Source organism: Mytilus trossulus, chromosome 8 (assembly GCF_036588685.1).
Source record: "Mytilus trossulus isolate FHL-02 chromosome 8, PNRI_Mtr1.1.1.hap1, whole genome shotgun sequence".
Taxonomy (NCBI): Eukaryota; Metazoa; Mollusca; class Bivalvia; order Mytilida; family Mytilidae; genus Mytilus; species Mytilus trossulus.
Genome location: NC_086380.1, coordinates 66,678,885 through 66,967,242, shown reverse-complemented (window position 1 = coordinate 66,967,242; position 288,358 = coordinate 66,678,885). Strand labels below are relative to the sequence as shown.

The 288,358-nt window shown below is 31.6% G+C and overlaps 12 protein-coding genes and 1 long non-coding RNA gene across 16 annotated transcripts; 10 read left to right on the top strand and 3 right to left on the bottom strand.

Annotated features, from left to right (window-relative positions):
• The first annotated feature begins 25,316 nt into the window (after positions 1-25,316).
• LOC134681298 (T-box-containing protein TBX6L-like) lies at positions 25,317-40,472 on the top strand. 2 transcript variants are annotated; one of them, XM_063540867.1, is made up of 7 exons: positions 25,317-25,713; positions 27,542-27,725; positions 35,237-35,504; positions 37,185-37,331; positions 37,580-37,647; positions 37,970-38,022; positions 39,277-40,472. In XM_063540867.1, the coding sequence occupies exons 1-7, from the start codon at positions 25,524-25,526 to the stop codon at positions 39,930-39,932; spliced, it is 1,566 nt and encodes a 521-aa protein (XP_063396937.1). In that variant the 5' UTR covers positions 25,317-25,523; the 3' UTR covers positions 39,933-40,472. The 2 variants fall into 2 exon arrangements, with proteins under 2 accessions (XP_063396937.1, XP_063396936.1); XM_063540866.1 differs by having other exon boundaries at positions 25,318-25,713; positions 37,958-38,022.
• A 7,139-nt stretch (positions 40,473-47,611) lies between these two features.
• Positions 47,612-50,188, bottom strand: LOC134727888 (toll-like receptor 4). Its single transcript, XM_063592284.1, has one exon. It carries the CDS (start codon positions 50,186-50,188, stop codon positions 47,618-47,620), a length of 2,571 nt encoding a protein of 856 aa, XP_063448354.1. The 3' UTR covers positions 47,612-47,617.
• A 10,889-nt stretch (positions 50,189-61,077) lies between these two features.
• On the top strand, positions 61,078-67,246 carry LOC134681297 (ubiquitin-conjugating enzyme E2-17 kDa-like). The gene is made up of 6 exons (XM_063540865.1): positions 61,078-61,267; positions 63,070-63,133; positions 64,289-64,320; positions 64,951-65,028; positions 65,985-66,093; positions 66,968-67,246. Exons 1-6 carry the CDS (start codon positions 61,244-61,246, stop codon positions 67,105-67,107), a joined length of 447 nt encoding a protein of 148 aa, XP_063396935.1. The 5' UTR covers positions 61,078-61,243; the 3' UTR covers positions 67,108-67,246.
• A 1,714-nt stretch (positions 67,247-68,960) lies between these two features.
• Positions 68,961-73,737, top strand: LOC134681295 (ubiquitin-conjugating enzyme E2-17 kDa-like). Its single transcript, XM_063540864.1, has 6 exons — positions 68,961-69,002; positions 70,048-70,111; positions 71,026-71,057; positions 71,503-71,580; positions 71,838-71,946; positions 73,521-73,737. Exons 1-6 carry the CDS (start codon positions 68,979-68,981, stop codon positions 73,658-73,660), a joined length of 447 nt encoding a protein of 148 aa, XP_063396934.1. The 5' UTR covers positions 68,961-68,978; the 3' UTR covers positions 73,661-73,737.
• A 16,133-nt stretch (positions 73,738-89,870) lies between these two features.
• On the top strand, positions 89,871-92,881 carry LOC134681296 (uncharacterized). Its single transcript, XR_010100601.1, has 4 exons — positions 89,871-89,907; positions 91,086-91,149; positions 91,846-91,877; positions 92,804-92,881. It is a non-coding gene; the product is annotated as an uncharacterized LOC134681296 (long non-coding RNA).
• An 8,437-nt stretch (positions 92,882-101,318) lies between these two features.
• Positions 101,319-112,375, top strand: LOC134681294 (uncharacterized). Its single transcript, XM_063540862.1, has 6 exons — positions 101,319-101,417; positions 102,859-102,922; positions 108,272-108,303; positions 108,951-109,028; positions 109,690-109,798; positions 111,946-112,375. The coding sequence occupies exons 1-6, from the start codon at positions 101,388-101,390 to the stop codon at positions 112,092-112,094; spliced, it is 462 nt and encodes a 153-aa protein (XP_063396932.1). The 5' UTR covers positions 101,319-101,387; the 3' UTR covers positions 112,095-112,375.
• Positions 112,376-118,626: 6,251 nt separating this feature from the next.
• LOC134727887 (ubiquitin-conjugating enzyme E2-17 kDa-like) lies at positions 118,627-151,256 on the top strand. The gene is made up of 10 exons (XM_063592283.1): positions 118,627-118,650; positions 120,477-120,543; positions 125,490-125,521; positions 126,208-126,285; positions 129,352-129,460; positions 130,655-130,795; positions 145,691-145,722; positions 146,638-146,715; positions 150,014-150,137; positions 151,117-151,256. Exons 1-10 carry the CDS (start codon positions 118,627-118,629, stop codon positions 151,254-151,256), a joined length of 825 nt encoding a protein of 274 aa, XP_063448353.1.
• A 4,522-nt stretch (positions 151,257-155,778) lies between these two features.
• LOC134681293 (ubiquitin-conjugating enzyme E2 D3-like) lies at positions 155,779-162,097 on the top strand. Its single transcript, XM_063540861.1, has 6 exons — positions 155,779-155,888; positions 157,364-157,427; positions 158,930-158,961; positions 160,250-160,327; positions 160,864-160,972; positions 161,699-162,097. Exons 1-6 carry the CDS (start codon positions 155,865-155,867, stop codon positions 161,836-161,838), a joined length of 447 nt encoding a protein of 148 aa, XP_063396931.1. The 5' UTR covers positions 155,779-155,864; the 3' UTR covers positions 161,839-162,097.
• A 4,798-nt stretch (positions 162,098-166,895) lies between these two features.
• LOC134681291 (ATPase MORC2-like) lies at positions 166,896-225,267 on the bottom strand. 2 transcript variants are annotated; one of them, XM_063540859.1, is made up of 30 exons: positions 224,826-225,267; positions 220,438-220,491; positions 216,171-216,205; positions 215,375-215,443; positions 214,494-214,584; positions 213,996-214,104; positions 213,228-213,290; positions 212,329-212,546; positions 211,058-211,084; positions 204,063-204,308; positions 201,891-201,933; positions 199,909-199,994; positions 199,387-199,527; positions 195,799-195,953; positions 194,344-194,368; positions 193,969-194,072; positions 192,784-192,889; positions 191,768-191,861; positions 191,343-191,381; positions 190,787-191,145; positions 190,187-190,283; positions 189,545-189,739; positions 188,344-188,434; positions 187,633-187,675; positions 186,847-186,936; positions 178,852-178,885; positions 178,395-178,537; positions 177,493-177,625; positions 177,066-177,182; positions 166,896-170,778 (listed from the first exon to the last, which is right to left on the bottom strand). In XM_063540859.1, the coding sequence occupies exons 1-30, from the start codon at positions 224,891-224,893 to the stop codon at positions 170,689-170,691; spliced, it is 3,165 nt and encodes a 1,054-aa protein (XP_063396929.1). In that variant the 5' UTR covers positions 224,894-225,267; the 3' UTR covers positions 166,896-170,688. The 2 variants fall into 2 exon arrangements, with proteins under 2 accessions (XP_063396929.1, XP_063396930.1); XM_063540860.1 differs by lacking the exon at positions 211,058-211,084 and having other exon boundaries at positions 224,826-225,265.
• A 254-nt stretch (positions 225,268-225,521) lies between these two features.
• LOC134727886 (uncharacterized) lies at positions 225,522-233,045 on the top strand. Its single transcript, XM_063592281.1, has 6 exons — positions 225,522-225,694; positions 227,864-227,927; positions 229,496-229,588; positions 229,945-230,003; positions 230,662-230,767; positions 232,814-233,045. The coding sequence occupies exons 1-6, from the start codon at positions 225,553-225,555 to the stop codon at positions 233,043-233,045; spliced, it is 696 nt and encodes a 231-aa protein (XP_063448351.1). The 5' UTR covers positions 225,522-225,552.
• A 9,067-nt stretch (positions 233,046-242,112) lies between these two features.
• LOC134727885 (chymotrypsinogen A-like) lies at positions 242,113-249,036 on the bottom strand. Its single transcript, XM_063592280.1, has 6 exons — positions 248,959-249,036; positions 247,798-247,982; positions 247,226-247,307; positions 246,004-246,184; positions 245,023-245,165; positions 242,113-242,453 (listed from the first exon to the last, which is right to left on the bottom strand). The coding sequence occupies exons 1-6, from the start codon at positions 249,034-249,036 to the stop codon at positions 242,133-242,135; spliced, it is 990 nt and encodes a 329-aa protein (XP_063448350.1). The 3' UTR covers positions 242,113-242,132.
• A 12,090-nt stretch (positions 249,037-261,126) lies between these two features.
• Positions 261,127-261,447, top strand: LOC134727884 (uncharacterized). Its single transcript, XM_063592279.1, has one exon. It carries the CDS (start codon positions 261,127-261,129, stop codon positions 261,445-261,447), a length of 321 nt encoding a protein of 106 aa, XP_063448349.1.
• Positions 261,448-267,752: 6,305 nt separating this feature from the next.
• Positions 267,753-275,628, top strand: LOC134682065 (uncharacterized). Of its 2 annotated transcripts, none has more exons than XM_063541666.1 (5): positions 267,753-267,787; positions 268,312-268,422; positions 270,554-270,642; positions 270,906-271,009; positions 273,840-275,628. In XM_063541666.1, exons 2-5 carry the CDS (start codon positions 268,336-268,338, stop codon positions 275,393-275,395), a joined length of 1,836 nt encoding a protein of 611 aa, XP_063397736.1. In that variant the 5' UTR covers positions 267,753-267,787; positions 268,312-268,335; the 3' UTR covers positions 275,396-275,628. The 2 variants fall into 2 exon arrangements, with proteins under 2 accessions (XP_063397736.1, XP_063397738.1); XM_063541668.1 differs by having other exon boundaries at positions 267,776-267,795.
• The last annotated feature ends 12,730 nt before the right edge of the window (positions 275,629-288,358 follow it).

The window sequence follows — 288,358 nt, the reverse complement described above, 5'->3', positions numbered from 1 at the left end:
TAATAAAAGGCAATTGTATGATGGCCGGATGCGGCAATTTCCCATTTCCGCGTTTTCTCCTCTCACATTCCCAACGCGAAATCGGGAAAACGAGAAATCGAGAAATTGAGAAATCGTGAAATCGGGAAATCGAGAAATTGGGAAATCTGGAATTCGAGAAAGCGAAAACGCGAAATCGAAAAACACATTTCGCGTTTTCGCGTCTTCACTTTCGTGTTTTCTCGTTTAAGCTTTCTCGATTTCTCGATTTCTCGATTTCCCTATTTCCCTATTTCTCGATTTCCCGATTTCCCGATTTCTCAATTTCTCGATTTCTCTTTCTCGATTTCTGGATTTCCCGATTTCGCGTTGGAAAAGTAAGAGGAGAACACGTGAAAACACGAAAAGGCGAAATGGCCGCATCCGGCTACCATACAATTGCATCCAAAAAGGACTACACATACGATTTTGACAATTATATATAACTTCTTTGTAAATTTCATCAAACTGTCCATCATTTTTTTCTTAAAGTTACTATCAATTTATTGTAGTGGGTTTTTTTTATATAAAATACAAAACGCAAACATTTGGTAAACGTTGTCATTGTATGGCAATAAATCACAGAAGTGAACGACTCTCCATTTTGGCGTCTACTTTGTAGATCAAATGTCTTGCTGATCATATTTGCTATATTATGTACCTCTTCACTGACTATAATGTTCAAGATATTAAGCAAAAATGATAAAATGAACAAAATATCATCATCGACTGGCATTTTAACTGATATAAGAAGTCGCCAGACAGTTTTGAAATAAGTAGACAGTATGTAGATTACAACATTCTGAACATGTCTGTCCTGGACAGGTTTCTCTGTCTTTTGCAGTTTTCGTGAAGAAATATTTTCTTTTATTTCTATCACTTTGTTCCGTTTTACGACATGACAGCAATGATGGTTGACACGCAGAGCAATCATAGATACCCAATAATGATTCTAGCTTAGTTTTGTTCAACTAAATCTAGCAGTTTCAGATAAGAAGATTTCTGTAAAAGTTAACGAACGACGACGGACGCTTAGTGATGAGAAAAGCTCACTTGACACTGTCTGCCATGTAACATGGCTACTAAATAATATATGAGATAAACGTTAAAATGACAGCTACCCAAATGTTTAAGGGTATTAGTTGTGTGACTATGTGTCTAATAAATGAAAAAAAATGTCCAATCGGAAGGATAAGTATGACCGGTTTTATTATAGAAAAAGTTTTAATACCGAAGCGTATAAGGGCCATCCTTTTTTTTTTTTTTTTTTTTTCCATATTGTCGACTTTTAAACGATCTTTTTCTAGACTGAAAATATAAAAGACAATAACTCGGAATTAAAAACTAGGCAGTGTTAAATTTTATTATCATTGGTAAAGTATATCAAAGTCACAACAAAACAGGAGAAGTTCCTTGAATGTAGTAAAAACAATGCTTACACTAGACACTTAAACATATCGTCATATTTTTTGTTTGATTACGTATAAAAATAATATTTTCAAATACTTGTTAGATTGCAAAAAGGAAATGTGAGCTTTTGTCATCACTTGACGTCCGTCGTTTTTAGTGTCTAGTGAGAGCATTTTTTTCCCACTTAATTCAAGTAGCAATCGTAAACAAGCTGTATTATGTGACTGGTAAAGATCGATTGATATGAACTGAAATACTGTAACAGGTCACAGATTTTAAGAAGTTTTTATAGAAAGTGGCGTCACATATTTTCTTGTGAATCCTGATTTTGTTTGTCATAAAATGTGTGTGTTGGTGTGTGTGTGTGTGTGTTATATTTGTAGAGCTATAGTTTGTACACGATATAATGTGTACACAAGAACAATGTGTACATAACAATCTCTAAAAACAAAAATTAGAAAATAAAAAAAGAAAAATTTCAGAGCTTATTTCAGATTTTGTCATAATGTATAAACCCTCTATTGTTGAATATTGTTTGTAACCCTGTACATGCCTGGGTTTTTTTATCTAACATTGAGTGGCTGATCATCATTGTATAACGCGTATTTCGTTTTGAAACTTAATCTTCCTGATACAACTTTGAAAAAAACTGAATATATAGTAAACTTCAAACAGCATTTAAAAATGTCATGTCAGTGTAATGACTTATGGTTCATTATATCTGTATTCAAATTACCGTTTCTTAAATCGTTTAAACAAAGTTTGACACATTTTCTCAAGTTACACAATCGTCAATACAGCTTTTGTATGGTATATTGATAAGAGGTTTTTTAAAGGAACATTTAACTCATGGCTAAAAATAAAACTGAACCTAGTATATTATATATATCTGTATAAGCCAAGTAGAGTTTTCTCCCCTCTCTTCGTTCATTATGGGCTAATTTTACTCATGTTAAATATGGTTATGATTAATAATAATGAAAAATGATTGGTTGTGTAGTTTTATTTTTTTTTATATGGTTTCATAAACTTTTCTGGCTCTTTTAGGCTTTTTGATACTCTACTTTCAATACTTTCATATCGTAGCTTGAGTGTTCGCGAGAGTAACAAGATCAAATGTATGTCTTTGGCAATTCTATTACAACAAATATATCAAAATAATAGTTACCAAGAGAACAATCAATATTGTTAGAAATCGAAGAGTAACTGAAAACGCCAGGGCAAAAAAAAATAATTAACAAGTAAGTCAACAATTCTCTACGTATTGATCTATTAATCAAAATCAAAAAATCAAAAAAAAAACCACTGAAAAATCTGGAAAACTGTAAAAATGAATACGATTGCAATATCAATAGATAATAAACTGTACACTTTAAAAGTTTGATTGCAATGCACTTACTACTAAGTGTTTAAATATTTATAATACAATAAATATCATTATATTTTTTATTTGAATTACTTATCTATAGCAGTCGAACAATTCACTCACTTGTGAACCACTTGACAATTGAAAGTGAACCACTAGACATTTAAAACACACTTAATAATCACTTTACATATTAAAAAACACACTTGAAACGCATATTACACATAACAACCAAACGTTAAATTGGTCAATATAACTTTAAATGGTAATAAGCCAATTTTTGATATGAACATTTAGGTTATTTCTAAAAATAAAACGATATCAAATTAAGTAGGTTATATATATTTTATTATATACCTGAATAGGCCGTGTAGAGTTATCTGCCCTTCATTCAATACCTTCTTTTCATTCAGCAGATACGCTTCTTAGCTTTGTATGCTAACCAGATTTTGTGACAGATTGAAACTTCCTAGGTCGTACCTATATCAGAATTTGCTCTTTGATTTATTGTTATTTGTTTTTTCATTCTGAATATGTAGACCGTTTATCAATGAAGTATAAACCAACAAAATCCTTCGTCTAATATTTTTTTTTCAAAAGGATGAACGTTCCTGGATTACTATATAACACGAAGATCGAGCGTAGACAAGGGCTTCATTCAACAGGAACCATATTTTTAATTTCTAAATGGTAACTGGAATAGATAAGATAAGATAAGATTTATTTTATTAAAGTGTCACCATCCATTACAATATCAATATATATAAAAAAAAAAATTGCGAAAGCAAATTTACAGATCTAACATTGTTGGGTTGATGTTTAGACGAGTTGAATATATATATATATATACACATAAAGTCATAAGAACCTAACATTTAAGTAAAAGGATGCCAGCCGAAAACGACTTATGAGACACTATCATTAAAACAAACAGACAATATTACATGAACATTCTCTGTCTGTTTACTTGTTTACTATAAAAAATTGTATTTACACCGATGAACTGTAAAGTTCAAGGTAATAAAGAATTTGAATTTGAATCTAATACATACATAAAAGGACAGCTTTGATACGTTGAAAATGTATTTCGTAAATTAAAAAAAAAAAATATTAAAAAAATAACAAAACATATATAATTTCTAGATTACATGTTTTCGTCGATAAAACATATGATAAAGGGAACTAACTAAAAGAGGAACCATATTCTCATTACACATAAGATAACGAAGTTTTTCAATATCACATAAATTCTCAAAATCAACATTTAAAATAGATACACAGTTCAATGTCAAGCTTTTACATAACGCTGATGTCCTAAATAAAGATTTCAAAAAATTCATAAATGTTCCTTGTCCTACCGATGGGAACAAAAACTACAATAACACAACATTTTACAGAAAACTAAGGATTCAACAAAATCCAAAAAAAAAAACCCTGCAATCGAACTTTGCTGTTCTGGAAGGGTCATCAGTTCCTTTATTAACACCCCTTTCTGTTACTCATTTCACTCACTATAACTGAACACGTAAAGGTGTATGTTATATATCAGTGTGTATAATCAGAGTATGGTTCTGTCTGTAAGAGAGGGGTATTCCCCTCTTACCAGTTTTTTTGTATTCTTGTTTGTAACGTCATCTTTGTCTGATTAAAATGTAGAAATGGTTTTATCTGTATGCTTATAATCGCCTTCTTACTACCAGAGAAGTTCCCCAAGTCTGTTACATATACTCTAAAAATATCCGAACATAAAAACTGATTAAGAATGCGTTCCTATACTGATATGATTCGTTTTTTGTTTTTTGATTATTTTTTTTTTTGGGGGGGGGGGGGGGGGGGAGTTTTATTTGTCTTGGAGTGCTGCAGAATAACCGATACATGGTCAGAGTCAGTTTAACTGTAGTGGTATATAAATACCCATTAATGCTGTGGATCAATTGTTATCTGCTATTTCAAAATCCAAGATACCCTTGACGTTACTGCGTGTTCATTTATAATACTGCTCTTAAGTATGTAAGAAAACTGCAACAGTGTTACCCAATTAGTATGGAATTAACGGAGATGTGAAATTTTTGTACACGTGACAATTAAAGTGCACATAGCGTCTCCCATTTAACAGGCAAATTTCGAACGGACGTTCTCGCTTATTCAAATCTGACCCCCCTGTACAGTTAAACCGACGCCTCTTTTAGCCATGGGTTTTACTGTAGGATGGTTAGGTAGTCAAATGTAAACGCATTCGGAAAGAAGTTTCAAGAATAAGTGTTGCCAAATTGAATTTTGAATGAGAATCGTTTAAATCCCATCAGAATAAATCTAGAATTTAATTTCATATGCCAGGTTAAGTGTCCAAGAAAAACAATTACGCTTAACTGGTTCTGCTTTTAGAATCATATTTGAATTTGTTTGCAGTGTTTTTTTATCACTGCTCGAACCAAGTATACATGGTATAACAAGACAATTTGACTTCCATAACATGATTCTGCTTATTATGGGCCTTAAAGATCAGTTTACCGTTAAACACTATCTACAATGAGAAACATAATTTACTTTGAAATTGTTAAAAGTACTATTGTTTTACCAGTGTTAACGTCAAAAAACAAAAGGTTTTCCCAATAGAATCTAATGGTGAATTTGTATATAAACCGCTTAATGCATTTTTGTAATGTTTGAACTAATAAAATCACAGATTTCTGTCCAATTACATTTTTAACTTATATGTAATTGCTTCATTATCCAAATTACTTTCATGTCGAATTTTATACATTTCTATTCAGAAGTGAGTGCCTCCATACTTGTATTACACATAATCACATGCTTATTCTTATAACCATGATAACAGCACAAAACCTAGGCGTCGATATATAATTTCAGTGGAGTGACAACTATATTTAACAAGAGTTAACCCTCTTTCCATACTACGAAGCCTAGTACTAAAAAAGGTTTAATTTGTTTTTAACGAAGAATAACGAATAATATTTATGTGCTGTCGTCTACAGATACTATATTCAGACTACTTTTTAAAGTAATTTTTAATGAAATGTTAAAACTATTTTTTGGAAAGTCTCGGATATAAACTTTTTTCCTTTGAGACAGTTTGAATCTGTTACAAATTCGGAGGTGTGTAGGCATTACTGAAAAGTATCCTATATAAGATATACAGATATATTAGGATTAAAGATTAATTTGCTTTAATGATACACCATATAAGCCCAGCAATATTCTTTACGTGCCTGCCTCCAAAACAGGAACCTGTAATTTAGAGGCTGTCTATCATTGGTGTGGGTGGGTTTTTTTAAGCATAAATCAGACAGGTGATATTCTTTATTTAAAATAGTTCTATATTCTTTCCTGTCGTGACATTTCATAGTTTATAATACTATATGTGTTTTGCTCGTTGTTGAAGAACTTATGGTAAGAGAAAATTACTAGTACTTTCATTCTTTGGTCTCTAGTGGTTATTTGTCTCATTGCCAATCATACAAAATCATCTGTTTCGGGATGTTCATGTGATTTCGACTGGACGTCACAATGGCTAAAGGTAATATTAACTTTAAAAGTATTTTATGGTACTTTAGGACATTAAATTTTTTTTTCTCAAAGTAGGTTCTACGGGTGCGGGAATTTCTCGCTGCATTGAAGACTTGTTGTTGACCTTCTGTTGTTGTCTGTTCTGTGGTCGGGTTGTTGCTCCTTTGATATATTCCCCATTTCCATTCTCAATTTTATCTTATACGTTGGTGTTAAAACTCAATGTAAAGGGAGTTTGTTGGTTTTGCGAGGTGTTGTTAAATACGTAGCCACGTCCGGTTGGAATCATTGCTATTTACCATTTGTTAATTAAAACTTAAATCTTAAAGGAGATGTATATATGTTCATTTGGTTCACTACACTCAAATGACCGTACAAAAACCTCATGGGAAGTCGGGGTCTTTAATATCCCCTTTTCAACTGCGTGTTTCCCTGCTGCAGTTTCAACTCTATGATGTTCTCTGCGTTACTTTGTACAATTATCAAATTATATTGGACGATATTACAGTGGGACAATGCTTAATTTCATTTTCAAAGTAGTTCTTCGGAGCTTTAATTCGGTAACTGCAAAGCTGTTACCATTCTGTATCACTTCATTGTATACATGTATTAGGGGTACGATACTCTGAAACGCTTATAAAAGTCCTAAGCTCGTTTCTTAGGTTAAAACCATTTAACTTCAAAAAGGGGGGGGGGGGGGGGTTCCTAAAAAAATATTTATGCTGATCCTCGATTTGAATATTTATGCTGATCCATTGTTTGTTCCAGCAGAGGTAAACAAATCTGAATCCAAACTTTCCCCATACATTTAAGTGTTTAGTTTTTAATCGAATATTTGGATTGGTAGCGTTTAAAAATTAGTTAAAATTGTTTACGCGTAGCACGAAAACACTGAAAATTCTGACTCAGACAAAAATCGAGTTAAAAAGGGTGAAAGGGAGCATATGAGTGCAGGTTTGAGATATTTGGTCATTTCTGAATTTCTGAGGCGATTAAGAAGTTTGTCTGTGTCGTCTTCCATCGAACAATGTGTTTTTTATACCTACGTGTATATTTTGTTAATTTTGTCTTTTTTGCGTAGGCAATGCAAATTCCGAAAACGGGCAGTCCTTATATAGATAATCTGGCGTAGCTGTAGTATATATATATATACCTTTACTTCCTTTGAGACCATATAATTATCATTTCTGTTTATATATCAAACTAACATTACTTTTACTAGTTGCCTCGTGGGAGAATTACCATTGGTTAAATTCATGTAATTTCTTTAAAAACTAAGTGCTTTAAATGATGGCAAAAAGTAAATAAACCCCTTGTTTGCGATTATTTTTCTCAATGACAATCGAAATGGAAAATTAAAAGCAATGGTCGCTCTTCTGTTACCGAGCAGACGGTCCGATATGATTTAGCAGACGACAGTGGTCTCGTGAGAGGTGGCGCTAATAGTTTTACATGAAATGGAACAATAGCGAAACATTAGATACAATTGACCAAAGTTTTAGCATCAATTTCAAATAGGCCGTCCGTCTATTGGGATTTAGAGTGTTGATATTTCAAAATGGCTACATAAAATTGTAATTGAATTTATGTCTACGATAATGGGTAATTGATTAAAATACAATACATTTGGATCTTCAGATGACACAAAAATAATGTTCTTTGGACATACAATCACGGTCTTTGAGGAATTGGAGTTAAAAGCACAATTCTATTCATGGATCAGAAATGAACAGCAGCCACTTGATGCATCATTTTGGGTTGGTTTTTTTTCATATTAAAAGATCATAATTTCATATGTATATTATTGGGGGAAAATAACTTGTTTATATACACTGATCTTATATTTTTGTAGTGCAGTCATGTTTTTGTTTTTTAATAAAAAAATATTTAAAGGCCAAAAAAAAAAGTATGTGTGTTTACTGTCAGATGGTGAAAAAAAACAGTGTAAGGATTATTTTAAAAAAAATCTGTTTTTACATTGAGTCTATGGGAGCAACATTGTGAAATCTTCATCAAAAATAGCACACACAAATAATAAAAATAGGGGATAAAAAAAAATAGGTAAGGTATTGGTACATGGCCTAAGACGGATTAAATAAAGATGTGATATGTGTTGATATTTTAGTATTGTTCCATTCGTTATCATACTTTGAATGAAAATTGCCGTCAGTGTCCCTGATTGAAAGTTTAAAGAAAAAAATTACATCACGTATAACAGTCAGTTGTTAATATCCAAAATGAAAAATGTATAGTCATCTTAATATTTTCTATCGTCATGGCTATTGTGGTTTCGTTGTAACATTTGAAAGTGTTCGATTTTATTGAAATTTTAGCAACCACAAAATGACCTTCAGGGTACTTTTTTATTTGTCCAAAGCAGACTACAATCTGTGAAATTAACACGTGATTAACACGTACCAATATCAACACGTCTTTTAAAATAAATGGCGCTAAATTTTGTCTACGGGAGCACCCCATTCGGAAAGTTGTCTCATTGTGGTTTCTGTCAGATATTTGTGAAAATCTTGTTAATTCAATATCAAAGTCAATTTCACATAACAACTATCTTCGACTGGACATTATAAATGAGATAGACCATATCAATTGTAAATAATCCTATACCGCGCCTACCGAATTTAGACAATTTTTCAAAGTGTTGATGATCTGAAAAAAAAATATTTAAGGGTAGTATGGGTTTTTTTTTTCTTCAAAACTATAGTATTTGCATTTGATATGTTTCTTTGTATTGAACTCGAATGTAGAATGATATCAAATTATTTAACAACATAATTAAAATTCAAAATAGCTTTCAAAGCGATGTTCATGGAATGAGAAAAGCTCTGTTAAAATTATCAACAGCAATTATCGGTGAAATTTCAATTAAAATCTTTGAATTATTATTACGCAACAGATTATTCTAAAACGCTTTAAAAATATTAGCTTCTTTTTAAGCAGTTTTACTTTTAATCCTCCTTTCTGTCGCTATCTATAATTGAATTTGCCGCTTTGAGAAAATACAGTGTTCGGTTACATTGAATCCTTTAGAGTACCAATAATATACTTAGTGTTTATTGTTCCAATCTCCTCTTCTGATTAATATAAGTTATAAAAAAAAAAGATGCGGTATGATTGCCAATGAGACCACTCTCCACAAGAGACTAAAATGACACAGAAATTAACATCTTGGTCACCGTACACCTTTAAACAATGAGCAAAACCCATACCGCATAGTCAGCTATAAAAGGTCTTGAGATCGAGATGACAATGTAAAACAATTTAAACGAGAAATTAACGGTCTTATTCGTGTAGTTTCTTTTATGTGGTTATCTTGTCCAAGGACATAATATATCCGACTGCATTTACACAAAATGGGTTAAAAAAATAAATGCAAACATATATTTTGTTATTTAATTCGTTGTAAGAAAAAAATCTCCTTTTTTTCATTTTTTTTTTTACATAAAATTATATAACAATATGGACTATCTATACTTTCTTAAGATTCTTTAAACAATGAGATCGTTTCTTTCTGATTTCAGGGATATAGAATAACAACCAATTCAAAACAGTCACCGTTTTCTTTATCTACAACCAAAACAAGCCTTGATTTATATATGGAAGAATATGTAGGTGCTCAGCACTTATGATTCAAACACCTCGTTATCGATGGTTGCTGTCAATTTTGTCCCGTTTACTCGGTAAAATCACGTCCACGTGGTCAAATCGCGTGAACATCTCAAAACGCTGCGGAAGTGTGAAAAATATTGGTTTAAACAGTTCTGCTAACGGCAATAAGAATACCAAATGGTTCAAGAAAATCTTATCTGTATCAGTTTTCACTCATTTTTATAATACCCATAGACATGTTGCATAACACTTCAAATTTAATCAGCGAGGATATCATGAGGAGGCAAAACATGGGATTCCTCTCCCAAAACACAACACAATTATGAAAATTAAAGAGAAATCTAGTAAAAATTATATTTTTAATAAAATGAAAAAGTAGTTTAGAAAAAGGTAGGTGGATGTTCCAACTAAAGCCTATTCAATTTTAAAAGGTTTCCAAATTTTAGTAAATATATACAGTTTTACAACTTTCACGACATTTTGGGCTCTGGTAACATCACATCATCTGAAAATGTAACTAACCGTTTTATCCAAAATGAAAAGATAAAAAAGCGCACTTCAATTGCTTTGGTAGATACGCCGAATAACATTGTTTTTAGTTGTATCTCACCCCCCCCCCCCCCCCCCCCCAAAAAAAGACAAGAATTCAGATAGGACATTGAAATGAAATTGAGAACAGAAACTGGGAATGTGTCGAACAGCCAAAAACCCGACCAAAGACCAGAAAACAAACGGAGAAAAAAATCACGTTGTAAACGAAAGATTTTAAGTTACTATGTTATCATATCAGTTTATACTCGTATCCCTGCAAATACGTGTTTCGTGATTTTGTTATCTACTAGTACGTAGATGCTTGCTTTCAATACAAGAAATCTATTGAACTATGAGTTCCTATTTGGTATCTTCGAGAGTTTTTAACGGATTGGGTTGGTATTGATTATCTGTGCCACACACCCGGGACACCGATACGTTCCAATGTCGTCGTCCCCACAATCTAGTCCTTTTTTTCAATTATAGGATCACACTATGCAATTTATCCTCGAATGTTCTCACCGGGAGCATCATAACGGATGCCACTAGAAGAACAGGGTCTGCCTATCCTTCCATAGTGCATGATATGGGGTTTGTGTTCTCACTCTTGTTTTTCTATTTAGTAGTATGTGGACTGTTTGATGTCTGCTTTTCTTAGACCATGTTAAAAATAAAACACACACACACAGGTACACAAACAGACATACAAACACACATAGTATATGCTAAAATAATGTACATTGATTAATCGTGTATATCGCGTGTGTGTGCTTGATGAAAATGCTGAGCATAACATGATCACAGTTCTCTCTCAGGTTCAGTTAGGAACGTAGAGGGTTAGAAAAAATGGTTTAGCATAAAATAATTAAAAATATATATATCATTGGGGACGATGCCCCGACTTTTATTGAACCCTGGCTCTAACATGAATATAACTGCTATCTTTATAAAATTTTCATAGTACGAAGATGTGGTATATCCATGACACAACAAAGGTACATGCTAGGCAAAATAAAAACTAAACAAAAAAAATACTATTATTGCTATTCTTCATATCAAAGTCACAGTGAGGCCTTCAATGTAGTTTACATTAAAAAAAACATTTTTACGGCATTGTGTAAAAAGATAATATTACCGTGCAAAATAAAATTTGTAGATGAACTTTAAACCAAAACGAATGCCATTATTTAGAACGGCTCAATTATTATACCGAATACGGAAGTAGACTCCTAGATAGGAGTTTAAAACATTTCCAGTATTTCATCTTTGATATACAAATATGTCTGTATCTTTTTTTCTCTGTACTTTAATTAATGGATGATTATCCTGTCAGTAGCTTTAGTTGTCATCGTCAAAAACCTTTTGAAATTCATTTAAATATATAGACAAATTGAACTTGGCACCACTCTGAGTGACAATATTATTTCAACATATGAACTCAGGGGCGGATCCAGCCATTTGAAAAAGGGGGAATCCTGACCCAGGACAAAAGGAAGGGGGTTCCAATTACATGTCCTAATTCAAATGCATTGATCGTCCAAAAAAGGGGGGTTCCAACCCCCGGAACCCTCCCTCTGGATCCGCGCCTGGAACTAGTAATGGGAAGTTTTGAAAATTACTATACTTAAATCATTTTAATGCTAAAAGTATAGTCTTATCATAGAAGAACGTGGTTCAACATTGATAGTAAAACAAATATCCGATAAAACAACAAAACTTTGAATGCAAACAATTATTTATATATGATCCTATGAAATGGTTCAGCATTGACAGTAAAAAAATTATATCCGATAGAAAGTGTTGAATGCAAACGATATATGTACCTACGAAGTCTTATGTTTTGGCACTAGCTTTATTACAGCAGTAGAAGTATACAAGGCCTATAAGACGGTTGCAACAAAGCAATCGACACTCAAGAAGTATGTAAGATTAACAAAAGCAAAGAGCATGCCTTACAAGTCATTTATAAAAATTAACAAGAATACCAGCAAAAAAATCTCGTAAAGAATGCATTTCTATAACTACTTCCCTAAATGATCCCCTATTTAACACCCCGGATAAAAGAAAAACGGCAAGTGTGAAAATTAGAAAGCAGTTCCCTGCGGCAGAACGTTTAACTTTTGATTAAACATATCATATCTGAAATCTATAAAAGAAAATAATTAAATTTCAGTTGAAATTAGCACCTTCCGTTATAATTAACATCCAAATATGAATGATATGAACACGCCTTAATGTACATTTCTTAATGTAGAAATGGATATTTTGTTTTGGAATTAAGTTTCAATGATTTCTTAAGCATTTTATGTCATTGTAAATAGAATCCTATACGATATTATCGATGAGAACAATTTTTCAAGACGTTATAATTGACAAAACACTTTTTGAATTAATTTTTGTAATATTAATCTTCTTTTATGAATGTTGTGCTATTGTTTTCATGATTTTGGGTAAAAAAAAGTTTGAAAAAGAGTAATTTTTGCGAAGAGAAAAGTATTTCCACTGTTGATTTTATCGTTTTTTATTTTTCATGGGAGGGGGCACCGATTTTTTTTTTAAATTCAACAGGACAATAGTAAGATTATTTTTTTTAAAGAAAATTGAGAATTGAAATGGGGAATGGAAATGGGAATGTGTCAAAGAGACAACAACCCGACCATAGAAAAAACAACAGCAGAAGGTCACGAACAGGTCTTCAAATAGTATACATGTGCTTTCCGTACTCCAAGGTTCGAAATAAAATATAAAAAAATTAACAGAAAATAAGCATGCTTCTCAAAATTAAAATGATTATAAATATTTAACCATTTTACTGTTCTGCTTCATGAAATTGAAATAGTATAGATATTTGTTAATATCAAAATAGACTTAAAACAATATTTGTTACGTGTTTGATCTGATTCTACATTCAAGACACATGTTCCTAAACTAAATCTATTGCCATTATTATTATGTTTTATACCACATTTTAACGTTCTCCAAGTTGCAGGTCTAATTTTTGAAAGTTTCAATATTTAATTATAAGCTACACCCCATCTGACGTTAACAAATTGTGCAAATGTATACAAATAATTATTAAACGCTCAGACTCTTCTCGAGTTTCTGCTTTGGTTTTTTCATAAATTTTTATACGTCTCTATACCATTGTACTTTGGTTTACGGGAATAAAGAATTATATACTAGTATACTATTCAAACACGTATGTCAACATGAGCATGTCAGAGCTGGTACAGTATAATAACAAATACAAAATTGTCTTTTATCAGCACCTTCCTTTCTCCTATAGTCTGTGGCATATGTCCGACCCGCATGCTTTCAGGAAATACTCTAAATGAAATTTACTATCTTTGTTCGAACATCTAATAGTTTCAAATTTCAGCTTCATCTGTATTTTAGAAATTGGAATGTATGAGAGAGTCAATATTTATGTTTCCCGTGGTACTACTTTGCAGATTTTTATTTTAAACTACCCACGATTTAACAGATGGATATAAATTGTTCTTTACTAAGTCTTGATATCATTGCTTTAGTGCTGGTTGAACCGCATTGGACGAGATGAGACAAATACTTTTTATACATTTGTCTCGTTACCTAAATGTGCATAAAGTTAAAAATACGCCAGTAAGTTAGACAAAAAAAATTGTCATTAAGAAAGTAGTGGTATTTAAGCATTGATGATAATAATTATTTCTGGAGTGGGTACACTTTTTCCAAATAAGTGTTATAAACACTAAAATTGCTATCCCATGGTTTGCTTTAAATAAATAATTATACACATAGAGTAAAAGTTCTGAAAACAAATAATGATCAGAAATAGAACCAAGACTGTTGGTTGTTATTCTAAAGAATCCAAACTAACATACTTTATTTGGTCCTACAAAACAATTTCAAAAGATACCACTTCTAAATTTGTGTAATTATGCTCCTCTTCAGTCTCGGAGTTCACTTTCGGTATTCAATGAAATGCATTTGTAAATTAAATGAACCAATCTAAATGAAAGTTAATTTCCAGTGTGGTCTATCCGCAAAATACTATTCAAAACATAAAAAGCCGACATGCCGAAATGTCATCAATTGTCATGATTAGTTTTTTTTTTATTCTGATAAGTAAAATCTGCAATTATATTATGTTTTTATCTTAAATTTTTCTGATTTAAAGTTTCCGATTTTTTATCAACATTTTTGTTATCATTACACGTTTAATCGTTTGGAACTTCCGTTCAGCACGCGACATGGTGACATTTGGCACGCGCTGTTGAAACTGATATAGCTACTCCGCCTCCCGTTTGAAGAGTGAATAAAAGAAGGATAATTATTTGAGACTAAATAATCCCAGAACAGTTATTTATTATTTAAGAATGATAAGATGACTATATAATTGTAGTTTAATGAATAATTTTACTGTTAGAAGTCAATTTAAAATTGACATGGACATGAAAAATTATTAATGAAAGTGAGTCAGTTAAAATGTATCTGTAACAGTCCGTCCGTTATCACAATATGTCAAGAAATTTATAATTTTTATATTAATAATTATATTTAAAAATATTCTGCGTCGATTGTGTGTTTATTAATAAAATTGAGAATTTATACTGGATATAAGTATACATCAATAGAAAATTATGTTATATTTAACTCGTTCAAACTCAAGTAAAAAGCTCAAATTGTTTATCGTTTGAATATTCATCTTACGTTAATATTGCCATTAGTTGATCTTGAAATATATACTAGTAGTGTGTTTAATGAGAGATTATAGGATGCCTTACAATGCCAAAATATAGACGAATACCATTTCTTATTCAATTGTATGAAACAACTTCTGCATCCTAAAGAAATCATATCAATAACGTGATTTCATAAAAATCAAGTTACCAATATCACAGCCGTGTCCAGAGCTATTATAGGTTATAGCTTTTAATGGTACTTGAATTGGCAAGAACACAGATAACAATCTGAATGTGATTGTTATAAACATAAAAATAAAGTATAAAATATACATAATATACAATTCAGAATATGTAGTAGGATTGCAAATGAGACAACAACTTTTCATCCTAGACCAAATGAGGTAGAAGAATACAAATATATAGGTCAACGTATGCCTTTAACAATGAGCAACATTAATACAACATTTGGGATGGTTTTATACTACAGAAGCTGCAGATATGACATATTTTTAGTGATTATTTACGCAAGTTTTAGGGGTGTAATAACGCAGGACGATGCATCCTCAGCCTCTAAAAATTTCTTTAAACAAGTTGTCTCAAGATACGGCATTTGACTTTTACCTAAGATTTATAATGAACAGGGCTGCGAAATGATTATCTAAATGTCCTGCACGTGCGCTTTTGATATACTAGTCGAAACGAGTCTTAGAAAGGAATACTGTCTGTAAAACCCAGAAATTATAGGCCATGCGTGTGTTCGCGGGCTTTTATTTATCAGCAGATCTTTCTCAATAACTCTAAAGATACATTCTGGGGAGAAAAAAAAAACCAAGATCTAAATATGATTGCCAACGAGATAACAATCTACCAAAGACCAAAGGACCAGAAGAGGTTAACAACTAAAAGACACTATATACGTTCAAAAATCAATACCCATATGATACGCTATAGAGGGCCTCTTAGTTTGATTAAAAATAGCATTACTATATATAAAGCATGGGTTTTGCTGACTGTTGATTGTTGTACGGTGACCTATATATTTGTTTCTTCTTTGTCATTTGGTCTCCGTTGGAGAGTTGTCTCACGTGCAATCGAACCATATCTTTTTATTTTTATATTAACATATATGTAAAGATAAGGAGATGTGATATGATTGCCAATGAGACAACTATATCCACTGAAGATCAATTGAAGTGGATTGTAAGCTTCTAGGCAACCGTACGGCTTTTAACTTAAGATATGCTGGAACATTATTTAACCCATTACAGAATTACAGCATCATAAAAAATACTGTATGAATATTTTTGATATGAATATAATGAACTGTCAAATGTTTTATTGCAAATATGTAAATTTTGTGATAAACCAATTAGTTTCTTGCATGTAAGATCAAAATATATCAAGTACTTTCGTGCCTTTCTTAATCAAATCTTTCAATAATCCGTTATTTTCCAGTTCCAATAAAATTTCTGTCCGATCATATACGTTTATATATCTGTATATTTTACAAAATCTGTCAAATTTGGTTAAATCTATATTAACGCGTTCCCATCACGCCAGAACGTGTCCCTTAACACTACCGTTCGTGTCGACGTCTATACGTCGTGTTCAGTATTTCAATCGAAGGCGCGAAGCCGTTCCCACCTATCTTTATATTAAAACGGCAAAAGTAATAAAGAAATATTACTTCTGGTGAAGAAAGATGAAAAGGCTTGTCAATTTTTCACGTTAGCTGAAAACGACGAGAGTTGTAGCGAACAAAATGTAAATGTTCTCGCGAGAAATTAAATTTACTTTGCCAAGTTTGGTGTAACTTCAAATCTATTTCTCTCGATGTCGAGGTCAAATGATGACATTTTTACACGTCCATTTCAGTGTCTATATATCTATAATCATTACCTAGACTATTTTATGGTGATTGTTTTATTGATATTTTTGGTATCTTTACTTACGGAAGATATACAAATAAGTTGCATTAAACTAATATATACGAATGTGAGGAGATTTGGTATGATTGCGAATGTGACAACAACCCATCAGACTACAAATGAGGTGGATGTTAGTAATTGTAGGCCCTCGTACGGCCTTCAATAATGAAAAAAACATAAGAATGGCTTTTAATAAATTTATACAGCTTTTGCTTTCAAACTTTCAGGATTTAAGGTGGTACCCAACACCTTGACTAAAATTAGTTTGGCTCGTTTAATATTCATAAAATTTTGAATAAATATTTACTTTGACCATCTGACAAAAATATAAAAATTTCAAAAAATTTGAACCAAGCATTTTATCAGAAAAATTACACTGGTTATATAGCAGTTTGGGAAACACTAATTTTGATCATTGAAAAGCTTTTTATTCCCTTACAACACAACCTCATTGAAACGTTTAGCTGATATTACAGAGTTATCTCCCTGTAGTGTTAGGTACCACCTTAAGTGTTCCTGATGAAAGACCACTCGGCCCAGAATAGCACACAGGATGCTTTAAAGTAATATGAAGTTGTATTTGCATATACTTGCCACTGGATGTTAAGCAATCAACAATCCATCTATCATTTACAGTGTACTATAGGTTATGGGGTACTGGAAATATATTTAACATAAGGAAGATGCTGATGGTATTTACAGAATTCCTATAGGTTTGATAAGTATACCAAGCCGCGAAACAAATGGATTTTTTGCCAAATAGCAGGAAAATCAAAACATGAAGATCTTGTGGTTACTACAGTGAATTCAACAGTACGAATGTTTTATAAGAATCAAGATTTGGCACACATCTAATATGATAAAAAGACAATATGAGATTAAATAAGTGAATGTATACAAGTTTATGACATTTAAAGTGACTTTGTGTCTGCATTAAATTCTGCCATTAGGTAATCATATTTATTCATCAATAAAATTAGCATAAATAAATTTATTTATTAATTTTCAATCTGTTTAGTACAATGCACGTTTTAGTTTAAAGGTTTCCGCTTGCTTAGTACGAAACTACAAAGTAGAGTTTTCTAACTTTCAAATTTTAAATCATTTATGTATAACCTTTTGTCATATTTAACATTGTTTTCATGTTTTTTAAAACTCTTTCGTAACTTCTGTGAATATCGTTTCACTCTTACAGGTTCTAAACTTCGAACATTGAAAAAAAGTTGAAGGCAATTTTTTTTTATTCATTTTTTTAATTTCTTCAATTTAAAAAAAAGCAAATTTCCTCTCGACTGATTTTTATAGTTATGATCCGAGCTTTAAATACCCCTTCTCCTCAGAATGGGATCACTTGTGCATGCTCTAAAGCCATCAGTTGCTACATCTAAATAAAAGCCTTCTTCATCAATAAAGCAAACATTTTACCAATTATGGTATCATTTTTCTCTGCATGTGGTAGTTAATATGATGATAACGGTATATTACTCGCTTAATAGAACACTACATTGATGCTGCGGTCGGGATAGGTATTCAATAATTCAGCTCGACCATATGCTCACAACAGCACGCGGTGGCTTGTATGTCCAGATGAGTTGGGCTGATACGGCTTCTTGTCATGAAGTATATGTTTCAGTGTTTGATATGCTGATATGTTTGAGTCTACGAGAATCAAAAAGATTTTTTTCTGATATATGCATCCTCCTACAAAACAAGATTTAACAGTATTTTTGCAACAATTTTTCTCGTTTATTGTTATTGTAGATGATTTCTTTATTTATATTCGAGTATTTCTTGTGTTTATGTTTAAAAGTCGACAATTTTCAGGGTTCATATTTTAATGAGCCTTATTATATCTTTATTATTTTAATTTATATGTATATATTTATTATTAAAATTAGAAACGTTTACGGTCCACGTTAACATTTACAAGTTCTGTAGTCTATAAGTTCTCTTCGTCATGGACTGTTCATTCAATATATCTAGTGGAACCACTTCCAACGATCATGTATAAATAACAGTATTCAGAATTCTGTTCTAAAATTGATTTATTATAGAGTCTTTGACACTTTGTAATTGACTCCGCTACAAAGATCCCTAAACATTCCCGTTAGGCTTTAATTACAAGAAATTAATTTCTAATTGATATGGGATGAAACCGCCATATTTTCAAAGAGTTTATAGGACTCGGAAACAAGGTCATGGTAGGAAACGATCTTGAAAGTCAGTGCCATCTGTTTGAAGAAGATGGAATAGTACTGAATATGAATGAAATATTTGTCACTGGACGTTAAAGCAAACGGCAGTCGATTATAGCGTTTAAATGAATAAAAGTAAAATTCGGCAAAATTATATGAGAGAAATGCGCCAATAATTCGTCATTTTGCGCCACAACTTTTTCTCTTACTCTGCGTTTGCGTCACTTGTTTTTAATTTACATAGTTTCATTTGCGCCAAAAATAAAATATACGATTACGCCAATTAATCGGGAAATGACTTCCTTCTTCCTTCATTTTAATTCATTTAATAAAATACTTTAGAAAAAATATATTTATCTACAGTCGAATTTAAAGGCTGGAATTTGTAACTCGTTGCACACAGAATGTCTCTGCGGCTGAGTTCTCCTACATATTTTGACAATTTCGAGCGAGAAATATTCCCTTAACTGAAACGTCCTCTTTCAACTGCTGAATCAAGGGTACTTGACTTACTAGTGTTATTACATTTTATTTGACAGAAATTATAATAAAGAACTACAAAAAAAGTATTATTAACTGCAAACTCGTTTTCTGTCAAATTCAAACAAGTAGTATTCTATTTTTCTTCTTAAATATTACAACCCGTAATCTTTTTATCGAACGATGAACGTGTACATTTAGTTTTCGTTGTTTCAATCGCTTGTAACAAGTTATATTTTTTTTTGTCAATCTTTACATATTAATTTTGTTTATTTGTTTTTGTTGATATTAATTTTTATTTATCTTATCTTTTATCTTTTCTATTTTTTTATTTTTATTTTTTCACATCATAGTTTTGTCTTAGTGTTTTACAAAAGGGAAATTAATTGATGAGATGTTTTTACAGCACTTTAAGTTCCTCTTTACTAAAATGGTAAGACAAACTCTGGCAGACAGATGTGTGCACGTGGCTTCTTTACTGTATTAAAATTTTATAACAAAAAAAACAATCTACTCAAATTTAAAAAATAAAAGCGAGCAATTTTACACATATGATAATTGTTTTAAGTACTATTTCCTCAGACTTTAATTTTGTTGTTTTAATCCAATTAATAATGTATAAGAATATAATAAGCAAGACTGGCCATGTTTTTACAAAAATCATAATTAAGGTCAAATACAACGAGACGATCGAGAACGAGACTAACGAGTATTAGTCCGTCTACCTCGGACTCGTGTCCGCTATCTCGGATTAACGTAAGGTCGTTAACGAGTTGTACTTTCTATAATTAAAACATTAAAGGTAACCGCGGTTGAATTTGTGAAATTTTACTAAATGGGATATAAAAGAGTAAATTGATGATATTATATTTTGGAGAATTACTAAATAAATTAAAAAGTATAATTCTCAACCCAGACGTCTGAGGATCATTCCTCTAGACATTCATATTAGCATCAGAAATCAGTTAATAATCTTAATGCAAATGATATAGAAATACACTTTATTTATATACATTTTTTAATTTTAAAACTAATAAAAAAAAAATTGAGCATACACCAAGTTATTTGTGTAGACACTTCTCCTTGAGGTTATAATTCATTTTGTTGAACATATTCTCGCTTTATCTCTTTGTTTTCAAGTAATGAATCTGATTCTGCCTCTTTTTCAAATAATGAATATGTTTCTGTTTCTCTCTCTCCGTCTCTCTGTTTTCAAATAATGAATCTGATTCTGTATCTCTCTTTCCGTCTCTCTGTTTCTCAATAATGAATATTTTTTTCTCTCTGTCTCTCTCTCTCCGTCTCTCTGTTTCCAGATAATGAATCTGATTCTGTTTCTCTCTTTCCGTCTCTCTGATTCAAAATAATGAAAAAAAATTTTCTCTCTCTCTCTGTCTCTCTCTCTCCGTCTCTTTGTTTTCAAATAATGAATACAATTCTCTCTCTCTCTCTCTCTGTTTTCTGTTTCCAAATAATGATTTTTCTCTCTGTTTTAAAATAATGAATACAATTCTCTCTCCAAAGATAAAAAGCAGCAAAATGCAACAACTTTTGTGAGTCTAATCATACCGAATCATTACGTATGCACGTACTACAGAACATCTTATTATCTTGATACAGATCATCACTGATTTCTTAACAAATTAACAACGAACTATTGATATAATCATCTCCCTTTTTCATTAATTTTCGATTTTTAGATATCAAAGTGTTGACAGATCTGTATGATAATTAATTAGTAAAAGGCAAACTTGTTAAATCTGGGGTTCTATCAATGATAAAACTGGTACCCGAGGTGGTGATGACGACAGAACATGTTTTGCCATCAGGCTAGGAATTATGTGTATTGGATGAAAAACAAATAGAAAACCTAGGGAGGGAATATTTAGGGGAGGGAGATTAACGCCCTTGTAAGAGATCAGCCTCCAAAAACTGAAGAGCAGCTTTTGCATATATTTTTTTGCAGCTTGGTATAAATATTGGTTATTTTTAAAAGACATCTGATTTATTATGAAACAAATGTTCTCCACAGTTTATACGTCTAGTTTATTTATTTCAATTTAATTTTGTTTTCGTAACTGTATCCATGTAGCCGTGTATCGATTTGAAGCAGAGGTTTGGACTGGGTCCCTGGCTATCATTCCAGAAGCAGCTTAGCATGTTTACTACATGTCTCCAAATAAAATAAAGTTGTCGCTTAATTTGCTCATATATATATAAGGAAAATTGTCATTTCTGGCCTGTTTATGTTATTGGGTTCGTGTCTCTTTGTTATATACCCAAACCTTTTTGTACGTATTCTATTAAATGGTACAACTTGAACAAATAATTCGAATGTTTTGCCTGGTAAGTCTAAAATAGTGTTTTGAGGCTGCCATTTTTTAGTCCTTATGTCTAAAACAGGTCAGACATCAAGCGAGGAGATGCAGAGTCCACATTTCTTTCTTCTTTTTTTATCAAAGCTTAGACAAATAAATTAAATGTAGTTTAGTCCCTAAATAGTGTCATATATACAGGTGTTTGCAGTCTTAAAACAAAAGTCACTGTCTCCTTCGTCCAAAGAGAAATGATATTTTCACATGACGGCCAGAACACTCCTGTATACCCTAAACGGCATTTAAATCACGGACAATTGACCACCCTTGTTATTTCCGGGTCGTAATGAAATTATCCTTAAACGGACTTAGTTCAGTTTTCAACCTCCTTTCTAAGTGATCAAAGCTTAAATTTGACTAAAGATTTACTCGTAAAATTAACGTTAAAATTGACATTTAAAGCCATAGTGGTCGGATTTTAAAGCAGGTATCCAGATGTAATAAGCATTAAGACAACTTGACTCCATTGAAATAAAGTTCCCATCTTTAAAGGGAAATAAAAAGACTGATGGGTTTTTAATTGCTCATTTTTGGTCAAGAAATTGCTTTAAATTTTATGGTAAGTAATCTGTTAAGGTTTGTTTATTTGTATAAGTAAGCTTTTAAACAAGAAAAGTCATCAGACTAGTATCAGCATTTGTATATATGCAGTCAGTGGATGCATAGATACGTAATCTATATATTTAGCAACAAAATAAATGAAACAAAAGATTGCCCAAAGAATTGTTAAATGGATAAGTTGGTAGAATAAATCAATTGAAAAAATAGCCTAAAAGTAAAGAATGAAAAAATGAAGGTCCCCTTTTCACCAATACTCTCAGCATATTTTGAAAGACGCAAAAGCTATGCATAAAAGTCCTTCTCCTTTTTTGGCAGACTCCAATATAACACAGCAATCTAAAAAATAGAGAATCATGCATTCCATGATATTCTTTAGTTTCCGCATATTTGGTATTTATATTCCTCGATTATATCTCATTCGGTATAAGTAAGTAAGTAAGTATTTTTTATTGGTTTAAAATCCAAAATTACAGGATTGATACCAAGACAATACAAATTTGTTATACACAAACATACAAACATATATATATATATCATACCAAATTTATAAACATTATATGAGGAGGTGGTACCACAAAGTTATTTAGTGCTTAATAAAGCATTTCTAGAAATGTACATGTCGCTTATAAATTTAACAATAATTCTAATTATATCAGTCTCGGTATAAGCAATCTTACAACGCACCAATTCTAGAAATTTATCCGGAAATATTCTGACAATATTCAGAAATGTTGTCCTGAATCTAAAGGCTTGTTTGACATTATAATTTGAATTCTAATAAAGATTGTATATAATGTTTTGCGTCTAAATGTCAATTTATCTCTTTTTAATCTTCAATTATTATTCAAAATTCCTTCACAGAATTCATGCAATGTATATAATATCTTTTACACGAAAACTCTTTTTACAATCAAAATTATTAAAATAATCTAATTGGTTTTTAATTTATTTAACAAAATCTACAAGCAAATCTTTTTATCTTTATTGATAATTTAACCCGTTACCTATCAACAAAAATATAGATAAACATCATCCCCCGCGGAAATTTGACTAAAAAGCGGAAATAAGTCTGTATCAGGTGAGATATCTCACTTGTTCGAGTCTTTGACGATAATTTGTTAACAAGGGGTTGTCCATGATACACATTTAGAAAGGAGACACTTTTCCGAATATCCGTAATAAAATTAGCAAATAAAAATAATAATATTCTATTAAACGAACTGTTACGTATATTATACTTTAGATGTGATTTTTCATAAATTAGATTTTAAACTACCATATTAACGGAATATAAAACAAAACCAAACTCCCATTCTCTACAATTTATTAAGAAAAAAATACAAGATGAAAGAAACAATATATATATTACTGTTTCTAAGAATGCATTTTATAAGCATTGTGTACTGTCGCAGCTTTACTTGTAAAATCAAAGCTTAGCATACTGCTTTTCTATGTTTTCTTCTAATTAATTTTTCTCTTTATTTAGAGTGCCCTTTTTTATTGTATTTTTTTCTTATCTCGAATAGTACAGCCTTTGTGTACAAGGAATATACATAAAAATACATTTGCATAAATATGCACAATGAAGATTGCATATTCTCCATTTAAGAAGAAGGTTTTCGGCAAAACAAAAACAAAAAAAAAAGTTACAAAATAATTAGTTTTTTCATGAAATAAAAAATATATGAAAATAGCACATGCGGTTTTGTTCTTCGCCATTTCAAGTTATATTACCCCAAAAAAAAACACCACACGAACCAATAAATAAACCCAAGAGTAGATCATTGAAAAAGAAAACAAACTTTTTTAAATGTGTATTCCTCATAGAATGACAGTTTTAAAGGATTCTTTCCGTCAGCATCAGGGATGTTCCAAAGTTCGTCATATATTACGGATTCTAGAAAAACGGAGGCGGAGCCAGAAACAATGCGGAACAAAACACCGTGTTTGACTTATCGGAAAGCTTTAGCACCGAGATTGTTAAAATTGATAAGCAATAGTCACTCTGAACAAAAATCTTCTCAGAAAAGTGTATTTAAATTTGTTAAAATTTACTCTTCCATTGTTTGAAGCTTCGCACTTTTCAACTGGAAATTTTTACAAGTTTTGAAGAAAGGAAGAGTTAATTCGTTTTAAAGTGTGAAAGTTGTGTTGGTAGAAATAACAGAAGATTCCTAAGGTAATATCAATATTTGTATGGTAAATAATTTGTATAAAATATTTGGGATATTTTAGTTTGATATAGATATATTTATTTATTTATTTTTATTAATGTTTAAAAATGTCATTTAGAATAATTAAAGAAAATATAAAATGATAACAATTTCACATTTTCTCAAAATGCCATTTTTTACTCAAAATTCAAAATGATTTATTTTGATTAAAATTTTACTTTGACTAATAAGTAAAAAAGTAGTTATGGTTAATTAAAAACTCGTTTTTGTAAGCGTGTATGTTTTCTCCAAGTACTCAAAAACTTGATGGGGTAGCTTGGCCACGCCTACTAATTGTCCAAGCCAACAGGTAAATTCGAAATGGCAATTTTTACCTTTTGCGCAGACGATAATTGCACCTTACTGGGTGATTGACAGCTGATTGACAAAAACATTTCAAAAAGAACAAAGGGACTACTCAAACTATCAAGGAAATAAGTAATTCTGGGATGCTTAGAAAAACATTCAAATCGAATATTAAGGACAGTCCGACATAACTTCAAGTATTCTGTTTTCGACTAAGGTGCAAGCAACTTCACCATACCTGAGAAAACTATTTAGTGTTTAGATACGGATATTTTACCAGACTTGTGATATTTTACTCTTGGACTTTTGTGTTACAACAGTATGCTCCTGTTACAGGGTAACCACTACTCTACACCGACTTCAGCAGCACCCTCCAGTATGTACGAGGATGACTTCATGAGCCAGAGAGCCAGACACTTTCCTCTTGGACACCCTGGACTTATGCCATCGCCACAAGCTTTTTCTTTTGGATTTCCCGTCCATCCAGCACATGACCCAATGGGTCTTTCTAGTAAGTATTCCATTACTATGCAAATTATTAAAATAAAATAGAGAGAGATAACGAAATAATTGGGGAAAAAATAGTTAAATGGTTAAGTAACAATATATGAAGATTTCTAGAATAAGAATCTTAGTGAATTGTTTGAAGTTAAATATGTTTGCTTAAATATTTCCGTATTTCGTTATTGTGTTTGCTAATAATTGCAATTCGAACTGTGATGAACGCTTTCAATCAATGTTAATATGAACACGAAATTTAAGATGAATTAATGATATTTAGGTAAAATTATTGGAAGTTATACATAATAAATAATTGGAAATTTGGGGTTGACAGGTTTTATATTTCACTCTTTGAATTGTCTAACAGTCTTAAATAGATAAATACAAAAGATGTCAGTAGCACATCTATCAGAAATCAATTTCAATCATTTTCGAGCAAATTTGGTAACTTTCCTGTGGTTTTCATCAAATATTAATTATGCTATTTTTTAATTATATATCAAACGAATTCAGAATTTGAGAATCTATATATTTAGAAATATAAATATTTTGTCAATGTCCTTCTATTTCTAATGATAGTTTTTTTTCTTCGACATTTAGATGTTTCTTTATATTTAATTTAAAGATGTATTTATTTCAAATTATTTGCAATACACATTGCAATTTAATAATTTACTTAATTATGAGTTATATTTTACACACAACTAATTATGGGTTGGAGTTGAAGAAAATGAGGTTGTAATTAGTAATTAAAGTAATAATAAGCTCGTATTAAACTACTCGTCGTCTGCTTTGCACGTGGCCAGCAGACGAGAGTAATTGTTATCAAAACCAAAGTCTAAACACTTTCACCACTAGACGAGACATTGTTTTTGTAACAATTTATTAATAAACATCTTCATATTATTTACATGATTAACCGTGTCATGACATGTAAAAAATGAAATTAAAAGAAAAGAGATTCTTTTGATGATCAAAAGAGAAGTTATTTTTAGATTTTCATAATTTACCGCAATTTCCAAGTTATGTTTTTTGAATATTTTGTTGATCCAAATTTCGGACCTTTATATGTATCTATTTGTCATAGTTACTTATATATATAAAACATATGTTTTTCAGTTATTTAAAGCAAACTGAAAAAAGTTTATTGTATAAATTTGGTATTATAAATTACAAACTGAAAGTGAATAAATTCACAGCAAAATAAGCCATCAAATAAATTTTAAGTATTTTATATACTTAAAGGTGACATACAAATTATTGTTTCCATTTCAACTCTTGTGAAAAGTATTAATTTTCTGTTTTATTTAGAAGGAAATTGCGAATATATTGTTCACTTTTATGTTTAATTCTATACGTACGGTTTAAACTCAAGAAGGCTATAATTTGACAATCTTGTATTAAAATACCATAATAACAAGTTTATCTTTCGGAAAGTTACGACGTTGTTAAAGCACCAATACATTGGTTTTATTTAACAAGGTATAAGACAGTTAAAAATCTTTTCGTAAATTAAAATAGTTCAACGTTCGTAAAGGCTGAATACTACAGATTTCAGTAAAAATCTTCAAGTTGTTGCAATAAATGACCAAATATAATATACTTTTATTTACGAAACAGCAATATTTCAGAGTTTATTTGAAATATGAGAAGTTTTCTGACAATTAAATTTCGAAGAGATCTATGTAATTAGTTGCCATCAAATAATTTCAAACACAAATGTTCTTTACTATGGAAAACATGCATATAGTTTTAAGATTATAACCTCTCTCTTTTAGTTGTAAATTATTTCATATTATGTTTGTTTCATATATTTAAACTTGAAATTTATAATTTAGGCCAGAGCCAACAGTTTGGTGGTTATCCCTCACTCGGCTCCCACTCGGACCACAAACGTATGTTGGGCGGACCAGGACAGAACGAGACTTCAGACAAGAACATCAAGATCACATTGGAAAACCGTGACCTCTGGCAAAAGTTCCACAACATTGGTACAGAAATGATCATCACTAAAACTGGAAGGTATGAATTTTTATTTATTTATTTTCTATTCAAAATTTGCTTATTCAAAATCGTATGCAATACATTTTAACGTTTCACACGCCAAGGATTGTTTTAATTTTTATTATTCTAATTTATTAAATATCAAAACTTCAAAGTAATTACAAGATAATTAAAAAAGAAATTACAACTTTTTTGACAATTGTTTTATTTTTCTCTTGTCTAGAAGTATGAATTTTCCCACGGTAGTGAAATTTTGTGTCAATCATTAATTGTAAACAAAAAAGTCGGCGTTAACAATAGAAATATTAACACCAATTGTTTAAGAATATAATCCGACTTTTGAGAATTAATAATCGGCCTGCGTTATTATTTACAAGTTTATTTTCTATTGACCTGTAAATATGTATAATTTCTCACGTTTCGTAGTATAGGGAGAAATTATTGTATATACGGTACTAGCGTAGTAATTTTATAAGTTTTAGTCACTAGGTATAAGACACGTGACTAATTTTATAGCGGGAAATTTTTTCCCCTGATATAATCACTTTCTAGCCCGCTGCAGACAGGGCAACATTCAAGTATGGACACCGGAATATCTAGTTCAATTAAAGACGCCATTTCGCTTGAAGTGAAGAATGCCGTTTCTAACCTTCAACAAGACATATTGAATAGCATTTCTTCTATCATGGATTCCAGATTATCGTCTTTCCAATCCAACATAAGACAATCTCAACAGGACATTTCACAGTCTCAAATGTACAAAATCGAGCAGACCGTTACTGACAATTACTCATTCAAGAGAAAAGGCAATGAGAACCAGTTCAAACATGAATCCAGGGTACTTTCCAAGCTGAAAGAAGCAGACGTTAACTTAGAAGGGCCAGATTTGAGCGTCGATTCCGTACAAACAGCTAAAGCAAAGATAGTAGAAGGTATGGAATTAGTGAAAGAAAGACAAAAACTGATTAAAATGGCAGATTCCTCGGAACTGGGTTGGAAAGTTGTGAGTGAATATGTGACAAATCCTATCGCCGACGATTCGGAAGATGAGAAGAAAATAATCAGGGCACAAAACAGAGCAGAAAGAAAACAGAAAGCAGAGAAATCTAAGAAAATTGTCCCAAGAAAAGCACCATACACAAGAGAGAAGGCAGAGAATACCAACTCTTCTTGGAAACCTGGCAGGTGTTTCAACTGTGGATTGAGAGGCCATTGGACGGACAATTGTCCGGATAAGAAGAAGATAAGTACTTTTAAAACTTTATTTAATTTGCCAATCTTGACTAATAGTATTTGTTCAAATTTAAATGATACTGAACATAGTTCAATAGAAACTGATGGTCACATGACAGTTTATTGCAATAATAAGGTCAGTTTTAAATCGCCGTTAAATGTCACGGTTGATCAGTCTTCAGGTATTTTCTCACCTGTTGGGCAGTTAAAATCCAAATTACCTGAATGGAAATCAATTACAAGCAATACACATATTTTGGATGTTATCGAAAACGGATACAAGATACCTTTCAAGACAGAACCAAAATCAGAATTGTTGAAGAATAACAGATCTTCACTTGATAATCCAAAATTTGTTAAAGATGAAATAAGAAAATTAATCGAGAAAAAATGTATTTCAGAAGTTAAAGAAAGACCTTTTGTTGTAAACCCTCTTACAGTTGCTTACAATAAGAACAAACCTAGGCTGGTTTTAGATTGTCGGCATTTGAACCCACATCTATTTAAATTTAGATTTAAGTACGAAGATACAGAAAACGCACGAGACCTTTTTAAAAAGGGTGATTTTCTATTTAGCTATGATTTGAAATCGGCATATCACCATATTGAGATCACAGATATACACAGGTCTTTTCTTGGTTTTGCATTTGTTTTTGACGGTATTATGCGTTATTTTGTGTTTAATGTATTGCCATTTGGTATTGCAACAGCCGGGTATATATTTACCAAAGTGCTAAGAGAAGTTGTCAAACACATGAGGGCAGAAGGTAAACGTGTCATCATGTTTTTAGATGACGGTCTCGGAGGGGACAATGATTTTGAAAATTGTATGAATAGTAGTTATGAAGTTAAAAATACACTCGAAAGATTAGGATTTTTAATAGCTCATGAAAAATGTCATTGGTTACCTAATCAGAGTATGGATTGGTTAGGTTACACATGGGATACCATAATAGGTAGAGTTTTTATTAAGGAAGAGAGAATTGAGAAAGCCGAAAATAGTATTCGCAAATTATGCAGAGAAGCTACAAACGGTAGATTGTTATTCAGTGCTAGATTTTTAGCCAGTATTTTGGGTCAAATCATTTCCATGATTATTGTTATTGGTGACAAGGTGAGATTGCACACCAGATACTTGTATGATTGTATCATGGGACGAGCAAGTTGGGATGCTCCTGTAAAGATGAACACAGATGCTCTTACAGAAATTTTATTCTGGGAAAGCTCGCTCAGAAAATTAAATGAGCAGGGTGTTGACATTTGCAGAGTTGATCATGATTTTGTGTCAGATTTTGACATTTTTTGTGACGCCTCAGATGTAGGCTTCGGTGGTTATTTATCCACTCAGTTTAGCGTTGTTACTTGTGTTGACAACAGTGAAATGTCAGGTAATTGGACAAGTGATGAAAAGTTGGAGAGTTCAACGTGGCGCGAATTAGAATGCGCAAGACGAGTATTATGTACTTATGAGAGTAAATTTAGCTTAGATAACAAGTCGGTTAGCATTAATTCGGACAATAAAAACGTCCCACATATACTAAAGGTCGGCAGTAAGAAAAGCATATTGCAAAACATAGCAGTAGATATTCACAATATTTGTTCAGAGAAGAACATTACTTTAAATTCTAAATGGCTACCAAGGGCAGACAATCAATATGCAGACAAATTGAGCAGAAACACTGATAACGATGATTGGGGTATCCATGGCGAATTGTTTAATTATTTCAATGGTACATGGGGACCATATAACATTGACAGGTTCGCTACTCATTATAATACACAATGCACACGTTTCAACTCAAAGCATTGGTGTCCAGGTTCAGAAGGCATAGACGCATTCTCTCAAAATTGGGGTAAAGACACAAACTGGTTAGTTCCACCACCATCTCTTGTTCCTATGGTTTTACAAAAAATTCAGCATGACAAGGCTGCATGTACCTTAGTTATTCCTGAATGGAAATCGGCCCCTTTTTGGCCGTTGATTTACACATCAAAAGGTATAGCACATTATATACAAGACATAGAATATTTGTCGGGAAAAAGGGTGATAGTAAAAGGAGCAGGCAAAAACGGAGTTTTCGCAAAGTTGCCAATGAAATTTAGAATGCTAGCTTTGAGAATAGTTTTTTAATAATACAATTGTTACAATGTATTTGCAGGTGTGAACCTTAGACGAAATGTTGAAGCTGCTTTGGTAGAGAGTGGCGTTTCAGAGAACTGTAACATTTACAACTTAGCTGGAAAGATGACTACATTCCTTGTTGATTCGAGAAGTGAGAATACCTGTAAAAAGTACTATTCAAGTTTTAATAGATGGAAGAAATTCGCAATCGAAAACAGTTTAAATGAATTGCCTGCCGAGCCTGTTCATATAGCACTTTACATTACAAAATTGATAGATGAACAATGTTCTCCAAGTGTTGTAAATTCAGCTGTATATTCAATCAAATGGGCACATGATATTAACGGTTTTAATGATCCGACAGAAAATTCATTTGTAAAATATCTTTTAGAATCCGCCAAAAGACGTAATGGAAGGCCTGTAAACAAAAAGGATCCAGTTAACAATGACATGTTGATTGATTTATGCTCTATGTACACCGATAGTTCAGATTTACTTATAGTTAGGGATCTCTCTATGATTTTGTTGTCTTATTCGGGTTTTCTTAGGTTCGATGAGATTAGTAAATTAAGATGCAAAGATGTTAGTATTTTCGAAGATCATTTAAAACTTTTTATTTCTCATAGCAAAACTGATCAATACAGACAAGGGAACGAAATTCTTATTTCTAAAGGTATTTCTATCGCTTGTCCAGTTAACATGTATTTAAGATATTTGTCTTTAGCTGGTTTAGACGAACAATCTGAACAATTCATATTTAAACCTATATTTAGATCCAAAGGCGTAGCCAAACTTATATATAAGAATAAACCTCTTAGCTACACTGCAGCTAAAGAAAACATTGTAAAGAGACTAAAGCTGGTAGCCCCAAGTCTAAATCTTGGTCTTCATTCTTTACGTTCGGGTGGTGCAACTGCAGCTGCTAAGTCCAATGTAAATGAAAGATGCATAAAGCGACATGGGAGGTGGAAGACAGATTTTTCCAAAGATGGTTATATCGAAGATACTTTAGAAAAGAGAATTTCAGTCTCACAAAAATTGGGTCTTTGATATATATATTTATTATTTTTACTACACTCCCGCCCTTTCTTTGGTATTTCTATGCTTGCTGGGCTATCGGCAATACTATATATTGTATTCATTTATGCCTTATAATAGATATGAGCGTATAGGTTATACGTATAATTTCTCACGTTTCGTAGTATAGGGAGAAATTATTGTATATACGGTACTAGCGTAGTAATTTTATAAGTTTTAGTCACTAGGTATAAGACACGTGACTAATTTTATAGCGGGAAATTTTTTCCCTGATATAATCACTTTCTAGCCCGCTGCAGACAGGGCAACATTCAAGTTCCAATAAAATTGTGTATATAATTTGATACATGCATTTATATATATTTTCAAAACAATATATTCGTCTGAGTATGTCTCGTGAGATGGCTTGTCGCATAAGGTCGGACCCAGGTTTCCAGTTTATCCCATTAATGGGTTTTGTTTGGTTGTTCCTGGCTGGCGAGGTCGTTGATGATCGAGTTATTTATGTATGTATTTAGTTACATGTTTACATTCATGTCGGCTATATTTTAGCTCTCGTTGATACAAGGTTTACTTTTTCTAGCTAAGTTGTACCTAACAGGATATTTCAAGGTTTTTTGTTATTAGGAGTCATTGTGGTTATTTGTTGTTTTCAGATGTTTTTATATATATATATATTAAGATACATGTATGTAAATAAATTAATAAATTCCGTTGTCCACTATGCTTGCTGGGCTATCGGCAATACTATATATTGTATTCATTTATGCCTTATAATAGATATGAGCGTATAGGTTATACAAGATTAACAGTTGACATTACATGTCGCTGTGACCTATTTAAATCCATGATTGATGCACAATGCATGCTTATATTCTGTATTTATCGCTTCATGAACTATTTATGACCAGTGTGGGAAAGTTATTTTTTCTACTTATTTTTATTTGTGATCACAGCATATTAATTATTATGTTTTTCATAGGTATTAATTGTTTTGAATAATTTCATCAGTTTAGATAATACATTTTAAATTTATCAGCAGAAGCAAATACCTTTGTTGAAGGTATCAGAAAATTTTAACTTGTTCATGAATAAAAGATAGAAGTTAAATTCACGGGTACCATCATGAATCTAAAATAAATAATCCAATTTCAATATCATTTTACTAATCTAGAAAACAGATTTAATTTAACCAATCAAGTTTCAAAGATTATAACACCTCCTCTGCAACCAAATCTCTGTTTTATTTTCGATCTATAGAAACGAAATCTTATATAAAAATACAACAAATTGCCAACATTCTTCATATTGCGTCAGCATAGATAACACGGTCTTTTTTATGACAATAGGTTAGAATTATATAAATTCTATAAAAGAAAGATTTTTTTCCTTAGGAGACGTAAAGTCTGATACCGCCTACTATTATTCCGTAGAAATTAATTAATCAGAAATATTATCAATAGAGGGTAGTTTACAGACTGGTAATTGAAAATATTCCTGTTTTTCTTGACTTTTCAAAAAAATATTTATTTTGTTCCAATGGCCCTCAATTTACATGACACGCGCCAGACATTGCAAATCTTTTTGCGACTATCGAAATGTAACACCAAAATTTCTAAATAATTTGTTTGAAATCCGCTATAATTTTTGAAAGGTGAATATTTGAAATTGAAAGTGTGAAGACAACACGATTTAGCTTCTAATTAACTATTATAAAAGATGACCGCTTCTTTAAATTGTGGTCAGCTGTTGCCTTATTCGGGGCTTAAATCCAGCAATTTGACTGGAAGTATTAAAGTCCATCTGCCGCACGCGACCTCAGCGGTATTCACGGAATTGCGTCAAGTTACATTTTGGCCACCAATTTGTTTGGATCCCTACAGCGCCAGTTAAAATGGTGTTGATTTTCACCGGAATAAATCCTTTTCTTTTCCTGTCTTTTCAAAGATTATTTAGTTGTCCAATTAGTGGAATTACATTCAAGTGATATTAAATTAGTTAAGTAAAATAGAATAAGTATGTTTAAGTGAGGACATCAAATCATGTATATATTTGTCAAAAAACTAGTTATTTTTTATATGTCGGTTGGTGGAGTTAGCTTTAATGTCATGTTCAGTGCTTTCGTCATTCGTATTATTTGTCTATTATTGGAAATGTCTTTAGATTTATAAAAATAATACTTTTACTTTTGTGAAGAGTTTTTTATCGCTTACATAATTATATTAATGCAATATAATTGTTTTTAATGTGCAATTTTATGTGTAAATTGCCAAAACAGGAGTAATTTTTAAATAAAGCATCCAGCAGGTTAAATAGTGTTAATTTTCACTCAGGGAAGGGGTCAACAACCACTTATGTTCGGATCAAAGACTCATAACTCTTTGCATTTTAATAAATACTATTGAAAGTATGTAAATTGCCAATTGACAAAATCGTCACTTAATTAAGTACTAACTAAGGACAAATGTCTTGTATTGTAATAGAAAAGCATGTCTTTTCATTCGACAAATTTATCACCTTAATTCAATTTGAAAATCTAATTTCTCACCACAAGGGTTCTTGATAATTTGAACAAGTTGTTATAACACCTTTTCCTTTCTGCAGAAGCATACTTGGAGGAATTATCGTTCTTTACCGGGGGCCGCAAGCAACATCAACAAAACACTTCAGTCTTAAAACACAATAGAATTTGTTTTTATAGAAATAATATATTTATGCAAGGTGTTTATTGAATCAGGTTACGTGTAATATTGTTTTGAAGATAAGATCTTTTTAAAAAGTGATGACACTTACAAGCAGTTACATAAAAATCACACTTACAAATAAAAATATTAGTCCAATTTGTTAATCCTATTGACTTCAAACATTCCATATTGTTAAGGTTATTCAGGTCCTCGGAGAGTTGAAAAATTGATACAATGAATTAAATTTTAAAATTTAAGTATAATATTTTTTAATTAAAATAATTAATTAGCAAACGTATTTATTCCACGAATAAATATTGCTACTAAAAAATCCATTGCGGTGTGATAGATTGTGAAAGAAAAGAAAACAGTTTCTGTATCATCATTTATATTTTCAAAATAAATTTTGGAAAAATCTTTCTACATCTGTATAATTGTCAACTTTTTTCCAGGCGTATGTTTCCAACACTTAAGGTTGCCATGGAAGGTTTAGATCCTCACTCAAAGTATATTTTATTGGTCGACATCGTACCCGTAGATGACTGTCGCTACAAGTACCACAACTCAGAATGGGTTGTCACCGGTAAAGCTGAACCCCACATGCCTGGTAGACTGTATATCCACCCAGACTCTCCAGCTTCTGGTTCCCACTGGATGAAACAGCCGCTTACGTTCCACAAACTCAAATTGACCAACAACAACCTTGATCAAAATGGACATGTAAGTTTATTTATTTTATTTATATTAATATCAATTTTCCCTCGAATTAACCCAACATTTATCATGTTTGGAAATTGTCAGCAAATATTTTCTATATTTCTTAGTTTTTTAGTTAGTTTTGTCAATATTGAAACAATATAGCTCAATTCCTTGTTTCTATTGCTAAACTTTTCATGTTCAAATTCATTAACTACAAGCATTTAAGATACGAAATCTATCAATGTCGCATACGTAATTGAAAAAGATGGAAAAATTTATTAGCAAGTCAAAGAACGCGAGGAACTTCTCGTGAATAAGAAACAAATTGCCACGAATTCTTTTATAATTATCATATTTCTATTCAAAGTTTTTCAAATTGGTGAATAACGTTTAAAAGAAATATCTGTTTTTCGCTTCATAATAGGATAGTTGTTGATTTTCTCTGGTCCCTATGGGGTCGCGATTTATGTTAGAAGATCACTTTTTATAATTGCATGTATTAAACGCATGAAAGGAACGCTACTAGCTAATAGATTTTAGTTCCCAAATGAATTAGTTATTGCAGAAAGGGAGTTTCATATAAACAACACACGGATCTTTGTTTTTACTCTGTCGTAAATTATTAAGAAACCACTCAATAATGCCCGAAATGGACATCTATTTTCTATGAAAAATGTTTATTTATTGGAAATTGAAATATCTCAATTTCTGATTATCTCATTTTGTTTCTTTTTTTATCAGGATAGGATCAGAATCGTTTTACACTTTTATCCCACCCCCGGCACTTTCATTCTGAACAACTTAATTGGTTTTAATTGCCTTATCATTTATCAAATCTTTTACGCCATTTAGCGGTCTAAAAAGAGGCTATCGAACAACACAGAAAGCTTCCGATAAACATCTAACAGCTATTGAGAAAATGGCTAATTGTGTCTTAATTAATTTTCTGATCAGATATTTAATTTCAAAAACCATTTTATAATTGAAATGAACATCTTCTGATGTAACATACCAATTTTGTTCGATTCCTCGTGAAACAAAAAGTTCAAAACGATCCGTGCTGAAAACATACTATAAACGAATGTTGTGAACAGATGGGTTATAAAAAAGTACAAAGAACGTGTGTTTTACTAATTACAAATATAACAAAACAACTATTATCATGTGATGAAATCTAATTTTCTTTCGGACAGATTTACATGTTTTTCGTTCTATTTATGACCAATTTTCCTTGAAACGGATATCACCGTACCCGCAAAAAAGAACATAAAATTTCTATAAAAAGTAAATTCATATTTGATTTGGCGAATTTCAGATATATTGCTATGGTAAAATGTTGACAGCTATAGGTACGAAAACAGACAATAAATGAAATAAGATGTATGTTATGTTGTTCCAAAGGGAACTATTTTGTCATTAGTTTCGCGTTATTAGGCGTAACATGTAATATGTACATAAATCATTTACAATCCTAACTTCATAAATATTTAAAAAGAACTTAACAAAAGTCTGGACTCTTGTGGTTATTAGCTATACAATTTATAGTGTCTCTATTCTTATTGGTTTCGCAAAATTCGGAAGAAACGAATTTTCACAGATTTTCAGTTGTTCAATTTATGTTTAGCTTTTTATAGCCTCTTTGATTTAATTAAATTTTACGACATTTGACCATTTTTTCTCAACTGTTCCTTTATATTGCAGATCATCTTAAACTCCATGCACAAGTATCAACCACGTGTTCACATAGTTCAAGCAAACGACATTTTTACCATGAGATGGAACTCGTTCAACACCTATGCCTTTGAAGAGACAACCTTCATTGCAGTGACAGCTTATCAGAACGAACAGGTAATGAGTCTTTTTATTTGTACACCTTAAGAAAAAAATCTTAACCAATTCTGACCAATTTGGTATCGAAAATTTGCGGGAAATATAAATATGCAATGGATAAACGACGTAAAAACTATGAATGGGAGTCTAATGCAATCTTAAATAATTCTGAACAGTTGATTTATTTCATTCAGATTTTAAAATTTATTTGTATAACTACTTAAACGTGCTGGCAAAATATTTTATATCATTTGTTTCTCTTACAGATCACACAGTTGAAAATTGACTACAATCCATTTGCTAAAGGGTTCAGAGACAACGGAATGGGCAGGAGGTGAGTTGCTATTCCATTAAAGCAAAGCTGTTTTATTTTGTTTTTTAATTTTTAAGTTTCAAATTTAAGTTATTATTATTATTACAGATCAATCTTGCGTTGGATCCTTAGATAGTATTATAATATAATTGAGGGGAAAACATTTTCTATTACTGTTCTTCATCTTAAAGTCACAATGGAGACGACACCTAGCTTTGGTAAAGCAATATAATTAAACTTGATTCAAGCATTTTGTTAGTGTTTGGTTTTCAATATATCTTGAAGCCGATTTCAGATTGTTTTGTTTTCGATATGCATTAAATTTTAATAGTTCTTCTTTCAGGGACCATCGACTGAGCGTTAAAAGACCAGCATCTGACGACATCTCAGAAAAAGGTGAGAAACAGATTTGTTTTGATTTCCTTTCCTCGCCATTTTTTACGCTGAATCGTTACATTATTGTTCAATTTTCTGTCTGTTTAAATAATTGTCTGTCGAAATATAACTCACTTTTTCATCTGAAATCTGCTAGCAGGGCAAATCGTAACACTATTCTAGCACCCCATTTAGACAGATTTGGCGCGTTTATTGCTATTCGGAACGCCATTTTTTACCGGAGGTGTATTTAGTTCTGTCACCTTGTCCGATGCGATCAGTAAAGAGACGAGGGAATTCGATCACAAAGTATTCTTGATCAAATTAGCTTCGCTATGCCATATATTGATGACGGTAGCAAATTAGATAAGCAAAGTGTTTGCTGAAATACCATCGAAACTTTTCGCACCTTCCGCTACTGTAATTATATTAACGTTTGACTGCCGTCTTGCAACACCTGCTTTTATCGAAAGCTCTAGAGATGCTTAAGATCACGTGCTTTAGTTCAAACAGCAGCCAATCATTTCAGTTCTTTCTTGTGTAGTAATTAAATAATGGTTAATTGACATAACAGAAGAGTACAAAAACCACAACTTTATTCGATTGATTTCCATTTGTAAAAGTAAAGTAAAGAATTGGAATATGATCGCCATGTTTGTTTGATGAATCGGTTTCTTTAATTAATAACTAAGCGATATCGATCCCCAAAACGCCTCTGAAAATTACTGTTTTGTCTGCATCGGTTGTATGTTTTATAACTACCATACATTTTGCGAAATCTAATGCGATTCGAACTTACGTAGGTGATATCTCTATTCATCGCTGTCAAACTTAACCATACGTTATGTGGTTGTTTTTCTTATGCATCTTGTGACATCAAACACATAATTTGTCAGTTATGTGCGCAATAAATGCGCGTTATGCATTCTTTTACATTCCATGAATATTAAGTGAACAAAATAACTTCTATTTCTGTAAAAACAACTTTTGTGAAATTACAGACTACGGGTAATTAAATAAAGTTATTTGCCATCTTTTTATTCTTGGTGGAGTTAGTTTCACCACTCTGTTTCGCATTAAACCAAATTAATGTCAACACGGTTTAAATGCTATATACTTGGTATATCAATCAAAATGTTAACTATATATACTTAGATATACTTATATAGATATACACTACTAACAAGGTGTCATTTTCTGTTTTTAAAAAATCTCGATGGAAATTAAATTATATACATTATCAATCTTTTTTATAATAATTTTCTTGTTTTATAGATTCTCCAACTTCAAAGAAAGTGAAATCTGAAGATGAAACAACACCGGAAAGGGTTACCATGCCAGCAACTAATGTCTCACGTGCCAAATCAGATGATGACAACGACTCTGTTTCTGAAGCTAGTCACGAGGGTAATCACGACAACGATCTTACAGCATGCCGCATTAAAGACACAAGTATTCCACTCAACAAGACAAGCAGCCCACAACAACAACAAAGTGCTATCAGCCCGAATTCCTGTGACTTTATGAGTTCTGCATTAAAACCTTATTCTAGTCATACATTTTCCAGTGTCGGCGACCAATCATACTACCCTCACCATCCATCAATCAACAGATCTCCGACATCGTTCATGCCAGTCTCATCATCCTCATCAAGTTTGTTACAACCATCATCGTCAGGTTTAGGTCTGCACAATATCAGCCATCAACAGATGCAAGCATGTCGTCTTTCCGGTCAAACTAGCGATTGCGCATTACGTCAACCATCCGGGCACTTGTCATCAATCAACCACAGCTATGGTATCAGGACATCACCGCCTCAGCATCCATCTCTACCATCATGTACTTACATGCAGCCGTCTCAGCCGTACCCAACACACCTTGCACCAAATGTACACATGATGAATATGAACTTTCCAGGGTCAATGTCTTGAACAAGTGTATAAAAAAACGTTACGATAATTCTGCATGAACAGTTAGGGCCTCGACCCAAATCCAGATTGTGCTGACCATGAAGGTCATGTCATTGACCCGTATCAAGATTGTGCTGACCATGAAGGTCAGGTTTTTGTTGTTTGTGACAATCAAAATAATATACGGATATTCAGAGATATTTCTAAAACTTTGTTAGATGTATGAAACATGTGACCTTGTTTTGTTTTGAGTTATTAGTTGTACCTCATGTTTGGTCAGCCATCTTGAATTCCTAATTGTATTTATATATGTCCGGGAAATGGACGGATACTTATCCCTACACATTCTTTGTATAGTATGGGTTGAATATTCATATATGTAAATAGAAAAAAGAGATTTTATTATTATTATGAACTACTGCAAAAAATGTGGTGTATTGATAGAGTGGAGATTAGAACGGTGCTAATAATAATTCACAATTAATTGTTAAAATGTTGTTTTGTATTATAAATGCTTCTTTTTTGGTATCTTGACAGATCCAAATAAAATATTCAAAAGTACTGACGTTTTCTTTTTTATTCTTAAAAGGTGATATATATAGAGGTCAACATATTAGTGTCTAAAAAAGATAGAATACAATATCAACGTAAATAGTAAAGACTACAAGAACATGTAAAGAGAAACAAAATATCAAACAAATAAAAGTAAACAAACTGACAAACGAAATAGACGAACATACAAACAGTCTACAATCACAACCCCGTAAAACTGAAGGCCGAACAACACGAACCACTAAAATCCGGGTTAATCTCAGGTGCTCCGGAAACTTAGGCAGATCCTGCTCCCCTGTGGCACAATAGGTGTCCATACCAAATGTCATATAACTGACTCATAGAAGTATCGACAAAAGGAATAGAAAAAAGATTGCACAAAACAACAATATAAGAAACAAAAACAAACTAGTCAAACATCCAGAGTACATATCATCCAAAATAATAGACATGCGTAGAACAGCCATGAACTTTATCACTGAACTAGTATATATTTGTTTAGGGGACAGCTGAAGGACGCCTCCTGTTGCGGGAATTTCTCGCTACATTGAAGACCTGTTGGTGACCGTCTGCTGTTGTTTTTTCTATGGTCTGGTTGTTGTCTCTTTGACACATTCCCCTTTTCCATTCTCAATTTTATTACTTGCACTGAAAAAAATGTCCTACTTAAATCTATTTAAAAAATACAATCAACTACTTGAATCTATTTAAAAAATACAATCAACTGAGGTCGCTTTTGTCAGTAGTTTAATAAAAATGAGCCTGTAATTCAGTGGTTGTCGTTTGTGTATGTGTTACATATTTGTTTTTCGTTCATTTTTTGTACATAAATAAGGCCGTTAGTTTTTCTCTTTTGAATTGTTTTATATTGTCATTTCGGGATTTTTATAGCTGACTATGTTGTATAGGCTTTGCTCATTGTTGAAGGCTTTCAGTGACATATAGTTGTTTATTTCTCTATCATTTAGGTCTCTTGTTGAGAGTTGTCTCATTGGCAATCATACCACATCTTTTGTATATTATGAAATATATTTTTTAAGCTATTATGAACTGTAGAAGGTCGAAAAAAACCTAAGTAAGGACGAAAAAATGAACTCGAAAAATCTTTTTTTCCACACTTGTCAAAGCTTAAGACTGAAAGGGTCTGGGACAGAAAAAAAACCTAAGTCTGAATAAACTCATCATATATACCAGGATTAATTTTGTAAATACGTCAGACGAGCTTTTCGTCTACAAAAGACTCATCAGTGACGCTCAAATAATTAAAAAAAAAGTTACAGATACAGATTTGATGGAGGGAGTTGATATTGATTAAAGGATATAAAGAACGGAAAAAACGCGAGCACAATTCGTTCGTATATGGGGCAACCGTCCTGCAAGACCAATATGTATATCCAAGTTACGAATATGTAGCAAATATATGTTCACATCTCGACTCTAAATTAGGCAATCTTGCTTCAGACCGAGAGTAAAGATGGCACAAAGGAGTTAAACGTCATTGGTAGCATATTTTTTTTAATGAAATGTCAGTTTAATTAGATATTTCAAAAAAAAGTTTTGTTGGTTAACTGGCTTAGCATAATCAAAGGTTTAAGGACAATATGAAGCATTCAGGTTTTGTGATAGATAACACTAAAACAATCAATTATTCAAAGATACTATTGCATGTCTGTTTAAAAAAAACAAATTTTAGAATGGCGCTAATGATCTTCCAACCCATTCTTAAAAGATGAGACACGGCCTCTTGTATTTGGGATTTGTATGTAATTAAGTCGCTGTCGCACTAATGTATGTATGTTGTAATACATCTGCTAGATTTGTTTTTAAAATACATATGTATGTTAAAAACATTTTCAATAAATTTGTAGACTTAATTGTATTCTATTTGAGGGGAGACTTAATTGTTTTATATTTACGGGGAGACTTAATTGTATTATATTTGCGGGGACTAAATGAAGTTAATAGCACTAGAAACCACAAAATGTTACTATGCATATTTGATATCGCGAAAATAATATTTTCAGGGGGCACTCTTGCTTTTCCGTATTACGTATTACGACATTCGGAACATGATTATATATAAATATACTTGGTAGGCTGGTCCTCTCCCTATTATTAACATTATAAAAGATATCTTATATATTTAATAAGATATCTTATAAATTAATAGAGATATATCTTATATTTAAAAAAAGATATCTTATATATTTAATAAGATATCTTTATAAACATTTTAATATATAAGATATCTCTATTTGTATTTAAGATATCTCTTTTAATATATAAGATATCTCTATTAGTTTATAAGATATCTCTATTAATAATTAAGATATCTTATTTAACTAAATAAGATATCTCGAAATTGAATAAATATAATAACGGCGTGCCATACAGTCTTGCTTTTCCGTATTACGCATTACAACACTCGGAACATGATTATATACTTAGTAGGCTGGGGTGGTGTTCTCGAAAGTATCCTAAGATTCGTCCTAAGTCATAGATAAGACCAATTTTAGGAAGGACTCAAGATCAACTTAGGACACTCTTAAGTTGTGTCTCGAAGCTATCTCAGACGAATCTTATGTTAGGACGTCCTAAACATATCCTAAGTCGAAATTTTAAATCTTTAAAGATATTTGTTGATAAAACATTTATTAATGACGAAAATATTTAATAAAATTATTTACGAATTTTATCATAACATGTACAGAATAAATTGCATAATTACCAATGTAATTATATTAAAAAAGATTGTTATTTAAACTGGAAAACAATTTGTTTTGAAAAGAGAATTAAATTTTTAGTATAATCGTATCGTGAAACACGAAGTTCAAAGTTTGAAATCATGCACCTTTTCTTTATGTACGAGTTAATAACCGATGGTGCGTTTCATTTCACGTTCATTTTCACGTAAAATAATGAGCAAAAAGCTAAATCCAAACTTTATTACACTAGGATGAAGATAGGATGCTCTTAAGACACCTTGTTGGGTGTCCTAAAGTTAGGACGAAAAATGGGATTTATTATAAGTTAAGAGAGCTTCGAGAACACGACTTAGGACAAAGACTTGTCATAAGATAGACTTAGGACACGTCTTAATCCTAAGATAGCTTCGAGAACACCACCCCTGGTCCTCTCCCTTGCAACATATGGGTATATCAGAGCCAAACTGATAAACTGATAAAGGACGAAGAACCAGTCTACTTGTTTGTGTATCTTTATGTGTCGTTGGGTTGCTGTCGCACTGACGTATGTATACCCATATCTCCTTTAATCTTATTCAAGGAAATATACTAGATGCGTTTTTTAAATACTTATGTATACTGCTATATACATTTTTTAATGACGTTATACACTGTTTACTACACGACCACGTGTCTTTTATGTTGTGGATTTGTCAATGAATGAAAAGATTTGAAAGTCACCGACAGTAATAAATTAAAATTAAACAGATAGCAATGAAATATCAGTATTTTGTTAAACATTTAAGACCACACAGGTAATTCTACATTTAAAGCGGTTTCTGAAACTAGAGACGTCAAAATCTTCTTTGATGAACGTTGTTAAGTCAATTATTGGTCTAATAAAGTTTCATTTTAGTGGGGAACCAAAAGGTGGTACAACACCTAACTACATTTGCTGCAATCCATAACAACTAATCTACAGGTGTTATTCTAAGTCCACATCAATACTATTGAAATAATGATGAAGATTTTCTTCTTTTCTTTAATTATCAATAATGATAATAATAATTCATTAAAAAATAGATAATTTCACAAACAAATAAATATATTTGGAAAACGCAATCTTGAGACATATATACAACCAGCAAAAATACTACTTAATAAAAAAAGAGCTGTCCTTAATCATGCAAGTACTATTTGCCACTTGAAATTCAGCAACCAACAACCGACCAATCAATCAAAATAAAATATATAATGATAGAATTGAAAAAGCAACAGTCTATCAGGATTTTTAGTTTAGATCAAAGCCAATGATTATTCTATATGTTAGGTTGGTATCATCTCGAATAAAAGCAAAGTTTAATTTGTTAAGAACTGATAAATGTCTTTACCCGTTCATCTGAACGCATTTATCCGCCGTGTCCACCTAATGACGAGAATCAGGCTTCCCAAGTGATTCTCTTTTATGTGTACCTCAAGTACAGACTTAAAGATTTTTACTGCGAAACAATCTTGTATAGTATCACGGATTATTTGGCTTATATGAAAGCAGTGTTTAACCATTCTTTATAGACCTGTCCCACGCCAGGTGTATGTAATTCAGTTGTTGTCGTTGTTGCAGCCTGTTATATTTCTTTTTCGTGTGTAGTTGGGGGTTTTCAGACATCAGCATGTTTTTTTCCTTTTGCATAGTTTTATATTTTGTCATGTCAGAGTCATTTAAAGCTCACTATGTGGTTTGGGTTTTGCTGATTCTGACAGGCCGCACGACGACATATACTTCTCGCGTCTTTTAACATTTGGGGTGTAAAAGCGTTGATCGTGCGCACATTTTAAGAATGAAGCGCGGAAATGTTCTTCGATCAACGCTTTTACACCTCAATGAAGTTACAAAAAGAAGCATTCAATTCTTGAATAAAAAAATAAAAATTCATCAGTTGAATTAGATAAAAATTGAGAAAACAAACTAAGATATTTGAATGTTGTTCAAATTAACTGTTCGGCACCTCCCTCATAGATCAACATGCTGGCAGACGATAAACACATTTCAGAGCCAAATAAAAAGACGCACGTGACATCCTATACTGAATACTTAAACTAACCATATGTTAGAAGTAAACCAGTCTTTTTATTACAGAGTAATTTGAATGTATAAATTTCAGCAAATTTGAATATCTCTGCAAATAACCATAATTGTAAAGTCATTTTAGCAAGATAAATTGATTAAAAATTGACAACAAGTATTTAGTATCGCTCACTTCGTATCATGTTTTAGTTAATCGCGATTTAGAATTTTAAAATGGATACTTCTGTTGAATTCATTAAAAATATAACTTCTTCCACGTCATTTAGTTGGTTACGATATTAATCCATTCGAGAACAGTGAAATTCGAAAATTGAATTATCATGATAGGATTGATACTGTATTCAATAGAGTAAATTGGTAGAATATTTTCCCGATAATAATGGTTAAAAGGAAGGTACCAAGCGTCATTTTAAAGAAACATACCAAATGTGATGGTCCGAATAGATATGGCTGGAAATTTCGCGCGACTAATTTAACCAACGTGTTGTGCATCAAAATGTATTGAACTTGTTAGAACCTGTTTTAATACAGAAATAATTTTATTGCATCAAAAGAAACCAGTTATTATAGAAATACAAAGCAGAATATCTATACAACATGATATAAACTTATATCTCATCAATTCATTATATGTATACATTTAATTGACAAATGCGGACCGCTTTTTCTCAGTACTACAGCTGGCGTTATATAGTTATAGTTATTTGACTGTCCCTTTGGTATCTTTTGTCCCTCTTTTAATAACAATGGACAGAATAAATCAGCAGGAACTAAATTCAAAATTTGAGCGACTTTTCTTATATTATCAATTAAAAACAATACTTTACAAAATGGATGCACATATCAACAATAAAGTAATATATATATATTTTATTTAGAAAACTACCCCTTTACATCGGGGGCACCAGTCATCAGGGTAGAAGTGATGGTGCGTCTATACTATATTATTTACAATTATATACATTATAGTTAATGGTTTCATTATAAAATGTCTTTGTAACAATAACATACATGGCACATTAATAAGACAAAAATAGAGATTTCTTAAATACATAATCATAATTAAAAAATATTTATAGAATGTTAAAATATACATGTAATTTAAAACACTCATAGACAAATATGACCATGCATAGATATAGGAAGATGTGGTGTGAGTGCCAATGAGACAACTCTCCATCCAAATAACAATTTAAAAAGTAAACCATTATAGGTTAAAGTACGGCCTTCAACACGGAGCCTTGGCTCACACCGAACAACAAGCTATAAAGGGCCCCAAAATTACTAGTGTAAAACCATTCAAAGGGGAAAACCAACGGTCTAATCTATATAAACAAAACTAGAAACGAGAAACACGTATATATTACATAAACAAACGACAACTACTGTACATCAGATTCCTGACTTAGGACAGGTGTAAAATTTGCAGCGGGATTAGTTTTAATGCAGCATGTATAAAGCATAAAAACTAAGATCAATCAATATATAATAGTACATACGAGTAAGTAACTCAAAGTAAAATATAAAAAAATTGGTACACAACAATTAAAAGATAATCATCTATACATGCAATGTGAAAAACATGGTATTTCCATTTATTAGACGAAACAAACAAAACATTTTAATACGCAATAATAACTTTACAATATGAAAATAACCCCAATACTTTAAGCTGAGATGTGTATTTTGGCATACTATAAAGGCACTAGTATACAGGTTTCTCTTATTGGTGCTATGTTTGCTAGCATATACACAAAAACAATGACCCCCGCAACGACTGTGTTCGAATCACACTTCTTGAAAATGTCCGAGACCACGTTAGTCTGTTACACATAGAGATTTAAATGGTTTTGAAGTCAAGCGCTGGTGATATAAAAAAATCAACGCGGAAGACACAAGTCAAGCAAATGAGAATAAACTACAGCGCTAAAGATGTAAAGTTTTAAGCTGAGGATATATTCTCTAGCACTGATGGTTGTATCTGTTGGAACAAAATCAAGCAATTCAGATAAACTACATATCTAGCACTGACTGTGAAATCAACCGCTGAAAATTTAATGCGATGCGCTGAATATTCAAAGTCCTGCGCTCAGAATGTCAACTTTAGCGCTTCAGATCTAAACCAAAGAGCTGAAGTCCAGCACAAGAGATGTAAACCCAATTTCATCAATATAAATTCAAGTGATGCCCATTTAAATCAATCCCTTGGGACATCTACAAATCTAATACTCAAGAACCTGTTAACTTCACGAAAAAAAAAAATATTCATGCACTTAAGATTAAAATACCATCGTAGGAGATGTAAAGTCAAAGGTGGCAAGTGTTCGAGACCACATACAACTAGCAATATATATATACAATATATTCAATTTGATAACGCATCATTAGACTGACAATGTCTCCTTGAGTTTATCCCAGAATACAACATCCCCGTACTCGTCGTTCGGATACTCTATGTACGATTTTGATTGGATAAGTTCCAAAATATTCAATGGTAGATCATTTGGTGACATTTGTTCAAGGAACACGAGTAATATGATGTTTTCTTTACTTCTTGAGTAGATACTCTCCATTTTTGCCATATTAAATTCAAATAGACACCAATCAGATTGTAGAAAATGTTGCGACAATATTACGACCGTTTTACGGCTGTTATGAATGGCGGATGTTATATTAGTTGCGATATCATTTCCGGCCAAGAAGTCTCTTTTGTGAATACAACAACGTATGTTTCGGTCATCCTCTAAATGTTTAATGAATTTTGTATGAACAAATGTGCAATCTTCGTCAGCATAAGAAACGAATGCATCGTACTGAAAATTATCATCTAGTCCAACAGGATTGATTTGTCCATGATGTTTTCCTTTCACCATATAATAAGCATAACGAAGTTTCCATCTATACCGATATACAAAGCCAGCAATTATGACAATAGCAAACATAGCTACCCATGATCCTACAGCGATAATTGTTGTCGTATAAGAGGAACATGTCTTCTTTAAATAGTCATAAATGACCTTTGAACTATTCAGAGGCATTAAGTGAAATCGACAATCTTGGTGCAACACGTTTTGAACATGAACCTTTGTTGTTGACAACCAATGAAAAAAATCAATTGTTTCGCATATACATTTAATGGGATTACCCGATAACTCAACAGTCAAGTCAGGAACAGTTTCTGAAAGGTGATCTAATTGTTTTGTGAAAAATGTATCCAGAACGGAAAGTCTATTATTTGATAAGTCTAAATGTGAAAGTTTTGTCATATGTTTTATCTCGAATGTAGCAGTTTCAAGCATATTCCCGCCCAAATTTAACGTTCGTAATTGTGATTGGGCATTAAAGAAGACTGATGGCAAGCTTGGAATTCTATTGTCAGCCAAATCAAGCACTTGTAGATTAACAAGTGGTGCTAGTATTTCTCCGTTTTTATCGCTCGGTATTACAAATCCTAATAAGTTGCTTTGTACTAAAAGGGTTGTAAGGTTTGGCATACCGGTAAAGAACTCAGGAGAGACTTTGGAACAGAAGTTATTCGATAAGTTAAAGAATTTTAGTTGATATAGATTCCCTAGTGGACCTTGCCAGTCAAAAAAGGTGTTTGAAGAAAAATCAACATAGTCCAGCATGTTATTTGAAAAGATAATCTCAGGCAGATAGTATCGTAACTTGCATTCCCTCAAGTGAATTTTCCTCAGTTCAAATGGAATATACACAATATCATGATCAAACAAGGTAAACAGGGAGTTGTTCGTACCACTGTTTAATTCATGTCGTTCAATCACATCATTTTTGTATGTATCGGGGCAATAATTGCAAGGTGAAGGAGTTATGAGCGTATGATCACATGATTCATCAGGGTTCTTCAAATAATGTGACATCCCAATAAACGATATATTAACTTCATGAAGGGTAGATTTAATTATATCTTTAATGTACTCTCCAGAAAAACTAAATTCGTTATCCGCTACTGATAATATTTTTAAAGTTCTAGGGAAAAATTCAATTGCACCCTTCTCGAATAACTGCAGCCGATTGCTGTTAAGGTATATCTGTGTTATATTAGTACTTTTGAGAGGCCTCAGAACACACTTAGTCATAACAGTATTCAGATCAAAAGTTTGATGGATTTTGTTAATTCGTAAAATGTCTAATGAGGTTGATGGGAGATCATATGTGACATTTGCAAGTCCTCTAAATTTAAGGCATCTGTTGTAAGATAAATCCAGATATTTCAAATGAACTAAACGTTTAAAGGTTCCACTTAAAATTGCATTAATGCCACACTTGCTTAAATCTAGCCGTTCGACATAAGGAATATATTTAAATGTATCTGGTGTAACAACTTTTATTTTACAGTATCCCGTAAATCCAGAGATGTCCACGTCTTGTAGGAAACGTAGATTTTCATATTCAACACCAAATGGATGAGTACTAGGAGGTATAACATCAACTCTTATAGTATGAAGCTTCAACAATGGCGACACATTTAGCGTAAACTGGTCGGGGTACCCCCAATTAAATTTTAGCGATAGGTGTAATAAGGCTTTTAATGGCTTGAAAATATCTGTCGAAAAAACGGTAAAGCTAGCACGGTTATTACTGAAAATCAATGTCTCCAGTTTCGAAAGACCTAGAAAGGATCTTGAATGCAGTCTATGAATGCGATTGTCGGACAAGTCTAAATGAAGAAGACGTACGTTTGCCTCAAATATGCCATTGTCAACCAATTCAATATTGTTTCCTGCAAACGATATGTTTATCACATTTGAAGGAATTTTTGGAATTTTATCGAGAGCCTCTTTAGAACAGTCAGCTTTAATCATATTTTGCTTTGTTAATGAACATACACAATCATCGTCAAACTCGCAAGGAAAAGTTCTGTTTGAAGTCCCAATCGTCTCTTTTTCAACAAAACAAAGAGTGATGCAATAAAATATAACTTTGTTCGTCATTCTTCCACCAGGGCCAATAAAATGATAAAGATACACCTGAAAACAAATAAATTTAAATATCATATTTTAAAATTGCAATTTATTTTTTAATCTGGTCAGATTGAAGGTTTCCTTTCATTACAATAGGCAACAGGACTGTTTCTATTGAAACATTTTTTTGAACGCATGATTTAAGGTTTAAACACTTTGGTTCGTCGTTGTAAATTTGTCGTTGACAATTTGTGATCACCTAATATGATGAAAATCACATCTCTGTTGCTGAAGACAGTATGTTGACCATAAGGTATCTTTTGCTAATTCATTATAAATATCCACACTTACTTTATTCAGCTATCCAGATTATGATACATTGAAATGAACAAAATCATCCTAGTATTTGCTGAAAATGTTTTCATTTTCACAATCAGGTCTCATTTTGTACGCTGAAATTCGTATAAAAAATGACGTATTTCACAAGGAAAATGAAACAGCTTAATTTAAACCTAATAAGATTTATATGTGAAGATAACAATGCATTGTTTCCTGTAATGAGATTAAAGCTTTTACTTTTTTCGATATTTGTTTGCATTCCCATATTAGGCGGAAAAGAAGTTTTAAAGGTTTGTTAATGTGCAAAAGGTTATCCATGTTAATCTAATATCATAAGTTTTTAAAATTCATGTCGTGGTCTTACATGACACTAACATACACATTATTAGTTACATAGTGTGCGAGTGACCTAATACGATATATATGAGGTTAGTAAATTCAATATGGGATGAGAGCGAATTTATCTCACCGACTATCTTAACATATTGTATTTATACTAGTGGTATATCACAGTAATCAAGTCTTTAATGCCGTTACTATTAAGAACCTATTTCCATTGGTCTATACAAAAAACAAAGGCCAATAATAATAGCTTGCTAGCTTAAATGTGTTTTTTAGCATTTATTTCAATCGTTCAGATTTTTGTTCAAAACCGTATTGTTTTAATAAAGGGACGTTACTCCATTACCAACTGTGTATTGAAATACGCCCGCTTATTTAAACAAGATGGAATATACACGTTCTCCACGCGGTTGCTTTTAACCAATCGTGTTCCTAGAAATGTATAGGAGGTAAGATAAATCATTACATACGATAATATACAAATCAAGAAACACTTTTCGTTCATCTTCAATTTAACATTTTATTCTACCAGATCACCAATGCAACACAAGTTAGTTTACCGCCAAGGGGTGTTACTTCCTATATTTTTAGTGGTATGAGTGAGCCGCAAAACAGGATCCCCTTTTCATGCCCTGCTGGTTAGAACAGGGGCCCTTTTTTATGATCTGCTGGTTAGAACAGGATCGCTTTGTCGTGCCCTGCTGGTGAGTACAGTTTTTTTACAAAGTATTTGTCTAGTACAGGATCGCTTATTTAACTAAGATACAGTGTAGAACCCGGGTCTAGAACAGCATCGATTTTATACCGTCTAGAACAGGGTATACATTTTCTGAGCGTGTCTAGAACAGGATGTGTTTTTAATATTTGTTTAGAACAGGGTATGTTTTTTAATGTTTTCTGGTTAGAACAGGTATGATTTGGCAAGTGATGTCGGCACAGTGTCGGTACTTACTTATCCCCGCAGACAAAGCCCCAAATAACATCGTTTTTGTCTGTAAAAGTCATTACATTAATTGCTTGATAAACGAATTAGGTATAGACAATTCACTTGGAATCTCAACATATACCCTCAAGACACTTACCAAAGAGGAAATCCTGGATAATCATAGGTCTGTTCTTTGTTCCTTTTGGTATTTCAAAGTTGAAGAACTGGATCTTCCATCACTGTATTTGATACCTAAACTACATAAGTTTCCTTACAAACAACGGTATATTTCTGGGTCTTCCAAGTGCTCCACGAAACCCATTTCTAAATCTATTTTATCAGCAATCAAAGACGGGCTTCAAAGTTGTTGTGAAACTGCATATTCTAGAGGTGGCGTGAATCAGATGTGGATACTTAAAAATTCCAAAGATCATTTAGAGTACATACAATCTAACTCTCTTTCATCTTGTAACAGTATTAAAACATTTGACTTTTCTACTCTTTACACAAATAGTCCACATTCCAAACTAAAAGACAAATTAAAAGAGTTGGTATTACTTTGCTTCATAAAAAAGAATTGCAAACGTAGATACAAGTATCTTGTCTTAGGGAGGGATAAATCCTACTTTGTAAAGAATCACTTTGATTCAAACAAAAAATTCTCTGAAACCGATATTATCAAGATGCTTGATTTCTTGATTTACAACATATTTGTTACGTTCGGAGGACGTGTTTTTCAACAGACTGTCGGCATCCCAATGGGAAAAAACTGTGCCCCTCTACTTGCCAACTTGTTTCTTTATTACTATGAGGCTGACTTCATGCAGGAACTTCTCAAGAAGAAAGATAAGAAGTTGTCAATTTCCTTTAACTCTACTTTCCGCTATATAGATGACGTTCTTTCACTAAACAATTCAAGATTTGGTGACTGTGGAACGCATCTATCCCATCGAATTGGAAATAAAGGACTCTACGGATACAGTTAAGTCGGCTTCATATCTTGACTTACATCTAGAAATTGACAATGAGGGTCGGTTGAAGACAAAACTTTGCGACAAAAGAGATGATTTCAGCTTTCCATTCTTAGTAGCAACATTCCAGCAGCACCTGCATACGGGGTATATATCTCCCAATTGATACGATATTCCCAAGCTTGCATTTCCTATCATGATTTTCTTGATAGAGAGTTACTGCTCACAAGGAAACTATTAAACCAAGAGTTCCAAATGGTGAAGTTGAAATCATCCCTAAAAAATTTACGGACGCCATCACGAGTTGGTTGACCGTTATGGAATAACCGTTTCACAAATGATATCGGATATGTTCCTTACGTCGTAACTACAATCCTCTTCCCTTTCATGAATTTGACCTATACCGAATTAGACTATTTACCGGATTTGTAAACACATAAGCAACACGATGGGTGCCGCATGTGGAGCAGGATCTGCTTACCCTTCCGGAGCACCTGAGATCACCCCTAGTGTTTGTTGGGGTTCGTGTTGTTTATTCTTTAGTTTTCTATGTTGTGTCATGTGTACTATTGTTTTTCTGTTTGTCTTTTTCATTTTTAGCCATGGCGGTGTCAGTTTGTTTTAGATTTATGAGTTTGACTGTCCCTTTGGTATCTCTCGTCCCTCTTTTATACATCTTCGGATTTCAAATGTTTGGCTTTGAGCGTTCCTGATGAAGGTAAATCCAGACAAGCGCTTCGGACGCAAGAAATCATTAAACGTGTTGTTCCATTTTTTTACATCATGGGGTCGATACCTCTGCTGGTGGACTATCAGTCCCCGAAGGTATCATCAGCTCAGTAGTCAGTACTTCGGTACCGACATAATTTAACAAAATTTACTTAAATTGTCCGTTTATAAATTTTGAAATTATTAAGAAACTAAGGTTTCAACTCCTTCTGGCAAAGTTGGCTTTAGATGAATTTGGCTATCTAGTTTTAGGTATTTTTTTTTACATATAGCTCTTCAACGGTTTCGGTTCTGATACATCTTCGGACTTCACATGTTTGGCTTTGAACGTTTCAGATGAAGGTAAATCCAGAAAAGTGCTTCGGTCACAAGAAATATTTAAACGTGTTGTTCCATTTTTTTTTATACCAAAAAGGATAGTCCGTAACCCCCCGGGTTGACCGATACACTGTGTCAATATCTAAATGCACTAGCGGCAAGGTTTCTCTGACTTAGATCTTCATTTACAAGGAAAGTCGTTTTGTCTGTAATTTTATCGTAAACTTATTTGTCTGCAAAACACTCATCAGTTTCTCTCGAATAAAGAAAGTTAAAAAGCCAAATGAAATACGAAATGGAACAGCTTTAACAACCAAAAGTTTCGAAAGATACTGCTTAATACAGCTACGGTGATCTATTCCTGTAGTAGAAAATACTTTATTTTTTTTAAACTATTATTTTGTTCAATTCTTGGCTTTGACATTTTTAACTAGGTATGAGAACACATGGCCAGTAAAAAGTAGAATCACAAAAAGTACTGAACTCCGAGGAAAATTCAAAACGGAAAGTTCCTAATAAAATGGCAATATCAAAGGCCCAAACACATCAAACGGATGGATAACAACTGTCACATTCCTGACTTGGTACAGACATTTTCTTATGTAGAAAATGGTGTATTGAACCTGGTTTTATACCTAACTAAACCTCTCACTAGTATGACAATCGCATACAATTCCAATGTATTGACAACGATGCGTGAACAAAACAAACATACATAATAGGTAAAACTGTCAATAGTATAGCAGACAGCATAGCGTTATAATCCTAATCATTAAAATCAAATTTTTGTTCACCGATTTGATTCAAATTTTCATATTCTATTTATAACAATGTAATCATTTATCCAAAATACATACATAGCAGGAGAACCTTCCCTGAAGAAACATATAGTCTCAACTCTCTTTAGACGTTACTGTATGCGATTCCTTTGGTTTTAGAGAGCTATCTTTAATTGGATCTTTTTAATCGATTTATGAGATTTGAACATCGTTAACTATTGTTACCTAAATCTAAGTTTTCCGTTCGCAAAACGGATATACACAAATACTCATGTTAATATAATTAAAGATTGCACTTTATACACAATACTGAAACAAAGTACAAGGATTTTTACAAAGGAAGTTTTACAGACAAAACCAGATAACGTAAAATACGAAAGCATAACAGTGATTGATATTTTTTAACAAGTGGCAACACCTTTCTTGTTGTTAGATATTGACAAGTTCGAAAAGGTGTAGAACCAATGGCTCTTTGCGCCAAAAAAAATTACGACTCAAATGTGTTTGTATTGCAACTCTTGACCTATGAGTATTTGTTGCTCGTAAGATTTGTTTTTATGAGTGGTGGTTTACTTAGTATTAAAACAAAATCCATCTGTTTTAACCAAAATGAAAGAATTTGTACATTGAAAGATAAAACATATATCAACTTCCCTATTGGATATTTATGTTAACTAAACATGACCCTCTTATCATTTTTTTATTGAACATTTTGTCAAAATTTATTGACATTGTTTTACTATGACATCTTTCACCATTTATGGTCGCATATTCGTAAATACGCCTTAAAAACTTTCGAACCACATGCATTTGTAGTTTTGTGCATTTAATTATAGAGATTAAAAGACTTAAAAAATGTCCCTCGTGGGAAATGAATGACATTAAAATTGACCTTTCACTAAATGTAAAAAGGAAATAGGAAGATATCTAATGCAAGAACTGAGCTTTCATTTTCATATACAGTCTGTTAATAACATTGCATGTATGTTTTATTATAATACGTTATTATACCCCACGCAACCAAGTTGCGGAGGGTATACACATTTTTGACCCGTCCGTCCATCAGTCCTGTTTCTTGTCATCGCAACTCCTCTCAAACCACACAACAGAATTTCACGAAACCTTTTTAGATGAAAAGGACATATTATGTAGTTGTGCATATCGACAGGAAATTACGATTCATTTTTTTTCTAGGAGTTACGTCCCTTTGAACTTATTTTCTTCAATGTACTGCTGCAACAGTTTGTCATCGCAACTCCTCTGAAACTACACAACAGAATTTTATGAAACCTTTTTAGATAATAAGAACATACTATGTAGATGTGCATATCGAAAGGAAATTACGATTCATTTTTTTCTAGGAGCTACGCCCCTTTGAACTTATTTACTTAAATGTACTGCTGCAATAGTTGTCAACGCAACTCCTCTGAAACCACACAACAGAATTTTATGAAATTTTGTAGATAATAAGGACGTACTATGTAGATGTGCATATTGACAGGAAATTATATGTCATTATTTTTTCTTGTACAGTTTTTTTTTACTTATTTAATTTCTCCAATGACAATGTGGGGACGTGGGGTACGTGAGCTTGCTCACTAAGATTCTTCAATTCTGATTAGCTAACTTCAATATCGCGTTATTCCTTAATCAACTTCATTACTCAAATCCAACCATTCAATATAAGGCATATATTTAAATGTAGCTGGTGATATAACTGTTAGAGTACAGTATCCAGTTAATCCAGAAACATCCAATACTGCAGAAAACGCAGTTTTGCATATCCAACACCAAATGGTTCATTTCCATGAGATACAACATCCATTTTGAAAGTTCGTAGGGTTACCAACGATGACACATGGAGCGAAAACGGATCTTTGACATTCTGTTGAATCGCAAGGTGCATCAGAGATACTAATGGCTTAGTTAATATTAACTGAAATAGCGGTATGATTGATAGAGTTATTACTGATAATTAATGTCTTCAATTTCGAAAGACCCTCAAAAGATCTTTGATACAGTTTACTAATGTTGTTGTTTGACTAATCCAAGCATATGAGGGCATGATTCATTCGAAAGATCCCGTTTTTAATGCTGCGAATATTGTTATGAGCGAACGATATATTTGCCACATTTGTAGGAATTATTGGATTATTAAGAAGACCTTCCCAAGCACAGTCGGCGGTCAACCTTTCGCATGTATATGAACACAAACATCTATAGTCAAACTGACAAGGAAACGTTTCCACCAAAGCATTGATTACTTTTACAGCGATTACTAAGATAGTAATGAAGCACAGCATACATTTTTTTGGCATTCTGTCAATGAAATGTCGGTAAAGCAATATACAATGACCTAAAAATATAATTGTTGAGTACTAGTATTGTTAAATTTGTAAATCTTCAATAAATAAATATTTTGAAAATATAGTGTAGATGTAAGTCATGCATGTTAAGCTTTGACAAACATATTTGGTACTTAGTACTTTCGTGTGGTAAATAGATGATATTTTTTTAATATATGTAATTGGCTGTATGGCATCATTTTTATAGCACTAGGTAGGCTGGTTCTTCCAGATGTTGTCGACAGGTCTGTAGTGGGGGCTTCATCGAGGACATTATTTAAAACAAAACGACTAAAAGTTTCTGTTGATAAAATTAGAATAAAAAAAGAAGCAACAGTTCTTTCTCTTTCAAGCAAAGTCTATCAATCACAATTGCTATTCTCTTACGATTCATACGTTTCCAAAAGTTTTAAAACATAAATTCGGTTTGAAAGCTGGTGCTTATTTTATCATAATGTCCATACGATGTACTTACGTTTATTAATTTTCCAAATTATGATTCACAAAAGTAAACTAACCATATATCTTGCTGAATTGGTTTGAGTTCTATTATATATATCACATGATTGTAATCAAAAAGAAAAATTGATCACGGAAAACGAAAGTAATTGAAATCAAAGCTAAATTGTTTTGATATAATGATGAAAGAGCATTGTATCCGGTAACGACAAATAGTCGTTTGCTTTTTTCTATGTTTGTTTTCAGTTCCTGATTTAGCATTGTCATAACGCAAATTATTATTTGAAGCTTATTTGACCATTTATGATTGATTGAGGCTTATTTTGACCATTTATGGTTTTTAGTATTTTCAAATTAAATATGTATTTGTCAATCAGATAAACCGTGGGAGTCGGGAATAGACCCTCCTTTTACGATCAATGTATTTGAGTGGGGACATATGGTTGGAACCCCCCTTTATCCTAGTTTGGAAACCTTCTCTTACAAACTGCTGGATCTCTCCCTTTAAAACATTTTGTTGCATTGTTTTCTTTAGCTTTTTACTGTAATTATTTAGTTATTCAATTATTCAAATCCTTATTTGTTATTTAGTAACCCGCTTAATTAACAAAGCATTAGCGAATCACATCAAACATTATGCATCCATCAATGTATTGGACAGTTAGAGTTCCATTTTGATATAAAAAGGAAAGTTATTGAATGGGAAATGTCATCAGTCATAAATAACAGCATCAATTAGAGTATATTAAATAATATGAACTATTCATATATAAAGCACATATATAAATTCTAGGAACTTCTTATTTTTTTTTTATTGTTATCCCATTTGCATACTTAATTTCCCATATAGCACGACAGGTACATGCTTCAATCAAATGCATCTGCGGTTCTACATTCAGGCATAGAACGGCAAAGCTGCCTATGATAACAATAAACAAATCACTAAGGGTTGAGATATAACGAGAGGCAAATAATATTACGACATTTGACTCTATCAATTAACCATATCACTAACTTGAAGATAAATTTATATACCATAAAGACGTTTTGATATATTATGGAAGTCCTTTTTATACAATTCTCTTATTTTATTCTGTCAGATATGTTAGTTTATATTATGACAACATCTTAAGATATAACATTGAGCTACCTTTTAAACTGATATGTAATTTGTTATACTATTATGTGATATTGCTATATCATACAGATACATTTATACTATACATCTTTAAATATAACATTGTGCAACTTTTTCACAGAATAGTATAAAAGTTAACTCCATGTATATCAAAACATCTTTATAGTCTATGCATGTATCTTAATGGTATAGTCGATTGACACAGTAGTATACTTTAGTAATCAAATTTTGTAGTAGTATAGAATTGTTATCAAATGTAACAGGATTATAATTTAGTACGCCAGACGCGCGTTTCGTCTACACAAGACTCATAAGTGACGCTCAAATCAAAAAGATTTATAAAGCCAAACAAATACAAAGTTGAAGAGCATTGAGAATCCAAAATTCCAAAAGGTTGTGCCAAATACGGCTAAAGTAATATATGCCTGGGATGAGAAAATCCTTAGTTTTTTCGAAAAATTCAAAGTTTTGTAAACAGGAAATTTATAAAAAAAATAATGACCTCATTATTGATATTCATGTCAACACCGAAGTGTTGACTACTTGGCTGGTTATATAGAAAAGTTGTTATATTTCATCCCTGAATGATATGATTATTGTTATGTTAGGGTAGCTGTAGCGTTCCATAGTCCGATTTTAAACGGATTCCATTACTTGAAAATACTGCAATATATTCATATAAATTGACACACAAACTACAAAAGTTGCAGAAATGAGTAAGTGGAATCGGTAAGCGCCTCCTGTTATGCCTGTTTCTACAGTTATGTAATTTCAGGCAACCAAAATCTCACGATTGACAGTGAGACGAAATCGGTGAATAAATAGATTAGATCAAGACTATTTTGGCAATTTAAGATCTAACATTTTATGGATTGCGACACAGATTTATCGTATCAGGTCGTGATGTGTAGTGTTTTGTACAGGATACCCATTTTTTCTTAAGAAATACCCCTGAATTTATGAAGTCAAGTATGTAAATGAAATTATTTACTATGTATATATATTCCTTCTGACTGGTTGCAATAATTCACCAGGTTTATGCATTCTGATTGGAATACATGAAATATGCAGAAAGAAAAAATGTTCTTCTTGTATATAAGGTCCGTTTACCATGTTGACAAATGGAGTTCGTCTTTTTGCTAAATATACCAGTAGTGTACTGTAAACCCAATTATTTTATATATATATATATATCATACTCAACAATCATGACAATATAGAGTTATATTTAGTAGGTATTTCTCAATGAGGTAATATCTATATTTAAACATTCGATTTCAAACAATATTTTTAATTTTGTAATTCAAATATGATCCTTTGTATTGATTTAGATAACCTGGTTCTTAAAAGTATGAAATTTTAAAGATTGACAAAGGTGTATAGATATTTTTATGAATATTTTGTTTTGTTTTAATATGGTGTATTTTTTTTCCTTCTTCTTTTTTTTTTTTTTAGATTTTTTCAGTCTTAATGTGTTGTACCTTGACCTGGATATTTCGAATACTCACAAAGCCACTAAAGTTCAATATTTCAAACACTGCATATTAGATTTCAGTTTTTCTTTCATGGAATAAATGCAAAAGTTTGTGAAGGTAAAATTGAAAGATGAACCAAACCATAGCAGCTTGAGAAAACTGAATGCAATTTCTAAAAGTTTTGTTAATGCACAAAAATACAAAATGTTTTTATGGCAGAAAAAAACTATGTATCGGAAAGTGTATGTAGCCAAATCAATTATGAAACATTAATGTTTTTCTTGTCTAAGTACGTTTCTTGTAGTCTTTTAATATTGACAATTGACAAACAATCTAGCAATACATGGAAGAAAATATATAGAACCTTAATACTTTGAAACCATTTAATTTGATTACACGCTATGTATTTTGAGATTCTTTTCCAGTATAAAGCAAATTTAACATAATTTTAAAATGAAAACAGGATAGTCAAAATATTGTACCTAGCAAAAATGTTTCAATGTATGCTTCACTAATATTATTAAGATTGTTTTTTTTTGAGTATTTTGTTCATGAAGTATGGTTCATTTTGAATTGTTTATCACTGTTATTTATAAAGGATGATTTATACTGGTAACTTTTCAATTTCAAAATTCTACATTTGTTTTTAAATGACTCATATGTTATATCTTAGTTTATTATGTCATGTATGTATTAATTAAATAGTACATTATGTGATAACTTACTATTGACATACATTATTAGTTTAAAAATATTGTCGTCATACTAGACTGCACCTGTTAAAAGCGTGGTTTATAATTTTATAAATAGATATTGTCTCAAAAGGAAAACATTTCTTCTCACAAGATGTTCTAAATGAAATCAATATGGATCAATTTAATGGTTTAATTGATATCTTCATTACAATACATTTATTTTCCTTTCGTGTTTAACATTGATGACTTATTATTACCTTAATCATTGTAATATGATTAATAAGTTTTTTATGGGTCGTGTTATTTTGTAAAATAGAATATTCTAGTCTAATCTAAAAATACTCATGGTGTTTTTCAATCTATTTTGACATTTAAATGTTACTATTATCTGATTGTGCGTTTACAGAAATTTTCATTTACCTTGAATGACTACCTTGTACTTGAATTAAGATCTGATGTCATACAATTCTGCGTAAGAATAGTTATTACGTTCGAAACGCTTTATACGTATTGTTTAACAAAGACTTGAGCAAGGAAGTTTGTATTATTGTTATAGTATATTTTCACAAAATGGCGACAAAAAGGTTGAACAAGGTAAGTGTTAGAATCAGTGATGTGCAAGTGAACATATCAATAAGACAGCAACCGATCTACATAAATAACCCTAAAGACTATCATGTTTGTACTAAGTCAGGAATATGATAGTTGTTATCCATTTTGTGATGTGTTTGAGCTTTTGATTTTGCCATTTAATTAAGGACTTTCCGTTCAGTTTTTTTGTGATTTTTCTTTTCATATACAGGTCAACATACAATACAGCCTGTAACATTAATTAGTTGTCAATTCAATATGTGATGGTTAAGGACTCAGGTTAAGGAGAATAAACGCTACGAATATTATCATTATTATTAGAAAAAAAAGGGTAACCAAAAAGGAAAAATAAAATCATTTTAATTTAAGATATTTGAAATTAACAATTTGAAACGGTTTCGCTTTAACCAAAGAGTATATCTTAAAAAATATTTTGAAAATCGCAATTTTTATGTAAAATGTGAGTAAGTGACAATTTCTTGAAAATATAGAGGGATAGATGTAAACATGATAACAGATGTAGAAAAAATAAAATATGTAATTATTGTAATTTTAATGAGGTTGTAGATGAAAACCTCATTTTCTTAAGATTAATAAATCTTCACGTGATCATCTTGAAAATGACATAAATAATATTTGACCAGATCGCAAATTCTTTAAATTGTCTGAAATAAATATATTGAAATTACTTCTATCTTTATTTGATATTAAGCAATTTACTGTTCCGTTCATCAAAAAGTCAGCTGCACTGAGGAGAGAGGACACAACACCTGCATACATATTATTATTTTGTCCTACAAATGTTTAATATGTTTTTCTTGCATTGTGTATATTTTTGCATTTATACATATAACATAGAAGATATAGATAAAATATTTGTCTAGTTGGTCTAGTTGAATGTTTTGTCTATCGAGATGTTTTTTTTGTCGAATTCTTTCTAATTGAAATGACATTACGTAAAATTTGATATTGATAAGCGGAAACATATTATTATGCAAAACGATGCATACCGATTTGATACCATTTAGATAAAAAAAAAATGCTCAACCTGTAGTTAAAAGAAATGATCATGATTTACAGGAAAAGTATGCATGACGATTTACCCGAAATTTGATACCTTCTTTTTCATTAAGCTCAAGGTCCTCATAAACCTGCTAACGGAAGTAATTTGTTCAATTAAAACTAACAATTGAGTATATTGCATGTAAATGGCAAACCAAAAACAAAGTACAGTTTTTAAGTCACTGGTTCAATATTGTTGTTTGGTTGACATTCATTCCCAAATATTTCATGCATGATCAAGACTAGAGCAAAATAACAATAGATACAATATGTAGGACCTGTCATAGAGGTCGGGGAAATTCCAACTTCCAATTGAAAATAGTGTATACTGGATAAGGATAGAAATTTTGTCTTGCAACAGGCCACATACGGACCCCTTAGCACGTTGTTACAAGAGTTATTAACCTGCAGACAGCGTGCCGCTCCCTCTTAAAACATTTTTGATATGAGCATCACTGATGAGTCTTCTGTACACGAAACGCGCGTCTGGCGTGCTAAATTGTAATCCTGGTACCTTTGATCAACTATCTTTACACAAGGCATCGGATTTGACGGTATAATCTTGACCGATTTGTGTTCGTACTATATTTGGGTTTTTAAATCTTGTTACCTTTTTTATTCTACCGTAACTAATGAATCTTTTGTAAAACAAACACGAGCGTTTGGGGTAAACATTTTTATCCTAGTTACTAGGATGAATTTTATTTGTGTTACTTAAATTAATGTAAATTTTTACTTTTCAGGAACTTATAGACATTTCTAAATGTCCTCCACCAGGTATTTCTGCAGGTCCAATAAACGATGACAGTAAGTTTTTTTAAACTCATTTTTTTTAGATATCGTGTGTAACACAGGCACTTGTCTCAGAATTAGTTTACCTAAAGACCTTAATATTACGTGTTATATTAACGTATTTAGGGGGAAATTTCTGAGACAAGTGCCTATGGTGTTGAAGTATCACAATGAACTTCAAACTAATGTCATCACGACTAAAAATAAGATAATGACGAAATGTTAAACAAATCAAATTACCAATCTGGTCCAATAACGGAGTTTTTGCAAAATGAAATGACGTTATACTAGAACCCATACCAGACTTTACAAAGTCAAAGCATGACAAACATTTTGTGGAAAAGTGAAATCAAATGTTTGTTAATCTTTGAAGACAATAGATAATAAAAAAAATCCACAACAACATAACATGTATACATATATGTAGAATTGTCTTTAATTTTTAGGTACAAATAGATATAGGAAGATGTGGTGTTAGTGACAATGAGACAACTCTCCATCAAAGTCGCAAGCACCTTTCTGTTTTGTGTATGATTTCTGTAACAAAAGATACATGAATAAATCCACTATTTTTTAAGAGGCTTTGGTAGACATTAGAGTGGGTTAGTGAGGGGTGCAATCTTCTCCAAGTGACAGACAAACAAATACTAGAAAACAAAAAAACAAAAAAACCTAGAGTTAGTAAATGTCCACTTTCATGGAAGGTCGACTAGAAAGACGAGTTGGAAATTTCGACTGTCATTTGAACAAAAATGATTTGTTCAATTGCAGAAGTTGTATATTGTAGAAAACAACCAACAAATATTTCAAAAAAGTGTTTCAATTGTTTTTCAGCTTGCTAAGAGCGTGCCAATTCTGATCGGACGAAGTTATTTACTAGGTATACACCTCGCAGAGTCGGAAAGTGAAACATTGATAAAGCAATGACATTATTATCTCCTAAGTTATAAGAAACAATTAAATACATTTAAAAAAGTATAACTATAAATACACATATTTTTTCCCCTACGTGTTGATGGCATAACTGTAACTTTGAGATGAATCCCTTTGCTAATAGTGTTTTTTACTGTGCATGTACTGATTGTGTGCCATGGATTAATACAGCAAATTTTTTTTGTCAATAAAATTACTTATAAGAAATCATAAACCTGTATGTTTTGTATTTTTCAGTGTTCACTTGGGAGGGCATGATATCAGGACCAGTAAGTATATGTACAATGCAGGAAGAGTCAGAAAAAAGTAAAATTGTCTTAATAACACGATATTCACTGCGTGTACATAAGATAGATCAGAAAATGTGTATGAATAAATGTATTTCATAACGTAATATGAACCGAAATTTTAAAAAGACTTTCTTCATTTCATCATTATTTTTTTGGTTTGATTTGTCTCATTGTAACAATTTACTAGATTTGAATATAGGTAGACTACCTTTGCATTATTGCGTTACTGATACCAAAGGAACAGAACAGAAGTTTCTCGAAACTGTGTGTCTTCTGTCTGATTGTATTAATATAATTCAATGTACTTACGTCTATACGTATCTTTCAGTTGAAGTAAAAATACGGGAGTGTGTGCTTTTTCATCTTTTTATCATTGAAGGCTATCGTCTAATCAAAATATGAAAGTAAGATGAATATTGAATAACCCTATGTATATTATCGACCCAAAGCAGACTGTAGTTGTTTTTCACGTATTTGTGCTGTTAAAATGTTCAATTAAAGATGTTCGTGGAAGCTACGATTGCTTTGTCTCGGCATTGTGACAATCATTTGTTTCAACAAAAATGAGATATGGTTAACAACAATGATAATGATGTTTTTATGTTTCAGGACAAAAGTCCATACGCTGGAGGGGTATTTTTCGTACGAATAATGTTTCCAAGTGATTACCCTTTCAAACCCCCAAAGGTATGTTTTATTTGTAACAATATTATTTTGTAGATTTAACCAAGGGTTTATATTGTCTTACTATACAAAAAATAAAAAGTTTAAGAAAACTAGCATAAAAATGGTGAATAGTCTTACTATACAAATCCTTGATTTAACATATCCGGGTCACTTTTGTAAATATTTAGATTAGTATTATACCAGTTGACTAAATTCAAATAATAAAAATGGTAATGATTTCCAGATATCAGTTATTAGCACGAATTGTGTTTTGTGACTTACAACGTGCTCATTGTTGATATTTAAATACAATTCATATGTTGTTGAGACGTCGTATTTTGTACTTGCTCTTTTTTTATCAAATATTTATCTTGAAAATCAAACTAGAATCGATATTATTCAACATGTAAACACAATACATATATATTTTGGTAATACAATAACAGATTAACAGCCCGCCAGTAGAGAATGTGATCAAGGCTTAGTAAATTCTTGGTGATTTCATTCAATCCGATCGGACATTTTTCAATCCAAAATTAGGCCATTATAAAAATAATCCTTGAATTTCGTCCTTTTTTTTGAAGTTCGAAAGTTGTCTTTTATTATTGACTATGTCCTTCCATGTTTCTATAGATTATAACAAAAATGGTAAAACTATATAATTGACTCCTCTCCAAATCCCCTTCTTCGACCCACCGTTTAAAAAAAAAATATGATAAAGTGGTACTTGTTTTATAATGACTTTTGGAAAACAAGAGGTCAATCAAAAACATAAAGTATTATTAACATTAGAAACAAAAATTAAAGTATAGAACTAGCATAATTATTACTGCCTTCAAAAATAGGGGCAATAATGCAACAGCTGCAGAGTTGCTTCTCATTATATTTTTAGTATTGTAAAACATTTGTTATCTCTGATATGGACTGTTGCATGGCATGTTTATTTACTGTATTTGATGTATTTTTATGACTTTCAGGTAAAATTTACCACAAAAATATACCATCCAAATATTAATGGAAATTCAGGAGAAATCTGTTTAGATTTACTGCGGTCACAGTGGTCGCCAGCTTTAACTATATCAAAATGTAAGATTGTGTTTATTGTTTAACTTATAATATATCTTGTAAAACAATAATATAGTTAAAAGCCAATTAAAAATGTTAAAATAAAGTCGCAAATGTCAAGGGAACCAGCAGGATTTCGAAAACAAAATACATTCATTTTTTGGGGGAATCGATTTCTTTCCCATTACGCGTCGTTTAAAAATACAACTCTACTAGTACTTAATGTCATATCTCTTTGATTGAACCATTTGCCATTGATTCGTGGTGAAAACAAAATAAAGTTGCTTTTGTACGTTAAAGAGGAGAAAGACCTCACCCAAAGGGCTTTTCATATTCATAAATTGAATAAAAATTTAGCATTACCAAAAAAAGATGTAGAATTTAAAAATAACACTATCAGCAGTCGAAAAAACGATACAGAGAAGGACAAACAGTACCTCTTATAATACCGCCATAAATATCAATTTTAAAAAGAAATCATTAGTTCATAGCCGATTGCAATGGAGCGAGAAATCTGGAGTTAATATGTTGCAAAGCTAAGTACCAATACATATTATGTTTGATGGCACCCACACTCCACTAACCTGGGACAGTGAATATATTTTTTTCAAGAACGCTCAACCCTAAACAGTGGAAAGCCAAGGTTGAATAGAAACGTACACATTGAGCACCAATATGAACGACCAAAAAGACATATACTGAATAGCAAAATACATTTAATGTCAACTTTGCCTGGAAAAAGTTAAAAACTTATTTTTTTTAATAATTGCCAAATGTTTACCTGTATATTTTACCAATACACGTATATGTATATCTAAGGCATGCAATATGTATCTGAAATATAGAAATGCAATTTCTATTTTAATATATATATGTAATTGTTTTTTTATTTCAGTATTACTTTGTATAACATCTTTATTAACAAGTCCAAATCCTGACGACCCGCTAGTTCCCGAAGCTGCAAAACTTTATAAATTAGATGTGAAAAAATACAACAAAACTGCAATGGAATGGACACGAAAATATGCCACGTAATGTGGTCAACTGAAATGTTATATATATAAACTTTTCTGTATGACGAAAACTTTATTATTTTGCTGTTGTTTATAAAAGAACGTTTTATATTGTTAAATTACACCGTTTTTAAAGGAATAAATGCTCGTTAACGAAGATATTATAGACTTATTTATTTGTTTTGTGTGTTTGAAATAGAAATTGTGATACAATCAAGCAGACATCCTTAATTTTCACAAAACTCGCCGTCTTCTTTTTCTTCGGTCTTTTGATTGAATTCAATAAGAATATGTATGTATATTTATATTTATTTGATTGTTGATGGTAAATGCCTCTTTTATCCACTATAACGTGGCTGCAAGTTTTTATTAGTGGAATAAAAAAATCTTCAAAGATACCAGGATTAAAATTGTTCATGCCAGACGCGCGTTTCGTTGCAGAAAACTTTCAACGACGCTCGAATCATCTGGTTTATAAAGGTACCAAATAAATAATCAGAACAATTTTGCCAAATGCAGTTAACATAATCTATTTCCGAGGTAGAATAATCCAGATGGCAAAATAAAACATCAATAGTCGGCCGGAAAAAATGGCAATCCTCTTAGATTAAGATCAACGTCAAATGCACCTGAGTGAGGGGTTCTAACCCACAACCTCAGTGCTGACAGGTAGGTGATCGTTGTATATAAAGTTTTCAACCAACTCGGCCACCGAGGCTCCTGTTCTGTTAATTCACATGTTGTTCACTGTAGGCATTTTAAAACTGCAATTATAATTAACATGTCATGGTAAGTAGATGATAATTCTTACAAGGAAAACAATTAAATTACCGTGCATCTTTGATATCAATAAAAAGCAATCTGCGCAAATGCAGATATGAAGGACACCTTCAGGATATCTAAGAAACAACAATTTGATATTCGGCCGTGAAGGGAGGAGTAAAAATATACGTTTGTTTGTGGGGAGAACGGAATATTCACCCACTTTGGTGCTAGCTTTGTTTATTTTTTGCCGGCAAAAATTTATTTAAGCTTTTATGTATATCTGCTCCCTCCTTTATGTGGCCATACTATTCATTACCATCATGTATGAGGTTATCGTTGGGGAGGGGGTCCTCTTTTTTTGTATTCATTTGTTTAATTCCTTTTTTCTCTATGCTTTACATTTTTTGTCCTTTTTATTATTAATATATAAGCAACTCATTAATCTCGATTCTTTCTTTGTTTGGTCCATTTGCTCTATGCTTTATATTTTTGCCAATTACTCTCTGTTCCATAAACCTTTATCCCACGTCCTCCTGTATTTTTTTTCTATCAGGATCTACTATTAAGTTCAAAAATTGTTGAACTTGGTAAATGCAAAAGAAGACACCACCAACACCAATAGCATTACAGCGTATTATTGAAATAAAAAATAAGTTATTTGTGAGTCATTATTGATAGGTTGTAATTATCATACTTAGCACCAGAAAAACACAACTGGAAACGTCCTTAAATCTAAGTACTTAATATGAGTATTTGTGACGTAAAAGACATATCAGAATTTACTATGGTTGTCAATTGTTATTTTCATAATTGCATACAAAATTAATTTGTAAATAAATGCAACATACCCGATTTCGAGAAAATCCTGAAAATTCGTTCCTTTAATATTAAATAGATATATAAGAACAATAACGTACAACGTAAGCAATATTTCATGGTCTATCAAGCAATCTATGCACGGTTCGCTTAACATCCATTTTTTTTCTTCAATATATCAATTTGATTAATTGAAAAAATGTTATATAACATTTATGTATTCTAAATATAATACCGATTCTGATCTTTCAATTATTTTTCTTCATATGTGTTGCGTCATTCTTATGACTTAGTTACCGAAAATATTTACAAATGGCGGAGAGTCGATTGAAAAAGGTAATTGATTAAACATAGTTAACGAAACCTGATGCATATGTATACAATGAAACTTACATAGTGTAACCTACATGTAAAAGACACCAAGCAAACTATATGTCAGTTTCATTAGACACCGTGGATTGCATTGACATACAACAATCACAAGACATTTTATTAATATAGGTCATTTCCTAATATATAATGACAAGGCTAAATAACGTTACGGTAATTTCTTATGTCTAAAAATTGATAATTGATTAAGACAGGAAGTAATTTTGATTTGGACATCAAAATCTACGTTCTACCTCCCATTTCCAACATTTGCATATTATCTCAAAACATTCAATGGAAAGACAAAATCTCTTTTTTTTAAACAGAAAGGGTCGTAAACTTAAGAATTAGAAAAAAATGTGAATATGACCTAAACCTTCGAAGGACTACTTATAGGTGTATTTTTAACTGTTTTTTTTTAGTTTTGTCCATAATATCGAAGCTGTTTCTGTATTGTTTCTTTTATATATGTGAGGTTAGGTGTATTTGACCAGATACTTGATGAGTCGAGTGCCAATACAGCTGATCGAGAATCTTTAACAATATAGAAACAGCCAGTGCATATCACTTGTATCTAATTGTTCTAATTCTAATTCAGAAACTTACCCTGAAAAAAATACAGGAATTCAAATTTAGTCTTTTCTTTCGCAGTCACGCTGCATTTGTTGCCAAAATAGATCAGATTTCTGATTTGTGGTCTCAGGATTTAATCTATGTTAATTTAATTCAGCTAATCAAACAAAGTACGAAGTATATGGGACGAATACATCAGACATTTTAGCCATTCTTACTCAGGCAAAAACTCTTAAACAACAGTAAATATCAACAATACAAATTATTCAGACATGCTTAATGACCTAAACGTTTACTATTAGAAGTTTCCTTGCCATCAAATGACGATTCTTTATATAATGATAACTAGGTTGCTCATTTATTTATACAGTGTTTCTAACTGTTTACATATATTGATATACTTTTTTTGCATTAACAAGATGTGCAAATATTCTTTCAGGAACTTTTCGACATTTCAAGATTTCCTCCTCCAGGTTGCTCGGCAGGAATCGTCGGCGAGGATAGTAAGCTAGATTTCTAATAATTAACTATTATCGCTACTGTGAATTCATTATTATTCGTTGGATATCAACTTCCGTGGGTTTCATTAGAACAGTTGAGCCACGAATTGAAATGTTCAACGAATTACACATTTTCTATAGGCTTTGTATGCAGAGATTTTCGAATCCACGAAATCAATTATCCACAAAAATATAAATTTTCTCAATCCAGGAAAATTTATACCCACGAAAATAGATGAATTGACAGTTTTTACGAAATGTTCCTTTGATCTTACTGACTTTCCTTTCACAGCGCAGAGGAGTGAAATGAAACATTCTCGCTAAAACTAAGGGTGCACATCAATGAAATGAACAATGTTTTCATAGGAGAAAAAGCGATAAACAGATTAAATAAACCTTTTTGAGATGACCAACGACAATCTTATCAATATTATTCAGAGGTTGCATATATAGACAAGGTTGAGCCAATGACTGTTATGAAAGTTTAAAAAAAACGCCATTTACAAACTTTTTTTAAAACTTTGTGTGTGTTCCGATATCAGAACTGTTTCGCCCTAAACGATTAGATTTATTTATCTCATAAATTCCTCAATTATAACGTATAAATTGTCTACCTTCTGGCTTATTTGTATTGAATAAAGATAACATACAGTTTGCATATAACATGTATAAGGGAACTGTGTTTTGATGTGTTTTATCATCTGATTTTGCCATTTGACTAAGAATCCCCTTTTCAAATTTTCCTCGGAGTTCAGTATTTTTGTGATTTAACTTTTTCAATGAAACTTGTACATAAAGGTAAAAATATAGGAGACAGGGTAAAAGTAATTACCATGAATAAAATGATATTTTTGTGTACACGTCAATGAGACATGAACCCAACGACAAAATATAAAACCTGTATTTTGTATTTTCAGTATGCACGTGGCAAGGATCGATAGCGGGACCAGTGAGTAAAGCCATTATCATATATAAGTTTGATCTTAAATGATTTATTGGTAAAGGAAATAAACATGATAAACTCATCAAAGAAACCAGAATTGACATTTGGTATTTGTGGCAGACGCGCATTTCGTCTTCAAAAGACTCATACGTGGCGTTAGAATGGGACAAAATCAAAATAGGAAGTTGAAGAGCATTGAGGACCAGCAATTCTCTTTTCTCTTTTTTAGTTTTGCCAAATTCAGCTACGATAATCTATTCCTGAAGTAAAAAAAGCATTTGTTAAGTATTTCAAAAATTCAAAGTTTTTCTAACATTTAGTTCATATTTTTTACCATATCAGTGATAATTCATGTCAACATAGAAGTGCTGATTACTTGGCTGGTGATACACTAGACGAATAAAAACTCCACCATTAGTGGCATCGACCCAGTTTTAATTTATTGTTACAGGATGAAAGTCCATACTATGGAGGAGTATTCTTCTTACTTATATTGATTCCTCGTGGTTATCCTATGAAACCACCAAATGTAAGATTGCTTATTCTACTCTTATTTATTTAATGAATGTAGATGTCTTTTTAATATGATATTTAACTTGCATTTTCCAATATTAAAGTGGTTTGCTTACATGTATTAGAAAATATCAAAATGACAAATTTTAATAAAAACTGCCTTTTATTATGGTAACAATACACATGTATTGTGAAAATTATAAAAGATATGCTACCTTTAGTTTTTAGTAAAAGTTCTTTAAATTGTCTGGTATCTTCTTTTTCTGATTGTAGGTGAAATTTACCACAAAAATTTATCATCCAAATATTGATCGAAACTCAGGAGAAGTATATTTGGATATACTGCATTCTTATTGGTCACCAGCTATAAGTATATCAGCAAGTAAGATATAAAATTAGAATAATGTAAAATGAATAAATTTGGTGTATTTACTGTCTTCTGATTGGTTAAAATTATTAGTTTTATTTTCAATGTTGTCAATTTTTATGGCGACACGCCCACACTGACGTTATGTATTCATACGCCAACATGTGTGTACGTTGTTATTGTTGACATAAATAATGTGAAAAGTTCTTTGAGCTTTATTTTTGATAGAAATTTTTTATAATGAATGGCAATAAATTTTTTTGATTTTATGGTTCAATAAATTCAAAATAGATAATAGCCATTCATTAAATGATTGCCAATGCAACACTAGCAAACAGGATCCCAATTAAACAAATTTAAACAACTATAATGTTGCCGTACGGCCGTCAGAAACGAGCAAATCCAATATCTTATAGTCAGCTAAAGACACCTACGTAACAGTTATGTTTATGAATTTAAACGAGAAAAACAACAACAACCTAATCTATGAAAAAGTTATAAAAGAAATACAAATATGAAAGGCAGCAACCAACGGCAACCACTAAGAGTACAGGGTATTGACGTTGGAATGTCACATATAGAATATGGTGGGTTTTTACATGTTGATTGAGTTTCAACATAGGAAACACATCTTTTTTAATAAATTTGTATCATTCCATTGCATACTAATATATGATTTCTACTTTACGATGAATACATTTTTTTGAAACAACATATTGGATAAATTTTACGCTTAACATTTTACATGATTACATATCACAACACAGAAATTATTTAACGAAATGTCACATTATACATATGTGTATCCAATAACCAAAGAAAAACGAAATTAAAAGTCGAGTGTTATTTGCGAAACGACATCTAGTGCCGTTAGTGGAACAGGACTCACTGCTTACCCTATCGGATCATTTTTGGTGTGTTTAAATGTGCTTCGTTTTACTCTTGTAATCAGTTCTGTATTTTGTACTCTTATTTGAAAATGCTAATGTTTCTACTGGTATTAGTTCTAACACACATCTTAAACTCCCTATTTGGCCAGGTTTCGGGTTTAAGAAAGTACTTATGTCCATGAGTAAGGGTTAAACGAATTAGACATGACCATTCATAAATAAGGTATTTTTCTTATGATCCTATGGTTTCCTTCGCCTCTCTTCTACTGGTGTGACTCATCAATGTATTGACCAAAAGTTTCACGGCGGGTGTATCTAGTGCAGCAGTCCCTGTTCTGCTGGGCGTCAGGGTGCTCCATGAATTTGTTACTATGTAATGTTTTGTTCTCTCTCTCTCTCTCTCTCTCTCTCTCTCTCTCTCTCTCTCTCTCTCTCTCTCTCTCTCTCTCTCTCTCTCTCTCTCTCTCTCTCTCTCTCTCTCATTTTGTGCTTATTAAAAACACGACTTTGTTAACATAGGGAAATAAGGACGTCATACTTCGAAATTGTATCAATACATTTAATAACTTGTATAAATTATAATATTGAATAGTCCTCTTGATAAATGTTAAACCAAAATGCTAGTAACTTCAACTTGGAATATAACTAAAATACAGTATTTGTTTAACATTTCATTCATGATTTCACTTTTTATTTCAGTATTACTAAGTATAACAGCTTTAATGAGTTCTCCCTTTCCTTATAATTCACATGAATCAGAAGCTGCACGTTTATATATATCAGATAGGAAAACATACGATGAAACAGCAGCGGAATGGACACGAGTATATGCTATGTAATATGATCAACAGTTTTTCTTTTATATACATCGTTTAAGTTTCATTTTGTAAAACGAAACTTAGACAAGTCTTACTTTTTTATAAGTGGTGTAATACGTTAAAAACCTTAGTATTCATTTTTGTTATCTTGTTGATGTTATGATATTGTAATGATTATGTTTATTTATGTTGGCCTAATTTGTGTTGAATGGCCTGATAGTTGTTTACCAAATAATTATATAACTGTGCAGTTTATGAATCACTGGAACAATCACAGAATGATTGGAACTTTCTAGAATGATCCTTATAAAAGATGCGTAATTTAAACTTCTACGTTATTCCAGAAACTTCCGTTATAACTTTCCAGGATTTTCCACAATGTTCCATTATAGAGTGTTCTAGAACTTTCCATGACAACACTATATATACAGACACTAAAGTTAAACTCTCATAATTAAACTTGGACATAGACATTGATAGACATTAGTATTCACAGCATTTGGATTGACACTTTTATTCTACAAACAACTTCATACTAGATTGTCACCTTAGTAGTGAACATAATATTCAGATTGGATTCCGAAAGATTTCCGGATACAGATAAAAGAGTGGACTCATATTTTGACAGTTAAGTTAACATTTATATTTGTAAAATACTTCTTGTAAACTTTTGTATAATAAATATTGTTAAATTTTACTATTGATTTGTGTCTTTTGTTGGCTACAATTTAAAGGCGATTTCTGGCCGTAACAGAAATTGGGGGCTCGTCCGGGATACTGAACATATTTTATTCAAAATTTGTTTAATATTTTTATTATAACTAGCCAACAAAATTCTACAAAATGGCATTTGATGCTGGTAAATTTTTGAAAACGCCAGACCTGGAGAGTTTTGATAATTTAAAGAAAGAGGAACTAGTGTTGCTTGCTAAACAACTGAAATTAGTTTTTAAAGTATCTATGAGAAAACAAATTATAAAAAATTTGGTTATAGACAAATTAGTTGACGAAGAAATTCTAGGTGAAGAGGCTCTTGATCTTAAGGTTGAAAATGTTGACGCCTTTAAGTTAAAACAGCTTGAATTAGAACATGAACTTAAATTAAAAGAAATGGAAATGAAGGAGATGGAGAAAAGAAAAGAAGATGAATTTAAATTAAAACAGGCAGAACTGGAAATGAAGGAAAGGTTAGAAATGGAGAAAAAAGAAAAAGAAGATGAATTTAAATTAAAAGAACTGGAAATGAAAGAGAGGGAGAAATTAAAAGAACTTGAAATGAGGGAAAGGCTAGAGATGGAGAAACTGAAAATTGAAATGGTCAAAGAAGAAAGCAACACTAAAGTTCACTCGAAATCAGATTATTTTGATGCAGCAAAAAACATACGTTTGGTACCAAAATTTTGTGAAAAAACAGTCGACAAATATTTTCCACAGTTTGAGAAAATTGCTAATAATTTGAAATGGCCAATGCCGTATTGGACTACGATGCTGCAAAGTGTTTTTGAGGGTAAGGCAGCTGAAATATACTCCGCACTTCCATCAGAAAAAAGTTCTGATTATGACACTGTGAAACAGGAAGTTTTGAAAGCCTATGAGCTAGTACCAGAAGCATATAGACAGAAATTTAGATCTTATAAAAAGTTTGATTCGCAAACCTATGTGGAATTTGCTCGGGAAAAAGAAGATCTATTTGATAAATGGCTTACTTCAAAGAAAACAAATAACAATTTTGATCACCTAAGACAATTGATGTTATTAGAAGAGTTCAAACAATGTGTTCATTCAGAATTAAAAACACATTTAGACGACAAAACTGTTGAGTCAATACATGATGCAGCTGTTATATCAGATAATTATACTCTTTCACATAAAAGAAGTTTCAAGGGTCAAAATTATAATACTTCCAGTGGAAATTACAAAAATCAAAGCACTGAGCATACTGATAGTAAGCCTGTTCCACAGAATAAGAGTCAGTCCAGTTATAATATGTCTAGTTCAAAATTTGATACTTTTGAGAAGAAGTCACTGACTTGTGCTTATTGTAAGAAGATTGGTCACCTGATGGCTGATTGTTTTAGACTCCAGAAGAAGAATGAACGAGATATTAAGCCAAAGACCAGTGCTTGTACGACACCTTATATTACCAGTACATTGGAATGTCCTGCGCGTCAGGCTTTTAAGTCCAGTTTTTGTGATTACATGGAGGAATATAAACCCTTTATGTCTGATGGGTTTGTTTCTATTGTTGATGATACCACTCTTCAGCCTATTAAGATTTTACGGGACACTGGAGCTTCTCAGTCTTTATTGTTAGAAGGTGTGTTGCCTTTGTCCGAGAAGACTTCTGTTGGTGCCTCCATTTTGTTACAAGGTGTAGAGTTGGGTTGTATAGATGTTCCTCTCCATCGTATTTATCTGAAGTCAGATTTGATAACTGGACCAGTTGTTGTAGGTGTTCGTCCTAATCTCCCTGTTGAGGGTGTTACATTATTGCTAGGAAATGATCTAGCTAGGAACAAAGTGGTTGCTGAACCAATTGTTACCAGTGAACCGGTGGTGGATGTTAAATCACCTGAAGATGATGCTGAATTGTATCCAGCTTGTGTTGTTACTAGGGCGATGGCTAGAAAACAACAAAATGAGAATTTGCAAGAAGACAAATTTGATTACATGGACCTTTCTGACACTTTTATAGCTGACATTGAAGGTCCTGGTAGCTCAGAAAAGGCCATTACAAAACCACCTAGTGTTAACAAGAATGTTATTATGCCATGGCCAGACGTTAACAGCCATTCATTAGACCGAGAAAATTTATCTGAAGAACAACATAAAGACCCTGAGGTTCTTCAGCTCAGCCAGAGAGCTCAACCACAGGAGGAAGCAGACAAAGTAGCCGAATGCTATTACCATCAGGACGGCATTTTAATGAGGAAATGGAGGCCTCCTGATGCTACCCCAGAGGAGGAATGGAGAGTTGTGTACCAAGTGGTGGTGCCTAAAGTTTATAGGCAAGAAATTATTGGTCTTGCCCATGACACCCCCTTGGCTGGACACTTAGGTATAAGGAAGACTTGCCTAAAAATATTGCAACATTTCTACTGGCCCAGACTTAGAAACGATGTTGCAGAATACTGCAAATCATGCCATATATGCCAGGTTGTTGGTAAGCCTAACCAGAAAATACCACCAGCACCTCTTCTGCCTATTCCAGCCTTTGACGAACCTTTCAGCAGAGTTCTAATTGACTGCGTTGGACCTTTACCAAAGACCAAGACTGGAAATGCATATTTATTGACAATCATGTGTACATCTACTCGCTTTCCTGAAGCTATTCCGCTCAGAAATATCAAGACACCGACTATCGTCAAAGCTTTGATCAAATTTTTCACATTAGTAGGACTTCCTAAGTCTATACAGTCCGACCAGGGATCAAATTTCATGTCAGGTTTATTTCAGCAAGTCGTGTACCAGTTAGGGATTGCTCAGTACAGATCAAGTGCTTATCATCCAGAATCTCAAGGTGCCTTAGAACGTTTTCATCAAACATTGAAGAACATGATTAGAACTTTTTGTCTTCAATTTGACAGAGACTGGGATGATGGAGTTCACTTTCTACTTTTTGCGGTCCGAGAGGCTGTTCAAGAATCCCTTGGATTTAGTCCCTTTGAGTTGGTATTTGGTCATACTGTAAGGGGACCGTTAAAATTGATTAAGGAAAAGTGGCTTACTGAACATACTGACTTGAATCTTTTAGACTATGTATCTAGATTTAAAGAAAAATTGTTTACTGCTTGTCAAATTGCTCAGAAAAACTTAAAAAATGTACAGAACAAGATGAAAATATGGTATGATAAAGATGCCAGGGACAGAGTTTTTGAGCCTGGTGATAAGGTACTTGTATTTTTACCAGTCCCTGGACATCCTTTACAGGCTAAATATTGTGGTCCTTATACAATAGAGAGTAAAATTAATGATTTGAATTATATTGTAAAAACTCCAGGTCGGCGCAAACAAACTAGAGTGTGTCATATTAATATGTTAAAACCATATTTTGAGCGTACTAATGTACTATGTGATAGTAAACCAGTTGCCACTTTAGGCATGGTTAAATTTGAGAACAATCATGACAAACCAGATGTAATTGAATCAACTTTTAGTTGTAAAACTATGGAAGAGACCGTTAGATTGAAAAATTCAGAAATTTTGTCAAATTTAGATTCAAAACTTGCACATCTGTCTTTTGATCGTAGAGAAGAAATAAAAACTTTGGTATTTTCTTTCAAAAATCTTTTTCCAGATGTGCCTAACAAAACAACTGCTGTTTGTCATGATGTTGATGTAGGAGATGCTTCTCCAATTAAGCAACATCCTTACCGGCTCAATCCACTCAAACTTGAAGTTATGAGAAAAGAAATTAAATATATGCTTGACAATGATATTATTGAGCCGAGTAACAGTGAATGGAGCTCTCCTTGTCTCCTTGTGCCAAAACCGGATAAAACCTTTCGTTTCGTGACTGATTTCAGAAAAGTAAATTCAGTCTCAAAATCTGATTCCTATCCGATTCCAAGGATAGACGATTGTATTGACAATATTGGTCAAGCAAAATTTGTGAGCAAATTTGATTTATTGAAAGGTTATTGGCAAGTTCCATTGACACAGAGAGCTCGTGAAATATCAGCTTTTGTTACACCAGATGGCTTATTTCAATATACTGTAATGCCGTTTGGCATGAAAAGTGCTCCAGCTACATTTCAAAGAATGATCAATAATGTTATAAAAGATTTAGACTGTTGTTATGCTTATATTGATGATCTAATTGTATGTAGTGATAGCTGGGAACAGCATTTAACACATTTGTATGATACTTTTGATAGATTGTCAAAATCAAATTTGACTGTTAATCTTGGTAAAAGTGAATTTTGTCAGGCCACTGTTGATTATTTAGGGCATACAGTTGGCCAAGGTCAAGTAAAACCTATAATGGCTAAAGTGGAAGCTATTTCCAAATTTCCTCCTCCTACAAATAGAAAACAACTTATGAGATATTTAGGCATGATTGGATTTTACAGGAAATTTTGTTCAAATTTTGCTACTGTTGTTCAACCATTGACTCATCTTTTACGAAAAGACTCTAAATTTATCTGGAGTGAAAATTGTCAAAACGCTTTTGAAAATAGCAAATCACTTTTAATTAATAGTCCAGTTCTGATTACTCCAGACTTTGAAAAACAATTTAAACTTGCCGTTGATGCAAGCGATGTAGGAATAGGAGCTGTTTTATATCAAGAGACAGATGATAATGTTGAAAAACCTATATCATATTTTTCTAAGAAATTAGATAAACATCAGAAAAATTATTCAACTATTGAAAAAGAGTGTTTTGCAATGTTGTCAGCACTTCAACATTTTGATGTATATTTGAATCCCACTGTATATCCTATTCTTGTTTATACTGATCATAATCCTCTCACCTTCATGCATAAAATGAGAAACAAAAATCAGAGGTTGACTAGGTGGAGTTTATTGTTACAGGAATATGATGTAATTGTAAAACATATTAAGGGTAAAGATAATGTAATAGCTGATGCTTTATCTAGAGCTTATTAAATCACTTTGTATATATTATGTATTTTTGTTCATATTATTCATGATAAGTTTTTGTTACACTAAAACTTCTTTTAAGGGGGGAGGTGTTATGATATTGTAATGATTATGTTTATTTATGTTGGCCTAATTTGTGTTGAATGGCCTGATAGTTGTTTACCAAATAATTATATAACTGTGCAGTTTATGAATCACTGGAACAATCACAGAATGATTGGAACTTTCTAGAATGATCCTTATAAAAGATGCGTAATTTAAACTTCTACGTTATTCCAGAAACTTCCGTTATAACTTTCCAGGATTTTCCACAATGTTCCATTATAGAGTGTTCTAGAACTTTCCATGACAACACTATATATACAGACACTAAAGTTAAACTCTCATAATTAAACTTGGACATAGACATTGATAGACATTAGTATTCACAGCATTTGGATTGACACTTTTATTCTACAAACAACTTCATACTAGATTGTCACCTTAGTAGTGAACATAATATTCAGATTGGATTCCGAAAGATTTCCGGATACAGATAAAAGAGTGGACTCATATTTTGACAGTTAAGTTAACATTTATATTTGTAAAATACTTCTTGTAAACTTTTGTATAATAAATATTGTTAAATTTTACTATTGATTTGTGTCTTTTGTTGGCTACAATTTAAAGGCGATTTCTGGCCGTAACATTGATATGAATATTATTGCCGAGTTTATAATAAGGGAAAAAAAACTATCGTATGAATAGAAACCATTTAAACAAAAAACGATAAAATATTGTTGTCTGTGCGTAAATGGGAAAATTGTAGTATTTTTTCTGCAAGAAATAGTAACACAACTGTTTTGAACAGGTTTTAATAATATTGTTTTTGGAAAATGTTAACAATATTATTAAAACCTGTTACAATTTTTTTGTTATTTTTTATATAAATTGAAGCCAAATAGTATCATGACCAACTCCAATCTTATCATGCTTATCAATGCTCAATGTCATATACACCAACGTTTTGAGGTTTTTTTTAAAGTCTTTTCGAATAATTCTCAGGTTTTTCAAAATTTACATTTTGGAATATACCCACTGCAGTTTTTCATAGATAAATAATTCTTTTATTTCATATTGATAAAACTTAAGTAGGATTGTCTATATGAATGGGATTTTAAACTAAAAAGCATATTCACCTTCGGAAAAAGTAAAGTCACCGCGTGAAACGTCGCGTGTTTTACGGGCATAATTTTAATAAAAAAAATTTGATGTACAATTAGTTTTTGTTTCTCACAGAATATGTAATAAAACAATTACTGTCTTTTGTTTCGGTAAATATGAGGTTTATGGACTTTTGAAAAACTGATATTCACTTCAGCCATCCAATCAGTGCGCTTCTAAGTTTTTTTTTTCATCTCCCTTGGGTACACAAAAGGCGAACCTAATGCTGGGGAAATTATTACTACTGTTTTCCCTATAGCGTAGGCATAATTAGTAAGAGAGACAGAAAACAGAATAGGGATATTCAAACTTATGACCCGATGACAAACTAATAACACCATTGGGTGAAACGGAAAAAACGGCCAATTGAAAAGACAAAACACAGTATGCATATGTAGATACCTAACGCGATTGTAATAATGAAATCCCCTTACGGGTGTATTCATTTTTTTTTTAATTTTTAATAAGTTATCTGCGCATGAAGAATACCTTCGTTGAATATGATGAAGAAAGACTTCTTGATATTCGGCCGAGAAGTTGGGGATATAGATTTTTAGGGAAGGAAATATCCATTTATACCTGTTTGTAGTCCGGCTTTGTTTTTTGCCATGCATAAAATAAAGTTATTTTTGTACACAAATATTCCTACATTGTCTAGGGCAGAAAATTCTGTATTATCTTGTCGTTAATTTAATCTTGACAAACACCCTCTTGCCGTTGGAATGCAGATTCCCCTTATACCTTATAGTGTAAATTGGAAAAAAATGTGTTTGCGTGAGAGAGAAAAATTCCCACTGAGAAAAATAACAATCGCGTTTCGGTCTTTTCCCCCTTTGTTTTTAATACTACTGTGAATCTGATTTACTAATGAAATATGTATATACCTATTCTAAAAATAATACCGGGGAATTCCTGATTCTTGATTAAATACAATCTAATTCGATTTAGATCATGATTAATTTTATTTCCAAGAAAATGTAAAGAAATGGCGAAATTTCGATTACAAAGGGTGAGTTAACGTTATCACATAATGATTGTAAACAACATCATTTTTTTTCATTCTACTAAAAAAAACTAAAACACTATACTACCAACTTACAATTTCTTTCATCCTGTAATACCTTTTATATTAATGTGTATGAAAGACGGTCAACATTTTAAAGATATTTAAATATACATTAAAACAGGAGGGAAAAGATAGGCGAAAGAAACAAAATGGATAAAAAAACTGACAATCCACTGATAAAATACAAAAATATACACATTATGTAGGGGTTGTTGCTTTAAAATGAGAATGTGTAATAACTTTTTGTCTGCTTTGCCTTTTTATTTCAAACACCTTTGTTTTTAAAGTGGCAGAAACTTTTTAAAAAAAACCATTGATAAAATGAAAAATCATAATATTTGAAAGATATATGATAACTACTATGTGTAAATAAACTCATTGATTCCAGAACTAAAATTTTATATTTACGTCAGACGCGCATTTCGTCTACAAAAGAATCAGCAGTGACGCTCGAATAATAAAAAAAAAAGCCAAATGAAGTACGAAGTTGAAGAGCATTCAGGACCAAAAATTCCTAAAAGTTGTGCCAAATACAGCTAACTAAAGAAATGTATTCATGAGATAAAAAAAAGCCTTATTTTTTGGAAAAATGAAAAGTTTTGTCAACAGATTATTTATAATTATGAACATAACAATGATAACTTAAGTCAACACAGAAGTGTAGCCTGTACAATTCAAAAGATATTTCTGTGATTAATTTATTTCTGTTTATAAATGTGTGAGTGTTAAAAAAAGACGCAATGAGGAAGTACATAGATTTCAGTCTATCATATTAGTTTAAGTGGGTCGACGAACCAGAACACACCACTTATAAAACCGGATTGTAAAATCCCGAATTTGTTTACTGTTACTATATGTAGTAGTAAGTAGCAATTACACAAGAAACAAAGGATTTAAAATTATGTATTTACTAGACGTAAGAACACTTAAACACAACTGAACTGGACAATGCTTCCATCTAGTATGACTATTTGTAACGTCGAAAATATTCCAGACTTATTTTATATTTTTTTGGAAAGGTTTAAAAAGTTAATATAACAAACACTTGTAATCAAACGCACAATCTTAACAATTTAAATAACAGGTGCTGTATATCTCTTTAAGTAAATGACACGATTTTTTTTTTGAATCATGAAAATCTGTTAGTATAGTAGATAAATAAATAAAGGTAACAGTAGTATACAACTGTTCATATCTACAACTCATAATGTTGTGTATCAATTCTCACAAAAATATCTATGGCTTTCTGACCTTCGAATTCTTAAAAAACAATAAGTGTAATACAAGTAATACAAAAGTATACACAAATTCTTTTATGACTGACATCATTAGAATACGCCTTCGAAGAGGTTATTAAACACTTAAAAACAATATGTTATTTTCGAGTTTTATTCATCCTTTCAAACAAAGGCAACAGTAGTATACCACAGTTTAATAGTCATAAATTGATTAGACGAAAACCAAACCTGATAACAGACCAAAGACCAAGGGAAATATATCAACAAAAATAGGAAACACTGAATTGCAACAAAAACAAACGCTAACAAACATATAAATGGACTATTTGATGACAACCATTTATATATAATTTTTAAAGGTGAGCGATGCAGAATAGTTTTCTTGTCCAAACTTGCATGCTCTTATTGCGGTAACTCTAATTCAACAATTGGCCGTTTCAGAATCTAAAGCATCATTGTTAGTTCATTGACTGATTGTTCATACCCCAAAATGAAAATAACGTGACGTTATTGGTGAAATTTCTATTGTTTATAACATTTTTAACCAATCAGGACGTTTGGTGTACCCTTCTGAAAATATTACCCAGGATGCATAAGATTCTGAAACGGTGAATTGATATTATATAATAATATAATGTGTAATATTTTTTCAAGGAACTTATAGAAATTTCTAAAGATCCTCCTCCAGGTTGTTCAGCCGGTCCGTTAGATGATGACAGTAAGTTTAACACTGTATTTTTATTAATTATAGAAAAAAATGCTTTTGAGAAAAATCGTACACCAAAGCGTCCTCATTGGTTAAATATGTCTTAAACAATGGAAATTTTAACCAATGACGTGACGTTATTTTTATTTTGGGTGAAATTACCCATGATTTTTTTAGATTCTGAAACGGACAATAATAGGGGATACATGATCACCTTTCTTAAAGAATCTGTATTGAATTGAAATTAACCACAGTTTTCAACTTCTTTAATGAAAAGTCATATAAATATTACAAAAAAGAGACACCAACCCAACGATAAAAGTTTTAATTCTGCATTTGTTCTTTTCAGTATTTGAATGGGAAGCCATGATTGCAGGGCCAGTGAGTATAGAATTTGAATAAAATAAGTTTAACATGTTTAAATAAAATAAATTGTTACAGTACTTGTTTATAAATTTCTGTAATATTTTTTCTGTCTATGAAGAAATGTTGAGGATAAATAGAGACAATCACATTACGCGGGATGCATACATGTACCTATACGCGTTACCGCTCTCTATATGTAACGTCATTGTTGCTATGTATTAACGTCATTGTGTTTCCAGCATTATATCATCCATTTGTATAGACGTCTTTTTCTCTATTCAAAACACAACGCAAACTACAACTTATACGATCACGAGGAGAATAACATCACAAATGTGGTGCATTATAAATAACCTGCGTTTTAAAACATTATTTTGAATAGACAGAAAAAATATTTCAGTCATTCCTTATGATTTTTAAATTCTAAATTTCTTTTCAGACTAGAGTAAATCATGAAAAAACGTTGATGACGTCACCCTCACATGACAAAATTTTATCTATGAGCTGATAGACTAAACACTGTCAGCAAATCAGAAGACGTGTTAAAAATTAAATATTTCAAGAATGGAAACCTTTTTAATTAAAGTTTTAAATATCAAAGTTGCAAACTCTTAACTTTGCAATTTATTACTGTGTATAATACAGTTTATGTATCTTATTTGTAGTATGATGATATAAACAGTCCTTACGCGGGAGGGTTGATAATACAGTTAATGTATCTTATTTGTAGTATGATGATATAAACAGTCCTTACGCGGGAGGAGTTTTCTTTTTACAAATGACGTTTTCCTCTGAATACCCTTGGAAACCCCCAACGGTGAGTTTGTTTTATTTAAGAATTAAAGGCTTCTTTTTGTAACTTAATTGAGGTGTAAAAGCGTTGATCGAAGTACATTTTGTAAAAAGCGTCTGCGCTTTTTTTCTTAAAATGTGCATACGATCAACGCTTTTAGAACCCTATGAAGTTAGAAGAAGAAGCATTCAATACTTATAATCACAGGTTTTAGTTAGAATAATGATTTTTATCAAGTTTTTATTTAATTTACCTGTGCACCTTATTGTGGGACCTCATGTCATCATGAATAATAAATTTTATTGTGTAATGCAGTTGATTAAGGAATAACGCTAGATTGCAGTGTAGCCAATTAAAATAACGTTTTATAATGAAATATACAACTGATGCAATTATTCTACCATAATATGTATGAATTCTTATAGACCCACGTTATTCTGTGTCAGAAACTTTAGCTGTGTCAAAAATTTAATAACAATCAAAATTTCGAGCTGTATCAAGCTTACATGGTATGTCCATACTTGCCTTAACTGTTCAGAGTTCAACCTCTGCTGTCGTAATAAGCTGTTTGCTGTAGAGCATTTTATTAATAGAAGGTATGAACAACATTGGTAATTTAGTATTAGATGCTTGTATTGTCTTTTCGTTCAATTCCTTTTAACAGTAATTAGCCCATTAGTTTTCTAGTTGTAATTGATAAAGGTTTTTCTTTTTTGGGCCTTTTGTATATGACAAGTATGTGATACGGGCTTTGCTCATTGTTGAAGGCTGTATGGTGACCTATAATTATTAATTTATGTGTCATTTTGTCTCTTGTGAAGAGTTTTCTCATTGAAAATCATTCTTATCTTTTTTATATATTGTAAACAACACCCGATTGGTGAGACATCATTTCCGTGTTTTGGATATCATTTATATGCAAAAGTTATACCGTCAATGCAAAATGGGAAACATAATTGAATTTGCAAGAGATGAATTATTTCACAAACCGATTAAATAAAGAAGAGAAATGATTTTAAAACAACTGGAGTAACAGTTATTCCAAACGGTAAGATATAATATTTGCATTTTAATGAAGTATACCCCAACTGTACAGTAATAATGATATTCAAAAAGAATCACGAAAGCTTCATGACCGATTCCCTCAGTGTTTTGCTTATATAAATAATTTGTATCTTTTTTTCAAAACAATCAGAAAGGTACCAAGCTGATAACCAGAAAGCTAGACTACGTAATACATGATTTTCAAATGTGATAAGATTATTTCCTGAAATATTTTTCGCAGCGAAAAAAATGATATCTAAATGCCAAAACGTTCTCGATAAAAATACAAGTTCTTTTTTTATTGTAAAGAGTTAAGGTTTGCGTTTTATTTAAGCAAATCAAGTCGAGATATGAATTATTAAACCATTGAATGGTGCATGAAACGGGAATACATTTCTATCCTTGAAAAGGATCTATAATGCCTATCCAAGTTAAAATGAACAGAGAGCATAAATCAAAGCATCATTTTTACCTTTTGTTCTAGAATATTAAGTGTTGATTAATATTTCCTGATATATATTTATGGTTTTAGGTTAAATTCCTCACAGATATTTACCATCCAGTTGTTGAACAGAGCACAGGGAAATTGTGTTTTAATAAACTTAGTTCACCGTGGTCACCTGATTTGACTATATCAAAATGTAAGATGGTAAATTTATTTTAACATGCTAGGTTGAATGCTTAGTCCATCATGTTTAAAATATAACAACAAGTTTTTTTTAAAAGAAGGGAAAATATACTATGTGATCAAAACATTACTATTTTCTGATAGATATATTCGTATATATCTGTGATTTTTGTTTATTATAGACAATCTTCATTGAAACACAATATCACACAATAGTGTAGAATAACATATTACAAAACATACAGTCGAATTGCAGATATGATAGATGAAAATAGTTGGCATGAGTGCCAGGGAGACAACTCTCCATCAAGTCACAATGTGAATATAGGTATATTATAGGTCACATTGAACAGCAAGTTATAAAGGACCCCAAAATTGACAGTATGCGTTTTTCTATTTACATAGTTTGTAATGTTAGAAATCAAAGATCGCTACTACTGCAGCACATTTATGTTATACCGTCACCAATAGGGTTATATAAATATGTTCTCCCTAATAGATTTTGATATTAAATCTAAGCGTTTAGACCACGGGATATAGTAAACATAAAACTCTTTCAAAAGTATTTACAAACACCTCTAATTGTTTTCTTTTATGATTGAATTGATCTTGAGCTCGAGTGATTAAATAATGGTAAATACAAAAGTGCTCGTTTGAGTGTCGATCTAAAAAGACATGGTATGACATAGTGTTATTTCGGGCATTTAAGCCTTTACATGAATTGATGTTATGCTTGAAGCATCACATGGCAGTAGTCTTATTTGGTTTTATTTTTATTATTTTGTTGCTGATATAAAAAAAAAAAGAATGAATGGATAAAAAAATTGTTATATTTGTACATACTACCAAAGTGAGCCTGCTTCTATTGGTCTATACAAAAATATAAGGGACGTTACACAACCACCAACACTGTATCGAAATGCTCTTCAACTTCGTACATTGTTTGGCCTTTTTATCTTTTTTGTATTCGAGCGTCACTGATGAGTCATTTGTAGACGAAACGCGCGTCGGTGTTAATACAAAATTTAATCCTGGTGTCTATGATGAGTTCATGTATATACATTTTGTATGGCGTTGTATAATTTTATTTTATTTTCCAGTATTACTATGTATAAAAACATTATTGGATTCTCCGGATCCTAATGGTGGACAGTTGAGTTTATTAGAAGCATTCATGTACAATAAAACGGCGGCTGAATGGACACGAAAACATGCCGATGCTAAATGAATATTATAATATGTTATATCAATTGTGTTCCTTTAAATTTGTAATGCGCGTCTCAGATTATGTTTGTACATCTATTAAGGTGGTACCCAACACTTTCACTAAAATTAATTTGGCTCGTTTAATTTTCATAAAATTTTGTCAAAGTATTTACTTTGAGACTTTAATAAAAATTTAAAAATTTAATAAGTTTTGAACCAGACGTTTCGACAGAAAAATTACACTGGTTATAAAGCAATTTGACAAACACCAATTTTGATCATTGAGAAGCTTAATATTCCTTTTACAACACCACGTAATTAAAACGTTTAGCTGACTTAACAGAGTTATCTCCCTATAGTGTTAGGTACCACCTTAAGTGTATTTGATATATTTATTGTGCTGAGAAAACTGTTATATAATTATAAATTTTATGTGTTAACAAAAGTTGTTCTTATTCTTATTGTTGTATGTTGATGGGCTTGAATTGTGACTTATACATGTATTTGCTAAGTTTGCCTATTTTGCTCTGTGTTACTCTCATACCCCTATGTTAGAGAATACATTTTAACTTCTAAGTTATTTGGTATCATGTAGTATTTGTCTCATATGAAATCAAACCAAATCTCTTAAATCTAAATCAGGTAAATTAGATTTTTCTCTCGCCTTCTTTTCAAAGTGTAGGTTTTGTTTAAAAATCTAGATGATGTCCTGACGATAAATATTTCAACGTTTGATGACTATGTTGAAAGCATCTATCCCATCAAAATTCAAATACTGTTGATACACTTAACTTTCAACTAACAATGACAGCTACGTGATTGAAGCTTTTTCGTTGATAAATTATTCTTCGACTTCTTAAGGATGGTCTTTCGTTTGTCAATCTTTTGTTCATTAAAGAGAGTATATATAAAAAGCTCCATCTATAATATTATACATATTGTAAATGGTACGTTGTCTTATTTTGTCTATTTCTACTTTATACTTTGATGATATATCACCGGACAATATGAGTAATGCCTTTACCATAGATCAAATACAAAACTTAAAATGAGAAATTAATTTATAATAAATATCAGAAAAAAATATAATATATATGCCAACTTCCTATTGGTTTTTCTTTTCGAACGCAAAATAAATATTTACAAGATTTGCAATTTGATGCATTATCAAAATATGGTTCATGATAAAAATATACATATAAAAAAATCTAACATTTAAAATTTTACTATGGTGTATTCAGTAAGTGGTATAACTGTGCTGTTATACATGTCTATGAAACATTGCCCTTAGTTACTCATCTTCATACTTTTTTTAAATTTTGTGTAAACGATACTAAAACCGAGATTACTAGTCAATGTATGGCATTTCAGTTTCACTAATGTTTCTAGTAGACATATTGCAGTTTTACTTGTTAAACTTCCATTTGTTACGGCCAATTACTGTAAATTCAATGTTCATGAAAATTCAAAATAAATAACAATATTCAATTTTCTTTCTCCATAATTCTTGTTTGTGTGTAGGTATATGAAGATGTGTATGGGTACCAATGAGACAACTCTCAATCCAAATCACAATTTGTAAAAGTGAACCATTAGAAGTCAAAGTACGGTCTTCAACAAGGAGCACAGCTCACACCGAACCGCAAGTTGTAAAGGTCCCCAAAGAATGACTAGTGCAAAATCATTTAAACGTGAAAACCAACGGTCCAATCTATTTAAAAACGAGCAACGAGAAATAATTATCAACCACATCAACAAACGACAACACATACTGAACATCTGATTCATCGTATTCATATTTTCATGCCAGAAACCCTTTGTTAGTTGTCGCTTTTCATATCGTAATGCTTTGTATGGTTTATGGAGAAAAATAATAAAATCACAAAAAGACTGAACTTCGAGGAAAATTCAAAACGGAAAGTCCCTAATCAAGTGGCGAAATCAAATGATAAAACACATCAAACGAATGGACAACAACTGTCATATTTCTGACTTGGTACAGGCATTTTCAAATGTATAAAATGGTGGATTGAACCTGGTTGTATATAGGGCTAAACCTCTCACTTGTATGACAGTCGCATCAAATTCTATTTAATTTACAACGATGCGTGATTATGTCTATCTGTAAAATTAATTCTCAATTTTTAAAGACAAATAAAGAATAAGACCTTATAAAGACATCTATAGTTTGTTGATGTCGTTCTCCAGATGTCTTTTTTTTTTGTCTCCTCGACTTAGAAACCAATAAACTCTTTATGTTTCATTTACTTTAATTTTTGTGGGGGCAACAACCATTCGTTATATATACCTATTTTAAAAATAATTTCGGTGTTTTCCTGGTCTTTAAATACTTCTTTCAATATATTTTTGGACATGATTATAAGCAAATGGCGGCGGCACAACGGTTGAAAAAGGTAAGTAAAAACATAGTAGACGAAAGTACTTCTTTATATCAATTATTGTGAACTCCATATAAGCAGACATTCGCAATAAAAACTACAAAATAGTAACGAAATCACGATTTCTTGTATCACATTACAAGTTTGTTTTTCTTGTAATATCTCAATGTATACTGCAACTGTTCTATTTACATTGAGAGTTTTTATTAACAGGGTATATACAGTCATGGACCGCATATCACATTGTTTTGATGTTATTTTTAATTTCTATGAGAAAAACATGTCCACGAATTTATTTTTGTCGTCCACTTCAAATTAGAAATATTTAAACAACCGAAATAGTCAGATAACTTTTTACAAGGTTTATTTCCCCTTTTAGACAGCGTTTTACGTGTTTGGTTTTTTTTTGTTTGTTTTTTTTAAATATTATCTCAAAATCTTTAATAGAGAGACAAATACTTTAAACAATTAAAATGATCAGATATTTAAGATGCAAAAAAAGTTTCAAGCGACTAAGACCTTTTGACGACTCCGTCTAGAATTCATAATCTTGAAATGACAATTTTGAACTATTATTTTCAGTTCTATTGCATAATACTAGAATATATTGGAAGAACCTCTTAACAGAACAAAAATATCAGTAACATACACTCTTCAAAGATTATGCTTAATAAAAAAATTACACAAATGTTCTGCAACTTCCACATGTTACATGACGAGTTTTACAATTGTTTGTAAGCATATGGCATAAGGGAGAAGAGCAAAGGAAAGTGTCAGAATAAAGAGTCCGGGTAAGGTGACATATCTTCATCGGACTATTAATGGCTTCAGCGGATTTCTTTGCAAATATGGTTTGGATAGACTGTGTAGCATGTACCACCAACTTATCGGCCCTGGTAAAAAAGGAACATATTAAAAATTGAAATATACAAAAAAGAATCATTATTAATACTTTTTGATTACTGGCGCTTCCATTACCATTTTGACGTGAATTTGACTTTTTGATTATCTCGGAATCCCTTAAAGATAGATATTTAACAGAATGAACAGGTGAAAGATTCAGGTGCATATTAGCCTCTTGTACTTTTATATTTTAACCAATTCGCGCGTTGTTCCTTTATTGATTCAGTGCTTCTAGTTGTTTCCTCTTATGGTCGATATTTTGCATAACAAAATTGTGCAATATTTATCAGGAGCTTCAACAGATTTCTAAAGACCCTCCTCCAGGTTGTTCTGCTGGCCTTATAGGCGATGATAGTAAGTTAGAAAATGCATTTATAATATTTATAGATTAAACTAAGATCATTCAGGGGACTAGCATATAGACTAGACATTAGTCAAGTTTTGATCAGACATGTTCCAATATGGGAAATAGTCCATATACTAGTAAAATGAATGAAGATGTCTAGGTAAGATCTATAAAAAGGCAAACAAAGAACAATACAAGATGGCAACCTATTGTCTTTAACAAAGGGCAAGGTGTTATTACAAAAAAAAAGTTAGCTCTAGATTGTCACAAATCTATAAAAGTTGTATCTCAAGCAATTGAGGATATCATGACAATTGTATTAATATATAAGCCAAGTAAGTTTTAAAAAAAATGTAACAGTATTAAAAGATAAATTATATCAAAATATTTAGCCTGTAGAATTAGAAAGAATGTTATTTTTCGATATAATTCTAAGTTTGTAGCGAACATAAATATCTGTCAAAACACTTATCAAAATGGATATATATAAGTTAGAACCATATTTAAGAAACTATTAACTTAATCTGTTTTGAATCAAAATTGCATGAACTTTGTATAAATAGAGTGATATATATAAACTATAACCAGGCTAATAAATCATAGGGACAAGATAAAAAAAAAATAGGTATAAAAAAGTCATTGTATGTAGTCAATGTTACAACCACCAAACGACAAAATAAGAAAACATACATTTTTATTTTCAGTATTCAAATGGCAAGGAATGATAGCGGGGCCAGTGAGTAAAACTTTATCTACATTTAGTTTAGAATATTTGTGATAGTTAAATGAACCGTTAATAAAATGAATAAATTATCTATGTCTACCTAGTGATTTTTTTCTGACGATAAAAGATATTAAAGGAAACAAAATAAAAGAAGCTTCTACCAGTTTTAAACATTTGTAAACAAAATACTAAGGTCGAAATCCAATATTAGTATTGATTAATTGACGTGAGTAAAGATCGGTAAATAGAAGCCGTGGGTTCATTTTTTTCGTGGGTACAAATGATCCTTGGTTGAGGAAAACTCACTCGGATATGTTCCTTATGTCGTAACTTCAATCCTGTTCCCTTTTCATGAATGTGACGCATCAATTTATACTATGTACCGGCTTTGTAATGACATGAGCAACACGAAGGGTGTCACATGTGAAGCAGGATCTGCTAACCCTTCCGGAGAACCTGATATCAACCCAAGTTTTGGTGGGGTTCGTGTTGTTGGTGTACTCCTATTTGTGACACTTTGTTCACACATCTTTCTAAATATAATGGAATTTAGTGCGACTGTCGTACAAGTGAGAGGTTTAGCGCTATAAAATCAGGTTCAATCCACCATTTTCTACATTTGAATATGCCTGTACCAAGTCAGGAATATGACAGTTTATGTCCATTTGTTTGGTGTGTTTTATCATTTGATTTTACCATTTGATCAGCGACTATCCGTTTTGAATTTTCCTCGGGGTTCAATTTATTTGTGATTTTACTTCATTCACACTTTCGTGTATATTTGATTTTATAGTTTTATTTCTCAATCGATTAGTGAATTTCGAACAGCATTTTATTAAAGTTAAAAAATTTAAAACCGGCAACACTTTATAAACTTGCACTTAATAAAAAATACTAATAACATTTTCAATATACATATATATATTGTGTTGTTACAGGATGATAGTCCTTACGCTGGATGAGTATTTTACTTACGAATAACGTATCCCAGTAATTACCCATTTCAGGCTCCAAAGTAAGTCTGTTCATCTAATAATTTTTAACTTGTAGTGCATACTTTTTAGTCATAGTATTTTCTTGTAAATACGTTCATATTGTATTCAAGAATTCGAAACTTTAAATTTTATATAAAAGGCATAGAAAATATAAAGGTAAAATCCAATTAAAGAGAAAACGTTCCTGCGCTAGGGCTTTCACTTAAATGCAAAAGGCATTATCATCAAAGTAAAGTGGTCAAAAAAATTATGGTGGGTTGAAACTGCTTTAATGGCTTAACCTACGCTTTCTGACAATATAAAAAATACATGTGCGTTTTTTAAACACTTGGCTCACCAATGGTGGTCGAATAAATTCAGTTAGAAGGACAACTTTTAAAAATACATTTCTTTAAGACTAGTATAAGTCCCAAAATAAGACTATATATAAACTATTAGTGTTTCGATTGTTTGTTACAAATAATGAACAGTTTCATTACCATGCAATAAGTTACCGTGATGAATGAGTCATTGTTACAGCACACAGTTGCACAGTAAAGGCAACAATAATGAAATACTAAAATGGAATAAGGTAAACTTAGTAAAAATTGATAATACAAATTCTTGAATTCTAAACTTCATAAGTTGACAGATGAAAGTTTGTAACAACCGTGCCTGTTCCTTAATTGTTAGTAAATATGTCCACGGTTATATACAATTAACCAATATATGCCAAGTTGTGTTTAGGCTATATATTTCTGTATAGATATTTATTGTTTTCAGATTGAATTCACCACAACTATTTTCCATCCAAATATTGATCAGAACTCAGGAGAAATATATTTATCCATATTTCATTCTGATTGGTGTTTTGCTTACTCTATATCAACAGGTAAGGTTTCCAATATCAACAATGGTGTTTTGTTTACTCTATAGCAACAGGTAAGGTTTCAAATATCAACAATGGTGTGCTGCTTACTCTATATCAACAGGTAAGGTTTCCAATATCAACAATGGTGTGCTGCTTACTCTATATCAACAGGTAAGGTTTCCAATATCAACAATGGTGTTCTGCTTACTCTATATCAACAGGTAAGGTTTCAAATATCAACAATGGTGTTTTGCTTACTCTATATCAACAGGTAAGGTTTCCAATATCAACAATGGTGTGCTGCTTACTCTATATCAACAGGTAAGGTTTCCAATATCAACAATGGTGTTCTGCTTACTCTATATAAACAGGTAAGGTTTCAAATATCAACAATGGTGTTTAGCTTACTCTATATCAACAGGTAAGGTTTCAAATATCAACAATGGTGTTTTGCTTACTCTATATCAACAGGTAAGGTTTCAAATATCAACAATGGTGTGCTGCTTACTCTATATAAACAGGTAAGGTTTCCAATATCAACAGGTAAGGTTTCCCAAATCAACAGGTAAAAAAGGTTTCCAATACCGACAGGTAAGGTTTCTAATATCAACAGGTAAGGCTTCCAATATTAACAGGTAAGGTTTCCAATACCAACAGGTAAGGTTCCAATACCAACAGGAAAGGTTTCCAATACCAACAGGTAAGGTTTCCAATATCAACAGGTAAGGTTTCCAATATCAACAACACATTGTATTAAGACGGTTGACTGGTCAAACACGTTTCGAAAAAAAAATACATTTGATCTTTTTACTTTCAATTCTATTATTAATATTTTCAACTACGATATATTTTTATAAGGAATATTCTGTATGGAAGGAAAAGACTAACAAAACATGTAAACAAGGGGTACAAGATGATAAATCACAAAATCAAATCATGACAAAACACTTTTAAAAAGGATGTACGTAAATTAGGTGAGGTTTGGGAATTATTCTCTCATATATTTGAAATCTTTTTTTCTCCCTACGATACAGGGTAAAATAACTCAATTTTGGTTCTACATACTAGACTTGCATGGATCATAAACGGTAATTTTTACACTAAAAAAAAAGAAAATTCAAGTTTCCCCAAGTTTAAAAACTTTGAGAACAAATTTTACACGTCATCATATTAAATAGTTCTTGTAGCACATGTTAATTAGTTGTTTGAACCAAACATGTCGCTGTATCAAAACTACGTATGCGCGTGGTTTTACTGGGGGATATATCTGAAATGCAATGAATTTCTATGGATTGCTTTTCTATTCCAGTATTACTGAGTATACTAGCGTTATTGACCTCCCCAAATCCTGAATGTCCATTTGACCAAGAAGCTTCAATCTTATATAAACAAGATAGAAAAAAATACAACGAAACAGCGGCAGAGTGGACACGAAAATATGCCATGTAACATGGTCAACAGATCTGTGAAATAAAATCGTGTTTATCTATATTGTATATAATGATATTTTTACATATCTTCATTTACGTTTTAGAACTTTTGACGTTATGAAATTTTATGTATCAGGTTGCTGAATATATTAAAATTTTTTATAAGTATATTTGCTGTGGGTTTTTTTAATGGAATTACTTTTACATCCTGACTTATACATCCCATCAATGTGTAAGGTTTTGCTGTGATCACTTTTTGTATTATGTCTGTTTGTTTTGCTTATGTGCTTCGTCAATATGCAAATTTTGTTTTTTTTGTGACACATTTGTTCTTTTTTATAGTGATTAAGGTGGCTCGTGGGTACAAAAATTTCTGAAAAAAATTAAACCTTTATTTTTTTCTTTACAATAATTCATTATTTATTACACTATTAGTTTTTACTTTATGAAATGGTGCAAAAATAAACCCAAAAAAACTACTCGGTTTGGCCCCAGATGACTTTTGAAATGTTTATATCCTTAAAAAAGCTCCAAATTATCTCCCTTTGGTGCAAAAATGACATTTTTTGGCATTAAATTTGAAATATCCTTTTTATCTCATCGGTGACCTATATTTTTTATTATCGTTTTCAAATAAGCTGTACATAAACTAAGTGATTGTAAGATTTAAGCGATTTCTGTAATTAGGTTATTTTTTTATTTCGATATGACCTCTATTTCTCCTATAAGCTCAACAGAAAAAAAAGGACATTAACAAAAATGTATGCTTCGTCCGGAGGAAGATTGTGAGCTTAAATGAACGGTGACCCCATGTTTTGATTTCATTTTTCTTTTAAGTATATGATAATGTTCATTTATAAAAAAAATATATAGCGAAATCCTATATTAGAAAAAAAAATGATTTATACCCAGGAGCCCCCTGAAGATTATAACTCAATGTTGACTGCTTTAAACATATTTTACATTTTACCTATTATGTCTGTTTGTTTACCCCACATAGATTGTTGTCAATATAATAGAAGTCTACGCAACTGATATATATTTCAAGGGTTAATTCACCATTTTCGTCCTAAAGAATTGCCAGTATCAAGTCAGGAATAAACCGGGTTTTTTTTTTTGTTTGTTATTTTACCTTTGACATGCATTTACAGTTTATGTTTCAATAAAAGTCTTATTCTTTATTCTTGTATAATTGACTTGAATAACTTTCATTTTGCTGGCCTTTTACTTACATTAATTGTGTAGGCATGGCTTAAGAGTTGTCATAGTTGAAATGATTTGTAAGGTAGTTTTGAAATATTACAACTTAATGTAAAGTATGTTTTCGACAACTAAATTACGTCATTTTTGTTATTATTTTGAAAACTTATAACAAAATATATATAAAAGTCTCAGTCTTAGTTGGTTAAGATGTTAACATGAATTGATTAAAATTGCATTTTTACAAGAATGTGGAGCATACGATAGCGGGCACAGTGTAGTCTTAAAGTATCATGAAGTAGATGACCGATACGAAGTGACATGTTTTTGAAGTCTAAGATCTTTAGATACTAAATAGTCGTCTGACCTGTTATTCAATAGATAAACTCATCATAGATATCAGGACTAATTTTGGTATATACGCCAGACGCGCGTTTCGTCTACAAAAGACTCATCAGTGACGCTCGAATTTAAAAAAGTTAAAACGGCCAAATAAAGTACGAAGTTGAAGAGCATTGAGGACCAAAATTCCTAAACGTTTTGCAAAATACAGCCAAGGTAATTTATGCCTGAGGTAGAAAAGCCTTAGTATTTAAAAAAATATTCAAAAATTTGTTAACAGTAAATTTATAAATATAACCATATCAATGACGATTTGACGGAGTGTGAATTCGCATGTTGATTGATACATGCTGATTGATGCATGCATAGCGTTAGATGGTTATCCAATCGACGCACACTGTCTCGCTCATATTGCAGTTTGTGTTTGTTAGTTTGGTCTGTATCTTCTTGATCGATTTATTTCAACGGTACACTACTATTGCCTTATTTTTTATATTGTATCTATTTAATGAATGATTGTAATATTTTTTTCTGTCTATGAAGAAATGACAGGGAAAATTCTTTTTAATGTTATTTCGTCATAGACAGAAACAGTAGAAAACGTAGAAAACGTAGAAAACGTAGAAAACGTAGAAAACCATGAAAAAACGTTGATGACGTCACGGTCACATGACTAAAGTATGTCTATGGGCTCATAACAAAATAACGTCAGCCAATCAGAAGACGCGTTACATCCAAAATTGCATTATATAATTATATTATATAGAGATAATTGGCCGAATGGTCGTCGTAATGTCACAACAACTGGTACGATGCCCCGAATTGTAATACTTTGTCCAGGAGTTTATTGCCAACTAGTATTCAAAGCTTCTTTTTTTTAAATTGGCTTTCAATTACTTTTTCAACTTTTTTACTAGTTTACTTTGAAAACTGTATATATTACGTCGCTGGTAAAGTCGAGCGAAGACGAAACGGAAGTATAATGAACTAATCATTTGCCAGATACCATGTAAATGAAGCCGGTTAGTATAATTCTATGATAGGTGACGCAACGTCAGATATTGCTATCATTTAGTGTAACAGAAAAATGACGTAAGATTGGAAACGCACACTATCTAATTATTCTTGCTTATCTTTTTGGGTAAATGCAAAGTATAACAAACAAGTATAAATGCCGTGAGAATCCAATCCAATATGATTTTATATTTAACATAGGATATTAGATTTTACTGCTAGTAATTATGTGTTTTTGGAGGAATATTGCTGCATAATATATTCAACCCGAGTACGATTTTATTCAAGCAGTGACATTCAATATAGCTTATAGTTATGATACTGACGTTTTCTTACTTTTTGATCGTTTCATAGATGTGTATTTTTGTAATGTGTGTATCATTTCGTTTTGTTGAAAGCAGGACATTTATATTTAGTGGAGGAAGGAACACGCGGATGCAATTTATGCCGTCCCTAGCATATTACGCTTGCAGGGACGTCAAATTATGATAACGGACAAACTTGCAAGACATTTCCATTAATCCGTATTTTTTATAGATAACCCTGTAATCTTAATGCTATTTGGTGTACCAATTTAAACTTTGAAAGTAATTTTTATTGGTATAGTTATCAAAGCCGAAAATTAATCTTCACGAAATCAAATCTCTGTTTTTTTGGCTGTAAATGTTTTGTGAAGGCATGAAAGTTAAACTCGGACATTTCCGCAAGACGTTGCAAATCTATTGTTTTGATTTGAATATGTAGCTCACTTTATTTTTCAATTCGAATTTTGGGAGCTAACACTTAGTATAAAACGATCGTGCTTACAATTTAATGATTTATCTGTCAAAATTTTATTTTTGACCTGAAATGTTTCAAGTTTCCAAATTAACTTTCCGATGGAACATTTCCGTACATCATATTCTTTTGAAAATATGTATGCAAATCTTAAAAGGAGACAGCCATGTTAACCAGTACTGAAATATATCACGTTATAGAATGTTCATGCAAAATTTCGAAGAGTTGCGTGGACATTTCGCGAATTGTTCGAGTTTTATGTTTCGAGTTTGTTACATGGGACAACTCTAAGTAAACGTTTTTTCGGATAATCTGTGTCTTCCTAACTATTATATTTATTCCCGCGAGAAAGGGGTGAATATCTGGTTTTGTACTGCACTCGTTCTATTTGAGCTGTCAAAATGCGTTTACTGGTATATGTCTTTGTCATATACAGTCACTGATCCGATATCACTTTTCCTCATGAATATTTAAATAGAAGTTGCCGAAATAAAATTTAATTATTCATACGACCTCTTCAACCTGTTCATGTTTCCAATGCATACAACGATGCGTGGAACGACTCAGCCTTGTTAAGTTTGCAATTATTGGAAACACATATTTCATTGTTGATATTTTTTGTTTGCAACCTAGAAATCATTATGTTTAATGCTTATGGCTGGTATTTTTAAAAGTCCATACTCAAACAATTTTGGTAAATGTACATTTCATTTTGTTGTATATTTCTCCGAGAGCATGATATGAGGCCTTTTAAAGGGAATTTCCCCCATATTTAAATCAAATAAATAACCTTAATGCATTAAACAACAATTGAAAATGTTTCTTTAGATTGCAGTATAAAGACAATAATAGTGCATTGACTTGACATATCAACGATATAAGGATGAGGCCTGAAACGGGGAAATAGCTCGACACAGCCTCGCATTTCCCCGTTTCTAAGCCTCATCCTTATATCGTTGATATGTAAAGTCAAAGCACTATAATGGTCTATTTCTATTCTGACTTACCCGAAATAAACTGTTACCGGAATAAATATGATTAATTTATATACTACTGTAATATATGTTTTAATAAAACAAAAACAAATACAAAAATGATATCAAATAAGAACAGAAGATAATTTCAAATATGAATCGTACTAAAATGTAGAGAAATGATTAGGGATCATTAGAGGAAATATAAGTGTATACACATGTAAAAACAAAAATATTCTAACGTATAACATGGGTTTTAAATCCTAACAAAAATAACAATGGATGGAGGCCTGTGGTAAACCGTTTTTATTACAACGACAGAGAATTAGAAATTGTGAACTCCTATGTATACCTCGGTGTATTGCTCCACTATAATGGAAAATTTTTACAAACTCCAAAGCGTTTATCTCAACAAGGATCAAGAGCTTTATCTTCACTAATAAATTCATTGAAACAAATATATGTGACTACTGAACAACAAATTTTCCTAATCGATAGTATGGTTGGATCCGTTTTAAGTTATGGGTCTGAAATATGGGGTTTTCATCGTGCTGGTGATATAGAGCTTATATATAATAGATTTTGTAGATTTATTTTGAAACTTGGTAAAAAACAAATTTTTTATATGGTGAACTTGGGCACTTGCCATTGCATATTTTGAGAAAATATAAAATCCTGAAATATTGGATTCATATTGTAACTAATAAACCTCATATTGTATATGAAGTTTATAAACTTTTGTACAAAGATGCAAATAATGGTAAAATTAATTGGGCGTCTAACGTAAAAAAATTGTTTTGTAACCTTGGATTTTATGATGTATGGATTTCACAAGATACTAGTAAATTATCATTTGATTGTATAAAAACACGTATTAAAGATCAATTTTTACAAAGCTGGAATACAGCTTTAGAAGAATGTAATAAACTTTGTATTTATAAACGATATAAACTAGAATTTGGTTTTGAAAAATACTTAGATTTTCATTGTAATGTATCTATATTAACAAAACTACGTAGCGGCACACTTAAATTAAATGTTGAAGTTTGTCGTTATCTAAATACTCAAAGAGAAAACAGAATTTGTATGTGTTGTAATATGAATGTTTTAGAGGACGAGTATCATTTTGTTTTATCATGTCCAGCGTATAGATCTGTGCGTACAGAATTTTTACCTTTATTCTACTGTTCTTGGCCAAATCGGCACAAGTTAGATAATTTATTACAAGCTCATTCTAAATCTCTGACAGTAAAACTATGTAACTATTTAAATGCAGCTTGGAAAATTAGATCGCATATATTGTCATAATATTATTGTATACTCTGTAACTACTGTTCTCTGCTGTCTTTTGTTTGTCATATATTGTATATATTTTCGTTTGCCATAGCATGTATATATGCTTCTTGCAAATAAAGTATTCATTCATTCAATTCAATACATGAATGAGGGTCATGAATTCTATCTGCTGTTCATACTAATACAATACAAAAATTATTCATTGTATATTTTATAAGATAATATAATACATTTAATATTATACTTTATTTGCAAAACAATGATCAATTTTGGTCATAGCAAATACATAGAGAAAACTAGTAATATATTAAAGAAATATAGTACACAAATGACATGTTAAAAACAGTTACAGTGGTCTCATTTGATGAGTTCTAATTTAATGACTCTTATATTATTATTTTTTTTTATCATCTATCGTAACAGGGTTATTTTAAAATCAAATTAAGAGCCATTTCGGTTTATAAATGTAACAAAAGTAGCGATGGTCTATAACGAAGACTTTGTGTGTTTATTATTACTTTCGGTTTATATACATATATTATTAATTCTAAAAATAACAACGGTGTTTTCCATATCTTTAATTTATTGAATATTATTTTTGGTCTGATGACTTTAATAGATCTCTGGAACTTTAATGATTACAAATGGCGACCGCGACAAAGCGATTGAACAAGGTAAGTCCTAAATTACACAGTAAACGTAACCCATATTTCATATCAGTATAATGTGTATCTACATACAAGGAAACAGACAAGACATAACACTACTAACAAAATAACCCGAACTTACAATATTATCCAATATCTTCTAAAATAAAGTCGAGAGTTATGAAATCATAATAATCTGGATATATATGATTCTTACTTGATGCAAATGCAAACCATCATTATATACACACAAAAATTGTCATAGTTTTAAGAAATTTCTTTATTCGTTTTTTATGCGGATTGGTTATTATTAGATATATTAGACTGAGCTATTAAAGTCAGGAAGAAAAAACTTCAAACAAATATACCATGTATACATCCAGTACAACGCATGCGTTATTGTTTACAGCAGATTTCAGTCAGTATGTAGCTAATGGTAATATCTTTGGTTAGCTTGCTTTTTAGCTGAACCGTGAAGTCATTGTTAGGTAAGGTATACTACCCTCCTTTTAATGTAGCTTAGCCCTACAGAGAGAAAGATTGGTTATATGTTGGGCTAGTCTACTATTAAGGAGGGTAGTTCATGACTTCACGGTTCAGCTAACAAGCAAGCGAACCAAAGATATAACCTTTAGCTACATACTGACTGAAATACGCTGTCAGCTTCCTGAATTCCTACGAGCTTTAATATTAAGGAGGAACTTCAGTTGATACCAACAGTGTAATTATTGCAGTCATATTATTATTTTCAAACATGTATTTTATGTAAGCTGATCGCATCTGTATCATGTGTATGCTTTAAAAAGTACATGATACCATTGATACGGACTCACATATAAACAACACATTACTGATTTTAAGAGTTATCTTCCGTAACCAAGATCTGTTGGACCCTTTTAATAATTAAATACAAATTAACAATGAACAGTAACTGACTGGTGTGATGTATCTTTGCAACGACTAAAAAATGAGAGAAGACTAAGTATGTCACTTTTGCTTAATTTTGAAAAGGCTTTGAAATAATGACAGCTAGAGACATGAGAGAAATGATAAACTATACAAAATCGCAATATATAAAAGAAGATGTGGTATGATTGCCAATGAGACAACTATCCACAAAAGACCAAAATGACACAAACATTAACATTTATAGGTCACCGTACGGCCTTCAAGAATGAGATAAACCCATACCGCATATTGTCAGCTATAAAAGGCCCCGATAAGACAATGTAAAACAATTCAAGCGAGAAAACTAACGGCCTCATTTATGTAAAAAAAATTAACGAAAAACAAATATGTAACACATGAACAAACGACAACCACTGAATTACAGGCTCCTGACTTGATATAAGTTATTTTTGTTTTAACTTACATTGCTGACTCATTGCTGCTATTCCAGGACAATGCCTCACATTCAATCATTGATAACTTGCTTTGTATTAACAGGAAGTGTAATTATACTTTTCAGGAACTTAGACATTTTTCTAGTATTCCTAGTTCATGTTGTTCCGCGGGTCCTATAAATGATGACAGTAAGCAATTTAAATAATTATAAGACTTAATTATATTTATATATATATAAGTGTGGACACAGATCAGTGTGGATAGTATGTTTGGATGTTTGACAGTGTTTTCTGACAAAAAGAGTTCTCTGGTTATTCCCCGTAGGGTTTTATGTTGATCTGTTGTGCCCAGTGACAGCCAACCTGTACCAAACACTGAAAATAGCAGTGTCTTTTATTTAATATTGAGTTATAACATCTAATAATGTTCAATATGTATATAGGAAGATGTTGTATGAGTGCCCATGAGACAACTGTCCATCCAAGTCACAATTTGTAAATGTAAACCATTATATGTCAATCACGACTGTCATGGAGGAGACACTACTTTAAATCAGTGCTGACCTTTCATAGATTTTATTAAGCTATATAGAAGTTATCAAAGGTACCAGGCTTATAATTTAGTACGCCATACGTGCGTTTCGTCTACATAAGACTCATCAGTGACGCTCAAATCAAAATATTTAGAAAACCAAACAAGTACAAAGTTGAAGAGCATTGAGGATCCAAGTTCCAAAAAGTTGTGCCAAATACGGCTAAGGTAATCTATGCCTGGGATAAGAAAATCCTTAGTTTTTCGAAAAATTCAAAGTTTTGTAAACAGGAAATTTATAAAAATGACCACATTATTGATATTCATGTGTCGGTGTTGACTATAGACATTGCTTTTAATAGCAAATCTACATATTGGACAACGTACTATTAGTGCTTCTTGTTTATAATATGTACATTCCTAAAAATAATTTTTTGAGCATGTGCAACGTTACATTGGAGGATTTCCTTTCAACATTTTAACTTTGAAATAACTTTTATGTGAATACATTAACATTTCTAAAAGTTATCTGTTATGGGAACACAGCTAGCTGAGTTTGCTCAAACGCTGGATAGATTTACGTAAAGAAGCAAAAGATTGGAAGGATAGCCAAATAATTCAAAATAAGTTCCAAAATTTGATTTTGTATGTATATGTTAGCGGCAATATGTGAAATTAGGCATTAAGCTTAAATCCTAGGCAATAAGCTAATGCCTAGGCATTAAGTTATTGCCTGAAATTTCCAAGCATTAAGCTTAGTTACTGAAATATGATGATGATGATGATTATTCATCCTATTGCCGAACATAATTTTAGGCAATAAGTGAACTCTGGAATTTATGCATACTTGGTGATTTATTCTCGATATAAAGTCGTTTCTTAATTATATTTCTAATATTACATATATAAATATACGTTCATTTGAAAGATCTTCAAATTGAGTAAGTTTATTTAGTTAATTTAGCTGTTAAAAAACAGAATTAACTCATACGTTTTTCATATTTTTGTTGTATTACAAAATATTAAAAAAGATTTAAAAAAGTGATTGTATCCAAATAAAAAAGGGGGAAATTCTATAAAATAATTAAAATTTTGATTTGAAAATTTTTACATTTACACTTCACTAATTGAGCTCACAAAATTTTCCATTTTTTTTTTTTTTTTTTGGATAAGATAAGATAAGATAATGATTATTTTATTAAAGTGTCACATATTGATCTTCCAAATAAATATACAAGTTAAATAATCAATTTCCTTTGTTAACAGTTCCACAACTTGTGAAAAAATTGATTTTAACACAAATTTCTTTCAAGTTTTTATATTTCTAAAGTATTATTTGATGCGTTTTAATATAAATAACATATTTCATAAGTGATTTTATTTCCGGAAGTCCTGAAGCTTGAAACTTCAGTGGCATGTTGATCGAAGCAGTCTTATGTTAGGGTGTGTCCTAAGACCAACTTAGGTCGATTTCAGTCCTAAGTGGGTTCATCAAACATGTCGCAACTCAGGTAAACCCTAGGAATTGTAATATACCAATTTAGGTGTCTTAAGATGGTCTCAGAATGGTCCTAACTTAGGATGGTTATTTTTATAAACAAATATGGCCTGTATTGGTTGCATTTAATATAGAGAGCTACAATTTGATGTTTAGAAAGAGGGGGGAAAGGGGGGCTAGGATGCAAAGCATTTGTTTTTAAATCTCTGTCTTCAATTTTTTACACTCTATTCTTTTATTCGGTGCTTTTTACATAAAAGTCATTCTGCCATTATTTTTAAATTTGCTCATCATGGCCTGCCCTTTTTACACTCCAAACTTCTTTTCAAATTTCAAACTACCCCCCCCCCCCCCCCCCTATAAAATTGAAATGATAGCTTCAATGCATATCAATCCCTATCCCTCATTTCAGCACCATTGGTTGCAACATTTGACATTTTTTCAAAGCAAAGAATGATTTTATTGACTATTGTATTTAATTTTAACTACTAGTATTTACAATTTACTTATAGAGTTTAAATGTACAATCATAATATCAAAATTCTTTATTACCTTTATTTATAACTAATAATCATTTTCAAACAATCAATTGTTTTTTTTTAAATTATAGTTATTGATTAAATTTGATACAAAATGTTTTCATTTGTAATTTTCTTTTACGCCAATACTTCGCACAGCAAATAGGACATTCTAGCTAAGATAATCCTATGATAGCTTCAATATGCATACTGAGACATTTCGTAAGTCGAAGGTAACTTTAACCCGATTTCTGTCCTAAGAATTTCTTGTTGGACCAATCTTAGGACAGTTTCGATAAAGAGGCCCTAGTTCTCATAATTACATGAATAAATGTTTTTTTATTTACTCGCATTTATATTTTAGGCATTAAGCATACCGGTAATGCCTTCACACATTTTTCAGGATTTAAGCTTAAAACCTAGGATTTAAGACTAATGCCTAGCATCATTTAGGCAATAGACTTACTGCCTAGAAGTTAAATTATTGCCTAGGATTTAAGCGTAATGCCTAATTTCACTTATTGCCGCTAACATAATTATATACTGGTAGATGCTCGCGAAATCGCAGTACAATTGGGCTAGTGTTGACACAAAGAGTGTGGACACATCAATGACAAATGTTTGTTTGTAATCGACCATCCAATCGTTTTTTGTACTTATAAATTATATTTTTATAAAATTTCATCTTCTAATCAAAAAAGTTGGATAGGAATTGGGGATCAAACATAAAAAGGGGGAGGGCGTGAATATGTCATTCTCTGTTTATTTCGGTAATCGACGATCCAGTGGGTTTTTTTTGGCTTATAAATTCGTTAAGTTTAAATAAATCCATCTTTTAGTCAAAACATTGGGAAGGGGTTTACAGTTTAAAAGGAAGGGGTCTGGACGTCGGGTGCCTGTGTTAAAACATAAAAAGGGGGAGGATCATTTCGACTGACACGTTCGACGCCTATTTCATTTGTTGACAGTTCTGTCCAGGATTGATGTCGTTTAACCTAGCAAAATGGTGCACTTACAATACAATTTAGGAAGTACAACTACATTTATACGTCATATATCAAAAATATTTCCGACTTTGTATAGTTTCAGATGATTTGGGGCTCAATGAAACCAGTCCTTACCTTTAAAGTAGTATAGATAAACATTGGATAGGCCTGAGTAGAAGGTTATTATCAGTATTAACAAAAGGACGCTAGACCTATGCTTATGGGAGTCAACTCCTGATCAATTTTTCGAATGATCAATGTTTCGAATATTCAGATACCATGGCTTTGTATAAACACAACATATGGTAGAATGAATAATTCATACAGAGACCATCAAAGTTCTGCTATTTCAGTATACAAATATCTTCAAACAATCAAAATTATTAAGATAAGATTAAGACATTCAACAACCACTGACAAGGTTACTGGCTTGTTTGTGATTAATAATAAATAAATTAAAAAAATCTGGAGTGGATATGAGTTGGTTTCCACAACTGACACAAAGGGTGATAAAATCTAAAAGAGAAATATTAAGTTATATATATATCTAATATAGATATTGTAGTCTATAGTTACTGCAAAGGACTTTAGAATATTTTACGATACAAAGGATGGTGTATCTATCCATGACACAAAATCAGTACATGAACAACAAAAACATATTTTAAAAGGTGGTACCCAACACTTTAGCTAAAATTAATTTGGATCGTTTAATTTTCTTCAAATTTTGACAAAGTATTTACTTTGACACTTTTAAAAAAATGTAAAAATTACAATAAATTTGAACCAACCGTTTTATCAGAAAAATTACACTGGTTATATAGCAGTTTGACAAACACTTATTTTGATCATTGAGAAGCTTAATATTCCCTTAACAACACAACGTAATTAAAACGTTTAGCTGATTTTACAGAGTTATCTCCCTGTAGTTTTAGGTACTACCTTTAAGCAAAGTCATAGTGAGGCCTTCAACACGGAACAAACTCTCACCTCTGCAATTTTTAAACGGTCCATATAAAGCAATGGTTTGAGCGAAATTCTTTGCAAAATAATTCGATGGCCCATAGCAACATTTTGAGCAAAATAATTTGAATAGACTTTGTAAGATGTAACACTGACCCACAAATCGGGTCCGGTCAAAAAGAAATAACTGGAAGGTAATACATATTTAAAACAAAAGTGCATTTGTTTGTTGGCTTTTGTTCTGATTAATCAGCGAATTCTATTTCTTGTATTTATTCTACAGTTATATCAGACACATTACACTTTCTTTATAGAATCTATTAAAAATGAGAATTATGTATAGCATTTTTATAATGCAGAGTATAGTGTAGTAAAAATGAATATATGTAAACAAAAGAAAAACATCTAATTTTATTAAAAAGAATGTTTCCATAGTACACGGATTCCCTACTCGCACTATTTTCTTCTGCGTTCAGTGGACCATGAAATCAGGGTCAAAACTCTAACTTTGCATTTAAATTAGTATGATCATATCATAGGGAACATATGTACTAAGTTTCAAGTTGATTGGACTTCCAACTTCACCAAAACTACCTTGACCAAAAACTTTAACCTGAAGCGGGACAGACGGACGGACGAACTGACGAACAGACGCACAGAACGAAAAACAGAATGCCCTTAGATGGGGAAAAAAAGTATATATGTAAAAAAAAAATAGTATTGATTCTGAAGCGCATGCATCAAGGAATGAATTTCTAAATCTAACATATTGGATCGTGTAAACATAAAGAATAACATACGAATTCATTTTGTATCTTGCTTTTAGTAGAGTAAAGTTGCATATTTCAGTTGAACCTATCAGAAATCTTTGTTCTTCAATGTATATTCACATAGAATATCATTCATACTGACACACAAGCTGATTTCAAAATAAATGGAAACATTTAGAGGTTAGAAAATAATGGTCGTATCTTGTAACACAAAAGATAAGAATATAAAATGTAACTAATGAAAAAAAAAACTGTTTCCTTTATTTTTCAGTGTTCAATTGGGAGGGCAGTATACAGGGACCAGTAAGTTTAGACTTTGTATAAAGAGGGTCCGGATGGGGTTTACAGAATTGAGAATAACTGACAAATACTACAGAATAACGGACCAAATAAATAAAGATTAGAACAGAGAGAATAATACGGTGTTAAAATATTCATATAAGAATAGAGAAAAATGGCTTAAAATATTAAAAAATACAGAATTGAAGGACCGCAATCCAGACCCTCTTTAGATACCAAAGTCGAGAATCAAAGCTCATTTTAAAGTCGAAAAAAACTTACAAAATCATACACAAAAAAAAAAATTTGCTATTTTTTAACATTTTAAGCATCAAGACAATATCCTCTATCAACGGTTACTGTTTAAACACACTTCATAATGAAACAGCAGTTTTTTCGTAATTACAGAAATGTTTCTGACGTCTGTTCTGATTTGTACTGTTTTGAGTTTATTCTTCTTCTTTATTGTCAAAAGTATTGAATAAACACAAAAGGTTCCTATCAATTTACTAGATGGAGTTGGACGAAGGAGAAAGACTAATTTTCCTAGGAGTAGGGCGAAGGAGAAGGACCAATTTTCAGGAGTAGGATCAATTTTCTCTATATTTGTTTCACTTACAGTGTCCAAATCTAAAAATTGTCAAATCCTATTGGATAATTTGTCATTTCAGGACGATACTCCTTATGCTGGAGGATTATTTTTCTTGCGGCTGACGATTCCCAGTGATTATCCTTTCTTTCCACCAAAGGTAAGTATGTGTATTCTATAATTCTTATCATGTAGAATATACTTTGTATAAAGTCAATATCATGGAAAGAAAGATCCGACGTCCATGCTTCGCTTATGGAGCTACCATTTGATTATTATGAGGGAGTAAGGGTGGAACTTTAAAAAAAGGCAGGACAGGAGTTTTCAGTTAAAAAAGGCAGGATGAGCAACTTGGCAAAAAAAGAAACAGGACGACAAATATGTAAAAAAAAGTCAAGATAAACAAAACAAATGCAGGACCGAATAGAGTGAAAAATAAAAGGGCAGCACAACTGAAAAAAATGCAAGACAAACTTTTTCTAGCCCCCCCCCCCCCCTTTCCCAATAAATATCAAATGGTAGCTGCCTTACATATAGTAGACTCAGATCAAAGTGAACGAGACAGTAAGTGAAAAAATAAAACAATTATATAATAAATTAAAATATATGATATGCTTAAACCTAAATTATCAATATATGATATGCTTAAACCTAAATGTTACAAAAAAAACTTATACGGTGAAATTTATAAATTATTACTTAGTTGCATTTTAAGTAATATTCCTATAGTCTAAAAGTAATATTTCTATAGTCTAAAGTTATATTTGTATAGTCTGAACAAATCTTTCCATACTTTAAAGTTACATTTCTAAAATTTGCAGGTAAAATTTACAACAAAAATTTACCATCCAAACATAAATGGAAGTTCAGGAGAAATAAGTTTAGGTGTACTGAAGGAAAAATGGGCACCATCTTTAGACATACGTAAAGGTAAGACATAGCTTTAAGTTTCAACATGTCAGGAAGAATGATGCTAAATTAAAACAAGAATGTGCTGTATTATTGCCATTGAGACAACTATATCCAAAAAGCTGTTTGTCTTTGTTAAATTTGTACTTTTCAAAAAATTGTGCAGAATTTACCTTTGTATCAGATAAAGAACTACTTGGCATGAGTACAGTTTTATCCTATCCAGTACTACAGACAAAATTTCACATAATATTTCATTGCATATAAGATAACCATCACTGGAAGTTAACCAATCAAATGTTTACCCCTTTTTTCCTGTGTACAAGCTTTAGTAACCATGTAACCTCAAGTTTCTAAAATATTCAATAGAAACACCAAATAAAAAAAAATAAAGGTTGCTTGGAAACACCCAAGATATGACTCAGAAATTTTTAACTACACTGAAATGTACGATTAAATTCCTACAACTGTCAAGTTCTGACAAGGGAATATTTTTTTTCAACCCTTTTTCGTATGTAATTAACCGGATGTGACAGATAAGTTTTGATGGTATTACACCTCAAAGATGTGAACTATTATATCACTTTTAACAGTACATAAGGTTTCCACTTACCTTGTTTTTATGTGTGGCTTTTTAACGAAGTAACTATGATACAATTACACAAGTGTCTGGCTTTTACTGGGAATACACATGTAATACAACTACACAAGTGCACAGTTTTTACTGGTAATACACTTGTAATACAACTACACAAACGTGTGGCTTTTACTTGGAATATATATGTAAAACAACTACACTAGCGTGGTTAACTAGAAATTCTTATGGAAGACCTATGGCTTTTACTGGGAATACATATGTAGTACAAATACACATGTGTGTGGCGTTTACCATGAATACATATGTAATACTACACATGCGCATGGTTTTTACATGGAAATATATATATAATACAGCTGAGACTACAACTACCGTGACAAGGTGGCTTTTACTAGGAATACATATGTAATACAACCACACATGAACATGGCTTTTACTAGGAATACATATGTAATACAACCACACATGAACATGGCTTTTACTAGGAATACATATGTAATACAACCACACATGAACATGGCTTTTACTAGGAATACATATGTAATACAACCACACATGAACATGGCTTTTACTGGGAATACATATGTAATACAACCACACATGAACATGGCTTTTACTAGGAATACATATGTAATACAACCACACATGAACATGGCTTTTACTAGGAATACATATGTAATACAACCACACATGAACATGGCTTTTACTAGGAATACATATGTAATACAACCACACATGAACATGGCTTTTACTAGGAATACATATGTAATACAACCACACATGAACATGGCTTTTACTAGGAATACATATGTAATACAACCACACATGAACATGGCTTTTACTAGGAATACATATGTAATACAACCACACATGAACATGGCTTTTACTAGGAATACATATGTAATACAACCACACATGAACATGGCTTTTACTAGGAATACATATGTAATACAACCACACATGAACATGGCTTTTACTAGGAATACATATGTAATACAACCACACATGAACATGGCTTTTACTAGGAATACATATGTAATACAACCACACATGAACATGGCTTTTACTGGGAATACATATGTAATACAACCACACATGAACATGGCTTTTACTAGGAATACATATGTAATACAACCACACATGAACATGGCTTTTACTGGGAATACATATGTAATACAACCACACATGAACATGGCTTTTACTGGGAATACATATGAAATACAACCACACATGAACATGGCTTTTACTGGGAATACATGTGAAATACAACAACACAAACAAATGCCTTTAATTCGGGAATGCATATATGGTATACAACTTCACTAATGCGTGGCTTTTACTACAGGGAATACATATGTAATACAGCTACACAAGCGTGTGACTTTTACTGGCAATACATATGTAATCAAACTACACAAACGCGTTGCTTTTGCTGGGAATAAATGTGTAATACAACTACAATAACGTGTGGTTTTTGCTGGGAATATATTTGTAATACAACTACACAAGCGCATAACTTTAACAGCAATGCATTTGCTTTACTTTTTATGATTTATTTTTTCTATTCCAGTGTTACTTAATATAATATTGTTATTAAGTTGTCCAGATCCTGATGATCCACTTGAAGCAGATGCTGCCACACTATATGAAACAGATAGAAAACAATACGATAAAACAGCGACGGAATGGACAAGCAAATACGCCATGAATCATGGTTAACTGGGGTGTTACATGTAACGATTTTATCTAGTTGTGTACTATGATACTTTGTCATATCTAACTTTTCATTCCAGCATGTTTTAAATTAAAACATGTTTTTTTCGCGTGACTGAAATTTATATTACTTTGCAATAATTTGATTTGTTTGTCAAAATAGTTATACTTATTTTGTAGATTGTAATGAAATAACTCTTGTCAGCACGATACTTGTAATATATCAACATTGGTTTTTGTTCTTGTTTGTGGTCTGTGGATGGACTTGAATAAATTATATATTTTCTTGCCTTTTTTAAATTTATATGTTGATCAGTATTTAGCTCTGTGTGACTCAAATACCCGTATGTTGCAAGGGAAAGAACTAGCCTAACAAGTACGTTATTTGGTATCATTTAGTAGTTGTCTAATTGGACATCAAACAACATCTTGTTGCACTCATCGATCCAATAGAACCTTGAATAAGTCTGTCTCATATCGTGATTTACATCTTTTGAAATTGACAATGACCGTCTGTTGAGAATAAAACTTTACGACAAAAGGGATCATAGTAGAAACATCCCTGTAGTGCCTGCATATGGAGTATGTTCTCCCAGTTAATACCATATTCCACAGTTTGCTCATAAGGAAGCTAATAAAACAAGTGATGAAATTGAAATCGTCCCTGTATTTTGGTGTCAAAGATCACGACACAAATGTTCCAATTGTCGTAAAAGCAATTCCGTCCTCTTTTCCTCCAACGTGAAATATCGAATGACACTTGTCAAGGGGTTTGTACTTCCATAAGTAATTCTACGGATGCCACATGTGGAGCAGTATATGCTGATATCCCGAGCACCTGTATTATCTCCCAGTTAAAAGTGAGGTTTGTGCTCTGTATGTTTTCTGTGTTGTGCTTTACATATAGAACTGTTATTTGTCTTTTAACCATTTTCTTGTTTTGCCGCCACTGTGTTTTCATTTTGTTTTTGATATAGAAGTTTTCCTTTGTATTTCTTTGCTATCTTTCGCTTAATATCCCCCATTTTTTAATCAAAATTGAAATATTTTGATAAGCATTTCTAACTTATAACAATATAATGTCTGTTCTTAAGAAAATACATTGTTAATCTTTTATCTACTTTATAATGATATGTTTTCATAATGGTTTCCACTGGTCAATGATTCATGATAAAGCTTTTTTCATGAGAGCACAGTAACACGTATCAGACAACAATGGATATATCACAAATGCGGGTAGGGGGCACCCTACAACCTTAAAAAGTCAACAAGTCTCTTAACACTATATCAAGCAAGCACTTAGTCTTTATGAATACATCATCGTGACATGTTTTGATAAAACAAAGCTCACACAGTCGAAGAGCCGCCATAAACTCACGATTTTCAAAATTGTACACTGGTTGGGTGTTCTAATTTGTGCTTCTAACTTTATGATATCATGTGAAGGTCTCGTCTCGAACTTCTTTTCTGTGTCATATTTGGTGCAATTCTCAGAATTTTTTTATTCTTGTATCTTTCGCGATATTGACACAGACAGAATACTTTTAACCAAAACCTATTATATCTTATCCCAGGCATAGATTACCTTAGCCGTATTTGGCACAACTTTTTGGAATTTTGAATCCTCAATGCTCTTCAACTTTGTAATTGTTTGGTTTATAACTATTTTGAGCGTCACTGATGAGTCTTATGTAGACAAAACGCGCGTCTGGCGTACTAAATTATAATCCTGGTACCTTTGATAACTATAAACGTGATTTTACAAGAAATCTAGGAAAGAATAGTTAATATTGTCTGTTAGATTTGAAATGATATTCCAAATTGTTGAGTTTCTTCCATTTATTATTACTGAATTTGTTTGTTTTATTTATAATACTTGTAGATACTGTTTTTGATGTTTGCGCATATGTAACGTTGCGTTCATTTAAATTGTAATTTTGCCCTTTTTTTTTAATTTGGTGACGTTTCGTCTGTCGTACGTAACTACGTCTAGAGTTCTTGTTCGTTGCAAGTTATTTATTATTCGGAGACACATCTGTATTTTGTATAGAGAGATTATTATCGGTAAGTTTTATGAATGTACATTTTAAAGAACAATATTTATTTACAGAAGAAATATTTAGAAATGTAAAAAAACTTTATTATTTATTTTAATTGAAGAGGGACGAAAGATACCAAAGGGACAGTCAAACTGATAAATCTTAAAACAAACTGACAACGCCATGGCTAAAAATGAAAAAAGACAAACAGAAAAACAATAGTACAAATGACACAACATAAAAAACTAAAGAATAAACAACACTAACCCCACCAAAAACTAGGGGTGATCTCAGGTGCTCCGGAAGGGTAAGCAGATCCTGCTCCACATGTGGCACACGTCGTGTTGCTTATGTGAACACGTTATCTAGAATCGTGAAAGAAAGTGATTTCTTTTGTGAGTAAAGTTTAATGTTTTAGTGTTTTGATTTATATTTTACTAACGATGTACATTAAAGTGTTTTCCTATTTTATTGCAGAGAATCGGTTATTACGATACTGCAAAACGTAATTTGATGAATGAAGTAAATTATGATTTAACCGCATACTCGGATTTTCTTTTCGGATTCACAGTACCAATTACAACAATTAAAAAATTCAACAGTAACAGACACACGTTGTAGGTTTTGATATGGATAAGACGATGCCTGTGCCAAGTAAGGAATATGACAGTTGTAATCCATTCGTTTGATGTGTTTGAGCTTTTGATTTTGCCATATGATTAGGGAATTTTTTTTTTTGAACTTTTCTCGGCGTCGGTGATTTTCCTTTTCACTCCAAACAAATAAACCAAATATTGTCAGACTGAGTATGCTTTAATAAACACTCGTTTTCATGTGCGTGTTGCATCTTGTTGCTCGCCGTAGTTGTCAATTGTAACTTCCAAATAATTCAATTTTTTTTTCTTTCTAACGTTTATAATCATTATGTTTATTGCATACCCTGTATCACTACTGGCGTATCGTATACGCTGTATAACATATGCTGTATCGCATGCTCTTTATCCCCGATGCAATATTGCATGCCCTGTTTTTCACATGCCGTATCGCTTGCCATGTATCACATATTCCGTATCGCATGCCATTTATCACAACCTTTTTACGGAATTTGATGAGACTGTCGTACAAAGTGAGAGGTTTAGCGTTATAAAACCAGGTTTAATCCACCATTTTCTACATTTTAAAATGCCTTAACCAATCAGGAATTACACTTGTTTTTTTTATGTCTTTTGTCATTTGATTTTCCCATGTGATTAAGGACTTGCCGATTTAAATTCCCTTTGAGTTTAGTATTTTTGTAATTTTATATTTTTATAAACATCTCGAGATTACTTTCGAAACTAATCAGTTGTTGTCCGTTGATATTGCTGCAAACAATGTTGTCGATGCTAATCTGTAGTTTTTGTTTATGAAATTATTTGTGCAAGCAGAAGGTTTGTTGGAAATGTTAATACAGCCCTAACCATGTGAATATGATAACACACTTACGGCTTACATGAATTTATTTCGATTATAATAAGTTTAAAACAGGGCAAATAAGGGATCAAAAATAACTGAAGCGATGATAAGTATGTAGTGTGTGCGAATGTTATATTTTACTTACTGTCAGTTCAAGCTCAAACAAATTAATAAAGTTATGGTGTTAATAAAATATTTCTCAAATAACCTATATAAAAAAAATGTGTTAAACCTTATAATTCGAAACACAAACATTCGTTATTGGTGGCTTCTATTTATCATCAAATTAAACTGGATGCATGTCCTCTATCAGTTTGGCTCTGATAGATGTAAGGACCGTTTTATAAACTCGTATGCTGCAAGGAAGAGTAGCAACATAACTTTTGAATCTATAGCGAAATAACATAACTAAAGAGTGAGCCTCTTGACTTTGAAATGTGCGAAAAAAGCATTGAAGTAGAAAAAAAACAAAATCTACTTAACTATCTGATTTTGCAGCAAACTTGTAACGGAACACATTCAGCATGAAAGTGTTCATAGTTATGACATCATGTTTTAACATGATCATTATGCGACAATAGTTATCAAAGATACCAGGATTATAAGACCTTTCATCTAGTCTTGCTGAATATCATTTTATTATAATTTCATATTTGTGTTCCATGCATGCTCTCATGCAAAAGTCTTGTGATTTTGTACATGTATAACGGTTCTGTAAATTTAATTTCAATGTCAATTACAAAGCCAACGATTTTGTGTTTACATGGGAGTTAAATCGCTAGTATCTACGTTTGTGTTAAGTAAAAATGTATTATGTTCTTACAAAGCGAAAGAAGCACGTCATATAAGAATATTATTTTAACATTAAGATGAACAATCCATGACAAATCTGTATTCAAAATTATATCCACTTTTTAAACGTGTCTCCTATTTCGGTATTTTTTTTTCGATTTAATTTTCTGAAGGAGACTTCAAATTGAAAGATAAATAAAGTCCAATGTTTAAATATTTGATAAAAAAGATTATCAATAAATAAATTCATTATAGATACCATGATTAAATCTTGTATTTACGCCAGACGCACGTTTCGTCTACAAAACAAAACTGTAAATGAAAGAGTTTGCTTTGGGTGCAATGATAAATTTTAAGTTGAAGATGAGAAACATGTTATTTTAGATTGTCCTTTATATGCAGATTTACGGGAAAGTTTATTTTATGAAGTTAAAAGAAGTAATGGTGATTTTAATATTCCATCTAATGATGAGAAGTTTATATACCTTTTTAAAAGTACTGAATGTTTTGATATGGTTGCCAAGACCTTCTTTAATATTTTTTAAAGTAGAAGAAATAGTGTTTTATATGCTTAATTGATAACTATGTTTTTACAGAGCTGAAATATTTTATAGACATAATAAATGTAGTTTCATAGTTTTACATAATGGAAATGTTTTATAGACATGATAAATATATAGTTAATAATTTATATTGATTTCTATAGTCTCTCGCGATTCTTTACAGAATGGCACTTGTATTTTAATTCATAAAATTACTGTTTTATTCAATGTATGTATTATGATGATTGTATTATATGTGTTGCAAGTGGTGAGACTCTAATAAAATATTGAATCTGAATCTGAATCTACAATAGACTCATCAGTGACGCACAAATCCAAAGTTAAAAGGCCAAATAAGTTAAAATGATAACATCCGTATCACTTACCACACAATCTTCGGTCCACTGGCTGATATTAGTTACTCGGAGTAATACAACATCAGATACTGATTTTACCGTTTATTATTCTTTATATATAACATGTATAAGTTGTAGAATAATGCCGGAGCTTTATACTGATCTCAAGTTCTATATTCTTTTGACGAATTACTCATTTGAGTCATTACTTAGTTCACAGGAACTTTCATACAAATGTCGGCGATAAATTGATTGAAAGCAGATAATCGCACTTTTTTACATCCGTCATTTTTATTACATACAAGCAATCAGAATAAACATCAACCACAAAATAGACAGAATCTTACGATTTCTATAAGAACGGAAAACATTTAATCTCTTCTGAAAGTAAATCAAAGTTTTGAAGGTACTTGTATATACTTAATGACGACCATTCTATATTTATTGTGGTGCTGAACACCAATATACAGTACTGAACCAGTCCATGTTTTATACGCGCCTTATCATGTATCCGTGACGTAGTACACAGAGCACAGATTCCGAACTCTTCACCATTAACCACATATGTATTGACAATTGATTATTTTCATCATTACTGCATTTTATGTATTATTGTTGTATCACCTGAATAAACCCTGGTGAGTTTCATATATATTGTTTTATATTATTAATTATATACTCGGAACACAACAATGCATAGATAAGGGTAATTTCCATTATACTTGTTTTGCGTTTAGTAAAAAGTTCCAAATAAGCCAGGAAGTGTTATTTTCACTTCCTTATTTCTTAATTGATTTGTTACGATATAATATCTGAATAAAATTATCCTTTTTGCTTAGTACTAGTAATTAGCTGTGAGTTTTGCATGTTTGAAAAAGGATTTAATCAAATCTGGTAAAAAGAAATCATTGCCCATCCACATTTTAAGTATTGGAAAATTAAACTTTTGTCTTTTCCCAAATATTTTAGAGACCTCCCCACACGTTTTCGTGTCGCGAATAACTAGTCCTTAAAAAAGATGAAAACATAACATTTTTTTCCGTTCACAAGATATCAATATGAAATCAATCTGTCATGAATTGATTCCTTAACGAAATATGTTTGTCTTCCTTTCTTTTTTAATCAAATACATTCAAAATTACATACTGATTAAGATAACATTATAAACCATTTTTCTTCACCTAATACATGATAACACTAAAAGCTGATTGGTTATTGAAATTTAATTTACTTTGAACAGTTGAATGATTACTTTGTACTAGAATAAAAGGGCTGATATCACATGACTTTGAGTAAAAAACACTGCAGAACTGTTTGACATACACTTGAGAAAGGAAGTTTGATATCAAGTGGAATGGCCATAAAGCGATTGTACAAGGTAAGCGTCGAAATCTCTGTCTATTAGACTGCTACCAAACGACACAAACAACTATTATATTCTAACGCACAGCCTTCAACAACTTTGAGCATGCAAACTTTCAATCTCTGACATAAATGCCAACGGCTAGAAATTTAAAAAATATGATATATAATACAAAACACTGATTTTTACAAAAAGAATGATAAAGAAAGATAAGATTATTTTTATTCTTTTTATGCACTGTTTTTAAGTTATTTATATGTTTTTATATTCGGTCTAAAGCTCCTGAGAGCTTGTGTTGCTTATTTGTACTCATGCCGAATCAAAATAAAGTTTTCTTATCTTATCTCATCTCACTTTACAAATTGAATCGTTTCGATTTGTCCATGAAAAAGTATATAACAGGAGAGAGGGTATCGTAAGATACAAAAGGGAGTGCCGACATTTAAATGCATATATCTAAAAGAAACTGAAAATATCAGGAATAAAAAAGAAAAAGACAAATAACAGTACACAAAACTTAATACAACATAAAAATCAAAGTCTGAGCAACACGAACCCATCCATTATTAGGACGATACAGGTACGACAAGAAAGGAGTAGGGCCGGTAAGACCCCTTTTTGGCCCCAAAATATGTCAGTTTTACAAAATTGTTAAAATGTAAACTTTTAGTTATTTATTGGACAGTTGAATGCTTCTGCTACATAAATATGGGATGTTTTTGACAATACAATGCACATATATCGGGTTGTAGCACCATTAAATCATGCTAAATTACTGAAATCTTCAAAATTCTATCATTTTAGTTAAATTTTAGACGGTTTCCGTGTAAAACAAAGTGGCCGCATTCGTGTTCATTTTTAATATTGAAATGTAAGTTGTATTTTATAATAATACATAACATATATAAAGGTTGTGGATGAACACGGATGCGACCACTTTCATTTTTGACAAAAAAACATCTGAAAAGTGACGTTTTTTTGCATATTTGAGAGATTTTTCATATTTGAGCTTAAATCGGATCGTTTTTAATGACTACACTAGTTAAAATCTTTCACAAAAACTAATTGAATCTAGTGAAAAAGACACTTAAGTGTTTAAAAAGTGGTCAAAATCTTTCGTCAGATGAAACTGAAATTTGAGGCCAAAATGAGTCCTTACCGGACCTACTCCTTTGTGATCATGTTGTCTGCATAAATCACACAAATAATTGTTTGTTATAGTGTACATTAAATATACTTTTTTGAAGTAGAGAAGACCCTACATAAAACGAATATAAAGGTTAATTTTGTATATAGAAATGACAACGTTAAAAGTAAGACTAAATATTAGGTGATTTAAAAGTTTCCTGATTAACAGGAAAAGTGTGATGTTTTTCCATTACTTTGGCACAATGTCATCCTCAGTTGGATTACGGAAGTGATTTTTTTTCAATTTAAAAAATTTTCATTGATATGTTAATGGTGAAATAAAAACAAAACTATCTTTGTAATTCCTTATCACTGGTTTATAAAAGTCGGTAAATGTTATGTAGACGGAAGTATTGAGTGTAGTATTACAATAAGCAGACAGCAAACCAATACAAATATTTCACCAAAGGAAGAATGAATGGGATCAAAAGAACATACAAATCTTTAACCTATTTTTTCTCACTTCTTTCTCATCTTATCCCTGGTTGAGAGTTGTCTCCATACACATTCATACCACATATTCTTATTAATATATAGATAACAAATGCCGTTGTTGATTGACCTAATAATTCAGCATTACTAATACAGACGAATAAACCATACTTGATATACTTGCAGTAGTAAAATTATCTAATGAAAATTGTACTTTTCAGGAATTTTTAGATTTTACTAATAATCCTCCACCAGGTTGCTGTTCAGCAGATCTAGTAAACGATGACTGTGAGTATAAAATTTAGTTTAAGGATGTTCGCTGATCTTGTTTTATTTACTCTCAGACCTTCAGAATCCCTGGTTTTATCCATACTTACTTTTTTATAATTTAATTATACGATGGTTTACAAAGCCATAAGATAAATGTAAACTGTATGACAAAACTAGAGAGTTTTGGAATTTTTATTATTTTCTAACATTACCCACAATCCTACATGCACCGTTAATTGAAGTACTTTCATTATAATATTCAGAAATGAATTTTAATATTTACATTGTATTCTTACCGTTTTTTTTTTTCGTTTTTTTTGCTATCTTTATAAAGGTCATTAGTGCTTATATGTCTTTTATCATGCAGTGAAGACAGAATTTGAAAGAAGTTCTCAGAAAATATTGTTTAACTGCATGCAAAATTATTTAAAATTTTAAATGCTCTCTTAACAAAACTAAGACTATTACATTAAGACAAAAACACCATGTCATTATGGAATCAGTTCGCAAGCTGAACATCTAAATATTTTTATTAAACAAACATATAAAGAGTCCGGCTCATATGCCATCTGCGCTGACGGCTGACATGTTGAAATGTCTACAACGACAAGCCAGAAACAGTCTCCAAATAAATACCTATAAAAGGCTGCACTGAAAATCGATCTTAGAATGATAACATACTGTAGTTTGATAAACAAAGGTATTACCACTTTGAAATTCGTGGAATAGTAGTTGCAACTTTAAACACAATTGTGTACATAAGTTCAATGTCTAACTCGGACCAACGGTAAATGTTTTGTTTTAAGTAAATATAAACAATTACACCTGGACAAACAAATATAGCAACTTGTATTAGATAACAGGAATGAATATATGTAAAACTTGCAGGACTATAGATAATATAAATGATACTATAACTCCGTGATGAAAATGTAATGATTTTATTTATATATATTCTATTTTATTTTTTATTTTATCTTTTTAACATCAAATACATTAAGAAAACCAACATTTCCATGGAATCGGTTTGAATGATTGATAATTTTCTACGGAAATCACCAATTCACCAACACTCCAACTGACTCCATTTTCAGAAAACGATATCTGTAACAAACATAATCTTTTAGCTACCGCTTTACAAGCAGAGCCAAATACAATGAAAATCCAACTATGTATTGGCTTCCGAAGTTACACAAAACACCTGACACATATAGATTTATTTCGTCTTCAAGCCATTGTTCCACTACTAAATTGTCTATTCTTCTTATCAGCACACTTGGTACAATTAAAAACCCGATAATAAATTGTTCAAATAAGGCCTTCGAAAATAGTGGAATTAATTACTTTTGGAGTGGAAGTTCTTGATCAATTGCATGCTTATATTGGTGATTTTGATTCTGTTCAAAGTTTTGATTTTTCTACCCTGTATACCACATTGCCTCACATTCTTATTAAGAAAAAAATCACACACCTAATTAAATGGGCATTCAAAAAGTCAGAATGTATATATATGTTCAAACTCTTTTTGGTCATTCTTTAGTAGCAATAAACAAAAAAAAACTATGTCAATTGGACATGCTTTGATACTATATATGCCCTTGAATTTTTACTAGATAACATTCTTGTTCGCTTTGGGGATTCCGTAAATCGTCAGTTTATCGGAATTCCAATGGGGAATAACTGGGCACCACTTGTTGCGGACCTGTTTTTGTATTGCTATGAGTTACAATTCATGACAAAAATAAGCAAAGACCCATCAAAACAACATCTGATAAACAAATTGATTGAAACTTTTAGATATTTGGATGATATTTTGGCTCTCAATAATGACAACTTCAGTGTGTATATTAAAGAAATTTATCTTGATGAACTTACTTTAAATAAAACTAATACTAACAATTACCCCTACCCTTTCCTCGATCTTGATATCAATATCACTTACGGAAAGCTGAATACTAAAATTTATGATAAAAGAGATGATTTTTCATTTCCTATTGTTAATTATTCATTTTTAGATGGTGACGTTCCCTTGTCACCATCTTACGGTATTGATCTATCTCAACTTGTACGATTCGCTCGTGTATGTAACAATGTTTTTGATTTTAACGAGAGAAATGTATGTATTACTGAAAAATTATTACAAAGTTTTCGATATCACAAACTAGTCAAAACATTTACTAACATGCAGACTTCTTATACGTTCGGGTATTTCACATCCAATTTTTTATGAAAATATTCTTTATAAAGCACAGAGGTGTCAGTATTCACCTCAGAAACTAACAAATCCTTTGAATAGACTTATCAAGAAAGGATATAGTTACGATACTGTTGTCAGGTCATTAAAGATTGGATATTATGGCGTTAATATTGGTTCACTTATAGGGTCTTTGCATCGGAACTAAACACATTTATTCAAAACCCAGTTGTTGGCATGACACGGGTTATGTTCTTCTCATATATGTTATGATGGTATGATACTAAACCCCTAACGGGAAGGATTGTGCCTGATGTTCATATGATGAAATCATAATCTTTCAGTCAGTTTAATTGAAGTCTGGAGCTGGCATTTCAGTTAACCGCTAGTAGTATGTTGTTATTTATGTATAATTGTCATTTTGTTTATTTTCTTTGGTTACATCTTCTGACATCAGACTCGGACTTCTCTTGAATTGAATTTTAAATGTACGTATTGTTATGCGTTTACTATTCTACATTGGGTAGAGATATAGGGGAAGGGTTGAGATGTCACAAACATGTTGAACCCCGCCGCATTTTAGCGCCTGTTCCCAGTGATGAGCCTCTGGCCTTTGTTAATCTTGTATTATTTTAATTTTAGTTTCTTGTGTACAATTTGAAAATTGGTATGGCGTTCATTATTGCTGAACTAGTATATATTTGTTTAAGGGGTCAGCTGAAGGTTGCCTCCGGGTGCGGAAATTATCTACACTGAAGACCTGTTGGGCACCTTCTGCTGTTGTTTTTTTTTCTATGGTCTGGGTTGTCTCTTTGACACATTCCCAATTTCCATTCTCAATTTTATTAAGTTCCTTTAAATCACTTGTTTCAAGTCGTGAACCTCGTCCATTCCTTGTTTGCCTTGTTAATAATACATCAGAAAAATTGAAAACAACAGAGAAGTATAGTTCTATAGTGGCTTAGGTAGACTTGTGCAACGATACAAACCAATTAAGGGTCCGTCGGCAATTTTGAAACTAAATATCGACGTGTAAAAGATCGATATGTTCTAACATTTAATAATGTGCATTTCATCGTTACACTTGTCAAATACCGATATCAATTTAAGCAAATTAAATTGATAAACCAATCAATTTGTCTAAAATCATTTAGACGGAGTTTTATTTGTACTTTTATTATAAATTGACGTAATTTGTTTAAAAATTGACCGAAGTACATTTTGTATGAAGCGTTTCATTCTAAAATTGAACGCATTGTCAACGCTTTTACAACACTATGAAGTTACCAAAAGAAGCATTCAATACTTATAATTTCATTTTTTAGCTAGGATCATGAAAACAAGATTTTCATCAAGTTTTTATTTAATGCACATGTGCACTTTATTGTGGGACCTCGTGTCATCATGAATGATAAATTTTATTGTGTACTGCAATTGACTATGGAATAACAATAACGCGAGGTGTACAGTTAGCCAATCAGAATAACGTATTATAATGATATATACATCTAATGGTATTAAATAGGAATTAAATGAAGCAGGCAAAATAGCATGCACCGCTAGACATATGTTTCAAGTATTGCAATATATCAGCATAGTATTACAGTACTTTTGCTTCAGGTATTTGTAAAATAGATGAATAAAAAGACGTATGTTTGCTATTTTGACAATAGAAATCAACTGACCGATGACGAGAAAAAGAGCGATATTTACAATACACCAGGATACGTAATTTAATCTGAAACTGAAATGTCAACTTTTTAAGAAGAAAAAAATGTTTGATGAAAAAGCAGCAAAAGATGGAAGTAGATTGCAATTTCTATCCCAAAAAATACTAAAGATTAAAGATTGCCACGTCATCTAAATCACATGATGTATGCGGGTGTATATTTAGGGGATATGCAAACTTCTGAATATGACAAGAAAAGACCCAATTAAAACAAAAAGACCTGTAGTCTTATAATTTAAAGGTTAGTCACTGTCTTCTTTATAGTAGACCGGACTGCCATCGGAAAAAGAGAATTTGTTCGTTTAAATTATAACCTTTAATGTTTAGTACTTTTTTTTGTAATATCCCTTTGGTGTGGCTCGGTACTTAAAACCCGTCATTTTGTAATTGTGCTTTGTTCAACTTTTGTACTCTTGTTTTCGTTTTTGCCTATGTGCTTGGTCTTTTTTGGTCATTTTGTTTATCTTGGTTCACATTATTGTTTATTCTATAGAAAGATTATAAAACGATGTCGACCACTGTACCTCTATTTTTGACATTTTTACTGACTATGTCTGTGAATTTTATTTTTTACTCATAGTTGTCAATATAATGGAATTTATATCGACTGTGAAAAAAGTTTTATCTAGCTTTAAAACAAGGTTTAATCCACAATTTTCTAAATGCCTGTACCTAATCAGAACTCTGACAGTTGATTACCATTCGTTTGGTGTGTTTGTGCTAATGATTTTGCCATTTGATAACGAACTTTTCGTTTGGAGATTTTCTGGAGTTCGGTGTATTTGTTATTTAACTTTCAATCGACAAAATTGTGTTTTACAGCAGACCACCATCAAATCCCTCAAAAAATGTGCAAGTGTGCTAAAAGAATATTTATTCCAACCGGGTTGAGCTTCGAAGTTATACATCCTGCACAGTCGAAAGTTGAAACATGGATATAACATAACGGTTAACTAAATTATACGAAACTATGAAATAAATTCAAAATACCATACAATATGTATCAAAATAAATTTCAAACCTATAACTTGTATTTTTCAGTTTTCACTTGGGAGTGCAGGATAACTGGACCTGTAAGTATGCAGCACAGTTATAATCAGAACATTATGAAATTGTCATAATACAACTATATTCACAGCGTGTAAATAACATACGTCAGAGTATTTATGAACATATTTATTTACTTACATATACTATAAAACGAACTACAATTTTTAAAAAGGCCCATATCAGTCCTTTTTTTTGTTAATTGTCTAAAAATGCTCTTGCTTTCTGTTCGACTTACGAGATTTGAACATAGAAAACTTGTGCCACCTTATTTCTCAACTAAAACAGAAAAAAAACAGAGAGGTTTCTTGAAACCGCGTGTCTTGTCTACTTTTAAAATAAATATTTCAGATTAATTATTTCTCTACGTTTCATTGACTTGGAGTATATGATTAACATCAATTCAAAAAAGGATAACGGTCTTTTTAAATCATTTCAAAATGTACTAAAATAAATGTAACGGACATAAAACAAAGGAGTTACATGATCATGACTTGGGACAGGCATACAAAAATGTGTTTTTGAATTGTTTAATATCTGTCTAATATCGTGAACAAAATGTTGGTTTTTTGTTGATGTTGTTGTTGGGTTATTATCGCATTGATGTATACACATGTAGCTTGTATTCCCGGTTGAATCAAGTATTTATACATTTGTAACAAGATGGGGTATGCTACTGATAATGATCTTAATAACAATTTTTATCTTTCAGGACAAAAGTCCATACGCTGGAGGTGTATTTGTTGTTCTAATACGGTTTCCATGGGATTATCCTTTTAAACCTCCTAGGGTATAAATTTTTATTTTCATAGTTATTTTGTAGATTATACATATCCCAATATAAGTAATAGTTATGTCACGGTAGGTATAGTTACCGGCTAGGATCGTAGTTTTTCGAGTGATTTGATTTGGCCTTGTCGAGTTTGACCAGATTTTTTCAAAAAGAATGAGACATCCTCTCTGACAAGACGTAATAAAGCCAATTTTATACACATACCAATGCAAATGTCGATGGAAATGCATTCGTGGAAATCTTCTATCCTTAGATATATAGACACTTTCCAAAAATTTTGTAAGGTATTGAAAACGACATTTTAACACTCAATTCATTTCTATTCGTTCGGGCTTTTTCGAGTGCGTCCGTGTTTTATCGAGTGATTAAACAAGTTAACTATAGTTTGAAATATTAAATGTTAGTGTATTTACGTTTTAAAACAATAAATAAGTGTATTCACTTTTTAAGGCAAGAAACCAATGCATTCATCAGTTTGATAATGGTGTACTACTACTAAACTTTATAAACCAATGCATTCGTCAGTTTGTCATATTAAAACTTTATGAAAAACTAAAGGAAGGTTACCTTAATCTATGTAAACCTGTCACTAAAGTTTCGTAAAAACCCTTCTAAAAGCACTTTTAAAATATTGTCTAAAACTGTGAAATCAACCCTTTTTATCTCAACTGGCCCTAAAGGGTCCAAGTGAGATTTTCCTATCACTTGGCGTTCGTCGCTGTCCGTCTTCGTCGTCTGTTAACTTTTACAAAAATCGTTTCGTTTAAATCTACTGGACCAAGTTTATTATAGATAGAGAAACTGTACACAGCAAGAATGTCAGTAAATTAAGACTTAAAAGCAAGTCGCCATCACTAAAACAGAGAATTTTGTCATGAATTCAATTCTTATCTTCAATGTTTAAGAGTGTCCTTTGATTAATATGCACTGTGGCACATATACCAAGGTGAGCCATACAGGATATTAAGGGTCTGTTATTTGTTTAATAAAATCCAATAACTCGGCAACGTACAATCTAAAATTAATAAAATCCAAAGAGAGGATACCAAAAAAAGAGATATAAAAAATCTCTCAGGTTTCATTAAATTGGTTGAAGCGTTTTTTAGTTATTTTCCGACATGCTGACGACGGACGGACAACGGTATATCATAAAACGTCCCATATATGAACTCTGGGGTTCACAACAAAAAATATTATTAGCTGTGACAACAAAAGAACTATGAATTGCAGTTGAAAAGACATTTTTTTATTTTATAAAGGATCAAATCATTTCTAATTTGATACTAGAAAATTGTGGTAAAACGTTTTCCGAAAAGAATTTAATTGAAACAGGTTAATTTTTATCATCGTAGTAATATAGTTTTGTGATTTGTTGGAAATATATAAAATGGTTCTTCACTTGATTATAGTTATCAACTAGAAAAAGTAATTTTTTCAAGTCAAGAATAATTTATGTTTTTTTCAATTTTCTTTGAAAAAACCCGGACTATTTGTTAAAAAGACCGGACAAATTCACACTTGCTCTCGAAAAAGCCCGGACAATAGTAAAGTGCAGGTTTGAGATTTCTCAAAACATGTTTAACCCTACCGCATGTTTGCGCCTGTCCTAAGTCAAGAGTCTCGAGCCTTTGTTAGTCTAGTATGGTTTATTTTATATAACTTCATTTATATGTTTTTGAGTTTAGTATGATGTCCATTTTCACTGAACTAGAACACTTTTATATAGGTGCCAGCTGAGGACCACCGCCGGGTGCGGGAATTTTTCGCTGCGTTGAAGACCTTGAATTATGGAGACTCGCATACTAGTAAATAACAGAATATAAACTCAAGTGTCTGGTTATGGATACAAACTTTGACGCTATACATTATTCGAATACTAATTCAAAAAGATGGACTATTTGATGGATTGCGCAAGGCTACTTTACCGAAGTACAATTTGTGATTGGGATAACAATTAAGTAGTTTAAAGACAATTTCCCTTATTAAGATCAAAAACTTTTAAAAAAAAATTTCAGAGTTTATAGGTTCTGTTGTTCTGATGTATTCCCCTTATAGCTGATGTGTATCCCTAGGTTTTAGTTTGTAAAATGGATTTGTTTTCTCTTATTTCTGCCTTATTTTTATAAATAACTATTTCTTTCCTCTTTCTAGATGTTTTCACCAAAATTGAAAAATATGAATCTGATTCCCTCTCTTCAATATTCCAAAAAGTATAATGTAAACCAATAATAATTATAATGATTGTAAGAAAGTATCAAACACAACGAGTATACAAAGTAACATTGACATTACTTTTTTTCAAGTAGAAATATATCATAGATTTATAAAAATTGTTGTCACAAAAAAAGGGGCAGATATCAACTGCAGTGTCTAACAAAAAACCAGTAACTCAGCATCAATACACATAAGTATTGTAAAAATTCTAGGAAGTAAAATAATTTGGTAAATATATGACCTGAGGAACGTTGCTTATTAAGTTAAGCTGCTATAATTCTTATATGATTTGCTTATTAGAGAATACTTTGATATGATTGGTCGAAAACTTCCGGTAGTTAATCTTGACCTTGGTTATTTTTCGATAGACGACGTTGAGAGAACTTCTTTTTGTAACCAATGTAACAAGGAGACGGCGATAGTAACAACGACGTTACAGAATTTATTTTCACTGCAAGTTAATCGTTAAATAAAATGATACACAAACATATTTGTTTGAATGATAATAAGAGGTTTTGCGGTTTACTTTTTATTAGATAGCAAATTTCATTGAGTCATATTTTTGCGTTAAACAACACATATATTCATGCGCCAGTCCTATTTAATGACATAAATATACAATTGTGTGGTAGAGGTAACGAGTGTGGGAAAATATATTCCCTTTCTCCAAATTTTAAAGGAAAGTATTGTAAAGTGGACCAAGTCACTCACAACCATATCATAAAAAACCGAAGTCGGACTTTTATTTGTTAGTGAGTAAATTGGTCGAGTTTATACACCAATAAATTCCTTTAAAAAGGCGTTGAATCCTATAGTAATTTAATTTGATCTTTTTTGTATGACTTTCAGGTAAATTTTACAACACAAATATACCATCTAAATATTAATGGAAATTCAGGATCACCCTGTACAAAGCATCTTTGGTCAAATTGGTCGCCACGTTTAACAGTGTCAGAAAGTAAGATTGCGTTTATAGTTTAAATATTTTTTTATATTTTTAATAAAAATTTATCAAAGAGGTCTTTAACATTACGTTACGTTAACAACATAATTATGTAAAACTTGTTTTTCAATAGACAAGTGAATTTTATGACAGTTCTTGTTCATTCGTTTTTGATGCGTTTTGTTTTTTGATTTTGCCATGTGATTATGGACTTTCCAAATTGATTTTCCTCTGAGTTCAGTATTTTTGTGATTTTACTTTTTTTTATATGATAAATAAAGGCAACAGAAGTATACCGTTGTTGAAAACTCATAAATCCATGGACACAAAGCAAAATCGGGGTAACAAACTAAAACCGAGGAAAACGCATTAAATATAAGAGGAGAACAACGACATAACACCAAAATGTAACACACATAGACAAAATCCCACGAGAATAACAAATATAACATATATATATCATCAAAACCAAATACATGAATTTGGGATAGACAAGTACCATGACACGTCTTATCGCGATGTGAATTTACACTCAAAAATAGGTGAAAACAAACGGCACAACGTTATATAATGTAATACACACGATAACCAACTATTCGTGTTGACTTGCTTCTTATAATACGTATGTTTCAGACTTCATACTGGACCTTTCGTAAAAAGAATGACGAATTTAGAAGTCTTTTGATAAATTTTGAGGTTGGTTTGCTGTCTCTTAGACAGAAATGGGGTATCACAGATGAAAAAAAATTGTTCCAGTTGTTTTACACATAATCGAGCTTTGTCTATTCCTCGATGGTCATATTAACATTCGACGTTTATTTGGGCTGTATACCTAATTCCTGCTCTTGAGTCTTCAAAATTTGGGAATATATATGACAGTTTGGACATAAAATTAAATTGCAGTACTATATTTTGGTTGTAACAACCATGTCCTTTGTTAGTCTTGTATGTTTTTTTTTCACTTTTGGTTCAATTATTTTATGAGTTAAGGGGTCATCTGAAGCTTAGTACGCCAGCTAAGGGTGCAGAATTTTCTCGCTGCGTTGAAAACACATTGGTGGTCTTCGTCTGTTATCTTCACTTTGGCCGTGTTGTTGTCTTTTTTATATATTCCAAATTTTCAATTTTATGTAACAGTGATAGGTTATGAATGTATCTGAATTACAATGCTTTTTTAACATTCATCTAAAATTACATTTTTCATTTCAGTATTACTGAGTATCTCAGCAGTGTTAAATTCTACAAATAGTGATTGTCGATTGAACGGAGAAGCTGCAAGGTTATATATAGAAGATCGAAAGAAATATCATGATACAGCAGCGGAATGGACACGAAAATATGCCATGTCACGTAACATGTGCAGCCTACATGTTTTATAGAAAGTTTTCCTTCGATTTGTTTTGCACATCTTACTTTTTGCTTGTGGACTTTTAACACGGTATAAAATATTAATGTATCATGAGCAATATTGTATACTTATTGTCTGGGTATGAGTGGAATAGTGAGTTTTTTTTCCCCAGGAGCAACTCTTGTCCTGAGGGCAATAGTTGTAAACGAGGCACAATAAACTTTTTATTTCACGAATATCCTGTCAGCAAGTGTTTTATTATATAGAAAAAGACAACAGACAATAAATGGCGGTGATGAATTAACTATCGTTATTTTAAAAAGAAGAAACCAAACCATAACGTTAACTTCATAGATAATTATGTTCAAATACTTAGGCTACGTCTTGCACTGACGTCAAACCTATACTAAATACAAAAGGTAAACATGACGTCGTTACTCTCGCGTTATTTTCAAAATCCTGCAATCGCGTAGCTGCATTTAAAACTCCGCGAAATATAATGACGCTTGGGGTTAAATAGTTTCACCCAGGTCAAATAGTTGGATATTTTTGACCGGTCCAATAGTTCAAAGCTTGTAATTTGCAAAATAGTGAAAATATTGTGTACTTACTTTATATAGAAAATGACAACTGAAGTATAATAAATCTCATTATTTTTTTAATAATAAGTATATTTGCTTGTGTATTGTGATAAACAATTTTTCGCATAAAAAACTTAAGTATCAACCAAAGTTCTTTTTTCTTGCCTATTGACTGGATTTTGATCAGTAGTTGCTTCTTAAGAGTTGAGAGGATTTGATGAATAGTTGTAAATCACTACATTACGATGGTGAAATATGCCCCTTACAGCTTACATTTTTGTGTTATCTCTTTGATCGTTGGTACACTAGTGTTGCTTAAATGAATATATTGTTTGTATATATTGACAGAGATCTGGACAGCGTACCGGGGTTTTTTGCATCCTCACAGTTGATTGTCCTACTAGTAGAAGGTTTAAAACCATTTGGTAAATTTGGTTTTTAAATTCTCTTCAATTTCTTTTTTTATTTGACTGAGCAAGTGTTGTGAATGAAGCCCCACTGGTGTATCAAATAAAGACGAAAACGCACGTCTGATGTTCTGCTAGTAAATCACAAGCCAGTGACTATTTAGATAAAAGTATCTTATGATATATCCTATAATATTCCTATGATGTGATTATGTGATAGTCTTAGGATGTGAAACAGAACCATCTTAGGTTGTTCTTTACTATCGAAATATTTTGCTTATCAATGAATATATCAAGAGAGAAGTATCTATAATATTTCAGTATTCGTGTGAAAATGGTACAGTCTCATTTGATCTAATTCTGCTCTTAATCTAAATTTTAGTAAACTGTAACTGGAACAACATGTTAGTTTTTTTATTATATGATTAGTTGTAAATAAAATTTGATTTCATGTGTAATACAATTAATTGCAATCGTGTGGAATCAGCCATCAATGGTGATATCAATACCAATCATTGTTACCAACACCAAATATGTTGTTATCAGGTATTTTATATTTGACACGGTTTAAAATGTTTAATCAAATCAAATGTATTACGCTTTGTCTAGTTAACATCACTTTTTTTTTATTTCACAAAGTATCAATATGCAATGATTTGAATCTTCATTTAAATATGTTTGTATTTCTTTCTTTTTAAATCCAAGTTATATACTAATAATAACACCGCCAATGTGTAATATATCTTTAAAAACAAGATAACATTAGACCAATTAGTTATTGTAATTTGCATTAACCTTGAACAATTGAATGAATACTTTGTACTATAATACAGATCTGACGTCAGTCGACTTTGAATAAAGTATACTGTAGAAACATTTGATTATCGAGATAAAGACTTGACCAAGGAAGTTTAAAATATAGTATATAGCACAAAATGTCGATAAAAAGACTGAACAAGGTAAGGATTATGTCATTTTGACAGAAACCAAACAACACAAATAATAAACAAACTAAAGGCTAATATACAGTCTTGAACTATAACCAAGTGTATACTCTTACTCGCCAATAGAATAAAATTGTGTGAAGAATTTTGACATGCATACTATGAATCTCTGAAAAAATAAATAATTGCTTTTAATGAACCAGTACTGTATTTGAGTTTTATTTAACAAAAATCTTATGAAGCGTATATCACAATATTTGAAATATTTCGTTTTGTCAAAGGTTTGTTGATTTATGCACACATGTATTTGATTAAAATAGGGATTTATAGTCCATTAATCGGCTATTTTATCAGTAGAATTATTGAGAGATTTGAAAGAAAAACAAATAAGTTTGTGTTTTTGTTTGTGGTCCGTGAATGGACTTGAATAAATATTATATTTTCTTGCCTTCTTTTAATTTATATGTTGATCAGTATTGGTAATGTTGGAATCGAATGAAATATTGATGACTGCAGATCACAGTTGAATAAAGACGGGTTCATATATTCAGATCACATAAGCATGTTCTCGTCCTGATATGCATGTAATGTTTTTCATTGGTCAGTATTACCAATGTTATTTCAACTGATCGGGCGGAGCTTTCGTTTAAATTTGAATAAGGACAGTCGATTTGAAGATGTGTGTGATAAGGACGATTGCCGTTATAATTATTACTGACTTCTAATCACCAATCAGTGTCATCAAAGGAATTTACAAAACAATGACTGGACACTTCATTGATGAGTTTATCCTAAAACACCTATCTATAGATGGACTGGTTTATTGTGACCTAATCGTTTAAACTCCGCCCAGTCAAGTGAAATAAATAGATTAATAATTTAGTTTTGGATGTAATATGTCTTCTAATTTGCTGAATGTTTTTTGTTTATCAACTCATAGACCCAATTCTTCATGTGATCGTGCCGTCATCAACGTTTTTTTCACGATTTGCTCCTTAAAAATGGAATTTAGAATTAAATCATAAGGAATGACTGTAATATTTTTTCTGCCTATTCGAAATAACCTTAAAAATGTTGTGTGCACACTTTTAAATAACTCGCTGCGCGGGTGATTCAGTGTGCATCACATTTTTGATGTTATATGTCTTCATAAACAGAAGAAACAAAAAAAATACAGTTTTTCCTTTATAATAAACACCAATCCAAATCCGTATTAAAAAAGTATGAATGCACTTCCTTAAATGTCACTGGAATGATACTGCTCATGTAATTTCGAAATATTTGTTTATGTTTTTATTACCTCATCATGGAAGTTCTTATATATTTTTAACGTAACGGTACCCAAATTGCACCTATTTAGCAAAAATAGCAGCGGAAATCTTACAAGATCTCCTAGTGACTAAACAATTTGTATTTTTATGATTTGATACTATGCATGTCTTTCAAAATAGGTAAATATATTTAGATATATACACAAAACGTTCACAGTATTTATCAACAGATGAAGTGTTTACTTAAAAAGCAAAATGTACCGTAACGTCGCCTTGCGAAGTCATCAAAACGTCATCTTTTTAAAATTAGCAAATACAATATGTTTCAAGTATCCATTTCTTAAAAAAAGGAAGAGTAAGCATGGACCAATATCCAATTGTTCAAAATATTTGAAAAATATAAAAAACAGCTCTGTTATTCGACTTTTGACGATGCGAATTTAAGCATGGATGCAATTTGGGTACTCCTCATTACAGAATCATTGATGGTTTGGAGGTTAGTTCAGACCCATTTTTCTATGATTCCATATGAATTGAAAATCAAATTGGTGTACTTATATAAAAAAAAAGAAGGATACGGCTACAAAATAAACACAAAATGGAAACTTTTGTCTTGATCATAAAATATCGTAGTTGAAAAAACTGTCAAAATAGGTGCAATTTGGGTACCGTCACGTTATGCAGACTTATTATGGACTATGACCACTGGAACATACGATTGGTGTCATATGCGATACCTGTTATAATCTATGGACCAATTCTTATGACAAGGTTTTAATTTGTACTGCCAAAAGATTTAGTTAACCTGTTTACTATATGTATTACAAAATATCACTTTGAACCTTATAACAGAATAAAATTGGTAATTGACATACATATACTATTACCTTCCTCCCTCCCTTAAAAAATAAAAAAAAATATTAAAAAAAACCACAAAAACGTCATATGCGGTCTTATTCAGAATGAAACTTGTCCAATCTTCGTACGATTAATTTGATTGATCAGTTTATTGGCACTTAAAGTGCAGATACAAATATTACAGTACATCCAGGAGAACGAAAGCATGTTTATGTCAAGTGAATCTAGCCAAACATACTGAGTAGGTTTATTTTGTTAAAGTGCCGGCTCACAAGTTAACAGAAAGAAATATATATTTGGAGTAGAACTTGAAAGTATTATTTTACACATCCGTTTATATATATTCTGCTATCATTAAAAGAAATTGGAGACATCATGAAAACGTTAGAAATTAATCTTCGAAAAACAACACTTGACTTGTTGAATCTGATGGTATTTTAACACAATAGCTGAAAATTTAACTTCACGCTACCTAAGGGCATGCATTAGGAGTGAATCATCCCATAGGAACAATAATTTCAAACTGTCTACCGTAAATTTCAATAATGATATCTGTTTTACATTATGTAGTACCTGCCAAAACATAGGGTTCAATTTCATTTGACATTTCATGTAAAGTGGTAATACATCTTTCAAGTAACATCAATGGCCTGGGTGGTTTTTTATTTTTGAATTTATTTGACGTCTTAATAAGGGGGGTTGGACAGGGGGTCCATGATCTTCACTTCCCTCCCCTTACACCTACATGAAAACTGCACGAAGAAACTTTCCACTATACCCCTACATTGACCCCCCTCTTCTCCAGGTTTCTGACCTTTGACTCCTTTTTCCTGCCCTCTCATGCCTGGGTTCCCTTATCTGTGTAATACATATGCTAAAAAGAGAAATACATTTACTTACTCGATGGTTTACATGTATATTTATTTAAGTTTGTGTTTGCTATAAGCAAATGCTAATTGTTGATGGCATTAATCTCACACTTATTTGGCGATTGTTTGAAAAAATTCACCAATAAATAAACTGTATAGAAGGACATTTCTATTTGTTGACTGATATGAACAAATTTGTTTATCATTCAATATTCGTCTATTTGGCATTTCTTGACACCAAAGTAAAATGTTTTGTAAGTGACTATATCAATAAGTAATGAGCATGCTCGGTGAATGAATCATTCAAAGATTCAAAAGATACAGTAATTTTACATGATCTACTTTAAAGTTGATAATGAGATCTGCTTTACAAAATTTATTGATTGTTAAAACATATGATTAAGTCATAAAGTGATATTTTGATATAGCTGGTGTTATTACTTATGAAGTTTTATGCAAATAGCCAGAAGGATTGCTGAACATTAAAAATAAGAACTCCGCCAAGGATAAACAACTTCCACATAACCAAGAAGATAAGATGAAAACTTTTCACGACTTGAAAATATGTTGTACTTTATAATTTCACGTTTTACTTTTAATTTATAGCTAATTTCGACTTTTTGTATTTCTTGGGTCCTATAACGCGACTCTGTACTTTAAAAGATCCCGTCAGTATGATGTTGTTCTATTTTCTGTCATTACGATATATTTCTATTATGAATTACAAAATACGTTGAACCACAAACGTCAAAATCATTCAATCGCGTAGTGGAATTAACTATTTGTGGATTCTTATAAATTCTATATATGACTTTTGGACTATTTTAAATCTCGGTCTATTTCTGAAATTTATTCTTACATACTTTTGATTTTTTTTACCCTGTATGCTAACATTGCCTATGTAAATTTTAAAATTGTTTGTATGCACATTGAACTACAAATCTATGTGACGTATAAAATTTTCTGACGTCAGACACACAAATCAATGAATGTGTTTGTAGATAGATGTTTTTGTGTTTTGTTAAATTGTTCCTTTTAAAATTGTTATACGATGATGACTGGTGTACTCATATTTTGAGTATTTTATCAATTGTGTCTGTTTAGTTAACGCATCAATGTAAATATAAAAGAATTTGATGAGACTGTCATCACAGTGAGAGGGTTAGCGCTATAAAACCAGGTTTAATCCACCATTTTCTACATTTGAAAATGCCTGTACCAAGTTAGAAATATGACAGTTCTTGCCCATTCGTTTTTTATGCGTTTTTTGCCATGTGATTATGGACTTTCCGAATTGATTTTCTTCTAAGTTCAGTTTTTTGTGATTTTACTTTTTATGCGTGGTCCAAATAAGGATGTATGGTAAGAGCAATTATTTGGCCTCAGAATTTGCAAAAATTGTAAAATTGTTTAAGTCTTTCAAAAGTACCGGTATTAGAATATGTGGAAAAAAATATCTATATAACCCTATCTATATATATCCAGTCTTCATGTGCATTCAAAGCAAGTTGTCTTTTATATATGTTATAAAAATCAAAAATTCAGGTGTCGCAGTTGTTTGCAATCTTACTGGTCCATACTAAAAAAACTATTGTTCATCTGTTGAAGTATAATATTGACAATACTTTATCTAAACACTGCAGAAACATCTTGTTTAAACTCTCTATGATCAATGGTGCATTTTTCTTAAAATCAATCGACCTTGTTAGTTTCACTTGTTTATATACAATTCAAATTGATTTATTCTTGTCTTATGCTTGTATATTTGTAAGTATATTATCATGGCCTTGTCAGTTTTTCTTTAAACTTTAAAATTTGTGTTTTCATGTCCCCTTGCATTGGTATCTTCTTTTTTATTCTATCCTATTCAAAAGTGTTATTGAATGGGTTTTTACTTCTATTGAGAGTAATAACCAATTTGCCTGTTTTCACTATTTTACATTATGTAATCTATTTGACCAGCAATGCAGATGTGAACTATATTTTGCATAATTGACCTACAACGGGGATGTGAACTATCATTTCTTAAAACCCCTGTTTAAATATATGATTAATAGATTATTACATAATAATATCCGTATCACATTCCTCACAACCTTCGGCCCTCTGGCTGATATTGGTTACTCGGCGTGATACAATATCAGATACCGATTTTACCTCCAATTATTCCTTATAGATAAGTTGTAGAATAATGCCGGAGCTTTACAGATCTTCTATATTCTTTTAATGAATTACTCATTTGAGTCATTCCTTAGTTCTCATGAAATTTCATACAAATTGCGGCGACAAATCGATTGAAGAAAGTAGAAAGTCACACTATAAAGCAAGCCACTTTTTTCACATCCGTCATTTTTATTTACATATAATCAATCAGAATAAACCACAACCACAAAATAGACAGAAACTCACGATTTTTATAAGAACGGAAAATAATTTAATCTCGTTTGAAAGAAAATCAAAGATTTGAAGATATTTATGTATAAATTCTTACTGAAATCAAATGGAAGACGATACATAGTACTATATTTATAAACAAGTGCACAGATTATGGCAATTTCCATTATACTTGTTTTGCGTTTAGTTAAAAATTCCAGCTAAGCCAGGAAGTTTTATCTTCACTTCCTTATTTTCTTTGTTGATTTGTTACGGTATAATATCTGAATAAAATTATATATTTTGCTAAGTAATCAGCTATAAGTTTTGCATGTTTGAAAACGGAATTAATCAAATCTGGTAAAAAGAAATCATTGCCCATCCACATTTGAAGTATTGGAAAATTGAACTTCTTTCTTTTCCGAAATATTTTAGAGAAAAGATGAAAACATAACATTTTTTTTCCGTTCACAAGATATCAATATGGAGTCAATCTGTCATGAATTGATTCTTTAACGAAATATGTTTGCCTTCCTTTCTTTTTTAATCAAAATACATTCCATATTACATACTGATTAAGATCAAGTTTTTTAAACTTTGTATTCACTCTACAGTTCCAATTTTTTACTTTATTAAAACCGATAGTATTACTCCAAAGAAAACATTTCTTATTAAGTCAACAATAAGACATCTTATTAAATCGTGACCATGTCCTAAATATGGAAGACCAGTTTTTAACAATACATGGTTTCCATCCCATATCTCCATAAAGTGCTAAATTAGGGGCATATCTATCCACTCACATAAAAAATCTCATAGCCTTATGTTTAACAGCATTTATACATGAAAATTCCTTAGTACCCCAAATAGAGGCACCATAGTCAATATCTGACCATACAACTAAATTGAACAGTTTTGTAAATACATCATATTGAAAACCACCATGAGCTTTACATTTTGCTATCAATAACCCTAATGCCCTACTGGCACATTTGGCAACTGCTTTTGCCATATCCTCATAACTCAAATGTTCGGTTAACCTAAATATGTATAATTTGATACTTTTTCAACACATTTTCCATTAAAAAAAATACAAGTGAGAGGTTAAGCGCTATAAAACCAGGTTCAACGCGCGTCTGGCGTAAAAAATTATAATCCTGGTACTTTTGATAACTATTTACACCACTGGGTCGATGCCACTGCTGGTGGACGTTTCGTCCCCGAGGGTATCACCAGCCCAGTAGTCAGCACTTCGGTGTTGACATGAATATCAATTATATGGTCATTTTTATAAATTTTCTGTTTACAAAACTTTGAATTTTTCGAAAAAACTAAGGATTTTCTTACCCCAGGAGTAGATTACCTTAGCCATATTTGGCACAACTTTTTGGAATTTTGGATTCTCAATGCTCTTCAACTTTGTATTTATTTGGCTTTTTAACCATTTTGATCTGAGCGTCACTGATGAGTCTTATGTAGACGAAACGCGCGTCTGGCGTAAAAAAATATAATCCTGGTACTTTTGATAACTATAATCATTCCACCATTTTCTGCATTTGAAAATGCCTGTACCAAGTCAGAAGTATGACAGATGTTGTCAATTCGTTTGATGTATATTATCATTTGATTTTGCCATTTGATTAGGGACTTTCCGTTTTGAAGTTTCCTCGGAGTTCAGTATTTTTGTGATTTTACTTTTTAGTACAAAGCACAGAAGGTGTTCTAAAAGGCACAACTTTAAAACCTTTGTCATGTTTTTATCACACCAACATTTCCAGTATTCAAAATGATTTGTTATTCACTTTCAATTTATGTTAAAAAGAACTGCATCGTCTCCATATAACATTATACACTTTTTCTTCACCTAATACATGATAGCACTAAAAGCTGATTGGTTATTAAAATTTAATTTACTTTGAACAGTTGAATGATTACTTTGTACTAGAATAAAGATCTGATGTCACACGACTTTGAGTAAAGAACACTACAGAACTGTTTGACATACACTTGAGAAAGGAAGTTTGAAATATAGTGAAATGACCTTGAGACGTTTGAACAGGGTAAGCGTCGAAATTTCTGCATAACTAGAAAAGATGTCTATTAGACTTCTATATGATATATAATACAAAACACTGATTTTTACAAAACAGAATGATAAAGAGAAATAGGATTATTCATATGCTTCACAAATTCAATCGGTTTCGATTTGTTCATTGAAAAGTCTATATAACAAGAGAGAGGGAAGCCTAAGATACCAAAGGGACCATTCAAGCACATCTATCTAAAATTAATAACAGTACACAAAACATAACATATAAACCAAAGATGGAGCAACACGAATCCCGCCATTATTAGGACGACACAGGCACGCCAAGAAATTTTTGATCATCAGTGTGATGGTTTTCCCATTACTTTGGCACAATGTCATCCTAAGTTGGATTACGGAAGTGATTTTTTCGATTTAAAAACTTTAATTGATATGTTAATGGTGAAATACAACAACAAAAATATCTTTGTAATTCCTTGTCACTGGTTTATAAAAGTCGGTAAATTTATGTAGACGGAAGTATTGAGTGAAGTATTACAATAAGCAGACAGCAAACCAATACAAATATTTCACCAAAGGAAGAATGAATGGAATCAAAAGAACATATAAATCTTTAACCTTTTTTTCTCACTTCTATCTCATCTTATCCCTGGTTGAGAGTTGTCTCATAAACAATCACACCACATCTTCTTATCAATATATAGATAACAAATGCCGTTGTTGTTTGGCCTAATAATTCAGCATTACTAATACAAACGAATAAACAATACTTGATATACTTGCAGTAGTAAAATTATCTAATGAAAGTTGTACTTTTCAGGAATTTTTAGATATTACTAATAATCCTCCACCAGGTTGCTGTTCAGCAGCTCTAGTAAACGATGATTGTGAGTATAAAATTTAGTTTAAGGATGTTCGCTGATCTTGTTTTATTTTCTCTCAGACCTTCAGAATCCCTGGTTTTATCAATACTTTCTTTTTTATAATTTAATTATACGATGGTTTACAAAGCCATAAGATAAATGTAAACTGTATGACAAAACTAGAGAAAATTATTTCCTGTCAAATTTTCATCTCAAAATAAAGACACGGAAATTATACCACACCTTTCTGCCTTTCGTAATCTTTGACCATTTATATACTAACAATTTATAACATTTTTTTAGATTTTGAAACAGAGCACCGAACATCCTCAAATAATAAATTTATACTATGTCTCGTGTTCAAGTATCATCTGGAACTTTAAATGAATGGACTAAACCTGCATATCATTCCGATTAAGAACAATATGAAGACGACGTGGAAAATAAATACTAATCAACATGATCAATGTGTCCGATTTAAGGTGGCACAGTTGTATGTCATGGCCCATAAATATAATGATAGCAGTTTTGGAATTTTTATCATTTTCTAACATTACCCACAATTCTACATACACCGTTAATTGAAGTACTTTCATTATAATATTCAAAAATGAATTTTAATATTTACATTGTATTATTACCGTTTCTTTTTTTTTTCTCTATCTCTATAAACCTAAGGTCATTAGTGCTTTTATGTCTTTTATCATCCAGTAAAGACAAAATTTTAAAAAAGTTCTCAGAAAATAATGTTTAACTGCATGAAAAATTATTTCAATTTTAAATGCTCTCTTAACAAAACTTAGACAAAAACACCATGTCATTATGGGATCAGTTAGCAAGCTGAGCATCTAAATATTAATTTAAAATTCAAATTCAAATTCAAAATTTATAAAACAAACATATAAAGAGTCCGTCTCATATGAACACTTCGCTGACATAAATGAAAAATATATACGTTCTCCAAATAAATATCTATAAAAGGCTGCACTGAAAACTGATCTTCGAATGATAATATACTGTAGTTTGATAAACAAAGCTATTACCACTTTGAAATTTGTGAAACAGTAGTTGCAACTTTAAATTTGATTTTATACATAAGTTCAATGTCTAACTCGAACCATTGGTAAATGGTTTTTTTTAAACAAATATAAACAATTGCACATGGACAAACAATATAGCAACGTGTATTAGATAACAGGAATGAATACATGTAAAACTTGCAGGACTATAGATAATAGAAATTATACTATAAAGATGAACTCCGTGATGAACATGTAGTGATTTTTATTTATATAATATATTTTATTTTTTTATATAATCTCTTTAACAGTGAGAACATCAAGAAAACCACCATTTCCATAGAATCTGTTTGAATGAGAATTTTCTAAGGAAATTCTAATTTTGTAGGGTTTAGTTCCTTTAAATCACTTGTTTCAAGTCGTGAACCTCGTCCATTCCTTGTTTTCCTTGTTTATAATACCTCAGAAAAAAATTGAAAACAACACAGAAGTATTATTAGTTATCTACGTTCATATCCGTAGATATGGATATTTTAACACCCTGAAGTACCCCAGTATACCATGAGGCGTAGCCGAAGGGTGTACAGGGTACTGAAGGGTGTTAAAATATCCATATCTACGGATATGAACGTAGATAACGAACTTATCCCCGGTCTTAGTCCGAATCGGGCGAGTTTTATGGAAATTTGGGTACAAATTGTAACGTGAAAACAACGTTTTTTTTCGCTATCTAAAAAAGTTTTATTGAAATTTGGAAATTTTACATATTTTTTACCCACCATTTTTTCCTTTAAAAATGTCCTGTACCAAGTCAGGAATATGGCTATTGTTATATTATTGTTCGTTTCTGTGTGTGTTGCATTTTAATGTTGCGTCGTTTGTTTTCTCTAATTTTTTAGTGTAAATTCACATTGCGATAAGACGTGTCACGGTCCTTGTCTATCCCAAATTCATGTATTTGGTTTTGATGTTATATTTGTTATTCTCGTGGGATTTTGTCTTATGCTTGGTTCGTTTCTGTGTGTGTTACATTTTAGTGTTGTGTCGTTGTTCTCCTCTTATATTTAATGTGTTTCCCTCGATTTTAGTTTGTTACCCCGATTTAGTTTTTTGTCCATGGATTTATGAGTTTTGAACAGCGGTATACTACTGTTGCCTTTATTTACGGGGTGTAGGGTACTACCTTTGGTAGAACCCTACATGTAGTCAAATACAAAACGTTTTTAATACGGAGACAGAGAAACTGGATTGAGTCAAATTTGGCGCTTAATGTTGTGAGAGTTACGTCATAGATGGTGTGACATCAACGTGGGTCATTTGCATAGCTAGGTCATATGCATTTAATGAAATGAGTGTAAATGATCGGCATAACAGGACAAAATCGTTAATAAATTAAATATTTAAATACAAAAATCATGGATAATGTACAGAATTCAATATTTCACAAGGAGCAATAATGGAACTAAGGAAAACTTGCGTGAAGTTCCCCGGGATAATGGTTAGCAACGTCCGGGAATGTGGGTTAGCAACACCCAGGGGCTATGGGTTTTGTAACGACGTGCGTTAACCAATCAAAATCCTAGATATATACTAAGCCGGGGATAAAGTTCTATAGTGGCTTAGGTACGCAACAATGCAGTCCAATTAAGGGTCCATCGATAATTCTGAAACTAAATATCGACTTGTAAAGGATCGATATGTTCTAACATTTAATAATGTGCATTTCATCGTTACACTTGTCAAATACCGATATCAATTTCAGCAAATTAAATTAATAAACAAATCAAATTGTCTAAAATCATTCACACTCAGTTTTACTTATACATTTATTATAAATTGACGTATTTGTTTAAGAATTGACCGAAGTACATTTTGTATGAAGCGCTTCATTCTAAAATTGTACGCACTGTCTACGCTTTTACAACACTATGAAGTTACAAAAAGACGCATTCCATACTTATAATTACATTTTTTAGCAAGAATCATGAAAACACGATTTTATCAAGTTTTTATTTAATTCACATGTGCACTTTCTTGTGGAACCTCTCGTGTCATAATGAATGATAATTTTTATTGTGTAATGCAATTGACTATGGAATAACGCGAGGTGTACAGTTAGCCAATCAGAATAACGTATCATAATGATATATACATCTAATGTAATTATATACGAATAAAATGAAGCAAGTAAAATGACATGCACCGCTAGACATATGTTTCAAGTATTACAATATAGCAGCATAGTATGACAGTACTTTTGCTTCGGGTATTTGTAAAATAGATGAATAAAAAGACGTAGGTTGGCTATTTTGCCAATAGAAACCGACTGACCGATGACGAGAAAAAGAGCGATATTTACAATACAACAGGGACGTTTCTTAATCTGAAAATGACCTGAACTGTCAACTTTTTAAGAAAAAAATATGTTCGAAGAAAAATTAAAGAGCAGCAAAAGATGGAAGAAAATTGCAATTTTTATTCCAAAAAAATACTAAAGATTAAAGATTGCCACGTCATCGAAATCACATGATGTCTACGTTACTTGGATATGCTTGAAGTGTGCGTGTGTATGTTGAAAGGATATGCAAACTTCTAAACATGACAAGAAAAAAACCCAATTAAAACAAAAAGACATGTAGTCTTATAATTTTAAGATTTGTCACTGTCCTCTTCAAAGTAGACTGAACTGCCATCGGAAAAAGAGAATTTGTCCGTTTAAATTATAACCTTTAATGTTTAGTACTTTTTTTTTGTAATATCCCTTTGGTGTGGCTCGGTACTTAAATACCCGTCATTTTGTTATTGTGCTTTGGTCGACTTCTGTATTCTTGTTTTTCGTTTTTGCTTATGTGCTTGATCTATAGGTCATTTTGTTTTTCTTTGTTCACATAATTGTTTGTTTTACAGAAGTTAAGATTATAAAACGACGTTGACTACTGTGCCCCTATTTTTGACATTTTTACCTATTATGTTAGACTTGCTACAATTCCCTTTCTAATATTTCTCTCTTACTAATTTATATGTTTACTGATAAGTGCCAGCCTACTGATTGCCCTTGCCTCCTGCAGATGTCAGTATAATTGTAATCTCCTAGTTATAGCAGTAAAATTATTAAAGGGGCAAAATTGAAAAAATAATAATAATTAGGAAGGGACATGTAGCAAGTCTACTATTATGTCTATGAATTTATTTTTTTACTCATAGTTGTCAATATAATGGATTTATATCGACTGTGAAAAAAGTTTTATCTAGCTTTAAAACAAGGTTTAATCCACAATTTTCTAAATGCCTGTACCTAATCAGAACTCTGACAGTTGATTACCATTCGTTTGGTGTGTTTGTGCTAATGATTTTGCCATTTGATAACGGACTTTCCGTTTTGATATTCTCTGGAGTTCGATGTATTTGTTATTTAACTTTTCAATCGACAAAATTGTGTTTTACAGCAGACCACCATCAAATACCTCGAAAAATGTGCAAGTGTGCTAAAAGAATGTTTATTCCAACCGGATGGAGCTTCGAAGTTATACATCCCGCACAGTCGAAAGTTGAAACATGGATATAACATAACGGTTAACTTAATTATACGAAACTATGAAATAAATTCAAAATCCAATACAATATATATCAAAATAAATTTCAAACCTGTAATTTGTATTTTTCAGTGTACACTTGGGAGTGCAAGATAACAGGACCTGTAAGTATACAGCACAGTTATAATCAGAACATTATGAAATTGTCATAATACAACTTTATTCACAGCGTGTAAATAACATACGTCAGAATATTTATGAATATATTTATTTACTTACCTTAAAACGAACCACAATTTTTAAAAAGGCCCACTTCATATCCTCATTTTTTGTTAATTGTCTAAATTTGTCTCTTGCTGTCTATTCGACTTACGAGATTTGAACATAAAAAAAACTTTTGTCACCTTATTTCACAACTAAAACAGAAGAAAAACAGAGAGGTGTCTTGAAACCGCGTGTCTTGTCTACTTTTTAAATTAATATTTCAGAAGAATTATTTCTCTACGTTTGATTAACTTTGAGTGCTAATACGGATGCACTAGGGTGAATGTGTGTATATTTTCTATTATTATAAGTATTGTCGTCTTATCATAAAATCAAAATAAAATGCTGAATTCTCATTGCCAATGATTATCAATCAGAATTCAAATGCGGTGGAATTAACTTAGTATAAGTTACCGTTCGACTTTAAAAAAAAAATGAAAGAGAAATACTCATACTGCATAGTCTGCTTAAAGGGTCTCTCCATGCGAAATGTGAATAACATCAATTTAAAAAAGGATAACGGTCTATTTATTCATTTCAAAATATACTATAATAAATGTTACGGACATGAAACAAAGGAGTTACATGCTCATGACTTGGGACAGGCATACAAACCATGTGTTTTTGAATTGTTTAATATCTGCCTAATATCGTGAACAAAATGTAGGTTTTTTGTTGATGTTGTTGTTGGGTTGTTATCGCATTGATGTATACACATGTAGCTTGTATTCCCGGTTGAATCAAGTATTTATACATTTGTAACAAGATGGGGTATGCTACTGATAATGATCTTAAGAACAATTCTTATCTTTCAGGACAAAAGTTCATACGCTGGAGGTGTATTTGTTGTTCTAATACGGTTTCCACGTGATTATCCTTTTAAACCTCCCACGGTATAAATTTTTATTTTCATATTGTTATTTTGTAGATTATACATATCCCAATATAAGTAATAGTTATGTCACGGTAGGTATAGTTTCCGGCTAGGATCGTAGTTTTTCGAGTAATTTGATTGGGCCTTTTCGAGTGTGACCAGATTTTTTCGAAAAGAATGAGACATTCTCTTTGACAAGACGTGCTATATACGCTTGAGTTAAAAATACAAGATATACAAGGTGTGATAGTATTTTAGTTAAAAATATATTATTAATCTGATATTATTTTTTGTTTAAACAAAAATTGATTAATCCTTACAAAGCTTTAATTTCAAAAAGCAGAACAAAGCCAATTTTATACACATACCAATGGAAATGTCGATGGAAATGCATTCGTGGAAATCTTTTATCCTTAGATATACAGACATTTTACAAAAAATCTTGCTATTGTATTGAAAACGACATTTTAACACTCAATTCATTTCTATTTGTTCGGGTTTCTTCGATAGCAGTCCGGGCTTTTTCGAGTGCGTCCGTGTTTTATCGAGTGATTAAACAAGTTAACTATAGCTTTAAATGTTAAATGTTAGTGTATTTAAGTTTCAAAACAATAAACAAATGTTCAAATTATTCACATTTTAAGGCAAGAAACCAATGCATTCATCAGTTTGATAATGGTGTACTACGACTAGACTTTATAAACCTATGCATTCGTCAGTTTGTCATATTAAAACTTTATGAACAACTAAAGGAAGGTTACCTTAATCTATGTAAACCAGTCACCAAAGTTTCGTAAAAAACCTTCTAAAAGCACTTTTAAAATATTGTCTAAAAACTGTGAAATCACTTCTTTTTACCTCATCTGGCCCAAAAGGGTCCAAGTGAGATTTTCCTATCACTTGGCGTTCGTCGCTGTCCGTCTTCTTCGTCTGTTAACTTTTACAAAAATCGTTTTTTTTAAATCTACTGGACCATGTTCATTATAGATAGATAAACTGTACACTGCAAGAATGTTCAGGAAAGTAAGAATTAAAAGCAAGTCACCATCACTAAAACGGATAATTTTGTCATGAATTCAATTCTTATTTTCAATGTTGAAGAGTGTCCTTTGATTAATATGCACTGCGGAACATAGACCAAGGTGAGCCACACAGGCTATTTAGGGTCTGTAATTTGTTTAATAAAATCCAATAACTCGGAAACGTACAATCTAAAATTAAGAAAATCCAACGAGAGGATACCGAAAAAAAGATATAAAAAATTCTCTCAGGTTTCATGTAAATTGGTTGCAGCGTTTTTTAGTTATTTTCCGACTTGCGGACGACGGACGGACAACGGTATATCATAAAACGTCCCGTATATAAACTCTGGGGTTCACAACAAAAAATATTATTAGTTGTGACAACAAAAGAACCATGAATTGAAGTTGAAAAGATTATGAGTCCCCTGCACTGTGTTCTCATGACTTTTTTTTTTATAAAGGATCAAATAATTTCTAATTTAATACTAGAAAATTGTGGTAAAACGTTTTCCGAAAAGAATTAAATTGAAACAGGTTAATTTTGATCACCGTAGTAATATGGTTTTGTGATTTGTTGGAAAGATATGATATGTTCCTTCACTTGATTACAGTTATAAACTAGAAAAAGTCATTTTTTCAAGTCAAGAATAAAAAAAATCACAATTTTCTTTGAAAAAACCCGGACCATTTGTTAAAAAGACCGGACGAATTAAACTTGCTCTCTAAAAAGCCCGGACAATAGTAAAGTGGAGGTTGGAGATTTTGCAAAACATGTTTAACCCTACCGCATGTTTGCGCCTTTCCTAAGTCAGGAGCCTCGAGCCTTTGTTAGTCTAGTATGGTTTATTTTATATTACTTCATTTATATGTTTTGGAGTTTAGTATGATGTCCATTTTCACTGAACTGGAAAACTTTTATATAGGTGCTAGCTGAGGACCACCGCCGGGTGCGGGATTTTTTCGCTGCGTTGAAGACCTTGAATTATAGAGACTTGTATAAATAACAGAATATAAACTCAAGTGTCAGGTTATGGATAAAAACTATACATTATTCGAATACTAATTCAAAAGCATGGACTATTTGATGGATTGCGCAAGGCTACTTTACCGAAGTACAATTTGTGATTGGGATAACAATGAAGTAGATTAAAGACAATTTCCCTAATTAAGATCGAAAACTTTTCAAATTTTTTTTGTCAGAGTTTATAGTTTCTGTTGTTCCGTTGTTTTTCTCTTATAGCTGATGTGTATCCCTAGATTTTAGTTTGTAAAATGTATTTGTTTTCTCTTAAACGATTGGACATCGGTATACTTCTGCTGCCTTATTTTCATAAATAACTATTTCTTTCCCTCTTACTAGACGTTTTCAACAAAATGGGAAAATATGAATCTGATTCCCTCTCTTCAATATTTCAAAAAGTATAATGAAAACCAATAATAATTATCATAATTGTAAGAAAATATCAAACACAACGAGTATACAAAGTAACATTGACATTACTTTTTTAAAGTAGAAAAATATCATAGATTGATAAAAATTGTTGTCACAAAAAAGGGACATATATCAACTGCAGTGTCTAACGAAAAACCAGTAGTTCAGCTTCAATACACATACGTATTGTAAAAATTCTAGGAAAGTAAACGAATTTGGTAAATATATGAACTGAGGAACGTTGCTTATTAAGTAAAACTGCTATAATTCTTATATGATTTGCTTATTAGAGAATACTTTGATATGATTGGTCGAAAACTTCCGGTAGTTAATCTTGACCTTGGTTATTTTTCGATAGACGACGTTGAGAGAACTTCTTTTCGTAACCAATGTAACAAGATGAAGGCGATAGTAACACCGACGTTACCAAATTTATTTTCACTGCAAGTTAATCGTTAAATAAAATGATACACAAAAACATTCGTTTGAATGATAATAAGAGGTTTTGCGGTTTACTTTTTATTAGATAGCAAATTTCATTGAGTACATATTTTTGCGTTAACCAACAAATATATTCATGCGCCAGGCCTATTTAATGACATACATATACAATTAACGTGTGATAGAGGTAACGAGTGTGGAAAAATATATTCCCTTTCTCCAATTGGATAAGGATTACACGCCTTTTTAAAGGAAAGTATTGGAAAGTGGACCAAGTCACTCACAACCATATCATAAAAGTCCGAAGTCGGACTTTTATTTGTTTGTGAGTAAATTGGTCGAGTTTATACACCAATAAATTCCTTTAAAAAGGCGTTGAATCCTATAGTAATTTAATTTGATCTTTTTTGTATGACTTTCAGGTAAATTTTACAACAAAAATATTTCATCTAAATATTAATGGAAATTCAGGATCACCCTGTACATGCTGTACAACGCTGTTGTCAAATTTGTCAAATTGGTCGCCAACACAAAGAGTGTCAGGAAGTAAGATTGCGTTTATAGTTTAAATATTTTTTTATATTTTTAATGGAAATATATCAAAGAGGTCTTCAACCTTATGTTCTCCGTTGTTATATTAACAACATAATTATGTAAAACCTGTTTTTCAACAGACAGGTGAAGTTTCTATGATAACCAACTCTTCTTGTTGACTTGTTCCTTATAATACGTATGTTTCAGACTTCATACAGGACCTTTCGTAAAAAGAACGACGTCTTTAGAAGTCTTTTAATCAATTTTGAGGTTGGTTTGCTGTCTCTTAGACAGTAATGGAGTATCGCAGATGAAAACAAAATGTTCCAGTTGCTTTACACATAATCGAGCTTTTTCTATTCTTCGATGGTCATATTAACATTCGACATTTCTTTGGGCTGTATACCTAATTCCTGCTCTTGAGTCTTCAAAATTTGTGAATAAATGACAGTTTGGACATAAAATTAAACTGCAGTACTATATTTTGGTTGTAACAACCATGTCCTTTGTTAGTCTTGTATGGTTTTTTTTAATTTTGGTTCATTTATGTTATGAGTTAAGGGGGAAGACCTTGGTTCAGGGAGATAACTCTTTAAATCAGTTAAGCGTTTGTAAAAGTCAAGTTCATCAATGTTTTTAAGCATTTACCTGAAACAGATTAAAAATAATCTATGTAACCTAGAAGCTTAGAATATGTTTTTGAAAATGGTTGACACAAACGTACTGATGATTTTAAGAGTTATTTCCCTTAACCTAGGTCTACCTCCTTAAGGGGCCATCTGAAGCTTAGTACGCCAGCTGAGGGTGCAAGATTTTCTCGCTGCGTTGAAGACACATTGGTGGTATTCGTCTGTTATCTTCACTTTGACGGGGTTGTTGTCTTTTTTATTTATTCCAAATTTTCAATTTAATGTAACAGTGTTAGGTTATGAATGTATCTGAATTACTATGCTTTTTAAACATTCATCTAAAATTACATTTTTAATTTCAGTATTACTGAGTATCTCATCGGTGTTAAATTCTACAAATAGTGATTGTCAATTGAACGAAGAAGCTGCAATGTTATATACAAAAGATCGAATGAAATATTATGCTACAGCAGCGGAATGGACACGAAAATATGCCATGTAACATGTTCATCCGACATGTTATATAGAAAGTTTTCCTTCGATTTGTATTGCATATCTTACTTTTTGTTTGTGGACTTTTAACACGTTATAAAATGTTAATGTATCATGAGCAATATTGTATACTTACTAAGTAAACTGTAACCGGAACAACATGTTAGTTTTTTTATTATATAATTAGTTGTAAATAAAATTTGATTTCATGTGTAATACAATTAAGGCCGCAACCATTTGATTTTCTGGGGTGGGGGGTTTGTTTCCCGTTTTTGGAGAAAAAAATAATTTGTTTTTGATTCCGAGAAAAAAAATTGTTTGTTTCACCCTCAGCTGCCAATAGATTGTTTTTCATAGAAAAAAAAACCATAGCCCCCCCCCCGAAAATCAAATGGTTGCTGCCTAATGGCAATCGTGTGGTATCAGCCCTCTGTGGTGATATCAAAATCAGTCTTTGTAACAAACACCAAATATGTTGTCATCAGGTATTTTATATTTGACACGGTTTAAGATGTTTAATCAAATCAAATGTATTACGCTATGTATAGTTAAGAAAAAACGTCCAAATTAGTTGCACTTGATGTATATGTATGTAATAAAAAGGTATATGATATATTGCTTTTTCAATATCACTCACTCTATCAACCCTCAACTTAAAAATCCCCAAAGCAGAGCTCTTAGAAATATTTTGGTTTTGAAAAATCCAACTGATATTCTTCATTGATCGTCCTTCACTACGCCTATATCACCCCGCTCTGTCGCTCAGTAATTCTCGTATCAAGATTTCAAAACGAGACCAGGCTTATCAGCGACGTCACATGCAACGTGAGAGGAGAAGTTATCAGCGACGTCACAATGCGAGAGGAGACGTTATCAAGCTTGCTTTCGTCAAGCGTAAAACTGTCTTAGGGAGAGGAAAAAATACCATTAATATATAGAACGATAAACAGATAATCGGGTTTTCTACGTATAGATATCGTAAAATATCAGCCGCTCGACACAATGTGAAACTTTTTAGCTCGTTCGCTTCGCTCACTCGCCATAAAGGTTCACATTGTGGCTCGCGGCTGATATTTTACGATATCAATGTGTAGAAAACCCGATAATCTATACATATTACAGTTCATAATGAAAGAATAAAAATAGCAAACTGATATTAAATACGTATATGAAAAAAATATATAAAATAAGACCAAACTGAAAACAGAGAATTTATTTAAGGAAAAAACTGTGTATGCATTTCAAAAAAAGTAAAATCATAAAAAAAAACTGAACTCCGAGGAAAATTCAAAACGGAAAATCCCTAATCAAATGTCAAAATCAAAAACTCAAACACATCAAACGAATGGATAACAACTGTCATATTGCTGACTTGGTACAGGCATTTTCTCATGTAGAAAATGGTAGATTGAACCTCGTTTTATCGCTAGTTAAACCTCTCATTTGTATGACAGTCGCATCAATTCCATTATACTGACAACGATGCGTGAACAAAACAAACAGACATTAAGAGGTAAAAATGTCAAAAACACAGCAGTCAACATTGTGATATAAGTTTAATCATTGAAATAAAAATACAAATACGTTACACAGACGAACCGAATGTCATATAGATCAAGCATATTAGCAAACATTAAAGACAAGAATATACAAATTTACCATAGTACAATAATACAATTACGGGATGCTTCGTTGTTTTTAAATAATATCATTGGGTTTTTTTCAACGGGTATTCGATATTTCTATGTAAATCAACTATGCTGCTGCTTTTGGCCGACTTCTTCCTTAAAACGCATGTGGCAGTTTTCATACAGGACTTTATAGACAAGAATCACGTTTCTATAATCTTTTAATTTTTTGGTGGTTTGTATGCAGTCTCGTTTACGGCTATAGAATATATGTGTGGCAGATTGCCACTAAATAAAATGTTCAAATTGTCCATGTTATAATCGCGCTTTCTTAATGTGGTAATTTTTATAAATTTCCTGTTTTACAAATTTTGAATTATTCGAAAAACTAAGTATTTTCTTATTCCAGGCATATATTACCTTAGCCGTATTTGGTACAACATTTTGGAATTTTGGATCCTCAATGCTCTTCAACTTCGTACTTCGTGCTTTATAAATAATTATATGAGCGTCTCTGATGAGTCTTGTGTAGACGAAACGCGCGTCTGGCGTACTAAATTATAATCCTGGTACCTTGGATAACTATCTTATCCTCGATGGTCTTCGAAAACTAGTAACAAACCGATACGTGCCGCTAGAAGTACAGAACTTACCATAATACTTCTGGGGCACCTTAGTTCACCAGTATTTAAAAAAAAAAATAAGTATTTTGGCTTAAGTTTTCATTGCTATTGTCTATACATTTTGTCCTCTGTTCTTTTCAATTGTCTGTGTTGTTTCTACGGTTAAAGTATTGTTTTTAATTTGTTCTGATTCCCGTGTTATCATTTCAATCTTTCCAATTCGGTCAAGTTAAGTTTTGGAGAACGAAAAAGTCTATGGGAAACGTGATGATTTCAATTTTCAAAGTTGTTAACTTTCTATTCGCAGCAGTACCATTCAAGCTGTCCAGTTCCAACGTATTGCGTTTACACATTATATATCATACGACGTTGCACTCGCTAGAAAGATGAACGACTGAAACCCCGATCATACAAAAGTTTCACGGTTTACATCATGACGTAGTTGACCGATACGACGTGTCTGTGTTCTAACTAGTTAGCGACATGTTTTAAAATTCTAAGATCTTGAGATACCCAAATAGTCGTCTGATGTGTTATGTAATCATTGCATTGCGTTAGATGATTATCCCGTCGGCGCACAGTGTTTCGCTCAAGTTGCAGTTTGTGTTTGTTTCTTTAATTTGTAGCGTCTTGGTCGATTGATGAGATTTTAACCATAGTATACTACTGTTGTCTTAATTTCTATATTTCATGTATATATATGTGCATATTAAACAAAGGACACAGATGTATTCATGAAAATATTGTGTTTTTGGTGATGGTGATGAGCTTGAAGATGTTACTTTACTTAACACTCTTGCTGCTTACAATTATCTCTATCTATAATGAACTTGGCCCAGTAGTTACAGTGGAAAATATTTTGAACAAATAACAAAACTTATGAAAATTGTTAAAAATTATCTATAAAGGGTAATTACTCCTTAAGGAGTCAATTGACCATTTTGGTCATGTTGACCTCTTTTAGGTCTTACTTTGCTGTACGTTACTGCTGTTTACAGTTGATCTCTTATCTATAATAATATTCAAGATAATAACCAAAAGCTGCAAAATTTTCTTAAAATAACCAATTCAGGGACAGCAACCCACCAACGGATGACCTGAATGGTCTTAAAATTTCAGGACAGATATATCTTGGACATAATAAATAATGTCATCTTGTCAGTTTGCTCTAAATGCTTTGGTTTCAGAGATATCAGCCAAAAATAACATTTTACCCTATGTATTATTTATAGATATGTCGGCCATTTTGGTTTGCTGGCGGGGTCATTGGAATCAATTTTCAAACTAGATACCCTAATGATGATTGTAAACAAGTTTGGTTAAATTTGTTTTAGTAGTTTAAGAGAAGAATATTTTTGTAAAAGATTACAAAAATTTACGAAAAACTGTTAAAAATCTACTGTAAAGGGCAATAACTCCTTTAGTGATCAATTGACCATTTTGGTCATGTTGACTTACTTGAAGTTCTTACTTTGATGAACATTATTGCAGTTTATCTCTATCTATAATAATATGCAAGACAATAACCAAAAACGGCAAAACGTCCTTATAAAAACAAATAATTCAAGGGCAGAAGCAACCTAACAACGGATTGTCCGATTGATCTGAAAATGTCAGGGCAGATAGATCTTAACTCAATAAACAATTTTACTCCCCGACAGATTTGCTCTAAATGCTTTAATGGTTTCAGAGATATAAGCTAAAATCTACATTTTACCCCATGTTCTATTTTTAGTCATGGAGGCCATCTTGGTTGGTTGGCCGGGTCACCGGATACATTTTTTAAACTAAATACCCAAATGCTGAATTTGACCAAGTTTGGTTAAATTTGGCCCAATAGTTTCAAAGGAGACGATTTTTGTAAAAGTAAACGACGACGGACGACGGACAAGCTCGGGCCAGGTGAGCTAATAAGGGGTAAACCTCCTGTTTTCTATTTTGACTTACGCAAAACAAACTGTTTCCAGAATAATATAATTCATTATCATGGTACTGATAATAGTGTTAAAAAAATACAAAAATGATATTAAATAAGATCAAAAGATAATTTCATATATGAATCATACTAAAATGTAGAGAAATGATTATTAGAGGACATAATTTTATCATTGTGTATACATGTAAAATCAAAATATATTCTAAGGTATAACATGTATTCCAGTAAAAATAACAATGCGATACATTAATTAAATACTGTTCATAATAAACACGACAACAAAAAAATTGTGTTTATTATTACTTTCAGTTTATGTACATAACTTATCAATTCTAAAAATAACAACGGTGTTTTCCATACCTTTATTTTTATTGAATATTATTTTTGGTCTGATGACTTTAATAGATCCCCGGAACTTTAAATAAATACAAATGGCGACAAAGCGATTGAACAAGGTAAGTCCTAAATTACACAGTAAACAGGTAAACAAAACACCTTTTTGATATCAGTATAATGTGTATCTATTCACACGCAAACAGACAAAACATAAAACTACAAATTAGATAAACCAGAAGTTACAATTTATCCAATATCATATAAAATGAAGTAAAGAGTTATGAAATAATACATTAATTTGGATATATCTGTAGATTCACACTAGATGCAAATACAGACCTACCATAATTATATAACAACAAACAATTGTCATAGTTTTAGGGAATGTCTTTATTCATTTATTTCAATGTAACTATAAAAGCCAGGAAGAAAATATTTCAAATAAATATATACCATGTAAACATCCAATACAACGCATGCGTTATTGATTACGGCCTTTAATAACGTGTTTATTCGATGCAAACACTAAATAAGCTTTATTTAAAGAGTAACTGGTGTAATTAATATGTCAGTCATTTTCAAAAATGTATTTTATGTAAGCTGGTAGCATCTGTGTCATGTGTATGCTTCTCGAGGTATGCTTTGAAAAGAACATGATATCATGGATACGGACTATCATATAAACACATTACACAGGACATGTGTGAGTTCGTGGTCTAGTGGTTAAGACCGGTGGCTACAGTGCTGAAGGTCCCGAGTGGGGTGCTAAAAATATCAGTACATCAGAAGGGTAATTTTCACCCTCTCACACACATCTCTGGTACCCAGACCGGAATTTAAACTGGAATGGGTACTTTGGGGGCCTCGGTTGGTCAAAGTTGTCCCCTACTTTGACCTGGAGATCAATCTTCTGATATCTCTTTGGTTTGTCTGTTTCCACCGAGTGGCCCGGTGGTTCTCTCCGAGTACTTCGGCTTCCTCCATCATAATAACAGTGTTCCCGGTGTCCTACACGCTCCCTTGGGCGGTGTTGGGTGGGAATGAAGTAAAGAGTTATGAAATAATACATTAATTTGGATATACTAAATGCTGTAAATAATACATCAATCTGGTGGTGGGATAATATTGTAAAGGACACATCTCCATTAATCCTTAGGGAGTGTACATGGATCCTCTGTACCCTTGCAGTCAATCAAGGGGTGCGTCTACATTGGCGGAATCTCAAAGTACATATACATTACTGATTTTAACAGTTATCTTCCGTATAAACCAAGATCTGATCTAGTACCCTTTGATAATTAAATTCAAATCGCACAATGAACAGAAACAGTCTGCTGTGATGTCTCTTTGCAACGACTGTAGAGTAGGTAAGACTGGATATGTCACTTGTGTTCAATTTTTGAAAAGTCATTAAAATAGATGTAGACGAAAAATGTGTTTGATAGCTAGAGAAATGATAAACTATACAAACAAAATCGCAATATATATATTAGTGTTTTTTTTTAACTTGCATTGTTGCTATTCCAGGACTGTATCAAATTTAAATATTGATAAACTTGCTTTGCATAACATGACGTGTAATTTTGCTTTTCAGGAACTTAAAGAACTTGCTGGAAATCCTAGTCCAGGTTGTTCGGCGGGCCCTATAAATGATGACAGTAAGCAATCGAATAAAATAAATGATAAGATACTAGTATACTAGAAGATGCCCGCTAAATCGCGATACCGGCAACTGCATGGGCAAGTGTTGTAACAAAGAGTGTGTACACAGCAAAGACAAATGTTCGTTTGTAATCGTCGATTCAGTCTTGTTTTGCTGAAAAAAAATCGTAAATTTCAAATAATATCATCTCTTAGTCAAAACATTGGGCAGTGGGAGGAGTGTGTTTTACACATAAAAAGGGGGAGGGTTATAATTAGTCGTTCTCTGTCTGTTTGTAATCGGCAATCCCTTCGTTTTTTGCTAATAATTCTTTAGTTTCACCTTTTAGTCAAAGCATTAGGCAGGGGGTTTACATAGAATAAGGGGGAGGGTACGGACGTCGGGTGCCCGTGTTTAAACATAAAAAGGGGAGGATCATTCCGACACATGATTCAACGCTCAATTTCATTTTTGCACCCGAGTATAAAAGATGGAAACGTTTAATTTAGCAAAATGATACATTTACAATACAACATGTACAATACAGGATCTTTATATGCCTAACTGTTCCATTTTCTATCCTTTTTCTAATTTTCACTTGGATTTCTCGGGCAGTACGTCGACTGTGCATGTGCGAAAGCATATAAGACATGGATCGATAAAGTTCTGTGTCCGAATTTGACGTTTTCTGTGGAAAAAAAGAGTGTTTCAAAGACAAATTACGAAAGTATAAAACACTACATTTATACGTCACATCACAAACATTTCCGACTTTGTATGGTGTAAGAGGAGTTAGGGCTAATCGAAATCCGCCTCTTCCTTTAGTAGTTGTAGATAATATATACTAGTATACACAACCATGTATCACAATCACTGCTGGTGATCCGATGGGTAAATCTGTTGTAGAGTTGTCACTGGTTCAGACGCACTTATAAATTAATTATTTCTGTGACTGAATCTTGGATTAATTTGAAGGATCCTTAACAATAGATATACTAGTATATATATATATATTTCAGCTGATCTGTAACAATTCCATCTTCATGCCTTATATATTATGTACTGCATATTACGACGCTAGATTAAAACTGACGAGGAAAGGTAACACCCGGCCACCGAAAGCTTTAAATTTGTGAAGCCAAGGTGGTCGAGGGGTCTAGCGCGTCGGATACAGTGCAGGCGTTATCTCAGTAGCATAAGTTCGAATCCCGGCGAGGGATGAACAAAAAATTTGCAAAAAAGTTAATTTACAGATCTAACATTTTTCGGCTGATCAATGTTTAGACTATATATATATTGTATTCAGAGGGTAAAGTTGCTTATTTCAGTTGAACATATCATACATCTTTTTTCTTCAATGTATATCCTTCATACACAAAATAATCAAAATATATGGCATCATTTAGAGGTTAAAACAACTTGCATACGTTATTATAATGGACGTATTTTGAAACACAAAAGATAAGAATAAAAACTATATATAGCAGACAAAAATAAACTGTTTCCTTTATCTTTCAGTGTTCAATTGGGAGGGCAGGATACAGGGACCAGTAAGTATAGACTTCTAGAATACTAAAATTACGAGGTCCAATTTGTCAGCCGTCATCACGTAAAAACGACGAATCACAGAATTCAACTTGACTAATATAGTACAAAGGTGTAGATTAAAAATTACACCACTCCAGGCCCTTTTGTTTTCCACGTAATTAATATTGCCAATAATTAAGAAGTTCCGGGTCGAGTCCGCTACCGATACCAATAGTATATTCACCTGTTACCTATTACCTCATCTGTACGTTCCGCATCTGACAGGCGCACCACCAAACGTTGTATTCAGGACTAATATGCTATATACACGGGTCATAACCACAGGCTTGACACTACTAAATTGTCAAATTGTTACCTATTGTAGTATTTTAATCAGTAAGACTTTCTAAGATAACAATACGAATACTAAAAATCTGGACTAAAAATAAGGCGTATCTATATATAGGTACAGTTTTCAATTTGTTAGTGGGCATGACGTAAAACAGCAAAGCAAAGAATTCAACTTTATTTATAACTTATATAGGACAATGCTGTTGATTAAAAAATACTCCATTCCAGGACCTTTTGTTTTCAAAATAATTGATATTACCAATAACTGATAAGTTCCAGTTCAACGGGTTCAAACAGAAAGACTTGAAAGCAGAGGAAAACTGTGTATCTTATAATCGACATGACTTTATCAGATGACAATACTAATACTAAAATAAGGCTTGCGCATAGTTGTATACTTTAATTCAGTCACGGGCCCGTGATATCACGGGCCCGTGATATCACGGGTGTGTTCTAGTTGTGTTTAAAGATGGGGTTACAGAATTGAGATTAGCTAACAAATACTACAGAATACTGGTAAAAAACTATTTAAAAACATCTTTGCTATTTTTTTTCACATTTTAAGCATCAAGACAGCGTCACTAAAGGCAACTGTTCGAACTCACCTATAAGGTCTGCATTGTACTCGGTGAAAAATGTTATATTGGTAGTCAGTTTTTTTATTACAGAAAGATTTCTGGAAACCTGATGACTGTTCTGCGTGTATTGTTTTCTGTTTATTAAAGTGTCTACCTTATCAAAAATATAGTGTATAAACATAAAAAGTTCCTGTCAATTTTCCTTGAAGGAGTTGGGCGAAGGAGTAGGACCAATTTTCATAGAAGGAGTAGGGCGATAGAGTAGGACCATTTTTTCTAGGAGTAGGGTCAAGGAGCAGAATAATTTTACCCTGTATCTGTTTCCTATCAGTTTCAAAATCTAACAAATTGTCGAATTGTACTTGATAATGTGTCGTTTCAGGATGGAACTCCTTATGCTGGAGGATTATTTTACTTGCGGTTGACGATTCCCAGTGATTATCCTTTAAAACCACCAAAGGTTAGTAGTCTGTGTATTCTATAATTGTTATCTTGCAGAGTTAGTCTAGGATCCTGACATAATATCCTCAATACCGTAAGTGGACTTCCGATTTTAGTATTATAGTGAATTGAAGCTTGCATGCAAAATTGAAAATATGTCATCGTGATTCCAGGATACTTGTAGAGTATACTTTTGTGTGAAGTCAATATGATAGAAAGAAAGATCTCCACTTGCAATCTTAAAACTTTCGAGCACGATTATTGTACTCCAAAATCAACCAATCAAAATACTGCATGTTGTCACGATAACCTAGAACCCCGGTGTCCACGCTTCGCTTACATAAAATAGACTCAGATCAAAGAAGACTAGACAAAAAACTGAAAAAATGGAAAGAGTATTTTGCTGCAATCTTTGTAACAACAGCTCACTCCGCCTTTAGTGTTACAATTTACTAATGCTGTGATATTTATAAATTGTTGACTAAGTTGCGTTTTAAGTAATTCTTTATAGTCAAAGGTAATATTATTTTTATGTTACATTACTATAATTTACAGGTAAAATTTACAACAAAGATTTACCATCCAAACATAAGTGGAAGTTCAGGTGAAATATGTTTAGGTGTACTGAAGTCAAACTGGGCGCCATCTTTAGACATACGTAAACGTAAGATATAGCTTTAAGTTTTTGTTGTATATATGTAATACAAAAAGTGTGGACACAGATGAGTGAGAATTGTATGATGAATATATGGCAGTTTTTTCTGACAAAATGTTTCAATGGTGTTTGTTTTTTTCAATTGTGTTCTGTGTCAAATTGTTCCACTGTGATATTCCTCCTGAATATCAGACCAGTACAGAACACCTAATCTTAAAATTAAAAAAAGTATTAATGACCAAGTGGACATATTGGTTTCAAACACGATATAGAAAAGAGACTTAGTAGCCCAGTAGTAGTCACTAGCGGAGCAAGAAATACTGACCGTTCAGGGCACCCGAGTGCACCTCGTTTCCACCTGAAGCGTAGCAACCAAGTAATCATATTACAACTAAAAAAACGTATGTCTTTGACTGGGAATGCATGTGTAATACAAATACACAAATGCGTGGCTTTACTAGAAATAATATGTAATACAACTACAGAAGCGTGTGGTTTTAAATGGGAATGACATATGTAATAGAACTACACAAGCGTGTAGCTTCTACTGGGAATACAGAAACTATACACTTACACAAGTGTGTGGCTTTTATTAATTATATACAGATATGCAATACAACTACACAATCGTGTGGCTTTTGCTGGGAATGTCATATATGTTATACAACTACACTAAGCCTGTGTCTTGAACAGCAATGTATATGCTCTATTTTTTATATGATTTTTCTCTTCCAGTGTTACTAAATATAGTATCGTTATTGAGTACTCCAGATCCTGATGATCCACTAGATACAGATGCTGCAAAACTATACGAATCAGATAGGAAATTATACGATAAAACAGCAACGGAATGGACACGAAAATACGCCATGTAACGTGGTTGACTGGGATATGACATCATGTTACATTTAACGTTTTCATTGTACAATACAATACTTTAATGTCTTTGTTGCGTGACTGAAATTTATATAAAATTGCACGAAGTTGATTTATATGTTGAGATAATTAATCTTGTTTTGTAGATTGTAATTAAATAAACTCTTGTAAGCATATGATACGTATATATCAACACCATTTGTGTTTGTTCTTGTTTGTCGTCCGTCGACAAACTTAAATAAATTTATATTTTCTCGTCTTCTTTTTATTTATATGTTGTTCAGTGTTGATAATTTTGAGGGGGGGTTCCAATTACATGTCCCCATTCATTCAAATGCATTGATCGTCCAAAAAAAGGGGGTTCCAACCCTCGGACCCCCCCCCCCCTTCTGGATCCACGCCTGGGTGCAGTGACCAAATCACAGTGGAACAAAAAAGGGTCAATAATCAGAACACACGTGCATGTTCTCGTCCTAATATGCATGTAATGTTTGCCGTTGGACATTAAACGCCAATCTACTATCTTCAGTGGTAGATCCCAGGGATGGAGTTCCGGTGGTGGAACACTCCCTTTCTTTTGACAATAAATTCTTTCGACGATACTGTGGATTCATTAATATTCGTCGGATACCAATTTTCGTGGATTTCGTGGGTACAGGAGAACCACGAATTTCAAATGTTCAAAGGAAGTGAGTGTAGACTTTGCCAAAAACCACGAAATGAAATATCCACGAATATGTAAAATTTCCTCAAACCACGAAAATTGGTACCCACGAAAACAAACGAATCCACAGTTTTTGAATAGAGGACAAATGGTTGGAACCCCCTCCCTCCTTTTTAAAAAAATGTCTTAATCTGCCCTTAATCATCATGAGTCCAGTATTTCTATGGTTATACCTTAAACTAATTGCAACAGAAATGTGTTTTGCGGAATTCATGTGAAATATAACGTATAAGAAACGTATCAAAAATCGAGAAAAATCGAAATAGGTAAAAGTCGGCAATTTCGGCCCCATAAAAATTGTATCTAATAAAAAGTATGAATGTACTTTATATAATGTCATTGGAATGATACTTCTTATATAATTTCGAGACATTAGTGTTTATAATTTGTATAACCTCGATCATTATGGAAGTTCTTATTTACGCATACTTTGTCTTATATGGGCTATGACCACTGGAAGTATGGGTCACATACAAAACCTGTTATACTATATGTAGCAATTGATCACAATCTTGTTGATGACGAGATTTATTTTAATTAACATTGCAAAAAACTATTTTGTATTGTTACATCATCCCTTCAAAACTATTAACAGAATCAAATTCGTAATAGTGTATGGCTAAGTATACTATTACCCTTCTCACCCCCCACTCTACCCCCCAAAAAAGAAACTAAAAATAATAAATCTGTTTAAGAAAACCAGCCATTGAAACTTTTTGTTTGACTGATTGATTTATTGACACTCAACATCCAGCGAGAAATATTACAGGTATATTCCGAAGGACTATGTTTATGTCAAGTTAATCTAGCCAAACATATCGACTATCTTTAGTTTAAAATTTTACGTGCTGGCTCACACAAGTTGAAATCAGATGTCTCTGCTAATAGGAAGACACGTTATATCTTTAATATCTATTATTTCTTAGTCTATATAGAAATAAGAAGATGCGGTTAGAGTGCCAATGAGACAACTCTCCATCCAAATCCCAATGTGTAAAAAGTAACCATTAATTTACGGCTTTAAACAACGGAGCATTGACTCACACCGAACAGCAAGCTATAAAGGGCACCAAAATTATTATACGACATGTTATCATACACAGAAATCTGAGATATTCAGTAAACGTCTTGAAATCTTCGAAGATCACCTTACTTGTTGAATTTGTTGTTATTTTTAACGCCACCGCTCACAAATGTGACAGTCAACTACCTCAGAACATGCATGTATAGTGAGTCATCCTATCGGAGCAATCATTTTCAAAATCTACCGTAAATTTAAATAATAATATCTGTTTTACATAATTTATTGCCTGCTGAAACATAGGGTATAGTTTCGTTTGACATTTCACGTGAGGTGGTAATACTTCTATCAAGTTTCGACAATGCCCAGGGTGGCTTTTTATTTATAATTTATTTGACGTCTTAATGAGAGGGATTTGATATTGAGGTCTATGATAACCATTTTCACCCCTTACTCCGAGATAAAAAAAAATCGACCAGAGGGACTTTTTCAGCATTTCTTCATCTTTTTTTGACTTCCCCCTATTCCTACAGTTCCCACCCTGACTTCTGTTTTGTCGTGCATTATGGAGTTTTCAATAAAAAAAAATATCCTGATAGTTTGTAAAGAACTAATAAAAAAATGGATGACACTTCTAGGCGGCTGTAGTTTGATTTCACTCTGAAACACCTCTTAGATGACAGATCTGAATAAATTTGTTGCTCATTCAGTAATCGTCTACTTAGCAATTCTTGACACCAACACTGAAATAGTTTGTAAGTGACTATCAATAAGACATGTTCGTCGAATGATTCATTCAAAATCTACTGTAAAATTGGATAATGATATATTTTTTTTTACATAATTCATTGTTTGCTAAAACATATTATTACGTCTAAAATTGACGTCTTTATTTAGTTTTTTTTTTTTAAACTTATCACTATACAAGTAGGATAATTATATATTTTGAACGTCAAAAGAAGTATGTCAACAAAGGTAAAGTGTTTTCTTATAACCAAGAAAACTTCAATTATTTTTGTAAGGGTAGGGATATATAGGTTACATGATTTCCTTGATAGAGGGTTGCTGTTCACTAGGAAACTATAAAGTTTACCCAAGAGTTCTAAATGGTGAAGTTGAAATCATTCCTTCGTAAATTTCACGATACTACAGTTTTGTCTGCCTCATATCTTGACTTGCATCTAGAAATTGACAATGAGGGCCGGTTGAAAACAAAACTTTGCTACAAAAGAGATGATTTCAGCTTTCTAAATTTGAACTTTCATTTCTATGTAGCAACATTCCAGCAGCTCCAGCATACAAAGTATACATCTCCGAATCGATACGATATACCCGGGGTTGTATTTCCCCATCACGATTTCCTTGATAAATGATTGCTGCTCACAAGGAAGCTATTAAAACAAGAGTTCCAAATGGTGAAGTTGAAATTATCCCTTCGTAAAATTTACGGACGCCATCCTACAAGTTGGTTGACCGTTATAGAAAACCCCTTTCACTGATATTAGATATGTTCCTTACGTCGTAACTAAAATCCCCTTCCCTTTTCATGAATGCGATCTACCGAATAAGACTATTTACTGGGATGTAATAACATGAGCAACACGACGGGTGCCACATGAGGAATAGGATCTGCTTACCCTTCCGGAGCACCTTAGATTAACACCAGCTTTTGCCGAGGTTCGTGTTGCTTTACAGATTTTAGTTTTCTATGGGGTGTCTGTGTACTCTTATATGTCTTTTTCTTTTTTAGCCATGGCGTTGTCAGTTTATTTTCGATGTATGAGTTTGACTGTCCCTCTGGTATCTTTCGCCCCTCTTTTACAAAGCTTTAAATGTGTGGTGATGTTGGGAGAGTACAAGTAAGTGATGGTGTAAGTTTTTCTTCTGACTTAAAAGATTTGAATGTCAAATTGTTATCTTTCATCTCTTTTTTGCTTCAACCGGTGTTGTGACCGTTCGTCCCGCTGCAGGTTTTGGTCGAGGTAGTTTTTGATCAAGTTGAAACTTTCTCATGTTCCCTATGATGTGATCTTTCTAATTTTAATGCCAAATTAGAGATATAATCCCATTTTCACGGTCCACTGAACATAGAAAATGATGTGGATGGGGCATCCGTGTACTTGGGACACATTCTTGTTATTTATTTATTTAGTGATATCAATTTGCCCGTTTTCATGTCTTCACACATATTTTACCTACAAAGCCTTCATCTTCAGTCGTTTTAACGTCCAGTGGCCAATATTTCCATCATATTTTGCCCCTTTCGTAATGTGACAGTCCCAAATCAGGAGCCTATAGTTCAGATGTTATAACTTGGTGCATGTCTGTTACATTGATTTTTCGTTAAACCTTATGCTGTCAGTTTTCTCATTTAAGTTGATTGACATTTTTCTTGCCAGAACATTTATTGCAAACTATGCAATTTGTTAGTTTTGATTTTTCTCATTGTTGAAGGCAGAGCGGTTGCCTCTAAGTGCTTGAAACTACATCATTTGCAATCTGGTGTATAATTTATGTCTCTGGCAATCATATCCCATCTTATTATAGTATTCATTGGAATTTTCATATGGTTTGAATAGCTATTTAACAGATTGTGTTTCTTCTTTTCAAGTGGTATTTAGTTCAAATTTAGAGTCGCAAATTTGTTATTTATGTAGCTGCTTTTAATTGAAGATAAACCAGGGAATAAATAAGAATCAGCAATTTGTAGGTAGACCCTAAAGACTAATTTTGTAGTAGGTATGTCTTCCTTTATCTATATTTTGTATAGCTCTAATTTAAGAGAAAAAATGCATGGCTACATAACTAAAGTGGTCTTATGTACAACAAACATATTTTTGGTTTATTGTTTTGTACATGAATCAGGCTGTTTTGTTGTTAATTGTTTGTCATTTAAAGGCTTTTTATAACTTCCTTTGCAGTATGTGAGGTTGTAATTGTTGAAGTCTATACAGAAACTTGCAGTTGAAAAATTTCAATGTCATTTGGTCTTTGGTGGAGAGTTGTCTTATTGGCAATTGTACCACAATTCTTATTTGTATAAACCATAACAAATGAAGAATTTGTCCATGAGACAGAGATGTCCCCTCTTGCATATAACGTTAACAAGGGGCATAACTCAACTTTAAAAGTGACGCAATTTGAAATTGACCCTGTTTTGTGGTATGAAGCATTGTGTTTCAGTTTCATTAAAGTTTGATTGAGACAAACTTCAGTGAGAGGATGAAAACTTATTTTAGGACGTACAGATGTAACACTTAATCCCCCACCCCTCTGCTGCATCGTGGGCATAAAAATAAGTTGAAATGAAATGTTATTATCAATTTTTATTTATTGACAATGAAATGACAAAGATGAATGCAATCTGATGAAACTGACCCTATAATCTACAACCCATTAAAATCTGTCAAACATCTCTTGATGTCTAATTTCATTATCGGTACATAAAATACATAGCAATGTTTGAAAAATGTTACCATGGAAACATGTCACCTCTTCTATTTATATTACTTGATGAAAGATTTCATGACAAACTAGTTGAAATATGACTGTGGATTCATTGTAACTTGTGGGGTATTTTTTTGTGTTTGAGGATTGTGTGGATATGGGGTTACACCAAAATATATATCTTAAGGTTTGTCTGCAGATAATGGAGTCAAGTATCCATGAAAAACTAAATTCCTGACTCAACAAAAATTCTGACATTTTGTACTTACAAAAATAAAAGAATTTTTATAAGATTTCAACTTCACCTTCAGTATATAGTCTAAAAATACATTTATACCAATATTAGTAATTGAATATGTCAATACAATCCATGTTGAAAGTTTATATGTGTGTATATGGCTTCATTGAGATATCTATATAGTTGATTTTCAAGAATAAAGAAAATCTTATTGTGCGGAATATCCAAAGGATAAATAAATGCAAGTCTTATAACAACATAGCCAATGTTATTTTCAATACTGTCTAAATTTTATGACCGAAAAACCCGACTTTTTTCAAAGCCAGTAAAAACCATATAATCAAGCATTGCAAAGAGAATTTTAAAAGCTGGACAAACCATTTCAAGATGTGTTAGGTACAAGTAAAAGAAATTTTGGTACATAAAAGATTACAATGTTTGGTCATTGCTAAAACATATAGCAATCGTGGCATAAAACTTTTCAATATATACAAAGGTGGGAGCTAAATTGTACCTCAAACAATTTTAATTAAAACATAATAAAAATGTCAGCTCTTCCCAATTAACATTGAAATTAATGTATTACAAGCAGTACTGTACTTTCTTATATATACAATTATTCAATCAGCTGTTGTTAGATTACAATGTATACACCCTATAATAGGAAGACATGTTTTTTTTTTTCATTTGACATTAAAAAGATGATACCTGTAAGCATTTCTCATTTTATAGTCCAAAACAAGGCTCAATAAAATCCCACATAAGTTGGTCAAGGCAGGTTAGCAAAATATTAAAATAATGACCATGCAAATTAGATCGCTCACTTGTTGAATGCCAAAAACCGTGGTGCATTCACTTCTGACCTTAGGAACTTGACATCCTTTTTCCTCTAACATGATATGGTATTGAAATGAACTAATCCTCATTATTTCCCAGACAAGCAAAACTACATCTAATAATAATTGTAGGATATGACATTTAGATTATGTAATATAAGCAATTTCGTTTTTTTTAAAAGTGTTCTTTGTTAAATACTAAGCCTAACATCATAAGAATGTCCTTACTGAAACAGTATAGAGGGGGGATAGGAGGGTCCTGATCCCGAAATCCCGAGATCCCGAAGTTAAATACAGTAAATCCTGACGTCCCAAAATCCGAAAAAAAAAGATTCCCAGATCCCAAAAGGGTCAATCCCAAAATCCCCAGCTTAAAAACAGCCGATCCTGGAGTCCCGAGAAAGGTCCTATCCCCCCTCAGTATAAATAGAGGTATATAATTTTGTATGGGGTTGATTTATCTATTTGTCTTATACGATGTGTAAAAAACCTTTCACATACATTTGTACAAGGTGCAAAATTTTATTAGCACTAAGTTATATGGTATCATAACAGATGTTGTTTTACAGAAAACAGCCTAGTATAAACTCTCATCAGAACATGTCAGATTTACAGAAAACAGCATGGAGCATTTACTTCCACGTTTCTATTTTTTTTTTTCTCTCACAGACAAAAAATAGAATTACATAATTAATAATGATAAATGATATTTTTTACATCAATGTTAAATGTTCTACTGTTAAAAAATAATAACACAACATGTTAACTCTACATGAATATTCATGATAATAATGAATTTACAATATGCAAATGACAAACTTAATACTATGACCATTGCCTTCATTCCCTTTTCTATCAAATACAAACCATGACTGCCTTGTGAAAACAGTAAATTTCAATAATCTTATATTTTTTTATCCTTGATGGGAACATTGGGTTTTTAAAACCACCATTAACAGTACCAATTTGATGCGACCAGATGATATTTGGACAAACAATGTGTTTTTTTCAGGGGAAAAAGTATTAGGTTGGCAATTTTTTGCAAGAACTCTAAAGGCCTGCAGGCAGACTGTATATCAAGACATTTTATGCCTCAAAGTTTTGCTATGTTTCGATGTAGGCATTTAAATTCAAAATTAACTTTATGGAAACATCTCACTCCTTTACATTGTACAAGGTTGTGAAATGTGAAAAGAAATGATTTACAAAGCCCCTTCAAAGGCACACACAGTGAATAAAACTTGACGCAAAAATAACCAGATATACAAAATGTCTGCCATTCTTGCTGAATAACACATTACTTCAAAAGAATTTTACTATACATCTGTTTCAATATGTCATCAGAGTAACTTAAAATAAAATTGATGGATTTTTGTTTGTTGAATGTCCAGTGGCAAATATTTCATACATGTTTAGGATAAACGGCAGGCAAATGCTATTTAATCATAAACAAAGGGAATGATTGACACAATGTAAGTGATATGGGGGGACGGTGATAAACTCCTGTATGGCCTTATAAGGACATACATGTATTTACACATTTTTCGCTGGTTCCTATACAAGCGATAGGAATCTATGCAAAAGTTCTGACTCTATATCTGGTTCTAATGGCATGCAACATTTTGACAATTTCTTTCATCATTTTCTTCCTTCTTTTTACAGAATTTTAGGTTCAGACAAATTCAGATAAAATGAAAATGGCATTTTTAGTAAAACAAATCCAGATTAATTTTATTAAAATATGACAAATAAATGTAATATAGATTTGGGATATACATAACAAGGGATAAAAAAAATATATTTCCTCAATAAAATGTTCATATTAACTAATAAATCGCATTATTAAGTGAAATAATGTAGGTTTACATTTACACAATGCCTTTGTATGAAATCCTTAGACTCGATTGTTTAAACCCTTCTCCCGATTTTCAACAATTCTTTCAAGTTTAACCATTTTCATAATACAGTGTACAACACATGAAAAATATCCCCTTTTTGCACAAGATGGAATGATTGTTGGTGTTTTAAAACCACTTTTGGGATATTTCGTGGTGATCAGTTTATATTGGTGGAGAAAGCCGGAGTGCCCAGAGAACACCAATGACCTTCCCCTTTTTTGATCAAAATGGGACTGGGGCACATAAGACTTAAGAACTTGGTTGTCTCCAAATTATAAAGCATGTTGTAGAAATTTGTATTTGTATAATTTATTAATAAAGTAAAATGGACTTTTTCTACACAGGTGCTGAAGAACATTACATCATATCATGTCATATTTGTGTCACAACAAGATAAGGGTTTATTTAAATATGGAAGCATATTTTAAGCTTTTAGTCTGGAAAAGATTCTTTCCTGTAAAAACTTAATTTCACACAGGTAAACAATTCAATTTAGAGAAGAAAACAAATGTTTCAAGTTCACTGGTAAAATGTCTCTCCTCAAATAAAATAACAATTCTCCTAAGAACTTTCATATGATATTAGATTCTTTATGACCAGTTATTTCAAACTCTTCAGTTTCATTGGTTACATGTTTCAGAGTCACTATTTCTGATTGGTTAATTCCCTATGATTCTATTTGTTATCAAGGTTGTGATTGGACAGCTTGTTTGACACATGCTGCTAAAAGTTCATCTACTTGGTCTCCATCAGCATCAGGATCAATATCAAAATCCTGAAAGTAAAAGATATCATAGGCATGAAATTTCTGGCCTGAAAAAAATTACCTTTATTTTTAAAAACTATGCCTAAAAAAATTAAAACTTTCACTAAAAAGTTCATTATAAATGATTCAAAATTGTTCTGGCTAATGAAACAAGAGGCTCTCAAGAGCCTGAATCGCTCACCTTAATTTTTTTGGTTAAATCTCTCATCAATGATTATTTTGGCATTTCAATTTATTTAAATGTTCTTTGAATCGTCCTATTTTCTTCAATAGCAAAAAAAATAAATCATTTTCTCCTATGTTCTATTTTAGCCATAGGAGCTATGTTTCTTGACATACAAGGAAATAAAATTTATACTAGATACTCTGAAACTCATTTGGCCTAAGTTTGGCTGAAATTGATACAGCAGTTTCAAAGGAGAAGATTTTTTAAAGTAAGTCAACATGATGAACAAATTGTGAAAAAAGTCTTTAAAGGGCAATTACTCCTTAAGGGGTCAATTGACAATTTTGGTCAAATTGACTTATTTGTAGATCTTACTTTGCTTAACATTTTTGCTATTAACAGTTTATAATAATATTCAAGATAATAACCAAAAACTGCAAAATTTCTTTAAAATCATCAATTCAGGGGCATTATACCTGTAAAACCAGTTACCCGATTCGGCTGAAAATTTCAGGACAGGTAGACCTTGACCTAATAAATACTTTAACTTCCGTCTTATTTGCTCTAAATGCTGGAGTTTTTGAGATACAAACCAAAAACTGCATTTTAACCTGTGTTCTATTTTCAGCCATGACGGCCATGTTTTTTGACGAAATAGAAAATAAAACACAAACTTTATTTTATACACCCTACTGATCATTCAGTTGAAATTTGGTTGAGTAGTTTTGAGAGGAGAATTTTTTTTAAAGTTGGCAAATATGATGAACAAATTGTGAAAAATTGTCATTAAAGGACAATAACCCCTTAAGGGGTCAATTGACAATTTTGGTCATATTAACTTATTTGTAGATCTTACTTTGCTGATCATTTTTGCTGTTTACAGTTTATCTTTATCTATAATAATATTAAAGATAATGACCAAAAAATGCAAAATTACCTTTAAATTACCAATTAAGTGGCAGCAACCCAACAATGGGTTGTTTGATTCATCTGAAAATTTCAGGGCTGATAGATCTTGCCCTAATGAACATTTTTACCCCTTATCAGATTTGCTTTAAATGCTTTCGTTTTTGAGATATAAGCCAAAAACTGCATTTGACCCCTATGTTCTATTTTTGGCAATGGCAATGCCTTTATGGCGACCATGTTTGTTGATAGATCAAAACTTCAGATACAATTTATAAACTAAATACCCTAAGGAACATTCAGTTAAAGTTTGGAAGTATTTGGCATAGTAGTTTCACAGAAGATTTTGAAATAATTTACGACGACAGACAACGACGACAGACGCCAAGTGATGGCATAAGCTCACATGGCTATGCCAGGCGAGCTAATAAAAAAATGCTCAAGTTTTATTTTTGAAGGATCAGCATATAAACAAAAATCATATACTGTAAATTCAGAAATTATTGCATGCATTTATTATTGTGATTTTGTTATTTTCGACTCAAATGCGATTTAAATTCTTGCGGTTTTGAGAAAAATCCTATTTAATTCATATATTAAATTTCAAAATGCGAGTACGATAATTATTGCGATTATAACCCCTGCATTTTTCACAATGATAAAAACATCACAATAATTTCTGAATTTACAGTAACATCATGAGAGAGGCCAAAAGGTGACATGTCACAAAACTACTTTCTGTCTATCATACACTTATTTTCAAGTGGAAGTCTAAATCTCCCCTTTCATTCAGGTGTTCCAACTTTGTAGACCCCACCTATGTTTTTTTATTTGTTCTCTTTTGTAATGCTTGAGGTTTTTTAATCAGAATTATAAGCAAATAAATAATCAACTAAAAAATGTCCTCAAGTATTATATAATAATGACTTAAAATGAAAGATCCTGAAAGTCAATTCTTAATCAAATTTTTCTAAAAATTAAAGCAAAATCTGTGTCTGCAGTAAGACTCTCTGGTAATTTAATGATTTTTGCTAAAAAAATAAAACTCTTACCCAAGTCGGTCAATCCGTCAAAAAAAAAGTCAACTATACAATTTTTCAAAGTAAAATTTTATGGATTTTTTTCTCAAGTCAAAGGGCAGTAATTCAGTAATTTTTCTCACAATTTGGAATTTAACTATATCTTTTACAGACAACCAAACAACTTCACGTCTGGAGAATACCAAATCGCAAATATAAATAAAATCAAACTGACAACTAAACCTCAGGGCAGTATAATTCTGACCTACAGACAATTAAAAATAACTAAATTTGTAACTGACCACTCAAATAAATTAGAAGTCTTTTGACTAAATGACATACATTTTGTACATAAAACTAAATGCAAGCTACTTTGAGGTAGCTACTAACCCATTACTGTTTATTCAATATCCAAATTATTTCTCAAAGAAATCATATTTTATGATATGAAAATTGATTCTCTTTAATGCAGGTGTTTTAAAGAACTGGACAATGGACTGACCAACCAAACAGAACAAAACCATATGTACATATTGGGTGGTCACTAGAACTGACCACCCTTGTAATGTTTTAACGTCCATATCAAATTTGTACACAAGTCATAAACACCTGTTTAAAGAAGCTACAATTGTCTAATTTCCTGTGAGGTATGAGGTACTTACGACTTGTATAAGCTACGTTTAAGTTTTCAATATTTTATTGCATACCAAGACTGTCAAATTTTTCAACTTTTCTGTTTTATTTCTGTGAAAGTATCGCTGTATTATACACGTCCCGGTGTAACTTCAGTAACTCAATAAGGTGACAAATTAACATATCAATTTTATAGTTTCTTTTTAAAATGTATTAAAAGTCACAGGTGGGACAAATAATATACAAATTATGCTTAAATGTAGTTTTTATTTCACTAAGATGAGAAACGTGTGGTTTTGCGTGACAAAAACTTCTGGTTAAAAGGTCCCTGAAATTGAGATATTTCACAAGTAATTGGTAAAGAAGATGTAAAGTATAGCTCACAGATTTATTCTTTTATACAACATTATGAATTGGATTGTAGAAAAATTACACCAAATTAAATTATTCTGATTCATAAGGAAATTGACATTAATGAGAAAGAATCTGTTTCCCTCTTTTTTTTTAACGTCCATTAAATATGAGGGAATTTGAACAATACAGAAAAAAGAAATAAAACTTCTAATTTTAATTTATTACGAAATTCAGCTAAGACCAGTAATTTTAACTCATAAATCAAATTAAACTGAATTAAATAAGTTGTTAAATAACTGTATTTTTCTCTTTATAATGAATCATTCAAACAGAAAATCTATACTTTATTCAAGACTCCTAAAATGTGTATTATTATGACTAAGGCACAAGACAATTGTATAATTCCCTCACGAACTGCTATAATTTCAAAAGACCAGTCCAAAAAAACAATTCATCATCAAGTTGCAATATGTATCCCTCATGTAAACCTAAAATTTACTAACTATTAAAATGCATTGTTTAAACATAATTTACATTTCTAATTCAAAAACACCTTTTTTGAAAATCAATACTTGGAGATGATGATAAAATTAAGAATGAAATTAGGTGTGAACGGTTCACCCCTACAGGTAAAGTTACCTGTTACGCCAGGTGGGATGTAATATGATATTTTTATGTTCCACCCTCCGATGATTCGATAATCATCATAAATGGTTTTTTATTTACAATTTCACACACCATGAAATTTGACAATTATCAATGCTCGTCCCATATTCACTAGCAAGTATTGGTTCCGACCAAATGTTTTGACGATTACGACTTGTTGCTAAACACTGGGAATATTTTGACACGTTAATGCTTCTTTTTCGGTGACTGTATTGACAAATATGTTACGATTCTTGTGGGAAAATCTCTGAATTAGTGAGCAAAAATACAGCAATTAAATTAAACAGACATAAAACAATCACATTTTAAAATAATTATTAAATATTTATGCAATGGATCTTAACATGAATTTATAAATATTAGACCAAGAGAATGATTTATTTAGTCACCATTTTTAAATCAATTTATGATGACACAGTTTTATTGCTTCCATTAAAAAGAATTAAAATAAATATATTTTCAAATTAAAACACTTTTGCATCTAGAAACAATGTTATTCTAAGACCAAGCTGGAAAGGGAGAAATTTGATTGATTTATAAGAGATAACCAAGATATACTATTATAAATTCAGAAATTATTGAGAAGTTTTTGTTATTGCGAAAAATGCAACTGGGTTATAATTGCAATATTTCAACTCACATTTTGAAACTTTTTATATGAATCAAACAGGGATTTTTCTCAATATCTCAAAAATAAACCAACCCAAACAATGATTCAGTGTAAAATGCCAAAATCGTAATAATAAATGGATGCAATAATGTTTGAATTTACAATTGACATATTTTTCCATTCTCAGATTTGTTTTACATTTTAAAGAGTTGTTGAAATAACTGTAATTCCAGCTCGGATTTTAAGGAAATTGTATCTTTATCAGGAAATCTTTACTATTGATCTTAATGTTTCAGTTTGTTTTTTTCAATATAAATTATCAATGAAATACCTGCAACATTTGTTTTTACTACCATTGAGTATAAAAATTAAACCATAGTCAATTTTCAAAATCATTTTGAAACTTTCCCTTCCCATTAAATCAATTTGCAATCGATATGAAAATCCATACTAATAAACACTCCCTCAATTAAAACGCCAATCATTTAAATAGGTTCCACCTCCATAAATCATATTTCCAAAGTAAAAAAAATGACTAACAGCAATAAAATAAGAGATACAACCCTTAGATTTCTCTTAAAAGCTTGCAAAAACACAGATCAAATAGTAGTTCTCTTTCTTCTTCAATGACATCCCTAGCTGGAAATCTATCATTCCCAAAACATCCTAACGCATTACCAGCCATGTAAATGGTGTGAAAATTTGTTGGCATACAGCCATATGTATGGCTATTAATTCGATGACCGTAGATTAGGAATTGATAACATTTTGCTAGTAATGACAGTATTGTATTAATATTGATGATTCCGCATACGATTTTTCTCATCAGAAGAACTTATCATAAATCTAGTAAATGTCTTTTTCCGATGCAATTCTCGATGTAGTCAAACAAAGATCTCATTTCAGAAATTCTACTCCCTCTTTCATGTCTTTGATGTTATTTCTTCATGTTGTCAGGTTTTTTTCGTAAACAAAAATATTGCTTTTTAAAAAATTTTATATACATTTATAACCTATTTGGTATATGGTATGAAATATATTAATGAATCAATTTCAATCTCATGTAATCTTTTAAAAATCTTTTTTTTTAAAATCATATTTTATCCATTGTTGATTTAAAACCTGTGACTGACAAATGCCGATTACATAATATTGAGAAACTATTTCATTTCAATGAAAATTCACTGAACTGTGTCAAAACAAAATAAGATACTATAGAATGAAAATGTAAGGTTTAAAAATTAGAACCCAACACAAATATAAAATCACAGAAAACTGAATAAAAAATAAATATTTGATTAATTGTGTTGCACATAAATGATATTTTTTTCATAATTTAAAAGTCAACACAAAAGTTAACCAAAAGTATTGAACCATCTAAGTAAAGGTAACCCAATGAAATTTTTCTGACAAATCTAATTTTTCAATGCAGGTTTTATTTAAATGTAAACTAGCAGTAATCAATAAAGTAACCATTAATGTTTTTTTTCAATAAAAATAAAAACAAAGACTTATATTCACTTACATCTGCACTATTTGCTTGCTAATGGGCAACTGTCTCATTGACAATAATACAACATAGATTTTTTTTTTATTATAAAGGAGAGAGTGAAATTGTTTTCTTGGATTATTGGTTGTGTGTAGTTTATGGCTGTATTTCCATTTGATGTATGCAAAATCACTTAAACATCTTTTGGCTGTAAGGGAATTTTGATAGTCCTTTTTTGGTTGATTTTGTATATCTTTTAGCGGTGGATGAAGGGAGATATGAGGTCCTTTCCTACAATTATTCTAATAAGAAAGCCAATTGAAAGTCGAATGCAAAACCAACTAAATAATCTACACGCTGTTGGGGGATTTTTACGGTCACTTTTTAAAGTATTTTGGAAGACTTACTGATACCAAAATAAAGTTCTGTGGTTTTTTTTAACAGATTACCTACCTCGTTTATTGACTTGAGAAGTTTGGCAATAAGTTTCCGTACTGACGATAATTTTGTGACAGCCTGGTCACTTTCTTGTTTTCTTTGAGAGGCTTCTGTCTGGAAGTTACCAACTAACTGTAAAACAAAGTTAACAAAATACATGTACAAGCTGTAAACAAAAAGGTAAAAATATCAAGAAAGTATCTGACCCCACTGATATTTGTGTAGAAAAATTGCCTTGGCACAAAAAATATGTTATTTTCTCTAAGACGATGCATAACATAACATAACATTTATTGTTTATAGAGTTATCAAGACATTTCTTAGATTAAAGATCAGTGTATTTTTTAATGCAAGATTTTCACATCACATTTTTTGCTTATGTAACTGACAAGATATCCATACAACATAAACGGTCTATGAAGATAAATGAAATGGAACATACCTTCCTCAATCCTTTTTCATAATGGTCAAAGAAATCATCTAATGGGAAGGCAGCTAATTCTGGTAAAGCCATCGTAGATATGGCATCTTTATCCATGATCCAGTTTGGTGGCAGGAAGTATCGTAAACATGTTCTGAAATAAAAAGTCACATTATATTAACAATATTGCACTCTGCAAAATTCCTTTTTTCCCCTTGAATACCAATTTTTGTGGGTCTAGGTTAACCAATTCAATGAAGTATCTTTTTTTGTAGGCATGTATGCAGATGTTAATTATTCACGAAAATATATTTTTTTCTCTCGATAAACGAAAATCATGAATATAAAGAAATCCAGTTTTATTTCAATTTTTTTTAATTTGCAATCTGATATCTAAAATGCACTATTTCATGCCTTTTAATTTCTTCCATCCTAAAAGAGAGAGAGGCAGAAGACTACCACATTCTTGGAACAGCACAGTATTCTTACAGCATGGCAGTATCTATTTTTATTGCATAGCAATATAATGTTTCCATCAGAAAGTAACCAAAAGTTAGCGTGCAATAAATTCTAATATTGCACTAGTGCAATAAATCTTAAAAATTCATGACGTCATCAACGACAAAATCTTAGTTTAAACCAATTTTTAATTTTAATATCATTTTTCTATACAATAAAAGGGTTATTGCATGAATATTTGGGATATTGTCCCTCGTAGAACATATATTGCTCATGCAATATAAAATTCTACTCGGGACAATATTCCCCAATATTCATGCAATAACCCTATAGTATGATTAGTATAATAAAGTTGTTTCTATTAAACAGGCAGCATCATTGTATAATAAATAACATTATTATAACAGTCTCTACATGTATCTATTGGCAATATGAATGTCAGTTACATAGATGGCAGCACCTACCTGTAACCATTAGCAATTTCATCTGTGATTTGACTAGATGGTAACTGTGATGTGGTTGATGATGATGGAGCCTCGGTAGCCGAGGACACAGAGACGGGTGAGGGGGGACCTTGAACTGGAGATTCTGGTATTGGCTGACCACTCTGAAAATAAACAAATTAATTCAGCAACAACCAAAACACAAACAAAAATATGTAAGTGACAATAACAAGTGTTTTGCTAGGTATAAATTGAAGCAATATAATTTTTCACCAAGACCTAAATCATCTTTATTTAATCAATTCAACTATTTATTATAAATGGTAAAATTATTTTCCATCATTTCTCGCGCTCACTTTTCAAATAATCCATTCCTTATGAAAAATATCAATTACATTAATTGTATAACAGATATAATATTAAATATACAAATGATACCCAATATGCATGTGTATCTTATTAAAATAAATTTACAAACCTTTAATCTTAAATCTTTACTGGACTTTTCATACCTGTAATTTATAAATTTGAATTAAACAACACACCAAAATAACATGATTTATTTGTCAGCAGTCTTTTGCTCAGCCACAGGTCCACATGTCTAGGCTTTTTTAAGTTCTAATATTTATTTATGAAGGGCCTTCAAGAATTTCTACTACAGACCGAAAGAATCTTAACAATATTTTCTGGAAAAAGATTTAAAATAACAAAGCACTACCAAAAATCTGTTGGAGGAATTGAAATTTAGTTATTTCTGATGCATAGAAGTAGGAATAAGAGTATAAATAAAACAGCACTACATCAATATAACCAAATGAAATCTAGAAAAATAGCATTGGGTCTTCAATAATGGAAATTTTGTGTACAATATGTAAAGCTCTAAATTGCCTAAAATATAAAACAAATTAAGGTCAGCAATTTTCAAATTTTATATGAACTGTGTTCAGATGTTGACTGACCCAACTAGTCATGAATATAAAGTCAAATACCGGAGCAGTCTCAGAATAGCAAACTTCATGTGCAACTTGTGCTTTTAGTTAACCAAAAAGGTCAATTGTGAGCATCATAATGACAGAAAAATAATCAAAAAGAAGTGCAAGAAATTATCTCATTTTTATTATATATTCTTACTAGAGATGATTGTTATTATTCTATTTCTACCATTTCAAGCAACTCATTACAGAACATTTTTTGTTTGGAATTCATCTGCCCAAATTAAAAACCTGAATGCATGTAATTTAATTATGCAACAAATCAGTAGCTAAATGACCAAAATAATCATGTCAAACATGTGTAATTTTAAAATTACATGTGACAGTCAGCTTCCTGTCGGACATCAATTTCCATGTATCTCACGCTTGGACACTGGTTATCACCGGATGATCTAAAGTCCCTTATTTGCAAAACATTTGTAACACCCATTATTAGCTAATTAAATTTACAAAACCCTATTAAATCAACAATTTAAACAAGATTTTGTAACATCCTTGTCTATTAGACTTTCGGTCGTGTGCCAGTCTGGTCTCACGCTGTGAGGGGATAAAAGGAACATTACGCCTCTGTTCTTTAAAGTTGGTAACAGATTTTCACCTAGGGCTAATAAGAAATTATAGGCTTGTGACATTTCTTTTGATTTTTCAATTAGCTAGACCAGTTTTGTCAGATTGTTATCAATTTTTTTTAATAAAGTTAAGCTATTGCAATGGATTTCCCCCCTAATTAATGGTACAATGTATTACTCCTCAAATAAAATGAATTGTAGTTGCAGTGCATTAAAAAAAATCCATTGAAAAAAAAAGTTTCATTTTTTATAACAATTTCGTAAAAATAAATTCTTTTAGTTTTAAATTGGTTTGTTGTAAATCATCAATATTTGAGATCTTATATTAATTCTTAAGTCACAGAATATGTTCAGTATTATTACCTAGGTTAAAATTGTAATAAATCATAACATTTATAATAAATAGCTGACATGATATAAGCCTATTCTGATCATGTAATCAGGTATGGCTAATTGATCTGATGGGTTAAGTACAACTTGTCACTTTCATCAACTCCTCAGACCACACATAACCACAAAAGTGTGTCCGGCACACTCCGGACATACGTCTGACTGAGATATTATCCACAAATTAAACAGGATTAAGCCACAGAACCTAACGCAGAGGAAATTGATTATACAAATAATTGTCTACGTTTTATAATATTGATAACAACATTTTGTCACATGACTGATGTCATTGAAAATGATTACACTAATAGATTTCTGATTTTTTCAAATCAAATTAATTACACGTAGGTTTTTAATCAGTGTCATCACCTCTAAAATTAAATTCATACAGGTACCCAGTAATATAAATTAGTATCAGAAAATAATATACAAGAATGTACAGAAATAAAGCAAAATGTGTCAATTTATAACCATATACAGAAATTAATTAATTAAGCATTACCAAAACGGGGAACATCATAATTAAAAGGAAAGACTATAAATTAAAAGCCATTTTTGGTTTAAATATATCCCTCAATTAATAACTATGCACTAATTGTTTTCAACTGCAACTAATGACCTCTTTCAAAATTGTATCAGCACCAACTATTGTAAGGCCATTTAAATTTCTGAAGGGCCATATTTCTGGAAACTTTTATTACGGCTAACTTCTTTTCTTGCAATATTTTTAACATTGAAATTATTTATGTATAAAATCCTATAAATTTTTCAACTTTGGTGAGTTCAAATTTTAATTATACAAAGCCATCTTTAATATAAGATTTAAAATTATAGTTTATAAATTGTAAATGATAGTAAAAATCACATTTTAGGCTGGTAAAAAATAAATCTATATTTCGCAAAAATAAATGTCTACATTCCACATTAAACTTTTGATATAGACCTATACTGCCAGTTATTTTGTGCATCAGATGCAATGAATAATGATGCAATACTTCATGCTTGTGTTAACATTTATTGTCAACAAAACTTTTATTTTTCTGAGCATATTTTTCTAAGGCAAAAGTCCAATAAATTACAAAACTGTTAAACATTAATTCATATCCTAATAATTTCGTATTTTTTTATAATTACACCTAACAGTCAGTTTCTTTCAAGAAACAACATTAAATATCCTTTACTTTCTTATTATTAAATCACCCATCTTAATCCAACACACCATACTTCAAGGATATTTAGGCGTGAAAAAAAGACGAATCGTTTCGCTATAATAGCAACGGTAATTATAATTTCATCACTGTCAACAATGCCCATAATTTTATTTGACAAATCGCCGTGGGGCCCTCTCGAGAAGTCAAGTGATATTCCCAAAAGAAAGAGAATTTAATTTAGATCTTAAATACTCCATGGCAATTTAGCCATTATCCCCGTTACATTTAAATGAAATCGTTGTGTAAATAAAGCGATATTTTCCATTAGCCTACAAATCTTCAGAGACTCTCAACATGCCAGATATTTGTTCCGTTAAAATGGACGAACAGCCTGCTTTCTTAGAAACGACCATAAAACTGTCCCGCTAGTAATTACAGGATTTTGTAATTTACATGGGTTTAGTTAATTATTTTGTAATAAAATGTGTTCAAGCGAGATATCTCAATAAAAAGCATATTAACAGTAAGAGATTCTTCAGTTTTATGTTTCAGAAGAGAAATGTAGAAATAGGGAAATAGCAGAAAACTTTATGTGTATGCACTACTACATAATACATGTTTGTGCAAAGAAGAAAAATAAAAATTTTGCTGTATATGAGCATGACTGAACAGTATGACTATTTTACACCTTGCTAGGAACATTTAAGTGTTTTTGGCATTGCATACCCCTTGGCCCATATACAGCAATGTTATGTTTCATGTACTACTAAATTCTTAATGTTTCTTTTTATTTGCTTAAAAAAAGTCAAAATATTTCAATATTTTAGGATTAAAATCAGAGAGCTTTAATTAGTTATGAGACTTTCAAGCATTTTTAATAAATGTGAATACAGCTTTAAATATTTTCAAAAGTTATTGCTTGATAAATCTGGAAATGATTTTAGGACTCAAAAAATGTATATCAAATATCAAACTACAATTAACAGGCTATTATTTAAACTTGGAATTATTATTAATTATGGAATTTTCATAATTTCTTGTGCTAGAAATTTCTAACAAATTCCATGTTTATTCTGTACTTCAATGGTCTGTGCTGTGCACAACTCTTTCTTTTACAAAAAAGATGGAACATTTTCAATAGAATGTACTGTGCCGCGCACAACACTATCTATACAAAAAACATTATATGGAAAGTGTTATGAACCGCTCAAAACATTTTTATACCAAATAAACATGGAATTTAGTAAAAATTTCCAACACAGAAAATTTAGCAAATTCCATAATTAAAAATAATTCCAAGTTTAAATAATAACCTGTTAATTGTATATTTTTATCAATTTGATCAGACCAACAAAGTTGAACAATTTTATCATACACTGAAAATAAACTGGTAAAATACTTTTCAAAATATGTTAAAACATTTTGCTAAAATGGTACAATGACAGTTCGTTGAAAAAAAATTCTCCAAACAATAATAATTCAATTTGTAATTCAAAAGCTTGTATCTTGTTTCTTTTTTTTTAAAACTATCAATTTCAAAAACAAGAGTGTTACATTTTAAAAGGCAACATGATTGAAAAATGGATTTTGCCTGCTTCTTAAAATTCAGATAACATACAATTTCTATTTAAAACAATTAAAACAGAAGCACTTAATTTTAATTGTGCAAAAAATCGTGACTGTGTTTTAACAAGACATAACAACTGGAGCGATCAACACGATTTTATGTCATGGCGCCCATCAAAGAACAGCAAACCGTAATTGTTTGGTATTTATCTTGTGCGTAGATCCTTATCGACTGCAAAAACAATTTATTTTTACAACTCTTCACTACTTTCAAACTGTGATACATCTCGGTAAAAATGGACACCTTTTCCGCGAAATTTCACTAGTCGCTGATAACGTCAACTGGTTTACATATTATTACTTTGGCTATATCTGACGAGTTTCTAGCGAGATGTTGTGTATTTTTACAGCGATTGGGCACCTTGGGGATTTTGGAATTTATTTCTTGTTAAGTAATTAAATATTTATGGTTCAGTTACGTCTTCTAGGGTCATAAATTTAAGCGTTGAGAACAAACTCTGCTTTATGGCTGTGCTCTTACAGCCGATTCTGTACCCAGTGGAGCATTTAAGGTAACTTAATTAGTGTTAGATTGCTAAGACCGTAAATTTGAGTTAGGGTGCAATTATTATCATCAATAACTCCAATTATATTCTATTTTATTTATCTTGTTCTTTGAGAGATGAAAGTCTTCCACTATTTCTGGTAGTTATAGGAAATTTATGATTTCTTTTATCTTTGAAACGAAATATCTTTCACAGATTGTTAATGATCGACAAACTGATTTTTTCTCAAATTATCAATCTGTTGCAAAAAATGTGTGATACTTTCAAAATCTTCCTTTTATCCAAAACTGAGAAGTTCTAAACTGATAAAAAGATATTTAAGCACACAAAGCTATAAGAAATTTTCCTGTAACTATTTGCAGGTTTTTCTGTGCAATTAAAAATCTTTGTGTCAAATTTCAAACCTATTTAATAGTTTATAACATATTTTTTTACGGCTCTTTTCAAAGTATTAAGAGTATCAAATATGGTGTATTATGGATTACTTAAGTGATTGATTTATCCCAAATCACAAATACCATGTAAAAGACGATGTTTGGTTAAGATCAAACGAGCCAATAAATTTTTCAAGAATAAGTGAATTAACTAACCAAAAGAGAAGAAATGGCCAAGTTTTTTTTAGGTGAAGAAATGGCCAAGTTTTTTTTAGGTGAAGAAATGGTCAAGTTTTTTTTGGGGTAATGAAATCCCCAAAATTAACTTAAACATATTTTTTTCTGACTTGATATATATAATTTGGTACACATATATAGTTGCATTCTGCCTTCTTAACGTTCACTCATTATGTCTTTAGTATATATGTAACTATAACTTCATATTATTGGCCACAAAAAAATCTGTAAACTTTTCTTTATTTCTATATCCTAATGAATTCATTTGAATGATTTCCTAGATATGAATGTCCCATCCATAATAACAATAACATTTTTATGCAATAGAGACTTAAAAAAAAAATATTCAATGAAAGGACAAGGAAATAAAGTTACCAAAAGTCCCCAAATGTATCATTACAGAGAAATGCAAAAGAAATCAGTAACATTCATTCTTTAATACCTATATACTGTTTCAGACAAATGAAGAAAATTTCAGATACTGTGGATTCATTTATTTTCGAAATTTTCGTGGTTTGAGGAAAACTTTTATATTCGTGGATGTTTAATTTCGTGGTTTTGGCAAAGTCTACACTTATTCCTTTACAAAATTTGTATTTCGTTGAACATTTGAATTCGTGGTTCTCCTGTACCCATGAAGTCCACGAAAATTGGTATCCAACGAATATTAATGAATCCACAGTAGAACACAAAACTTGTGCAACAAGAATTTCCCTTTATTTTGAAAATATCAATTCTTGCTGAAATCGGTTTTGTTTTTTACTGACTTAACACTTAAAATGTGGGGAAGTTTAAGCGGATATTATTTTGTTCTTAAGGAAACTATAAAGATGTATTTTTCTAATTCCATTAATTTTCAGGCCTGCCCTGAAAAGAAATGGTGGACACCATATTGCCAAAACAATTTGGTGCTATCAAAGAGGATAAATCTACTGGACAAATTTTTAAAACTTAATACCCCAATGATGATTTTGGCCAAGTTTGGTTAAATTTGGACCAGTAGTTTCAGAGGAGAAGATTTTTGTAAAAGTTAACAACGACAACCACGGACGACGACCGACGGCAGAGTGATGGGAAAAGCTCACCTGGCCCTGAAAAAAAATGATGGATACCATATTGCCAAAACATTTGGGTGCTATCAAAGAGGATAAATCAAATAAATACTTTTAAATAGACATATATGTAAAACTGAGTTGACATGAATGTGAAATGTAAAGATTAACTTAATCTCATAATTATTTTTATCTGAAATTTTACAATGAAAGGGAGATAACCACAGCTTATTTTAGCTTCAACTCTAAGAAAAGATTATAGTAGTTTTATCAAAATCTGAAAATCTTTGACAAATGGAAAATTGGACCCAAATTGCATTTCTATATCAAATTCAAACTGAAATTAATTTTACATATAACAAATAAATGACAAAATAGAATTAAAACTTCATGTCATATTTGCATCAAATTCCTAGTGAAACAAATTTAGCTGATAACCAGGCTTCGACAATAACGCTTGTCGGATACCAGAGGGAAAAAAGGTTGAACAAGTAAAAGCTGTATCAAACTTGTCCGTCGGGACAAGTACAATTATTCTGCAGAAAATAAATTTAATCCAACTTTGATGAACAAAGTAATTATAAACAAAAAAGGAAAACACATGTTTCTGTATTCTGTTTATTCAAATGCAAAACCTTTTCCTTCAATATGTTTACTTGCAATCAATAATTCTTAACTGGTTCTTTGTCAGGCACTTTTTAAAAGGTAAAAGGTATACTAAGTATTTTCGGAAACCAGTCTTACTGATCTGAATCAATGATGCCTTTGTAGATAAGGTAACTTTACAGGACAGTTCCTCACCTGACAGGTTTAGCTCAAAGTTTGATAGATAGTTTGGCACCGTCGGACACATATTTAGTAGACATGATTGATAGACAGTTTGGCAAGGCAGGAGATATTTTGGGACCAAGACAAATCAGTACCTCATTTTGCTACATTATTCTGTTCCTTATAATTAATACCATACCCGTAATTTTTTCATGAAAATGTTTTTTTTTATTTAACATTAAATTAACAAAATCATATTTGATCATAAGTAGAAAAAAACAATACTTGCAATATGGTGACCTATAGTTGTAAATTTCTGTGTCATTTAGTCTCTTGCAGAGAGTTATCTCATTGGCATCAGACCTTATCTTTTTATTAATTGCATTTAATAAATTTTGTTCAACTTCAAAATAACCAGGATACAAATCCAATGAGTGTACATTGGCCTATCAGATGGTGCCTTATGTGCAAAGTCTGATGAGACTGGTATTGATGAAAACAAGAACCTTAGTCCTGTGATATGACTAGATTCAGTCACTTGACTCATATTTTTGAAAAATATTTCAAAAGAAATATCTCAAATTATGTTCTATTGTTTTAATTCGTTTTGTTCTTTTTAATCAACTTAAGATGTAAAAAGGTTATTTTTAATAAAAAAAATTTGGACAAGTAACAATTTCATTCAGACAAGTAAGTTTTGGTATGTACTTTTCCTACTGTCCTACTGGACAACTTGAAAAAAAGTTATTGAAGAGGCCTGATAACAAATAAATTATTAAAAAAGAACTACTTAGAAAAATGAACTCACCATTTATCATATTTGTCTTTTGAATTGTGGTCAAACTTTATCTTCCATTTACAATCTTTGTTATTTATTTTGGTTACCATTCCAGAATACCTGCACAAAAAGTAAAACTGTCTGTTAATTCTACAATTATCATGTATATCTGCAGCTAGTATTATCATACAACAAACAAACAGGAACCAGCTTCGTGTATCTCACTTTAAAATTTTATCAATTAAAATGTTATCTTTATTTAATGAAAAAAAATAAAACATCTCAACTCCTTCAAAAGAATAAAAACATCTCATCTCCTTCAAAACAACTATTATGAATTCAGAATTTATGAACAGTCTGAACCTTTAGACGCCCTTGACCAATAAAAAAGAATTTTTTGAAAAACTTTGCTAAGACATATAACTTAAATGTCGCAATAAAGATCTTCAGACTAAAAGTCAAAAAAAGTTTTTGGTGCAGACTGTAAAAGTATATTTCTTATTTTGTTTTCTGAATAAAAATGGTTTTGATCAAAAGTCATCATTCAAAGAGATATTAAACACCTTCAATATTTCATTTCTCTAACAAACACAAATATTTGAAATGAAATTAATTTCACAAACTTCATATTTATTACAAATAAAATATTTTACAATCAAGGGGAGATAACCACAAATTAAATTTCATTTAAACCAGTAGTTTTCAAGAAGTTTAAAAACCAGACTAATATTTGGCCCTAACATTTATTATAAAATGGACTGTAAACCTAAATCTAAACTAAAATATGTTATAATCTTATCACTTCATAAAACTTACCATTTATCATTAATTCTTGCTTCAATCTTTGTACCAACTTCCCCTGTAACAGAAACATATATATTATAATCAGCTTTCCTATAAGTAATAAAATGTGTGAAAGAAAAACCGCAACAGGACCAAAGAGCAAAAAAAAGCCTACTTTCAAAATACAATATAGAGGTAAAAAGTTTATGAAATACTAAAATATTTACAAGAATTAAAAAAGTTCCACATGAAACATTACACAATGCATTAAAAAGTAAAAAAGTTGCAGCATTTTTAATAATTTCACTTTTAAAGATAGCCACCATCTAATTAGACATCAGATGACCTCATAGTTTTAACGTATACAAAATAATATTATAGATAGGCAAGCAAATGCAATAATGTAGTGATGGTTTTTAGAGGTCTGTTTGTTTTAATGTTATATATATGTAAATCATCTTTTTTTCTGTATAAAAAGGTTTTGTGAAGAGAATCAATGAAATGATTCTTCCTGTCTACTACTTTGTTAACCTTTTAAGTTTCAGCATTCTGTTCTTTTAGCAAATATAAAAGGATGCTCAAATGCACAACCTGTCTCCATCTGAAGGTCAAATCATAATCAACCAAAATGTCCTACACAAAAACTTGGGTGCAGCCACTTTTAAACGTGATAAAAGTGAATTTCAAACTAAGGACGACATTTTTAATGATATTCTTAAATGGTATAAGGGAGATAACTCTTACCTTCATTGTCAGTGTCATTTGTAGATACAATTCCCATGTCATCATCCTCCGACCTTGTGTCGACTACTGCATCAGAATCATCACACGACGACTGTAATATAAAGTGGAAACTGTTGAATTTGATATGAAGTATATTTTTACTAGGGCTCTTAATAATGTCTATGTCAGAAAAAATATCTCAACTTTTTGGATGAGGCTTTGAATCTGGTAGAGGAAAAGCCCTACACAGTTTTGTGTTCAACCTACAAAATTTGATATTTTTCTGACATTGATTTGAACTTATGTTGTTTTTATACTGATGCTGAAAAAGACTGTTGTAAGTAGCCATAAAAATTTTAACACAAAAATATCATCTTTGATCCTGATTCACACTACACTTCCAATAATAAAACACCTTATCGCTCTTTGTCCCCAATTACTGGACATCACAAAAGTTCTCTTAAACTTTTTACATCATAATAGAAAATATCTGACGCCACAATGAAAAAGTGATTGTTGTATCATGTCAAAAGTTCAAGCAGGATAGATTTACAAATAGTAATAAGGTGTATACCCTTCAACATCTGCAATTTCAAATGTTATGACTGATCCTGGATATCAAAGCACAATATTAACTTAATAAGTAAGTGAAAAATGGATTTAAAGTCGACTTTAAAAACACATATTTCTATTTCTTCAATATTTTTTTGACAAAGCCATAAATCATTCTATAGTTGGCAGAGAGGTTGGAAACAAACACGTGTATTCTTTTGCTCTAAGTCATTAAATTTTGTTTTAAACAACACCTCCTTTTCATTTTGACAAAGCTTTCAATATTTATTTATGGATGCTTAATTTATTTTCCTTTTGCCAAGTTGAAATAACAATTGAAAACCCCCGAAATCAGCATTCAATTGCAATAAGTTTAATCCATACGTTATTTTCTTTCTTCCCTTTTATTACAAATACTTTGAAAACCCTAAGATAAATACTGTGAAAGTACTTTTATTCATGGGGTACCAATTTTAGTGGTTTTCATTGCTGGCTTTATCCACGAATTCAAATATCCTACCGAACATAACAACTGTTGTTCAAATCAAGCCATGGAAAGATCTAAAACCTAAAATCCATGAATTTAAGAACACACGAACATAGAAAATTTCCTCAAATCACGAAAATTGGTACCCACAAATAAAAGGATTTTCACAGAAATTCAATTTACTTCCACAATATTTCTATTAATAGCTTTTCTCCCTCGTCTAGAGGGCGTTGAATCTACATCAGATTTCATCTTCTTTGTAGGAACGTATCCATCGCTATCTGAATCAACAGGTGAAGATATCTTAGCCTTCTTCGCCGATGATGTCGGTGTGATCCTTGACGATTGTAGTATAGGGGAAGCAGCTCTTTTACTTGCCTGTGTGTAAAAGTTAAATAGAAACATAAAATTGTGACTGAAATTTATTTCAAGAATTAAATGCTCCTTTTAGTATTTCTATTATGGTGTAAAAAGATTTGACCAAAACAAATTTTGTATAAAGCGCTTAAAAACAGGTGCACTATCATTCTAAATGTCTCAAGAGTTTATTCAACCAACCAAAAGTATGGATTCTTCTCAAATGTAGTTTATGTTAACGAATTATTGTATAAAAGTTGTTACGTTGGAATTTAAGGATGTGTCCCGAAATTTATTTTTGATGTATGTATACAGTAATTCCTGAAATAGCAATACATTAACTCACATTTGTAATGATTTATTAATTTACAGTTATGAATATCAAGAAAATTTGTACTTGCTGACCATTTACTTAAATTTTCTTAAAGCCGATATTATATAAAATGTGGATGCAAATTATCCTCTTACACTCAATCTTTTCTGTTCTCTTTTCTTCTCTGCCTCTTGTTTCTTCCTTTCTATTTCTTTTTTTCTTTCTGCCTCAGCTTTCTTTTCTGCATCCAACCTACAGAATAATATCAACAAGCATTCTGTGAGTATTGTATGGCAATATATAGTCCCCTACACATTATAAATTTTAACTTCATCTATAACTTGTCATGGTGTTAACTTTAAAACAAATATCAAGTCGATATCTTTAAGTTTGACGAAAAAAAGTGTTGAAAACCGATTACTTAGGTGAATTTTCTAGGTGCCTCTGCGTAAAATCATCAGACCGGAACGACATTCAAACTTTATCTGTTGCTTGTCATTATAAAACATTTTCAAATCAATATTTTCAAGCATGACTGAAAAAAAGAGAGGAAAACTGTGTATTTGAGTGAATTTTCTAAGGTCCATAACTCTGCACAAAATCATCAGACCAGAAAAAAATTCAAACTTTATCTGTAACTTGTTATAATTAAAGTATATACCATATGATAAAACATTGCAACAAATATCAAATTAATATCTTCAAGCATGAAGAGAGAAAGTGTGAAAAACTTATTTGAAACCCCACAATTTTACCTTTTCTTTTCAGCAGCTTCTTCTCTTTTCCTTTCAACCTCTTCATTCTTTTTTCTTTCTGACACCTCTTTCTTTTTTCTATCTGCTTCCTCTTTCTTCTTTCTTTCCTGTTCTTCTTTTCTCTTTCTTTCTGCATCTAATTTCTTTTTTCTGTCCAACTCTTCTTTCCGCCGTCTTTCAGCATCTTCTTTTCGTTTTTTGTCTGCATCTTCTCTCATTTTTTTAGCCTGTTCCTTTTTTCTTTCGGCTTCTTCTTTTTCTTTTCTCCGCCTTTCAAGTTCTTCTTGTTTCTTTCTATCGTCATCTTCCTTTCGTTTTCTTTCCTTTTCCTCGGCTTGTCGAGATGATGACTGTTTTTTCTATTAAAATATTTTAATTTAATTCTATTACATTGTTTTAAATTTTTGTTTCTCTCATGTTGAAAACTTTTAACTGCGTACAGTCTTGATTTGCAAAAATGTATCGTTTAATTTCCTTGCATCAACCCAAAATATCTTACTTATAGCAAAAGTTTATGCATTTTTATCTTATTATTTCATTTAGATGCAATAATTACCTGCATTTTCTCTAACTGTTCTGTTTTCCTCCGTATATCCTAAAAATAAAAGAATATGCTTGAATTCTAAAACCATTACATTTTTTTTCAAACTCTTTAATGAGTCATTCAGAGCACACATCATTTCTGGAACATCCTCACAAGCATGTATTACTGACTAATAATCTTTGTTTTGTATGCGTTGCTATGAGGAACACATCAGGTACCAAAAGTGCAGGCAGGAAATGCAAACCCCTTTTTGGAGTATCTGCATTCATCTCTGTTATTTTCAGTCATTAATGTTGCAGAGTTGTTAGGTTTTTTCTTTTACATTTCTGTCTGTGTTTCTTAATCTTATTTAATTTTGGGACATACAGACACACAAGGGTAACATTATATAACACTTCCACTGAGAGGGGGTGGGGGTGTAATAACTAGTAACAAACCTCTTCTATGTCCTTCTGTTTCTGTTCCTGAGATCTAACCAACTTTTTTAATTGACCTTCTGGTATATTCAACTTCTGTTCAGCTTGATTACATCTAAAAATAGAAATATAGCAGATGCATTAACTTCCCATCACATCCTGATTGATTATTTATAACTGTTTTAATGCAATTTCTAGCAATCTTGGTGATTTCATGACAGCCAGTTTTAAAACTGTTTAGAGAGCCTGTATAGTGGAGAAAAGCACCTACCATAGTAAATTGTCAATCTATAGAAAGAAATAGAACTGATGAATTGTTTTTAATCTAATGTACTAATATGTTAAAGAGATGTCCATAACCATGTTGTCATGGCAACTAAACCATGGTTTCTACGTCCTCTCTGCTTTAATGTCAGCAAGTGAGATAATCAACAAAGATGGCTCTCTTTACCAACTGTTTTTCTTGCTACTATCAGGAATTGAATTCCCTACTACAGTACTGACAGGTTAGTGTTTATTGAAGATAAACAACTTAAGTCAGGAGCCTGTAATTCAAAGGTTGTCATTTCTTGCTAATATCATAATTGTTTTTGTTCATTATTTTGAACATAAATCTGGCTATTAGTTTTTTTGTTTGAATTGTGTTACATTTGTCATTTCAAGGGCTTTTACAGTTGACTATGTGGAATGGGTTTTATTCATTGTTGAAGGCTGTACCTGACCTATAATTGTTAATTTCTGTGTCATTTGGTCTCTATTGAAGAGTTTTCTGATTGGTAATCATACCCCACTTTATTTTTTCATTAAACCAACAGGCCACTACAGCCCTGACAGTACAAGATTATACCTACAGTAGAGTCAAGAAAACTATCAGGGATATTTGATTTTGTGGTTGGTTTTGTTAATGTCTTGAAATCAAGCTTTTAGAATAATGTTTCTTTGTTGAACATCAAAATTTGTCAAATTGTGGCTTACCTAAATTCATGAAAATGGTATTTAACAATAATAATGAATCCCCAGTATTTCTATATACGTACTTGTTATGCTGAACATCTGCATTCATGTCACAGATCCAATCATCACTAAAGTCTTTACTTATATTATTAGAGGAGAATGGGATTATTCTCCATTTCAAACAATTATCTACAATGAAAAAAGATCAATGGTAAATTACAACAAAAACTGCAGAAATAAATCAAACACAAAAGTTCTTATAAAAAGTCGGGGAAATAATTTTTTCAAATTAACTCCAAGATGTATTTTGCTGTTAGAGGAAATCCTTTTAATAAAGATTGACCACGATTTAATCTTTACTCAGTCCTCGTATTACTAAATTTGTGCTCTTAAGGTGGTACCTAACACTTTCACTAATATAAATTTGGCTCGTTTAATTTTCATAAAATTTTGACAAAGTACTTATTTTGACCCTATAACAAAAAACAAAAAAAATTCAAAGATTTTGAACCAACCCTTTTGTCAGAAAAATTACACTGGTTATATAGTAGTTTGACAAACACCAATTTTGATCATTGAGAAGCTTATTATTTCCTTTACAACACAACGTAATTAAAACGTTTAGCTGATTTTACAAAGTTATCTCCCTATAGTGTTAGGTACCACCTTAATACGAAATTCAGCATTTTGATTGGTTAAATTAATAGTCTCAGTATGATAATTACACTTCTAAATACAAATGGTTGCAAGTTTATGTGTTTACAAGTTATTTCAAGGCTCTTTGAGCTATAGATTATCCATTTTCATTTGCCTATAGATGTTTAATCATATCCTTATCTTGGTGAATATAAATGACTATTATTTTTCCTGGCTTTCGTGTAAAATATAGCTTATTCCATTGCATCCAGTGGGATACAGAATATAAGTTCAATATTTTTAAGCCTGGATTTCCTGGAAATCTAACCCTTATTCATCTGAATATTTGATTCAGACTGCATTTTCCCTCCATTTCAGGTCGTACCAAACAACTGGACAAACAATTAATTTGCCTGGTTTAATTTTCATAAAATTTGACAAAATATTAATGGTGAACCACACACTTTTACGGAAAAAAAATCATTGGATATACAGCAATTTGACAAACACTAATTTTGGTAATAGAGAAGCTTAATATTTCATAACAACAAAAGATTAAAAGGTTCAGCAGGTTATTACAGAGTTATCTCTCTGTAGTGGTATGAATCACCTTAAATATGAAATCTACCTACCACATTGTAAGGTTGTGTTAACCTGCATGGCACGTTTTCTCTGGAATTTGATATCCACTGATGGTGGGTCCTTCCATGAATGACTAACATAGCCAAAGTTTTCCCTGCAACACAAAACATTAAATTATTTAATGTTCAATGGTAAATTTCATCAAATCTATATTTCATATACTGAGCTACATATCTATCTAAAATGTATGAAAATTTGGCAACAGAACTATCCTGTACTCTACAGTTATAAAATAAATAAATAATATGTTTCTCTAATTTAATGATGTAGATTTAAAAATAATGACCTTTTTTTAGTGAATAAATGGAATAATTTGGTTTCAACAAAGATAAACAAATATTGTACAAATGGATGCAATTACTTACCAAAATGTTGTGACACCTTGGTTACCTGTAAAAGAAAATGACAAAGTATTGTTAATTCTTATATTCATTTATTTTTCCATTTGTTAAGGGGAATAACTCTAGAAAGGTAAAAGTGAAACCAACCAAATTTAAACTTGATTTGTGTTTGATCGGATCATAATACCTATAACCGTCATACAGGCAAGACAAAATTCCTTTTTTTTTTAAATCAAAATTTTATTTTCTTTTTTATACAGACATCAAACCTCATTTTCTGTCTTCAATTTTCAAATTTGGTAATAAATTCTAAGTTCTTTGTTTAATGTGTGCTTTTTGTCGAGCCTTCGACTTTAGTCGAAAAAGCAAGACTAAGCGATCCTACATTCCGTCGGCGTCGGCGGCGTCGGCGGCGTCAACAAATATTCACTCTGTGGTTAAAGTTTTTGAAATTTTAATAACTTTCTTAAACTACACTGGATGTCTACCAAACTAGGACAAAAGCTTGTTTATGATCATAAGATAGTATCCAGAAGTTAATTTTATAAAAATAAAATTCCACTTTTTCCGTATTTTACTTATAAATGGACTTAGTTTTTTTCTGCGGGGAAACATTACATTCACTCTGTGGTTAAAGTTTTTAGACTTTTAATATCTTTCTTAAACTATCCTTGGTTTCAACCAAACTTTGACAGAAGCTTGTTTATGATCATAAGATAGTATCCAGAAGTAAATTTTGTAAAAAAACAAATTAATTTTTTCCGTATTATACTTTTAAATGGACTTAGTTTTTCTGCAGGGAAACATTACATTCACTCTGTGGTTAAAGTTTTTAAAATTTTAATAACTCTCTTAAACTATCCTGGTTTTGAAATTGTACCAAACTTGGACAGAAGCTTATTTATGATCATAAAATAGTATCCATAGGTAAATTTTGTAAAAATAAAATTCCACTTTTTCAGTATTTTACTTATAATTGGACTTAGTTTTTTCTGCGGGGAAACATTACATTCACTTTGTGGTTAAAGTTTTTAGACTTTAAATATTTTTCTTAAACTATCCTTGGTTTCAACCAAACTTGGACAGAAGCTTGTTTATGATCATAAGATAGTATCCAGAAGTAAATTTTGTAAAAAGATAACTCCATTTTTTACTGTATTTTACTTAAAATGAACTTAGATTTTCTTCAAGTTAACATTACATACAGTCTGCAGTTAAAGTTTTTAAAACATTTGTTAGATTCATTAATTAACTATCCTAGATTTTTACCAAACTTGGACAGAAGCTTCTTACAATCATAAGAAAGTATCACGAGGAATATTTTTCCTCGTTTTTGTTGAGCCTGCGATTTACAGCAAAAGTAGGCGAGACACTGGGTTCTGTGGAACCCTTACAAATTTTTTAATATTCAATGCTCCCTTTTTTTGTATGTTAAGAATAATTATAGGATAATTTCCAAAAGTTAACAATAAAACCAACCTATTCCAATGTCTTTCCAATACTGTTCCATGTGTTCCCCCATAGCTTTCATCATATGTCGATATTCCCGAGCATCAGCGAAATCTTGTTTGTTGTGTGTGGGTTCTAATACTAAGTATGGTATATCTACTATTCCTACTATACCACTGCAAAAACTGAAATGTACAATGAAAAATACACATTATAAAAGTAACTTGTAAATTATCTGCAGAGCCAACATCTTAATAAACAAATGTTATTTTTATTTTTGTAAAAGTTACTCCACAAAATATTTTTATAAAGACAATTTTCAGCATCAGTTATCTTTTAAATCTCAGCATCAAGATTAGGTGATACTTTAACACTACAGGGAGATAACTCTGTAAAATCAGCTAAATGTTTTAATCACATTGTTTTTTTAACCCTTTCCTCCATTGAATTTTTTTTTTGCATACTTGATTCGCATAGAATTTTTTTGATAAAATGCTGAACTTATGCTTTGAAGTATTAAGGCATTGTGAAAAACAACTATTTCATCAAATAAATTTAAGTCAGATATTCCTATGATATTCCTTTTCATATTGGATACAAACTTTATTAAGTCAACTGCAGACACTTTGTAGTCTAAGTGTTTCAACTGAGGTACTACACAGGCGTCAAAAGGCGTCATTATGGAGTAAGGGGGGTGGCGTCAAAAGGCGTCATTATGGAGGAAAGGGTTAAGGGAATATTAAGCTATTCAATGATCAAAAGTAGTGTTTGTCAAACTGCTATATAACCAGTGGATTTTTTCTGAGAAAACAGTTGGTTGATATTTTTTTAAATTTTTTTTATTTGTGTCAAATGGTCAAAATAAATACTTTGTCAAAATTTTATGAAAATTAAACGAGCCAAATTAAATTTAGTGAAAGTGTTGGGTACCACCTTAAATGCAAATTTCCTTTAGAATCAATTTTAGTTACTGTGGATTCCTTTATTTTCTTGGGTATCATTTTTTGTGGATTGCTGAAAACTTGCATGTTCCTGGATATATTTGATTTTGTGGTTTGGTCAATCTATGTATGCAAAGCCTAACAAAAATACGTTATTTGTTGGTGAATTTGTGGTTTACCTGTAACCACGAAAAATTGGTATTCTACAAAAAATGAATCCACAGCATGTATTACATTTATTTAGTATGAAAACAAATAAATAAAAGCAAGTGAGCAGAAACAATCCAGGCAACCCACAGACAATAACAATATCAGATATAAAACCTCTTGCAACCTTAAATTTGCAGAAATATTTTAACAGAACCAAATATTCCCTCTCAAGACTTCCAAGCAAAGTTGAAAAACCCATCATGCACCAAAATATAATTTTTTATTTTAAATATCAATTATATATAAACGAAAATTCTGGATACATTATTCGTCATGGGATACAAATTTTTGGGGATGTTTTTGGTAGAAGTAAACCATGAATTTAAATATCCAATCAACTACATATTTTCTAAAGGCTTGTAAACAGACTTGACAAATCCACAAAAAAGACAATTTTTCACCAATCCACATATATTGGTATTCACAAAAGAAATAAATCCACAGTATGAAAGACCCTCTTTAAATCAATAAATTGAATGTTCCCGCAGGCATTAAACATTATAAAGGGACAGAACTTCAGAACGGAAAAAAGAAGCTACCCAAACTCTTTCTAGATCTGAGTTTGTGGTAATAAACATTTGATTATAGAATCAAGTTATAGAATGGAAACTTATTCCTGGATGTATGGCCAGAAAAACAGATGGACAAGGGTTAAATTTAATGCCCCTCTGCTATGGAGCATAACAAATAAATCAGAGTCATATCCTGTCCCCAGAATCTAGCATGTATTAAGTAACAGTAACCTACTTACAACATATCATGCTCCCTGAAATAGTCTTAAACAATTAAACATAGTGATATTCAAAATTTTTTATTTATTTGATTTCTGTCTGTTATGGAAGAGAGGATTATGTAGACTTTTGGCAAAACCACGTCATCAAAAATGAAAGTTTCCTAATCCCATGACAATTGGTACCCTAGACAATGGTCCAATTTTAATTTAGAGACCAAAATTATGCAAAACCTTTTTAATTTGGAAGGGGAATAGTAGGACACTCAAATTTTTTAATTGTTGGTGGTTGAATTTACAATGAAATTTTATGTTACAAACGGTGTAAGTCTAAAACTAGAGGCTCTATAGAGCCTGTGTCGCTCACCTTGGTCTATGTGAATATTAAACAAGGGATGCAGATGGATTCATGACAAAATTGTGTTTTGGTGATGGTGATGTGTTTGTACATCTTACTTTACTGAACATTCTTGCTGCTTATAATTATCTTTATCTATAATGAACTTGGCCCAGTAGTTTCAGAGGAGATGATTTTTGTAAAAGATTACTAAGATTTACAAAAAATGGTAAAAAATTGACTATAAAGAGCAATAACTCCTAAAGGGGTCAATTGACCATTTCAGTCATGTTGACTTATTTGTAAATCTTACTTTGCTGAACATTATTGTTGTTTACAGTTTATCTCTATCTATAATAATATTTAAGATAATAACCAAAAACAGCAAAATTTCCTTAAAATTACTAATTCAGGGGCAGCAACCCAACAACATGTTGTCCGATTCATCTGAAAATTCTGGGCAGATAAATCTTGAACTGATAATCAATTTTACATCTTGTCAGATTTCCTCTCAATGCTTTGGTTTTTGATTTATAAGCCAAAAACTGCATTTTACCCCTATGTTCTATTTTTAGCTCTGGCGACCATCTTGGTTGGTTGGCCGGGTCACAGGACATTTTTTTTTAAACTAGAGTACCCCAATGATGATTGTGGCCAGGTTTGGTTTAATTTTGCCCAGTAGTTTTAGAGGAGAAGATTTTTGTAAAAGATAACTAAGATTTAGGCAAAATTGTTAAAAAATTTACTATAAAGGGCAATAACTCCTAAAGGGGTCAACTGACCATTTCAGACAATTTATATTCGCGTTTTTTTTCTACTCGCGAAAATAAATCACTCGCGAAAATAAGTTGGTTTACAGTAATTCAGGGGCAGCAACCCAACAACGGGTTGTCAGATTCGTCAGAAAGACATAGATCTTGACCTAATAAACAATTTTTCCTCATGTCAGATTTCTCTAAATGCTTTGATTTTTGAGTTATAAGCCAAAAACTGCAATTTACCCCTATGTTCTATTTTTAGCCATGGCGGCCATCTTGGTTGGTTGGCCGGGTCACGCCATACATTTTTTAAACAAGATACCCCAATGATGATTGTGGCCAAGTTTGGATTAATTTGGCCAAGAAGTTTCAGAGGACGAAGGACGACCCCGGGCGCAAAGTGATGAGAAAAGCTCACTTGGCCTTTTAGGCCAGGTGAGCTAAAAATGTACCTCCATTGGTTTAATTTTTAAACAGCCATTATATGTCTAAAATAATTATTTTTTTTGAAGAAAAAAATTATTGGGATGGAATTGGTTCAGCCATTTCAAATCCAGCCGACAGATTTTTAATTTAAGCAATTCTAAATTCATCTACACAAAATTTTACCCAAAAATCCTTGAAACTGAAATTTATACTTACACACCACCATCTGTTTGTGGTCCTACTTTTTCGTACATCTTTATAAGACGACTACAGTTATATACAAATACTCCATCATGACTACGATTATCTAGATTGACACCAAATATAAAATTCAGTGTTTTGGGTTCTTTTAACGACCTGAAAAAAAATATAATGCGAATAATTAATAAATTTATACTTGTAAGGCTTCTTCCTACAGATGTTTTATCTTTTATATATATATCTAATATTTTTTTAGAAGGATTTTACTGTAATGTTTTTGTGAGCCAAGGCTCTGTGTTGAAGGCCATACTTTGACTTATAATGGTTTACTTTAACAAATTACGACTTGGATGGAGAGTTATCTCATTAGCACTCATACCGCATCTTATATCTAATTAATATCTATCTTTTACATCTGGCAATAGTAGAACTTACTACTTTTTGGAAAGCCCTTCATACAATAAAATCAAAAATTTCTAAGAAATCTGTAAAACCCTTATTAATTTATGTGTAATGCATCTGAATAATCCATTATACCTTTCTTTCCTGTCTGCCAACTCTTTTTTTAACTTGGCATCTCTCCGTAACTCTGCAGCATGCTGTTGTGCTCTCCGCAGCTCAGCCTATAATATAATTTGACATTTAAGGTGGTACCTAACACTACAGGGAGATAACTCTGTAATATCAGCTAAATGTTTTAATAACGTAACCTTGTGAAGGTAATATAAAGCTTCACAATGATTAAAATTAGTGTTTGTCAAACTACTATATAACCAGTGTAATTTTTCTGATAAAACGCTTGGTTCAAAATTTTTGATTTTTTTTTATATTTTTGTAAAAGGGTCAAAGTAAATACTTTGTCAAAATTTTATGAAAATTAAACGAGCCAAATTAATTTTAGTCAAAGTGTTGGGTACCACCTTAACTAGTTAGTAAACTACATTAGACCTTAACATTTTGTTCTTAAACTATCATAAATTCTTCTTTGTTAAAATATATCAATGTTTCAAAATGAATGGATATTTTTCCATATAAATGAATTTATAACAAATGCATCTTTATTTGACAGTTGAGTATACATACGCAACTCTTCATCTATTCTTACATTTTTAAACATTGTTACTGCATAAATATTTTTTTTTAATATATATTTTAGGACTGTTACATTAAGCTATCCATGACACTAATGGAAAGACCTTTGAAAGTAGGATAACCATCTATAGAGATAATTTTGTCTTCCTCTTACATTTTCACAGGACAATACTGTAAGTGTTTAACATTCAATATTCATAACATTTGGAAAGTCTTCTCTGGTTACTTTGTATGCTTTAATGGAACAGTCCTTCACTGTGAATGATATATTCTATTTGTCATGAACCAAGATTTTTTTTAAATTTTTATTTGTATACTAGAGTTAAATAAACAGCTGCGCCATGAGCGCATGATACGCCCGACGTCTTGTGTGGAAGTTTTATGCAATAATCATAAATAGTTTCTGAGAAAGTTTTAAGCAATAACCATATATTGTTTTTGAGACACGGCGGGACATGTGAAACCCCCAACCCTGTTTTTTTTTATACCAAAAACTAAATATCACTAAAATAAAATTTTGAATCAAATCCAAAAAGTATACAGATCTTTAGATTAATATAACAAAGAAGTGTGTAAAGTTTTAAGCAATAATCATAAATTATTTTTGAGATATGGCGCAACATGTAAAAAAAACCTCCCCTGTTTAACAAAATACTCAATAACTCCAAAACAAAGTTTTAAATCATCTCCAAAAAGTATACAGATCTTTAGTTTAATATAACAAAGTAGTGTGTAAAGTTTTAAGCAATAATCATAAATTGTTTTTGAGATACGGCACAACATGTAAAAAAAAACTCCCCCTTTTTTTTTACAAAATACTAAATAACTCAAAAATTAAATTTTGAATCATCACCAAAAAGTATACAGATCTTTAGATTAATATAACAAAGACATGTGTAAAGTTTTAAGCAATAATCATAAATTGTTTTTGAGATATGGTGCGACATGTAGAAAACCCCTCCCCCTTTTTTACAAAATACTCAATAACTCAAAAATAAAATTTTGAATCATCACCAAAAAGTATACAGATATTAGGATTAATATAACTAAGAAGTGTTTAAAGTTTGAAGCCATAATCAAGAATCGTTTTTGAGATACGGTGCTACATGTGGAAAAAAACACACCCCTGTTTTAGTTACAAAGTGCCGTAACTCAAAAAGTTTTAATCTTATTTTCACCAAAAAGTATACAGATCATTTGACCATCATAAGAAACAACTATCTTAAGTTTCATGAAATTTGGATAAGTCGTTCTCAAGTTACGGTGCGACATGTTTACGCCGGACAGACACCGGACATTTGTATACCATAATACATTCTGTCAAAATTTTGACGGGCGTATAAAAACTATGTTGATAAGTTTGTTTTTTTAGTGGCTTGCTGTCTGACATGGTGTATACCCATTTTCTGTTATCCATACAACCTTACCCTGTGTTCTTTTAATGATCCTCCTTGTTTTGATTCTATGTGTCTACAAATTAAATCATTTCAATATTATTAGGTTTTTTTTATAGTAAAATTGTTCAAGAGGGACACAGACTTAGTGATTACATTTGGGCACAAGCTGACTAGTCAACAGGGCTGCCGCATTTTTGCGCCTGTCCCAAGTCAAGAGCCTCTGGCCTAAATTGTTAGTCTTGTGTTATTTTAATTTTAGTTTCTTGTGTACAATTTGAAAATTAGTATTGCGTTCATTATCACTTAACTAGTATATATTTTTGTATAGGGGCCAGCTGAAGGACGCCTCTGTGTGCAGGAATTTCTAGCTACATTGAAGACCTGTTGGTGACCTTCTGCTGTTGTTTTTTCTATGGTTGGTTGTTGTCTCTTTGACACATTCCCCATTTCCATTCTCAATTTTATCTTATAATAATTCCAAAGTATTGCTTACAAGGTGGTCTTAGCCTTACTTTATTCTAAGCAAATAATTTTTTTAATTTATATCAAGCAGCTCTCAACTGTTTATGAACATCACAATGTTAGAAAATTCTTAAGGGTTCCGCGGAACCCAGTGTCTCGCCTACTTTAATATGCTGTTAATCGCAGGCTCAACAAAAGAGGAATAAAATCAATGAAAATATTCCTCTTGATACTATCTTATGATTCTATGAAGCTTCTGTCCAAGTTTGGTAAAAATACAGTATGTTTTAAAAACTTTAACTGCAGACTGTTTGTTATGTAAACTGGAAGATTTATAACCATTTATAAGTAAAATACAGATACACAGGTACAAAATTTTAACAAAATTTTCTTATAGATACTAGCTTTTGATCCTAAACAAGCTTCTGTCCAAGATTGGTACAGGTCCAAAATAGTATAAGAAAGTTATTAGAATTTTAAAAACTTTAACCACAGAGTGAATGCGTTGTTTCCTGGCAGAAAATCTAAGTCCATATAAAAGTAAAATGCACAAAAAAATGATTTTTTTTGTTAACAAAATTTACTTCTGGATACTATGTTTTGATCATAAACAAGCTATTGTTTAAGTTTGTTCAAACCCAGGATAATTTAAGAAAGTTATTAAAATTTCAAAAACTTTAACCACAGAGTGAATGTTATGTTTCCTGGCAGAAAAACTAAGTCCATTTATAAGTAAAATACGGAAAAAATGGTATTTTATTTTTCCAAAATTTCCTTCTGGATACTATCTTATGATCATAAACAAGCTTCTGTATAAGTTTGGTACAAATACAGTATAGTTTAAGAAAGTTATTAAAATTTCAAAAACTTTAACCACAGAGTGAATGTTATGTTTCCTGGCAGAAAAACTAAGTCCATTTATAAGTAAAATACCGAAAAAATGGAATTTTATTTTTACAAAATTTACTTCTGCATACTATCTTATGAACATAAACAAGCTTCTGTCCAAGTTTGGTAGAAATCCAGTTTAGTTTAAGAAAGTTATTAAAATTTCAAAAACTTTAACCACAGAGTGAATATTTGTTGACGCCGCTGACGACCCCGACGGGATGTAGGATCGCTATGTCTCGCTTTTTCGACTAAAGTCGAAGGCTTGACAAAAATGAAGCATTGAAGAATAAGTATTAACCTAGCCATAATCCACCAAAGTAAACATGGCTGCCAACTTGTAAGGCTTGAACACATAACAAAACCATAGGAAAGCTTAATTAGGATATCACAATAACGTTGCAATTTTTCTATGAATTTGATAACTTTGATTTTGTTATTTCCCTTGTTTAAATGTTGATGCAATTGATGCCATTTGGTTAAACATGTGTTCTAATGTACAGTTCTCAAGTTTTTCTTCATTTCTATCATGTTTATGTATTCTTACAAAAATTATACAAATGCATATCATTGGTAGTGCTTTTTCTGCCTTCTTTTACTTTAGGGGTCCCTATACTTTAGTGGTAGGGTTCATTCATGGTAATGGTTAAATTAGGGGATGTTTTAGGTTAGGGTTATGTTTATAGTTAGGACTAGTGTTATGAGTAGGTATGGGTTAGGGTTAGATTTTAGGTTTAGGACAGTTTAGAAATGCTCTATAAGGGTTGAGACCCCTAAATTAAAAGAAGGTCCTTTTTTTACTGCATCACCCTCAGGAATGAATTGTTGTTTTTTTTAACACATCATACATACTTAGCTTTACTTTCTGCTTCTTTTGCTCGATGTTCAGCATTTTTAGCGTCTTCTTTTGATTTGGAAACATCCATCTCGGCTCGCGTCTTGAATCGATTTGAAGAATATTTGTACATTTTGGGTTTATATAAGCAGCATGCTAATCGCTTTGTCCGTACTTTTTTCCCCTGAATATAAATTTTCATACTTGGGTTTTCATACACTATAGCTGTGTAGGCTCTGAATGATTTCCTTTCTGGCATCAACCTGAAAAAATAATGGAAATTTTAATTCATATGGCAGAAAAATTATGAAACAACATATGTTTTCATTCTTTCGGCAGTAAAAATTAGCACAGCCCATAAACATGATATAATTGTGTTGCTATACAGTAATTATTTGAATAATGCTGAATATTCATAAGTTGTAAGTAAATACATGTATATATATCATTACTTGTTATATTATGAGTAAGATTCATTGTTAAAGAGAGTAGATCTAGGCAAATACAGATAACTAATTGAATAAGAAATGAGTTTGTACAAGTTAGTTCCTTCAATGTCTTAAACCATTCCTGTAAAACAGAACTAAAGTCATATGTTTCTCAAAACCTGACAACTTATTTTTCAAAAAGGTTGACACAAATGCATAAAAAATTTCAAATAATTTCATTTCCTAATCCCTGTCACTCTTACCATTTTTCAAGATGACAAACCATTTAAGTAACAGTAGCTTAATTTTTATTTTTTTTATATCATTAACCATAATTCTGAAAAATCTAAAAGTTTGAAGCTGCTTGGATTTATTGCGTGCATTTATTATTGCGATTTTGTCCTTTTAGACCAGAACGCAATTTTTATTTGTTGCGAAATTCAGAAAAATCCTGTTTGATTCATACTAAAAACTTTAAATGCGAGTTTAATTATTGCGATGATAAATCTGTCGCATTTTTCGCAAAAATAAAAACATTGCAATAATTTCTGACTTTACAGTATTCAAAAGATGCTTATTTACAGATGAATGTTGATGGTATTGCAGCGCATTTCATTGAGTATGTAGCCAAAGATAATATCTTTGGTTAACTTGCTTGCTAGCTGGACCCTGAAGTCATTGTTAGGTTAGGTAAACAACCCCACTTTAAGAATAGACTAGTCTGACAAAAACCAATCTATCCGTCTGTTGGACTATGCTACTTTGACAGGAGGGTTGTATACCTGAACCAATAATGACTTTACAGTTCAGCTAACAAGCAAGCTAACCAAAGATATTACCTTTGGCTACACACTCATTGAAATCGGCTGTAAGAGTTTTAATTTCAAAAAGAAACATACATAAATCACAATTTCATATGGCAAAACAAAACCATAGGAAATTCAAGATGAATTTCTGAAACTGACATGCCTTGAATCATGATACCATGCAAAATATAACTTTTTACGCTGCAAAGCTTAACACTACGAAATGTAAACCTATCTACAGCAAGATGAACCAATAATATACTTTTAAAAAAAGAATTCATCAAAAACTGACAACAAAATTGTTATTTGGTAGTATGCCTTAATAGCCTTATATATCATTTCAACTGAAGAAATGAAGCTATATATTGTATATCTCCCTTTATAATTGTACAATTGATGTGCAAGAAAACAAATTCTATGCTATAATATATATGACGCCCGTCAAGCAAAAACCACCCTTATCGCATTTGACGTCGTTATCGGTAGTCAACGCTAGAATGTAACGTAGAACAAACCGATAAATTGCACGTTGAAATTGAGATATTTTTTCTAAACATAACGTTATCCATGTGAACTGAACAGTCTATTCTTATATTAATACAATTAAATACTTCTGTAAAATAATGCCGTATTTACGATTTAAAATTTAATTTTGTGATAAATTTCTATTAAAACTTTTCAAATGCTTGTTTTGACACGCTGTATATTCTTACTGTCTTGAGAGGAATGATTTGTTAACAATATAATAAAATCCCAAACATCAGCAAGTCTCATTATGACATAGTACCACGATATGTGATGATTTACGTATTAACCTTCTACAATATATATAATACCAATGTTGTGTGAAAAAAAAACCACTTAAATATTTTCAAAAAAACACTAAAAGTTTTTTTCCGCAGCTAGATTTCTTTTATACTTTTAATACGGCAAGTTATTGTATGAAGAACCCAAGAAAATATTCTAATATTTGGCACAACATCATTATGCATGCCAACTGCGGACAATCTTATATGGTTAATCACACGAGAGAGTTTGCTTACAAGAACTTAGGTACGACAGAGAAGAAAGTCTGTCTGAAATTTTTAGTCTTTTATTTTGCCATGCTTTAATCCGCAATATTGACTACTGTACATAAAACAATAAACCATTTGTTCAAATGAAGTATTTTATCAGAAAATATATCAAACAAGAATGTGTCCCAAGTACACGGATGCCCCACTCGCACTATAATTTTCCATGTTCAGTGGACAGTGAAAATGGGCTAAAAACTCTAATTTGGCATTGAAATTAGAAAGATTAAATCATAGGGAACATGACTGTAAACTAAGTTTCAAGTTGATCAGACTTCAACTTCATCAAAAACTACCTTGGCCAAAAACTTTAACCTGAACCGGGACGAACGAACGGTACGACGGACGAACAAACGACAGACTTACAGACCAGAAAACATAATGACCCTCTACCATCGTAGGCGGGGCATAACAATTTGCAATGCGTTTAAAACTGTAAGTATGAAACAAATATCAGTTAATAATTATATCATTCACTTTAAAAAAAAAATGAGGGTATACTGTTTTGCCTCTGTGTGTCCTTAAGCCAATTCATCCTTAGTCCGTCCGTTTGTCCCATGAATATTTTCGTCCCATTACAAGGATTTCTATAATTCTTTTAATCTTTTATTCTTAAATGGTCTGTGTGGTAGGCCATGAAGAAACAAAACAACAAAGAAAGGAAGAAAAAACAACGAAAATAAAAGTGCTAGAGGCTTGAGCTTATTCAAAAAATGATTAACAATTTTGGATGCATACACGAGATTGCTTAAGCTGGTTAATCATTGTGACAATATTGTATAATATATGTATACTATTTAATGGTCGCAGTTCAATTTCATTTGTCTTAATTTTCTTTGATTGTGAATAAAACGAGATGCGGGATATTGTTTGACTTAAATTGAGTTCTGGAAATAAATATGCAACTCCAGTACGAAAGGTTATACAACGACGAGAAGACAATTTATAAATTGATGTTTTTGACTTAATGATCAGAAGTCACTGACTGTATCACCCATCGTGTAAATCTCTTAATTCACGGATAGATTAGGTTAACAATCCGACAATAAACTTTCAATGGAATTTTTAAACGCCATGTAAAAATCAGAAATAGAAACAGAAACAAATGCAATTTTGCAATGTTGCGTTTATTTTCAAAAAAGATGATGCTGGATATATTACAATGATCTGTAAACATGAAGCAAGGACTAATTGAGGCAGCACAAGCTGAAAAAATCACCATATAATTAGATCACATCAAATAATCTTGTTGTTCTTCATATTTTTTGTCAACCTTGAAATGTCATACTTTTGATGATCTATTTTACTTTTGCATAATATTGAAATTTTCAAGTTCACTTCGAATCGATATCCAGCGAAACTTATTATAATTATAGTAATACATAAAAATTAATATCTAGTATACGAAGACCGACAGATTGAAATTTCTTACTCGAGATATATTTTAAATGTTATTTAATAAAGTTTTTAAAAGTTATTTTTCGTTTAAATCACTTTTAGTTTAACGTCCGTTATAGTTTGTTTTGTAAACATTTACATGCGTATATATTTATTGCAAGAAATATATCTGAAACGGACGAAATTGCACACGCAGTTGCAGTTCTCATTTAACGATAACATTTAAGATAATACATGTAAAAATGAACTATCCAAAAAAGGCAAAGATACGTATTTATTGGGTAAATGAAAATAAAAAGGCGCAGATAAATCCCGTTCTAGATACGGAGAGCGAAAGCGAATAAAATTTTACATAAACTTTTGACAACAGGTAAGTATTGCTGTTACCTATAGTATTGGAGAGTCCCGTTTAAAATCTTTGTTTAAACACATCAACAGTAATAGAAATACAAAGAAAATATCAAATTTTAATAGACGTTTGAGGGAATTTTCAAATATGGTACAATATTTGAAAAAATAGGCTAGTCTGCATGGTTTACTATAAACAGTACCTCATAACAGACATGACTCTGAATCTCATATTGTGTTATCTTCTTGTGAATCAAAACAGTCGTTTTTGACACATATGTACCAGCATTTCAGACAAATGGAACTGGATGTAGATATAAGAAGACGAATATGAGCATGAGTGTCAATGAAACAACTCACCATCCATGTCATAATTTAAAAAGGTAAACCCTTATAGGTCTAAGTACGGTCTTCAACACGGAGCATTTATAGACTAGATATGTCCACTGAACAGAATGAACAAATGTCTGGTCGCCTTCCTGTCCGCACATAATGTTTGCATCTATATATTCTTATGTCGTAGGTGGGACTCTTATACTAGTACAATAGTCCCATGTCGTACGTATATGCCTTCAACATTGAGATAAAACATACCGTATTGTCGGCTATAAAAAAACCCGATATGAAAAATCTAAAACAATTAAATTAATTACAGCCGATTCCATTAAGTGTGTAGGCAAGGGTAATAACTTTGGTTAGCTAAAGTATTCGACAATCCTTTCGGAGTAGCCTGGTCTTATAACAGACAGATAGATTGGTTATCTATCGGATGAGTTTATATTTTAAGGAGTGTAGTTCACCTGAACTAAAAATGACTTCACGATTAAGCTAGTCGCGAATCAAGATAACCAAAGATATTACCTTTGCCTTCACACCCAATAGAATCGGCTTTAAGTTAATACCAGTATTAAACGCCCTATTGGCAAAATGCATTCCACTCCTTTAGATTAAATGTTCAAAACACTGACCTTCCACGATAAATTACAACATTGAGCTCCTTTAATCTTTATTTCATTTTAATTTTATTGTCAATTTGATTTTGAATGGCCAAAGTGTTTTTACCGGCAATATGAATTGATTCAATCTGAACCTGAGAAAGTTTAAAGAAGAGTAAAAATAAGTCAAGTTGATCCTTAATATCAAATAAATATAAACAAACACCACGCGTGCAATCATAAATTATAAACAGAAAACTCAGATGACCATGTCTTAAAATCAAACGAGTGATACAAAAAATAACACAGAAATTTAAAGTTTGAGCAACACGAACCCCATGAAAAATAGATAGTGCCCTGTAAGAATCAGGAGTTCACACTTCAGTGTTGTTGTTTTTTTATTACATTTTAGATAACACTGAAATTTCTACCAAAATAAAAAGAATTCTTTTATATTTGAATTCCAACAAATGAAAGTCTTTACTGTTCTGTTATTGCAGGAGAAAAAAATCGGTATATGACTGACTATCTTGCTTTGTGTGTGCTACATGTAACTGGACAGTATTAGAAAAAATAAGCCTTTGGTCATACTCAACGTTTGGTAGATTTTGTAAAGCTAAAAAAAAAATTGACGATCAAACTCTGAAACTGAATCGCATATGACAGAATTCTTCCAAAAATCATCATCAATAAGTTAAGTCTGTTAACATTGTAAGCAAGAGAACGATGAAACTACTTAGAAAATGGATAGATTAGAAACCAATTTTATCTGTTTAGATTAAACCTATTCTATGGTATCAGAAAGTAACATTATTTCATCGTTGCTCATGATAAATCAGAAAATAATTTTCCAAAAAATAATGCACAAAATAAAAGAGATAGATTCTCTGCATCGTCCTTAATAATAGTTCGATAATTTGGCTCGTCCTGTAGATATTCATACATCCAGAACTGCACGTGTTAGGTAGGAACATCTATACATGTATCAAAAAAATTCGTCCATATTCTAGGAAGGGATATCAGGTTACATTTTGTCAAGCACCAGGAGAAGAGTAAAGTAGTAAATTGCAGCAAACTTAAATCGACGTCAAAGTGTATGATTTCAACGTTACGTTGAAATTTACGTTAGAACACATTTCATGTGTTACCAAAATTGAAATTTCTAAACTAATTTTTCACTGATCGTTTTCAAATTTTTTACATTGTGTTGGCATAAGTATTTTCTGTTTAATTAATTAAAAATCTGATAATTCATAATTTTTGCCATAAGGGTCGTTTTTGCTTGTCGGGCGTCATATATATATGCTTGTCTAAAAAGCTTCTCAAAATTGTATTTCTAGAAAATAGGAATCTAACATACAGGAATAAAACATAAACAATAATAGCATTACAACAGCTAATGAATGAAAAAATAAAAACAAACTGATGACGATTATATCAACTTTAAATTAATACATGTATTTATGTATTGTGTAAAATCTACAGAGACTGAAATATGGAAAGTGAGCCAAACACACATTAATATACTTTCATAAGCATTATTCCCATTCTTTAATCCAATGTACCAATTAAATGTATCAGTGCAGAATGTACATGATGCACTGTGATATACCCTCTTATTATAACAAAATTATGATATACCAGCTGTTATAACAACATTCCAAAAACAGGCCTAGGGGAGGGAGGGTGAGAGAGTTATAATTACCATTTAAGACTCCAAATGATAAACATATCTAAAGAATGCAAGTTAAAGTCACAAACTTATTTAGAAGGATGTATCCAAACATGACAGTCAGGAAAGAAAATTATAACTTAGAAGTGGAAACGCAATGAATATGTTTGGTGGCTTAGTTCAACATGATCATGCAAAAATAAGATATGAAATTTGCAGCTCAGCTCAAATTTAAGGGTCCACCAGTATTATTAAGATGTCTAAGGGAACAGTCTTGGTGTTTTTGTAGGCCATTTCAGTCCCTGAGATTCTAAGCTAGCAAATAACATGCTCAGGTACAACTATTTTTTACCTTTCTGTACGAAACCTTGACCACGACCTGGTAACATATAAATGTCACACTACATAACTGTCTTTTGAAGTATTCAAATATATCAATTCATCAAAGCATGGTATAGTGTAGCATGGGAGACAACTCTTTTCAATATGGTTGAATATTTAAAGGGAGATAATTCTAAATGTTAATGCTGTGTTGATATTTCAAAACTGTATCAAATTTATTTCTAATTTTATAAAAATACAAAATCATACAACTGTTTAAATTATAAGTTTTGAAGGTAAGGGAAGACATCAAAAGATCAAAGTAGGACTATGTGATTTTTTTTTTTCATCCTACATTGAACTTTTGATGTCGTCCTTAAATCATTCAAACTATATACACCATTGTGTATATTTTGTGCTAAAAGAAGTTATAAATCCTGAAACTTGTTGAAATTGCCTATTTAAGAGGCTATATCAACATTGTTGAACGAGATAAAAAGTAACATTCTAAAACCAACACTTAATTCTGGTGTTATTCTCAATTAACCAGTGTTCACCCCATTATTTTTAAATAGCACCTTCAGATGTGAAATAGCATGTTTTAAGTTAAAAAGTCAATAAAGCTACTGTAAGTTCAGAAATCATTGAATTTAATTGCTTTTTTCAATCTCTGAAAAATTGACAAAAATGAGACATGTTTTCGAGTTCAATTATTGCATTTTCCAGAAAATCTGCTAAAAATATTTGCATCAAATATCAAAATGTGATAGCTTATTATTTGGATACTCACCCAGTTGCAATATTTGCATTAACAAAAACCTTACAATAATTTCTGAATTTACATAGCAAAGAGTCTTGTCATTGCTCTTTGTGTCTTGAGGCTTGGCAAGGACTAAGGACTATTCCAGAAAAAAATGTATGGAGGGGGGGGTTGGAAGGCAGTTTTTGTCAGCACCCACCACCCAGACAATTGTAATTGAGAATTATAGTGCATTATAGTGTGAAAAGTTGTTCTGATACCTATCACCCATGTATAATTAATACAATGTGCCTTCCAACCCCCCCCCCAAACCCCCATTTATTTTTTCTGGAATAGAACTAAGCAAGTAAGTAGTAGTAAAAGTAGTATAGTGCTATAAAGCACATTTCATCACCATTTACAGATTTGTGTAAAATTGAAAAAAATGTGTATTGTTTGTGTTATTGTCACAAGGGGAGAACACATTTTTTACACAGGTTACAGTTTTGTGTAAATTAAGAAATTGTGTGTACTGTTTGTGTTTCAGCGTGATAAGTTATTACCCTTCGTCAGAATCCTCTTCTGCGGAAGGATGTGCCGATATAATGTCCCACGGATCACTTAGTACGTCCAATTCTGGTAAGCCATTGTCTAATAGCTTCATATTGTAGATAATTACAAGAGTCCCTGATTCACTTTCAATTTTATCAAACTGTTCAAAGAATTCAGCCTCATTGTGGAATGGTGAATATTTATAGATTAGTTCCATTTCAATTTCTTGCTAAAAATAGAACAAATATTTATCAGATTTATAAATTATCATATAGCCTTTATTCTAAAAATAAATGGTAACAAGTGACCTTGACTTAGAAATCTGATTAGTTATAGATACTTTATTTAAATTCTTTATAGAATAACTATCGAAGAATTCAAATAGAGAAAAATATTTAACGAGTGACAGAACAACACATTAATTCAGGCATAGCGCATGCGTTAATTATCAGTATTGTTCGGTCACAAGTTGAATATTTTTTTATTTTTGAATTCTTTGATCAGTTATTCTTTTTATTACATTGGCAAATGGCTTTTTTTATGAAATTAAAGTAGAAAATATAAGGAACTATATCTTTTTCTACGCATTCACAATTTGTTTTGATTTGTCGTTATTGATGTCTTGACAACAACTATTTCATAAGACATCATAGGAGTGAAATAACCACGTTTATTTCACATGTGAAATTATTGGTTTTTATTTCACTGAGAAATCAATGTAATTCATTGCAACCAATGTAATAATATTATTTCATTACAACTTACAAGTAATTTTATCTTTTCTTTCACTCACAAAAACAATATAAAATCTATTATTCTAGAAACATATTATACGATAAAAGTTTATCAAAATTATTGACTTTAAACTGTGCATTCTGACATGTTGATATTTTAAGAATTCCATACTCACCTTTTTGCCTTTGCTCACAGGTTTTCTACTGTTAACTTCAAATGATGGCAGAGGAACAATCACCTGTCAAATATATATCTCAAATTATTAGGAACAACAAATTTTAATAATTCTATTTACATGTACATGCAGTCATATACGCATAGTGCCTGACCTCTTGTATAGTTATATGACAAAGGACTTAGATAATTCAAATTTCAATACAAAGTGTAAAAGTATAAACCATGAATAACTATTTATGTAATTTTACTTTTCAACATAGGGTCTAGAAAGAAAATGGGGAGGTTTGAGCACAAATAACACAGATTTTTCTCCAACATGTTTTGAGTCTATTAAGTCAAGTTATCCCAACCATGTATTGTTTTATTATTCTTTGAATGTGTTTTTTTGGAAAAGTTGTGTGTTAGTGTTGTACACATTAGTATTGTCCAGAATTCTTGGTGATAACCTGTCTTTCTTTTTTTAAATGAAAAACAAGAATGTGTCATTAGTGGACGGATGCCCCATCCTCACTATCAATTTCTATGTTCAATGGACTGTGAAAATGGGAAAAAGCTCTAATTTGGCATTAAAATTAGAAAGATCATATCATAGGGAGCATATAAACTAACTTTCAAGTTGATTGGACGTCAACTTCATCAAAAACTACCTCAACCAAAAACTTTAAACCTGAAGCAGGACAGACAGATGAACGGAGAGACGCACAGACCAGAAAACATAATACCCATAAATGAGGCATAAAATCGTCACTTTAAATAACTACTGTACCTCATCAATGCCCTCCTCCTCATGAAATGTACGTGACAAAAACAAACATGACATTGCCTTGTCTTTCTTTGTAAATACCATCAAGTCATTACCAATCCTCATTGAACCTCTGAAATAACAAAAATATAAAATAATTTTTCTTCTTTCTATGAGTTATTTTGAAAAAAAGTAATGCAAACAAATGTAACTGAAATATCAAACAGATATCTTCATACTGAATATATAAATATTAAATAGCATGAAGGTAACAATGGTAACACAAACAGGAAGTTGAAAATATTTCAATAGTAATTTTGCTCTTCTAATCCTACATTGTATTGATTTTTGAACAAACAAAAAAAATGAAAATAAAAACTTAAAACAGTCCAATCTTTGCCACTTCCAAGCACTTTTCTGAATAGATCTAAACATGAAATACCATATGCCATAGCAAAAAAACAATGGCTTGAATAAATTGAAAGCTAGATGACCTAACATATTTATTAATTTATTACTTACGATTTGAGACCATTTCCGTACATGCCAATGTGTGAGTTTTCTTCATCTCTTTTTGTTGACCTTCCAAATGTGATGATATCAGCTGTTTCATCTGAAAATGAAATATTTCAACTTAAAATAGTTTTATATATACCCATCCTGACAAATCTAAATCTCATCTTTGTAATAGAAAAACTTGCTACATTGCATCATAAAATTTCCTTAGTTTCTAATTTTATCAAATACTGTTATAATCATATCTGACATGCATGTCTATAAATGGTGGTGATAAAGTTAGGCCAAAAAAAATATGTCTGTTTAAGGTTACATACTTAAAATACATAGGGAAGGTAGGTCGGTATTTTCATTTTATTTTTTGTGTCATGATTTTGAGTCATGCAGTTGTGTTTTATCGTGGTCTGAGTAGATAATGGGCCAAGTTTACCCGTATTTGTAATGATTGGATTATTCCCCTTTGTTATAAGTTGAAAAAAAGGTCGGCAAAGTGTCTATTTCATCACACGAGTCTCGATTTTCCTTAAAATAGCTGTCGTATTCACAATAGTGAACATTAGGATGTATCAGACAATAGATTTATATTATTGGAAACACTAACTTCACTTTTGACACAAGTTCAGTTTATTTTTCACTTTACAACGGAAATAAAATGACTTAGGGTCTGTGCTAAAACAAAAGGGTAGGTCGGGTAATCATAAACAGACAGACATTTTTTTTGTGCCTTAACAAAAGTTGCAAAGCCAAACATTTTTAAAACTTACTATAAACAATTTTCATAGAGATTCTAATTTACTTAGTGTTATAAGAGTGTTATAAGAGTGGGTGGTTGATAATTCATATAAATGACATAGGATCAGTACAATCTGCTTCAGACATCTACTTACTTGGATCCATTCCACTTCCATCGTCAAGGAAACACAATAGGTAACCTCCCCTGAGAGATTCATCTGGGACTAAAACAGAAATTATTGACATATAGAGATAAGTACTTTTACATGTGAGCACTACAGGGTAAAGATCCCTTTCATTTTTCAAATGTATTAATTTTTCAGTAAAACATTGAACTGATAATTTTCTCGTTTGAATAGTTTTACATTTGTCATTTCGAGGCCTTTTATAGCTGAATATGGGGTACCGTACTGGCTTTGCTCATTGTTGAAGGCCATACAGTTACCTATAACTGGTAATTTCTGTGTCATTTTGGTCTCATGTAGAGAGTTGTTTTATTGGCAATCATACCACATACATATGAAGAGCAAGCGTAAAAATCCCCAATATCAAAACATAATCACCATCTTGTCATCAGCAACAACATATAAAACTTTGAGATTAAGTTTTCTAGAAATTTGATAGCATGTAACAGATGGAGTCACCTGCTTGTCAACTATCCCAAGTTATAAACCAGATGTAGTCAGAAACCTGGCTAAATTACTGCCATTTCATGAATCTAATATTTTAAATTCAGAAATTTTTGCATGCATTTAATATTGCGATTTAAATTTTTGCGATATTGAGAAAAATCCTTTTTTAATTCATATACAAAATTTCAAAATGCAAGTTTAAACTGCATTTAACTGTAGTTATTTTACCCCTTTGGCATTTTACATAATAATAAAGACATTGCAATAATTTGTGAATGTACAGTACCCCTCTAACCAGATGATTTCCTTTTGAACTCACCTGTGAAAATGTTGATTGTTGTGGCATTGGCATCTCTGAAATTAGACATTAAAAGTTAAGTTTGCTTATAAAAAGTAAAGTTAATAAAATGCCGACATCTTGTCATAAACCTTGGGTTCCAAATTAAGACATTAATAAATGATAAGGGTGCATCATTTTAATCAGACAAATATTGTGTACTCAACACAAACCAGATGCTCCGCAGGGCGCAGCTTTATACGACCACAGAGGTTGAACCCTCAACAGTTGGGGCAAGTATGGAAACAACATTCAAGCTTGATACAGCTCTGAATTTGGATTGTGATTATATAGTTGACACAGAATAAATGTGGTCTAATGAACTTAAACAAGAGGCTGACACAACGACAGCAAACCAGATTTATTAACATTTATTTTTGTCCTTGCAATAACACAAAAACAATAACTGATGAACAGTGAAAGTGAAAATCAACAATATCAAATTTGACCTCCATTCTGTCATAAGTACCAACATATTAATCAAAGCCTGAAAGGCTGTAAAAGCAATTGCTGCCATGTTTATGATTTGGGGACTTTTTTTTCATCCACATATATTTAAGAATTAAACATGACAGGAGTGTTGTCTAGTGAGAATTAAGAAGGTTTTAACTTTATATCAATTAAAGACTTTAGCAGAAAGTCATTTTTAATATGTTTTATACAGTGATCGGGAAGGACGTGCGCCCTGCGCCTATAGCGCATATTCACCAGAAATGGCGCATAGAGTGACAAATGTAAGCGCCCACGTGGCGCACGATATTTTTCGCATCGTTTCGAAACGTTTAGATATCGTCAAATAGTTTTCCGATCGTGTTCCGTGCCGCCATGTGTGTGTACACAACTGTATAATGTTCCTCCAATCATAGGAGCACCTATATATTTTAGGACGTCTCGGGTGTTTTCCTATGGTAATAGAACCATGCGGTTTAACGTCTCGGGTGTTTTCCTATGGTAATAATAGAACCATGCGGTTTAACTGATAACCCAAAAAACGCAATTAACCATCATTCATGATATAATTTTTTATAAACAACTTAACATTTGTGAAATTTTGCTATTACAGACGAGATTTAACTCTAATAATAATCTTTTAATTTAGTTTAGCTTGCTATTATTTCGATTGAATACCCCTGAAGCCTTTTTATGAATATAGTTTTTGTCTCCATAAAAGGTGCTTAACTGTCCTTGTCATTTTTTGGTCTTTAGCTCGTTTTGAAATTTTGTAAACATGACTTCAGCGAATTATTGTTTTGTTCTATCAATTAATGGTACTCTCTATTGTTATTCTTGTCATCTTGATGAAGTAATAATAATAATACAAGAAGTGCAGAGGACGTTCCTGGAATGTCCTCTAATACGGAACGTCTGGAATGAGTATGGTATCGACGAAGACCCAAATTTAATGTTAAAAAAACCATGAACATGAACAAGCCAAGGCAACAGTAACAGTTTATACATTGTAAATAAAGGTTTATCTTTAATATTGTCCGTTTTGGAAGAAGTTATTGTATATTCATTGAAATTACAGAATCACAGGAACAATATTATTTAAAATCATAAAGGTAAACTTGTACCAACACCTCTTTTCCAAAACATGAGAAAATAATGATACTTTTTATTTTTTTACAGAAGTCAATTCAAATGGCCCACTCATTTGACAACATGGCCCATTATTTTTCAAAATGGCCCATTGAATTTATTTTTGAGGGGCCCTGGGCCCATAGTGAAAAAAACCTTCCAGATCACTGTTTATATTTCACAAGGAGACAACACGTTTACCAGGCTAAATTTGGGGTCAAATATACATGTGCTGAAACATATAACTCCAAGAGAAATTATTATGGATTATCTCCTAGTAGTGTTTGTAACTGGGCAATAATTTCCTTTATTGATTTAATTTTCATAATTAATTTAAATTTAACACTTCAGTTAAAACATTTCAACTTTCCAGACGCAAATGTTGAAAAACGGGAAAGAAACAAAATATTTTACAAGACATAAACATGTAAAATATAAATATATATTTCAGCTGACTAAAAATATTTTCATAATGTTACTTTGTCATCATTTCTTAAAAACTAAGTCCCAAACATTATTGCTCAGTTGATATGTGTCATCCTCATGCGGTACGAGATAACTATATATAATTCTGAGTTTCTCATGCAATCTCGACTCATGCAATCTCGAAAAGAGCTCGGCCATCACAGACAAACATGACATTAAATCGTCATTATACGAACAAGAACAAACAGCTCTAAGTTGCTTTGATATTTATCCAATTTTCAGGAAACATTGTGAAAATGATCTTCAATTTTTCGAAAACATGTGAAATAAAATTGCAAACACGGTGGACCGTCGAGGGTCAACAAACGTAGTAGACTCGTCCATTGGAAAGACGAGGATAATGGTTTCATCATTTGTCATTCATACCCAGTTTTGAATATGATATCCAAAAAGGATGTACTTTTTTTAATCTATGAAACTAGAAAATTCCAAATTGTAAATATCTCTTCATCTGGACTTGGCATCTATCACGTTTGGACGGGTCCATTTCATTAGTAAGGTGATCGATAAATCTTACGGAGTTATGACAAAAAAGGAAAACAAACTTATTGTTATGTGTTTTTAACAAGGGTTTCGTTCCTCTAAATTATTTGGGGAAACAAATCAACAAAATAGGTCAGTTAACTTTGTCTATTTTTAGATTACAGGTAATCATTTGACACTACGTATAACCTGATAACCTGTGTAGTGATTTTGATTTTACGATAAATTTATGAATGAACGACAATTTTATGAATGAACAAGAGCACCTGACCTCTTTCTTAAAAAAACACCAATTAAACATATAAAACCGTATATTATAAAAGATAATTCAGTCAAATTTTCAATACTAAATCAACAACTGAAATGATTCCATATTTTGTTGAAACATCGTACGAACGGAAAACGTAATCGCAGGTATAAAAATGCATTTTTTTCACTCGGACGTCTATGTTTTTTGATAGTCAAACGGTTGTCCCCCTAAATACAAAAATACATCTACAAGAACGTATGCTGAAACTTCTTAAATCCACTAACGTTTTTCAAAAGTTTCAAGCTATGTATTGCATTAGAAAACATACATAGGTGTTTAAGAATGACAGATCAGGAGCCTGTTTAACAAAATACTATGGCTTGATCTGGGCGGAGTCTCTGATCTGGGTCACAAAGATGGCCATACGCGACGGCATGAAAGCAATTGCTTTAAAAATTGAAAAGCTTAGGTTGATTGGGTCATGAGTAAGTGCAACAACATGAATGGAAACGCCATTTTTCAATCTTTTAAGAACCATAACTCCTGAACTTGACCTCCGTTTTGTCATCAATAACCCCAAGAATTCAAGAATAAAACCTCATTGAAATTGGTCAAGAAAAAAGCAATTTTGAATTTATACTAAGTATTAGAAAAGCAGTTTTTGGCCCCTAATTCCTAAACAGTTTCGGACATAACCCCCAAAATCAATCCCAACTTTCCTTTTTTGGAATGAAACCTTGTGGTACAATTTCAGAAAGATCCACACACTTACACACAAGTTATTGTCTGGAAACTGGAAGAATACTTCTTTTGACCCCTTTTCAGCTCCTTGTTCCTAAACTGTTGGAACCATAGCCCCCAAAATCAATCTTAACCTATCATTACGACTTTAGTAATTTCAAACATTGTGTTTAAATAACATAGAGATCCATTTACTTAAACTAAAGTTATTGTCAGAAACTAAGTGTCTTTGGACGACGCTGATGATGACGACGTGATACTAATATTCCAACGCAAATATTTTTTGTAGTCATATACATGTAAATACAACTTAACATTAGGCATGTTAGGATTAAAACAATTGTTAAAGAGGAAGTGCACCATTTAAGTTACAAAATAATCACGACAACCTTGTACATGTGACTGAATAATTTCTCATAGTATTTAGTAATGTGTTTTTTTGTTTGTGTTTTTATTTATTTTACAAAATCCTTGAAATCCTTACTGATTTTTTTCTATAAAGGATAAGGTGTCAAATTTACACTTTCTTTTTCTAACCTTGCTGGGGAACCGTAACTCTTAAGCCCTAATGTTATTTTTTTACTATTTGCAGACTATTTCATTCGCAAATAGTCAAAAAATAACTGTAGGAAACAAGATCTACAGTTCACCAGCTACAAATGTATTATTACCCCTGCCAATATTTTTCTTTAATTGAGTTATGTTACTTACCTGCTATTGTCAACCAATTCAGCAAGGGCACCAAATAAAAACTCATGTGTAGTTCTGTAAAAAGAAATGGAAAAATAATGTGAAAAAATTATTTCGTGTCTAAACCAATTTGTAACACCCAATTATTTTAAACAAATTACTTGGTAGTCTTGGGCTGTTTTCCGCTCTTTGGTTGTTTTTTCGTCTAATTGACTCATTCCCCAATTCCATTCTCAATTTTACTACTGATTATTGCATGTTTTGCACTTAATACTATAGCTATTTCTGATTAACAGTACCGGTAAGTTGTTTGTTTTTGATGTCAATGAATATGTCCTGGAGGTTGTTTCTTAACATATAGTTTTTAGTTCACTTCCACAAGGACAAACACCTTACCTATGTAGTAATCAAATTTTCACATCTACAATTGATGTCATTTTGTCTTGGGTGGATAAGAGTCTCTTGGGCAACCATATTACAAGGAAGCAAAGAAATCTTCATATTTTTATATTCATAATTTCTTTTTCAGAATTAACAAGAATGTGTCTCCAGTACACAGATGCCCCACTCCCACTATCATTTCCTATGTTCAGTGGAACGTGAAATTGGGTCAGAACTCTAATTTGGCATAACAATTAGAAAGATCATATCATAAGGAACATGTATACTAAGTTTCAGGTTGATTGGCCTTCATCAAAAACTACCTCGACCAAAAACTTTAACCTGAAACAGGACAGAGGGACAAACGAACGGACGGACGCACAGACCAGAAAACAAAATGCCCCTCTACTATCGTAGGTGGGGCATAAAAATACCTCATGTTCAGTAATTGTTGTTAGATGATGTAGTTCATAAGTGTTTCTCATTTTATTCAAATAGTTTAGTGTGTTTTCCTGTTGGAATGGTTTCACACAAGTCATATTTATGAACCTTTATAGCTTGCTGTATGGTGTGAGTCAATGATCCCTGTTGAAGACCGTACTTTGACAGATTTTGGTGTACATTTACAAATTGTGACTTGGATGGAGAGTTGTCTCATTGGTCATATTAGCACTCATACCACATCTTCCTATATCTTTGTTCATTTCCAGCTAATGGTTAAATATACCATGATAACAGTTTATTTTAAAGAAAGAACATGTTTAATTAAATTGATTCTACAATATTTATCATAAAAGTGAGAATGGAAATGGGGAATTTGTCAAAGAGACAACAACCTGACATAGAGCAGACAACAACAGAAGGCTATCAGTGGGGCTTCAATGTAGCAATAGTTCAGTGATAATGAACGTCATACTAAACTCAAATTATCCACAAGAAACTAAAGTCAGGAAACTGCTAGTAGTCTGTGTTGTTATTTATGTATTAATATTATCAAGAAACTAAAATTAAAAATAATACAAGACTAACAAAGGCCAGAGGCTCCTGACTTGGGACAGGCACAAATATTGGGCGGGGTTAAACATGTTTATGAGATCTCAACCCTCCCCAATACCTCTAGCCAATGTAGAAAAGTAAATGCATAACAATATGCACATTAAAATTCAGTTCAAGAGAAGTCTGAGTCTGATGTCAGAAGATGTAACCAAAGAAAATAAACAAAATGACAATAATACATCAATAACAACAGGTTACTAGCAGTTAACTGACATGCCAGCTCCAGACTTAAATTAAACTTATTGAAAGTTATGTATTCATCATATGATTATCAGGCACAATCCTTCCCATAACATATATGAGAAGAACATAACCTGTGTCATGCCAACAACTGATTTAGTTCTAATGCAAAGACCTGTACGTGAATCAATATTAATGCCAAAATGAGCCATCTTTAATGACCTGACAACAGTATTGTAACTATAAAACCATGATAACTTTCTTAATAAGTCTATTTAAAGTTTTTTTTAGCTTCTGAGGTGAATACTGGTATTTTTGTGCTGTATAAAGACATTTCCATAAAAAAATTGGATGTGAAATACCTGAACGTATAAGAAGTCTGCATGTTGAGCTATATTTACAAATGATATCCTTATAGTTATATTGATGATAAAATTTAGTAAATGTTTTGACTCATTTGTGATATCGAAAATCCTGGTGTAATAATTTTTCATTAATACATAAATTTCCAACGTTGAAATCTAAAACATTGATACAGTCGATTCCACTTAATTGCATACCGCTTAATAGCATAATTCGGTTAATTGCATACTTTTCTCCTGCACAAAACCATTTCCCATTCACCTAATGTTAAATTGTCCGGTTATATGCATAGCCTTACAAGTGGCATTTCGGTTTATTGCATAGAAAATAATCGCCAGCTAGATATGCTCAGTTAAAACTGACGAGATTTTTGACCGGAAACGGCAATTTGGTAAGTATATTTTTCTTGAATGCATCATAATTTTCATTATTATTTCACATTTACTTGTGTGTTATTCAAATAAAGTTTTAAAACAGTATCTTTCGTGTTTATATGATTATAGAAAAGGCCTCGATGTGTACACAGGTAAAGTTTCCCATATTCTATTTTAAGCCTCGAGGTCATAAAAATGTCAATCAGCTGATTGTTGTAAAAACACAACCATTCTATGATCTTCTATCTCAAAAGGTGTTAATTATTGATTGGATTTCAAACATTGTTCATAGATTATATTTTGGGTGAATTTTTAAAACATTAACGCCTGCTAATTATCGATCATTATCCAATGTGTAATTTCGTAATCCAGCTTGGGTGATCTACATTTATGTTAAATATTACAGGGCATTTATATATGGTTGAAGAATTTTATACATCAATCTTTCCTTTTTAATATTTTTCTAAAAGAAAATTAACTTCTGATTATTATATTTTCTCACTTTCAACACTCGTGTCCAGCAAATAACCTGTGCATGGCCCCACCACCTGTTAACTGCTTTGCATAAACAAAACTAGCGGTGTTAAAGTAACAGTGTCACATCACTGTGTAATTGGTAAATACTGAATATCAAAGGCAGTTCATTACACAATTATTGTTTACAATGGTTATAAACTGTGTAGTATTGTTAAACAGTTTGTTTTAAACAAAGCGTAACAATTTAATTTGTACATCCGGGTCATAGAAACAAATCTATTTTTAGAACAATTTTATTATTGTATCTCAGGTAAAGGAAAAGTCGGTACATAAATTTATAAACAAAAACAAAATGTGTTTATAAACTTTATTGAAAGAATACACAATGAAATAAAATGTATGACAGTAGACAAATAACTTTATTAGAATAAATAAGCATTCATTATGTTGTAAGTGGACTATGGACGTACATCTTTCTTCTTTGCTGATCTGCACTATCGATGTCATTTGACTCCGTAATTTGTCATTTCGGATATAAGCATACTCCGCTTTATTGCATAATTTCGTCTGACAAATAGGCTATGCAAATAACCGGAATGTACTGTATATACACATGTACACAGGCGAATCGTACAAGTTGAGTTTATAGTTTGAGTTATGGATTTCTGGGGAGATCCCTGCATACATTTTTGTAGCAAATTATACGATTAGTTTATTTAAGTTCTATAAATTAAAAATTGTAATTTGTATATCCAGGTGTAATGATAAGTCGTTATACTAAAGGCTATTTTTTTAATTTTTTTTCCGTACACTTAAATTTCATTTTTTATTATCATGCATTGTCAAGCTTGGTAACTCATAATTATTTGTCAGTAACTCAATGTACAATGCTGTCCCATACTGCATTTTGTACTGAACCTTCTGACCTTGTTTGTTTACATTTAATTTCAATGGCGTCAAAATCATGTGATGTCAATTCGTTCTACCCAATCAAATTACTCTACTGTCAATAAGGGGATTTTTTAGTCTACGTCACTTACGTTATTTCTTTGTGGGATATTGCTTCAAAATAGTTTGCAATAATTTTGGGTTTTATTCAACAGGAAAACTCTTTTCTTGCCATTCCTTTTGACATCAATGGAATTCTGTATGAATATTTATCTACAGTCATGATGGTCATCTATATACCTGTACAAAATTAAGGCATGGGCATCGTTTTTTCAATTAGTTTTCCTTTCATTTTGGTTGGGCTTTTTTCGCGGGAAAATCGCGAAAGACATAACACAAATACCTAACGAACTGACAAGATGAACGATTTTAGACTACGGTAGGATACAAAGTCATGGGGTTCGTGTTGTTTATTCTTTAGTTTTCTATGTTGTGTCATGTGTACTATTGTTTTTCTGTTTGTGTTTTTCATTTTTAGCCATGGCGTTGACAGTTTGTTTTAGATTTATGAGTTTGACTGTCCCTTTGAAGAATTGGTATCTTTCGTCCCTCTTTCAAAGATGAAGATGACAATAATTGCATCAGTAAAAATTTCATGACATGAAACTCTCCAAGTATATGGGTACTTACGAATTAGTATGTAGATAGTCAAAGCTAAGCTGAGCTCTACTCAGAGACGTATATTCTTCTTGCGACATAATTAACTCAGAGCGTCAACTGCTTCTGCTGCTGATGTTGGCGGGACGACGACAATTCAAGTGTGAAACGGTAAAATTATGATGAAGTCCATGTTGCAATATCAGTGAAATGTTTGAAGATTGAAGGCCCAAACTTTAAAAATCATTATTCACGTTGTTTAATGACATGTTATTCCTTATTTTAGTAGAGTTTTGGGATTTTTTTGTCAAAATCGGCCTCATGCAGTTATCGCATTCCAGCTTCCTGTCACATTGCGCACGCGTACAACCGTGCTTTCCGTTTTGTTTGTTTACATTTTTTAACTGTCTTCTAACGCTTTTTTAAGTTTATACAGCTCATATACGTTGACCAGATCTATTAATGATCAGATTTTGTGCCATTTAATAGATGAGTTATAATAAATTTGCACGATTGCATTTTTAAAATAAAAAACAAAAAATTATATAATTTTTATACAAAACGAATAATAAAACAATATGTTTATTTTGTATCAATGCGAAAATTGTTTCAATATTGTTTTTAGTAAATTTCATAGTATTTATCAACTTCAATAAAAACTATATAAAATGAATGTCAGTTAACATTTTTATCTCAATTTCGTTTTCTTTTTTCAAAGAGTTATTATTTCGGAATGCCCTCTAAATTTTAGGTTACTTGAATGATAAAATCAGAGAATGTAAACAGCATGTCAGATTCAGATAGTTCAGAAGAAGATATTGAAGAAAAATCTCGCTTACTAGAAGCTGTAGTAAATGTCATCCCACAAACCACATCAAAACATGTACTGATCAACCAAACAGGTAATTTTAGCCAAAGAAACATTCAAAAACCAACTCTGATTGACTCATAATTTTTGAATTCTAATTTCTAGTCAAATCGGCACCTGGTTAAATCGGCACCCGGTCAAATCGGCACTCAGTATAGTCAGATCGGCACCTAGTCAAATTGGCACCTGGTTAAATCGGCACTTTATATAGTCAATTCGGCACCCATGTTAGATTTGTTTTATATACATACTTTAACAGCCTCGCATTTCCCAGTTTCTAAGCCTCATCCTTATATCGTTGATATGTCAAGTCAAGGCACTATTATTGTCTATATATAAAATGATCAAGGATTTGTATAGTTCTCACTATACAAATCCTTGCAATGATATATGAGGTACGGTACTGGATATTTTTTATGCACTTTTTAACAGTTGAACATTTTGCAGGATTGTTGGTTGAATGCTGTTAACTCGCCTGAAAAAACACCTTGAATTGCTAATTATTTTGCATGAAAGTTTGAATTATTGAAAGGGACTCATAGTTTTCCATTCTATTGACTATTGCTTCTATTTGTCTCATTGTTAAACATCAGGTTGTGTAAGGGCTTCTTTGTTTCTTATGAAGTTTTTGAAAAATAAAACATTAATAAATACCTTTAACATTCTACTATTGAGTTAGAACCACAACCATATTAACCATGTACTTGATTTAAGTTATTAAAATTAATTGAAAAGAAAACTTTCCAAAAAATCGGTCATAGAATGTTGTGAAAACATTAAATAATTAACCTATGTTTTCTAACTGCTTGATGCTTTTTAATGATGTAATGCATGATAAAAAAAATTCTAACATAGATCATGAATTTATACATTTTAAAATTATTTATACATATATAATATCAAATATTTTTGGATGCCGATTTGACTATATTGAGTGCCGATTTGACCAGGTGCCGATTTAACCAGGTGCCGATTTGACTTTTTCTATGGGTGCCTATTTGACCAGGTGCCGATTTGACTTGTACCCCAATTTTTGATACAGCACTTCTATGACTTATATGAAGACTAGTCAAAATAATTATGACGTCTTCAAAGGCTATTATAATTTTTTTCTTTGATGCCTCACTTCGACGTCATAATGCTGAAGCCGACATTTTTGGTTGGACTTTGAGAGCATATTTTGTCCTCAACCTTGAGACCCAATTTAGCCACAGGTACTTGTGGACAGGATACCCTTTGGGTGCCCCCCAATATGAAGACATGTTGTCACCCCACTCTTTCACCAACTCGCCCAACTATTAAAAAAATCGCCCCAAACTGGTTGACCAACTCACTTCACTTTTTAAAAAATCACCTCACTTGTGAAAAGGGTTAAAACCAATCAATTTTCCCCACTTATTGAAAAAAGGTAAAATCTACTGCTATATATATTAAGCAAGAGAATCTCTTAAAATTCTTTTAAAAATAAGGGTTATTAATAATTCTTTTTATACCTCTGATAAGAATCACAGTATTGAAGGATCACAAGAAGATTTTAACCAATATGACATTGATGGTACCCAAAAAATTTTGCAATCAATTATTGATTGTTATTACATGGTGTACATGTTGTAGCTATAAACAAATATATCACAGATACTGTACTAATTCAACAAAAGATTTATAAATAAGTTAAAATTGAAAGCAAGATTTACCATCTCATGATCTGGACATAATTCTCCAAATGAATAATAAAAAAAAGATAATGAAGATATATGGGTTTATTTTTGCTTCCAAACTGGTTAAAGTTTTGTAACCTTTTTCAAAACTTTTGATTAAATAGTGTGTATGATTACCATTGACAAGGTTCCTAACTGAGGATAAACTAAGTACTGTACTGCAGGTCTTTAATAGCATTTTTTTTACAGTCTGAAAGCTGAATACAGCACACTTTAATCACACCATCAATATTTCTTGATTCTGAATCATTTTTAGGAAATGTTAGGTGTAGCAGAATATTTCATGAAAAAAGTTCTGTTAATTGTCTGACAGCCAAGTGAATAGGTTTGATATTGAGGAAATGAATAAAAACTGTTTTTGAGATGAGAATGTATGCCTTTGTAAATGTTGTATGTACATTGTATATGTGTTTTTTTATGTTTTCTTTTTTTTATTAAAACTTACTACAAAGATAATAAAAAGTTTTACATTATATATTTTGTAGATCTTAAATTACCTGTAAAAGAAAACTTGAAAGGAAGAAGAATCTCTAATTTGCCATCTAACAGGTGATGATGAAATAGACAACAATAATAGGCTGCAAGCCAGGATGTTTTTTTTTCTTTTTTTTTTTCAATAACATTATCACTGAACTAGTATATATTTGTTTAGGGGCCAGCTGAAGGACGCCACTGGATGCAGATATTTCTCGCTATATTGATTCCGGTTGGTGACCTTCTGCTGTTGTTTTTTTCTATGGTCAGGTTGTTGTCTCTTTGACACATTCCCGATTTCCATTCTCAATTTTGATATCAATCCAATACCAGACAATTACCTGTACAACATGTACAATGTCAATTCCCACAAAAAAGTTCAAACAAATAGTTGATGATTATAAAAATGTTTATCAAACTTATTCTTAAGGTCTATATTAGCTTTGTCATGATTGTCTTGTGAAAATTTGAAAACCAGTGCTGTTATTTAGAGTTGTATGGCACTTGGAAATATTAATTATATGGACAATTTAATTGCATTGTAAGGGCTTTCAAGTCTACTTTTCTTTAATATATATATATGTAAATTGTGATTTGAATAATGGCCTTTGACATTTGAAATATTTGAAATGCTTGGGACATTGGAATTCTTTTATTTTTATGTAAATATGATACTGAGTTTGTGAGACCTTAACCAAAATTATTCAATTTTGTTGTTGGCCGGTAAACAAACAAAAAAGGATTGATATATACTTCAAATTTTATTTTGGATTTTAAAAATTTGTTGAATTCCAGGGTCACTGATGAGTCTTTTGTAGATGAAACCCGCGCCTGACATAAATACAAAATTGAATCCTGGTATCTATAATGAGTTTATTTGACTCCACATCAGTACCAAAGGCTATATATAGCAGTTAGTCAAACGAAGAATGTCTACTCACATTACAATAACTGATACTGTGGATTCATTTATTTTCGTGGGTACCAATTTTCGTGGATTACGGAAAACTTGCATGTTCGTGGATATTTTATTTCGTTGTTTTGACAAAGTCTGCATATAAGCCTATAGACATTTTGTTTTTCGATGAACATTTAATTTTGTGGTTCACCTGTACCCACGAAAGCCACGAAAATTGGTATCCAACGAATAATAATGAATCCACAGTAATTACATTGGTTTCAAACATGATTTCTAGGTAAAAAAAGGTTAAGTTCAAGTAAATAAATTCTGTATTTTTTCTCCTCTGATGTCTTATAACAATATGTGTTGTATCAAAAAGAAGCTTGAATTTGCATCTTTCTGGTTTAATAAATCATTTTGTCATTATGGACATTAAAACACTCAACTATTTTGCGTAAAGGTAGTCCAACTCATGACATGGATGCCACATTTGATGTAAAATTGCAGCCTTCATGCTTGGTTCTTTAGTCCACAAGTCAGAAGCTCAATTCTTTGAAAATTTGTTGAATTCTGTTGGCTTGCAGAGAATAATTTTACAAGCCTAAAAGCAATGTTACAAGTCAATGCTGTAGGACTTGTGGTTAAGAGTAAAGACTGAAATTCAATCCATGCAGCAAACTTGTGACATAAATTCACCAAAACAATTTACATGGACTATATTATCTTATTTTAATTATAACAGGCCATTAGCTGTTGATAAAGAAGAAGAAAATGGTTCAATTACTCCAGGGGTCAGAAAATTTGTGGCCTCAAAATTATCAGAACAGCTTGATAAGTAAGTTGGCTTGTGAAATTCCTGTAAAAGAAGGGGATAAGAACCAAATGACAAAGCTTAATTTTCGCAAAAAATCAGTTTAATGCATGTAATGACCAAACAGAAAACCAACAGTCTGCATAAAAACACAACCAAGAAATCTGAAGATTTAGAAATATAAACCCAACCAAATACTGGTGCTTAAATTAAAGTCTCTTGAAGAAAAAGCAATTTATGTTCCACAAGTTAACATGTGTACTTTGGAAGGGCTGAGCTGTTCCAGATAATATTTGGCTTTTTTTGTAAATTTACCATATGATGTTAAATCTTTTATGTTGTTAAACCATGTCAGAATGATTCGTATTTTGATGTTTTAGAGAGATAGAATTAACTGATATTAGATTGAATGGAATAAATGGAGAAATTACTGATACAGGTGAGTTATGAAATAATGCACAGATCTTTAATACAGAACAATTCTGAAAATAACTTGGGATTTTTTTAATATCATCAGTTTGAAGAAACGGAAAGCACTCAGATGAAATTACCTAAATATGGGTGATTGCATATTTTTTAGACTTTTGTAAGTTTATGGGTGGTCAGGGTATTTTTTATAATACTTATCGAATATCTGGATTAAAAAAACAGTATTTTGTTGTCATTTGATTTTATGGTTTTGTTATAGTCTGTATTCAAGCCTAAAGATAAAAAAAATTTGCACTTTATTTAACCTACACATGGTTTTTTTGAAATAAATTAATGCTGCTAATTGCTAATTTTTAGAAGACAAAACCATTACAAGATTTTAAAAAAAAACTGACAACACTGAAAAAGTTCCTGTGATGGGACAATATGAAATAGGGTTATATGATATGTATGATATGAATGCAAAGAGAAAACTATCTAAAGACCCAATGACCAAGAAGTGTACAATTGATTTACAGGTTACAGGTCCGGCACAAAATGTCGTAGATTTAGACAACTTTAGTTAAATGCACACCAATTAGCAAATCATATCATATATAATAAGCTAGACTTGGTCCCAGTATAACAAAATGGGCAAAGATTCAATTTTCCATATTTTGTTTAAACAGGAATACAATTATTTTCATCATCAACAAGAAGTCTATTAACAGACCAAGAAGATACCTTTATCCCAAGACAAAAGAAGAAAAGGGTTGTTAGTTCTAGTAGTAACAGGTATGTATAGAAAACTCCCATGTTGGGAAATACCTTATTGATTGGGGAATTACCTTAATTGTTAGGGAGAGACCTTATTGATTGGGGAAAGACCGTATTCTGTCCCCTACCAACAAAGTAGAAGAGGACTTTAGATTTGCCCTCAGTCTGTCTGTCTGTCAATCATTCCATGCGTCAGTCCGGCAAATCAGTTTTCCAGACTTTAGTTCTTCATGCTTGAAAATACTGATTTGATATTTGGTTTATTGTTTTATCATGGCAATTTACAAATCACATTAAATTTGTTTTTCTGTTTTGATGATTTTGTTCAGAGTTATGGTCCTTTTTGTACTGTGGGAAGATAGTGATTTGAATTATTTTTATTACTTATAAAGATTTTTGACATGACCTCTATTGAAGGTATCATGATCAAATGTGAACCATTAATATACCTCATTGTGAAGTTTTACCAGATGACCCTCTGTAGGATTCAATTATCCCCTTGAGAAGTTATCTCCCTTTATGGAGTTTTTATTTCTGTTAATGGAATCTTTTTTTGGCTTCACCTTACTAACCTGAACCTACATAATGTTGAAGATTTGTTTTGTGAAAGTAAAATTATATCTTCTGTTTAGCTAATTTTTGTTGTCATTGTCTTATTTAAGTTGTAACATATTAAGACAGGGATAAAGAAATAATGTAGGATGCTAATTGAGGTCAAATTATAAGGCACAATCATTTTCAACTATGAAGGATTTTCAACTTATTCATTGTTTTTTGCTGATCAGTAGTGTGTACTATGTAGCAACAATGCTTTAATTAACTATAAATCATTGGGATCATTGATGATGTCTATAGCAATCCAACCTATAATACAAAACTCTAACCAATTTAAATATCAAATCAGATTAAAAAAACATCTTTTTTATGCCTCACCATTGATAGTTTTCTGGTCTGTGGGTCTGTTTGTCTGTTCATTTGTGCCTTTGTCTATTTTTTCTTCCTTTCATTCATTTATCTGTCCATCTGCTCCGCTTCAGGTTAAAGTTTTTGGTGAAGTTGAGTCCAATCAATTTTGAAACTTAGTACACACATTCCGTATGATATGATTTTTATAATTTTAATGCCAAATTAGAGTTTAACCCCAATTTCACAGTCAACTGAACATAGAAAATGATAGTGCAAGTGGAGCATCCATGTACTAAGGACACATTCTTGTTTTCATTTGATTTAAAAACATGGCTGCCAGAGGCAACTCTTGATTCTGTATTTATTTCCAGATTTTATCTCCTCGGAAACCTAGGCATACTTTCTTTGGAAAATTACTACTTACATTGTACTACAATATGTAAACAGATTTTCATTTCATGCTAATCAGATAGCATTCATAACAGTTATGATGCTACAAGAATTCCAATTGAAATACATGGCCAAGTCTTATTAACCCTTACAGCTAATTTCCTAAGGCAAGTAAAACAAGACTTTGGTTAGCTTGCTTGCTTTGTTTGTATATTGTACAATTGTAATTAAGATGACATCAATCAAATTTATAATATATACAGGTTTAACTATATATTGTTTGAAGATGTCAATGTTAATTACAAAGCTTGAACTAATGTTTATACAAACAGAGCGAGCAAGCCTACTAAAGTTTTACTCTACCAGCATTAGGAAATTAGCTGTAACAAACTGCTGATTGGTATGACTTACTGTAAATTCAGAAATTATTGTGATGTTTTCATTATCGCGAAAAATGCACCAGGGTTATAATTGCAATAATTTAAACTTAAACAAGACTATTCTGAATATCCCAAAATTTAAAATTGAGTTGATCAGGAGTCTAAAATGACAAGATCACAAAAATTAATGATTGAATAATTTCTGAATTTACAGTAATTAAAACCAATATTTTAAAATTTAATCCTGATTTTCGAAGATTAACTGCAAAACGTTGTCCTGTAATACTTTTTTCAAGTTAAATTTATGTATAGGGATAGTTGTGTTTTATTGTGTATCAATAGCCAATTGTTTTGCATTCATTTGATATTTTAATTTTTACTTTTACAGTTCAGAAGATGAAAGGCTTGCTGAGGCTGCAGTTTCTCATGATTTTATTATAAAACAAAGTCATTTAACAGACAGTAACCAGAATTGTGAACAAAATCTGATAGCAAATATCTCATCTGAAAAAGACATCAAAGAAATAAACAAATTAAATGAAAATAGTAAAAACGATACTGTGAAAAAGAAGAAGAAGAAGAAAAAGACAAAACAAAAGGAAGAAATAAAAGTTTCATAGAATTATAAATACTTTTCATGTCCTTTATTGTTGCCTGTAATCTCAGTAGCTTGTTGTGTGTTTGGTGGTATAAAATTGAAAATGGAAATGGGGAATGTGTCAAAGAGACAACAACATTACCAAATGGCAGAAAAACACAGGGAGAAAATCCTGCACCCAACTGGCCCCTAAACAAAACGTGTACTAGTTCAAATTACTCCAAAACATACAAATGAACTAAAATTAAAAAAAAACAAAGACCAGATGCTCTTGACTTGGAACAGGGGCGAAAATGTGATGGGGTTAAATATGATTTGCAAGATCTCAACCGTCCCCCTATACTTCTAGTCAATGTAGAATAAACAAACTGTTTTACACCACTGTGACAGCCATATGCACAGTCAAACTTATTTATAAAGAAGTATGAGGCTGTTTAGTTTACCTGCAATGACTTTAAAACTGTTAAACCAATCTTTATCAAATACTCATTTGTTGTTTATGATTGCTAAATAGAGGTCAAAATGATATTGAAAATTTTCATTTTTCTTTCAAATGGTTTTGGTCTTTAATAAATTGAAAACGTTACTTTTTAACATTGCTGTGCAGAAAATAGAAAACAGTTTCAGATTGAATAATGGAGGGCAAACTTGATTTTGACAATTTGCTCATATGCTGATCATACGTTGAGTCCTTTGCTTGCATATAGACATTATTTAGAAAATAAAGTTGCTAACCCCCTCAGCCAAAAATTTGGTGATATCAACTAACTATTTCAGGTATTGATACCCTTTGCTTGTAAATTTCTTAATCTTGAGCAATCCTGATGAAGAAAAATCTGGAAAATCTCCATACATGTATGCATTTAATGTTTAAATGTATTTCTTTTTAAATGTGACAAAACAAATCTAAATTGATATTACTTTGACCCTCTCTGGCAGCAACAGTAATTTTGTATCAATATTCTTTTAAGAAACTTTTATTTAATTAATGATTCAAGTGTTGTGTGCTTGGTCTTATATTCTGGAGCACAAATACTGGTTGAATCCAATTGAACAGTAAGTTCCATAGCTTAGAAATAATAACTCTGTGTTTAAAAGAAACAAAGAAGATCAATGAATGACCTTATTGGTTGATTGATGTTTGCTTAACATGCAGTATGGGCTTTGCTCATTGTTGAAGGCCATATGGTGACCTGTAGTTGTTAATGTCTGTGTCATTTTGGTATCTTATGGACAGTTGTCTCATTGGCAATCATACTACATCTTTTTTTTTATAGTGGCAAACATTTCATTCATGTTCAGGGCAGATACAAATTAACAATAAATCCCTTTGTAATGAAAGTGGGACTGCTACTTGAAAAGAGGGTATGGTAGTTAGATGTAGAAAGAAAGCCTTACAACAATTCTTATATATAGATATCTCAAGAATTGTTTCAATGATTCTTTGATATCCAGAGAGCATGGCAATGATTACACTAGGAATTTGTTTCTAAGTACCCATTCTGATCTGACATGGCAGCATATTTATACATCCCTTGTAGCCGAACAAACCATCATAAACCATATTTTGTTCTAATGTCTTTTAGGCATAGCAAAGGTGAGCACATTTCTCACATTATTGGCTGTCAAAGCATTAGACAAAATACGAAAAAAATGCAAAAAACCCAACAGTTTACTTATGATACTCATCGTAGACAAGAGATTACAATTTTGTTTTCCAAATACTTGACTACAAAACTCATCATTGAGGCTTAAATAAAATGTGTTCAAAAGGCCAAACAAAATACGAGGTTAACAATGAGGAACCAAAAGATAAGTAGACCTTCTTCAACATGTAACATCCCTGTACTTATACATCTTCGGATTTCAAATGTTTGGCTTTGAGCGTTCCTGATGAAGGTACATCCAGAAAAGCGCCTCGGACGCAAGAAATTAATAACGTGTTGTTTTCAATATTTTACAGACTTTGATTTGAAAAGGAAATACATAGTACTCTTCGTCTGTCTGTCATATATGTATGGTGCCTATATGTAATCATTGCAAGTTCGTTAGTTAAACAGGGTATCAAATGTTTCGCCTGTTGAATATTTGGTTTCATACATAAACAATTGCTAATTTAACAACATGTTCCAGAAGCTAGAATTACCAATCTGTTAAAAACAGGGAGCAGCTTTTTAAAAAAACTTAAGTAAAAGTGTAAAAGGTCCAATCAAGTACATATTTTAATACATTGTAAACAAATACTCCTAGAAATTGTGCCAAAAAGGCAAAAGTTGTGCATGTCTGGTGGTTAAAATGCCTCCATGTTTACAATGATTCTCCCCTTAAGCAGTAAATTTACCAAAATGATTGTATCAATGGACGGGACGAAAGATACCAGTGACAGTCAAACTCGTAAATCGAAAATAAACTGACAACGCATTGTCTAAAAATGAAAATTACAGACAAACAATAGTACACATGACACAACATAGAAAACCAAAGTGAACAATCAAAACAGACCCCACCAAAATCTAGGGGTGGTCTCAGGTGCTTCGGAACGGTAAGCAGATCCTGCTGCACATGTGGCACCCGTCGTGTTGCTCATGTTATAACAAATACGGTAAGTAGTCTAATTCGGTAGGTCGGGTTCATGAAAGGGAAGGGGGTTGTAGTTACGACATTAGTAGATATAGGAAGATGTGGTGTGAGTGCCAATGAGACAACTCTCCATCCAAACAACAATTCAAAAATTAAACCATTATAGGTTAAAGTACGGCCTTCAACATGGAGCCTTGGCTCACACCGAACAACAAGCTATAAAGGGCCCCAAAATAACTAGTGTAAAACCATTCAAACGGGAAAACCAACGGTCTAATCTATATAAAGAAAACGAGAAACGAGAAACACGTATATATGACATAAACAAACGACAACTACTGTACATCAGATTCCTGACTTAGGACAGGTGCAAACATTTGCAGCGGGATTAAACGTTTTAATGGGCCCAAACCTTCTCCCTTTTTCTGAAACAATAGCATAACATCACAACATATAAAAACATACGATAAAATATCAATTGGCAGACTTAACTCAATCAAAAAAAAAAAAAAAAAAAAAAAAAAAAAAAAAAAAAAAAAAAAAAAAATTAGGAACATATCCGATATAATTGTCTTAGGGAAGGAGTGACTCATAATTGCTCAAAAAATTCAATTACAATCACGTTTTTTAGACCCCGTTTTCACTGACAAAAAGATCGATCTTTGGTGCAGTGTAAACGGGTAAGATCGATTTCCACTCGATCGGACCTAAAATGCATAAAAAGGCGTTCATTATCACTGAACTAGTATATATTTGTTTAGGGGCCAGCTGAAGGACGCCTCCGGGTGCGGGAATTTCTCGCTACATTGAAGACCTGTTGGTGACCTTCTGCTGTTGTTTTTTATTTGGTCGGGTTGTTGTCTCTTTGACACATTCCCCATTTCCATTCTCAATTTTACCTCTAGAGTTGGTTTTAGAAAAGATCGATCTTATTTGAATCGGTTTTTTTTTGTTTGTTTAATGCTTAGATCGATCGCGATTAATTTTTTTTTGCAGGTGAATGTTATATTTAGATAGGAAAATAAAGGTCAGAACGGTTCTTTTAATGGTGTAACTTAAACGCACTGGATTAAATAAGATCGATCTCGATCGATCTTGCTTGTGCAACGTAAAGGCGAATTGGTCTTTTAAAGATCGATTCAATTTCGTTCGGGTCCTATTTGCTGAATATTTGCTGGCACTGTTTTGGTGTCAATAGTTTTCATGATAATAGTTTTAGAAAAAAAGTTTTAAAAAAAATGCAATACATTGGTAGTTATGGCCATTGAAGTGCAATGTATTTACAAAATATATACAAGATGTACATTTAGACTAATAAAAGTTCTAGTTAGTTTAATTCCTAGTGAAACCTTCATACTTTTGAGTTATATAAACATATTTGTAGATCATGCTGAAAATGTTTACCAAAACTTACTCTCTCCTCTATCATCGTTTTCGCGAAAATAGTAAAAAAATGCAAAATATTCAAAATCTACTGTTCAACTAAAAGTAAAATCACAATAATAGTGAACTCCGCGGAAAAAAATCAAAAAGGAAAGTCTCTAATCCAAAAGCTAAATCGAAAGCTTAAAAGATCAAACAATTGGATAACAACTGTCACATTCCTGACGTGGTACAGGCATTATTTGGTTGATTAAATCTGGTTTTAAAGCTAGATTAATCTCTCACTTGTATGATAGTCGCAAAATATCTTCTTAAGGAAATTATCTGACAATTTTAGTGGTGATTACTTAATAATGTTTTCATATTCCTATTGAACATATACCAGAGGCCCAATGACGTGGTACAAATTTCATCAAAGATGCTAAGATTGACATTTTGTAATCCAGAAAAGCATGTTGTCTACAAATGATTTACCAGTAATACAAATATCAATAAAAGGTAAAAAAAAACTTCTAAAGAATACCTTAAGGCGACCCTTACTGTTAAGAAAATTTACATGATTTAATTCCAGAAAAGCAATGGCCTTTTTATGCAACAAAACATAAACGGAAAGTAATATGACAGAATGCAATCAACGACAACTCCTGAATAATAACCACTTGACAGGCACAAATAAAATGAAACGGGGTTCAATATGTCTGTCTCCAAAATGTGATTAGGGGAAAAGATTAATGGTCGCGTGTGTCTTCTTTCGTTCGACAGTAAACCCATGCAAAGTAAATAACGTATAATAATAGCATGTCCAACGTAAATAAATAAACTCATCATAGATACCAGGACTAAATTTTGTATATACGCCAGACGCGCGTTTTGTCTACAGAAGACTCATCATAGACGCTCGAATCCAAAAAAGTTAAAAAGGCCAAAAAAAGTACGAAGTTGAAGAGCATTGAGGACCAAAATTGCTAAGAGTTTTGCCAAATCCAGCAAAGGTAATCTATGCCTGAGGTAGAAAAGCCTTAGTATTTCAAAAATTCATAATTTTGTAAACAGCTAATTTATAAATATAACCATATCAAAGATAATTCATGTTAGCACAAAAAGTGATGACTATATACTGGTCTGGTGATAACCTCTAGAAAATAAATTTCCACCAGCAGTGGCATCGACCCAGTGGTTGTGTTTTGCCGTGTTTAGAATTATTGCAACATATCTTATATGGAATCCAGAAGAAAGAAAAAAACATTGCTTTAACTGTACCTTAAGTTGAATATCTATATCCTAATTAAATTAATTAATGCTGTAATCCATGATCACAAATTGAATGCTTTGTTTACAATTGTTGAAAGCCATGTGCTTTTTAGCGGGAAAATTCAGGAACAGGAAACGGTTAATTTCATTAATTGTAACTTGTTATTTATAAAAAGTAAAAGGAATGATTAAAAATTCAATAATTATCAGTAAAAGTTTAAAAAAAAGTCTTTTCAAAGGAGACAACAAAGCAAATCTGCCACGGTATTTTCTATCCAATAGACGGGGAACATTAGCTACAAATCAGTCATTTTCAAATTATATTCATTTTACAGACTTGAGAGGTGTTGAGTGAAAGTAAATTATATACATCATTAAACACCATTTAAATGCTTTTAAATAAGTTGGTACGAGTTAGCAGTGGTACGAGTTTTTGTAAAGTGGTACGAGTTGACGTTGGTACGAGTTTACAATGGTACGGGATAACTATAATTCCTTGCATCCCGGACATCCTCTATTACAGGACCTACCTACTGTATGCAGTGATAATTTGTTCTCGTCCTGAACATGCACAACATATTTGCCACTGGACACTAAGCACATTAATCAATGTGTGTGTGAATACAATGAAATATCAATTGGTACACATATGACGGATTGAGTATAGAGACATCATAACCAGTCTGAAAAAACCAAAATATTATTATATATTTACCACATGTGTTTATACCTGTATACCAATAACGATTAATATATTGGTTTTATTTGAACCAATGTTGGCAACACATGATACGTTTGGAAATTATGAAGAAAACCATGTTCGAGTTTGTCCTTCACCGGAAAAAAACCTCTATAGGTACTTAATTTACAATTTCCTAACGTGCTGATTTTCAATTGTAAGAATTTGCGGAATAATTCGTGCAATATAACATCATATTTTCCAACCACTCGCTCAACATGGGAACGGAAGTGGCAATGCCGCTAAACGCACGAACGATGTTCACTAAAACTTAAATTTTTTGACGGAAATGCATCGAACTCAAATGATTTAAGGTTTGACAAAGTTTTATTAATTCCGCAGAACAGATAACTTTAAGTAACATTAATACCACTGAGAACTATAAATTAGATTTCTATAAAGATCAAGTTAAAACTAAGATGACAAATGTATAATACAGATCAATAAACCCGTCTTCGTAAGGTTAATCATATCTTCAATTGTGTTGACTCATAACACTTGCTAGCGTCAGTTCTGCATTTATATATTTATTTATAGTGGATTGGAAAACTGGATATTTCAACTTATATTAATCCCTTTCCACTTAAGGGTGCAAGTGCTGCCTTGTAGGGGCATAATAATTATCTGTTTTGAAATCTACAAGGATGTCTTTTACGTACAAGGGATATTGCTCTCTCTTAAATAAAGGGAAAAGTGGTATACCGATGTTCAAAACTCATAAATCCATGGACATAAAACAAAATCGGGGTAACAAACTAAAACCGAGGGAAACGCATTAAATATAAGAGGAGAACAACGACACAACACCGAAACGCAACACACACAGAAACGGACCAAGCATCAGACAAAACATCACGAGAATAACAAATATAACATGAAAACCAAATACATGAATTTGGGATAGACAAGTACCGTGCCACGTCTTATCTCAATATCTCAAAAATAAGAGAAAACACAAACGACTCAACGTTAAAAAGCAACACACACAGAAACGAACAATAATATAACAATGGCCATCTTTCTGACTTGGTACAGGAAACTTTTTAAGGGGAATAAAAGTGGTGGTTTTGTGGCATGCCAAACCTCGCACTTTAATGGCAAAGTTAAATATAACATTGAAATGACAACATAATATTACAGGACTACAATACAAATAAATAGGAGAACATATTAGACAAAGAAAAACATGATTAATAGATAAACGCGCCTTGTCCACACAAGACTCACCAGTGACGCCCAGATATAAAAGATCGAAAGTGAAAAAAGTACAAAGTTGTACAGCACTAAAGATCAAAACTTGAAAAGGTTTCGCCAAATACGGCACTGTTTTTATGCCCGGGATAAGAACATTCTTATTATATAGAACAGTTCATGCTAATTGCAAACAGTAAATTTTATCAAAGGAATATGAAAGAGATATACCTAAAGAAACTGAACTATTAACTAATTACAGAAAACTAAACCCGAATACATAACGCCCAGATATAAAAGATCGAAAGTGAAAAAGGTACAAAGTTGTACAGCACTGAAGATCAAAAGTTGGAAAGGTTTTGCCAAATACGGCATTGTTTTATGCACGGGATAGGAACATCCTTATTATATAGAACACTTAATGCTATTGCAAACAGTAAATTTTAACAAATGAATATGAAAGAGATATACATAATGAAACTGAAGTGTTAACTAATTACAGAAAACTAAACCCGAATACATAAGCTATGTTTATCACAGAATAGACAAACCCGAATCAGTCCAGGCGTCAACGTAATTAAAAAAAATGTGACGTCACATACGACGGAGAGCAGGCACAAACGTTATGCCACATTTGAATTTATGAAATTTAGAAACAGCATGACGTCACATATTAAAAACTATCATTCAAAAGTGAGATAGAACTAGGATTGATTTAAGATTGTATTAGAACATAGTTCATCCGTTTATCGTCCTCTGCTGATGGACTATCATCGTTTCTCATGACCATAATCGCAAATGGTGTCAAGTGAGAACCGAAAATTCAGTCCCTGAAATTTGCTCTCCGAACGGGGATCGAACCAGAAACATTTGTGTGCGCTAACCACTACACCATTGTTCTTCTTTGAGATTTCCACAATATACTAACTGTTTCGTTGAAGACATATATAGTTTAGAAGGAGAGACACTATTTGGCCAGATCATTCCAGATATAAACATGACATTACTGATGTAATGATTTACTTGAAGACAGTCAGTTTTCATTTTGCCAAATATCACATTTTCTTATCCCAGGCTTAGATTAACTTATCCGTATTTGGCTCAACGTTTTGGAATTTTGAATCCTCAATGATCTTCAACTTCGTTCTTGTTAGGCTTTTTAAATATTCTGATATGAGCGTCACTGATGAGTCTTATGTAGACGAAAAGCCCGTCTAGCGTACTAAGTTATAATCCTAGTACTTTTGATAACTAATTCAAAAACAAATTCTTTTTGCATAATTGATACATCTATTTACCATAACTCAATTGATGTTTCCATCCTGATGGTATCACCATCTACGTAGTCAGCACTAATGTGGTGACATGATTTATCATTGATAAGCCCAAGCATGTAATTACAAATTTCTGTGGATTCAATTATTTTAGTGGGTATCAATTAAGTGAATTTAGGAAACTTGCGTTTTCGTGGATATTTATTTTAGTGGATATCAATTAAGTGCATTTAGGAAAAATTTTCGTGGATATTTATTTCGTAGTTTTACCAATGTCTCAATACAAAGCATACGCAAATTTGTTATTTGTCGAATGTTGTAATTCGTGGTTCATTTGTACCCGCGAAACTCACGTAAATTGGTATTCAACGAATAATAATCGATACATGGTAGTTGCTAACAATTATTTTTGAATTAATAAGGATTTTCTTCCCAGGGATAGATTACCTCAGTTGTCTTAGACAAAACTATTCGGAATTTTGGGTCAGCAATATCTTTAACTTCCTGTTATATTTGGCTTTTCTAACTTTTTTTATTGAAGCGTAACTAATCTGATGAGTTTTGAAGACGGTAATCGTTATAGTTGAATAGATAGGGATTTAGAATTGGTGGTGCAAGGTTAAAATGATAACAAAATAGGCTGGGTTGAAAAAAAGAACAATGATTTTTAAAGCATTTCAAACTTTATTATCTACTGATTTTTATTTTTCTGATCCTTCTTGTCTTTCCTGTTTGGGTTGTCTCTGTTGTTTTTGTTGTTTTTGTTGTCTTTTTTGTCTTTCCTGTTTTTGTTGTCTCTGTTGTTTTTGTTGTCTTTCTTGTCTTTCGTGTTATTTTTGCCATTTTTACCTTTCCTATTCATCGTTGTAGTAATCCAATCTAAATATGCAGAAACCTTGCTATAAATACTTGGTACTTTTGCATCACAACCAAATCCAAGTGATACAAGCCCAACAAGCTTTTCCGTATTTTCATCTTCATCCCTACATATCAATCCGCCTCCACTATCACCCTATATGAATTAATGCATATTCAAAAATAAATTTAATGGATTTAACGCGTCTTGTGATTGGTTTACATCGTTTCGTTTATCAGTTCGTATACTTAATTTGCCATGTGATCGTGACATCATCAACGTTTTTTTCATGATTTACTCCATGTTGAAATGGAATTTAAAAAATTAATTCTAAGAAATGACTGTAACATTTTTTTCTGCCTATTCGAAAAAAACCTCAAAAATGTGGTGCTCTCTTTGAAATAACACGCTACGCGTGTTATTCAGTGTGCACCACATTTTGTATGTTATTTCTTCATAGACGGTCACTCCGTAGATATTGAATTGTTCGTAGTAACCACTCTACTCATCCGGTCGCAGATCGGTTTAAATGATACCAGTCTGAAGCCTTAAATAGAATACCCGCATATTGATAATAATATTATATATATGAAATGACAGATATGGATATCTTTATATCAGCTTTAATAGGATGTGATAATCTCATTTAATATGTTGAAGTTTTAAAAAATCTACGATTTGAAATTGGTAGGATCATTATTTAAGAACAACATAAGCTAAACTATTGAGACTAGTATTTAATGGAGCTCCTTTTTTGAAATATCTTATTTGTTGTTTAAAATTTGAATAAATTACTCAGTCTTTCACCATTGATAGTATTTTGGTCTCAAATCGAAAGAAAGGAAATCTAGAAATTGCTAAAAAGTTGGCAATTAAATCTTGACAAGCTGTTGAATTCTTTAATATATGAAAAGAAAAATATTTGTAATTGGTCAAAATATAGGGTTTACAGATGTAACATTGTTGGGTTGATGTTTAGGCGAGTTGTATACTAGAATAGTATATACTTAGTATGGTTTCTGATTGAGAGTTGTCTCTTTGGCAAACCAAATCTTATCTTGAGGACAATACAAATATATGTTACATATTTAGGCATACGAGTCCTAAGTAAAAGACAGCAGCAGTAAATCGAAGAAACAAATCAAAGAGGAGAAAAAACTAAGCGATTGCAGCCTCCAACTGGAATAAGTCCGTGTACGTTGAGATAGGATAGCGTCTTATGTTATGCTTTCATCAATAGTAACCACGGTAGGTACTATGTGTGGCTAGGATCGAGTGATTTGATTTTTTTCGAGTGAATATGATACAAAATGTCAAGACTGCCTTTCTATCAATAAGTAATATAGAAGCTTGAGTTTGATAAACAAGGTTGTACAATGTATGTCTGTGTTTGAGATGAAAAGATATTATGAATCGGACATTATTTTTGGTTGAAAAAGTAAAATTTAGCCTCGCAATGCTTATTTGCAAAAATACCAGAAAAGCCATTTTATACACATACAAACTTTATACTCATACAATGTAAGGGAGCTACCATTTGCTTTTGGGGGGGGGTGCTGGGATGAAAAACTTTGTCCTATAATTTTAGTTGTAATCTCTGTCCTTCCTTTTTATGTTTACTCTTTTCGGTACTGCCTTTTTTTCTTAGTTTTTTTACATAAATTGTTACCCTGCCTTTTAATTAAAACTCCTGTCCTATAAAAAAAAGAAGATGTGGTATGATTGCCAATGAGACAACTATCCACAACAGACCAAAATGACACATATATTAACAACTATAGGTCACCGTACGGCCTTCAAAGCCCATACCGCAGTCAGTTAAAAAAGGCCCCGATAAGACAATGTAAAACAATTCAAACGAGAAAACTAACGGCCTTATTTAAGTAAATAAAATGAACGAAAACAATGTAACACATAAACAAACGACAACCACTGTATTACAGGCTCCTGACTTGGAACAAGCATATACATAAATAATGTGGCGGGGTTAAACATGTTAGCGGGATCCCAACCCTCCCCCTAATCTGGGACAGTAATATAACAGTACAACATAAGAACGAACTATAAAAATCAGTTGCCTTTTTTCAAATTTCATCCAAAGAAACATCTTGAGTATACAAAACGAACATTAATCATTGATAGAACGCAATAATTGGAAGTTAACTACTAATGAAAATGAAACCTTTGGAAACAATACTACTTACATGTTTCATGATGTCATTAAGTTAAATTAGAATTGCAATTGTAAGAATGAGGTTTAGAATCAAATGTTCCAACGAAAATACCAGTTCGACTGATAAATTGTTTTGTGCTTGTTTAACGTCCATTCGCCAATATATATTGTCATTTTATCTATCGTTGCATTAATTTTCTATTACGATGCGTCAAAATTAGGTATAGTTAGAAATATCATCTGACGTATCCTAGTTTAATGATACATGAATTATTACTTTTAATTATGATCAAATTGGTACTAAACTATTTAACTAAAATCAATTTGGCTCCTCTATTTGTCATAAAATATTTACAAAAAATAATTACTTTGATCCTTTGACAAAAATGTAAAAGATGATATATCAAAGAGCAAACTAAATAGAATCATAAGATTAAACAGCCTCAATCAGAATAAGTATGCACAGCTTGCAACTTATTTCATTAGAACGTTCGGTTCTGGACGTACGAGATGATTATTTAAGAAACAAAGAAGAAATATAGTTTAACATACGCCGCAGGAACTTTTCTCCTCTCCCTGGACACAAACTTTTGTATTTGCCAGCACAGAATAACCATGTTTATAGACTTTAATACAGCTATCAGGGTTGATAATTTGTACAGAAGCTTCTTGCAGACGATCCAGTTTGTTAAATTCTTGAAACAATGTTGAGAAAAAAAAGTTATTAATGGATCATGGTTTAGTGAGATTTTTGTGTGTCACTACACTAGTATTTATGGCATGTTCATCATTTATTAACAGCATTTATTTAATCTTTTTTTTTATAATTATTTACAGCACTAGGTCGATGCCACTGCTGGTGGACGTTAAGTACCAATATGTACCACCAGACAAGTAGTCAGCACTTCGTTGTTGACATGAATATCAATTATGGGGTCATTTTTATAAATTTCCTGTTACAAAACTTACAATTTTTGGAGAAAAAAAACCTAAGGATTTTCTTATCCCAAGATTACCTTAGCCGTACTTGGCACAACTTTTTGGATTTATTTTGTCCTCTATGCTCTTCAACTTTTGATAACTATTGGGACAAAAGCAAATATTTAAAGGCCAACGCAATAATTATGTGGGCAATTTGGTGGACAGTTATTATTCTGTAACATGGGGTTTTTCATTGTCTACTTGGTATTTTATTTATTGCAACTAATGTCTAAAATGATGCTTTGAAGACAATTAAGGAAAAAGATTACAATGTGTCCAGTCTAACATGTCCTAATGTCAAATTTAAGCTAATTATTATTATGCTTGTAAACGACATAATTTTTTCATTTGCAAATTATGTACAAATAATCGACCCCTTATCTACATTGAAGGCTAAACAAATTGTTTCTATGCAATTTTCACCTTCATGACTCATTTAAATAAATCAGTTCACATAACATAACAAAACTATATGTCCCATGGGTGCTTTCGTCTTTAAAAAAATGTAAAGTGTTTCTGCATTTTGCTTTTAAATTCTGTAATAAAACATACCATCCTTTGTTCCATTTGTATTTCCCCATCCGGATACTTTACACTGCTCTCCTGTACGATTTTTACTTATATCTCTGTCCAAGCTTATTTTATTGATTTTCGAACCAAAAATAAGTGGTTTCTTAAGCTCAAGAAGCATAATGTCATTATCAAGTATCTCTGGTTTCTGGAAGTTTTTATGCTGAAAAAATACCAATGTCGATTGTTTAAACATGTTCAATTTCCAGCGCAAAGTTCATATCCGTTTGATGCTTGCTCCGCAATACTGCACTTAAGGATAATGTCATAATGAGTGTAGTGTTACAAAGTATTGAACGGAACGGATAAAATCTCTGCGCCGGAGATTGCAAAATGTTATGTTTGTTGTTTACATTCTCGTCATTTTGTCTCTGGTGAATAGGTGTTTCATTTCCAAGCATACAACCTCACCTTATTTCTATATTTCATACATTAAAATTCTATGTTATATGATTGAACGTTTATTGTTAAATGACCAACTTGTTTAAATTAATTTGGAGTATTCGTATTTCATTTATCTTTTTTATTGAGGTCTATGAAATTTCTAGTGTTAATAGGCTCGATGTGATTTGTACATTTGTAAAGCTCGGATCATCATTATGACGGCTGTATTAAAACTTACATAATTCATCTTTTAATGTGTTTTTGTGGAGGCTAATGACAAAGTTGCTTATTTCTAATCACATTTGACATACACATGATACTTGTGATACATATTGCTGTTCGGTCTCTGTTGCATACAAGAAAAAAGTAAAATCACAAAAATACTGAAATCAGAGGAAAATCCATTAGGAAAGTCCATAATCACATGGCAAAATCAAATGGCAAAACACATCAAAAACGAATGGACAAGAACTGTCATATTCCTGACTTGGTACAGGCATTTTCAAATGTAGTAGATGCGTTTTGACTTAATTTGTAAAATAACTGATTATACAAATATATTCTATTTGATATAAAGTTTTTGAGTAACACGAGGATATAATATTTCCATGTGAAAGGATTTTGATATAAACATGATCTGTTGGAATGATTTAGGGTGGAAGTTTTAGGTCCGAAATTCTAATTTTTGGATTAGAACTAGGATATGATCCCTGTTTTCAAGCAGAAAAAACAACATTAAACTAGTTCCTTCATTCATAGATCTATGCATTTTTCACTCAAAATTAACGAAATTCACAACTATAGAATAACACTATCATACCACATAAATATCCTTCACGTATCTAGTAACGTTCAGCTGACTATACAAAGAACTACCCGCTACTACCCGGTATCCATCTTTTCTAAAAAGAAAAGAATGTGAAAACTTCAGTTGCATGCTAGTTACTTTGTATATAAATATAAGACACAAACTTTATCAACTTTGAATCAAACATTTATAGATATTACATAGAACTACATGTATATTGTATTTAGTGTTTATTTAGGATGCAACCAGAAATTGTGTAGATGCTTTTATCAATATAAAGTGTTATGGAAAAGATAGGCAGGTCCTCTCCCTTACAACATACGGTTATCTGTCAGAGCCAAACAGAGAAAGGGCAGGGAACCAGTCTATCGAAAATATATGTTGATTAACATTTTTCTTGCATATAAATAAGTGCATGATATGATAAGCTATCTTTAATTTGTAAAGCAATATTTTCAGATTCCTTGTCAATAAATTGTTAATATTGTAATATATCTTAACCATTATAATGTATTAAAGTTAGGATTTTTAAGTTATAGCTAAAAAAAATGAGTTTTATATTATATATGAAATATCTCACTTACGTTCTGGAGCTAAATAAAGTGCAATGAGCAGCTGTTAAAATCCAGTTTTCAGCAATAATTACTCCCCCGCAATGACTCTCCCAATAATTATTATCATTGGTCTGAATAGAGACTTGCCATGGAAATTCTTCTATGTCAGCATTATCACCATTAACAATCTTAACGATACTAGCGGCATTAGACACCTAAAAGAAAGTCAGAAGATATATGAAAAGACATTTAAGCTCATCAATCGCAAAACAATCGGACAATGCAGAGAGCGGAAAGCGATAAACAACAATGTAAAAACACATATATAATATACTCATCAAATAAACAAAGCATAGATTACGACGTTTTATATTTATAACAAAAGACAATATGAACGTTTTCAATAAAAAGAGGAAGTAGTTTGTATAATTTCGTGGTTGTTTTTTTACTTGTATTCTAATATAATTTGATTTTGGGTGTAACGCGTCTTCTGATAGGCTGAAGTTGTTTTGTTACCAGCCCATAGACATAATTAAGTCATGTGACCGTGACGTCATCTACGTTTTTTACATGTTTTTTTATGATATGAAATGGAATTTAGAATCAATTTATTAAAAAATGACTGTAATATATTTTCTGTCTATTCAAAATAACAAAAAAAAAGTGTGATGCACACTGTCAAATTACCCGCTACGCGCGTTATTCAGTGTGCATCAATTTTGTATGTTATTTCTTCATAGACAGAAAAAATATTACAACCATTCCTTAAATTATTTCTCAGATCGTATTTTACAGCGCTAACAATAGTATTTGCTTCTTATGAAAGACCAAGAAGACACGAAACTAAGCAGGAATAAACAGAACAATGAAAATAAAAATATGCAAAGGGTACAATAAAATACAAGATCACAAAGGAAAATTCTAAAATGAAAAGTAGCTTTTATTAAAAGGCAAAAAACAGTTAATAATTAAAAACCAATTGTTCAGAGAACAATTGAAAGTCTTTCCACAGTAAAGTAATTTGGATAAGAAAGTAGTTTCTTTATACTGATGCGATAAATGATGGTTTAATTATCTTTTTGAGTGATATAAGGGATATAATATGCTACTTCCGGTGAAATTAATGTCACATCCAGTCTCATATGATAGCTTCTTTCACACTGATTCCAAAAATATATAGTTTCTATATACTTTTGTATGTAGAATGGGAGATAATTGGCCATTTCCGGTTTGTTGGAAGTCATTTTTAGTCTTCAGTAATCTGTTCATGTATCTATATGACAAAATATATGGATTCTTGGTACTTTTAGGTGAAAAAAATTGCAAAAATAGCTACTTCCGGTTTTAAAGGTCACTTCCGGTAGCCATTTTTCAAAGTCATTAGTCACTTAACCTTTTGTATGAGGTCAAATGTCTTTATAATGAACTTAATTGAAGTTATAATCAAATAACTTCATATCAAGACATTTCAGGGGCACCAACTCCTATAAGATGCCATTTAATTGTATAAGACTAAATGTAACATATCTTCATTACAATAAAGCTGACATTTTGCACTTGTTCTTTTATATGTATCTCTCAAAGTGTCGGAGAAAATGCAAAAACAAGCAAAAGTCACAATTGAGAACTTGACCTTGACCTTTGACCTTGACCTCATTTTCTAAGTTGGGACCCATTGGACTCAAATAAAAACATTCCAGGGTTATACGGTTAACTGTTTATGAGTTATATAAACATACCGACAAATTTATTTTGTAAAGGTAGATAACTCCTATAAAATTTCATCGAATCGCTTCGATCCAAATGCGCCAAAAATTACTGAGGATGTAACTAACAATTTGCAAAAAGAATTTTGTCGATATCTTTTTTTGTTAGGAAGGAGATGCACACAGATCATAAACAGTGAATAGGGAGATAACTCTTACAAAGAAAATGGTTCGGCTTAGCAGGGTAAAATTTAAAAGCGCATAAACTATACGATACCATATGAGAAATATCTAAGCGACATATTGCGAAACAAACATTTATCGCAAGAATAAAATTTGGCGGAAAAAAAAATTAATAATAATCAGAAGAAAAACAATAAGTCTTTCCACAGAAAAGTGGAAAGACTTAATTATCAAAAGTATACCAGGATTATAATTTTATACGCCAGACGCGCGTCTCGTCTACATAAGACTCATCAGTGACGCTCAGATCAAAATGGTTAAAAAGCCAAACAAATACAAATTTGAAGAGCATTGAGGACCCAAAATTCCAAAAAGTTGTGCCAAATACGGCTAAAGTAATCTACTCCTTGGACAAGAAAATCCTTAGTTTTTCGAAAAATTCAAAGTTTTGTAACAGACAATTTATAAAAATTACAATATAATTGATATTCATGTCAACACCGAAGTGCTGACTACTGGGCTGGTGATACCCTCGGGGATAGTCAGTTACTTGAGAAGAAAATGGTGGAAATAACCTTGTTTGATAGCTAGCTCAACATTTCACTTATATTTAAATTGGTTATCAAAAGTACCAGGATTATAAGTTTATACGCCATACGCGCGTTTCGTCTACATAAGACTCATCAGTGACGCTCAGATCAAAATAGTTAAAAAGCCAAACAAATACAAAGTTGAAGAGCATTGAGGACCCCAAATTCCAAAAAGTTGTGCCAAAAACGGGTAAGGTAATCTACTCCTGGGGGTAAGAAAATACTTAGTTTTTTTTAAAATTCAAAGTTGCATATAAGTCAATCAAATTGTGTAAAACAAACAGAAATAAACGGTAGAAATGTCAAACATAACGGTTAAACGAGGACTACAAGTTCATAGACTAATCTGCCTTAAACTGAGGGGATTTCTTCTCGGGTACTTGACAAATAACATTCTTAGTTTTCAAAGTTTTGGTTGAGGTGTATTAAAGTGTTATCTATATATATGTTAGAGTAAATTAGGAATTACATGTAATTACTAAAATTTAGGAATTATTTGTAATCCCTGATGCACTTTGTAAATATAAGTAATTACTAATTTTAAACTGAACTTTTACACCTAGTTGCTAACTGTCTAAAAAATGTTGTAATATGGTCAGCTGATAAAAAGTTATGGTGATACTAACTATAGAAGATCAGTTAGTACTCTTAAAGAGTGATCAGCATAAAATTTACCTTTTTGTTAGAGGATAATTTATTTAGTTATGAACAAAATAATTATTATGATTTTGTTTTATTAAATCATTAATGAAAATGATTTTGGAAATTTTAAGTCTCCTTTAGCAGCCAATCTGGTTCTATTTGACTAAAATAAGCTGAGAAACCTGATTGATGAGTGCATTTGCAAATGAATAAGTGGACCTCATTGAATACGTATTCATGTGACCTTCAATTCAACCCCTAACTGGAGATATGTTACCGCTGTATTCAGATTTAAAATAGTAAGGGTTTTTCGGTATCTCTCCTACCTTTTCTGTTAGTCGCAGGTTCGACAAAAATAGGAAAAATATTAAAATTTTCCTCCAAATACTATCTTTTGACTAGTACTGTCAGAAGCTTCTGTCCAACTTGGTTAAAATCCAGGACGGTTTATGAAATCTTATAAATGTGTAAAAACAACTTTAATCGCAGAGTGTATGTAATGTTAACTGGAGAAAAACGAAGTCCATTAATAAGGAGTATACAAAAAAGGATCTTTTTACAAACTTTACTTCTGGCTATTATCTTATGATCATAAACAAGTTTCTGTCCAAGTTTGGTATAAATCGAGGATATTTTGAGAAAGTAATTAAAACTTTAAAAAATTAAACCACAGTGTGAATGTTATGTTAACTGGCAAAAACATTTTGTTGCAGGTATAAAAACTAAAGATTGGACGTCTTGAAAAACTAAAAAAAAGAAAGAAGAGAAACACAGAAATATTAAAAGTGACTCTTAACATCATCACATTGTAAAAATTGGTTTGTGATGAATGTCGGCCTCATTACAACAGTCTGACAAAATAATTTGTAAAGAAACATATTTTGTAAAAGGAATTTAACTCATGTCCTTGAGCAAGTTAATACGCAAAGTATGTCTGATGGAGATTTGAATTTAAAGAAATTATGCGATTTTAAGAATTATCAAGATTATTCAACCAAATTTGACATTATTCAATGTCTTTCATCATGATGAGGCGGCGAAGCTGCATATAAACTTCCCACAAATGTTTTTTATTCTCAATTTTGGATTGATATCATTGCCCATGCATCCTGAAAATGATTTTAAGGGAGTTTCAAACAACCATTTTCCAGTTTCAATTCACAAACACTAAAGAGTATACACTTTTGATGTGCCTTATATTCCTTAATCCTTAATTAAGTAAGCCCTGAAATACCTACACTTTTACTTTCTTATTTGGTATCTTGAATCATATCTTCAATTTTAAAACAAAAATATCAAGTTAGTAAACAAAAATATCAGTGAATACCAGTAATCACCGAAAAAACTAGTAAATACATGTAATTACTAAATTGGCCAGTAATTACAGGTATTTACTGAAATGTTTAGTAATTACGTGTAATTTCTAATTTCACCTATTTACTGTAACATATATATGCAACCAAGTAATCTGTTGAACCTTTTGGATCCCCATGACGACACACAATAATCATTTTCAAATCGTGGATTTGAAAACAAATTGTCGCTCTACCTGAAACCATCGGAATATTTTCATGGTATGCTGTTTATCAGTTTGTTTTTTTAAAGATATATGCTAACCTTTTGTTGTTCAAAATAGTTCTACTACCAGTCCTATTGATAACTATTTGTTGCTACAATGCGTTATAAATCAAGGTAAATTAATCATATTTCTTTAAGCTATTTGAATTTTAACCAAACCGGATGAAAATTATTACAACACCAGTCTGGCTCAATATGGCTGGTACAATTCGTTAAACTATTTGTTACAATCATATTGAGGATTATTTAAAAACCAACCCGTAAAAAGATTATTCAGGATGTTAAAAACTGTCAAACGTATCACTAGCATTCGATTTTTCACCGAATGTTTCAAATTTATCAAAATTTGTCAAACATTTATTATTTCACGACAACAATCAGATATGTTTAGTAATATTCCCGATTTAGCAGATTTTGGTGAATCGGCAACTGAAGTGACGGATAAGGTAGTAGTTTTCAATATGCAAGGGTACAAGTTCGATAAGAATGGTATAAGGAACGGTTTACTCGGACAAGTTTTACCGAAAGCAGTTAAATCGGGTCGCTCATGAACATTATCTTTTTACTTTGGCGATTAACGTATAATTTTAACTTTGATTTCCATCTACGCATCACGAGTGTCTGATCAGACTTTTGACAAATTTTATTCTGGATGGTCTGATCTAGGACTTTAGTAAAAATCCTAAATGTATGAATCAGTCTTGAACACTGCATTATCAGCAGACATATTCAGAATGGATACATATTCGTTCTTTTAGAGTATTTAGTTAGTTTTGAAACTATAATATTTTTATGTGTGGAATCAAAAACAAGTCATTGAAATGAGCCAGTTAAATGTCCTAGCCTAGGAAAATCAAAAGAAAGAAAAATATCAAGGATTTGGTATTGTGTAAAACACACCAACACCGCATAAATAATTGAAACAGTCGGAAGAGGGGGGAATGTTTTGGCATTGTCATGTTACTTTTTGTTTATTGAAATACTGGTAGCGTTACGGAAAGCACTAAATGACAATGAAACATTTGTAGTAACTCGGAAACACCATTGCAAAGTATACAATAAACACTGTAGAAAACTAAATACTGACCAACACGAACAAAAGTCAAATCCGGGTTTTTCTGTGATGCCTCATGCAGAAGGATAAACAGAGTCTGTTTATCATGTGACACCAGCCATGTTGCTCATGGAGAGTACAATTCGATGAAAAAAATTCATTCAGTTATGTTAGTAAAAAAGGAAAGTAGGATTGGATTGCAGGTGGCTTCTTTAAGCTGTGACAGTTAAATCCACAACGCTCAACCAAAATAATCATGGCGGCTCTAATAGTTAGTACTCGAAAGCATTAAATGTATTATCAAAACCGAAGTATGATATAAAAAAAAAAAAAGGAAATATGTTTAACTAGCAAAAGTTGAAAAGAAAAAGAGGAAAGTGATTCAAATTAATAAAATATCATAGGAATGTTTATATACATACTACAGCCATGTAAAACACTACAAACAATAATGAAGAGGTTATGCTCATTGATATAGGTACTTTTTTTTATCCTTATGATTACTCTTATCATTATATATAATTATTATTTATATTAGTATTTATAATTATAATTACTTTTATCATTTATCATTATTTATAATTATTATTACTATTATCATTTATCATTATTTATAATTATTATTACTATTATCATTTATCATTATTTATAATTAATATTACTATTATCATCATTTAAAATTGTTATTACTATATGATTATGATCATACCTTTTGTTACTGCTACTGCTTGTACTTCACAAAGGATTATTATTATACAGAATAAAACAACATACAAAACTAGGGAAATCGAAAAGTTGTGTTTAAATAAAAACACTTAGCGCTTGTTGACACAAATCATGCATCGAAACTAAGACTATATTTATTTCAAGTGCCTGGGCAAGGCTTCAGATTTTTATAGTTCAGATTTTATTTTATAATAAAGATGATAATACAATATCGTAGAAGTGTTTACATATCCATGAATGCCGTTTGAACGGTGTATATAGCGATCATATATAAGCAAAGCAAATTGGGTATACCTACATTTTTGTAAATCACGCCCAATATTAATCTATCCATTACAATGGTCTTAAATTTGAAATTTGAAATTAGTTCCTATATGGTTGTAAAAAAAGGATATTACTATCCCATTTGTGAGTTTATGATAAAACGTATACCAGGTTGTACGTCTGATTGTTTAATTAATCTCCAACTTACCGACAAATCCAGTGAGCAGGATTAATCTATACATTTGTATGTTGACAGAGCGCTGAAATCAAAATGAAATTTAAATACAGCAAAAAAAATCAAAAAAAATCTGAACGTTAAACAAACAAAAACTAATATCAATTAATACGTTCAGTCAAGCCATCCCTTCCACCAACAAACAAACGAAACAAACAAAAAAGACAGATAAAAAGAAAGATACAAAGAATAACTTATGATATCATTTTAAAATTCACAAAAGCGACACTAGTTTATAGATGTTTAAATCTCTAAAACCGTTTCATATTAGACTAACCAATGTAACCATCTAAAGCTGTGAGAATCGCATAAACTTTAAAAAAAAATGTAAAATCACAAAAGTTCTGAAATCAAATGGCATAATAAAAGCTCAATGCCATCAAACGAATGGCTAACAACTGTTATATTCTTGACTTGGTATAGGAATGTTCTTGTGTAGAAAATGGTGGATTCAAAATGGGCGAAACCTGGTGAGTCGACTGGTAATGTGTCTCTTTCTATCCACCCACGATGCTAACTCAAACTCACTTCAAATTAAAAATCAAGAACAGTACGAATACAATACTAATTAAATTGCTAATGTTAGAGACAACACGAATATGCTAATATTCAAAGATCTAAATCTGCAAAACATGTGGCTAGTGAGTTATGAAATCGACGGTAAACAAGTACCTTACTTTGACTATAAAACGAATTCTGTCATTTTTCATTGTAGCTCTGTAGGAGATGTTTTCGTATAAATAGAATATATGAAATGCTTTATACAGTCAATTAATCTACTAAGACACTTGATTCATTGTTCATCAGCAATCTCAGAACACATTTGATAACATAAGTCATGCCAATTTAATAAAGACCTTTGATGCACATGTCGACAAGTAATGTTTTTCCAATGATTAACGCGGACAAAATATTTGAAAATTCGTATATAATCGAAAGCTTCAAAATATATTAACTCCGACTCCCTGCAGTTATTCCCTTCTTTAATTTTAATAAACTTCTTTTTATATAAAGTATCCGCTGAAGCATTCTGTTATGATGACACTGTTTAACCTGGTGCAATAAAATTGGCACTGTAAATGTTATTAAAAATGCAATGTAAAAAAATATAATCCTGGTACCTTCGATTTTGATAACTATTTACAAACCTGTTTTATGATTGCAATGTTAAAACTAAAAGTTGTGTCGTTCTGTGTTCCCTTCCTCTGACAAATTGATCAAAAATGATTTAAAGTCTATTTATAATATCACAAACCACGTTGTATCGACGTGGTATGAACATGATGAAGTCGAAGCTGTTGCAATTTGTTTTTGAATATAATTAGTTTCTACATGTCGATTACAACGTACCAATTGACATTGGTCACGGAATCTGAAAATTAGGAACTGATCATGTATTTTCTTTGTAAAAAAAAAGAGAAAAAAAATCAAACGAACAACAAGAAATAAAAGAAGGACAAACGAATCTAAGGCCAATGTAGCAACGGCTTATAAACAGTTGTTTCGTTACAGAAATGTTGATGTTGGCGTTCGTTAAAAATATGAAGGATGTTTTCTCATAATCAGATCGGGCTTAAATTGATTAAACTTAAAAACGAGTAGATGGATCCCTCTTTTTTATATGAAGATTATTTATTCCAATTTGAAAGGAAAAAATCGACTATGAATTTTCTGAATAATTTGATTAATAAAACACAAAAAAAATTCTTTGTTTACAAAAGATGTGTTTCTAATTAATTGTAATACATATGAGCATATATTTTTTTAAAGAAGATGTTTAAAATGGTTTAATAACCCACCCCCCCCCCACCCCCCCCGCCCTTGTGGCTATCTGTGGAAATTAAAAAGTAAGCATGTCTATCCAAAGGATAGCAATGTAATAGAAACACGTGATGTTGAGTAAGTGATTAAAATTTCGACCAAAGAAATAATTTTACAAATACAAACGGTCAATCCTGGTATTCAGGATGAGTTTATTTTATTTCATATTTGAATTGTGTAAATTATAAAAGTCAGAAAACAAGTTTTTGTAACAAAATTCACCGTGTGATCGAAGCTATCTCGTAGACCCTTTATATTAGATTAATGTATTGACACTTATTATTCAACTGACTTATATGATATTCGTTTATGGTGAATTACATTTTGCGAAATACTTGTAGTATCAAAACATTGAAATTAACATACAATGTTTGAGTTAATGTAAAGATATATGTTTATTAACTTCACAAACATGAATTTACAGCGTAAAACGTAAAATAAAAATTATAAATGCTTATGTTGTATAACGCTTTTGTTAAACTAAGTTATTCATCCTTGTACTTTTATACTTTTATTATAATATTTCATAATATTTCGTAACTTTTTCCGTGTAATATGTTCCTACATACAAGATGTCACATTGATATTTTATTTTTGTCCATATTCAAACATTTAAAAAATTTACATGTAAAATATTAACATAAAGTATTCATTTTATTTGTACATGTTAACATCATTGTTAAACATTGTACTTTAATAGGCTTACCTTTGCTTTGTTTTTAGAAAAAAAGAAACTTTTAACATTGTTGTGATTAGACAATGTGTTTTTAGACTAACTTATATGTTTACACAAAAGTTAAATAAATTTCTGTGATTTGAAATTCCTTTTAATCAACTTTTAACCTTTGTATCTAGGCGTCACTAGTTGGTCTTGTGTGGAGGAAACTCACTTCTGGCGTATTAAATTTTAAACTTGGTGCCTTTTGTCAACTATTATTCGTGTGTTTCTTTGTCCAATATGTTCTCCTATTCATTTGTACTGTAAACCTGTAATGTTATCTGGTCATTTAAATGTTATATTAACGTTGCCATTAAAGCGGGAGGTTTGACATGCCACAAAACCTGGTTCCACCGACCATTTTTTTCAATGTCCTGTACCAAGTCAGGAATATGGCCATTGTTATATCATAGTTCGTTTGTGTGTGTTACATTTTAACGTTGTATTTCTATTGTGTCGTTTGTTTCCTGTTATATTTGAGTGTGAATTCATATTGCTATATGACATGTCACGGTACTTTATATCCGAAGTTCATGTATTAAGTTGTGATGTTCGTTTCTGTGTGTGTGTTACATTTTAATGTTTGTGTCATTGTTCTCCTCTTATATTGAATGCGTTTCCCTCAGTTCTAGTTTATAACCCGGATTTGTTTTTTTCTATCGATTTATGAGTTTCGAACAACGGTATACTACTGTTGCCTTTATTTAATATAATATCTTGATAGTCTAGGTTTTAAACAAAAAAAAGTTCAAATACCATTTTGTTGTAAATAAAAAAATAACTAGGATTTCCCATGCATTAAGGTGTAAGAGTGTTTTTAGTTATCTATGTCGAAAATTATGCATTTAAAATTTTTAAGTTTTCTTTGTTTGTAATGTATTTATACTAGTAAATATGAATATATAATCATAGAAACTTAAGCTTAGAGTCAAACACACTTTTCAAGTGTGGGACCCAAACTCACAACTCCAGTCTGTTTTCTTGTTTAGTTCTAAATAAATTCTAATGTTCATATTTTCATAGGTTCTCATACATGTCATATTCCCCAACAAAACTTACCTTTACTGATTTTAGTCTTATTTAAAAGACACGCGCATCGGGTGTATCAATTACAACCTGATAATTTTTTCATTAGCTTTTTTATGATTTATTGTGTGTTTATGTTCTGTTAATAACAAACTGTCCATTGTATGGTTTTTGTTTTCCATATTGTTGACTTAAAGCAATACAGGATAGGGTGAATCACTTACACATTTATTATAACCCTAACTCTGATGATGACTGTAACTTTAACCCGCTTGTAAGCTGCAACATTAACCCCTATGACAAGTGTATCCATAACTCTTACTGTATAAATCAACCTTAAACTGACAGTAACCATACCCTTATGACTGTAACCTTAACCCTAATGCTGACTGTATCCCCAACCCTAAAAAAAATCATACTGAATAACGATAAGGTTAACTGTAACCTCAACCATAATGCTAACAAAAACCCCAAACCGGTATGCTGACATTGACCCTAACCCTAATGTTTACAGTAACCCTGATCCAAATGCTGACTTAACCCTTACTCTAAAGATGACTGTGTCGAGGATTGCGGGAACGTTATGCGTTCGTATGTGTGCCCTCGCCACTGACAATGTGACGTCGTGTTTCTATGTATATTGTATTTATGATTCTATGTTTTTGAATGAATGTTGAACCACACGATTGTATTAATTGTTAGCCAAACCCTAAACGAACACACTCAAAACCCAACATTGGTGCCGTGTCTAACGGAGAGAGAGAATGGACATAAGCATATTAAAATCGTTGAGAGCGGGGAACAAAGCAGCGGTTTTTAACAAACTGGAGGACGCCATCGTTGGTACGCCTTTAGACCCGGAGTAAATATGTACATTATTGGAAGCAGTTGAAAAGAAAAAGAAAACGTTAGCCAATACCGACGAACAGATTTTTAAAAATACAATGGACTATTACAGAGTACTATTTAGAGTTAGAAAGTAGAACTAGAAAATACAAAAAGTTCTTTAAACCCGTCGCCACCGCCGATTCTTCAATTCAAGATAGCAATGCCCAAGAGTTTATACCACATTTACATTTAAACCCAACAAGTTCAACCTCAAGCCAAAAGCATCGCCTTCCCAAGTTAATGCTACTAAATTTTAGCGGAGATATATTAGAATGGCAATATATCTGGGATTCATTTGAATCGACAATTCATCATAACAGTACAATATCCGACACTTAGAAATTTTCATATTTGAAGTCCTTATTGCAATCAGATGCCACAAACGTAGTTTCAGTCCTCACCATGATCAACCAAAATTTCTACAAGGCTATTGAACTTTTAAAGAATCGTTATGGTCAAACCCATAAGATAATCAATGCATACATGAGATCACTTTTGGATATGCCGATGCCTGATGAGCGTTCGGAGAGTTTAAGACCATTTTACGATAAGTCCGATGTATACATCAGAGGTCTAGAATCATTAGGCCAATGCCGAGAACTGTTTGGTTGAGAAATGATTCCAGTTATTCTAGGGAAATTGCTGCCAGATATCAGAAAAAATATTACACGGGAAAACGGAAGTGATGATTGGAATATACAGAAACTACGAGACGCTATTTGCCGAGAATTTTCAATTCAGGAATCAGGACATAATGAATACATGTATCAACCGTCGACAGCTAATCACACCGCAAATTTTGTAGCAAGCGTTAAGAAGGATTTTGGCAAAAATCGCCCACAAGAAAAATACATCGAAGTATCAAGGTATGAAAAAAACAATTAATTCCGCACAAAGAAAAGCATGCACATTCTGTGAGGAGGACCATTTTTCCAATGACTGCACGGATGTCGCCATTATTAAAGAAAAGATATTAAGTTTTAATTGTTTTTGGTACGCACAAAGTATCAAATTGTCGCTCTAAATACGACTGTAGAATTTGCCATCGTAAGCATCATACATCAATTTGCAAGAAAAATATAACACAACAATCAAAAGATAAGGACACCACAGAAACTTCAATGCTGTACACATCGGCAAGTCAAGAAACTTCAACCGTTTTGCTTAAAACAGCAGTAGCTCAGGTAATGATGGTGAATAATACAGCAGAGGCAAACATACCTTTCGATAAGGGTGCACAACGGTCTTTTATTACTGCAGACTGAGCTACTAAATTAAATGTACAGAAAGAGGGATCCAAAAATCTGAACATAGTTTCTTTCGGGAATAACACTAGCGGTATTAGAAATTTAGATGAAACCATGGTACAGTTGAAAGCAAATAATGGAGAGAGTATACCTATAAAAGTACTGATAGTACCCACCATAGCATCACCGCTTCAGAGCCAGAGCAGAAAATCACACAGGGACTTCACTCTCTACACGGATTATCTCTAGCCCACCCCGTTACAGACGCAGAGTCTTTTGAGCTTACTCTTCTAATAGGAGCATAGTGCAAGATAAAGTAATATGTGGAAACGGTCCGACTGTTGTAAGCTCTAAACTCGAATATTTGTTGTCAGGCCCAGTTCCGGTCAAAAATAATAACCAGTCAACTTCAATGATGAATGTTTTGATATCTCATAAACAGGAAACTTGCGATTTAGAGAAATTTTGGAAACTGGAGTCCTTAGGAATTGACGAAAAGAAAGTTGATACGCAATTGATAGATGTCATGGAAACCTTTGCTGAATCGTCCATTTTACAACAAAATGGGAAATATGTGTCCAAACTACCATGGAAAGAAAACTGCCCAGAGTTACCAACCAATAAAGACATCGTCAAAAGAAGAACAGAAATGTAATACGTCGTATTTCAAAAGACAAAGAAATGTTCCGAATATATGGAAATATAATATCTGACCAAGAACGGAGAGGTTTAATAGAAGAGGTAAACGATGAGACTCTTACTGAAAATCTTATTCATTATATACCACATCACGATGTCAAGAAGGATTCCACAACCACGCCTATACGAATAGTTTATAACTGTAACTGTAAAGCAAATTCTTACAGCGCTAGTCTCAACGATTGTTTAGCAGAATACCAGCCTATGATGAACGACCTTACTACAATTTTGACACGGAGAATTTTTAGAATGGAGAAATATACAGTGACAGCCGATGTAGAGAAAGCATTTCTACACATCTAATTAAACGAAAATGACAGAGATGTTACGAGATTCTTTTGGTTACAGAACCCCAACAATCCGAACAGTCCATTCATAACTTACAGTTTCAAAGTAGTACTGTTTGGTGCAACCTGTTCACCCTTTATTTTGAGTGCTACATTGATGAAACACTTTAGAGAAAACACATCTAGCACATCATCGGAACTGCAAAGGAACATATATGTAGACAACGTTCTAATGAGCTTTCCTGACGAGACAACTCTACTCAAGTTTTATGCAGAATCTCGCACAGTATTATACGATACCGGTTTTAACTTGAGATCATGGAATTTTAACAATGACAATTTACTAAAAAGAGCAATACAGGAAAAGGCAGGAGGGAAGGCCAAGACAGTTAAAATACTTGGAATGCGCTGGAACACAAGATCTGATATCATTTTGTATAATCAACTTACTTTGACAGAAAATGATGATAAACCATTAACAAAACAAAAAGTGTTACGCCAGTCGTCATCAATCTTTGATCCGCTTGGATTAATATCACCAGTTACTGTGACATCAAAATTCTTTATGCAAAGATTATGGAAAGAGAAGTTAAATTGGGACAAACTATTACCGTGTACTTTAAAAGAAGAGTGAAAATCGGTCGCTATGGAAATAGAAGAGACATCAAACACAGAAATTTCCCGCCAAATAACAACTGAATCTGATGCGCAAAAGGACACTGAACTTCATATATTTACAGACGCCAGTCAACAAGCATATGGCGCGTGAGCCTATTTAGCCAAAGGGAACACATTTAGTCTTAGCATTACAAAAACAGAATCGCTCCGGTAAAATCACCAACTTCGCCACTTTTGGAATTAATGGGTGAACTGATTGGCGCCAGATTAGCGAACTATTCAGTAGAATTTATTGACACACAGAAGACATATTTTTGGAGTGACAGTCAAATAGTGTTGAGTTGGATATCGTAAACAAAAACGTTACAGCTACATTTGTATCTAATCGTCTCAAAGAAATTAGAAAATTAGGATGACTGCTGTTTTTAACCTATCGCGGACAGTTACCTAAACCCACTTCGATAGTTTGGAAAAAATGTTTTATCATTTGATTTTGCCATATGCATTTGATTAGGCACTTTCCGTTTTGAATTTTCCTCGGAGTTCAACTGCAGAATAGTTAATGTTGGCAGTTTAATCAATTTCACCGTCACCTCGCTTAAGTACACCAAAATGACATTCGAGCCTAATTATCAAAATAAAGTGTTACATAAGATTTGCAAACTCATCAGTTATGATAAAGGTAAAAACTGTTGAATAGCAGATTTAATCATTTCAAACCTATTTATACCCAAACTTAGTCTCATTAAAACCCTTTTCTATCTCAGGTTTTATGAAGAAAATGCATAGAAGACCTTGCTTTCAATTTTGCATGCTACAGAAAGAGGGGTGTGTGTATAATTCAAAGTTTTAGGACATTGGTTTTAAAAATTATCTGCTTTGTGGCCATATATAGGAAATATATGCTATTATTTAGCATAGTTATACTGACGTTGGCTATGGTGAACTGCTTTAAACAATTATACAATGACATGAAAACATGCTATGCCAACGCATGTCATGAAGCAATAAAAATATTTTCAAAACTCTTTGATCCCTGTGCTCCAAAGGAAAACATGTTTGCAGAGGATTTAATTTCTTATTATTGAGGTTAATAGCCTGTGTTGTAGTTTAAGAAACATAATTTTATTTTCAAAAGTTGTAAAATGTTGAAATCATTTTTTAGAAATAACATGTATGAGTTGGAGGTACTTATGTATATGGCATAACTTTTTCATTTTTGCATTGTACACTTATAACACGTACAAAATATTTGAACATGTTATAAACTGTTCAAAAACTTGTGCATGACATATATTTGTATGTTGTGTACAAGATGTAAGTTTGTACAAATTATAATTTGTACAGAGTTTTTGTACAAGTTATAAGTTTTTTTGACACATACCTTCTTGCACCAGGTGGTACAGTTTTATCTTCTAAAATGGCCTAGTTCGATGTTTTAAATTCAAATTCATATACTCCAATCTAACATTTAGTGTTATTCTATTTGTCAACCAACTAGAAATGGGGATACTTAAATGGTTTAAATTCAAATTCTATTTTCCACCTGATACCATATCCATATACATAAAAGACTTTTTGTGGTCTTATAATGTTTTTGTATTATTGCTCAGTATAAGATTGTATCATGTAGTTGTGAAAATATGACAGAAATATGCGAAACAAATGACTGTGTTTTGATTCATTTATCAACATTACAACTTGTACACATATAACAATGTTACATTGTTGGTCCTTTTAAAGCTGACTTTGCTTATTGTTGAAGGCCGTGAGGTAAACTATAGTTGGTAATTTCTGTGTCATTTAGGCTCGTGTAGAGAATTATCTAATTTGCAATTATGCCACATCTTCTTTTATATATAAAATCAAATGGTACCCTGCAATATTTTCCCGTGAGAAAGTTTATAGACGCATATTTTCTAACGCGATTGTTGACAAAATAGTTTTATCTATCAAAATGGTTTCTTAAGTGTCAATGAAATTATTTTAAAATATGAAATGACAAGGACACAATATAATTACTGAGTAGTTTGCATGTGATGGTGAGGTCACATCCGGATGGGAATTTTAATAGAAAAGATATTTATGACATGATAATTTCATTTTGATAAATAGAGCTCAAGTGTCAAATAAAGTCTACAAATCGTTTATATCAAGAGAATAAACGCTTTTAAACATGAACTATTTTTTAAATAAAGAAGATGACAATAAGAGAAAGAGTTCTTTAGGGTGGCTAGCATGCCAGTTAAAAAGATGAATAAACGATTATAACACAACAATCATATTGTTTTCTGAAAAATAAAAACAAACAAGTTATTTTAAAAATGCATGAGTTTATTTACTTTGCTGTTTCACTAATAAAGTTGCAGCTGGAAATAAGTATATACCCGATATTTACATTGCTTTTGTGTTGTTAAACAACCGCATGCTTTCGTAATAAATTATTTGGACAAGTTTTTTTGCAGATAATGAATTAAGATCCAGATAAAATATCATAAGTCAAACATACAAACAACAGTACACAGAACACAAAACACAACATCGAAAACTTAAGACCTTGCAACACGACCCTCGTCAAGACCTGGGGAGGGGGGTGATCTCATTTGCTCCATAGGCAGATCATGATCTTTATGAGTCATTCGTCGTGTTCGTAGTTTAAGTACAAATCCAGTGATAAATTCATGTCACATTAGAGAAAATGGCAACGGGGGTCCTACTTAAGACAAAGGGATCATTTGCACTGTCATTTGAGAAACCGCTATGTCAATTTCTACATTAAAGTCAATATATATGACAGTTCTCCAAACGTAACAAATACGTGTCCAATCAATTATTAAAGCGTCTTGATAATGTTAGTTTTAGAGAACATTTTGTTTGAATCAGGGTGATTATGTATAGGTTTGTAAATATATATGTTTCACAAACAGAGCCTCTTGTAAGGAGATATATAATATTCATTTACAATTGTGTTGTATACGTTCTGGTTCCCTATGGATAAATAGGATCTCTATGTGTCATCTCATTTAGACATAGCTTGAGAATGTGTCCAATATATATACTAATTGTTGAGGCGAATTTTGAATTCTGAGGACGACTAAAAGTGAAGGGAAGAGTAGTAAAGAATTGAAGAATAAATTTAAACTCTTAGAACTCCCTGGCATATATATGCCTGTTATATGAAGCACAGCCCTATGTTTTGATCTTTGAATAAAACAATCAGCTTTCCATTCTAGAATATAATTTTTTTTACGTGACGTTACAATAAAAGTGGCGAGATAGTCATGTTTTGATTCATCTTAATAAAAATGTTTTCGTTATGTATGAATCAATTTTATTATATATACGAGGGTTTGTGATTACGAAATCACACCCGTGCATTACGAAATCACAGCCATGCATTATAAACAGATGGAACGGGCCTTCGATTAAATCAAAAAGTCGTTCGCTTCTTTAAATAATTGACAACATTTAAAAATTTTTTTTACTCAATATCATAAACAAAAAGTTCAAAGTATGAAAGCTATGAATTCCTGTTTCTTCTTCACGGTAAACATTCTTACCGTTTGTTTAATCGAAAGAATTAAAACCATTTATTCTAAGTGTTATAAAATGGCTTTTTTTATATTGGTCCTGTTATAGATTCGCGGCTAGCTGTATATGAATCTGAGACCAGAGAGCTGTTCTCAGACTTGAATGAAGTTGCCTCATCTGGTTTGGTTAATACAAGTATCAATATATTGACCTTTTCATATTAGCCTTGTAACATGCCCTTTGTATTTATAATGACCTTAGACAGTTGTAATTGTCCTTCGCGTTGCCTCTGGGCCTTGACAACCAAATTTGGTCATTAGTAATACTAATATGGAAAAGTCTATACATTAATACTATAATATACTACGTAAAACAGAAATTATATCTTGTCAGTGATTTTCCCTGATAACTTTAGTTGTTTCTGATTATAAAAGAAAGTCGGAGGATACAAAGAAGACACTCAAACGTCATTACTAGACGATAAACACCATCATGACAAAATAAGAAAGAAAGAAAAATGACCAAGCTTAAACGAATTACAAGGAAAACTGATGATTGACCAAAAATAGTCATAGTTTAATAATTCTTTGGGAAAAAATACTTTATTTTATCACAGTAAAATTCCAAAGTAACGGTGACAACTTTACAAAAACAACAAAACTTTCGTTCAAATGCAACATGCGTAAATTGATAAATTACAACATAAGGAATAAACTCATAAGATCTCCTGCGATAAAAATTAAATGTTGTTGCCAATGACGACACCAATTGAAGAAATGAAACTAGAAACCATCTGAGCACGAACACACAACTAAATTAACTGGAATAATATTATGTTTTTGAGAGGGATAGATGATGACGATACTGACGTTCGTTTTATCGTCGTAGGAAACATAAAAATTTTAACTGGACTTCATTACATCAGAACTGAACTATACATCTACAGCGCTAGTGATTTCATCTAAACAGCTAAACTTTATATGCTGAACGCATGCTTTTATGTCAATAGCGCTATATCTGCAGCACTATCCTACATCAAAAGCTTTATATTTTTAAAAATACATCACTATAACAATACTTTGCATCTTCATTACTGGATTTAAAAACTATAATCATAATGCAACACCGTTTGTAACGTTCGCTTTGACGTGGCTCGGTACATATACCTCCTGTCATTGTGTTATTGTGCTTTAGTAAATAAATATAGGAAGATGTGGTGTGAGTGCCAATGAGACAATTCTCCATCAAAATAACAATCTAAAAAAGTAAACCATTATAGTACTATAGTAAATATTTGTTTTCTTGTCTTGTATTTCTGCTCAATATATGTGCTTTATCTATAAGCTTTTTTGTGTTTCTTTGTTACATATATAATTGTTTTGATAGTGATTAAAAATTTTAACACAATGTTGACTGTTGTATAACGATTTAGACATTTTTACTTATTATGCCAGTTTGTTTTGTTTGCACATCATTGTCAATATATTAGAATTTTGTGCGACTATCACACATGGATGTGCTATAAAACAAGGTTTTATTCATTTAACAATATAAAATTCCCGTACCAATAAAGGTAACAGTAGTATACCGCTGTTCGAAGTCAGGACTAGGATAGTTGTTATTCATTCGTTTGATGTGTTTTAGCTTTTGATTTTGCTACTTGATTAGGGACTTATCGTTTTGAATCTTCCTCGGAGTTCCTTTTTTATTGTCTTTTTCTTTTTATTGGTCAACGTATTCAATTTTCAAAAATTGATCCTATGAAAATTGCAGACAACGTTTTGCAGATTTCAAATATTTTATTTGACGTTGTTTTCTGACAATTCGAATGGAAATGCCAATGTTGTATTTTAATCTCCGACGCAATCAACAGGATCAACTAGTGTCGTCAGAGCTAAAAAAAAAATACAATATTGTTATCTTCTAATTCTTGATAATATGTTCCTGACCGACTAAAAGATTGCTCTGATACTTAAATAGTTTTAAGATTTTTACAAGTGTTTATTAGATTTCCAAAAAGTCAAAGTTATTAAAATTTTGACAATTTGACCCGTGTGCACCTTTATTTATTTATAGCATAACCCTGTTTACTTTATCATATGACTATTTTAACCAGGTTATTTAGAGTAGCACTTCAGAAAATTGCTTTAAATACATTTGCATACACTTTTACTACCACAATTGCGAGACAGGACTCCAATGTATAGGTAAAATAGTATTTATTTTAAGTTTATCAAATAGACTGGCTAACACATTACACTTTTTTATAAATTTATTTTATGCTTTTATCAAAGTAAGGTAACTAACTATCTAATATTTTAAAAAACAAAATGTCAATACTGAGTTAGTAAGATCAATCACTGCGCGTTGCAAAGTGCATTTTAATTCGATCTTCTTATCAGTAGTCAAGAATCGCCAGTTATTGTCTGCCTCAGATCGGTGGCTCGTTTTTGAGGTACTCTGGCTTCTTGATATAAACATTTTGACATTGGTAGAGTTAAACAACAATAAACTATCAAAAGTACAATTATGGGTCTTATGCAGTCTAAAAGCGCGTCTGGCGTACTAAATCATAATTCTTGTACCTTTGGTAGCTATCAAGAATAGAAAGTAATGGAAAATAAAGATAGAAAATGGGAACTTTTTAACTTAAAAAACAAAGAAATGAAGGTCTCCCACCAGACCCTCATATAAACGCTGTACTAAGTAATATTTTCCCGTCAATTTATAGGATTTCTTTCTAAATTGTACAAACATGGAAATGCATTCTGAAGCTGAACCACTGGTCCCACAAATGTCAAATCAAGGATCAATTCGAAAGAAGTTGGACTCTTGTAGAAAGGTTTGTAACTTATACATTTTTTATTGTCTTCTTAACTTTAGTTAAAACAATTTATGACATTGCAGGACGTTATCTCATCTAACCATACGTTATTTGTTATAACAGTTAATGAGAATATTGAGTATCGTTGGTTTATAATATGTTTGGAAACAAAACTCTTTGTTATATAAAAAAGAAGATGTGGTATGATTGCCAATGAGACAACTATCCACAAAAGACCAAAATGACACAAACATTAACAGTTATAGGTCACCGTACGGCCTTCAACAATGAGCAAAGCCCATACCGCATATAGTCAGCTATAGTATGTTTTAGTTTCTATTATTCCTGAGTATACTCTTGTGCATACCTGCTGGCCCACTTGTTTATTTATTCATATCGAACCATAGTTCAAACAAACCCATCTACCAAATGCCTGAACCAAGTCAGGAATATGACAGTTCTTGTCCATTCGTTTTTGATGTGTTTTGTTATATGATTTTGCTATGTGATTATGGACTTTTCGAATTGATTTTCCTCTAAGTTCCGTATTTTTGTGATTTTACTTTCTACAATACAAACACTTTACATATAACAAAGTTATTGTGTCTTCTTTTCTATAAGTTGTCTGTTTATCTTTTTATCTTTAGCCATGGTGTTGTCAGTTTATTTTCAATCGATGAATTTGAATGTCCCTCTGGTATCTTTCGTCCCAATTTTATTAGATTACACGTCCAGTCGATTAATGGGCCACATATCAATGCTTACATTTCGCATATCTCAGTAAACGTGTTATTCAAGGAACTTTTAAAACTAGAAGGTATACTTTTTATCTGAATGATTTTCTTGGAATTGCCACAGATAAACGTCATTAAACGAGGCTACTTTGCAAACATAACGACTTTATTTCTAAGCAGTTTTTTTTTATTTATGTAAAAAAGGATTATGATCAGAAAAAAAGCACTAGAAAAATTTAACGATAGGTGTTTGCTGTTTTTTAATGCACGGGAAGCATCTTTTCGCGATCGACGAGATAAGCAGCAAAAATCAATGATTGTTCTGATTATGTTATTTTTCCTATCGTAATATTGTGATGGATCGATTCTCGATTCGCATTATTGGTGATTGTTTACAATCCCTATACGTCGTACACTCCAATACATAATAAGTGAAGGCGATTGGTTCGTTTAAAGACGTTACTGGTATCGCCGCATCCGCTAATGTCTCTAACGTTAACTGGATATGTCAAAATCTAGAATCATTTAACTAATGTTGGCATCTGCTGTGAATATGAATTTAATTCTTTTACTGTATTATCAGTTAAGGAAAACTAATGAAAACATGTTATACGAATTTTTCCTTTGGTCTTGCTGACGGATAAAATCTTTTCTCAGTGGAGTATGTACATCTCACAAATTAATTAGGTACGATTAGTAAACATGCACGCCAATAAACGTTATTAGAATGTTTTGTTTTGATATTTAGGATTTTGGTGCTCTGTATCTAATAAAAAAATTTAGATAGGTTCTGAGAACATGCAGAAAAGGGAAGTTTTCCATTCAAATAATGGGCGATAAAACTTCCTTTAGTTTAAAAGATCACAGATAATATGTGTAGCAAATAGAAAACATAATGGACATTAGTTTATGATATCATTGCATTATAACTTTATTCTTATGAGGGTCACCTCAGTCTAGAAACTAGACATCGAAAATCATCACACAGAAAGACAAAATGACAAATTAAATAATGTGTATAGCTTTTTCTTGCACTGCGTCAGTTACCTTGTTTTAAGGTAGATAACAATAACACAAGATATTTCTTATATTCATATTGGTAAAGTTATGCTTTGTGAAATGTTTTATAAGTTTTTACACCGTGGCCTATACACAAGTAATTTTTAGGCACTTAATAGCTTGTTGTTCGGTGTGAGCCAATGCTCCAGGTAGAAGGACGTACCCTTTAATGGTTTACTTTTATAAATTGTTATTTGTATTGAGAGCTGTCTCATTGGCACTCACATCACATTTTCCTATATCTATACCGTTATCTGTGACGATTATTCAAGATATACTTGTTCATTATGTTTTCATTTGCAGTTATTCTTACCAAACGTACTTATCATTTTTAATAACGAATGATTTTGTTTCAGATACACATCCTGAATGTCGTAGCCTTTTTAGCAATTGCTGGTTGTACAGTTTACTTATTGTTGGAAATGAAAAACATAAAAAATAACCGGTAAGACTGTAAGAGTGTAAACTGGCAAACAATTATGTAATGATAAATTGATAGACTAATTAGCTTCAGCTTTTTTTTTTAAATGTCTAAAGATTTAATTTCTTGAATTCTTAAAAGTTATAAAATGTTCCATATGTGTTTTAACATTCTTGAATTGACTTTAGAAAAATGTGTCAAAACTCAAAATTACGTCCAACAGACCGCAAAACAAAGGTTCCTTTTAACTAGTAAATCGTGTTTTTTTTAATTCTTTTCTCTGATAGGAATGAAGGAACTGAAAGGATGCCAAAGAATTTACATAATCAAGAAGGTGAACCGAACCTAAGTTCTCAAATAAAACGCAATCAGTCAGCGTTTGACAAAGATGGTATGTATACAAGTAATCTCCGTGGATTCGTCTGTTGTCCATACTTTATATATATACTGACCGATTTTAGAAACGCAACACTAGATTATTTTTTTAATTCACATTTTCAAATATGCATTTTTTTGTAAACAGACTTATGAATAGAATGTTTATTCATTACTTCAATGTTTAAAAAAAAATCCAGTTCGAAAGTTGAGTTGATGAAGGCAGTTTCAATATTAAAAAAATGTGGTATACACTAAAACCCTGGATTTCCCCTTACCAAATATTATTGTCAGAAAGGTCAACCATTTCTGTTCGGCACGTTTTGGTTTTTGTTTTCACCATCTGATTTTGCAGTTGTTCCACCCATTACAATGGGTTTTGGCAAGTATGCAGTTGGAACTTTAAGGTTCGAAATGTTTTTCTGCAGTCGATTCTTTGGCAGTTCATTTAATGAGAAACATTAATGGCATAAATCTGTGCAACATTTCATTGATCAATTTGGTTAGCAGTTGACGTTGCGGTCGTAGACCTGTCTCGCAAATGACGTTGTGCAATCAACTTCTATTGACGTTGCATTGTCACTATGTGTTGATCTGGTCTTTGATGGTCTTAACAAATCATTGTCAGAAGGGCAGTAAGACGATTGTATGTCGTCCAATTGTATTGTTGCAGCACGTTCACGTTTTCCTGTTTGTAGTATTCTAATGGGCTGATTCAGTTTTTTATTCCTCCGTCTTGGCAATATGAATATGCAACATTTGTTAAATGACTTAAGTGTGGCCAAGGACTGTACGAACTGTTTAACAAAGAAAATAAAAAGGAAAAAAAAAGTCTTGGCTCGAAATGTCGCTTTCTGAAATTCGTGCAATCTCAACAATATGTTCAATAACCACAGGTAAGTCAAATGTTGTTTTTTCGAAAGAGAAAGAATAAAATTGAGAATGGAAATGGAGAATGTGTCAAAGAGACAACAACCCGACCAAAGAAAAAAACAACAGCAGAAGGTCACCAACAGGTCTTCAATGTAGCGAGAAATTCCCGCACCCGGAGGCGTCCTTCAGCTGGCCCCTAAACAAATATATACTAGTTCAGTGATAATGAACGCCATTCTAATTTCCAAGTTGTACACAAGAAACCAAAATTAAAATAATACAAGACTAACAAAGGCAAGAGGCTCTTGACTTGGGACATGCGCAAAGATGTGGCGGGGTTAAACATGTTTGTGGGATCTCAACCCTCCCCCTATACCTCTAGCCAATGTAGAAAAGTAAACGCATAACAATACGCACATTAAAAATTCAGTTCAAGAGAATTCCGAGTCTGATATTAGAAGATGTAACCAAAGAAAATAAACAAAATGACAATAATACATAAATAACAACAGACTACTAGCAGTTAACTGACATGCCAGCTCCAGACTTCAGTAAAACTAACTGAAAGATTATGATTTCATCATATGCACATCAGGCACAATCCTTCCCGTAAGGGGTTTAGTATCATACCATCATAACATATATGAGAAGAACATAACCCGTGTCATGCTAACAACTGTTTTTTTTTAATAAATGTGTTTAGTTCCGATGCAAAGACCCTATAAGTGAATCATTATTAACGCCAAAATATGCAATCTTTAATGACCTGGCAACATGTGCAGTATCGTAACTATATCACTTCTTAAAAAGTATATTCAAAGGTTTTGTTAATTTCTGAGGTGAATACTGACACCTTTGTGCTTTATAAAGAATATTTCAATAAAAAAATTGGATGTGAAATACCTGAACGTATAAGAAGTCTGCATGTTGAGCTATATTTACGAATGATGTCCTTATAACGATGATAAAATTTAGTAAATGTTTTGACTAGTTTGTGATATCGAAAACCCTGGTGTAATAATTTGTCAGTAATACATAAATTTCTAAGTATGATGAGTAGGAGAAGTATTTATATGGGGATCAAAACTGATTTGGTAAATGAAATATTCAAAATGATTGTTGCGTTTTAAAATTCAGTCAGTATATTCTGAAATAATGCAATCATTCATTGTTGCATCTTTTAAAGAAATGAAAAGCTGCGAGATTTAGTATTGATATTTCAGGACCTCTACATACAAATACATGTATATGTATATCATATGAAAATGCGAATTCATATGTTTATCGATACTTATCAAATGACATTATTCACAATGATAAAAGTTGGCATAAGTTCCTAAATCACACTTAAGCAATTTTTTTCTAACTCACAATGTTTCTACAATAAGGTTTTGGAACTCAGTAAGTGTCACCAGTGAAATGTTACCTACTTATGTCGCAGGTAGTTTTTCACATTTTTTGGTTTCGTTGTTTTTGTCTATATCATGTGGACTGTTTTAAGTTTTGGTTATTATCTTTATCCTTATTCGATATCGTGCTGTATATTTAAATTCGACTCCCACTCTAGTTATACTAGTAGTATTATTATGATTTATAATACAATTACAATACATTGTCGGTGTTTTTAGCACTGAATACCTTTCATATAACGCGAATATAATTCATATCAAAAGGAGATTGATATTATAAATAAATTTCTATAATGATAGCAATGAATGTATATGTATATGTTCATGTGTGGAAAAGATAGACAGTCAAACTCATAAACCGAAAATAAATTGACAACGCCATGGCTCAAAATTAGAAAGACTAACAGACAAACAATAGCACACATGACACAACATAAAAACTAAAGAATAAGCAACACTGACCCCACCAAAAGCTACGGGTGATGCAAGGTTTTCTATGAGTTATTATTTGTCTGGTTGTTCAATTGAAACATGTAAAACCTTCGCGCTTGTTTTGTATTTCAGATATTCTAAACAATGAGCTTCAAGATTGCATTGGGTCACGAGAAAAAGAAACTTTTCCTGATATTGACTATGCATTTTTCGGCTACAATATTTTAAAAGGTTATCCGCATGCCATTGGCCATGATCCTGGGTTTACGTATCCAATATTTAAAATAGACTACAGTGAAAAAAGACAGTCCGGAGATTGCAGATACTTCATACCTAAGGGATTGGTTGTCATTCCTGATGTGTCATGTGCACTCTCTTTCTCGTCCAAGACTGTAAAAAATACACATGAATTGTCTAAAGCTTTATCAGTATCCACAAGTGTACACGGTGGGGGATATGGTGCCAGTTTTTCTGCGAGTGCTGGATATAAAGAATCATCCCATGAATTGTCTTCAGGGGAATCAGTTTACATATTTTCAAAGGCAAAGTGCCGGTACTACTTCACTCAAATGATGACACAAAAGCCTCCTTCATTCACCGACGCTTTTCTAGATTGGGTTTTCAAATTGAACAGTACAAATGATAAAGATACTTATGTCGATTTTTTTGAAACATTCGGAACTCACTACCAGACATATACGTCTTTTGGCTCCAGATTTATTTATCAATATAAAATGAGTTTAAAAACATATCAATCAGAAAATCAAAAGGATGTATCTGTTGAAGCTGCAGCAAGTTATTCTGGACTTTATAGTGCAGGTGCAGATTTTAAGATGAACTCACACCAAAAGGAAGCTGTAACAAGCTTTTTGAATTCGGTCGAAACGAAAACCATCACAGTTGGTGCACCTCCACCAGAAGATGGTAAAGCTTTGACCTGGGCATCAACTGTCAAAGATAATCCAGTACCAATGGAGTACAGTCTGGAATCAATCGAAAATCTCTTTACGAAAAATTTCATGAGTCGATTGAATGTAGATTATAATAGGATTCGGTATAAAATAGAAGAATATAGATTAGAGAATTGTAAACATCTCCAAATCACTGGACAAATAGATACCTGTGAGGATGAAAGGCCAGGGTTCAGTAAAATGAAAGTTTTGACAAAAACAAAACTTTATTTTCATTACAAATGGGTTAATTTTTCAACGCCTAATGAATGTACACAATTGTGTCTTGATGAATTTAAATGCAAAGCAATTTCATATTGTGTACAAGATTGTACTCAATATGAACACTATTGCTATATGTATGATCATGGGGGACAGTCAAACAAAACGTACCAAAGGGACATTATACCCTGTCAATTGGATGGACGCTGGTGTAATGTTGCAGGCAATGAAAACAAAAATTGGCAAAGTGCAGTATTTTCAACTAAAATCCAACAGCATATGGAATTCAATGTCACTAATATAAAAGGCGTTCGTCGTTCATCATTCAATGCGAAGGACGTGTCTACAAAGAGTGCTTGTAAATCTCGTTGTAAGAAAGATGATTTTTGCGCGGCATATACATTCAGTTCCTCTCCTGATATAAATATGAAGTGTCATCTGTATGCTGAAAGTGGAATAGAGGGACTTTCCGTAGATTTGTACACCAACACTTATTTCATAACTAGTGTAAAATAACATGTATCTTCATCAGATATCTAACGCTCGTCTTTCGATCAACTATGAAGAAAGAATGTTCCATTTCGATACATTATCGAATAGATTATATTAACAAACACTTTTCTCAATTCTTTTAATAGCTTTTCAAATTTATCCTACCAGTTTTGACATCTTCATGTTATGTTTGAATTATATACATCCGCCCGTTAGCATCATGCATAAGATATGATAGACATTGATAAACTTTTACATTGTATGATTATTTTTCTACATTAAATGTACTTTTAATCATTCAAATTGTCGCCTTCTTTATTATTTCTGTTATATCATAACAAATCTTAATTTAGAAATGTTTGAAAATACAGTTACCACCATACTGACGCTCCATAAAAGGGTATCAATGAAGTCCACAGATCAATGAATAATAGACAAAAATAAGATAAAGAATAAAGAATAATGGGTGGTAAAATATAAAGAGTACCTGCACAACTTTAAGAATCGGGTTAAAATTTATACCGTTTACAGAAAGAACAACGTCTAGACAACAGTTATCAAGTAATTACAGAATAGCCAAAACAGGATGGCAGAAATCTATGAATGAGTATATTTCTATCTCACAGTCATTCCTTACAATTTATTCTAAATTGGAACAAGTCAACATGCAGTTAACATAATAAAACGATTTCCCAAAATTGGTCGATCAAAGTGAAAGGTGAAACGAGAAAAATCATCAAGATCAAGAGAAATTATTTCAGGGGAAAATACTTGAAGAAGCTTTTACTTGACTCCCCACTGACACACACTTTTTGCTTGGGAAAAGTCCTTTTGTTTTAATGATATGATAATTATTTCCAAACGCAATCGGTAAATTAGTTTTAACAAAACAGTCCGTTTTGTATTTCTGTTTACTTAATTTTCTTTTCATTTTTGCTGCCTCACTGTTTTAATGAGAGCTTCGCGTCTATCAAAAATTGTAAAAATCGTCATCGAAAGGCAATAATCACAGGGAGGCTTCATACAATTTCTTCTACATTGTCTCAATCGTATATTTTGTCTTGCTGATCACATTTGCTTATGCAAATTTCTATCTATCAACTTATTTTATTAGCTGTCAGGCAAACACGCAAAAATTAGATGGTAAAATTAATCATCAAAAGGCAATAACTCTAATAAAGAGTCGGCTTACCATTTCGACCATAAATCTATTTTAAAACTTGTTTTGTCAATCATTTTTGCAATTGTTCGTGTTTTCTGTATTTATTATAGTTTTCACGATAATACGTAAAACAAATGGTAAAATGTGTCATTTAAAGGCAAATACTTTCTATAAGAAGTTGCTCGACATTTCTCTATTCATAAAGGTTTTCAAGTCAATAATATTCAATCATTTCATTTTATCGGCAATCTTCTATTTTGAACTATGGCGGTAATATTGTTCGGCAAGCGTGGTCATTGGAGGGACTTTTAAACAATATATCAAAATAATGAATAGTGTCAAGTTTGGTTAAATTTGGTCAAGCAGTTTTGAAGGAGAAGATATTGGTGAAAGTCAACGGATGACGACGTACGACGAACGTCAAATGATGAGGAAAGCTCACTTGGCCCATTGGGTCAGGTAAGCTAAAAAGGGACACTAAAAATTGCATGGTAGATACGGTACAAATTTCCAATGAGACAACTGAACACCCGAGATCAAATGACGCAGATGTAAGCTAGTATATATTGTCATATGGCTTTCAATATGAGGAACACTCATACCCTGTACTATAGCAAGCAATGAAATGCCTCAACAAAATTTAATTAAAAACCATTCAAATGAGAAAAACAAATGCCTGATTTATGTACAAAACAACTCACGAAAAACAAACATGTTATACAGAAACAAATGATTGCCATTCAAACATTACATGCTATATTTATAAAAAACTGTATCTAGGAATGAAACATTTTCCTTCAATCAAATTTAGTATATACATTTTTTCCCCGTATATTGATAACATAGAGGGACAGAAGCACAACGATTGATTCAATACTACGCCATACATTGATACAAAATGAAGAAGAAAATAAAATCCCGAGTAATCGTTTTTACTCATTCTTAATCATAATTGATAAAAATAGACATGATATCGAACTTATTCTACTTCCGAATAGTGATTTTTTATCTATTTTTAAATAATAGTAAAAACATGTAATTGATAATATATAAAGTTTTCGAAAATTTGCGGAATGTCCAGGTTACTAAAAAGAAATGTACTGTTATCCTTTTAAAATTGTGTCACGTGCAGAAACGTTTTAAAAATAACTATATCTTTATGATTTTTATTGACGTCACATCAGGTCAAAGGCAGCTCAATTCAAATTTAACATAGACATTGAGCTGCAAAATTTTCTTATTTTCAATACAGCTAAGTGCAACATATACATTGAGCTGCAAAAGTTTCTTATCATCTACATCCGATTTCACCTGGATAGATGCACGCTTGATAAAGCTAGTTGGTCTAGCGAAATATTGCGTTTATTTTCATCATTTTTAAATTTACATACTAAATAGCTTTCGCAAATTTTCTGTTCTTCCCTCGCCGGGATTCGAACCCATGCTACTGTGATATCGTGACACCAAATCGCCTGACTGCAGCCGTCCCGCTAGACCACACGACCATCTGGGCTCTACAAAAATAAAGCTTTCAGTGGCCGTGTGTTACCTTTCCTCGTCACTCGTCAGTTTTAATCTAGCAGCGTACTACAGTACATGATATATAAGGCACGGAGATGTTATTGTTACAGATCAGCTCAATTATCTATAGTAAAGGATCCTACAAATTAATGTAAGATACAGTCACAGAAAATAATTATATTCATAAGTACGTCTGAGTCAGTGACAACTCTACAACAGATTTATCCATCGGATCGCCATCAATGATGGTGATACATGGCTGTGTACATTATGTATATACAACTCGTCTTAACATCAACCCAACAATGTTAGATTTGCAAATTTTTGTTTTTCCCTCTATACATTTTATAAACAAGTCTAAATCAAAAACTGATATACATTTTATATGTATTTTAAACACTTGATATAAATTATATATATATATATATGTATTTTATTTTACGGACGTCATTACGAGATGGTTAACCGTTATAATTTTTTTTAGATGACAAAGGACATGTCCCAATTGTCGTAACTACAGGCCCGTCCCTTTTTCCCTAATTTTACTTATCACCGGGATTGTTCATGAGGAACAGAATCTGCTTACCCTTCAACAGCCTCTACAATTAACCCCAAAATTTGTTAAGGTTTGTATTGGACAGTCATTGGTTTTCTATGTCGTGTTTTATGTACTGCTTTTTGTCGGTTTGTCTTTTTCTCTTCTTGTCATTGCATGCATGACATGAATTTGAATGCACCTTTGGTATCTTTCGCTTCTCCTTTAGTAGTATCTTTTTATTTCTATTTTCTCTATGATGATGATGTTTCTGTCACTAAATGGTTCACAATTTTGCGGCTATGTTGAATGCATCCATCGAACTTAAAATAAAGGATACAACAGATAAAATAAAGACTGTCATATATCTTGACTTACATCTAGAAATTGACATAGAGAGGCGGTTGAAAATAAAACGATGTGACAAAAATGATGATTTCCGATTCCCTATTGACAACTTTTCATTTCTATGTTGTATACGTATCCCTATGCTTGTATTTCCTATCATGATTTTTTTTAAAGCAAAAGGAAGATATTAAACGAAGTGGTGAGTTGGGAATGAGCCCGTTGAATATATATACGGTCACCATCACGAGTTGTTTTACCGTATGGAATATCTATTTCACATAGCGTTGTCAGTTTATTTTCGACTTATGCGTTAGAATGTTTCATTGATATCTTTAATCCTCTTTTTCAGACAGAAAATAAAGAAGAAAAAAACACAAACAATTTTTTCGGGTATTCAAAAACATTCATCATGTATGATATTTTATCTGGATCTTAATTCATCATCTGCAAAATACTCATCCAAAGAAGTTAATTTATTACGAAAGCATGCTGTTGTTAACAAAATAAAGGCAATGTAAGTAGCAGGTATATAATTAATATCAGCTGCACTTTTATAAGTGAAAAAATGTGAAGCTTAAATCTATTTTATGTTTAAATATGAAGGTGTGACGATCAGCCAACTCTCAACACGAGACCAAATGACACAAAAATTAACAACTATATGTAATCGTACGGCCTTCAACAATGAGAAAATCCCATACCTCATAGTCAGTTAACAAATCAAACTTCAGGAAGTACTCAGCAGTTAATGTATATCATAAGGTCATTCCTGGGACCGCTATTATATAATACTTTTATAAATGACATATTCTATTTTTATTGAACATGATACCCTGTATAATTATGCCGATGATAATACTCTGTCATATGCTGACAACAATTTTGAAAATTTATTATATATGTACACTTGAAAGAGAAAGTGCTGTTTTAATTGACTGGTTTAGATTTTGTAGTATGCAGGCAAATCCTTGTAAATTTCAAGCTATTGCTGCTGGTAATGAAACATTCCCAAAAAAGCCTTCTTTTTTTTTATATAGTCAGTAAGAATACCTTGTGATAAGATTGACTATCAACTTAATTTACTCACCACATTAAAACATTTACCGTAGAGCATCTTAACAACTGAATGTTTTAAAGCGCATTAGTTGCTACCTTACTAAATTAAACAAATTGAGCATTTTCCACACATTGGTTTAATAAAACTTTTTTTCCCTTTGGCATGGCATTTTTGCCACAAAAATAGCACAACTAAATTAGAAAAAAAATCAGTAAAGGGCTAACTTTCTTTTATCATTCATTTCAGAACCCTTTTTTAGATATTTTATTTCCTATATTTCACCAGCTTTTATGTCTAGTTTACACTTTTAGCTTTAATATCTAACTGATGATGCTTATATTATATGTCGGTTAAAAGCTCAATAGAGCTTATGTTATCTCTTTGTGTATGCCTTGCCGACTCTAAATAAAGCTTATTTATTTATTATTACAATAAAAGGACCCGAAATGATATCTTACTATATGTATTAGTCAAATGCGTTTTGTTAAAATATACTTTTTGACTTTTTTTATCTGGAAAATGTTGTTTGTGCTGTATTTAGACCCTTCTACAACGAAATTTGTTTACACGAACATGATGAACACGTATAAAAATTGCAGTTTTTATCCAACACAATTTAAGGATTGAAGGTAGATTTCAATTAAGACTTGTTCATATTTTTTCGTTTGGGCTTGTATATTATTTTCCCTCCGGTTTAAATGATCCGTTCATCCTATTTTTACTCTTTAAATTCAAGAGTCTATTTTAAATTGAAGTAAATTATCCTTTTCCTCTTGACCATTGTATATCATCAATATCTGGGATAAATGCTTTAATATAAGATAATACATTTAGGTTGCATACTATGTTTATTATTTTGTCGTGGTGGTTGAATTAAAGGTTTATCGTTTTGATGAACTGTTACAGACAGTCTGAATGACCGTTACATATCTAATGTTTGATGCAGCAGCTATTGTTGTATTTCAACCACTTATCACTTAAAGCCGTAAACGTTGATGACGTGTTGCTGATATGTGTGGACTTCAGGTAAATGAAACTTTGATGACTGTGAATAATCTCATAATAGATACAAGGATTGGAATTTTGTTGCGCTAGACGCGCGTTTCGTCTAAAAAAAAGACTCACCAGTGACACTCGAAACAAAAAAGTTAAAAGGGCAAAATAAATACTAAGTTAATTGCTAGTAGTCTGATGTTATTTATGTATTATTGTCATTTTGTTTATTTTCTTTGGTTACATCTTCTGACATCAGACTCGGATTTCTCTTGAACTGAATTTTAATGTGCGACTTGTAATGCGTTTATATTTCTGCATTGGCTACATGTATAAGGAGAGGGTTGAGATACCATAAACATGTTTAATCCCGCCGCATTTTTGCGCCTGTCTCAAGTCAGGAGTCTCTGGCCTTTGTTAGTCTTGTATAATTTTAGTTTCTTGTGTACATTTTTGAGTTTAGTATGGCGTTCATTATCACTGAACTAATATATATATTTGTTTAGGGGCCAGCTGATGGACGCCTCCGGCTGCGGGAATTTCTCGCTACATTGAAGACCTGTTGGTGACCTTCTGTTGTTGTCTTCTCTATGGTCGGGTTGTTGTTTCTTTGACACATTCCCCATTCCCATTCTCAATTTAAAGTTGGATAGCATTGAAGACCAAGCCAAACACAGCTAGGATCATCTATTTACGATAAACACATGAAAAAAAGTTTTAGTATTTCATAATTCAAAGTTTTGTAAACATTTAATTCATGATTATAACTATATCAATGATAATTTATGTCAAAACAGATATGCTGACTACTGGGCTAGTGCTTCCCTCGGGGATAAAAAATTCAACAGCGGTGGAATCGACTTAAATTAACTCATCGTAGATACCAGGATTGAAATTTTGTATTTGCATCAGACGCTCGTTTCGTCTGCAGAGGACTCACCAGTGGCGCTCAAATAAAAAAAATGTTAAAAGGCCAGATAAATAAAAAGTTGAAGAGTATTAAGGATGTTTTCCTTTGACGTTCCAGTCTGGTTGAAATTTCGTTCTGGAAATATTTCCAAAACATTTGATACAAGTGCAAAATATCACTGAATTTCAAAAAAAGGTATAACCAAACAACCAACTCTGTTAAAAAATTGTGTATTTACAATGATCACTTTTTGAGTAATAAATTTTTCAAATTTTACGACCAACCAAGTCAGTCTTTGGAGCCAGAATTTTGAGGAAATATGTGAGAGGTACAAGAAATGATTTCAACATAATCATGTACATCCATATCTTTTTTTTTGTGTCTTTTCAAATATCTAAGACATTTTTTTTCAATCATTTATAAAAAAAAAAAAAAATCCGGAAATAATATGCATTTTTTATCTTAAGGTGGTACCCAACACATTGACTATTATCAAGTTGACTTGTATAATTTTCATAAAATTTTGACACATGTTAAAATATAAAAATGTCTACGTGTACACCTGAAAGTGCTAAAGAATTTGGAATAAGTAACGTAAAAAAAATCGAAGACAAAGAAAAAAAAAACCCAAAAACAAACCACACAATCAAAATAACATAACAAATTAAAGCAAAAGCAAAAACAAAACAAAACAAAAACAAAAAACAAAATAAAACAAAACAATGCAAACAATAAGTCTGGGTAGACGCTAACGATAGCTTACAAACCAATTAAAAGCATCTATATGCTTAACGTGGTCATTTTGGGAGGCATGGTGTATAACCACAATTGCTTTTACCCTATTAGTTAAACATTTGAAAGATTGAGTAGACTGTATCTTTGTTTAAAATTTAAAAACACTTGGCATGAGTGCAGTACTATAGACAAAATTTGACATAAAATATCATAACTTCTCAGAAAATAACAATCACTGGAAGTTAACCATTCAGATTTTCTCTCTCTTTTTCCTGTAGGCAAGCTATAGTTACCATGTCACCTCAAGTTTCAAAAATGTTCTATAGAAACACCAAATAAATGAAAATGAAATGTAGAATCAATTGTCAAATTCAAATGCGTTTGTTTCGTATTCAACCTGACTATGATTTGGTGGTATTTTACCTCATGGCTTAAAAATAAATTATATGTCATGATGTATAGATTATTGGGTAAAGTTTACTAAATACAGAATGGTTTATAGGGGTACATGCTGTCAATTTCGTGGTCACCGATTTGACTAAAATTCTCTTTAATACTAGATTTATAACAATGTAAAATATTTATCCAAATTATAAATAGTTTAAAATAAGCAATTTACATGGTTTGGGCTTTATAATGAAGCTTCATCTTGTTTGTTTTTTAGTCAAGACCCCATCTTATTAAAAACTATTGAGATGACCCCCAAAACAATTGACGGTCACATAACACGATATAAACATAGACATTAATATGAATAGATATATGGACCTCGTACAAATGGATTTAAGTTGAATGAAATAGTATGTCTTTCTCATATTAATATCAGGCACAATCCTGCCTGTTAGTATTATACCATAATGAAATATGTGAGAAGAACTTAACCCGTGGCATGCAAACAACTGGTTTTTGAATAGATGTGTTTAATTCCGATGCAAAGATCCTTTGAGTGAATCAATATTAAAGCAAAATATTGCAATCTTTAATGACCTGACAACAGTATTGTAACTATATCCCTTCTTATAAGTCTGTTTAAATGTTTTGTTAGCCGTTGATGTGAATACTGACATAATTGTGCTTGGTAAAGAATATTACTATAAAAGATTGGAAGTGAAATACTAGATGTCTGCATGCTGAGTTATTTTTACGAATTATTTCCTTATACCAATGATAAAATTTAGTAAATGTTTTGACTAGTTTGTGATATGGAAAACCCTGGTGTTATTATTCTTCAGTAATACATAAATTTCTGTCGCTAAAATCTTTTATGTTGTTACATACATGAGCGAATCACACCATAACATGATGACAAAGGAACGTCACCCTCTACAAATGGATAATTAACGATAGGAAATGAAAAATCATCTCTTTTATCATAATATTTTGTATTAAGCTTCCAGTTAATGATATAAACCGAGGAAAGGGCCATGGTCAGTTAGTTTTAGCTTTATCTAATGTAACTTCAACAGGATAAATTTCTTTAGTATACATACAGGTCATCATTATTGAGAGCCAATATAACATCCAAATATCTAAAAGTATCATTAAATATTTGTATCAAATGTTGTTTCGATGGGTCTTTGCTGATTTTAGTCATAAATTGTAACTCATAACAATACAAAAACAGGTCCATGATAAGTGGTGAACAGAAAGTCCTCATTGGAATTCCAATAAATTGACGAAATAAGGAATCTGCAGAGCGAAAAAAAATGTTACCAAGTAAAAATTCAAGCGCAGATATAGTGTCCAATTGACATAGTTCTTTTGTTTGTTGCTACTAAAAAATTATATAAAAAAGATTCTGTATCTGTTTGATTTCGAATTAAAAGTTATAAGTACAGGTAAATTTTCGATTTTACCTGTATAATTTATTTTTGTTTGTTCGTGGAACTAATCAATCAACAATCAATCAAATGTTTTACCTTAGTTTCACTTTCAAAGATGTCATTCTTTACTATTAATAGCCGTACATGCATCAATCATTCATTATCCATCTCTAGCTAAGGGGTTAAATTGCAGTTCACATGAATACGGATTCAATGAGGTCGATTTATTCACTTGCATGTGGATAATTCATCATCGATGTTTCTTAGCTTATTTCTACAAAATTAAAACATTGAGCTGCTAATAGCGAATTATGATTTCATTATTTCACTTTTTAAAATGATTGAACAAAAAAAATCATGTTTCTTGTAGATTCGTATTTATAGTTTGATATGACCAATGTATACAAAGTAATCATAGATAATAGTATCAGGGTTAAAAGTGAAAGGCGTGTTTTGTCTACAAAAAACGTGTCTGTGAAGTATAATTTTAGTTGTAGCTCATTAGTTAAGAGTCATATCATCATTTTGATTTGAATTTCATTTTCATTTTTTGTTGGTGGGTATCACAATTTTCTCAATGACTTTGTTTCAGCCTTTGACGAAATTGTTTTCGAATCCAGATAATTACATTGGGTTAACATATAAAAAAGTATGGTGTAAGGTATTGGAGCACTTTATTTGTTAACATTAAAAACAAAAATCATGAACAAAATACATTTAACAATATACAAATATGATTGAAAATGAAACCATGATATTTTACAGCACAAACATAAATGGCAGTCACAATCTTATAGTATATCAAAAGACAAAATCATTCTTTTTTTCATATTGAGAAATGATGCAATCATCTGTCAAACTAAAGACATTAATCATGATATATTTAGTATCAATGGAACAATATGAATAGCTTTACATGTAATAATGTCATAACTTATCTATCTATCTTTTTTTACAAATTTTATCTTTTTATACTAACTGTTATACTTTAGAAAAAGTGGATTTAATTCATCACTTCAAACCTAGGATGTTTCACATGATTAAATTTGGTTAGTTATTCATGTAAAGCCAATGCATTACATCAGTACAAAGATAAATAGTCAAATAACTTAAAATCCAGTTTTGTCTTCTGTCATGGCATCAAAGGGAAGTAACAGCAACTTAACTATTCTTTATTGTCTAACATTGTATTTAAATATGCTTCCATTTAAAGAAAGTTAACTTCATTTGTTTTAATAATAAATGTTTTTCTTAACAAACTTATTTTAACAGCTATATCAAATTCTATGATATAAATACAATATATTTCCCCCTCGTGCAAAATAACCTATACACAATAAACCATAACAAATATAAAAATAAAATAAACTAATTTATCTAACAAATTATCAAAAATAAACCTCTTGCAATAAAAACCACTTACAGCACATACACTATCTATGTCCAGTTACGAAGGATATCTAGATCAAATAATAAATATGTTGTCCATATTTCCATTAATAACAGAAATAAGAATCCGACATCTTAAAAGTTAATTTTTCATAGAAAAAAAATGTGTTTTTGAAATTCAAAATGAAAACATTTTCAGAAATAAAATTTTCTTCCACAAAATTCAAAATACATTATTCATCAAATTTATAGACAAAATAAGTGCAAAGTGTACAATACAAGCATCTGTTGTTATACTCTCATAAATACCTTGCTATAGTACAACTTTTACAGCACATACAAAGTCTGTGTCCAGTTACAAAGGATATCAAGATCAAATAATAAATGTTATGTATATATTTCCATAACTGAAAAAGCTTCCAACAAATTAAAGTTTATTTTTCATACAAAAAATGTTTGCTTTTGGTTATCCATATGAAAACATTTTCTGAAATTACATTTTCTTCCACAAAATTTTAAATGCATTATTCATCAAATTTATAGACAAAAATTAAACATCTTGCAATAGTACAGCATTTACAGCACATACATAATCTGTGTCCAGTTTGATATATAAGTTCAAAGAAAAAATATAATGTTCATATTTCCATAAATGAAAGAAATTAGCTTCAAACAAAGTTTATTTTTCATAGAAAAAAATGTTTTGCTTTGAAATTCAATATGACAAAAATATCAGATATTTTTATTTTTTTTATTCAAAAATGCATCATAGATCTAAAGGAGTAGTACCGGTAAGGGCCGATTTTGGCCTCAAATTTCAGTTTCATCTAACGAAAGATTTTGACACTTTTTAAACACTTAAGTGTCTATTTCAATTGATTCAATTAGTATATGTGAAAGATTTTGGCTGATTAAGTCTTTAAAAACCCTCCTATTCAAGCAAAAATATGAAAAATCTATCAAATATGCAAAAAATCATCACTTTTCAGATGTTTTTTGTCAAATATGAAAGTGGCTGCATCTGTGTTCATCCTCAACCTTTATATATGTTATGTCTTATCATAAAATACAACTTACATTTCAATATTATGAATGAACACGAATGCGGCCATTTTCATTTCAGACGGAAACAGTCTAAATATTAACTAACATGCTAAAATTGTGAAGATTTCAGTAATTTAGCATGACTTAATGATGTTAGTACCCGATTTATGTGCATTGTATTGTCAAAAACAACCATATTGTGTAGCAGAAGCATTCTACTTTCCAATAAATAGCTAAAGGATTACATTTTCACAATTTTGCCCAACTGCTATATTTTGGGGCCAAAATGGGGTCTTACTTACTCCTTTTAGACAAACTAATTTCAATGTTCATAAGATACAAGCATCTGTCTAGATATTCCATATTTCATATGATAATTCTTATGCTGATTGTCTTTATATTTTTCAAAAATAATTTCAGAATATTTGGAAATAAATAATTATTTAAACATTACAAAATACATATAATAAGAAATGACAAAAATTTGAAAATATTAAGAAAAGTATCACTGTTTTTGTTTTATAACTTGACAAACTACCTCTGGTATGGTTGTTTGGGAGATTTTTCAAAGCACAAATTTATTAGAAAATTTATCACACTTATAATTTATCATACTTAAAGTCAAATATACAGCTTCACTTGAACCTTTTATGGTTTAAAATAAAAAAAACATGAAGCAATAAATAAAATCTCTTCCTTTCATGTATTAAATTACTTGTAAATTCCTGGATTATTTTGGCATATAGATCCACAGGAATTTTCTTCTAGATCAGAATGTCAACAAAAGGCAAAGAAATCAGTCTTAAATACTAACATTTTAAAGTGTGCTTTATATACTACAATATATGGCTTAGGCAAAAGAGTTCTTTGTGTGCACGCAAAAACTTGTTCTTTATTTTTAGGTATTTCCCGTCATCATTTTATTATGTATTACAGCACTATTTGTATCAGTCAAAATTTTCTATACTGGTCCCTGGTTAACTACCGATAATATTATTCTACAAACTTCACCCAAAGTAAGACTTTTCATATAGAGGCTTATTTCAATTTAAAGTAAAGCATGGCCATTTTGAATATTCTATAGACCACACATGAAAGATAATGAATTATTTATATGTTTGTTAAAATTATCAGTTCATTTAATAAATTTGTTAACAAAAAAGTGACAAAGAAATGCCCTTTTCTACCATATGAACTGTCTTAAGATACGATTTCATTAAATTATGTACAAAACTGTTTGTTAACAAACTGTTTGTTAACATACATGTAAATGAAGACAAAATCTTAACCAATTAAAACTATGAGCATTTAGAATATGATTCTGATGGTTTAATGAATGTGACAAGACATTATAAATTAACCCCTTTCGCTCACAATTTCTAACTATAAAAAATTCGTAAGGGTTCCGCGGAACCCAGTGTCTCGCCTACTTTTGCTGTAACTCCCAGGCTCAACAAAAATGAGGAAAAC

Coding starts and splice junctions, on each gene's coding strand:
- LOC134727888 (XM_063592284.1), bottom strand. CDS start 50,188: ATGACGAACAAAGTTATATTTTATTGCATCACTCTTTGTTTTGTTGAA.
- LOC134681294 (XM_063540862.1), top strand. CDS start 101,388: ATGGCGACCGCGACAAAGCGATTGAACAAG. Junction 102,923..108,271: donor GGGTCCTATAAATGATGACA/GTAAGCAATTTA, acceptor TTTATTTTTCAG/TGTTCAATTGGGAGGGCAGT. Junction 109,029..109,689: donor ATCCTTTCTTTCCACCAAAG/GTAAGTATGTGT, acceptor TAAAATTTGCAG/GTAAAATTTACAACAAAAAT.
- LOC134727886 (XM_063592281.1), top strand. CDS start 225,553: ATGATAAAATCAGAGAATGTAAACAGCATGTCAGATTCAGATAGTTCA. Junction 227,928..229,495: donor TCTAATTTGCCATCTAACAG/GTGATGATGAAA, acceptor TAATTATAACAG/GCCATTAGCTGTTGATAAAG. Junction 229,589..229,944: donor TTATCAGAACAGCTTGATAA/GTAAGTTGGCTT, acceptor TTGATGTTTTAG/AGAGATAGAATTAACTGATA.
- LOC134681295 (XM_063540864.1), top strand. CDS start 68,979: ATGGCGGAGAGTCGATTGAAAAAG. Junction 69,003..70,047: donor CGGAGAGTCGATTGAAAAAG/GTAATTGATTAA, acceptor ATATTCTTTCAG/GAACTTTTCGACATTTCAAG. Junction 70,112..71,025: donor AGGAATCGTCGGCGAGGATA/GTAAGCTAGATT, acceptor TTGTATTTTCAG/TATGCACGTGGCAAGGATCG.
- LOC134681298 (XM_063540866.1), top strand. CDS start 25,524: ATGCTCCTGTTACAGGGTAACCACTACTCTACACCGACTTCAGCAGCA. Junction 25,714..27,541: donor TGACCCAATGGGTCTTTCTA/GTAAGTATTCCA, acceptor TTTATAATTTAG/GCCAGAGCCAACAGTTTGGT. Junction 37,332..37,579: donor CAGCTTATCAGAACGAACAG/GTAATGAGTCTT, acceptor TTTCTCTTACAG/ATCACACAGTTGAAAATTGA.
- LOC134727887 (XM_063592283.1), top strand. CDS start 118,627: ATGGCCATAAAGCGATTGTACAAG. Junction 130,796..145,690: donor ACGAAAATATGCCATGTCAC/GTAACATGTGCA, acceptor TGTATTTTTCAG/TGTACACTTGGGAGTGCAAG. Junction 150,138..151,116: donor AACACAAAGAGTGTCAGGAA/GTAAGATTGCGT, acceptor TTTTAATTTCAG/TATTACTGAGTATCTCATCG.
- LOC134681291 (XM_063540859.1), bottom strand. CDS start 224,893: ATGTCGCAAGAAGAATATACGTCTCTGAGTAGAGCTCAGCTTAGCTTT. Junction 213,291..213,995: donor AGGAGGAGGGCATTGATGAG/GTACAGTAGTTA, acceptor TATATTTGACAG/GTGATTGTTCCTCTGCCATC. Junction 186,937..187,632: donor GCAAGAATTAATGATAAATG/GTAAGTTTTATG, acceptor CTTTTTGTGCAG/GTATTCTGGAATGGTAACCA.
- LOC134682065 (XM_063541666.1), top strand. CDS start 268,336: ATGGAAATGCATTCTGAAGCTGAACCACTGGTCCCACAAATGTCAAAT. Junction 268,423..270,553: donor AGTTGGACTCTTGTAGAAAG/GTTTGTAACTTA, acceptor ATTTTGTTTCAG/ATACACATCCTGAATGTCGT. Junction 270,643..270,905: donor AAAAACATAAAAAATAACCG/GTAAGACTGTAA, acceptor TTTCTCTGATAG/GAATGAAGGAACTGAAAGGA.
- LOC134727884 (XM_063592279.1), top strand. CDS start 261,127: ATGTTCCGAATATATGGAAATATAATATCTGACCAAGAACGGAGAGGT.
- LOC134681293 (XM_063540861.1), top strand. CDS start 155,865: ATGGCGACAAAGCGATTGAACAAG. Junction 155,889..157,363: donor CGACAAAGCGATTGAACAAG/GTAAGTCCTAAA, acceptor TTTGCTTTTCAG/GAACTTAAAGAACTTGCTGG. Junction 160,328..160,863: donor ATCCTTTAAAACCACCAAAG/GTTAGTAGTCTG, acceptor TATAATTTACAG/GTAAAATTTACAACAAAGAT.
- LOC134727885 (XM_063592280.1), bottom strand. CDS start 249,036: ATGAACAGATTACTGAAGACTAAAAATGACTTCCAACAAACCGGAAAT. Junction 247,983..248,958: donor CTCCCATTCTACATACAAAA/GTATATAGAAAC, acceptor ACTTTCTTTTAG/GTGTCTAATGCCGCTAGTAT. Junction 245,166..246,003: donor TACAAATGGAACAAAGGATG/GTATGTTTTATT, acceptor CATTGTTTCAAG/AATTTAACAAACTGGATCGT.
- LOC134681297 (XM_063540865.1), top strand. CDS start 61,244: ATGGCGACAAAAAGGTTGAACAAG. Junction 63,134..64,288: donor AGGTCCAATAAACGATGACA/GTAAGTTTTTTT, acceptor TGTATTTTTCAG/TGTTCACTTGGGAGGGCATG. Junction 65,029..65,984: donor ACCCTTTCAAACCCCCAAAG/GTATGTTTTATT, acceptor TATGACTTTCAG/GTAAAATTTACCACAAAAAT.